This window comes from Microplitis demolitor, chromosome 10 (genome assembly GCF_026212275.2).
Source record: "Microplitis demolitor isolate Queensland-Clemson2020A chromosome 10, iyMicDemo2.1a, whole genome shotgun sequence".
NCBI classification, from domain to species: Eukaryota; Metazoa; Arthropoda; class Insecta; order Hymenoptera; family Braconidae; genus Microplitis; species Microplitis demolitor.
In genome coordinates this window covers 565641-813252 of record NC_068554.1, presented here as the reverse complement: position 1 = coordinate 813252, position 247612 = coordinate 565641, and the positions used below count along the sequence as shown (strand labels likewise).

At 32.3% G+C, this 247612-nt stretch overlaps 34 protein-coding genes across 66 annotated transcripts; 22 read left to right on the top strand and 12 right to left on the bottom strand.

Annotated features, from left to right (window-relative positions):
• Window positions 1–5827: 5827 nt before the first annotated feature.
• LOC103571711 (protein scalloped) lies at window positions 5828–69184 on the bottom strand. 9 transcript variants are annotated; one of them, XM_053742232.1, is made up of 11 exons: window positions 69063–69184; window positions 68838–68919; window positions 51638–51735; window positions 20518–20642; window positions 19727–19865; window positions 12362–12492; window positions 9949–10101; window positions 9169–9384; window positions 8847–9076; window positions 8543–8777; window positions 5828–8107 (listed from the first exon to the last, which is right to left on the bottom strand). In XM_053742232.1, exons 3-11 carry the CDS (start codon window positions 51660–51662, stop codon window positions 7994–7996), a joined length of 1368 nt encoding a protein of 455 aa, XP_053598207.1. In that variant the 5' UTR covers window positions 51663–51735; window positions 68838–68919; window positions 69063–69184; the 3' UTR covers window positions 5828–7993. The 9 variants fall into 9 exon arrangements, with proteins under 9 accessions (XP_053598207.1, XP_008548189.1, XP_008548193.1 ...); XM_008549967.3 differs by lacking the exons at window positions 51638–51735; window positions 68838–68919; window positions 69063–69184 and adding exons at window positions 41798–41878; window positions 67406–67548; window positions 67636–68182; XM_008549971.3 differs by lacking the exon at window positions 68838–68919.
• Window positions 69185–75148: 5964 nt separating this feature from the next.
• On the bottom strand, window positions 75149–79537 carry LOC103571709 (post-GPI attachment to proteins factor 2-like). Of its 3 annotated transcripts, none has more exons than XM_008549963.3 (5): window positions 79398–79537; window positions 77667–77891; window positions 77007–77274; window positions 76552–76749; window positions 75149–76250 (listed from the first exon to the last, which is right to left on the bottom strand). In XM_008549963.3, the coding sequence occupies exons 2-5, from the start codon at window positions 77880–77882 to the stop codon at window positions 76117–76119; spliced, it is 816 nt and encodes a 271-aa protein (XP_008548185.1). In that variant the 5' UTR covers window positions 77883–77891; window positions 79398–79537; the 3' UTR covers window positions 75149–76116. The 3 variants fall into 3 exon arrangements, with proteins under 3 accessions (XP_008548185.1, XP_008548184.1, XP_053598399.1); XM_008549962.3 differs by lacking the exon at window positions 79398–79537 and adding an exon at window positions 78286–78849 and having other exon boundaries at window positions 77667–78140; XM_053742424.1 differs by lacking the exon at window positions 79398–79537 and adding an exon at window positions 78741–78849.
• A 115-nt stretch (window positions 79538–79652) lies between these two features.
• Window positions 79653–83982, top strand: LOC103571708 (ras-related protein Rab-11A). Of its 2 annotated transcripts, none has more exons than XM_008549959.2 (5): window positions 79653–79743; window positions 79870–80197; window positions 81154–81349; window positions 81693–82124; window positions 82205–83982. In XM_008549959.2, the coding sequence occupies exons 2-4, from the start codon at window positions 80158–80160 to the stop codon at window positions 82102–82104; spliced, it is 648 nt and encodes a 215-aa protein (XP_008548181.1). In that variant the 5' UTR covers window positions 79653–79743; window positions 79870–80157; the 3' UTR covers window positions 82105–82124; window positions 82205–83982. The 2 variants fall into 2 exon arrangements, with proteins under 2 accessions (XP_008548181.1, XP_053598400.1); XM_053742425.1 differs by having other exon boundaries at window positions 79655–79743; window positions 79873–80197.
• Window positions 83983–84375: 393 nt separating this feature from the next.
• On the bottom strand, window positions 84376–87484 carry LOC103571707 (vacuolar protein sorting-associated protein 72 homolog). The gene is made up of 7 exons (XM_008549958.3): window positions 87345–87484; window positions 86998–87185; window positions 86103–86323; window positions 85671–85853; window positions 85380–85599; window positions 85112–85312; window positions 84376–84903 (listed from the first exon to the last, which is right to left on the bottom strand). The coding sequence occupies exons 2-7, from the start codon at window positions 87129–87131 to the stop codon at window positions 84672–84674; spliced, it is 1191 nt and encodes a 396-aa protein (XP_008548180.1). The 5' UTR covers window positions 87132–87185; window positions 87345–87484; the 3' UTR covers window positions 84376–84671.
• Window positions 87485–87645: 161 nt separating this feature from the next.
• LOC103571706 (AN1-type zinc finger protein 6) lies at window positions 87646–96544 on the top strand. 4 transcript variants are annotated; one of them, XM_014444798.2, is made up of 5 exons: window positions 87646–87983; window positions 88061–88456; window positions 93687–94168; window positions 94614–94782; window positions 94997–96544. In XM_014444798.2, exons 3-5 carry the CDS (start codon window positions 93887–93889, stop codon window positions 95143–95145), a joined length of 600 nt encoding a protein of 199 aa, XP_014300284.1. In that variant the 5' UTR covers window positions 87646–87983; window positions 88061–88456; window positions 93687–93886; the 3' UTR covers window positions 95146–96544. The 4 variants fall into 4 exon arrangements, with proteins under 4 accessions (XP_014300284.1, XP_014300287.1, XP_014300288.1 ...); XM_014444802.2 differs by lacking the exons at window positions 87646–87983; window positions 88061–88456 and adding exons at window positions 92848–93032; window positions 93117–93209; XM_014444801.2 differs by lacking the exons at window positions 87646–87983; window positions 88061–88456 and adding an exon at window positions 92300–92841.
• Window positions 96545–98941: 2397 nt separating this feature from the next.
• On the bottom strand, window positions 98942–101402 carry LOC103571704 (juxtaposed with another zinc finger protein 1). The gene is made up of 6 exons (XM_008549953.3): window positions 101291–101402; window positions 101065–101212; window positions 100689–100850; window positions 100471–100582; window positions 100249–100392; window positions 98942–100111 (listed from the first exon to the last, which is right to left on the bottom strand). The coding sequence occupies exons 2-6, from the start codon at window positions 101162–101164 to the stop codon at window positions 99577–99579; spliced, it is 1053 nt and encodes a 350-aa protein (XP_008548175.2). The 5' UTR covers window positions 101165–101212; window positions 101291–101402; the 3' UTR covers window positions 98942–99576.
• Window positions 101403–101516: 114 nt separating this feature from the next.
• LOC103571705 (ATP synthase lipid-binding protein, mitochondrial) lies at window positions 101517–104162 on the top strand. 3 transcript variants are annotated; one of them, XM_008549955.2, is made up of 5 exons: window positions 101517–101600; window positions 102125–102214; window positions 102362–102463; window positions 102660–102765; window positions 103213–104162. In XM_008549955.2, exons 2-5 carry the CDS (start codon window positions 102170–102172, stop codon window positions 103374–103376), a joined length of 417 nt encoding a protein of 138 aa, XP_008548177.1. In that variant the 5' UTR covers window positions 101517–101600; window positions 102125–102169; the 3' UTR covers window positions 103377–104162. The 3 variants fall into 3 exon arrangements, with proteins under 3 accessions (XP_008548177.1, XP_008548176.1, XP_053598398.1); XM_008549954.2 differs by having other exon boundaries at window positions 101541–101627; XM_053742423.1 differs by lacking the exon at window positions 101517–101600 and adding an exon at window positions 101850–101980.
• An 825-nt stretch (window positions 104163–104987) lies between these two features.
• Window positions 104988–106778, bottom strand: LOC103571703 (transcriptional adapter 3-B). The gene is made up of 2 exons (XM_008549952.2): window positions 106549–106778; window positions 104988–106447 (listed from the first exon to the last, which is right to left on the bottom strand). Exon 2 carries the CDS (start codon window positions 106417–106419, stop codon window positions 105043–105045), a length of 1377 nt encoding a protein of 458 aa, XP_008548174.1. The 5' UTR covers window positions 106420–106447; window positions 106549–106778; the 3' UTR covers window positions 104988–105042.
• A 71-nt stretch (window positions 106779–106849) lies between these two features.
• On the bottom strand, window positions 106850–109291 carry LOC103571701 (probable mitochondrial glutathione transporter SLC25A40). 2 transcript variants are annotated; one of them, XM_008549951.2, is made up of 8 exons: window positions 109215–109291; window positions 108750–108837; window positions 108431–108626; window positions 108197–108360; window positions 107836–108133; window positions 107565–107761; window positions 107411–107492; window positions 106850–107167 (listed from the first exon to the last, which is right to left on the bottom strand). In XM_008549951.2, the coding sequence occupies exons 3-8, from the start codon at window positions 108543–108545 to the stop codon at window positions 106938–106940; spliced, it is 1086 nt and encodes a 361-aa protein (XP_008548173.1). In that variant the 5' UTR covers window positions 108546–108626; window positions 108750–108837; window positions 109215–109291; the 3' UTR covers window positions 106850–106937. The 2 variants fall into 2 exon arrangements, with proteins under 2 accessions (XP_008548173.1, XP_053598150.1); XM_053742175.1 differs by lacking the exons at window positions 108750–108837; window positions 109215–109291 and having other exon boundaries at window positions 108431–108736.
• Window positions 109292–109434: 143 nt separating this feature from the next.
• Window positions 109435–110953, top strand: LOC103571700 (nuclear speckle splicing regulatory protein 1). The gene is made up of 2 exons (XM_008549950.2): window positions 109435–109573; window positions 109657–110953. Exons 1-2 carry the CDS (start codon window positions 109554–109556, stop codon window positions 110801–110803), a joined length of 1167 nt encoding a protein of 388 aa, XP_008548172.1. The 5' UTR covers window positions 109435–109553; the 3' UTR covers window positions 110804–110953.
• Window positions 110954–111475: 522 nt separating this feature from the next.
• Window positions 111476–119151, top strand: LOC103571699 (carboxypeptidase D). The gene is made up of 11 exons (XM_008549949.3): window positions 111476–112206; window positions 112278–112501; window positions 112571–112726; window positions 112834–113009; window positions 113443–113590; window positions 113662–113756; window positions 114779–115284; window positions 115361–115831; window positions 115916–118355; window positions 118427–118600; window positions 118678–119151. Exons 1-11 carry the CDS (start codon window positions 111742–111744, stop codon window positions 118818–118820), a joined length of 4998 nt encoding a protein of 1665 aa, XP_008548171.1. The 5' UTR covers window positions 111476–111741; the 3' UTR covers window positions 118821–119151.
• A 583-nt stretch (window positions 119152–119734) lies between these two features.
• Window positions 119735–120809, top strand: LOC103571697 (uncharacterized). Its single transcript, XM_008549947.3, has 2 exons — window positions 119735–120012; window positions 120088–120809. The coding sequence occupies exons 1-2, from the start codon at window positions 119866–119868 to the stop codon at window positions 120703–120705; spliced, it is 765 nt and encodes a 254-aa protein (XP_008548169.1). The 5' UTR covers window positions 119735–119865; the 3' UTR covers window positions 120706–120809.
• Window positions 120810–120868: 59 nt separating this feature from the next.
• Window positions 120869–127329, top strand: LOC103571698 (chaoptin). Its single transcript, XM_008549948.2, has 12 exons — window positions 120869–121313; window positions 121377–121665; window positions 121745–121915; window positions 121992–122467; window positions 122530–122749; window positions 122926–123461; window positions 123845–124235; window positions 124308–124852; window positions 124919–125398; window positions 125455–125694; window positions 125756–125991; window positions 126134–127329. The coding sequence occupies exons 1-12, from the start codon at window positions 121311–121313 to the stop codon at window positions 126423–126425; spliced, it is 3879 nt and encodes a 1292-aa protein (XP_008548170.1). The 5' UTR covers window positions 120869–121310; the 3' UTR covers window positions 126426–127329.
• LOC128668764 (uncharacterized) lies at window positions 126506–127324 on the bottom strand. The gene is made up of 2 exons (XM_053742399.1): window positions 126848–127324; window positions 126506–126724 (listed from the first exon to the last, which is right to left on the bottom strand). The coding sequence occupies exons 1-2, from the start codon at window positions 127322–127324 to the stop codon at window positions 126506–126508; spliced, it is 696 nt and encodes a 231-aa protein (XP_053598374.1).
• Window positions 127330–128628: 1299 nt separating the features above from the next.
• LOC103571696 (adenylate cyclase type 9) lies at window positions 128629–139565 on the bottom strand. Its single transcript, XM_053742530.1, has 7 exons — window positions 139129–139565; window positions 134783–135446; window positions 133442–134712; window positions 132930–133360; window positions 132719–132871; window positions 132445–132644; window positions 128629–132382 (listed from the first exon to the last, which is right to left on the bottom strand). Exons 2-7 carry the CDS (start codon window positions 135049–135051, stop codon window positions 130606–130608), a joined length of 4101 nt encoding a protein of 1366 aa, XP_053598505.1. The 5' UTR covers window positions 135052–135446; window positions 139129–139565; the 3' UTR covers window positions 128629–130605.
• On the top strand, window positions 136014–138575 carry LOC103571694 (arginine--tRNA ligase, cytoplasmic). Its single transcript, XM_008549945.2, has 4 exons — window positions 136014–136158; window positions 136266–136409; window positions 136474–136705; window positions 136777–138575. The coding sequence occupies exons 1-4, from the start codon at window positions 136087–136089 to the stop codon at window positions 138372–138374; spliced, it is 2046 nt and encodes a 681-aa protein (XP_008548167.1). The 5' UTR covers window positions 136014–136086; the 3' UTR covers window positions 138375–138575.
• A 4190-nt stretch (window positions 139566–143755) lies between the features above and the next one.
• On the top strand, window positions 143756–147507 carry LOC103571859 (phosphorylase b kinase gamma catalytic chain, skeletal muscle/heart isoform). Of its 2 annotated transcripts, XM_014444809.2 has the most exons (8): window positions 143756–144507; window positions 144931–145106; window positions 145188–145472; window positions 145537–145627; window positions 145709–145943; window positions 146138–146221; window positions 146765–146923; window positions 146993–147505. In XM_014444809.2, the coding sequence occupies exons 1-8, from the start codon at window positions 144416–144418 to the stop codon at window positions 147125–147127; spliced, it is 1257 nt and encodes a 418-aa protein (XP_014300295.1). In that variant the 5' UTR covers window positions 143756–144415; the 3' UTR covers window positions 147128–147505. The 2 variants fall into 2 exon arrangements, with proteins under 2 accessions (XP_014300295.1, XP_014300296.1); XM_014444810.2 differs by lacking the exon at window positions 146138–146221 and having other exon boundaries at window positions 146993–147507.
• LOC106694218 (uncharacterized) lies at window positions 147056–161011 on the top strand. Of its 6 annotated transcripts, none has more exons than XM_014444806.2 (11): window positions 147729–147971; window positions 148054–148794; window positions 150813–151019; window positions 153491–153562; window positions 156495–156855; window positions 156924–157092; window positions 158341–158524; window positions 158614–158897; window positions 158972–159461; window positions 159534–159716; window positions 159805–161002. In XM_014444806.2, the coding sequence occupies exons 3-11, from the start codon at window positions 150872–150874 to the stop codon at window positions 160197–160199; spliced, it is 2286 nt and encodes a 761-aa protein (XP_014300292.1). In that variant the 5' UTR covers window positions 147729–147971; window positions 148054–148794; window positions 150813–150871; the 3' UTR covers window positions 160200–161002. The 6 variants fall into 6 exon arrangements, with proteins under 6 accessions (XP_014300294.1, XP_014300292.1, XP_014300291.1 ...); XM_014444805.2 differs by having other exon boundaries at window positions 148044–148794; XM_014444808.2 differs by lacking the exons at window positions 147729–147971; window positions 148054–148794 and adding an exon at window positions 147056–147106.
• A 1075-nt stretch (window positions 161012–162086) lies between these two features.
• On the bottom strand, window positions 162087–213088 carry LOC103571691 (flotillin-2). 2 transcript variants are annotated; one of them, XM_008549942.3, is made up of 8 exons: window positions 212672–213088; window positions 167523–167819; window positions 167211–167443; window positions 166997–167116; window positions 166562–166776; window positions 166310–166493; window positions 166055–166235; window positions 162087–162173 (listed from the first exon to the last, which is right to left on the bottom strand). In XM_008549942.3, exons 1-7 carry the CDS (start codon window positions 212718–212720, stop codon window positions 166059–166061), a joined length of 1275 nt encoding a protein of 424 aa, XP_008548164.1. In that variant the 5' UTR covers window positions 212721–213088; the 3' UTR covers window positions 162087–162173; window positions 166055–166058. The 2 variants fall into 2 exon arrangements, with proteins under 2 accessions (XP_008548164.1, XP_008548163.1); XM_008549941.3 differs by lacking the exon at window positions 162087–162173 and adding an exon at window positions 163445–164114 and having other exon boundaries at window positions 212672–213087.
• LOC103571684 (glucose dehydrogenase [FAD, quinone]) lies at window positions 167851–171604 on the top strand. 2 transcript variants are annotated; one of them, XM_053742531.1, is made up of 5 exons: window positions 167851–168048; window positions 168240–168524; window positions 169130–169364; window positions 169500–169670; window positions 169794–171604. In XM_053742531.1, the coding sequence occupies exons 3-5, from the start codon at window positions 169169–169171 to the stop codon at window positions 171293–171295; spliced, it is 1869 nt and encodes a 622-aa protein (XP_053598506.1). In that variant the 5' UTR covers window positions 167851–168048; window positions 168240–168524; window positions 169130–169168; the 3' UTR covers window positions 171296–171604. The 2 variants fall into 2 exon arrangements, with proteins under 2 accessions (XP_053598506.1, XP_008548150.1); XM_008549928.3 differs by lacking the exons at window positions 167851–168048; window positions 168240–168524 and adding an exon at window positions 168991–169071.
• Window positions 171602–174804, top strand: LOC106694216 (glucose dehydrogenase [FAD, quinone]). Its single transcript, XM_014444792.1, has 4 exons — window positions 171602–171920; window positions 172318–172417; window positions 172849–173063; window positions 173130–174804. The coding sequence occupies exons 2-4, from the start codon at window positions 172349–172351 to the stop codon at window positions 174802–174804; spliced, it is 1959 nt and encodes a 652-aa protein (XP_014300278.1). The 5' UTR covers window positions 171602–171920; window positions 172318–172348.
• Window positions 180167–182193, top strand: LOC103571685 (glucose dehydrogenase [FAD, quinone]). Its single transcript, XM_008549931.2, has 2 exons — window positions 180167–180242; window positions 180322–182193. The coding sequence occupies exon 2, from the start codon at window positions 180326–180328 to the stop codon at window positions 182168–182170; it is 1845 nt and encodes a 614-aa protein (XP_008548153.1). The 5' UTR covers window positions 180167–180242; window positions 180322–180325; the 3' UTR covers window positions 182171–182193.
• LOC103571686 (glucose dehydrogenase [FAD, quinone]) lies at window positions 185017–187110 on the top strand. The gene has a single exon (XM_008549933.2). The coding sequence runs from the start codon at window positions 185126–185128 to the stop codon at window positions 187001–187003; it is 1878 nt and encodes a 625-aa protein (XP_008548155.1). The 5' UTR covers window positions 185017–185125; the 3' UTR covers window positions 187004–187110.
• Window positions 193603–198374, top strand: LOC103571687 (glucose dehydrogenase [FAD, quinone]). The gene is made up of 4 exons (XM_008549934.2): window positions 193603–193687; window positions 194454–194996; window positions 195710–195893; window positions 196404–198374. Exons 2-4 carry the CDS (start codon window positions 194586–194588, stop codon window positions 197705–197707), a joined length of 1899 nt encoding a protein of 632 aa, XP_008548156.1. The 5' UTR covers window positions 193603–193687; window positions 194454–194585; the 3' UTR covers window positions 197708–198374.
• LOC103571688 (glucose dehydrogenase [FAD, quinone]) lies at window positions 199803–202887 on the top strand. Its single transcript, XM_008549935.3, has 4 exons — window positions 199803–200107; window positions 200530–200703; window positions 200783–201096; window positions 201162–202887. Exons 2-4 carry the CDS (start codon window positions 200584–200586, stop codon window positions 202567–202569), a joined length of 1842 nt encoding a protein of 613 aa, XP_008548157.1. The 5' UTR covers window positions 199803–200107; window positions 200530–200583; the 3' UTR covers window positions 202570–202887.
• LOC103571689 (glucose dehydrogenase [FAD, quinone]) lies at window positions 204026–208260 on the top strand. The gene is made up of 3 exons (XM_008549936.1): window positions 204026–204388; window positions 204698–204768; window positions 205664–208260. The coding sequence occupies exon 3, from the start codon at window positions 205778–205780 to the stop codon at window positions 207647–207649; it is 1872 nt and encodes a 623-aa protein (XP_008548158.1). The 5' UTR covers window positions 204026–204388; window positions 204698–204768; window positions 205664–205777; the 3' UTR covers window positions 207650–208260.
• LOC103571690 (glucose dehydrogenase [FAD, quinone]) lies at window positions 208986–211811 on the top strand. 3 transcript variants are annotated; one of them, XM_008549939.2, is made up of 3 exons: window positions 208986–209263; window positions 209729–210389; window positions 210454–211811. In XM_008549939.2, the coding sequence occupies exons 2-3, from the start codon at window positions 209858–209860 to the stop codon at window positions 211731–211733; spliced, it is 1812 nt and encodes a 603-aa protein (XP_008548161.1). In that variant the 5' UTR covers window positions 208986–209263; window positions 209729–209857; the 3' UTR covers window positions 211734–211811. The 3 variants fall into 3 exon arrangements, with proteins under 3 accessions (XP_008548161.1, XP_008548159.1, XP_008548160.1); XM_008549937.2 differs by having other exon boundaries at window positions 208986–209393; XM_008549938.2 differs by having other exon boundaries at window positions 208986–209393; window positions 209602–210389.
• Window positions 212323–215524, top strand: LOC103571693 (E3 ubiquitin-protein ligase RNF126). Its single transcript, XM_008549943.3, has 4 exons — window positions 212323–212703; window positions 213918–214088; window positions 214176–214335; window positions 214541–215524. The coding sequence occupies exons 1-4, from the start codon at window positions 212648–212650 to the stop codon at window positions 214592–214594; spliced, it is 441 nt and encodes a 146-aa protein (XP_008548165.1). The 5' UTR covers window positions 212323–212647; the 3' UTR covers window positions 214595–215524.
• Window positions 215525–215886: 362 nt separating this feature from the next.
• On the top strand, window positions 215887–218285 carry LOC103571680 (conserved uncharacterized protein). Its single transcript, XM_053742698.1, has 3 exons — window positions 215887–217066; window positions 217150–217607; window positions 217796–218285. The coding sequence occupies exons 1-3, from the start codon at window positions 216877–216879 to the stop codon at window positions 218279–218281; spliced, it is 1134 nt and encodes a 377-aa protein (XP_053598673.1). The 5' UTR covers window positions 215887–216876; the 3' UTR covers window positions 218282–218285.
• On the bottom strand, window positions 218150–219454 carry LOC103571681 (uncharacterized). 3 transcript variants are annotated; one of them, XR_008404459.1, is made up of 5 exons: window positions 219200–219454; window positions 219023–219137; window positions 218735–218872; window positions 218394–218676; window positions 218150–218237 (listed from the first exon to the last, which is right to left on the bottom strand). XR_008404459.1 is itself a non-coding variant. In XM_008549926.3 (4 exons), the coding sequence occupies exons 1-4, from the start codon at window positions 219210–219212 to the stop codon at window positions 218475–218477; spliced, it is 468 nt and encodes a 155-aa protein (XP_008548148.1). In that variant the 5' UTR covers window positions 219213–219454; the 3' UTR covers window positions 218342–218474. The 3 variants fall into 3 exon arrangements, 1 of the variants encoding a protein (XP_008548148.1); XR_001345408.2 differs by having other exon boundaries at window positions 218154–218237; window positions 218399–218676; XM_008549926.3 differs by lacking the exon at window positions 218150–218237 and having other exon boundaries at window positions 218342–218676.
• A 54-nt stretch (window positions 219455–219508) lies between these two features.
• Window positions 219509–220713, top strand: LOC103571682 (translation initiation factor-3 (IF3), putative). The gene is made up of 2 exons (XM_008549927.3): window positions 219509–220149; window positions 220503–220713. The coding sequence occupies exons 1-2, from the start codon at window positions 219556–219558 to the stop codon at window positions 220671–220673; spliced, it is 765 nt and encodes a 254-aa protein (XP_008548149.2). The 5' UTR covers window positions 219509–219555; the 3' UTR covers window positions 220674–220713.
• A 919-nt stretch (window positions 220714–221632) lies between these two features.
• On the bottom strand, window positions 221633–230671 carry LOC103571679 (spondin-1). Of its 3 annotated transcripts, none has more exons than XM_008549922.3 (16): window positions 230292–230671; window positions 228386–228575; window positions 225582–225846; window positions 225289–225475; window positions 225043–225207; window positions 224861–224984; window positions 224662–224792; window positions 224290–224602; window positions 223961–224129; window positions 223409–223901; window positions 222941–223139; window positions 222700–222870; window positions 222218–222384; window positions 222073–222154; window positions 221880–221999; window positions 221633–221818 (listed from the first exon to the last, which is right to left on the bottom strand). In XM_008549922.3, exons 2-16 carry the CDS (start codon window positions 228573–228575, stop codon window positions 221637–221639), a joined length of 2958 nt encoding a protein of 985 aa, XP_008548144.1. In that variant the 5' UTR covers window positions 230292–230671; the 3' UTR covers window positions 221633–221636. The 3 variants fall into 3 exon arrangements, with proteins under 3 accessions (XP_008548144.1, XP_008548145.1, XP_008548146.1); XM_008549923.3 differs by having other exon boundaries at window positions 221633–221812; XM_008549924.3 differs by having other exon boundaries at window positions 223670–223901; window positions 230292–230668.
• Window positions 230672–230840: 169 nt separating this feature from the next.
• Window positions 230841–234324, top strand: LOC103571677 (repetitive organellar protein). Its single transcript, XM_008549918.3, has 7 exons — window positions 230841–231196; window positions 231260–231387; window positions 231462–231677; window positions 231965–232803; window positions 232881–233186; window positions 233268–233565; window positions 233625–234324. Exons 1-7 carry the CDS (start codon window positions 231163–231165, stop codon window positions 234318–234320), a joined length of 2517 nt encoding a protein of 838 aa, XP_008548140.1. The 5' UTR covers window positions 230841–231162; the 3' UTR covers window positions 234321–234324.
• Window positions 234247–236233, bottom strand: LOC103571678 (splicing factor YJU2). Of its 2 annotated transcripts, XM_008549921.2 has the most exons (5): window positions 236151–236232; window positions 235638–235798; window positions 234870–235565; window positions 234569–234794; window positions 234247–234329 (listed from the first exon to the last, which is right to left on the bottom strand). In XM_008549921.2, the coding sequence occupies exons 2-4, from the start codon at window positions 235659–235661 to the stop codon at window positions 234570–234572; spliced, it is 945 nt and encodes a 314-aa protein (XP_008548143.1). In that variant the 5' UTR covers window positions 235662–235798; window positions 236151–236232; the 3' UTR covers window positions 234247–234329; window position 234569. The 2 variants fall into 2 exon arrangements, with proteins under 2 accessions (XP_008548143.1, XP_008548142.1); XM_008549920.2 differs by lacking the exon at window positions 234247–234329 and having other exon boundaries at window positions 234503–234794; window positions 236151–236233.
• Between the last annotated feature and the right edge of the window lie 11379 nt (window positions 236234–247612).

Sequence of the window (247612 nt, the reverse complement as noted above, 5' to 3'; positions counted from 1 at the left end):
CTAGATTACTTGTAAATTAACTTACAACCGTAAACTTATTATAATTATTATCAATTTTAAAAAATATTTTTGTATTACATTAATAATTTGTTGTATGTAATTATTGGAAATTTTGTACGACCGCGAGTTGTTTAATTTATCATTTATTAATATTTAATAAATAATTAATAACTAGTAATTACTTAGCTAATTGATTGATAGGAACAGACGTTGGAAGTTATTATTAATATTAGAACATCATGTTAATTTTTTTTTTTTGCGCGCGAGTTCATGTAAGACCGCGTAATTTGAAAAAATTATGTATGAGTTGTAAATTTAAAAAAGCGCATTTAAATGTATAAATAGTTTTAATAAAAATAAAATAAATTTAAGTTGTAAATAATATTTTATTTTTTTCTTTTCTTCATGTAATGAAGTTTGAATTTTATTTTAAAGTTTATTGTTCGCGCATTACAAAGTTGCCGAGTTTTTAACGAAAAAAGAACTTGGTACCACAAACAAAAAATCTAAAAGTCGTGAAAAGAAAAAAGTTGAAAAAATTAAATAAAGTAGTGGAGTGTTGTTATATATATATATGTATATACATATATATAGATAGAGATAGAATTACCAAATGGTAGAACCGCAAGTTGGTAAAGTTTAAGAGGGGTACGTGTTAGATGGGGTAGTAAGGGTCAGACATCGATCTGGTAGTTAACTCAAGGGTACCCTGGAGACTCGTTATCTCCGTCTCTAACGTGTCCTAGTATTTCTGTACCCATTCACGACCAAACATTTATTCTGACATTCACATTAACACCAGCTAATATTTTTTTTTTATATTAATGTTATTATATGTCGCATAATAATTGGTGCAAATTCTTCATCACGATTATTTGAATCATATATTCATATATTTTTTAGATAAATAATAATACAGAAACATACGATAGTATGAAAAAATAGGGATTAATAATTTAAAAATTTTAAATGGGCAAAATTTTTGATACCTCAAGCGTGAAAGCTCTAACAGTAAATTAACAGCTGTCTAATGACTGACATCACAATTTTGTAAATTTCGGAGATGTATAAATATTTTTATTTGTGAAAAATATTTATCTTTTGGAATATAAAAAGTATGTCATGTAGGTACGTATTTTAAAGGGCATTTAATTTTCGAGCAATCTATGAGCTCAAAAACGATTAATTGCCAAATTTTGGTAAAAATGTGAAAAATATTAATTAATAACTTACTTAAAATTTACCGATAATTTTTTAATACTCAGTAATTAAATAATAATTGATGCTTGTACCTAAATATTATCAATAGCGTGTCAAATTTGTCTACAATTCCCCCTTTTTGAATAGAGCGCCTTTTTTAAAATTGCGCGGGAAAGTTTGAAATTTAATTTTGCCAATGAATGAATGAAATATTTATATCGAATAAAATTATAAAATTAAAAAAACAGTATTACAATTGTAAGAATTTCGATCCATATTTATAATCAGTAAATAAAAAACTTTAATCAATAATTTTTTTTTTAAATTTACTCACGCTTCCCGCCATTTTAATTTTCCGCTGCCAGTGCTGGTACATCGCCATCAAGAAATAAATAAATTAAACACACAAGCACTCATTAAAAAAATTCAATTATCACAACTCATTTATCACCAAATTACCACAATTACTTGATTATGTTATTTATAATAAAAGAAACGACATTTAGTTATTTTTTTTCCCGTTTGAAAATTCCGACAACAAACATGGCGACAATAACCTGAGAACTTCGAGAGCGAAGCCGGCACTGAATTTAATTTATTTAATAACTTACACTCACGGACACACTCAAATTAATATCACAAAATGTTCATTATTGAATAAAAAATTATTTAAAACTAACGTTACACTTGTAATCGAGTGTCGCAATAATTAAAATAATTATTTTAACTGAATAAACGACAACGACAATGAGAGAGTATCGCGGGAGACGAACTGAGTCAGAATGCTTCTGCGCAAGCGCGTCTCAATTTTATATCTACTGCGCAGACAGTTCCAACCGTCGCCACAACTGCGCAAGCGCTTCTGTGTCCAACTTCACATTGACGCCATCGTAATAACGTCGGTCTCGTCTAGCTCGTGCTTTAATAAATAAATAATTAATCATTTTCGGAATTATATTTATTAAAACAAGTGTCTTTAAATATTATTTGACGGCCATTGAACATTTTGTCATAATAATTCAAACGGTATATAAAATATAAGTAGTAGAACAATTAATTTAAATAAACCGTATCTGCTTCCATTGTTAAGCTATCGGTGTTCGTTGTCGTTCGTTTTACTTATTTAAAATCAGTGAAATTAAATATTATAAGTTATTATTTATATCGACAAAGTATTGGAGACTTAACAGTGAATATTTTTGTGTGAGTAGAAAGTGTTTTTTGTTAAATGATGTGAAAAGTTCAGTGATTGTTCAAAGTATTTTTTGCCGCCATTTTGAAAAATTATCCTGAAGTTAGCAGACAATTAATAATTTTTGGACTTTTCTAAAAACGATAAATTATAAACAATTTCAAAACTAAAAATATGCGCATGTAGGAAACTAGAAAGTCTTTAGATGCAATTTTTTCAAATATTTTTTTTTTAATTTATCATTTTTAAAAGGACTTAAAAATTATGACATTGGCTAACTACTGTATCATTTTTAAAATTATGTGTCATTTTTTTTCTTAAATAGTGTTTTATTTCGTAAGTGATGTCGGTGTTAATAATTTATATCAGTGTAAATTTAGTAAAAGTGGTTATTTGATTGTGACAACTCCGTTTTCAAGTCTGAGTCCAATGAAGTCATCGAAAAGCAGCAAAAAGTGAGTTTTTAAGTTTTTAATTTGAAAATTATTTATCATATTTAAAAAATTAAGCGATTATTTATGACTTTAAATCATATATTTGAATTATATACTTATAAATGAGCAATTGAGGTGTGTACTTTCAAATTTCTTTTTCTTTTGAATAAATAGGAACATAAAAATTTTGAATTTATGAAATTATATTCGAGATTACTAGTAGAATAGCAGTTGATAGGATAGGTGACTTTTTGAAAAGAAAGTTGCTATCAATTAGCTGTGATCAAGTTGATGACAATTTGAGGATTTGTAACTATTGACAACCAATTGTTGTCAACTTTACGAAAAAGTTGGCAACAATTTACTACCACAACTCATTACCAACTTTCTGAGAAAATTGGCATCCAGTTGCCGTCAACTTAGAGATGCCAACTTTTGCCTTAAAAATCTCAGAAAATTAGCGTGTAGTTGACGTTAACTTGACGTTAAAAATGAAATTATCAAATGTTAGACTTAGCAAAAACTTTATTTTTGTAAATTCGAAATCTTTCCTACTGGATATTAAAAAATATGACAGTAATATTTAATAATAAATAAATAGAAGTCAATTATCATTTTATATCAATTCTTTATTTTTCATACAAATTATAAACATGTTTTTTTTTTTATTTTTTATTATTATTTTTTTTCAAATACTGTACATATACTGAATTTAATTATACTTTTAAATCTCTAATTTAATGATATATCTTTTATTTTATTTCTCATTTACTCGTAAAATCGTCTACTTTGATCCTCATTTCGTTCTATTAATTATAATTAATAATATACAAGTGTTTATTTTTTTTTTTCACACAATGCTTTTTGTTGTTTATTTATGAACAAGCTCAGTTATTTGATATGGCAGTTCCAGGATATTAAAAAAAAATTATATATTTTTTTTTAAAACAATCAAAGATAATTACTAATTGCAACATTACTTTTTTCAATTCAATTAAACATCAATGCACTTAAAATTGTACGATTATTAAATAAACATTTGATATCATATATATATATATATATATATATATATATATATATATATATAGCTCATTGACAGTTTATCAGATTGGTATAGAACTGCAACTTAATTTTACAAAAAAAGAAAAAACAAATTAATGAATTGTACAAATTTATTGTTTTTTGTATTTATACCTCTCTCAAAAATTTTAAATATATGTGCAATTTTTATTTTATTTTTCATAAAATAAAATTATAGCGCTTACGATGTTAATTTTTAAATTCAAGGTGGCGTACAATTTTTTTTCAAAATTTTTTTTTGTTCCAAGAAAATTTTCATCTCCAATTTCTTGGGATAAATAAAAATATTTTTGAAACAAGAAATCATTTTTTCCTGTGCACAAAATAAAATTTCCTCATAATTATTAAAAATAAAAATTTTAAATTTAAAAAAATTATCTGAATGGCCACTGGAACTTGATTAATAAGAATGATAGTCATTATTTAAAACTATTTACAAAGTTTGTTATTTTATTTTTAAAAATTTAACTGTACGATCAATCGCCAATGTATTTGCAATACAATTACGAGCTGCTATTTGAATTTCATTCATTTTTATTTTTCTCATAAACTACATCTGCCGATATCATTTATAATTTTATTTAAAATTTTGATATCATCAATATAGAATGAGAGAGTACTATTTGCTATCTTCGCAGAAGACATAGATAAATATATATTTACTTTTATTTTCTCCATAATTTTTTCTTATGTAATTTACTTAATTAATTACTGTTAATAATAATCTTGTCGGTGCTCATCATTTTTATATTTTTTTATTTTAATTTATGTACTTCTTCTTATTTTATTTATTAATTAATTAATCAATTAATTATTAGTATGATTACTATATTATATTTTAATCATAATTATAATTATTATTTATTTATTAATTATTAATTATCGATAACAAAATTTTGAATTGTCATAAAATGTAACATCGCACGATTGCATTCAATTCAACCCATTGAGAATCAATTAATTTTTTTTTACACTATAATTAATTATTTAACATTTTTCTCAATAGCAATTGACGTAATTAATTTATTTAAAAAATTAATTTTGTTAGTTGATGACAATATATATATATATATATAGGATTTGTTAATTAACAAATAAGCTGCTTAATTAGCGATATAAAAAAATAATAACAACTAAGAAGTACAAAAGCTGCCAATGAATATTTTTTTCCTTTTTGTTGTTTGAGTGCTAATTTTATTAATCAAAGTAATAGTTCCTTTTTTTTAATTAAAAAAAAAAAGGAAATATTTCTGACTAAAGAGATCAAAATAAATTGCCACTTGTTTATCCGTAAAACTTAATTACAATACGGTAATTAATATTAATCATACATCTAAAATATATTTATTTTAATTATTATTTTGCTCGGTAAGCAAAAAAATTAATTATCCAATTAATCCAATTGTTTTAATTAATTTGAGGTTTCATTTATGTTTCATAAGAGATTCATGAAAAATAGATAAAGGGTAAAATGGGTCATAAAAAAATTTAATTTTTTTTTCCCTGTCATAAAAAATAAAAATTATGGCCAAAATTTATTTTGAAAATTTTAACCGGCCCAAATTACCCCAAATCAATAAAAAAAATCAAAGACCATTTCGCCGCAATTTTTAATTAATTACCCAATTTAATTTCTCTGCAATCTAATTATTTTTCAAAGAGTACTGAGTTGTTTTTTTTATTTTTATTTTTTTTTTTTTTAAGTACGGAACTCAAATAATTATAGTATATTTTGTAAAAATCTATTATAAGACATGATCTTTCGTAAAAATAATTTATAAAATTGTTTGCGTAACCAGAGCAATTGTTACAATCATAACTTTTAATAACTATAGTAATATTTCTTTAATTACTGTAAGTAAAAAGATAAAAACAAACAATTACACTAAGTAAGAAATTCAGCCACTTCATTAAACTACAGAAAAAAAAAAAAAAAAAAAATATGAATGGAACCTTACGGTAAAAAATAGTGTAATTACAATCATCAGAATTACAAAGACAATAGCCTAGTTGCTACCTGAAGTTCGGGTGGGATCGCAAGAAATATAAAAAATGATAAAGTACTCAATCGGATTAATCGAATTAAATCTGCCCAGTAAATATTAATAATAATAATAATATTATTTAAAATTCATCTGATCACTAATTAAAAAAATAATTATCATTTGATGAATTCTAGTTTCGCGAATGGCATTTTTTATTTTACTTAAAATTTCATATATTTTTCATTCTCATTCGTATCTTATCAACTTTCATTTAATTTTTAAAATTAAAATCACTTAGATAGCTTTATACATGATATCGAAAAGACATCAGTTGCCTGCATTATTTTTCTCAATGTATCAAATGTCTACAATATCTTTTGTACCTCAGCAATGCTCACTACCCAGTTACCTACTCGAAATTTTTTTCTACGGTTCTATCCTACATTAATATAAAATAATTTAATTATGTACCCAATCAAAGAAATATCTAACTAATGTAGATAAGCTCCTGATGCTGAGAAAATCAAGTACTTGAGCAAAAATGATCCATGTTAAAGATCGATCACTTGAGAAAAAACCACAGCTGTTCTAAAAAATATCAGTCTTCACAATAATAAAACTCGTCCAGTTCATAATAAGACCTGGGTTGAATCTTATGATAGTCGATGGAGAGACGTGATCAGATCACTAAATAATAATAGAAAACTTTGTCAAGTTTTCCCAAGACTGTGGCTCTGATATTTTCTAGATCAGCCCTTTTTTTCTCAAATGATCGATCTTGATCATTGATCACAAAAAAATCTTTTTTTTTTCTTCTTGGCTATCGTCCCTTAGGTCACGATTAAATAAAAATAAATTGAACATCATTAAATATTTGTAAGTAGGTAATAGAATTGTAGAAAAAGTATTTAGTAGGCAACTGAGCAATGAGAATTTATGATATATATATATATATATATATATGAAAAAATATTGTAGGTATTTGATACATTTGGCAAAAATAACGCAGACAATTGACGTCTTCCCGATAGATAATTTATAACAATGTAAATTGTAATTGCATTAATATTTATTAACATATATACTCTTAGCCGCAAATATATGTATATTTTATTTATTTATTAATGTGTGTATTATTATTATTATTATTCATAATTTATAATTTTCCGTATGTCCAAAATAGTTGAATTAACTCTGATTAAATTATAATACTAAATCGTATTAATTATTTATTAATTTTAATTATAGTACTGAGCCAACCCAAGATCACGTTCTAATTATTTACTTTTTTTTTTTTTTTTTTTTTTTTTACTAATTAATAAACTCTATTAAATATTTATCATAAATACTTTACGGTATTTATTTTTTTTTATTTTTTCATCTAATTATTGTCAATTTCAACATTTGCACTAAATTTTGATTGCCAAATGTCACTTTATATAAAATTACACGAAAAAAAAAAATAATTACAATAATAATAATAAAATTTTTCATTTTAATTTATCAATAAAAATACTCACTGGTAAATAGACTCGGGTTGACTCAGTAGTCAGTGCGTTTAATTTTGAATATATAATTTTTTTTTTCTTTTTTTTTTTTTTTTTTAATATATATATATATATTTTAAAAAAAATAGTTTGAGTTAATATATAAATATATCCTTGCGGATAATTAACGATTAACGTAAATCATTTGAGATCACAGCTTACAAACGAATTCATAAGTATCGATTTACGTTATCGCGATAAAGCAAAATATAAAACAAAATAATAATTTTGATCCAAGTACACTGTACCTCGTGATACATTAAATTACATGTATATGTAATAATTACACGCTGTAGTACCGGTTGTTAAAGTTGATGTTGGAGATATCTAGTGTGATATTATTGTTCTTATTATTATATTATATATATATCTATATATATTTATAATAGATGTATGTATGTATATATGTGTGTATGTGTCGTCACATATGTATGCGAATATTAAAATTCACAAGCGTAATAATAAATGGATGATTAAATGTAGTGGTGGTGGTGGTGGTAGGCACTGATGGGGGTGGATGGCTGCATGGCGAGCAGATATTTTTTTATCAGACTAATCTTTGACCAGTTTGTATATGTGATGCTGAGCACCATGTTCAGACGTCGATACTTCAAAGACGTACGCTGTACAGAGTAACGTCTCCTGCGTATCTCTATTTGTCACGATCTGAAAATTAATTAGAAATTTATTTATTTTGTTATTTAATAATGACTAATTTTTAGGCTCCACATGATTTTTTAATTTTTAAGGGCATTATTAAATAGTATTTCCCATTTTTTTAAAATACTCTTTCGGTATTAAAACTCTGAAGATTTTACTGAAATTTATTCAACAAATTTCTCCCACTTTTTTTTACGCATGCGCAGTTCAGAAGCTTGCGGTAGTGGGAGATAACCGAAGTTCATTCTCTCTCTGAGAGAAGTCCAACTTCCAACTGATATCGACTGTCAGCAACCAAAAGTTTACATTCCTGCTCTGTTTAGAGGGAAGAAAGTTCTTTTTTTATGAGAAATATTATTTAGTGGTCGCCATGTAAAATGGGAATCGTTGCTGAATAAAAATCTAGTGGAGTCCCATTGATAAATAAAATATATAAATTACCTGTAGAATTGTAAAATTCTCAAGAACACTGTTCATCATATATTTTTCTGGTAGATGCTTTAGTTTGTGAATAAAGTTTATCATATATTCACACATGGGGGAGCGACTGATACGATAAACAAACCTACCATTCTCAAACCTTGCATACTCAGTCTCCACCTTCTCTACCACTTGTTTTCCAAAGGAACAGACTTTTGTCGAACAGGTTATCGTCATGTTCTCTGTACTTTCGTACCTATTTTCAAATAATCAAATAATTAAATGATAATCAATAAATTTACTGATAAATAAATGAAAAACTTACTGGCTTGTCACACCATAAAAGGCGCCAGCCTCGTCCTGAATATTTGTATTGAGATCCGCCCAGAATTTAACGAGGAAGAAAGCCGCCTGTGGTCCCTTATCATAGAGCTCTTTTAGGCCTCCTTTTTTTTCTGGAAATTTGTCGTAAATTTGCCTGACGTCAACGGCTTCTAGAAGTGGATCCGTGTAAGTCGCCGAGCCTCCTATGTGGACGAACAAATGTTTGTGGTACTGCAAGGAAAATAAATATGTTTTGATTAAATTTATTTATTTATTCATTACATATATATATATATATATATATGTTTTTCTAAATTACTTACAATATCTTGGTCTCGGTGCTGATCCATGTACGCGGAAAATTCAACGAGTCTTAATTTATGGGTGGCAATAGAACGTCCTTCCCATGGTGGCGGAGGTTGTGCCTGTACCATATCACCACTGGAGACCGCAGTCGCCGGTTTTCCCGTGTAAGCTGGCTGTGAAAAAGGCTTGACATCTTGGGATGTTCCCGGTTGGAGACCAGGTTGCCAGAAATTCTAGATAAATTCATTTTTTTGTTATTTATTTTTTGTATATATTTTTTATCCGAGTTAACAACACATTTATTATATAAATATAAACAAGTAGAAATTATTACAAACAAAAGAATTTTTATTTTTTTTTAGAAGTAATTAAAAAAAAGTGAATACACAACAAGTGCCTCCATAGGGCGAGCAATAGCACGGAGCAAGTTTTTAAATAACAAATTGTTAGTAATGTCAGTAGTGTACACTGAAAAAAATCGGGAGTGAATACGGATTTTATTTAAATTTGAATTTTCTCCGTCACTCGGTTCCGGAGTTTTAAAAAAAAATTACTCAGCTTAAGAAGCATCAATTTTGATTTTGAATTTTGATGTTAAAATAAACTCCCCTCTGGAGGATCTGCTCCGAAGTCAATCCGCAAATTTTTTTCAGTGTAATGAATAAGCAACAAAAATATGTAAATAGATTGATATTATTTTTGTAAGCATAATAATATTTAAATAACAATCGACAGATGTAAGCTCTTGAAAAAAGTTATCAGTGTTTGGGACACGATCATCTGGATCTGGAACTTACCGCTCCAGGATAGGAGGGGGTGGAAGCGTGGAGGGCAAGGGTCCCCATGAGGGCAGGGGTCATCTTGTTGTGTATTACACTTCCAGCTGACACTATCTGTGCACTTGACATACTCGACATTGTCTGAAGAGTCTTCTCCTTCGTCACGTGGTCCTGACAAATTCAAATTTATTACAACCCTTGCATTGTTAATGCAACTATAGCTTCAGTATTTTTAAAATTATCACACTGTATACTCAAATTATTGTAACGGCGTAATGAAAATATTGCAAAAAGGAGTAAAAGGAATAACGTGGGCCGAAAGTGGGTGGTAATGTAATGTCTTGGGTTATCGTGTTCCTTTTTGATTTCCAAGCAACTGAACATTAAACTCGTGTATCGATGTGTGGTGTCATCTTTCTTTATTTCTGTGGATAATTTTTTTTTCCCTCTCTGTTCGTACGTTTCACAAAACTTTACTTGGGTTATATCAGAGCCTCTCTCTGCTACGAAAGAGTCCTGGAGTGTTAATCGCAGTGTGTCTCCCTGTCTCGCGTGGGACTTGATCATTCGTCACTGTGAGTAATCGAGTACTTTACTCTCGCACTTCAATCTTTCCTCCCACGTTTAACCCTCATAATAACAATAATAATAATAATACACAAAAAGGCATAAGAATTTTTTTTTAAATATGATTTTTTTTGCGCAGGAAATTTTTTTTCGCCCTAAGAAATTATTCGTATCTAATTTATAAGTTTTTTTTCTGTATAATCTATATTATTAAGAGAATAAGGAAAATTTTGTTCCAGCCGTATCTATATGATAGAATATATTCAGAAAAATAGATAAATCTATAATTAATCGATAGTAATACTCAGGCAGCTAGTTACTGTACATTTCTTGTAATAACAATAATAATAATGATTCTCTATATTTTATTTTTTTTTTTTTTTAATTAGAAACTAAAAAATTTTTTTTTACATGATCAGTTAATTCAAATCTTTATATAAAATAAACAATCCAATCAAACGAAAAAATTTACGGCATCAAACATTCATGCCCGATGATAAAAAAAAATAAAATAAAAAATTGGACTGGGATGCGAACGAAAGTATATATATGACTGGAACGTGTCTATATTTATTGAACGCATACATTGTTCAGCCAATGGGAAAAAAAAGTTAAATAAATAAAAAAGTGTATAAAAGGTAAAAAAGTAAAGTGGATAAAAAAAAAAAAAAAAAAAAAAATAGAGAACGGTATAACCGTACATTGCACGCGTGCCCATCCACCTCTACCACGGGTACTACCAGCGAATCGATTCGTTTAATTGAGAAAGGCCGTGTATTTATTTTTTTTACTCCCTTTTTAACCAAAACCGTACGCGAGCGGTATGTCGAATTTAGCGGGCAGAGTGACCGTGCACTCTGTTTATCGACATTCTCAAACATTTTGTTCATCCCTCGCTATGTCAATTTTATCTCTCTCCCCCTTCTGTCTAAATATTTTTTTATGTCAATTGTTTCGACGTTTTCATTTACCATTACATACACCAGTAGTTAAATTTTGAATATTCCAACAATGAATGTATTTTTTTATTGAATTTTAAATTTGACCCGCTTTGATCAAAAGAATTGCTCTTACAAATAATTGACATTTGCGCTCGTGTGGTAGTTGATAAAAAATAAAATAAAATTAAATTGAGTGTACTGGGATAAAAATGATATTTATTAAATTACATGATATGTCTAAAGAGAATAATAATAATAAAATGAAAGCAGGTAAAACTGAGTTTAGGTGAATAACGCTCATGGCATGCGCCACTGCGGTAACAGAGGCGCTCAAACGGGCAAAAGCACACGACAGCAACAAAAGCTTTAATCCAACATATATATATATACATATATACTAGGAACAGAGGGTAGATGTACATATAAAGGTCTAGCGCTGATATGTGAATTCAACGTAACCCTATACAGAGAGCGGTTCTAGACTTCGACACGGTTCTGTGTATGCGTTTTGTGCTGCATACTATTCTCCAGCCTCCAGCCTCGGGCCTCCAGCCCCTTACCCTCCCGACACGCCATATATCTATGATACTGTTGGGGAAAACGTTTTCCCCGGGCAAAACAATCGGGCAACTGTTTACCTACATAAACTCATCGGTCATTCTCTGTTCTGCTCTCTATCTCTCTTCTCGTACTCTATTGTGCATCACTGATTTATCAACCGAATACAATTGTTGCAGCGTATCGGTAATAATTTTACCCACTGGTTAAATCAACAAGAGCTTACTTTTAAACCTCTTATTCATTTTTTACACAAGCTGGATCAGCTATAGATAAATGTGGGTAAAGTTTATACTGTTGTCTATTTTCTCTGTGTTATGTATCATAGGTTTTAAAAAAAATGATAATAATAAAAATCCACTTACCACTTTGAGCTTAGCCTGTATTTCACGAAGTTTTCTCCTCGCTAGTACTTGAATGTGTGAAGAAACCTGCTTTCGCGTTCTCGTTTTACCGGTCCTAAGCTTTATATATCGAGCAATCAGTTCATTTCGACCTGCAATTTTAAAATAACTATTAATTAAAAATCTTAATTATAAATTAATTAGTTTAATTTTATTGTGTGTAAAGAACATCTTTTAACATCTATGAGTGTTGTGAAATGAGAAAGAATATATATATATATATATATATATATGTATATATAAACTTGTAGTATTGCTCCAGAGTTAAACATTTAGCAGCTACTTTGTCTGTTTGCGTAATTCGCTCAGAAGTATGATAAAATAAAAATTTAAACGGCTCAATTATTTCATACGCGTTAATTAAAAATAAATAAAATCAATTTAATTTATAAATCGCAATATTAATAAGTGTGAATATAAATTTCGATTAAAAGCAGAGGAGATTAAATATAATAATCAGTATAATTGAAGAGTTTTATTTAATAATCTGAAGTAGGGAGCGTAGTATTTATGTATTTAAATAAAATACTTGACTGGATACTTTATGCCTGTCTATATAAATTATTTTATTTGCCGGTACCGGGTAATGGACTTTACTCCTGTCTAGTGTAACAAACAGTTTAGTGGTCAAAGTAATTATTTATCGATCCGGAAATGAAAGGATAGAAATCGAAGAGGCGAAACAACTGTCTCATTAGATATATTGCGTTCTGAGTTAATCAATTTACACGTACAACATTTTTTTATTTCTTTATACGTACGGCAGGGGCTAAATTATACGCGAGTTTGGTAATTTTTGAAAAACAAAAAAAAAACGCGGGAAAGAAAGAATTTTTTTAAATTCTTTCTATGATAAATTTTTAAAAATTAATTTCTTGACAACAAGATGGCGTCACTGGTAACAATAAATAAAATGGAGTCGACATGATTATTTAAATTGATAAACAAAAAAAAAATTAATTTGTGAGTTTCGTAATTGTTATTGTAGTAAAAATAAAAATGCAAGTTTTAAAAAAAAATATATATATATATATAAAATAACGTTAGAGTGTATACTAAAGGGCCTTTGCAATTAAATGAAACGTTTCTCTCGTGAAATTTAATATTTCCGCGAAAAGCATCCGCCTACTTTTCCTTTGAAGACTCTCGAGAGACTTTGCCCCGACACTCGTCAACCCCGGGCTGCTTGGGTTAACTTCCCCTACTTTTTTCTCCTCTCAACCTCATTCCCACAGCCATCCGCGAGCACGATGAGCACGAGGACCAAGTATAAGTCTCGTTCTCTCTTGTCAGAGCTTCTTAATGAATTTTGAGGCCACCCCGGCACGGGAAATTCATTAAAGTCTAATCGCACCCACACTCTCGCCCCTTCTCCGAATTCATCCCAGCCACCCACCCGTCCCATCTTCTTCTTTTGCTTTATCACTACTTCCTTTTCATGATCACTCTGCAATATTGATTGCACTGCGATTTAATTTTATCCTCCATGTCCACTATCATCCGTTCCCGCGGATATTAAATGCTCCATTAAAATAATTAAGACACCAAAATAAAAGTAACAATAAAAACAAATAATTTAAAAGCCATGTACTGTCATCGTGTGTTACTTAATAAAAATAAAAAGGGTATTATTGAGGTTAATTAACAGATACTTGAAGCATTTCGGGCAGCAAGAGTACTTGACCCTATGCCCGACCTCTTGCATTACCAAACTTTAATCAATTACCATTATGATGGTCTCTTCTGTCACGACTAAATTTACCTTAGCCCCGGTACTCGCCGTAGAAAACGTAAATAATAAAATAAGAATGATAAGTTATGTGGGGAATTTTTCCAGGTTGAACAATGGCACGTAGACGAGGATTCCACATTCTCGATCGACAGAGTTCTAACTAGAGAAGCTGCCTACCGGGTGGTGCAATGGGATGTAGTTATACGATTCGAGGTTATCCTCGTGCTGCTCGAGACAAAGGGTGCACGGGGGCATAGTTACTTCCACGAACATTGTGGAAGCATCGGGAGTAAAATATCCGAGATTCCGGGAGAACCGCGTGATGACTCAATTTCGCAGGACCGTTAAATGGCCCCAGCATCAACTTGTACTCCTTCTTCTTCTATATACATACACAAACTCTCTCTCCCTTCTACTCCCCAATATCATTTACTACATCCTCGTATATCGTGAATCAGCCACTTCACCGCAACTTCTCTACTGTTTTAAAACCGGCATTCTTCAAGGGTTGATTACGCCCTCAAAACCCTAACCCACTATCCCTCACTTTATTTTACTATTACCCTCTTTTATTTACTACAATATTTTAAATAATTCCAAAATTACCGACTGTGAAAGTTCTTTACCACGTGGTGTAACTTTCACAGTGAAAATTCTAACACCAAATCGCAGACTCTAAAATTTTACAGTGCAGATAATGATGCTCGGAAAAATGATGACTTTAAATGATTCATCATTTATAATGCGCAGATTAAATCGCGTAGGAGTTTGAATAAAGTCCGTGGTTGTACAAAAAGATAGAGACACTATTCTTACCATCATCATCATCATCATCATTATCATTATTATTATATTAGTACATACACGTGTGTATTGATGTACATAATAGTGTTGCTTAGAGTGAATATACGCTAGAGAAAAGGAAAGACTACAGATATAGACTAGTATATATATTTATATACTTGTAGCAAGCTTGTGCGCAATGGGACACGACAAGCAATCAACGTAAATCACTTGGTTGATGCTCAATTTAACAAGAAGGGTCATTATGATCTTAGAATCAAGTAACGAGCACGGGAAATGCTCGATGCTTGTCGATATATGTCTGCAGAAAAGTTATATACTGCTCAAAGTTATAAAACTTTTGTAAATATTTATTTCCAGGTATATTTTTACAAAGTTTCATAAAATATCGAGCTTGAAAAATAGTCCCAAGTAAATTATTTAATTTTTTTTTATGGAACACAGGGCAAGCAAATGATCTATTAACTGACAGTGCGATGGTTAAGTTACTTTGGCGTGGGTTCGTCGTGGGAATATACTTTTTCTTTTAATTTAACTGTAGATCAACGCATGGAACGTGATATATATATATATGTATATACATTCTCTCGTGTTTCGAGTAATATATTAGAAGATGCATCATATATATATATATAAATGAGAAAATGTATGCGAGTTTGTACGAAATGAAATGACGTAGAGTAGGAAATAAAATAAACAAATGAAAAAGAGAAGAAATAAAAGTGAGATGTGAATATATATATATATATAAGAGGAAGCAATAACTTGAGTGTTATAACAGCGGATCTTTATCACCAACAAAATAACGGTTTCGCAATCCGTAAAACCGCTGATGTACTTTTCTTTATTCTTGTTTTTATTTATAACACTAACATACATTTTATATTTATTCGTTATTTATGATATTCAATACAAATATAAACCTAGTGAAGAAGACAAAGGGGGGGGGGGGGGCAGTATTTCCTTAAGTGCCCGTTTTGCCCTCCCTAAATAAACAGTGTAAATATTTTTTTAAAAATTACTAAGTGAAATAACTTTGGGATAAAGGGCTGGTACGATGCATGACCACAATTATCTGAAGAGAGGTCCAGTGGAGCGGGTATTGAACTTGACGGGCCCAAGTATATTAATGATAATTGATGATGATGATGATAGACAAACAGAAAGCAAGTCAAGCGCTTGTGCAAGTCCTCTAGCTGAGTTCTGAGTGTGTGTTTCAAGCTTGTTTATCTGATTAGCCAGACTCGAGAGCTAGTACTGACGATATAGCGCTCGCTGGGTTTAGTTTGAACTTTGATTAAGGTTCGAGTTTATAGCCCTTAAGATTGTGTGCTACTAATACTGAGATCTCTCAAAGATCGCCGGCAACAGCAACAGAAAACCCAATCCTCGACCTATTTATTTTCCAGGAGTGAATTCTTTGGTAAATAAAAATGAAAGTGAATGTGACACGGTGACTTTTGTCGGATAGATGACACCCTTTCCGGTTATCGAGTAGTCTGTAGATGCAGAAAAGTCGAGGACGGCTACCCTCGATATTATCCATGTGATGCCATAACATCCATCTTGTGTTCTTTTATTTTAATTTTCTTGTTTCCTTCCTTTCTTTCTTTCCTTCTTTGAGCTTTGTCTGCATCAGTTAGCTGTGTCCCGCACTCACATCTACTCGTACTCGTATCACCTACATCAGCTCTACACCTTACCTACACCCTCGTGCTTTCAGAACCCTCCGATGACTCCAACATGCTCGTCCGGCTTCACCAGAGTCTACCCTTCTTCCTCTCAATTCCCCTCTTCTATATTCACTCCACCGCTCTGCTCACTAATTGCACATTCTTCGCATAGTTTCGCCACCCTCTAACGTTCAAGGGCGAGAAGAGACGCAAGAGGGGACACCGGGCTCTTGGTCGTATCGTGGATGCAGCCAACCCAACTTTGCTTTCCTCACTCGTTTAGTATCACCCTCCAGTACGAACTAGTAGTAGTAGCAGCAGTAATAGCAGCAGTAGTAGTAGTAGTAGTAGTAGTAGTAGTAGAAGGAAAGGTTCAAGTAGTAGTGGTACAGTCTTCAACAGACATTTTAGTCAGCTTTATCCTTTATATTATACTTCTTCCTACTATCACATCCTTCTTCCTTCCTTTGCTTCCTTTAAAGACAACTTTACACTGTCAACTCTCACATATACATATCATGTCTGAATAAATTCCTTTATTTTACATAATATTTATCATCCATATTGATTAGAGCTTCGTCTGTTTTTCAAAAAAATTTATTTTACGTTTTTTTAAAAAATATCTTTCAATACGAGAGCAAACTGAAAATGTTAAGGAAAATTTTTGGGAAAATTTAATTATCTTAGGTTACGTCGCTCAACCCCATAACGGGGGATTGTAATCAAGAGTTCGAACTTTGGTGAATTTTTTTGAGTTGAAAATATTTTTCAATAGAACGAAAATCTAAAACAGACATCCTGCTTTTATTTTTTTTTTTATTGAAAATAAAAGTAAAAACTATATATATTTTTTTTTGTTCAGAAGTTAAATGCAGGTAAATCACAGATTCCACCATAAAACCCATCGTAAAATGAAAGAAGATTAAATCGACACGCTGTACACGTAGATTTACGATAACGATAAACGAGAGTGGGAGCTATAAACAGTCAAACTATCATTCTGCTCTACACAGAGTATATAGTGTCCTAAACTCGATTTTACGTACTACCGGCTTGTATTTTATTTTTTATCTCCCTCAAAAAAAAAAAAAAAAGTCGGGAAACTGTTAAAAAAAATATCCAGCGAATTCTTTACAAACTTTTTATTCCATAACATATATATATGCTCAGTATATTTAAAAAATGAAAATATCCAAGTAAATTAAATTTTTAAAACTGAAGATAATATTTAATTTTTTTTTGTCGGTATATAATTGAATTTAATTAAACTCCGTGACATGTCAAAGTACTAGTGGCTATGTAGTAAACTGACAGGACGAACAATGCGGCCGCAGATTATTACATAGCCGTCTCTCGGCTTGGCGTTATACGAGAGCAGCCAACTCGACCTCATGGTGCTTATGTCCTTGTCATCCTAGCTTCTGGTCTTTTACCGGACTTGGATACAACTTTAGATCCGACTTTTGCGCATGTGTATTTATGTAAACCTTTTACTGTCCCTTTTCTCGGGCTCAACTTTACCGGAATGCAAAAATCGCGTTAACGTTTTCCTTAAATCTTAATTAATTTTTAAAATTGATCAGGTCAATTTCGGGTACATTGAACTCGACGACGCGATTCATCAACTGCGGACTGAAGACGATATTTAAATTTAAAAAAGTCCAGTCGGAGAGTGACGAGATATAAAATGTCCTTTCCATAAAGGCTGGCTGTTGAGACAGAGAATTCAAGTCCGACGGTCAATAACTGGACACTGGCGTCCTCTCCTTCTCCACCTTCCCTCTGATCTTGTCCTCGCGCTCATCCTGCCTCGTCTCCGGGGCTGGCCAACGAGAGCCCGTGGAATACGACTTAACCCCGTAACGTTCCTGGGAAGATTGCTGCACCGACTCAGAAACCGCGTGTAGTACGTCACCTCTACTACTCTACATATTGCTGTACTGCTTTCCCAGCTATCTCTCGCCGGACATGCAAATATTGAATTTCTTTCCACCCCTCAAAACCCATATTCCTTCTTCACTCCCCAAATGTCCTCATATACATTTTTACATTTTTTTTTTACAAACTTCATTCTACTGACACATAATTCTTTTTTTATCCAACAAATTGCCGGGCGAAATGGCTTGTACAAAATTTTTAATAAAAAAAAAAAAAAAAAAATTATTTAGAGGGCCCATTTTTCCCCTTTACTTCATATTTAATGCGATAGATAATTAAAAAAATTTTATTTTAATTTAAATTTCGCGTTGAAAGTAAATGGGAAATTTCTTAACACGAGTAACATTAACATGCAATAAAAATATTATATGTGTAGAAATTTTCTAATAACACAAGTTATATATAATTAGTAGTTGCGTAATTCATGTATAATAATAATTACAAATAATATTATATAACGTAATTGGATAAATTAATAAATTTACTTGAGATTAAAATATAATTGCAGTGAAAATTAAATTTGGAAATAATACACTGAAATAAATATATGAATTTTGAATTATCAATTCTTATTAATTTGTGATTTAACCTTGTGTTAAATTGAATTTAATAAAAAAAAGAATAAAAACGTCGCGTAAGATGGGAGGGTTATTGCTTAGATGGTGAGTAGACGTGGTTATAAGGTGGTGATGGTGGAAGGATATGCTGGTGTAGGAAGCGAAGGAATAGAAGCAATATCGAGGCGGTCACGTAGACTGACCTCAGCACCGAGCAATAACGACGCTCGTTCTCAAACCGTCTACCCCTCTGCTGACGCCTTTACATTTATAACCTCCAAGTACGATTCCTGAGGAAAACTATTGTACGCTGATACCCTCAGTATACCCTTAATATATATTTATTTCATTTTACCAGGTCAATAAAATGTCATTCATTTTTTTTTAATTATTACGAGCGGGCAATCAGCAGAGTCAAAAATTCAAATTTCAAATTTACTGACCCGCTTTAAAAATCAATCAGTTAATTTTTCACTGACATGATCAGTGATTTTTTTTGCGAAATAAACTAGTGATAAAATTTCCTTGATTCCAATACTCGACTTTTTCGGTATCGAATTACTACGACAGGATAAAGTTACAGTTGACTGTAATATTAAATATTATGTTTTTATTTACTTACCATACATCTTTCCTTCGTCGGAGAGGATAATTTTACGTCGACCGCAAGGCGGATATATTGTAAGAGCTTCCTGGAAGCTCTGTTCGATATCCGGCGACCATACGCCTTCTGCGTCTGCCGCCGATAAGTCCTTTTCGTCCTGAAAAAAGTAATAAAACATGAAGAACTGTTACATATATATTTATATATTTATATATTGTTTTAATAAAGTGATATTAAGAATGTAAAAAATTTTTTATGAATCCTGGAGCTCTTACTCATTGGTGGGTTAAAGAGTCTCAAAGTAGTACGAGTATCTCTTGGGTCCTTTATATAAAATACCATGAGGATTTAAACGTTATAGCAGGAATAAGGTGAAAAAGCTGGTATCCTTTTGTCTTGAATTTAAAAACACTGGTACGCAAGGTGTGTTCGATGGAAACAGCATCAGCAACGGCAGCGTACCCAAGAGACTCGGCTGCTGCTGGTGATGTTGCTGATGCTGATGCTGAGACGAACAAAGGAACAGAGAACATTCTTGGCACGCCACCCGCTAAGATGCTAAGAACCCAGCAGACCTAGTACAGCTACAGTTTAAAAGCACGCCGATGAAAAAGAGTCAAGAGCAACTTTTTATCCAACATATGCCAATCTCTCAGATCTACAATTCAGGATCTTCTTTCACCCCATCACCTTATTTTATTTATTTTTCCTGATACTATTTCATATATTTGCTTTCATCTCTTTTCTTATTTATTATTTTTTGTTTTATTGCGTAAAATAATTTAAAAAATAAAAAAAAGAATACTTACATCGCTGATATCGCCAACATCGAGGTTCTTCGTATCCGAGCCGGAGCCGTTGGCATCGGGCGGCGGCCCGGAACTCGCGGGTGTCCACGGCGAAGAAATGGTGTCGGCTGCAGCCACCGCACTGCCTGTAATTTATTAAAATAAATAAAAAAATTAATTTAATTAAATTAAATTTAACTAGATAGCAATAAATAAATAAATAAATAAATTATTTTCTGACATTTAATATAAGAGAAGCAACATGACCGTTGTGGGTTTTAAAAAGAAAGGGATTGATGTATAAAATAAAAAAAGTAATGATGTGATGTGAAATGAAATAAATGAAATGAGTTTGAGTAAGAGCGTTGTGTTTTAAGCTCAACAAGTGGTTGCTGATATTACGTATCAGTAGAGTAACACGAGGTGGGGGCAGACTGTTAGCTGTTGCCCCGCCTTGGGGTGGAGTGAACGTCGAGCCCCCATCCGAAGAATCTTCCCACCATCGACAGCCACCACTGAGGATCCAACTCCTGCAACCCTCGAGATGCATCTCCTTGAATTAACACCATCCACTAGGTGCAGCGCCCTTCCTCCTCCAAGGCATGCCCTTAGACACACATGCTCTGAGTCATCCAGACGATATCCGCCCTTTACTTCCTTATCCGGAATTATCCTCGCGGTTTGGGCGCCACTGCCACGCAAGTAAGTCAGTAATTTCCTATTCTGCTACCCGTTAACTGAATTTACCACAGGATAATTGATACTTCCGGAAGTTGGTTGAGATAAGAAGTCGAGGAGGAGGAAGGAAGAAAAGTTTAATTTGAATTTCAATTGCGATGGATCCTTCAATGAAAGAATGCAGAAGGACGTTGGACATGAACAGCGATATCATGAAATATGAATGCGGACACGAATGTGTCATTGATGTAAAGGATACCTTTGATAAAATGAATAAAATCGGATGAAACATTTTTTTTTATCCACTGAATTTCACAAGCTGTGTATATATGAATATAAATATATATGAGCTGTTGAATATCATATTTGACTGCTTGAAAAAAGTATCATCGAACGATGTATTGACAAAATTTGAACTAAAATAAACCAAATCAAATGAATGCTACTGACATATGTCACGCTACGAGAAATGTATAATAACATTCATCTCTTTCTCATTGGCCTTTCATCGGAAATTCTACAGCTATCTCTCTGTTATTGACATGTGTGACAATACTAAATTCAATGCAATATATTTTATGTACAATAATAATAAATCAATGTAATTTAACACAATATACAAATTTATTACAAACGAAATTTCTTTTTTTAATTGTCAGACTAATTAATTTCTATTATGGAAATTAAATTTCCGTTTTTTTTTTATACAAAAAAAAAATTTTTACTTTTTTGAAGTGGTCCGTTTTTCCCGCCTGTGAAAATTTTTTTTCTACGGCTCAGTGAAATTTTTTTATTTAATTTATGAAACAAAAATTTTCTAGAGGTTGAAATTTTTCGCGCCAGAAATTAATTATTTCTAGTAATCCCTTTTTTTATCCCTTCCCAGCATACTGATGAATGTATAGAAGAAAAAAATGAATGGAGGGTAAATTTTGAAAAGTGATTGAGATGACGATTGCCGAAGATCAATTATTATTTTTCGAGGACAGGGATAGCCTGGGGTAGAATATAACGCAAAAGCATTAATGGTGAAGGCCAGAGGGTGGCTTTGCTGGAATGTGTCCCGTTTAATATCGGGACACATTATATATCGCCTATCTTGCCCCTACGTTACACATTCTCCTCACACTCCCTTATCCCTTAATACCACATATATTTATATATTCTTCCTATCATCGACTTTCTCATACTTTTCCAGTGCTTACTAACCCTCTTCTGGCCTCACTTCCCACGTTCAATACCAACCTCAGTTGATGGTAAAAATAAGTCATTATTTACAGCAACAATAATGATAATGATAAATAAACTAAGCATGCTAATTAATAAAAGGTCAAAATTAATGAGTGAAAAGATTTGCGAACGCATATATATGAATAAGAAGCATAAAAAGTAAAAAAAGTAAAATGAGCTCGGAAGCGCGACAACTCGACGCAATTAATTTCACGGTTCAAGTGAAAGCTCTCTGGAAAAGTTTCGCACGAATGCTATTCGCTTGTACACAACTCAATCTTTCCTCTACTGTTATATTCTCTGTCTGTACTCGGTACTCTCTATAGTGTATGTACTCTGGCATAGTGACAAGTCAACGAGACGTCAAAGGGAACTAGAGGAAATAAAAAGAAAAAAAAAAAAAATAAAAGTAAGCATGATAACATTGTCAATTGATGAATACATCATTGAAAAGATGCTAATTGTGTGAATTTAATATAATAACAAATGGAGGAAAAAGATATAAGAGAAAAATAAATAGTCTTTTTGAATATACTTTTTAAGAAATGTTTATAAAGGGTTTTGTAAGTCGACTCAATGCCCATATATATTTTTTTCATTCATTTGTAACACATTTTTATTTTTAAATAGAAAAAAAAAAAAAAAATAAAATTTAAAGAGTTAAATTATAATTATAGTTGTATAGTACTAATGATCACGTTCTGATTCACGAAAGAGATTTATCATTTAGCGAGACTAGTTTTTTTAAAAATAAATAAATAAAAGTTGTTAGCTAGAGGCTAAAGCTCTTGTCTGTATGTAGTTATTATTTTTTAAATATATCTTTTCACGCTACTTACATATTCACTTAACAGCAATTACGCGCTTCAGTGTCTATTTAAATTACTGATAAAAGTATCTTTTAATATAAACAAAATCAAACTTTTATTTTGCTCTGAAAAGATAAAATTTTTAAATTGAATAATTTATTATTTTATTTGAATATACTTTTGTAGGAATATATATAAATAGGATGGTATATATTCGAATATAATAAAAGGTGTATAAATATGTTGGATATGAAATGAAAAATAATAAAATGAGAATGACGTCAAGAGGTTATAATACGATTGCCGAGAGACGATCTTATTCTCTTACAGCATTATCAAGTTTTGTCATTCGCAATTAGAGAGATTAATTTACATACCGTCGGATTAACCGTTGGTGCCCATGCATTATTCATAAAGGAATGCTAATGCGTCGCGGTTGAATTAAAGTCAATAATTTAATGCTTCTTGTTCATATATATCTACATCTATATATATATATATATATATATATATATATATATATATATATATATATATATATATATATATATATATATATATATATATATACCTGCTCATATTAGAAAGACAACGCATACATCTATCATATTTCATTATCATTATACTTATATATAAAACAATCAATACTAATTATTGTTATTGTTAAGGAAGCCGGGGTAACCCGTATGAAAATAACATATATGTTCAAATATATGATGAATATCAGAAAATTTATGTGGCGAATTTCCTAGATTTTCTGATATATTTTTTTTTTTATATTAAAAAATATAATATTCGTCATATATGAGTCGGTATATGTTTAGTATATATATAATATATGTCAATCATATACAAAAATATATTTTCATGATATATAAAAATATATATTCTTGTCATAACCAAAAACTATATTTTTATCATACATAAAAATATATACTTCTATTATATATGGAAAATATATTCTGATCATATACAAAAACATATATTTATATTGTTTCTGGAAAAAAAAAGTTTCTTGTTCGTATGACCCACTCCAATTAAATTAGATCTGAATTTTGATATACTCTTTAAATTGCAGATAAAATTTTCAAAATTAGTTAATTTGATGTGAGTATATGATATACTCATATACATACACATACACCGAATAAAATATATGCTTAATTATAACAAAGAAAATATATGGTGCCATATATTTTATTTCATATAAAAATTTCATATTTTTTGAATATAAAAGGAAATATATAAATACAATATATTATAAGGCAAATGTAAATGCATATATGGCTTAAAAAATATATCAGTTACATATATGGAATACATATATTTACTTAAATAATTTAAATATAATATATCATATATTTTTTTCTTGCAAACATACATGATTTTATATATTTTAACCATATATTGTTTTTTCATACGAATATAACGCGGCTGCCCAATTTCAAAACACAGTAACTGAAAAAAAAATTTTTTTTGAAATATGCATTGAATCAAGTTCACGAGACTCCATTCGAACTAAAAATACCAAAAAATCGATTTTGAAAAATTTGTCAGTTAGTGTTTTGAAATTGGGCAGCCGAACGGTCTTGTTCTAATTTCAGTTCATCGTAAAAAAAAAATTTGCTGAAACGAGGATTAAATCTGGAGTAATTTACTCCGAATTCACTCCCAATTTTTGACAGTGCACCTGCGATTATTTTAGCACGATCTCTCTCTCTCTTCTTTATTATTTATTACGAGTATAATTTCTTAACCGGACCCTAAATTCAACAGTTGAACCATCGGATAATTATTTAACCGAGATAATTACCAAACATTGTTTGGCTTGTTAGTCGGAAGCTGACTGGTAAACTTGGATGAGAGTTAATAAGTAGCCCTGGGTATATAGTCTCGAGTGCAAAGCCGTGTGTAAATTAGCGACTTCAATTTGTAAGCTTTCGCGTGACTGGTTACAGAATACGATATACACTCATACAATCAGCGACCGAGCTATTTATATATCTATATATCTGTATAATATACATCCACACACTGATAGAGTAAACTGAGGGAAAAGACCGCCACCGCCAACGCCATCGTATACTATAACATACGGCGCAACCATACTATAACTTGTATAGAAACCGGGTTTATCGTAAATACAATAATACAGGCATCAGTGAACCATTGCAAAGACATACGATCGATAACAAAATGGTTCTCGCCTGTGCATTCATTACAATCTCTTTCTATTAACACTAACCCTTATGTACATTAGCTTTTCAGTTTATCCTTTCCTGTCTACTTTACGAAAACTCTATTCAAACAAATTACCCCGTTTCCGAAACAAATTATAGTCGATACTACTTTTACTATCATTAGTAGACCACCAGACTACACTTCTGTAAATTCAAATTTTATAGTAACATATAGAGAAAAACTTGTGAACAACTGTTGACCCTGGGTTAACCCAAAAGTTGGAAAAAAAATGCATTTCAGTGACAAAAAGTCATTTTTGTCAGTTTGTTGAAAAACTACTCAGCCAATCGGTTTCAAAATCTAATCAACTAAGTCTTGATGAACTTTTCTTATTGCCGCCAAAAAAATTCAAATTTTATAGTAACATATCGAGAAAAACTTGTGAACAACTGTTGACCCTGGGTTAACCCAAAAGTTGGAAAAAAATGCATTTCACTGACAAAAAGTCATTTTTGTCAGTTTGTTGACAAACTACTCAGCCAATTGGTTTCAAAATCTAATCAACTAAGTCTTGATGAACTTTTTTTATTGCCGCCAAAAAAATTCAAATTCGTTGTGATTCGTTTCAAAACTCAAACTCTAGTTTAGTCATCAAAAGCCTCAATTCCTTTGATGTTTTATTTACCGTCTAGAAAGTAACTCTACTAAGTACTCAAAATCCTCGATGAGAACTATAAGGTCTAAGTGCGAATAATTTATCGATTTTGAATTATATAAGACCTCAAAATCTTCAACGAATAAAAAGTTATACTTCGGACTTTGAAAAATTTTCGATAGAAAAAGGAGGAGAGAGAATACGTCAAATGAGACTTTTGAGGTTTAAATGTGGATAAAATTATTTTGAGTATTTTGAGGCTCTAATCCCGATTATGTTATTCCAGTTAGGTCTCAAAGTGGTAAAATTGGTCGTAACTATTTTTAGGACTAAACTAGGATAACTTTACTGTTGTCAATCCTAAAATTCAAAATTGATTTTCAAAAATCTCATTGAGAACTTTGAGACTCAAATCCGAGTTTGGTTTTTGACTCGGAAAAAGTGATTTGTCAAAGATTTTATGGGAGTTTAAAATTTGTTAAAGTGTTTTTGAAAAATGAACTTCCACTCTGGCGGCCGTAATTTTTCCTATTACCTGAAATTATTAAAAACTTTTCAGGCCTGGAACTTGTGTATGAAACTCGTTATTTTCATTTTATAAACTAAATCCTGCTAATAAATAAACGCGATAAAGATTTTAAAAATGTCAAGTTGGACATTGCGCTAAGTGAATAATAACAATAATATGTAAGGGAGCAATGAAATCTCTTGAAGATTTAAACTTTGAGATAAATGTACACATAAGTTGGTTATGGATTGAGGATAGGGCTGCGTTATACCTTGGCAATAAATTCCTCAACTGCATTCTCTATCATGAAATACTTTAAAGTAAAGAGTATTTATATGTATATATGTATATACGGAATGCTACTAGAGCTCGGAGAAAACGATCCATCCTTTTTATCCTTTTTTCGCAACAACAAAAGTTGTACCAACCACTCATGGGAAAGTCAACAAAACTACCAGGATAATTTTATTTTTACCTCGATGGACATTTTATCATTTCTAATCTTGCTTTCTAAATTTACTCATATATTCATTTATTTTATTTAATTAAATGAAGATCCATATGCATGCTTCGAATTTTATTGTACTGATACATGAAAACGAAAAAAAAATCGACATTCGACTTGATTCCGTTGTTTTTATTTGAATTAACTCTTCTGTCACCTTTTTTATTTCGCGTTCGCGACAGTGAGACCGCGGAGTTTTCTAATTGGCTTACATGATACGCGCAGACATTAATCGAACCACATGTGATTCCTCATTTAGAGTCTACGATCCAATAAACTATTTTTAGATTAAATCAATGAGTAGTAAAACCAAATGATTTAAATAATTAAGGGGTAGACTACTCTGCAAAAAAAATGGCGGCTACCTTGCGAAATGTATGCAGACTCAATACGGATTTCATGCGATTAATTTTCGGTAGCTGCCACCGATTATTTTAGTAGTTGTTACCCATTATGTCGGTAGCTGTTCCCCAATATTTCGGTAGCTGCCATAGGTTATTTCAGTAGCTGCCACTGATTATTTCGGTAGCTGTTCCCCATTATTTCAGTAGTTGCTACCCATTATGTCGGTAGCTGTTCCCCTATATTTCGGTAGCTACCATACGTTATTTCAGTAGCTGGCACTGATTATTTCAGTAGCTGCCACTGATTATTTTGGTAGCTGTTCCCCATTATTTTGGTAGCTGCTACCCATTATGTCGGTAGCTGCTCCCCATTATTTCGGTAGTTGCTACCCATTTTTTTCCGTGCAGTTTACACATCAAGACTTTTTCATAAATTAAATTAAATTCAATAACTTTTAATTATTTGTATCCACATAATTATTATAATTAAATTTTTATTAAGTGTATTTAATTAAATATTTATCTTTATTTATCTCTGAATTTAATTGTTAACGCGCAATTACTTTAGCACACAAACGTTTATTGCCGATTTAAATTAAAAATAAATAAATTTCACTGAGATATAATATACCTTTATGAATAAATATATATATACATATACACTATCTATATCAGTGCGATGAGATGAAGAATGAGTATAAAGGAAAGATTGAAAGTGAGAGAAGAGATTCCAATTTAAAGCACTTTAGTCCCCGACTAATTAAGGTACGAACGGATGCTACGAACTACAGAGTAAAGTAAAAGAGCTAAATCTCTTGTTCCTCTTTCTCCCTCGGTTCTCTTATCGCCGTCTCTTATTCTCGCGTTAGTTGAGAGAAAGGCGTGAATTACACGACGAGGTAGCTCGAGTCAGTGGTAGATAGGCTCATTGTCCTCTGCTAGTTTAATTAATGCAACTCGACTCATACTTTACCTACATTCATTTTACCTTGCTTCCGTTAAACTATCCCACACTTCAATAGCACTATTCTATAAATATATATGTATACACATATATACATATACCTTTTTTTTTACATAATTTTCTTGACTCTTAATAATACTTAATTACGCAATAATTTTTTGTACTTAAATATTTGAATCATTAAAATTATTTATGAGCCATTTTAGCAAATGAGATTTATTTTAAAAAAATTTAAAATAATTACGGTGGGTATTGAGAGCCACTGACTACTCGCGGTTGCTATAATTGAGGCGGAGCCAGACAACCGAGAAGAATAAGAAGAAGAAGAAGAAGTAAAGAGGAATAAAAAAATTAACATTATCTTTCTTTCTCTTCTGGCTTTCTCGTTTGTATATTGCATCCAACATCTTTGCTCTACTGGGTTTACTTGTATCAGGCTGCTAAGTAAAGACGCGTGTGGGTGAATGTGTGAGTGGATTTTAGAGTAAAGGATACTAAGAGTACAAGAATAACGAATAGAAATAAGAACGACAGAGTTACTACTATACACTAGACATACTAACGTAGTCTGTGTGGAGATGGAGAGGATAGAGAGTAAAAGAGTAAAAGAGTATAGTGAAGCGGTAGAAAATGAAAGACGAGAGAGGACTAGGGGTCAAGGTGCTGGTGCTGGTGATGGTACTGGTGGCTCTGTTGCCGCTTCGCTTCTCTTTTCACCGATCGAGATAAATTTAAGTAGACTTTAATTTCAAGATTTTATTATACTTAAATCTCATCACTTTTTTTTTTTTAATTTTATTATAAAAATGGGCATTTAAAAAATTTTGAAATCAATAAGTGCATTTTTTTAAAATATCATTTTTTAAATTATTTGTAATTTTAAATTTGTCTAATGTCTGGTACATTAGTACTCGTAATTTTTCGCTTTATTATTTTATGGGAAAAAATTTATAAATTCTGATTGAAACTCTCTAAGGAGGTAAAACAATCAAAGGAAAAGGGTATCTAATTTTAAAAATTTTATTTTATTCTCTGTATTATTTAATACCTTTGATATGTACACGCTCCCTTTTTCCTACCTATGTATTTTATCACGCGAGTTGTCGTGCCTCGGTGCCGTGAATAAACTTACAAGACCGTAACTAACACAGTTTACTCGATGCAAGATGAAAATATATCAAAATTCAATAAATAAAATGTTCGCTCGCTCGCTCGCTGATCAACTAATTATTTTATAAATAAAATCTCAAGTCTCCGTAAAAAATAATCGATCGCCGAAAGACGAACCTCGTGGCTCGGTAATAAGAGTAAGAGAGGACATAAAGGAGCTGGGGCAGAAGGGGTGGGAGTGGGGGTGGGGCGGCAAGGTGCGTTATCGATTTTGGCATACCAGACACGGTGTTTCTGCTTTCTCGGCGATAATTCGCCGACTCGGTCGCTCGCGGGGCAACTTAACTTGGAAACTTCCTAACTGTTTTACTCTCTTGACTCCTGCAAACCCCTTACACATCCGGTCTATCCATGCTCTTAACTTATAAACACGTCATCGTAAACTCTTATAAATTGTGAAATAGAGAAGTGGTGTAACACTATAGATATACTTAAATCTATTCATATATATTTATTATTAATACGCTAGAGTAAATCTTGAGCTTCTTCCAGAAGCTATTTTTATATTATTTTAATTCAGCGTTACACTCGCCAGGGTTAAAAAATATCTTGACGTTTTTAAATACGGAAGTGTCACGTTCTCCTTTAGATATATTACTCATTTTTTTTAAACATGTGTTTCTATAGATCACATTTCTTGTCAATTCGAGATATGTTTGATAACGATCTAACTAAATGTCATTTATTTTTTTTATATATAGATATACTAGTAGTTCCCGCCTTCAGACGCGGTCGATTTAATTTTTAAAAAATTATTTATCATTTTAAATTCAAATAAAAAATTAACTCTTGCGAGTTTTTGTAAAAAAATCTAAATTACGGCCCAACTTGTACAGATATCACAAAAATGTATATATACAATTTGGTAGCTAATTAAATTCTCTACAAAAAAGGTCTCTTGACATTTTAACGTATATTTAATTATTTCGGAGTAATTTAAAGTTGGAGTAGATAATAAATTTAAATACATTATTCTCAAATTACTGAGTCTCTCATTTATTTTATCTGTAACTCAAAAACTATAAGAGATACGTCAATAGTCATTATGACCTTTTTTGTAGTAAATTTAATTTCCTACAACTTTTATTTGAAAAATTTTTTTCTAAACTTAATAATTACGCTATAAATCGAATTTCAAAATAAATTCATCTGCGATGTCTTTAAATTAAAAATAAATTTTAATTATTTTTGTCATTATAATTCCGCGGAATTGATGAAATAAATATAAAAAATAATTAAAAAAGGTTTATAGACAATTTATTTAGTCAGAATTACTATACAAGTTGTCTTCCATTCATTGTAAATTCAATGAATCGCGAGAATCACCGTCGAGTCGTTAAATGGCTATTGAACGAGACTTTTTCCAGTCCCTTACTCGTTTCCATCCGTACAAAAAAATTTAAATTAACAAAAAAAAAAGCATCTTACCCTCGTAATTATATAAATAAATAAAAAATGAGTGAGTGACTGGTGGCAAGACAATAAAGCGGACTCCCGACCGACAACTCGGTGGTAGTTTGCTAAGATCCGTATATCCGTTAGTATAAAAGACTTATATCATTAACTTATACTACAGTACACAGTGTATTTGTATTGTAACATAAAGAGTCAGTCAGGTCAGCGGTGCTTAATTTCACGTACTTGTCGGCGCTTACATTCGTTCTCTTTACGCCCACTTTATGGGCAAGATTGCCGGAGTAAATAAACCGGCAACACCGCCTCAGGTTTGTAAGCCAACAGAGAAGATCCTTTACCTGGAACCCGCTTTATACCAGACTCGATAAAAATATTTTATACTCAATCCCTCAGTATTAAATTGATTAAAAAAAAAAAATAATAATCGCTATCGTTATTAAGTAACAGAACAGACGGAAGCTCCTCGACGTAATTATTGCCGACAGGATTCGAGTCAGATAAAAAATCTTAAAATACTTTTTCATCGGACAAAATCCATTCACTTGTGTTATGCATCTGAATATAAAATACCGATCGACCGCGAGCGAGGTACATTGCATGTACTAGAGAAATAGAAACAAGAGTTTGATTTTCTTTCGCGGTTTAATCGCGGTGAGTCACCGTGTGACATTTGAACCCCACCAGTGCATCGCGCCTCGCGGTGGCGCCCAGTGGCTTTCAACCAGTTCCATTTAATGCATTTTAAATCCTCACATTTTAATACTTTTTTTTTTTTGCTACAATTTATCTCAGAATAAAAAAAAATTTTATGTATTTTTTAACGTCTGTTAAATTTTTTCTGAAAGACGGTATAATAAATAGATTAAATCGGAGTGTCGAAAATGTTTACGTGGTCTGGTGTCTTGAGGATCTTGAGAGAGAATCGACGCAAGTGGTATCCAGAAATAAATTCGCGGAGCAAAGACAAGCTGGCGATGAGAGGACTAGTCACAACGTCGGTTAATCGTCGGCTGGGTATTGCTTCTAAGCCGTCATGTTCCTTCTGTCTTCTGTATTCTGTCCTTTATCTTCTGTATATCTAGTTCATTCCATTCGTGTACACTCCACATATATTTATATATATACAACCTATAACCCTTTTTATTCTCGACCAAAGGAAAACATACGTGTCTTAAGCTCTAAACGACTTAATGATTGGCCTAGAGCCAAAATCTCACTTGTCTTTATACTTATATTCTACATTTTATTTTATCCTTATTTTTACGTACTGGTGAAGTCTCAAATCTAGCCGCTCTCTACACTTTTTTTTATTCCGTCGCGATAGCTCAATTAAATCACAAATGTATTTTTATTTTTCAATACAGCATGTAAATAAGATATTTGATGCTGAGAAAATTTAATAACAGCTGCAAAAATCTGTCTCATATTTTTTTTTTATTCAATTTCCCGAGCTGTGAAAAATTCTCTTCTCATTTTTTGACTTCATATTATAATAAAAATCTTCGCTTGCTCTTCACTTCAATACAATTTTTTAAATTGCTTCTTGACAGTAGACCTTCATATAAATATATAAATATATACATAGATATATTAAATATTTTATTTATTTTGACATAAAATATCTTCTGTATCTAAACATCTCTGAAAAAATTGCATTTACAGCGAAACTATTGAGTTTAGAAAAAAATTTTTAAAACAAAAGTTGTAGGAAATTAAATTTACTACAAAAAAGGTCATAATGACTATTGCCGTAACTCTGATAGTTTTTGAGTTACAGATAAAATAAATAAGAGACCCAGTAATTTGAGAATAACATTTAAATTTATTATCTACTCCAACTTTAAATTACTCCGAAATAATTAAATATACGTTAAAATGTCAAGAGACCTTTTTTGTAGAGAATTTAATTAGCTACCAAATTGTATATATACATTTTTGTGATATCTGTACAAGTTGGGCCGTAATTTAGATTTTTTTACAAAAACTCGCGAGAGTTAATTTTTTATTTGAATTTAAAATGAAAAATAATTTTTTAAAAAATTAAATCTACCGCGAATAAAAGCGGGAATCACTAGTATATCTATATATAAATATACTCTATAGTATGAATTAATTTGTCGAGTTCAATAAACTTGTTATCGATGAATAAATGATCAAGTTTAATGCGTGTTAAGAATATATAAAAAAGTAAGTAGGTTAAGAGAATGGAATTACACTGATAATAAAACCTTGACGCAATTATCATTATTCGCCACTTTGTTCTCGATACATTACTGCGATATGACAATTTATCGGTCGACTTGCTACATAGATATACTATTTATTTAAATCCTCGTTGTGAATAAAACATTGTTTGCATATACACACACTCTACTGTGTACAGAGCACACTATTTACTTAGTAAATTACCCTGACATTACTACTAACTACAAAAGTTTATCCATCTATAGTCACATTAGTTGATCTCTTATCTCAACAGACTAGAGACGGAAGTGCTTCAGAATAAATAAATTTTATTAATTTATTCCATCATAAAAAAAATGCCTATGAAAATAAAAAGTAAATTTAAAAATGAATCTTCAAGTAGAAACAGTCTTCCGAGGAAGCCATCGATCTTATTCCGGCTTAAGAGACTACAGTTTTATTCGCAGAAAATTACCACGGAAATATATTTTGCTATTCATTGAGAAATCAGTGAATACATCTGTGCTGCCAGGAAACACCAATAAGTGGATGGCATATAGGAGCATACATTAGTGAGTGATAAATAAAATTTAAAGAACCCTATACTCGTAATGAGAACATCAGCTTATTCATCTCTGTACTTGTAAAGAAGCTGATACTTAAGATTTATTAAACGTGCCTTGTGAATATAAACTACAGTATAGTTATTCTCGGCTAACTAGTCAATCAATTTTACTTTTATTTCTTTCCCCATTAATTTTATTGTTAAACGAAATTTCATTTTTAATTTTCAAACTGAAATCTACACAAAAAAAACAATTTTTTTTGGCGGGAGAAATAAAAATTCAAAAAAAAATTACCTAGACCATTTTACCCCGCGACCGTTTCCTGTCAGTAAATTATGCAGTCATTAGACATGTTTTGCATTTTACTATTGAAAAAAAAAAATTATCAATACAGTAATAAATTATAGTTATCTAATAGCAATACACGTTTATATTAGTTGTTTATAAAAAAAAAAGAAAAAAAATGATAATGGATACTGTCTAGTAATCATTCAAATGAAACATTAATATCAAGTGCAATAAATCATTAAATTTATTATGTCAATATTGAGATCCTGTTTTTGTGTACTATTTTTATTTATTTATTTATTTATTTATATATAATAAAAATAATTTATGACGCAATAGTAGAAAGAGAAAACAATGGCCGGTATGCGCTAGATAAATGAAAATTACACGTGGGCACGACACGAACATTCCGTTATCCATCGTCGCCTTGGACTCGCACAACACCAGGAGGTATCAAACCGTGTACACATTACACTACAGAGAAAGTTTACTAGTGTAATGACCAACGCGATGTTTCATATATATACATATATATTTTTTTTTACCATCTGCTAAAATAATATAAAAATAGTTTTACAAATCTAGAATCAGTGATAAACATTTTGCAAGTTTTCGCGCATGCGCAGAACAACCGTACAATGTAAACAGTGATTTAATAAATTTTTATATTCAGAATGATCACTTACATTTGTAATTTTATTTTTTTTAAAAATAGTTCATTATACACCTCGGGTGAAAAATAGAACATTTCAACCCTAGTGCGAAATTTTCTATTTGCGCCGAAGGCGAAGGTGGCAAACATGCGTATTGACACGCTCTGGCTTCTTTTGACCAGAAAATACTATTTTTCACCAAATCTGCACCTAAAGTTTAAATTCTTTCTCCTATTTGTTGAAAAAATGGCGCATGCGCTAATTCCTATCATCAGTTTTTTCTGGGGAAAAACTATGACTTTCACCCCAGGAAATAGGCGGGAAAATTCAAATTTTCATTGTCGGTATGGTGAAAAATAGATTAGATCCAAAATTAGTGTCAATTTTTAGAATTCTAGTATCGCTTTATCCGTTTAGAATAAAAATGTCGGAAAAAAAAAAATAAGCACGCAATTCCCCTCTGTAAATTACAATATATACATAAGTAACGTGTAGAGTTTGTAAAATTATACAAGTAAAGGTTTTGTCTAAATAAATGCACCGCTAATTCATCTTAATGCTCGACATCCGGCCAGTGTTATATACATCAGCTGGACGACTAATTTCATAAATGCATTATGAATAAATGCATTTAATGAGTTGATGCTTAAAAAGTATTTAAAAAAAAAAAAAAAAAAAAAAAAACTTTTTCAAAAAATAAAACATTTGAGCGAAACAATTATCCGAAGGAAGTATTGTGTTACCTACGACAAACCAGTAAATCTTTTGATAATAAACAATAATAATAACAATATACAAACAATGTAACCTCGATCCAAAGTTTATGATGAAATAAAGATACAATAAAAAGTATAATAGATAATCATTCGTCGTTCTTCGAGGAAAGTAACTACGATTCCTACGTTAGACGTTATATCAAAACGATACTTGATAAGATATCTTAATCTTTTTTTTTATTTATTTATTATTTTGTTACTTAAGACATTTATTCGCATTTCCTCTTCATTTTATTTATTTTCTTAAAAAAAAAAAAAAAAGAAAAAAAAATTTATATGGATATAGATATATAGCGTTTGCAGGGATCTAGTTCCAACTTGCAAGACACGTTTCGTTACAGTGGTCGCATTTACAACGGCATAATAACCAAGAGGATGGCGGTTTCGCGGTTTAGTTGCATGTAGCGGGAAATGAGAAAAATATAAAAATAAAAAAGTTATTATTTTATTTATCCATGAGGTTGTAATTTAAAACAACAATTATCGAGTGTAGTAACGTATATGAAACATATGAATAAATAAATAAGTTAAGATGTAATTAAAAAGATAAAATTAAAAGAGTGTTGTAGGTACTGTGATATTTGCGCTAGATCCATACTCCAGAGTTATCGTCAAAGTGTTGCTAGTGTATATAACTACTATATTTGCGGCAGTGTATGGTGAATAGGAGAGATTTGCAATCTCTATTATGTATCAACCGATGCGTATATCACCCGCGGGACCACAAACAATGATAGATCAATGCGACACGCCCAGATTAATAGCTCCACCCTTGTTTCCCTTTCGCTCTTTTATTCATTCTCTATTACTGTGCTCTGTACACTCTTTCGGCTCTCTACTATACCTGACATTTATATACATATGTCACAAATAACAATCTCTAGTTTATCTCCCTCGTAATTTTAAACCTACTGCGTTTCCTGACAATATCGCATACCACCATTCGTTCAAAGCCGCAGCAGGGATTACGGCTTTTTTAAATGTCTTGTCTATACGCAGCTTTATTCGACTAATTTTGACAAACAAACGTTGATATACACGCTAGTAGAAAGTAGAGATCTAGTGATTCCGTTTTTGAACTGAAAACTCGCACCTGGAGAACTGGGTTCGAGTCCGCCAGCGAGCGGGAAGTATTCAAAAATACCGATTGGAATTTTTTTTATCGGTCCTAGGATTTGAATGTGATGCAAACCACACTTTCACTCAAATTGACATCAAAAATGATTCGGTCAATTGTTGTATAAAATCATTTCCTGCGAATCGCATCATTCAACATATTGACCAATTTGTTCTTCTAAAAAATTCATAAAAAATTTCTGTTGACTTCGATTAGATGCGAAATTACCCCGGGTCACAATATCTAGCCTCGATCCAGCCTCACTGAGTGAAAAAAGCATTTTGAGCCTCAAATCTTGAAAAAGCCTCAAAGATCCTCAATAAGCCTTGATAAGCTTTAAATAAACCAAGTCTTGACTATGTAATTTAAATTCGATTGGTATTATTTGAGGCTCATTGAGAATTTTTGAATATCATTTGAGGCTCAAAATGCTTTTTTTACTTGGGTTCGATGAGGCTAGATTGAGGCTAGATATTATGACCCGGGACTATACATCATGTTTATGATAAACTTTTGTTGGGGTATGAATATTGATATTCTGGTAGAAGATGTACAATAATTGGCTATCATCAGCTGAAAACCGTTAATCGAGTTGTGAGATAGTTGTTGAGTTATCGACATGAGCGCATAATATTAAGAAAGTTCAAACTCCGAAGCACTCATGATGATCAGCAGCAGCAGCAGCACAAGAGCGATGGTTTACCATCAGGCCGGCACACATTTACATCGAACATCACCAGCATATCCACACATCGCACATCCGTTGCCTGAATTAACCGGTCTACGTCATCTGGCTAAGTCTCGTCGGGTACTCGTCACCCCCCACGATATATTACTCCACGATGTCTCGTGCAATTTACGTACGATTATGCAGATGCCACCAGACTCAAACTCGCCTACAATAAACGTGTGCCGTCTGCGTGTGTGTGTGTTATGTGCGCAAATTTGTCCGTATGAGTTCGGGGTTTATCCACTCCCATATCCACATTTCGTCGGCTGTAACGCCTGCCTGGCTGGCTGGTTGATGTATATTGCATTATATATTATTGTATGTACGTTACATCCATGGCTACATGTATAGGACAGCGAGATGAATTCACTGCAGCTCGATTGACATAATGCACTAAGTTATCTTGTTGTCTTATTCATTCACTCACCATACAGCGATATGTAAATAAGTTTCAGCCAGTGGGCTGTGTGCTGTATGAAAGAGTAACGTCTCTCTGAATAAATATATACAAGCATACATATCTCCGTCTATATTTATTTCATTCTTTTTCCTTTATTCCAATGCCTGTCTGTCCTCCTCGCGGGTGTGTGCTCAAATAATGCCTACAATTACCCGAACCAACGACCATTACTCGCGATTCTTTACACTCAGAACATACTCAGCTGTGGGTGGATTTGTTTCATCAAGATTAACATCAAACACGTACCTTTCAATCTAATATTGTTGAACGTTTTCAAGACCTACTATGGTCCTAATTTCCCAAAGATCCCAAAGATCGTTTTACTATCGAATAAAACGAGACTTAAAAAAATATTTGGATTATTTTCTGCAGTCGTAAAGTTGTCCAGCTATGAAGAAGCCAGACAAGCTAAACCAGCTAGTAGAGGGCCATTATGGTAATATACAAGTGGTTACATAACAAGTGCCGATCACGTGGTAACGGTTCATTAAGCCCGCGTGTGCATTACGTACAATATAATATAATAAATACGCTGAGATGATTTAACGCGTATGATAAATTCATTTGTAAATTTAATAGAATCTAATCCAATCGTTATCCATCAGAAACATGAACCAATCAATTAGCCACTTTAGCATTAGAATCAACGTTTAAAAAAAACAAAAGTAATGTCAAGACGGACTGGAGTTTAGACAGGGAAAGTTGCTCATGGAAACCCACTTTAACATCATCATCATCAAGCCGATGATTAACGTCGCTAATGTGCCAATATTTTTTTCCTCTTTTCCACCATCGGCCATCACTCTAGGCAATACTTTTCCACATACACTGTCTAAAGATTTAATTAAGGTCATCCTATGTACCTGGTGCTCACTCGACCTACTAGCCCACATTTACCTCGGGTTTCACAAATAACAAATGTCAATTATCTGTTTGCGATGAAAAACTTTAAATATGTCATGTGTGATATTAATTTTTAAAGAGTTATCCGGTTGCTCTGATAAGTTACTATGTATACTAGTATATCTGTACATGTTTTCCAAACAATATATGTAGAAAGGTTGAAAATTGTTTGTAGTCGGATTCTCGTGCAGAGGGAAAACCAACCACCGTATGATACTCTATTTCCAACCCCTTAACAGCGTGCTCTGTGACTCCCTACAGTCGCTTGATTCCACCTATTCTCTCCCAATTTAATTCCCAGCACCCGCAATGTTCGCACACACGATCATCGCTGTTATATACAATATACAACTCTAGGTTTTAGTATTACATATATATGGAGTACAGTAAACTGGAGAGCGGATGGATTCAACCGTGGACAAGAGAATGGGGAAGCAAATGATAGCTCAAGGATATATATGTTGAGAGAGAAGGTTGCAGTTATATATTACTGATGATGCTGGTTGTGTAATTAATGGTTGACAAGTGGAAAACATTACATTGTTTTAACACGAGCATTTTTATATTAATAGCCAATGCTGTGACTTTATCAAGGGAAGGAAAATCAGCGATGGCACTATTGGGAAAAGTGGAAGTTGGGAATCGCGGGAATGGCAGCAACGGCAATTAATGACGAATGTGTTGATTTAAATCGAACGGTATGCTGAGATAAAAGTTGTAATATAAGCGTGGCATGGACGAAGAATAGTGTAAAGTTGGTTGGGATATATCGAGGTCGACCGGTTCCCGGCTGCTAAAGGGACATTGCGACAGCCTGGACAGTAACCAGCTAAAGCTAAAGACCGTTTGGTTCGGCTGATTGTATGTCCCGCGGTGCATTGAGAACTCCGGGAATTTAAAATAAATTATTATTAGTCGCATGTGCACAGCCGGCTTTCGAAGAAAGAAAATGTTCGCGACTGGAATTATTATCGTACTCGTCACCGCTAATGCTTCGGAACTGGACGATTGACGAGAGTTGACGCCGAGAGTTTTATGTCTACGACTATTACTTTTTTTTTTTTGTTTCTTTTTTTTCATTTTTAGATTTCTCTCACTCTTGTTTGTATCAGAAAATAAAAATGGGGCTAAATAGTTGATAATAATTTATCGAGTACGCGTTTAAAAACAAGTTTTTAATGTTAATTAAAAATAGCTATCGGTATATATATTTTTAAATTTTGATATCCATAGACTGGAGTTTTAATAATAAATGTTAAAAAAATATTAATTAGCATTTAGCGAAATAAAGTTATCATGTAATTATTTTTAAAACAATTTCATCTATCGCGAATGCAATTATAATACCACATAATAACAATAATAACAACAACAACAACAACAAGCAATATCAAAGCTAGCTCGTCTTCCATCCGCTAGTTACCATTATACACACCATTATATTTATCTTTCTCTCCCGGTTATTCAGAGTACACCGATGAGCGGTTTATGATTTTGCTTAATTAATGGTTTCCTCGAGCCCTCGATCCCTCGTCGACACGAAATGCGCACGACCCAACCATTAAATGCGCGTTACGCAATTTGGGAAAATTGTGAAACTGTTGATTCATGGTTATACGAGCTCAGCATTTCGTCGAGGGATTTCAGGGATTACACACAAAAATAAATGAGATAAAAAAACAATATTTTTAAAATTATTAGATACCACTAAAGTTACCCCCAATAATAAAAGTAGCATTCATTTTATTAGAGAATAGTCTATTCAAAGCTTTTAGTCCACCACCATAGAAAATTGTTAAATTGATACTTAATAAATAATAATAATGACAGATTACCCTGGCGGATCCAAATTACGGTAATATACCGAAATCTATCGTAAAAGACAATATTTTATGATATAATACGATATTTTAACCGAAAATATGGTCTTTTGCAGTAATATATCAAAATCTACCATAAAAGACAATATTTTGTAGTATTTTGCGGTTAATAGGATATTTTACCGTAAAGTATGGTCTTTTGCAATAATATACTGTAAACACAATATTTTATGGTATAATAGGATATTTTACCGTAAAGTATAGTCTTTTGCAATAATATACCATAATATACTGTAAACACAATATTTTATGGTATAATAGGATATTTTACGGTAAAGTATGGTCTTTTGCAGTAATATACCAAAATATACCGTAAACACAATATTTTATGGTATAATAGGATATTTTACGGTAAAGTATGGTCTTTTGCAGTAATATACCAGAATATACCGTAAACACAATATTTTATGGTATAATAGGATATTTTACCGTAAAGTATGGTCTTTTGCAGTAATATACCAAAATATACCGTAAACACAATATTTTATGGTATAATAGGATATTTTACGGTAAAGTATGGTCTTTTGCAGTAATATACCAGAATATACCGTAAACACAATATTTTATGGTATAATAGGATATTTTACGGTAAAGTATGGTCTTTTGCAGTAATATACCAGAATATACCGTAAACACAATATTTTATGGTATAATAGGATATTTTACCGTAAAGTATGGTCTTTTGCAGTAATATACCAAAATATACCGTAAACACAATATTTTATGGTATAATAAGATATTTTACCGTAAAGTATGGTCTTTTGCAGTAATATACCAAAATATACCGTAAACACAATATTTTATGGTATAATAGGATATTTTACCGTAAAGTATGGTCTTTTGCAGTAATATACTGTAAACACAATATTTTATGGTATAATAGGATATTTTACTCTAGAATATGGTCTTTTGTGGTAATATAGGATTTTTACTGTAAATTACGGTACTGCATCGTAAAATACGGAAAATTACCGTAGCATACAATACTTACCGTATATTACGGTACAATATGGTATTTTACAGTGACTTACAACCTTTACGGTACACGGAGAGAAATGTCAAGTAAAAATTCCTATGCAGCATAATAATGGTTACATTATAATACAATATAAGGTCTCGAAAATTATGGAAAAATAGGTACTGTACCGTAAATTACGGCTCATTACGGTAAAATTTGATATACTACCGTAAATCACAGTAGTTAAGATCGACCAGGGTAATAGTAAATGAAATATAAAGTATATTTATAAATAAAAAAAATAAAAAAACAAATGTCTACAATACCGATGCTATTTTGAGTACTGAGTTCCCAGTCTTTCATGAGGATTTCTCGGGCAGGTCAGGATGACGGCGACGTGGTTGTACCTATAATACATACAGATCGTTTCGTAGATTTTATTTATATTTAAATTATATACTCAACAACATTATTAAATCCACCATACAGAATTTCTGTATTTTCTACCTGCTGTACATGTAAATAAATCGTTTAAAAAATAAATAAAATTGATTTTAAAATAAAATGTTAAGAAGTTAAGATTATTGATCAACTTCCTACGCTTTCACGTAATGCGATGAGCAAACTTGTAAGTGAAATCGTCTGAGATAAAAAAAAAATGAATAGATTGCATGGTAGTTTGCTGTCGTTGCGATGATTTTCGTTCGCTGCAAGTTGCAACTCAGACGTCACGCTCGCGAGAATCTTCGGAAAGCGTGAAGACAGGCGTTAATGTTATGTGTACATCTACAATATACAGTACAAAATTGCAACCCTCCATTGTTATTATTTATTAATATTATTTTTATTGCTGAAAATGAATTTAAATTAACTCATACACGGCAAGCAACATTTTTTTGCCCTCAATACCTCAACCTCAACTCTGCGTTCTTTGGTCGTTAAGCACTTCTACTCGGTTTTAATTTAGTTTTTTTTTATCTATCTACTGTAAATTGTACTCTACGGAATTACGTAAGAATGCGGTGGAGACTCTTTCGCTTGTCCGATTACGGCTGGTTGTTGGATTACGCGTTACGAATTGTTGCCACTTTTAAGACGGTTCGTTGCCGATGCGCATCTACTAAATAAAAAAACTCGTTCTTTTACACCATCACTCATCAAACGATATAATACCTTACACATATACACATGTATATATATATATATCTTTCTACATGCAATAAATAATCCTTAAATACTTGTTTGAGGTAACTTGTTCACACTCCAAGTTTTATTTATTTTGAAATAAAGTTAATCCATAAATATTTTACGTCCAATTATATTCAATATTTTTAATTATTTATTGTATAATCATTTAACTTGCAGGGACTAGGACGACTTGAGTGAATTAAATTTTTATTTTTAACAAATGCCCATTTTACCCCGGGTACTTTGCATCGCTCAAAAATTTTTTTATAATTTTTTCCTATTCGTCTACTAATTTTTGAATTTTTTTTTAAACAATAAATTATAAAAAAAAAAATATTTGAAAAAATTGCACCTGTAGTTTTTAAAATTTTCTACATGTGCATATTTTTAGTTTGTATTTTTTGTAATTTATTACAATTACATATAAGACATAAAGACATCGCTTATTCATTTTTAAAAAAGGCGGTAATTTTAAAAATGATTAAAATTATACTTGAAACTATGAAATTTATAGAGTTGGTGTAGTTGTTTGATGATGGTGGTGTTTGTTGGTGAATATCGGTGACGATCGCGTGGCCACAGTCGACTCGAAAGCACCGCAGATGAGAGTTGTAGCTGGTGTGGAGCAGAGTAGAGTAGAGTAGAGCAGAGTATGGATGCCAGAGAGTGAGGGTGGGTGGATTGAGCAACTGTAGGGTGTATTTGGGATGTACACCCCGTTAGCCACAAGTACGGAAACGCTCGGCCCGCGAACGATGTTCAAGTCCTCGTTGCCTGATTCTCGGTCTTGCTCTTCCAGCTCTTGTTTCTCTTGTTCCTCATACTCCTGATTCGCATTGGTACCGTAGATTCTCTTGCTTATACGGTAAAATGTCGTAAGGGGGTGGGATTTACCGGTGATGCCGGTGAAGCTGGATGGGTGGACAAGGAGGAAGAGAGTGGAACCAGTCGAATTCCTAGCATACCGCGGGCCAACTGGTTAGCGAGCGATTTACGATATTGTAAACCGATGCGACGGCGGGTGCCGACCGCCGAACCTCAATCTAATAGTGGCGACTCTAGCTTCTGGCCAACGGTATGCAGGATACTACATTGTTGCTTGCCGAATGTGATACTGCTGCTCCTCTATTCCACGGCTATCCTTATCTCCTTCCTCCTGACGAAAAATTTACTCTAATTGTTCAAATATAACCATCATCAATTACCATTATTATTATTCGGACAATCAATAAATTTACTTATTTTTCTGATGGGTAAAAATAAATGAAAAAAATATGTAAGCTATGGAGGCAAACAGAGAGAATTTATAATAAAAATCCGAAATATCGTACACAACAATCAACATTGGAATTCATTGGGTTCACAAATGAACCCGTATAAACAAAGCTAACATGAGCATATATATATATATATATGAGTAAGAGAGAAAGAAAACCAGAGGAGAGACATACTGGGGAGTAATTTCATTAGTGAATTCGGTGTACCAACGAATAACGTGGGCAATGAATACTCTCTCCTACTCTACCAAATACATATATATATATATACATATATGTGTATATTATACATCAGCACGGTATGGATGAGTGGCGATAAATTGGAACAAAGGTCGACATTGCAGTAGCAAATCGAGAGAGTGAGATCGTGATACTGACATGTAGACAAAGAGAAGTGTGCAGCAAGCTTGTTGAGAAAACTATAATATAGTCAGAGTAATACGAGGGTTGTGGTTTGACCAGCCACGCGGAATAATGATATGTAATTGTCTTTCTCTCTTTTGCGATACCATCTCTCTTCATTTGGTTATTCACTTGATCTGGCTGTTAGCTTGTGGGTGTGGCCAATTGACAATTAATCGATCAAAACTCATATTGTTATCACCATTCACATATATCTCCCGTTAAATATATCTCTTTACACCTTTCAATCAGTCAATTTTTATTTTTCAATTTCCCGCCAAATTTTAAATTTTTAAAAACAGGGAAATTATTGCCTACGGTATGATTTTCAAAAATTGACTTTTCATCAGATATCGATATTTTGAGCTCCAAAAAAATTTCAGACTATTTTCAGGTGGATGTCCGACTTTAAGATTTTGAAATCGATCGGCTGAGTAGTTTCCGTTAAAAAAAATATTTTAAGAATATTTTTATAAATCTGACTTTTATTCCAAGTTACAGAAATTCTTTTATTTTTGCACTAGACACTACATATATAAAATCGGACAAGTAAATATGGACATGATTACTTTTAAATCTCATCTCCCCTGTTCGTCTGCCAGTGGTTAACCACGTGGGCTCGACATATCCCGAATTACATCCAGACAGGGGATAAAAAGTTTTTTTTTTTTCATAATAAAAATTCGAGGATTTTTAAAAATCGAGTTGAATTTTCGTAAAAACAAAAATAAATTTCTATATAGTTTTTGAAATATATATGGCTTCCATTAGTTCCAAAGTGTCAGAAAAGATCTACAGACGGGAAATGAATAATTAAAGCGGCGACGAGAAAGATGAGTTGGAATTAATATACACAAGAATACGTTTAAACACAAGCTAGAGTGTGATCTCAACTCGGCTTCTTAGCTTCTCTTTACTTTTCTCTTAAGGTGTTTGGACACTAGCCAACATCACCGATAGACATACAACTCGACAGAATCTGTGCCAAAAACCTTCACACTCACTTTTTTCGTTTATATTTATTTAAATACACGTATACTTATTTTTTTTACGGCAAATAATTACACTGGAAAAATCGGGAGTGAGCGCGGATTTTATTTAAATTCAAATTTGATCATCCGGTACTCGGAGTTCCGGAGTTTCAGTCCGCAAATTTTTTTACTGTACATTAAATAAAAAATTAAGACTTTTTTTTTCAATGAATAATTTAAATATTTTTTCGCGGGATTTTAAATTTCAGTAAACCACCAGAGGACTTATAAAAAAATTAACAATACGTAAATTAAATTAAGATAAACTCGGTACTCTGGTACTTGTGTATTTTTACTGAGGACTTTCCACTATTTCTTCGACTAATTTTGTGTATTTAACTTTCATGACCCGCAAATTAAACTGAATTTAAAAACTACCGTCCCTATTACCTCTTTACTTCCTTTTTAGTTATAAAATCGTTTTATAAAAACAAGATCAAGCTTTATTATATTATCGCGAAACTTTATTTACATTTAAATTTAAATTTCATAAAAACTTATTTTTAATTCTTATCTACGCGCATATTTAAAATGTTTTTTTTTTATTTTATGACCGGTGAGTACTAGCAGGTGCCAACGTCAAGGCTATTGGAAATACTTGAGAGAATTTATTGGGCGTTTAAATACTTGGGAAATATTTATAAAAATTCAGAGCTCGCTTTAAACCCTCATGTTGTAATAAAAATATTAATTGAGATTTACAGTAGAGTTTAATTACTTTTTTTGGATTAATTTTAATTTGAAATTCTGATTATGTCTTTCGTAATTCCTTTATGATTTGAATATATCTTGATCATATTACTGGAGTACACGTGGCGTAGGAGTAGAGCTAAAATAGATTAATATTAACATTTTTTGTTCATTATGACACCCTTTAACCGGAGAAACCCAAAAAATTTTCAAGAAAAATTTCATTTCCAGCCAAGAGTCGATATGAGGATAAATGAGGATGACACTGTCTATGTATTTTTATGAAGAGTGGCCCGTAACTTTGCTCTTGTTGGGAATAACCCATCACAATAGAAATGTTTTTTGTTCATTATGATGCCCTCTAGTAGGAAAAGCCATAAAAAGTTCTAGGAATAATTTATTTTTTGATCTGAAACCCATATTAGGTTTGGGTGGAGATGATTTTCTATAAAGAGTAGCCCGTAACTTTGCTCCTGTTGGGAATAACCCATCATACCAAAAACGTTTTTTGTTTATTATGATGCCCTCTAGTAGGAAAAGCCATAAAAAGTCTTGAGAAAAAATTATTTTTTGACTTAAGACCTATATTAGGATAAATGAAGATGAATGAGGATGACACTGTCTATGTTTTTCTATGAAAAGTAGCCCGTAACTTTGCTCCTATTGGGAATAACTCCACACAATACTAACATTTTTTGTTCCTCAAGACATCTTTTAGCCGGAGAAACCCGAAAAAGTCCCGAAAACATGAATCAATTAACTGAAATCTACTCTACTATTCGAAATTTTGAATTTACGTGAATTTCAGAGTAAAAAAAATTTTAAATAAAAAGACAAGAAATTAAATAAATTAACGAGCTGTGGATCTTGAACACAAAATAATTAAACAAAAATGTGTTATATATTTCTGCATAAATACTAATGTTATTATAAAACAAAGTGTAAGAAAAAGCATCAAGAACAAGCTCTTGAAAATCACACTTGTTGCTGCAGCACCCTCGATCCTTCCTACACTACTAGGAAGTCGCCTCATTAGAGCAGCACTTTAACGGGCCAAGTGGGTATTAAAAGAATTTACGAAGCAATTTCGAGTTCCGATCGTGCAAAAGTGCCCCTGCTTACTTTTAGCGGAAAAATCTCAAAATATTCAGCCGAACAAAATAATTAATTGAAGACAAAAAAAAATAAAGTCCCCGTCAGTTGGTCACTTTTTCACTTGACATAAATTAGCTTTTACTGCCACAACATTTTTGTATCAGCAGATAAATTAATCAGCTGTTTTTAAAGGAAAACATTTGAATATTTATGTTTATAAATGAAATGTTTGTAAATGAGGGCCGTATCTCTACCAGGAAAAAATGAAGTGCGATTAAATTTTTCCGTGAGATTCGTGACATTGACGTCATAAAATAAAATATCGACAGGCGTTCTCATCTCTCACGTAAATAATAAATAATAATAAACGTCTTAATAAAATAATAAAATTTATTGTAATTCCATTTGAGTAAATGAAATGTTGATATAGTCGGGCACAATATCGTGAATTGGGAAATAAATGGATAAAAAAGGGAAAGAAAGCAACACTCAATCACAAAGGAGCACGAATGAAAGACGAAGAAGATAAAAGAGTAGCGATAGGTGTACAGCCGGAAGTACGAAGCGATTCCGTTTATCGATTCGCAACCGACGCCTCGAAAGACGTTGAGTCTTTCCTTTTTCTGCCCACGTCTTCCGCTTGCCTTTTACCTCTCACCGCTCTCACCATCTACCATCTACCTTCTGCCTTTACTTATTTTCCTATACTACTATCCACTCTTCTATTCGACTTACACTATTGGCGAAACGATAACTCGGTACGTCTACCATAAATCAAACTGCCAGGAGTGCTCTTCTCTGCCTCACCTACACTCGCCATTTCACCACCCGAGACCCTCCATCCATATCCTTCTTTCAGTCTTTTCATCTCCTTTACTCTTTTTTACTACTCCATACATACAATGTGTACATCTATACATCTATACACTTCTTGTACTCCGTTCCGTTCATCCTTTCACGTCCTCGCTCACTCACTTTTTCTTTTACTGTTTTGTTCTCTACTTCAACATCATGAATTACGAATGATCTTTGGATTTTTTTTCTTTTTGTTTTCACATTAGTCTGATTCAAAATTAAAGTCGCGTGGAAAATTAAACGCCAAACAAATAGCCGTTGATTAAATTTTTAATTCTCGCCTATTTTTGTCCGCCGCGAAATTCAAAAAAGTGATCAAGTGGGAAAAGTTGTTTTAGACTCAGTAATCAATTGGGGGAAGTGGCTAATTATTAATGTGAGATAAAATATTGTAATGATGAAGTATTGGCGTAAAAGGGGCTGAAGATAATATAAGAGAAGAGAGGACGCCATAGCCAGGAAATGCACTTGACGCACACAAGACGCTACGTCGCGAGGATGAGTCATCGGAGATACGTAAAACCGGTTTGTCGTAACACGAATGAGCATTCTGTCTTGTTCTTTTTATACAACATCTCTTGTGCCTTGTCTTGTTCCTATCCGTTCCATTCCCTCGATACCAAGACCCTCGTCATCACAAGCATCGAATCACAGATGAGACTTTAAAGGCGGCACCGCAACGATTGTCACTTTGTTGTAGATACGATTCCTACCGCTTCTATACCGGGTGTTCCGATATATTACATATGATATTTATATACCTATATTTGTCCACGAAATTGTCAATAAAATATATATAAAACGCCCATGTCTCAATTTATTGTTTTTTTTTTTTTTTAAATTACGCGGCAAAATTTTTTTCCTTTTTCAAGGGACAGAATATTGAAAGGGGAGAAAAGTACCTTTGGAGTGAAAATGGATAGAAGTAGACAAAAAAAAAATAACTAGTCGCGTCGCAATGGCGCCCATTTGCGTCGCATTGTTTCACGCACTTGACTTTTCCATGTGATTTAAATCTCCCGCTCAGCGGATTTATAAAAATATATCCATAAGTCAATGACACAAAAAATGTAATTTAATAACAAATATAATTATTTAGTTAAGTGATTTGTTGCTGAAAGTCGTAATTTGTTATTGCGAGTGGGATAGAGAGAAAAAGAGCCGAGTATTCTTGAAACCCGAGTTCTCGTCAGTCTTTCATATGAGATAATTAAACCGCTTGGAATGGGTTAGGTAAAGGGCAGGTTGTTTTTCTCCTCAGTTAGTAAACGTAAAATAAAAAAAAAAAATAATAAATAAAATAAAAGTAGAGTCTCATGGAGAAAAATTCCGGGGATGCTACCGACAGAGCCAAAGACCACGAATACAAGGGATAGGAGCAAGGGGAGTCCCATTGAGGGAGAAAATAAAACGAGACGTGGTTTCTCACACTCTGAAGAACAAAGGAACAACGTTGAAAACAATCAGTGAGATTGTTTTATTTTTTTAAATTTTATTGTTACTCAAGTAAATACGTAAAGAAGACAAGGGTTCACTTCGCCAGGAGTGAATGAGTGAAACGAGTTTAAATCCAAAGATGTCGTGTTATCTGAGCTACACATATTGTGATTGTTATGGCAAGATAGTTGGGCGCACAAGACAAGATGTTAAATATAAGAAAATGATAAATCATTTAGACAGTGACATTTGATCGAGACTATGGGAGAAAGGTCGATGTGGCCTGTCTTAGCCCCGACTTGTTAGCCGGTTCGTGATGCAGCCATCATCAATTCAATATCCAATCCCGTCCCATTCCAAGTAATCCCTGTTAGTTTATAAATACATCAGAATTATTAAAAACAATAGAATGTCACTCGAACGAGCGGAACAATCCTTTGTATTTACAGTTTTAACAAATAGATACTTTGTTTTTTATTTCCATTTGATTTTCTAGCCTGTCTACTCTTTAAATCGGCTGTCCGAATCACTTTGTTCCATCGCCACCCTGGAAAGGCTCAACTGGAAAAAAAACTATACCAACTGTAAATGTTGAAATAGAGATAAAAAAAGAAGAAATGGATTCTGTGATATTTTTTTATGTCTTGTTTCAACGGCGCAATACTTTTGTGGTCAGCCAAAGTGGCGCTTCCTCCTTTTCTGAGGTTCTCGAAAAAAGAAAGAAGCAACCAACTATTCTTGGGACACAACAGCTATAACTATATAGAATAGTTGGTTTTTCCTGGAGACAAAACTACATCTCTGTTGGTTATTTTATATTACTTGTACAACCCACTGTCACCGCCACCATCGCCACCGCTGCTATCACCATCACAAAACAACGACCACCAATTAAGTATGAGTCAGGTAATTTTTCTAATGACACTGTCGAGAAATTGGTTAAGAGTTCTCTCTTTTCCATTAAAATTGACCGTTTAGATTTTTTTACTTTTAAACTCAATAAATTTAAAAAAAGAAAAAACAAATATTAGCTCTGTATTTATAAAAAAAAAAAGCAATAAATAAAATTTTACTTCTTTTAAATAAAAATTAAATGTGGCCATAAAACGCGGTATTATGTTCCAGGGTAAAATCTACCTGGAAAGAAACTTGTCAGTAAGATTTATTGCAGCAGTAATCTATAGAAGTCTAGTGGCCAGGGCGTTGGGCAACATAAGAAGAATCGACAAGTCCTAAAAATCCCATTTCGAAAAAATTTATCAATTGGTTTCCGTCAGCATTATATTTGATTCTGATTGGCCGTTTGAATTATGGCGCTGACGCGCGGGCTTTTTGAATTTATCAAAAAAGCCGACCGACTGGTTTGGCGAAAAAATTTTATACTTTGTAGTGAAATACGATGGACATTAAATATAATACTCTAGATCTTTGAAATATATATACGAACAAAACCGGATGTGTTATATTAGATTTTTTTACACGCAAAAGTTTAACTCGTTCTCATTTTTACGCTTTGAAATTTGTTCTAAAGAGACAGATCCGGACGTGTCTGGATTAGGTGATCAAATGTACCAATCAACTACTCAAATTACCAAGTTTTGCTGAACAAGAGATCCTTCATATAAATTAGACACATACTTGACCGGTTATCGAATGCAGAATACAAAAATAAAAATAAATCCTAGACGATTTGAACGCAATTAGCATAAACACGAGTTCATAATTTAATTCAATATAAATATACACATGTATGAAACACATACGAGTTTTATATATCTTGTCTCAAAGCGGAAGTAACAGTTATGTTTCTAAACCTCGATAAAGCTGCCGATAATAAGGATAATTATATTTATCATAATTGCAATAAATTGTTTATGAACTCATTCTCCGCGAATAAAATAAAACTCATCATATCAAGGATATATATATTTATATAGTACGCAGGTATGCATTGAATGTCTACTCGAGGTGAAATTGACATAAAGAAACGTACGACATAAATATATATATATCTGATAAATAATATTTATAGTGAGTTGTATGTTTGATATTATTATAAAAATTTTTTGTGTCTGGTGATCAAAGGAAATAGTACGACAAGAAACCAGCGCAATGAGTACTCTTAAACACGGCCATGTAAAGAAGAGAGAGTGATCAGATCACTAATTACTTTCATGTATATATATCTAACCTGGTGTAATTATCATGGAATGCATAGCATGGAAGTAGAGCTTCGTAAAAAATTAAGATGAATGATCAATTAGTAGTCAGGTCAGCGTTGGAACTTACCTGAAACAATCGAATGAAAATAAAAATTATCAAGTAGCCAATTAAGTTGCTTTTTAATAAATTATAATGCTACAGATTTAATTTTGTTAGGGCGTTAAAAAAATTTATAATTAACGATCTTTTGTTGGGTTTTATTGCCGACTGACAAAACGATTCTATATACTGTCCAATGATCCCAATGATCCTGAACCTCATGACTATATAGTAATTGGCTATACCGGATATATCAATATATATATTGTATGGACACATTTATGCATCGTATAGCATTTATAGACAAAACACGGATTGGCTGGAACGTGATTATCGCAAATTACGTTTGGGTACTTGCAATTCCATGTATGATTTGAATGCGCGTGGGCTATCTTGCGCGTGGGTGACTTGTACAGTTATCCAAACATTCACCATCATAATATCTACTGTACAACTTTATATATACATATATATATATATATATAATGTTCAATGATAACGTTCTATAATCCTTTCTATTTGACTATAAGTCTCTGTTAAATTAACTAGCTGAACATAATATATATATTATAGGGTAAAAGTACTATTTGTAGCCACTGATCCATTTTTTGGACATTTAATGCCTTATTTTAATTAATCAAGTATCAAAGATACTTTCATTGTAATATTGCAATAAAAGTCTTTGAACACATTAAAAACATTAATTATGACATTTTCCAGTCCAAAACTGGCTCTCGTGGCCAAAAACGTTAACTCTACCCCATATATATTCTAATCAAAATTTGAACCACCTCAGCTAAAATCAAGTAAGATTACTTTTTTTTGACTAAAATGGGTTTTAAGTAGGTCAAGTTGGTAACCGACTTAATGAATTTTGAAAATTGAACTTGACAATTTGAACTTTGGTATATTTGAACTTACCTTTTTTCTAAGGTTTTGTAAATTTAAACTTTTGAAAATTTGTATATTATATATGCCCACGCACACAAAACCTGAGAAAAAGGTAAATTCAAATCATTAAAGTTCAAATTGCCAAAATTCAAATTTTTGAAGTTCTTTAGGTATGAACCCGGTCAAGTTAACCAAAAACTAGTCAAAAATGGATAAAAAAAACACATTTGATTTTGACTTAGGCTAACTTGACCCACTTAGTATCCATGCAAATAAAAAAATTGAAATTAAAATTATTCTTTCGACTTGGGTAATAATTATCTTTTTTTCAAATATTATAGTAATAACTCTTCTACTTATTTATCTTAAATGTATTTTTAGAACGACACTTACTGTGTAAACATTTAACTGCGAGGTAAGTAAATATATTAATCAAATATTAAAACTATTAGCATAAAAAATGTATTGCAAAAATTTTTTTCAATTAAATTGAGTTTGTTGGGTATTTGGCAATAGATTTATGAGAGAAAATACAAGATAATTAAATTAGTACGCTAGCCAAATTTAATAGAAACGATTCATAAGATGAGTTGATTAAATTTAAGAATAAACAGAAAGAGAAAAGGTGAAGAAGAAGAAGAAAATGTTTGCCAAAATTACACTTTTGAAATTCATTCATGATACGTAAACAAACACGCACTCGAGGTTATTTGTTCAGTTTCTATCGTATGAAATTTATTGTCGTTAATACGGACACTATTATTTTATATATATATATATATATATATTTTTTTTTTTTTTTTTTTTCTTGAGAGAGTAAAGCGACGATTTTCAATACACGTGTTGTACGCGGTTATAGTTGGCTATTAAAATTTATCTACATTGTGAGAATACATAATGTGAAAAAATACTGAATAGGCATACAAAATTTTATTTTAGTGACATAAGTACACAACTACTTTGATGAATACAAATATAATATTTAAACTTTATCTAGTTTTTAGTTTGTTGAAATAGATATAGAACCTTATCATGTATAAATATATGTACTTCATATTATATATATTTTTATTTACAGATAATTATTAACCGGTAATGATTAAGTAGCCAAAGATAAATATCTGACAGGAAAAAATGATAATGGCAAATTTATTATTTTTTATTCGAGAAACCAGAATTTATATCCAATTGATTTGATATTAAATAATTTCAGCAAATAGACATTTACTAATTTCAATAATTTCCAATAAATCTATAGGTTACGAGAATAAACAATCAACACCTAAATTTAAAATTGGAAAATTGGTTCTTTAACAAGCTATCAAACTCCACGATACCTTGAATAATTTAAAAAAATATCTAGATATTTTTACTTCAGCAAACTTTAAATAGAATATAAAGGGCAAAATGGGCCACCAAAAATTTGGAAAAAATTATTTCAACTGTCAGTTATGATCCTCATAATTTCCGTACAATTTTGAGTCCAAAAACTTCTTTTCAGAATTTTTTTCAGTAGAATTCTTGTTTTCCCGCCCTTCTCATATGTAAATTTATATAATAGATCATTTGACAATAATATAAGTGATTATATAAGATTGGTTATTGCAAAATATCAATACGTCGATCCGTGTCCGAGAAAAAAGATAAATAAATGACAAATATACACGTAGACTTATTTATATTGGTGTAAAATGGAAAGGTAATACTTAATACTTGTATTAAGGACACGCGAAAAATTGTTGAGTTATTAAATGACCAATCAGCTTAAAGTTGTTAATTATACTGTAGTAAATGTCTAGGATAATAAAACTAAAGCATAAATAAAACAAAAGTAAAATGTCGACAGCTATTTTTTCTATGTGAATTTTTTATTTTATCGCGGAAGGTATTTTTAAAATTTTTTTATTTTTCGACAGAAACAAGTACATGGTGTGGTGCCATTGGCTACGAAAGAAAGAAAGAAAGAGTAAAGAGATAATACTCGACTATTTTAACCGTGAAATAACTCAGTTTGTATGCCGGCTCCAAAAGAACTGTACGTACATATACAGTAGCACTGGGCCGGGGGGTTCCAAGGGGGAGAAGAGAAAAGCGCCATGATATGTAGCTTCTAAAGATAGAGTACCCAAAAACAACTATTAACACACTATGTACTGTTCATTTTTTTTTATCTCTATTTTTATTCATTAATTATTTTCTTTTTCTCTTCGTGTATATTTACGCCTAAGCTGATCCAAAATTTTAATAAACTAAAAAGTATGACTTCACGCTGACTCAAATGAGCTTTTAATGTTTACTTTACTTCAACTTAATGATTAATGATAAAGAAAAATAAATAAATAACTAAAAAAAATTAGTCAACTAATTGTTTTAAATTATTATGTAAAGCCATTTGTTATCTTAATGTCTTTTTAAATAGAAAAAAAAAAAATAAAACTGTAATTTATGTATCTACATATGAACTTTTTTTTTTTTTAATTCAAATGAGAAGTGACGTAAAATTTATAAATAAAATTTACTTCAATCTGATTAAATGATAGCGTATGATTATAAATTAATCTAATCAATCGCATAGATAAGATTTTTTTTTTTATTAAAAAAATTATTTAAGTTTTTAGAAATTTTTATAAATAATAATAATAATAATAATAATAATAATAATAATAATAATTTTATGTCTAAGAATTTTAATTTAAACTTTTATATTTTTTTTTAATTATGAAGAAAAAAAAATTAGTCAAAATAAATAAATATATGGATTAAATTAGTCATTACTGATTTTATTTGTATTTTTTTTTTAAGTTTATAATAAATATTAAACAAACAGAACATAAAGTACGATGCAATTGTCACGAAACTTGGAAAAACAACAAAACAATAGATTTGTTTATATTGTATATGTACATGTATATGTGTATATAGTCAAAGAGACGTTATTACAATCGACTGTTTCATTATCAGCATGTTATCCGAGTCTACTCGTTGACTAAGCAAACGAGCAAACTAAAATCGCTCTAAAGCCATCCTTGAACAAACGCAAGTACCAAGTACTCTACTATCTAAAAGACATGCCAAAGAGTATTGTCAGCACGTACAAGTGACAATGCTTTCACATATGCTTTGTGTTTATTATTTTTATTATTATTATTATTATTGTTGTTATAAATTATATTATAATAAGTACACATGTATATATTTGTACTGAGCAAATTGATTATTACTATCAGTACGATGATGATAATAAAATAAAACATAAATATATATATATATATATATAAATAGGGATTCATTTTAACAAAAGTTGTGAATCAAGAGTAGTCACGTTTTATCACAATCAAAGTCCAAGTTCATTCTGAAACTTTGTTTTTTGTAAATTTATTAAAAAATAATAAATTTTCTTGCACTGAAGAAAACAAAGACTATAAAATAATACAAAATTTGATTCCTATTTTTGGCGCGAAAAATTTCAGGTTCAAATTATTATTTAAAATTTTCACCAAAAGTTTAAGTAGAGTACATTTTGAAGGATAACATTCTGCTGGATTTTTATGTTTTCTGTTTGAACCGGACAAATATACATGGAACAAGTCACTGAAATTTTTCCTGCTCAAACGAAAATCGAGGGACCATGGAAATTTTCCATTGAAAATTGAATACTTTATTGCCAACCATAATTTGAATTAAAAGTAATAAATAAAATCGACACTAAACAAATATAAATTTATGAATATGCTGAGCTAGGGTTTTTAAAAATAAAGCAATATACTTGGTTGTCATTACTACATAATCGCGAATAAATTAAAATCGCAGCGGGATCTACTCGTTGTGTCACACACAAACTGCAACACCTTTTCTAACCACGCATTGGCATAAAACCGGAGTTGAATAACGGGCCTGTATATATAAACATATATATATATATATATATATATACATAAACTGCGGGAAGAACAAAACGAAGGACATACTATATTGAATCCTATATAAATATAAATATTATGCTACCGCACAATATCTCCAGGTTCCGTATAAAAAAAAAAAAAAAAAAATAAAAAAAAAAGAGACTATATATCAACATTAAGTGTGTCGTCATACATAAAAGTATACGTGATTTCTCAATAGCTTATTCAATTGGAGTAATAACGCCATAAATTTATAAGTAAAATATGTGAATTAATATTTTAAAAAAATAAAAAAAAATTAATAAAGACATCGACTAATTACACGGCAAAGTATTTAATTATCGCGTAGATTGAATCTTCTTTAGTATTATATTTATATTTCAGCAGTATCCTAATGCATTTCACATGAATCAGCCGATTTACACTCGGGATTTCATGGAAATGTACCTGGGAAGCTTCTCCCGACGTCACGAGTAGAGTCAAGTCCAACACGCAGTTGATAAACGATCTCGCGTGCTCGGTTTGCTTGACCGATCGTAATTTAGCTCACAAGACTCACCGAGACTTCCATCGCCCGAGTTTCCGTTATTTTCATTACTTCCAAGAACATAAGCCCGGGTACAAAATTATTTTTAAATATTTATCAACTAAAACTTATTATGATAATTATTTTAATTACTTCCCGATTTAATTACTTATATGTGATATTTATATCATCTACAGACATATTGGGCGGGAAAAATTTTCCGAGTAAACAAGGATTCCATGCAAAAATTAGGTTAGAAAATTTACGTCAAAACTACAGTCTGTTATGTCATTGGATCTTTAGCGGATTACAGGGAATTCAGCATCCCGCATTACCCTATTGTTAATGCCCTTGGGCACTTTTCGACGAGGAAAGATAATACTCTGACAACTACAGACAAACCAGGTAGCTAAAAGTCTGGGGATTATTAAAACCTACGCAAACAATCGGCGGGAAAAATTTAAAATAGTCTGTAAATAAATTTTCTGAAATTAACTTCAATCAAAATTCAATTAACTATCGAGTGACATTGATTTTTACGGTAGAATTTCTAGCAACAAATAAATATTGATAGACGTCAATTAAGTGAAAGAGTTTTTACATTTTGGTTATTGGATTTGAATAAATACCAGGAATTAAATCAATCAGCGGTAATTTTATTGAGAGTTAACTCAATCAAGTAAATGAATTGTAAAAAAAATACTCTCTGATATTCATCTATTTTAGGTTACTTTTTTTTTCCATTCGAGATCTTTGTAGAGACTAAAGAAAAGTCTTGTACTTTACAGACAAAATCCAGCTCAGGAGAAGATAAAGAGAATAAAGTTGATTTAAAAAAGTAAAACGAAATAAAAAAATGAGTTGAGACTAAAAGGAGTTTTGAAAAAAAAAGTAAAAGTAAAAGAGCTGGAGTGGGGGTGGGAAGCTAGAGTTCTCGGTAAATTGACCGGTACAAAGGGTTCCATGTGCTTGGGCAAACGATAATTCGGAGCCGGTTCAAAGGACCCGCGGGACGATATATCAATGCCCAGCTCGCAAAACAATTCCAACTATTTGCGATACACAAAGAAAAATACCAAATCGAATGCCTGGAATGGCACATTGCCCCACGGAAGGTACTTCTTTCTGTCTTTTCTTATTATATTCTTATTCCTCCTTGTTCTTCATCCTTAACTTCCCATCTACCTCCCCCATTCTCCATATCTTCACCTCTTTCAGTCCTTCTATGCCCTTGTTGTTACCACACTCCCAATCTCTCCTTTCTTACTGTCCCTTATTTTATTCACCTGATATATAATACTGCCTCCACTAAATAACAACAACAATATGCATTCTGAACTTTTGTACTTCCTTCACAACAAAAACTCCAACTGCGCAAAATGTTAATTTTAAAAAAATTTAAAAAAATTATTATTCAACTTGGGTTCATTTCCAGTTATCGTGGTTTAATTATTCACATATATGTAATAAATTAAATTAGTAATGTACACGATGCTGAACTTTTTGAAACATTATTTCAATAAATTTTCAGTGAAATTAAAAAAGTTTTTAAACTCGAGTACAGAGAACGCGAAATATATGAAAATAAAATGACAGGTGATTTTATATTTCGTCCATTCGTAAACGATTTTACGGCATATATGTATCGTTAAATATACAAATGTATATTCTATGAGTACATATGATGCATCAAACGTCACCTGGACAAGACAATATTTCATTGGACGTTACCGGATGTTCAACAGTCCAATCCGATCGAGGTTTCGACTGCACCCGGCAGGATCAAATGCTCAATATCAGAGTAATGCAGACGACAACTGCAGGAAACAAAGATACTAATAAATATTGATTTGCTATTGGCATTATTGCAAACGGCAACACACAAAACACCTTTTACTTATTTTATTATCTAATTCTCCAGTTACTTCGATAGTAAACTAGTTTATATTTGCACACAAAAAAAATTTTTTGAGGTAAAAAATTTTTTCTTACCCCAGTAAATTTTCTGCTGCACAGAATGAAAACCAAAATTTTCTCAGACGAAAAAAAAATTCTAGCGTCCGAAAATTGTGATAGAGGTTGCTTATAACGAGCTTGCTCTGCATTATTTTAAAATAATTTTTATTAAAATTTCTCGCACTCTAAAATGGATTTATAGATTATACAGGAAAATAGATATGCCGTGACGTTGCTTGAGCTGAACATTAAAACTACTCCGCAATAGCAACAAATATATATGTATATATATATGAATAGAGGTGAACGAACTGTCCAGTTTAAGCGTCTGCTACCGCACCTACCGTTCGAATGCATGATGCATCCAAACGAGTACGACAAGTGCGAGTACGACAAAATGACGTCCTTTTGTCTACACCGGCCTTATCATGACATCACAATTATATCATATCACTTAAATTATTAACTATTTACTCTCACTCATTCACCCATCCGACAAATACACACTAATAATAAAAATATATCATGAAAAAAAAATTTTACAAAAATCTGTCAAAAAAAATGATCAGAGAGCTCATTAAATACTTAAATTCTGAGCTCAATTTTTTTTGAACGAACTCTTACTTTTTCTGGATGATTTATTTTTAAAATTTACAAAAAAAGTCAACAATCGGCAGCTAAAAAACCTGAATACACAAGCCTTCAGCTGGATGGTAACAAAAAAATAAAAAAAAGTGTTTGATGAGGTCACGAGGGCAATGAAAGGGAAGAAGAGTCAACTGGTGATGCGTGTCCCTGTAACCACGCACGTGGACGTATTACAGCAAAGATTGTGTGTATGTAAGCCGTAAGAATAACAAACAAGTAAATAAAGATAGGAGCAAGTTGTGAGTTACATCAATAAATGCGTATATAAATAAAAAAATTAATGTGTATAGTATACACACATCCACATATGTGAAGGTAATATTCGTTCACATACAACACGGAGTGTCGAACTTGTGGATCACGCGAGGCGTGGTAGAGACTTTACTCGGGACCAACCGACTCCTATCCACATAACACACAAGTTGGTTCTTCAGGATGAATTATTCATAACTTAAGAGCAAGCTTTCTCCCACTCTGTCCCACCCTACCCGATTTGCTGGCGTGTTCTTTCCCGGTGATGCTTCTTCCAGTTATTCTACACTCCTCACTTACATTTATACATATCCACTCTACTCTTCTCTTTTTTATTTCATTTTTTTACTATTTATATTATTACCATACATACGTTTTTTATGGCTATTGCGCTCTCTATTATGTTCCCTCAATTTAAACAGCTTATACTTTTTTTATACAGCTCAAAAAAAAGTACTTGTGGTAATTTAAATTTATTTATTGAATGAGATAATAAAATATTTAATAACGAATGGAAAAAAATTGAAAAAAAATTATGAGACATTAATTATCTTAATGATACTGATTACTCATCAGTGAAATAATGTTTCGAGTAATTAATAATAAATATTTAACGACGTTAGATTAAAGTATAAAGAAAGTTCAAGTTATTATCATTGTAATTGTCAAGATTTAATAATCTAGTTGACTAATTATTTTTTTTATCACAAATAATTAATTATCGAGTTCAGTAATTACTTATTGTGTTAAGTAACAGGTGAATTTTGTCTATCGTTATTTTTTTTTTTAAGTAAAAAAAAAAGTAAAAGAACGAGAACTACTGTTCAGTCACTTGTGTTTGTCCTTGGCAAACGTCGAGCTTAGAGACCAAGAAGAAGAGAACGGAGAAACTAAATCAACATGAGTCAACACAATTGTACGGAAGGTAACGATAAATTTAAAAAAGAAAAAAAACGTTTTTTAATAAATTATTGCAGCAGCATGTTGTGGAAATAAGAAAATTTATCACTGCGTCATAAAAAATAGAATTTTTTATATTTTATCATTTTTTTTCAGGAAATCCGAAGTTTTTTTTAGCCGCGGACTTTATTTAAATCCCATTCGGAGTTGATATCAAAATACCGGAGTAAATTTAAAAAAAAATTCCTGTGACTCCGAAATTTTTTTGACTTTACCTCCTGGGCTGATTCTATTTTGTTGAGTTGGAGTATTAATTTAACGTAGCAAAAAAAAAAATAAAAAAATATGAAGTGAAGAAAGAGAAGAAGGAGGAGGAAGAGGCTGAAGAGTAAAGGGAAAGAAAACGGTGCGTCAGCTCCCGCCAGAAATAACATGGGTATACTTAGACGGCCCTCTAACCGAACCCAACATACAAGTGAAGCCTTAGCAGACTCTGGCTCTTTCTCAGTCTACTGTCTTATCCACTGTACACTACACTGTACTACTCTTTACTCCTGTCCCTCTGGTCCCTCTTATCTTCTATACTAAAGTCAATTCTCTCGGTAGATTTGCTCATCGAGTCGCGACTGCCCGCACAATCTATCGTACGGCAGCTTGATTCAGCTCAACTCAGTCATATCAACCAAGGTCCTGATTCCTGATGAAAAACTATTCAATGCAACCAGGACAGGGATTACCCTCCAGGCGAATAAACTCAAGAGCCATGCCGTGCCGTCCGGAGATTAAATTCATTCGAAGCATTTTATTAACCCGACTATACTATAGACTACACTCTTTATTATTTTATTATAATAACACTAAATCATTTTATAAAATTATCTACTGCGCAATTTCTATTGGAAGAAATTTTTAAAAAATTGATTTGTATATTAAAAAAATGATTATCATTATCATTATTATTATAAGATAACAAGTATGTAGTTTATGATGAGTCGTGAGGTGAATTAAAATACACATACATTTGTTGAAGGACGATGACTCATAGATCGGTGGGTATAAATCCGAATAGAATAGAGCACACGTGTAAGCATGAATGAGAAGATGTATACGATGAGTGGCAATGGCGCGGAAATAGATGTTATACGGCACTGAGTTGTAACAAACCGCAGATACAGTCGCGAGAGACGATATATATGTGAACGAGTAGCATGAGATTGGGATGAGAGCCAATGGGGATGGAACAGGGGCGCAAAGACACGAGAACGATAGATAGATAGATAAATAGATGGATAGATGGGTGGATAGATGGATGGGTGGACATTGGAGAGAGTTTAAAGTGAATAGAACAAGAGCATAAGAGGTTGTCTGTAGTTGTAGTGAATGAGTAGAGGGGAATTAAACAAATCGTTGAACAAGTAGTGTAGCAAACCAGAGAACGCGCGAGCCACGCTTTATAGAGACATGAGGCAGACGATAATGACTACTTCGTTAATCTAATCTAGTCTACTAGAGCAATAACACTTGATGAAAATTATCAGCATTATTTTATCACAAATGTTTATTCTATAAATCAAATCACGGTTATTATTTATTTTATTTTTTTATTGCTACAGAATAAATTCGCGTGATTAATTACTTATCAATTTATTTATTAATTGCCGGTTGATGTATCAGTGAGATTAAAAAAACACATATAAATATATGTTATGGTATTTATTTTAAATTACCGGTATACGACAGTCACGTGGTCGGTTATGTAGTCGCTTAGAAAGTTTGTAAAGAGGGATAAAAAAAACTTCGCGGTTTAGTGCGTGACCGGTCATCTCTGATACACCGCATGGCTAAAAAAATTTAATTCTACTTGTTACTGTAGTATATATATGTATATTTATATATATATGTATTATATTACATATGCTGAATGATCGTAAAATCAAGTAGATCGTTTTATTTTATCGGTAAATATTTTAAGTACTAAATATAAATTTATAATTATTCAGTATCTTGATAAGACTTATTAAATGCTAGATATAATCTTGCGATACTTAAATTAATACTAATTGTATTAAATGTTGTTTAAATATATTAACGATACACGATTATATGAAAAAAAATAAACTGTATTACGTCTGAGCAATATCTGAAAATATCTAAAATTATTTTTTTTATTGAATTTAAATTTGGTGGCAATATTAAAATTCCGTAATTAAAACTGATAAGTAATTTAAATAAAATTTCCATTTACTCAAAATTAATTTTTTTTAAACATTCCCAGTAATGGAATTAATTTTTTAAAAAAAAGACCTGCAATTTTTTGCGAGTGTAATTTTATTCAAATAAATACTTTAGCCGTAATCATAAAATCGTTATAATGTCCAAGTAGTAAATCGGTATTGTGAAATTTCCATTTACACGACATGAACGCGTGTTTAATAGTTAACAACCAGCATGTAACAGTAATGTATATATGTATATATATATATAAACATAGTGTATGTATAAGTACAGTAGTTGGACGTAACAGTTTATATTACCAGACTCTTATAGATGGAAGATGTCTGGAATAAGCTTTTGATGCTTAAAGATACACAAACTGTACAATGTTACTATACCATAATATAAGAAATAGCATTTAGCTGTTGGATCTTGCTCGTAACGCCACCTCGTAACTGTAAAACCCGTTCTACGACTACCTTGATTATATTAGGAAACTTTGTGTATATGGACACAAACCAACGCTTCAGTAAACTTACTTTTTATTTATTTATCTCACTATATATGTGTATATCTAAATAATAAATTCTGCACACGGATTATTTTTTTATAAAATTTACCCTGCAATTTAGAGGTAATCTGGATCAAAAACAAGACAAAAAACCAAAAAATACAATGAGGAAAAAATTTTTAGAATTGCATTTTTCTCTTACGAAAAATTATCAAGAAAAATTTAAATCTGATGCATGTTTGGTACAAAATTTGAAGATTTCAAGGAAAACCGTTTTTTGAATGAAAGAATTATATTCAGTGCAAAAAATTCTGGTACGTTTTGATTTAATTTTACTCCTTTATTTGAAAATTACTTGAAATTGAGAATTTTCTACCTCACAACTGAATAATATCTCGAAACAGAAAATTAATTATCAACTCTGAGTAAATTTATCAGATAAATCCCAGTGTGGAAGTTTGAAAAACGAGATAGATAAAAAAGTATGTTTAACAATAGATTAGTTAAATTCGGCCAATGTTTATAAGATTGCAAATGATAGGCAAGACCTTGGTCATAACATCCTAGCAAACTCTAATAATAATAATGGTCTACCAAGTGGCCGTATTGAAGGCCAGTTGACGAGCATACGTCCATCTTATTCCCCTCTTGTCTCATCACCCTCGTCAGCTGTATACTTGTAATTTCAAGAACTTTTACTTGCGCAATTAGTTGACAAATAGTTTTTAATAGGATTTAAACATATGTACCCAGGAAATATTACCAACAGTAATTATTTAGCAATAACATTACAAAAACATCGTTAAATTAATTGTTCCACTCCAGTTAATTATAAATACACCCAATCATTAAGTAGAAAAAAAATTTCCGATTACTCGCAAGCGTATTCTTCAATAATTTCCACATCTCAGTGTAGAAATAAATAAATAAAAGTTTTCTTATCACGACCATCAAGTCTTTGGTTCTCTCAATGTTCTGTCTCTAGTATTCCAAAAAACGGTCTCTGGTCGGCAGGTAGCAAAGTACGCAAAGAACTAAACAGAAAATATGTCAAGACAAGCTGACAGATAAAAGGAAACTTTACCAAGAGATTTAAGTTTTTTTATCTGGCTTTTAAAAAATTCTAGATTATTTAACGATTAATTTCATTGTCAATTACACCCTTTGACATTGATTTCATAGGGTGAAATTGCCCTGGTAATTTATATAGACGTGATATGAGATGCTAGTGGACAAGAGAGGGAGAAAATAAAAAAAGAGTACGAATGAAGGTTACGTCAGCGTTGATGTTTAGTTTAGTTGTATAGAATCAGCGAACCGTGGCATGGAACACGCGTATTTCTAGATACATTTAACATTAGGTTTAGTTCGTATCGTGCTTGGTCTCTACTTCACTAATACCAACCGAGAAATATAAAGAGGGTTCTCGATAGCCACCTGGCTGGCTCCTCTCTTTCCCCTTTGGTTTCTGCTCTACCCCACTCAACTTATTGCCAACTCTTGTCTCATATACATATAAATATATATATATATATTTATATATATATATATATATATATATATATATATATATGTATTTCTCCCTTTTACTTTATGCTGAATTGATATCAAGGGGTGGCGGTCGGACACTCAAATAAACTTGACGATAAATCCTCCGATAGCTCATGATTACGCATAAATATTATGGATATTAATAATAATAATAAATAAATATATAAATTATTTGGAGTGTGTGTGTTTGAAGTATTAATTAAAATAGCATGTAATGTGAGAAAATAAAAATGAAAATAGGCAAAATAAAAAATGTAAGAGAGTAAATCTAACGGAGTTTATTTCAGCCAACGTTTTTGGCACCGTCTACGGCAAATAGTAAACTACGAGCTAAATAAAACGAATTATAAGTAAAAGAGAAAGCAGGAAAACTTAAGAGAGTCTAAGTGGTGTGGAGAATCGCAAAGGAGAGATGTAATAAAAAATAAAAAGAAAAAAAGTAAAATAATTTCATCTGCTAGAGCTTTTGCTAATGTGTCTTCTTCGTCTTACCGTCGAGTCCGTCAGTCTATTTATATCGTTAAGAAGGGCGGCTTAATGACTCTCAAGAACTGTCACAACGAGTGAGATACGATTCTGGGGTGTCATCAGTACATTCAATAAATACACTCAAGACATTTTTATATTTTTTTATCGAAAAATTTACGTCAAATTAATTTATCAGTTTTTAATTTTTTTGAGTTGTTTTTAACGATTGTAATTATGCGTAATCGGTTCTTAAAAAAAAATATATTCATATTACCGTGACACGACTAAGATAAGATAACGATATCAATAGAGCAATTAGTTTCAAAAATTTGTTGAAAATGCATGCGTAAATACAAAGAAAAAAGTACGCAGAGAATTTTTGAGTAAAAATTACCCATAAAGTTTGGTACTGTAAGGACATCTGCCAATAACTAAATTTTTACTGTTGTTAGTACATGGAAAAAAATAAAATTTAAAAATTAGGGTTTGAAGTTATAACCCGAAATCCGGGTGTCAATATGGGAAATTTTAACATTCAAAATAGTAAATTTTATAATACACGACGTAAATTTTCTGTCTGTTACGGTTTTTAAAGTTCAAATAGTAATTTTTCCTGCATAGACAATAAATATTAATACTTATCCTGTAATTATTGACGTTTTAAACGAAAGAATTACTATTTAGAATGATAGTTTTTACCATCAAAACGTTACACGTGCGTTAATGGCAATGTTAAAATTCAAGTCTCTCGAACATTCTGTTATAATTATTCAAATTTCAAGCTTTTTTACGCAATGTCAGTACTACAGTGTTTTTTACTCATAATTTTAATCATAAAAAAATGTAGTTACGAGGTTTACCCAGAAAAGGGTCTCCTTGTCTTTTTTAATTTATAGTTCATTTTTTTCCGTGTAAAATTGCATCGAGTAGTATATTTTACAATGTACATAGAAAATATTAATATATATTTTCCATATCTCCTCACAGTATCAAACTTTTTGGGTAATTTTTACTGAAAATTTATCTGCGTCAAGGATTTGGCACAAAAAATTTCTTCTAGTCTTAAGATAATTTTTTTTTTGATTTCGAAATGCAAAATTTCTCTTGCGCCAAGAAATTACAATTTTTTCCTCTGTATTAAAAAAACAAAATAAAAAAGTTGAACTTGTTTTGTTAGCTAGCATTTATCAGATTAAATATAATCAGGATTATATATTTGATAAAAATAATAAATCCCTAAGTGCAAGAGACAGTTGTCAAAGATTTAATGCTAACCCACAGATCATTTGCAGTTATTTATCTGCCGCACGTGAGTGTCTTGGACATTATGTACAAATATAAATTAAATTAGTTATATATACATACATAAATATAGACATATATATATATATAATAGTAACACGTTTTATATTTTAGATTCAATGTTATATCTGAGTATGTCAATTGTTGGAGCCAGAACCGACGATAACGGCTGATCGAATTTATGTAACGCTTATATATACATAAATACATATATGTATACATGCCAGTCAACGGGGAATTATTTTTTGATCAATTGTCAAGATAACGGACGAGAAATTGTCCAATCAATTTTTAAAATCTTATTTGTATGCAAATAAAATTTTTATTTTTAAATTTGACGGCACAATCGGTCTTTAAAATTCGTAATTTATATCAAGCAAAGTATTTACTATATCTACATATTTAGAAAATTTATAATATTTTTGAATGACACAATAGCCGGCGATGTTGTTATGGGTATTACAAAATTCGTTACGTTTAAATCCTACGCGAAGCAAAACCGTCAGACTTACGTGCGTCGATATTTATATATTTATATTTATATTAATGTGAATGGGAATGCAAAATAAAACTCACTCCAAAAATAATGCACAGTATCCATCCAAGTCGCTGGCAATTTGGGGTTTCCTGCGCGTGACGCGATAGGAGGCCACGGTTAAAAAGTTCGTAGGGGAGCGGCGAAAAACGCGCGCGTCCCAGCTGCTTTTTGTGCGCGCGAACTAAAGTATACAAATAAGTTTCCTTTAAATCATAAAACCCTAATTCAGCAATTAAATATCTGTCTAAAAAAATAATAAAACACTCACTCTTCACTTATCACTCAATAATTAGAGAGATAATTACTAAAAGTATTTCACTTTTAATTAACCAGTAAATTGTCGCGTTTAATTATCAGTTGGTTTTTTAAAAATTCTATACCATTCTATCACAAACTCCACATCTTAAAAATCATTATCAGTCACGTTTTTATCGGCACATGAGTACGCAAAATTTAAACACCAAATTGACAAAAACAAACAAATTTTTTTTTAACCGCTAAAAAACACTGTCCGTCTTGTAGCAAGACGTCGACGTTTATCCGTCGGATCACTTTAAAAAAAAACTTATATTTTATAGAACAGATTAGTGTGTTTTTGTATCTGACAGTTGTATCGTACTGTTTTGTCTTTTGCACAAAAATAAATATAATTGTGTTATTTCCCTTGAGAAATAATCGGCCCTGGTTACCCGTGTTTAAAGTTTCTCTAAGTGTGTATTTGTCGAGTGTATTTGGTCGTACCCTTTCCCTGTTGGCCAAGAGCGCGCGCTAACCCGCTCACTCCCTCTCGCACAACTGCCCACGTTCTGTGTGGGCTCGAACACAACTCCCTCTACTCTCTCTTCTCTCCGTCCGAACAAACGTCTGTCTGTCTCTCTCCCTCACAGCCGCCGTTTTCCACCACGCCACCGGATCAATAATTCACCATATATTATCCAACTAACGGACTAGAGACTAGACGCGAGCAAGAAAACCGCGAGTATCATCATCACGAGTGTCTTACTGTGCTCTTTGTGCACCAGTCGTTCATCGAGATGTTGATAACCCCAGAAAACATTCATTCGTTCATTTCATTTTTGAATAATCCACCGGCAGCAAATACAGGACACTAATTTTAAAAAATAATTAAAAATATAAGTGATGTTGTAAATGGCAACGCAACGGTGAATTTGAGTTTCGGATCAGAGCTAGACTCTGGATTTTAGAGCCGGCTGGTACTCGAACTCGGTTTACTCACTTGCCGTTGGGTTTATTCGCGCAGGCCAACCACGGGGTTTACGGGTAACAAACACACGGATCACCAACCAAACAACCTTTCAAAATTACACTTCACTTGCTAAAAAAAAAAAATAAATAATAATAATAATGATAGTAATGAAAATAAATAAATTATTAATGGAGCTACTGATGATTAAAATAAATAAGCAGCATATTTATTTTAAAAATAATGAATCACTTGTATGTACTCACCGGAAGTAAAGAGTGGAATAATAAATAAATAAATAAAAAAATATTTAAAGTATCGGCGGAATCGGTGATCGCGTTACTCTTACTGCCACGGTACAACGTTCACGTTACATACACACAATAAATTTATTATTAAAACTTTTATTGCTATTGTTATTTATTGGTAAAAAAAAAGTAAATAATTAAAAATTAAAACAAAAATAAATCGCGTGAGTGATTGGTACTTACCACAAGACGAGATGATGTGATAAGCAGGCCGGTTTTCACAAAATTCAGACAGTATTCGGTCCGTAAATATGAGGAGTTACTCTGTTTTTGGTATGCCAGGAATGGCACAAAGAATCTAGACAACGCACACGCCTAGTGCGCACCCGGTTTGCGCACACGCTGACACCGAGCGGCCGCGGGAGAAACCAGAACCCGAGACCAGCCGAAGTTTATCGTAACTCCACGAACGGCACCTCGTTTATTCTCCGTTACCCCAATACCCCCTACTGCCCGCGGAGATGTACCACGTGACAGTCCCCTCCAAGGGACGTTAAATAGGCGGTCAGTCACAGGCTCGCAGCATGCACGTATGGCAAGAAACCGGCTGATGTGACTCCTGCGGCCAACTCTATACTTTGCACCCTCTACACTTTACAATACTCTATATTATATATATTTCATATATATACATATATATATACCAGCTCTGACTACTTGTACTCTTACCACTCTTACCAACGCGTACAGTCCCAGTGGCTTTCATCGTTTTGTTTCGATGAGGCACTTGTTGATTTTCATTCAGATTTTTTCTTCATCATTTATGTTAATAGCCGAGTATTGTTACAGAAACCCGACAGATAATTTTTCAAAATTTAAGGCGGGCTGCAGCTAACGAAATCTCGAATTTATTAATTATTACAAGAGCGATTTTCTTAGCTTTTGACAAAAAGTAGAACTTCCTCAGAAGATTTTCATCATTCGAGTCCATAAATATTCAAAACGTAATTAGAATTCTTAGCCTCTCATTTTTTAAAAATTTTCAATGACTTTAAATTGTCATGAGCGCATCTAAATTAGCCTACAAAATTTAAAAATTCAAATTTCGTTTGACTCCTCATTGATATCTAAGTAATTTTAAAAAAATTTTTCTCACGAAATTACGACTAATTTTTAAAAAATGAAGGGGGGCATTGTTTAGAAATGTCAAATACAACTAAACATTTTTTAAAATTGTATATTTTCCTAGTAAAGTTAAGAATCCCGCAGCCTGGAGGTCCTGCAGGTTTCGCAATATTGTTTGCATTAAATCTGCAATAAAACAGGTAAAGGTGCACATGCACTGGAGTTACAAAGAGAGGGAAAAAGTAAGAATGAGCTGAGTATATACTTAACGGATCCAAGGAGCTGAGGCTGAGGATAAAGACGAGTAGAGCAGGCACAAGGATAACTGACCCACTGAAGAGGCGGTTATCTTTGTTAAATCCAACAACACGATTCTTTACTGTTTGTGTTGGATGCATTCACTAGAAAAATACGAAATAGAAATAAATTACTGGAATATACTTTGGCCTCGGTGAGACTGCAGGTTGTCCCTTTAAACGCTTCGAAAGTACTTTAAATTTCAGTTCACAGAACTACGATGGTACCATGATGTCTTCATCTAACGATCTCCAGGATTTACCTCAAGTTTTTTTTCCTTTTTTCAAAAGAAGTAACGTAATTTATTGAACGTGCTTGCGTGACGGATTATGTTTATTACAGAAATAAACAATTGGCTCGCAGTTGTTCTCATATTTTTATATGTATTGTATGTATTATTTAGACATAAATCTGTGAAGTTAAATTACTCCACGACAGGCAATTATTATAATTTGTAGCAAATCATCTACACAAGACCGCTTATATTTATAATAACTAATAATCCTAATAAAGAGGATAATTATTTAAATGATAACATCTTCGGAAGTTGATATAGACGGTATTGTTTACCCGATTCGCTGGCAAATTGAGGTCCAAGAATGGTCGTCCTGATTATCCAGCGTGGCATTACTTAATTAAAGTACCAACTATAGTATCGTACAGGGACCAGAGTTTCCTTTACATCTATTTAAACTGAGAATGAGCAAGCATCCCGAAGTAGTGTGTGTGTTGTTCACTACCCTTTGGCGAAACTAAATCGTTAGTTTAATTGCAATTTCACGTATACGCATCAGTGATATTTAACCTGGTATATATATATATATATATATATATATATATATATATATATATATATATATATATATATATATATATATATATATATGCCTCTTTATGTGCAGGTAAACACAATTAATATCTTGAACACAGAAAAAGAATCAAAAATTACTTTTCGCGCCAAAAAATTTTTCTCCAGTAATTTTTAAAAACCTCAGACCCATTCGGAGTAAAATTTTAAAATACGATAAATTTTTCACAAAAGATATTATTTTTTCAGCTCCATTTTTTCTGTGGATAGGAATCATATATTCAAACAGTTTCTTTCAAAATAATTTATGCTTTAAATCAGTATTCAAATAAAAAAAAAAATGGAATTAGTTCTCTAAATATTTTTCATTGACTCGATATGTTGTTACGACAATAACAACATTAGCCGTTAGTTACTTACATTGAAACCTGTGAATAAGTCAGTATATTTTCTGTTGCCATTTCCCATTGTGCAATGTCGCGCTTTGCATTCAATAGAGTTTTCTCAGTGTAAACATATACACACACATATACATGTACATATATATAATAATGAGGCAGTAGTGTAAGTTTATATATACCAAGAAGCCTCGAGCGAGAAAGAGCCGATACGTGCAAGTTCATCGACACGAACACGAACACGAACACGAGTACGATGAAGCAAACCGTCTCTACCACTACGTCTCTGCCTCTACTTAAACTACTCGAGTAGAGCCATGCCACCTGACTCTGACTCCTGACTCCAGCAAGAAATTTCGCCGAGTCGCGATAAACCTCCGCCGATCCCGACCTCCACGCTCATATTCTCTCACCTGACTATGCCCGATAAATATATACATATATGTACATAAAAACTTTAGCCCGTACTTATACATCAATAAATTGTTTGAACAAAGTTATGTATTCTCTTTCCGAGATTTTTTTTTATTTTTTCTTAAACAATAGGGGAAAATAATATGAATAAATGTACGAAATTATTTTCGTGGAATCTACTCAAAAGTATGTGTAGACACTAAATTAAGTTTTAATTGAACTGATGAAGCAGAGTTCGGTGGGTTTACTATTGAATCGTTAATATTACGAGTAGTTTCTGGAATCCCGCACTCAATAATGCCATTGGCTATTGCTTTTCCAACTTTGCGTCTGATATATCCCACAGAGTTTAACTAAATGATGATGATGCTGATGCTGATGATGATGATGATGGTGTCGATAAAACTCAATAGATCTTGATCGTACTGATAACTGACATTTAGACAAACGCGCTTAATAAAAAGTTAAATAGCAGAGATGAATAATGGAGATGGAATAATAATGTAAAGTTTAATGGGTAAAAAAAACTAAAAGTGATGAGCGAATATAAACATAGCGAATTGATCGGGTACGACGAGGCATGTCGTGTTCATTGTCCGGTTTCACATATGAGCCACGTGAGTAATATTGCTGCAAGTCAACTATATGTGCTTATGTCTATGTATATGTACCATTCTCTAGTATAACTTGGTGATGCCTCAACAATGGGACGCTCCACTCGTGGGTTCAGTGGATTTGATTATTGCATCGTTCGCTGTCCGCAAAAGATTGACGGAAATGCGGTCGAAGGATTGAATTTCATAGATTCTTTATATACAATCCTGTCGGCTGTCTGTCGTCCATTAAGTCATTAAAAGACTTTGATTTAATAATAATAATAATTGACGGTGACGGTGGATTTATTTAATCTCCTTAGAGTAAAATTCACTTCAAAGGAGAGTTTAGAATCTAGATCACTCCAAAATCACTTCGCTGGACAAACAAACTCCCTATTTACTCCATATGCGGAATGATTTTGTCTGAAAACTCCGGAACTCATGCATCTGATGTTTTAGAAAAAAATTTAGAGATTTTGCCTGATGCTGATGTGACAACGTTGAAAGGTTGCCAATTAATCAAATTACAACATCTGTCAAATAAAATGAATAGATTGGAAATGCCCTAGAATTAAAATTTTGAGTAATCATAGACTCGGCAAAAGTTAAAAATAAAAAAGTGAAATAACATAAATAAGAGTTTTACGATGAGCTATATATAAAAGTGTAGGAGGAGGATCAGAGGGTATGAAAGAGTGAAGGTTTGAAATAAGGGTGAGACGGTTGGTATAAAATTCCGTGCGTCGTTAAAGGCGGAGATTTACCTTGCGTGCCAGGTATTAAAATATCGCGTCGTCGCCTCGCGGATAGCACATTCGAAAATTCCTCGTGTACCTATAAACGACGAACGAGAAACGAGAAACGACGAGCGACGAACGAGACGAGGTCTAGGACGAGTTACGGATGAGGAGAATGAGGATGAGGGTTGTGCAGAAGGGGTGAATTCGCACACGCCAGGAAGCTGGGCGGAATTGTGGGAGGATTTCACCTGCGAATATACCGTCAGGATTGTACGGGACACATTCCCGACGAATTCTTCTTATCGAACGGAATGTCCGGAACTCCACGGAAGATATTATTATTTAGATATTGCTATCAGGATGACATGATAATGTAGTTGAAGAAACTTTCGAATCCTCCGGATGCCTTTTTACTCGAATTGTACTAAATTTATTATAATTATCGATTGAATACCTCTTACTGATTTTTTATCCATGGATGCATCATTTGAACTGATGCTTCATAGAATAGGGGATGGACCCCCCCCCTCCCCCTTCAGCCCTAAATAAATTAATTTACTAAAATTTTGAAACCTTTTGACTTATACTTTATTTCATGATGATACCATTATACAATTGTATTCAAACATACTGAGTATTTTTATTTATTGTACACTAAAGACGTATTTTTTTATTTTAACAAGTCTTGAAAGTTTACTGGGTGCATTAGATTGGCCGTGAGTTTAATACTTAATTATTAATAATTATAATAATAATAATAACAATAATTTAAAATTAATTTGTATCATTGAGATTAAAATTACTGATTATCAGTATAATTAATTTTTATAAATCACTCTCTTTTCTTCTGTAATTATTTTTTTTTTTTCACACAACATTAGACATCAACCCTTGGTGCGAATGATCATCGGCCTTTATTAAGATCAACAGAGATCAATTGTCTTAGTTATGGGTTACTTTTAAATTATCATTCGACCAAAGTCTTTTTCCAAGCACCATAAATCGATTCCAATTAGTTATAAAAATATACATACGTACATACATACATATATATGTATATGTATATATTAGGGTGTCTAGAAAAACAAAAGGACTTTTGGCGCGATAATTATTTTGCATTATGAACTGAAGACAAAAATTTCCTTAGGATTAACTACAAAATTTTAATGAGTGAAAAAAAACATGAACTTTTTTTTAACACCCTAATATATGTACACACATATATATTATAATTATATATAAAAGATAAATAATAATAGTATTGATAAATATAAAAATAATGTAAATTTTAAAAAAATTTCAATTTTAAAATTGGACACACGTTTTTTTCGATATTTTAAATATCAAAGTTTTATTTAAAATCATTACACGTGCGATTTAATTTAACATTTAACATATTTTAATTATGTCTTTAGACAGATATGTGTGTGTTGAGTAATTTCCATCTCTTTTATTTAGTTCTTCCTCCCATAAATTCAAAATTTATTACTATACATACATATATCCTTTCATTTGTAATTTAATTAATTTCTTTTTTTTTATCACTTTATTTATTCACTTCAATCACATGATTAATCTCTACCTCGCCGAATTACACTTAAAATACAGTGATAACTTAAGAACAAATTATTTTAATATTTAAACATAAATAAAAATAATTGATAAATAAATTTTAAAAAATATATATCAATTAAAACGAGCTTTGACATTTAATTTTCTCTATAAAATAAATCACTGGAACTCGAGATACTTTTACAGTATCGTTAATTTTTTCTATCATGTATTTACTGTATATATTTTACATATATCTATAAAATAAAATATCAAAGTATTGTTATAATTAAAATAAATACAAAAAAATTACAACCATAAAAAAATGATCAAAAAACATAAACTTAAAATATTTACCAACAATAATAATAATAATCTTATAATTTATCCGTACATTTTAAAGTACGTTGACAGTCTACGTGCATTTTAATTACGTTTTACTTTTATTAATGAAATATTGTTATTATTTGTTTTTTTATCATTTCTAATAAATTACAGTTTCGTAATTATACTTTACACTAGATTTATTTTATCATAATAAACATAATTCAATTATTTAGTATTGACAAAAAAATTTATTATAATTACACACTTTTTTTTTAAATTAATATCCGCTCATGTTTTGCGTATAAAAAAAATTCAAAGTCTCTACGGTTTTTTTTTTACCGCAATTGTTAAATATAATAAATTTTAAATGCATTTATTTATTTATTTTTTTTTTTTTTTAATAATAATATCCTAAGGACATATTTAATATCTCGTTAATTAAAATTTTATTATGCCGACTAGACTGCATGAGTAAAACGACTAGATGTCTTATTGCACTCGTAGTTTACGCACACTCATAAATTATCTAATTAATTAATTAATTAATTAGCAATAATTATTTTATCAATTTACTATAAATTGTCAATCGATTATCCATCAACTTTAAAAAAAAATTTAATATATTCATACATATATATAATGCACGGTATTAATAAATAATGAATATATCGATTGTTCATCACGTTTAAATTCATTTTTGTAGCTTACAGACATTAATATTTTCACTCCATAATAATCAGTATAAATCTCTGTTTAGAGGTACAACAAGAAAAGGCCTTATCACGTTCAATATCATCTGACAAGTGCCCAGTGCCATTTTTTTTACTTTATTTAATTATCAATAAATAACTTTATTATTGTTTTTAGTTTTGGAAGCATCAGATTCGAGATTGGCAAATGAATTTCCTAGAAGTTAGCGTCTAATAACGAACATCAGGGCATCAGGCACTTAAAGATGAAATTAATTAAAATTTTAGTTTAGTTATAATGACAATTGTTGTTATTATTCATATTAATTTATCGATTAATTATTTACAATCATTAATCGAGTTTCGTCGCGGGTAATCCATATCCGACAATTAATTGTTCTTTTGGAAAATCCATTATTACAGTCACGTGAAAACCCATATTTGCACATGCTATTATATATTCACACAGTGAAAACCAACTAAATGCTGTAAAAAAAAACATTTTAATACTTCATTTAATGTAATTCGTTATTTTATTTAATTAATTGAGGAATCACTTGAGTTTGCGCGTTGATAAGAAGGACTCGGAAGAATTTTTTTCATTAATAGAGAGTTCTTATAACAAAAAATATTTTTGTAATCTACAGTATTTGAAAAGTCTCCAATGAAGAAAAAAATTTTAGCATCCCAGTGGCTGTTTTTATAAATTTATTTCCGAACCCTCGTCTCCGAAACGCGCATACTCGAGCGACCCCTCAATATCTGTAATAAAAAAAAACGTAATTACCTAAATCATGACACAGCAATCGGTGTTTCAAAAAAAATATTATAAGGCCAACTGTACTGACAATACTGGTAGTAAATAGAATTTCTTTATAGTGGAGGCTTTGTGCGTTGGGCGTCAGTAAACGACCCAGTTTAACTGCTGCCAACATGTACGTCAATGAACTGACCATGAACATTATAAAGATTTTTTCATGAGCATCTGAAATAATATATAAATATTATCCTCTTATAAATTAGATTTAAGCACCCGCGTAAAAAAATGATGCTTGAGATTAATCAGATGACAAGTAAAAGTATAAACTCAAGATATATTATTGGATTTAGTTAAAATAAACATCAATGACAATCCAGTTATCACACTTATGAACTTTAATCATCTGACAAGGTCTCATTGTTAAGCCCGAGATAATCGTTTATGATTGCCTCGGGTTGATGCTGGTTTATAATTTCACTCACAGTAATTTTCTCGATTAGATATATATGTTACGCCACACAATGCGGCTATTTCAATAATATTTAACCAAAAGCACACATTCAATAGTCTGCATCCAATCATTTTCTTTGGCAAATCTTCAAGAGCTGTTATTATTTTACGGTAATAAGAATGGTAGACTGTCGCTATCACGAGTCTTGGTCCAATGTGCAATGCAATTGTTACCCGCCAGAAATATCTCTGTGGTGATACGCCTGTGATTGCTGATATTGATGGCAGGACATTGTACACCTGTGACAAAAAAAAAGTTTTTTTTTTCCATATCATAATCAACTCCTCGTATAAATTTTTTTCTGCGAAAAATTCAAGTAATTTTTACAGTTTAAAAATTTTATCTTATTTTGAAAACAGAGAGCCTTTCAAGTTAAAAAAATTTATATACTGAAAAGTCAAATTTGGAAACTTTTCTAGAATAATTATTAACATTTGAATTTCGAGCAGAAAATTTTCATGACAGTAAATAAGTTTTTTAGTTAAACGAGAGTTTAATGAAAAAAAATTTTCATTTTTTCATGGGACAAATTTTTAAAAATTTAGCGGGATTTTCAAAACTAAAACTGGTCAGTGTGCTGTAGTGTTTAAAAATTAAAAAGATTTATTTATTTATTAAAAAATGAACTTACGCGACAATGTGTTTCATGGATATCATCCTGCTGGAATATATAAGCTGTCACAAAACAAATCAATAATGTGACCAATGGTAAACATGCTGTAGCAACACACAGTTTTCTGAATGATATTGCCAGGTGAATCAAACTCTTGTTGTTATTCCCCACATTATTTATCTCCATCGCTTCCTTGTCCTTATCCTTATCCATTGGCCTCTCAGTTTCCGACATTTATTACAACTAAATATTTATATATATACACATATTTATCCGATCGGTTCCAGTGAATGTTCAAAAAAAATCTGACATTTTTAAAAAAACTCCGTAGTGCATCTCAGCGTTCGTGTTTCAAAAAAATATGATACTTAAAATAAAATATAATTTAAAAAAAAAAAAAAAGAGTAATTTTTTGAATAAGATAGTTGTTTTTTTTAGTTAGATAACTTGTACATTTTTAGAATTGATTATTTACTGCCTACACTTTCAGAACTAAAAATAGAAAAAAGTAATTTTCAAATAAATAAAAATAAAACAAAGTGTAGAGTTGACATATTTATTAAACGTCAGCACTAAAAAATGTAATAGTAAAAAAATATTTCTAGATCTTTCGAATAGATAATTAAAAATTAAATACACTCATCTCGATGCACCACTAAGATGATAAGGAGCACGTAAAAATAATATTCAAACCGCAAATTGTTGAGTTAAAAATGAATAAGAATTACTGATAAAAATTACTGTAGCAATTAATCATTGCGTCGAACATTTTTTAATTAATTAATTTTACTTGTAATACAAAGTGGTGACATACAGTAACAGTAAAAAATTTAAAATAAATAATAAATAACTTTATAAAATATATGGAATCGATTTTATGAGACGACAGGATTGAAACCGACCAACTCGGCAATCCCCATCTGACTTTCATGATCGACGCGGCGTTTGCTGTTTCGCGTTCATCTCGCGTCTCGCGCACACTGCTGTTGCACACTTGCACACATCCATATGCACACTTACAATAATTAGAACACTTTTGTTATCACAGTATTTTATTTTAAAGTGTTTGCTTACTTATACTTTCTTAATTACCTTTAAATATGCGCATTAATATTTGAAATTTTGAATTTATGCGCACACATGCTAATCTAATTTTTTTAGTAAACATATTGCAACATTACAACCACATAACTCATCTAAATTCAGCTGTCCACATGACAGCTGCAAGTAGATAAGATACAAACTCTGCATTACCGGCAGTTGGGTAAAAATTTTAAATTTCAATGGTTTTGGCGGCAACTTTGAAAAGGCTCTGCAAAGATTCTTCTTAGAGATTTTTTCTTAAACCGACACGAAATTTAAAACGAAGCTCAAAATATTTCTGTATAATTTAACAATCTACGTTTTAATTTTTTAAAATATTCATATTTTAAAAGAAAAACATGGACAAAGTTTCCGCTTACTGCACAGATGCAACAAGGACAGAACCGTTCGTCGACTTAAGTGTGACAAAGAAAAAAGTTCAGACCCATTGCTAATTATTATTTGACGTTAGATATTTTTATTGGTCAAAATCACGAATTTCAGCCATTGTCACCTCTTAGGGAGCCCCCGGATGACTCTCTTGTGGAAAGTTAAGTTCATGCTTTTAAATTTAAATTTCCTACATTTTCGTTCGGATCTCTATCACTCCCCCATTTAAATGAATACTTTGTTCTTTAACTACTGACGGTAATTAGGAAATCTTACCTTCGTCTTCGGGTTTGTAATCATCATATATTTTTTCCTTCATCATCGAAGTTGGGATGATAAATTTTCCGTATTATCCATTCCATGCAATAGTATTTGAATATTTGAAATCTGGATCATCAATATACTTATGGCATCAGGATCTAGATAATGACAACCACCCATGTAAAAATGAAAACATAAAAAAATGATAATAATAATAATAATGCTTATGCGCAAGCGCAAATAAAAATAACAATACGCATGCGCAAAGCTCTAAATTTGGAGGGGCGTAGAAAGGAGGCCATATTGTACAGTTAAATTGAAAGAAAGAAAAATAATTCTGTTGTACTATCGTCTCGTGACCGTGAGTTTTTTTTATTATACAATTAAATCGTACAGTGTCAACTGTCCGATGAAAAATTTTTTTTTTCTGTTAAATTACCACTAAAATATTTTCGATAATAAACAATAATTGTTAATTAACTTAAAGCAGGGGCCAGAGCGACTTGGGTAGACAAGAATATAAATTTTACCGTAGACAGAAGAGCAAGATAAAGAGAGACAAAGATACAGGAACTAGTGCTCAAGTTTATTAGAAACACACACATACACACACTGTAAACCCGAACAAGAATCCTCATAGATTTGTCCATTGTGTATAAATATATATATTTATATATCTATCTATATACAATATACCTACTCAGTGATATCTATAATCAATTAGACGTCGATTTGTAGCCGTGCATACGTTCCTCGTATTCTCGCTGACAACGAGATGGGCACCAGAGACGACGAGTACGATTATTTATTTAAAGGTATTCATTTTATTTTGTATATCATCATCATCATTATTTATAAATTGTCTTCAACGCCATTATTTTATGTATCGTCATAATTATTAACCGCCTTCTTGTTATTTTTATCATAAATCATTACTCCATTCAATATATAAAAATAATAATGAGCGAAAAAAGAAAAAAATCGGAATCATTGACATTGAAGAGCGAAGACGCACGTCATGAAAACTGACGTTGGCTACGAGTTAGCATGAGTGTCGTGAGTTAACGGACTCTATACTCAACGACTCATCCTATCAGTTGTATTTAACTGCTAGTGTGTTATTTAGCTGCTCATACATTTGCTCAATCGCAATTTATTATTTTTTTTTCACTGCATTGTGTTTTTATGAAACCAAATGACAGGATAAATAACAAAAAATTAAAATATTATTTATATTTATATTTATGTACATTTAGTTTACTTGAAATATTGTGCAATTGCACTAAATGTCACAAGTTTATGTACCACACGGTATCCAGAGAAATGATATCATCATTTAGCCAAGTTAATATCAACAATTACGATTACTTATTTCTTAAATTTATTTTTTATTTGTGCTCGATGACTGGGTATCATTATGGGAACGATCATATGTACTTGTAACGAGAGCTTATTAATTACCCTCATTACCTTGAAACGTTTTTGAGTCACCTCGTTAAATTTATGTATAAATTTATAATAAAATGATAAATTAAGTCCGATTGAATTATTCGGTCACGACAAATATTTAGATAAGGCAGTAAATTAATATTAAATAAAATTTAAAAGTAATAAAAGTTGATTGACATTTACGTGGGAAGATTACGAGCCGTTAATATATGACCACTTTGGGGTATTTTAAAATATATTAGACGTCTATTGGACGTTTTAAAAATTAATTTAATGTAATTTAATTATATTGTTAATAATTTTTAAAATAAATTTATTACAGTGGTTCTTATCGGAGACTCTGGAGTAGGAAAGAGTAATCTTCTGTCGAGATTCACCCGCAATGAATTTAATTTAGAAAGCAAGTCGACAATTGGAGTTGAGTTTGCGACACGAAGTATACAAGTAGATGGCAAAACTATCAAGGCCCAAATTTGGGACACTGCTGGCCAAGAACGTTATCGAGCCATAACTTCTGCGTGAGTATAAGAATTTATTATTTTAAATTTTAACTCACACTTATGGCGCGAAATTTAAATTTTAAAGTTATCAATAAAAAAGTGTGATTGGTTTTTTCAAAATATCTCGTCAACTATCAACTTTTTGAAAAATTTATAAGATAAATTTTTTGTAGCTCGTTAAATTCTCTACAAAAATGAACTCTTATACTTTTTTTCAAAACTTGATAGTTAGTGAGTTATTTAAATTTTAAAACACACATCCAGTGACAATTATCAACTTTATTGTTGGTTTATAAATAATTAGTCATAAAAACATTAACTACTGTCGGTTTTAAATTAAATTATGTATATTATATTGTAGGTACTATCGTGGAGCTGTGGGTGCATTGTTGGTGTACGACATTGCGAAACATTTAACGTACGAGAATGTCGAGAGATGGTTACGAGAATTACGAGATCACGCAGATCAAAACATAGTAATAATGCTTGTGGGTAACAAATCTGATTTGAGGCATCTTCGTGCTGTACCAACTGACGAAGCTAAAGCATTTGCTGAGAGAAATGGTCTTTCATTTATTGAAACATCTGCTCTCGATTCTACAAACGTTGAAACGGCCTTCCAAAATATATTGACTGAGATTTATAGAATTGTCTCGCAGAAACAGATAAGAGATCCGCCCGAGGGTGATACCATTAGAGCACAAAATGTCGAACCGATTGACGTTAAGCCGACAATGAGTTCGGATGGAATGCGTAAACAATGCTGCCAGTGACTCGCCGCACTGTTTTACACGTAATTAATACTCACTAAAATTATTTTACCTTAATTTACTATAACAGTAATAATTATAATAACAGAAAATATATTTTTAGAATCAGTAATAATAAGGGAGGAAAAATAAAAGTGGTAGCTGGTGATAAATATTGCAGGTGTGTAACAGTACGAGAACTAAGACTATGTGTGCGGGCCTGTACTCTCGTACGCTAAGTAACGAGGATCTCTTTGCCTCAGTTTAAAAAATATTTAAAAAATAAACTAAACTTCGGGGGATGCTACAGACAATTGACCTCAAGGACACTGAAATTCAAATGATATCTCGCTCGTGATCGTGGCCGCATTTTGCGAGCGGTCTGCAATTTTATTTAATTGTCGCTCGTACGCGTACAACGAACACTTGTTACTGTTGTCTTGCACAACGCCGTGTCCCCTGGACAGCTGTCTTCAAAATCTCCAAAGCTCTCTCCTGAAATTTTTTCAACATCCATAAATCTATAAATATTATTAAAAATCTACAAATATATATTTATATTTATATGTATACACTTATCTACATGTATGATGTGACGTGATTTATTAAATCACAACTACTCATGTGTCATAGATATAGATATGGATATAAATATATACATAAATAAAATGCAGACTCACATACATAGGAAACAGACGTAATACACACCACACCATACAACAACATTATTATACATAATTAACTCACCACATGATACATAAAAAAAAAATTAAAAAAATATATGTTATAATAATAATAATAATTAAATGTTGTATTACCGCTTCTTTGTAATACATTATACAGTTATTATTCTCTACGCATAGTGTGACGCGACTTATATTAACGAATTTTTAATAATAATAATTATATATATATTTATCATGAAAATATGTGTAAGTACTCGTGTATCACTGCGGGCACTTGGATGACTGAAAAATTCATTTAAAAAAAAAATCCTCACAATTAGTTTGACAGAAAATATAAAATGATACTGAAGTTAACTGACGTCTAATAATTTTTGAATTTTTTCCAAATGAACAAAAGAAAAAAAAAATATTTTAAAAAATTGCACCTCTAGTTTTTTTAATTTTCTACTTGTGCATAATTTTTTTTTTTTTTTTTTTCATTGTAATCAATTTGTTTAAAAAATCCGGAAGTTTTGTCTGTTAACTTCAGGATCGTGATATCAAACAATTTTACTAATTTTAATTTGTAGAAAAAAAAAATGCAATGATATATTGCTCACTCCGTCGCGCTCTCGTAGTTTATAAATTTTCGACACCATGCTACCTGTGGCTTTTGAATCTTAGTTTGTTTTTTTTTTTATTACAAGAGGCTTTTCTTGTCAAGAGCTGTGCGAAAACATGAGTATGGAATAATAATTATAATATTAATAATAATAATTAATATAATATTAATTAACTAATGTCCGTAAAGCAATGAAGACCCAGGAGATATTATTTTGATTATCGTATATATTAATAGTTGTTTTCATTGCGTAGTTATAATGCAATCATCTAAACACGGTGTACGAGTTTATTTGTTACATTACATCGTAATTAAAATAAAAAAGAAAAAATTAATCAAGTAAAGTTAATAATAATTTCGTAGTAAATAAAGTCACTGAAATAATGAACAGTAAGTTGTAAATTTATATGTCTGCTTTTTATCACTACGCGAGATTAAAGGAAGTTAATTTTATTTAATGCTTTAGGGTAATTACTGATGCGTAATAATGTTAAAAAAAAACAAACACCACATTATGTATAATTCTCTAACCATATTTTTAATCAATGTTATTATTTTAATAGTTGGAAAAGGTACAATACAGCTCACGAGCTAAGAAAAAAATTTTAAAAACCATTTCACCATTTTTTTTTTTAATCCTCAAAACATGTGAAAGTACATTAAGAATTTTTTTTTTTATTTTAATATCGATACATTTTAAAATAAAATAGAAAAATCACAACTTCGTCTTGATATTTTTGAACTGCGGCAAAATAACCGTAAAAAATTTGAGATGTAAAAGAAATTCCTCCGAATTCACTCCACGTCCCAAAAATTTCAGCAATAATTTAATAATTTCTACTTCAAATAATAAAATTAATAATAAAATTTATACAAAGACAAAACATATTTTTTAGCAGAATTCAAATTTTAAATTTTCCGGTTATTTTGTCCTACGGTAAAATATTACAGGACCGCCTATTTCTCAATTCGTACACGGGCTGGATAAATAATCAAAGAGACTGGATATTAAGAAACTTCTTTCATTTATTTATTTATAAATTAATAATTAATAATAATAATAATTACCAAATAAAATAGAGACAAAACTAAAAAAAAAAAATTAAGTAATCAAATAAATATTAAAGACTTTTTTTGTTGACCTCAAGTAAAAAAATATTCATTGTTCTATTTTATTGTTGTTATTATTATTATTAGCAATGAGATATTGGTCACTTAGTAAGGAGCAATATGTAGCATGACGTCGGATTGTTATTGATTTTATTTTCAGAATTAAACAAAGCTAAATCTGACGTAGTTTCACGCTAAGGCGTTGAATAAATCGACGCTGACTCAAGTCTTACTGTATTTTTTTGGACTGCATGCTGGTTTTTCTGTCTCCACTCCAACCATCTGATTAAATCAGCATTATTTGCGGTATCACTTGTGTCAACCTTTGTTTCCAATTGCTGATAATAAGCTTCTCGTAGCAGCCGAAATGTTTGGATATTACGGTAAGGTAAATTCGTTACTGGATCCCGGTACTTTGCTGGCAATCTGAACAAAAAAATTTAATAATAAATTAATTAGCGTGCAGTCCGTCCCAATTCCCAGCCCACTAACGATCGAGTCCTCAGAAGTACTCAGAATAAGAATTATTTCATAAATAAAATATATACGAGCTGGATTAGTACCCAGGTACGGAAAAATCAACTGGAAACTTAACGTTGTACCTCCATAGAAATAAAAATAAATAATTTAGTACCTAGTGATAGCACAGAGTGACCTCAAAGTCCGTCTAGGTGCGGGAGTTTTCTTAAATGCTTTAAGAAATAATCTGTCTGACTCAAAAGTTATAAATGTCCTCTCGTAATATCCTTTGTGAGCTGCTTCATTCTCATTAGACTTTTTCTTTGTCTGTTGATTAGACTCTGATTTACTATCACTGTCTTTGCCATCTGTTTCTCTAAAAATATAACAACTTAGTATATAGTTATCATTTAGTAAAATATATAAACAAACTGATTTCTTACTTAATTGACTCAGGTGTGTCTGACTGTGTGTTTGCATTTGAATCGTCAGCTGGTTTGTCGTCTTCATCATTGATTGTTGTTTTTTCATTTTCTTTATCAGGTGTCTCTGATAGCACCATTATTGGCATTGATAATGACTGATACCTTATCATCGGCTGGGACTGAGTTTTTCTTACAGCTCGAGTGTTTTTCTTTTCGCTCTCAAGCTTTTGGTACTTTTCTGAACAAGTAAATTAATAAATTATAAGCAATCAACAAAAAACGTTGATAATAATAATAAAGATAATTAACCAAGTGATTTAAGATTTATTTCTTCAGTCTCCAATGCTTCTTCCAAAAGTTCTTCTTGCGTAGGCTTCCAGACATCATTTCTTACTTTCTTGACTTTCCGTCTCTGATCTTCATTCCTTTCTTTTAATCTTCTTTGTGTTGCCGCCGACTTAGCAGCCGTTGATCTTCTTATAGACTTTCTTCCTAAAATATAATTATTTACAGAGTAATATAACAAAAAATATGCGAGGCTCTAGATTGTTCTGGTGAAGTAATTGATCAAGTGACTCATCTGGAATTTCCCAAGGATATTGGCCGTGAGATTTTTTTTTAAATTTTATTTTTGGACTATTGAGTAAAAGACTGCAATAGATAAAAAGCTGGGGAAATTTTTACTGTGGACTAATCGCTGGTGACAAGTATTATATTTTAAAAAATAAAATAAATATTGACCTGTACTGTCATTTAAAAATTTTCTTCTTTTAATAATACGGGGTTTTTTTTCTTTAGTAATTGTCTTCGGCTGTGCAGCAACTGGCTTAGGTTCTTTGTAAGCCTTTGTTACTAATCTACGTTTCTTCTTCGGCCCTTCCTGTTCAGGATCTGATACCGGCTCATCATTTTCATCGATACTAAAATCTGAATCAACTTCATCTTCACCTTCATCTTCTTCCCTGAATAAAAAAAAATCATAATTCTATACCACATTTATATCTATTGTAAATTTATCAGCTTTTGACAAAAACATAATTTGTATTTTCCAAAATTAATTTCAGACAATGACCTAATAAATTCATTGTCATTTAAAAAAAAATTTACCATAATAATTTTAAAATAAACGAATCAGTTTCGTGGATGAATAATTACTTGTTATTTAATGTTTTTTATAATTTTTCTAACTTTTCGTTGGTTTTCCAAATTTATCAAGTACTAGAAAGACAAAACTAAAATTAATGCATCTTTTACCCATACCGACATACTGACTGTAATTAGTTTATCTGAGGACTGTCCGTAATTAAGAAAAGTAACTTGAAAAGATTAAAATAAAATTATCATACTTTGTAATTATTCCATGAACTTTAAATCCCCAATCTCTAAGCTTTTGTCCTTTTGAAGTTTTAAATTACCCTTTTTCCGGTAATTTAGAAAATTCTACTATTTAATTTTCTGTACACTTGATACTTTGTAATTAGTAAATAATAACGATGCGGAAAGTAGCCGAGCATTTAAAATTAAAATTTTAATGATAATGATTTTAATAAATGAATTTAAATTTACAAATCTGTGATTCGTTTATTTAAAATAAATATCAAGGATATGAGACAAAATAAAAATAATAAAAATTTACATATAATCATTGTCTTGTTCAACTTCTTCAAATCCACCGTAAGTTGTTTTATAAAAATCATCTTCTTCTTCTTCATTTAACAACTTTGCCATTTTATTACCGGCATTCGCACGTTTTTCTCTTGTCGATGCCATTTTTTGCAAATTTATAAATAAATAAATACAATCAAAAATTATTTACTAGCCAATCTAGAAAAAAAATAAGGTTATATATCAGTGATATATGAAAGTATGATAATTAATCAACAAAAAATTTCTTTTGCCAAAAACAAAACAAACAAAAAATCCACTTGTTTATTTATTTAGTCAGTGCAAAATTCTCATAAAAATTAACTGACAAAAACCCACCACAAAAAACAGTATTAATATTTATATATATTTATATACATATATGTAAAAAAAATAAATAATGGCGGCAGCGGCAGTAAATTTAAAAATTACAAAAAACAACACAAGATGGCGCCGTAATAAGAAAATTAAACGAACGTTGGTTGGTAAAATACCCAGAGGCCAGAGGACAGCTGGCCAATGAGAATGAGGGTAAAAAATAGACGAGGTCGTGGATCTGGACTTCAGCTAGTGCATGCTCGGAGCCTCGAGAAGGAGAGTTGGCTTAAGTAGTTTTCTACAGAAGTAAAGTGGGGATGTTTCATTACTCGGTTATCATCGGGCCAGTTCGGATCACTCGTGTGCTAGTGTAGATGTGGATGTACGAGTGTGTACTTGAGTTTAAATTTTATTCTCGTAGTTGACTAGTATCAAGTAAAGCAGAGTGGGGTCTAGTGGGGTGTTGGTGTTGGGTAGGAAAGCAACAGAGAGCAAAGAGCTGAACCTTAGCAGCAGTAATCAGCAGCAGTATTGGTCTCTCTGTTGGTTGATTTGGTAGAGTTTCATTTCGTAACGGGAGAGTTGGGTGTGAACGTTTCTACACATTCTAAGTTCCCTATTTTTATTATTATTATTATTATTATTATTAACATAATAATTGTTAGTTTATTGTTGTTGTTATTATAATTATTTGAAAATTTAAATAGTTAAAACGTGAGTGATTAATATTTTTTTAGTTTAGTTGTTATCAAAGTAAACGACAAGACAAGAAGTAGTAAAAGGCGAGTGAGTATCAGCGGCAATAAAAACGAAAAAGAGAAATATTTAAAAAAAAAAGAAAAAATAGTGGCTGTGGCTGTGCTGTGAAATCAGTGTGAGCGGTTTGCTAGCACACGCATCGGTCATGGTATTGGAATAGGAGAAACGAGAAAACTTAATCAAGATTTTAAAATATTACACCAGTACCGTCAGCAATAACAATAATAATTATTAAAATAGTAATAAAAAATCCTAAATACGCTGGAGAGATAATTTCTCGTTGTAAATTATGTGGGATTCTGTCGCAGGATTACAATCAGCCACACGTCTAGTCAGCTGACATATTGCGCCCTGCTACACCACAGTAGCCTTCGGTAAGTGTCGCAATAAAACTAATAAGCTTTACTTTTATTAAACCATTTGAAAGTTTAACTATTTTTAAAAATGTATAAAACCTCTGATAAAATATTCAAAAATTACCACGCAAACGTTGATACGTTGGAGATCGATCCAGGTGATTTATCAATCTCGTGTAATTTTATTTATTTAAACTTTTAAAATAACAGTAATCGGATTAATGCAGTTATTGTTCTTACGTTTAGTTCGTCATTGTACGTGCGTAATCATGATCCATTGCTGTGGGTGTGATCCAATCACAAAGCTTGTACACGAAATATATATTTTATTTCGCACAAAGAAACTACGCAATTGGAAGTTTGTATCGTGTGCGTATGTGCGTATGCATTTAAATCTGTGTTCAAATTATTATTATTATTTTTTTTTTAGTTTCTGATGTGGACTGGACCCTGTATTATTTTTTAAAAATTAAATTCCCACTATTACTCTTTTAACGTTACAAATTTCATCATTATCATCCTAAACTCGGCTACGACGTCGTCTTGGTTGTAGTAATTCTCCTCCACTTGCAATCGTCATTCTCGTCTTGGTTCGTCGATCAACGACGCCAGCGCCGAACATGAGAGTCTACTCACACGTTCTTTACAAATATATACATATATATATATTTATGTGTGTTTGTACTGAACCCCTATACGTTTATCTGTGTGCCTGTTATTCCCCTCTTCATTTCTCATATATATACATATATATATTAAATAAATGTGTTCCTTTCATTTGCTTACGCTCTGCTTCGGAGTAGTCTTCTCACCCTCACCTTCACCCTTACCATCGTAAAATATATAACAGAAAACTACGTTATATTACTGCATGTAGATATACTATAGTATAACACAATCTATCAACTAATATAACTCACAATACATATATGTTTTAAATATAAATTCATACAAGACATTATCAAACTATACAAACTCTAGATAATGATTATTTTGATCTAAAGGGTTAAAGTTATACTGGTTACTCATTGCTACTTGCCTTCATATCATCAATGTATCATTACACATAAAAATATATGTATATATATATATATATATATATATATATATATATATATATATATATATATATATATATATATATATATGTATGTATATGTATCATTGGAAACTTATGTTTTACTTTCGTCACACTTTTACTCGCGCGTGGGTTCCCATTCGCCTCGATTCTCTTTCCCTTTCCTCCCTACCATGCCACGTTTCCACCTTCCACTGTTGTTTTTTTCTTTCTACTCATACTCATACAGTAGTACTTAACAGTAACTACATAAATATATGATACAACATACACAGTTTTAATTATCAACCTATTTTCGAGGCTATTTTACTCATTAGCAGATGAGTACTCAAAAGTTACTACTTAAACTTATACTCTTGCATCATAAATTTTATTAAATTTCATATACATATACATATATAATATATTAGTCAATTTTAAATTTAAGAAACTATTGCACACATCAATTATCTCAATGGCTTACACACGGTACTTTATTTTGTTGTGTGATAATTTAAAAAACGTACGATATTTTATTTTAAAAATAATTGTTATTTTTCACGTGAGTCAATAACACCAGTACGGTGTTTTAAAATACAATGAATTGTCAGTAAACTTTAACAAAGCTCACATTAAATACTAAACAATTATTTACTTATTTGTTATTATTACTCTTACTGATAATGATAACAATAAAATTATACGGTAAACGTATGTGCAACGTGACATTGATAACAAATATTCAAAATATACTTCTTAATCATTGAGTATTTAACAAAAGATATCAATATAAACTTATTATTCATATTTTTATCCAAGACTCGGTTTAAATATTTTTTAATTACTCATATTGACATAATTTTTTTAAATTTTAATTACTTGCTATTAATTACTAATGACATTTAAAATTTTTTATAAATAAAAAAAAATTACGTAAATTAATAACAATTCCAATAATTGCAATTATATAAAATATGACAAATAATTATTTTCCACTGGTTTGCTGACAAGAGTTTAGAGAATTGAGACATTTAAATAAATGTGCAATAATTAAAAACATTTAAACCTGTCCTTGATACTCAGGTTATTATTCGGATAAATTTATATGCATGTGTATATATATATATATATATATATATATATTATATTATATGTCCTTCATATAAACAAGACACATTATTATAGAGTGACAAGTAAAGCGAATAGAGCCTATCTCATCGTCCTTCGCACAACCTTTGTTTCATCGGTTGGTTCGGTTTAAACGCAAGCGAATATACGTCACTGTTTTCTCAATCTCAGTTCTGTTGTGTCCCAATCTAAAAACACGCTGATCAACACCCAGCTACAACACACATATCTATATAAATATAAAGTGTTGAGAGTTTAAAAAAAAAATATGTATGACCCATGTACACGTGCGATGTTGTTTAAAAAAATACTACTCTTTATTAAACGCTAAATCCTTGGAGCAGTACCAAGTCTTGCTACTGTATTTCCGGTTTTTCTACAAAAAGAGCTAAATATATATTTTGAGAATAAAGTTGATGACAAAGATTAATTTTTTTTATTAATTGTCATGCTGAAAGAGACATGACAATTTTAGTTTATGAGTTTTAATGTTGCAGACATGAGACAAATTTTAAATTATCAATAGAGTAAATAATTAATAAAATAAAATTTTGTAAAAATGCGCATTTGAAAAATTTTGAAATTAATAAGCGCATTTTTTCAAAATATTATTTTTTAAATTATTTATAATTTTAAATTTGATGTCTGCTTCATTCAAACTCATTTTAGTTTTAATTGTCATCAGATAATTTTTTAAAATTCATCACCCGAATTTTTAAAAATTGCGTCAGTATTTACGTTCATTAAAAATATATAAATTTTGTTTAATTACTGCTACTCTAAGTATCATTAATAATTATCAAAAATAACAACAATCGTACTCTGTTAAATTAAGGTCATTGTTCTCACGTTGCTCCAGATGTCAGATTAATGAACTTCATTGACAGATAAAATAAATAAATTTTCAAAATATCTGTTTTGAATTTCCTGTAAAAAATATAAATAAAAACTCAAAAATTTTCAAAATACAAAAAATTTCTGTCGTATTCAAAGAAAGTTTAATTTTGTCAGGGAAATTCAAAAAAATTTAAGAAACAAAAAGTTGAATTGTCTTAGTTGCTCAATAATTGCGTTTCATATTTAATTTAAATAAATATATATTAATATTAATAATAAAACAAAGTTTGTGATTTATCACAGGCTTGTCCTATTCTTAATTTACATTAAAAAGACGAAGCCCTGAAAATAATGACTCTGGAGGCCATGTGACAGCGCACAATACGCACTGCGCATGCATTACATACAATTTAAATATATACTAGCGCCATCTCTAATCTTCCCCTTCCTCAAAAAAAAATATATATATGTATATATATTTTAAGACAAAACTCTATAAATTTCTTCTCGGTTTAAAAATTTCTGAAAAATACGATATTTATAATTAATAAAACAATGAAATTAATGATAAGAAAAATAAAAATGATTACAAGGTTAATGATCCGAGTGATTAAAATAAATAATAATAATAATTAAAGTATATAACGGTACTCAGAGGTGTACAAAGTCGTCTTCAATATGAATGGGTCTTAAGGTCGCCGTTGCGCGGTCGCCCATCGGTGATTTGACACAGAGTAGGAACTAGTAGGACGTAGTGCGGTCTTTTCATGGCAAGGAGCAAAGAGGGGAGGGTACAGAGTACTGAGCATGGAGCATGGAGAGTAAAACGGTCGCCGTCATGAAAACATTCGGCAGTCGTTGTCGTTGTTGTTCTTCCTCCGTCCTTGCTGGCTCAACAGAATTCAACAAATATCGAACGCCTCCTTTCTGTGTATTCGGACACGACGACGACGGCGAGTTTTAATACGTGATCGTCGTCGTAATTATTATTTTTTATTATTATTGTTATTTATTTATTTTATTTTATTATTTTTTATTTTTTTTTTTTTTTATTATTATTTACTTCGCAACGAACAAAATCCAGTGACGGTGATAAAGCCACATTCAATTTAATGGACAGAGGTGAAGTGAGCCAACGAGTAAAGTGTCGAGACATAAAGATACGCCGCGGGGAAATCCTCGTTCTGTCCAACCCGTGGTTTTTTTAAAATACTTACCTTTAATTCTGGTGCAAGTGAGACAGTGATAGCTGGGAGTAATGAAGAAGACTAATAACTGATTGGGTTTAAGAGAGTGAGCCAGCAGATAGTAAAATTACACTAGAGAGAGAGAGAGAACAAACGAGATCTAGGGGAGAGAGAGAGAGAGAGAGAGAGAGAGAGTGAGTGTAAATTTTAATTCTGTGTATGATAACTAGGAGATTGGATAGACGGGTTTAATCGTCGACGAGCGTGCGTTAATATTCTTCCGTGATACAGACATGGGACTGAAAGCCAGAGCTCGGGTTAATGCTTGAAAGCACTCGAACTCCATGTTGTGCATCGGTTGCAACACTATATTGCGTACTCAAAAGTGAGTGATATCATTATATATCCACTGAGTATTTCATATTACTATTGTTATTATTATTATTGTTATTGTTATTATGCTTTGTAGCGAACCCTACTGTCATGGTCATTGTGTCCGCGGGGTGAATTAACTTAAAATTATGTAAATAAGCTGCCAAGCCCCGTTGGTAAAACGCGAGAAGTAGGAGTAAAAAATAGAAAAAGAAGAAAATACTTATCCATTTATTCACATGAACACTACATATTTATATATTTTTACTGTCAACATGTCAACTTTCTTTATCTTTCTCTCTTTCTTTTTACTTTTTTTTTTTTTTTAATTAATTAATGATGCAGAATTGCGATACTGAAAATAGCAGACGTCAAAAAAATTTTTTTTTCACCAATAATAATATGAAATTTGTATTTTAAAATGAAAAATTTTCCGGTGTCTGCTTTCACTATCGTCAATATATTTTTATCTGTCATAAAATATGACTTTTGGCCGAGTCTTGAGACTATGGATCTTTGGGTATATATTTAAAGCCCAATATAAATTACTGATAAAAGCATTGAGATAGAAACAATATATATATATAAATATGAATATAAAAATTTATTGATAAGTATTGAATATAAAAATATTAAATAATAATAATTATTATTTTTATTGTTTCAGGTAAACGTAAAGTGACAGCCAGTTGTGGACAAACGATTGACGCACGAAATACCATAAAAATTAAAACAAACCGAGGATACTGCAATTGAAGAAAATAAAACAATAAGCGAGATAAAATAATAAATAAATAGAGACTTTTATCTAAATCAACAAGTTGAAAGTTGAGTTAATAAACATAATAAATAAATAAATAAAATAAAATGGAGCGTGAGTCAAACCCGATGCAAGCATTGTGTCGCAGCGGCTGTGGATTCTACGGCTCACCAGCCACCGATGGCCTTTGCTCTCTCTGCTTCAAAGAGAACCTCAAGAAGAAACAACAACCCCCTGTCTCTGCGGCAACTGTCTCAGCCTCACAAACTGTGTCCGGCAACTCCGGGTCGCTGCAGAGTTTCAGTAGTCCAGCATCTGCGGGTACCACTGCCCAGCCAACCATTCCCACAATTCCACAGTCCACGACAGATTTGTCAAGTCCCAAAGAGGTAACACACTCTTACTTTTATTTTAAATTAATATCGCTCATGTTGAATAATAATCGAGATACAAAAAAAGAAAAAAAAAAGAAAACGCAGCTTGGAATATTTATTCATTTATATAAATTAAATTAAATGATTATCATTTGTCATGGTTTCGCAAATAATTATTTTCTATAAAGATTTAAATTCCAGTTGTATTATGCGCTCTGGCGATGGTTCATCTGATGAGAAACCAGTAAATTTTTTTTTCTTTTCATTTTTAATTAATTAATTAATTATTGAGTGACATATTTTTAAAATTAATTAGTAACTTTTAGTAAAAGGTTATTAAGTGACACGTGACATTTAAATGAAATATGTTTATTTATTTATTACTTTAAATTACTGTCATTTGGAGTCTATATTTTATCAATTATTAATTATTAATTAATGATTATTATTAAATTAACAGGTAAATAGGGACGAACAGGAAGCTGAAGGTGGAGTAAGTGGCGGGGCAGCTGAAGGTTCGGTCAGCAGTGGCGACACGGATGACTGCTTTGATGGAAAAGAGACTGACAAAGAATTCAAAAAGAAGAAAAATCGTTGTGTTGTATGCCGCAAGAAAGTTGGCTTAACTGGTAAGTTAAATAAAATAACAATATATGAGACATCACACGCCCCATCAGACACCTTTTTTATCTAAGGATATTTTTTTAATAAAGGACGAGTCAGTAATAAATTTAATGAAATTTTTTTTCTGGGATTCTGCGTGCAATTTCTCATATTAATAAATAATAAATATATGAATTGATAAATAAAATTTAAAATAATTTATTATTTTTGTTGCTGAAGGATTTGAATGCCGCTGTGGTGGATTATTCTGCTCTGTGCATCGATACAGTGACAAACACGATTGCAAGTTCGATTATAGAGAAATGGGTGCCCAAGAAATTCGGCGTAACAATCCAGTTGTTGTTGGTGAAAAAGTGCAAAAAATTTGAACTATTTTAGTGTGTAGTCGTTGGGAAAATGGTTATAACTATATAAACAAAACAAAATATTATAATAATTAAATAAAAAAAACAAAAAAACAAAAAAAAAAAAAAAATGAAAAAAAAAATTATAAAATAAAAAAAAAAACAAAAAAAAAATTAAAATTAAGCATGAAAATAACGAGATAAATTATCTGGCAGCTGATTGCACACTGGGAATGGGATATGATTAATAATAATAATTAAAAAAAAAAAACAAGTAAAAATTAATACATGAAATGTATGGATGTACAAGTGATTGATTGTAAAGGTTTGCTGTGAGAATGTCATTTAAAAAAATGGTTATGATTATTATAAATAAATAATAACAATCAACAAAATAAATGAACATTCAGTGTATTTCGGATGTGGGTAGACAAAGTTATTAAACAAAAATTTTAAACAAAATTCTATATGTATGTATGTAAGAATGAGTAAATTAAAATATGAGTGTCAGTGCCATGTCGGATTGTCATCTGAGTTTTAAAATGCGAAAAAAAACATCTGGTTAATTGCTGCCAGTTTATTATAATTATTATTATTATTATTTTATCTATCATTATTATTATTATTATCTATTATTATAATATTATTATTATTATTATTATTATTATTATTATTATTATTATAACAGCTATGGTTTATTATTATATATAATAATTATTAATTTACTTAACAGAAAATCATCTGAAAATAGTTAAATTTAAAAAGCAGTTAAATTTAAGTAGACTAAATTCCTGGTGCAGTCAGTCAGTCAGAAGTTAATCTTGTTGAAGAGGCAGTCGATTGGATCCAGTCGAGGAAGCCGAGCTATGCGCGAAAAAATGTTTTCACTTGTATCAATTATTATTATTATTATTATTTTTGTTTCTATATATTTAGTAAAGGGAGTGTTGTTTAGGCAATGACTGACGTTGATGGGTGATCACAATTATAGATTAATTGGTAGTCTAATAACTATTAAGTATATTAGCCGATTGATTCATAAATAATGCAATGAAGTATAAGTAGTAACTGTGTGTTTATGTCCAATCTCACGAAGAATATAACGAGCATTATTACTCATTAAAAACAAAAAAAAAATGTTTTAAATTACATGCGAATGCTTATTTACGCGAATTAAATACCGAGTTTTTTTTTTTAATTTTTTTTTTTTTTGTAATTAAATAATTAAAAATTTATTAAATTAAATAAATGAAAAATGATAAAAGATATTTAAAATTTAAAAATAAAACCCTTGGCTTGCCAAATGCAGTACGTTCAGCGTATTGTCATTGCTTGGAACTGCAATAAATAATTTTATTCATGGATTTTTGTTTACACAATTGTTAGAGTGTTAATTATTATTAATTATTAATATTATTCAATACTTTTTGATTTTTTCTTCCTTGGCTTTAGACTTTTTTTTTTTTTTTTTTTTTTTTTTTAAATTGTAACATTAAATATTTTCATTTAATTACTGAGATTCGTGTTCCGCCCACGATCATTTTTAAATTAAAAATCCTGACATTAAGAAAGAAAAAAAAAAAAAAAAGAAAAAAATGCTGGGAATAAAAGAAGAAATTAAAGTAATGAGTAGTTGAAGCAGTTTTATTTCATCATATTGATGAACATAATCGATGTAACGTAAAAAAAAATTATAATTAATAATAATAAATTAAGATAATTTTTTAAACTTAATTACACAAGCTGGTTGGTTATTTATTAATAATTATAGTATTATGTGTAAACCAACTAGATGGCCGGGATTGAGATCGTGGACGGAGTACTTACGCCTTGGCTCAGTTGCTTTAAATATTTTTTGCTTACTATTATTATTATTACTAGTGATAAAGAACCGTTTCGTGAAGCTAAATACTAATAACTTGTAATTCAAATTGTCATTATCGTTTTATTTAAATGAAAAATATTTAATTATTAAACGTTCAATTATTACTAATAATAATTTTTAAACTCATCTATAAATAAATGCTTTTTATTTCGCTCTTGTTAATTGTTTTTAAATTACAATTAATATTTTACATTAATTAGTTCAATTGTTTACTTATAAAAAAAAAAAAAGAGGGGTAGTAACTTTAGTTTTTCGTGATTCTAGATAATGGTCGAAGTCTTCCTATAATTATTAATTTTCACATCCTGAAAATGATGTTAATTTACGCTGTCCTTGAATTCACTAGAAAAAAAAAAATGAAAAAAAAAAAATTCGTTATAATTTACTATAAGATATAATTAATAAATAAATAAATTAATTAAACATTAATGTAAATAGGCTGAATACTTACGGTATCGAAATATAATTACACAAAATATTTGTTCTATTATAATTTTTTCGTTGATAGCACCATCGATAATAATAATTACATTATAATTAAATTAGTGTAAAATCAAATAAAGTCCAGGCCTTATATATTATCATTGTGTAGACAATATATATATATATATGAATATATATTATAATTATAAATTGCAATAAATAACGATCGCTGTTTACAGATTATTAAATATTTCGCGAATTATTAAACGCTTTTAACACAGTGGTAACTTAATATATTAATTAAAAGAATTATTAAAAATAAATATATATATAAATATACTTATAGGTATGAAGAAAGATAAATATATAACACGTGTGGAAGAGTGCGCACATAATAAATTTATCAGGTCTTTATCTTATTTTAGGCATAGCATATTTTTCTAATATCACAATATCGATAAAAGCCTTGTTTGATATTTACCGTACGATTTAAATAAATATTATAATTAATACGTGAATAATAATAATAATACTAATAATTATATGTAGTAAGAGATTATATAAATATTAACTATACGATATGTATGTACACTAGGCAACAAAAAGATCAAGATAAAAAAAATTAACAACAAAAAATAGCGTTTGTACTTCGCTGACCACAAGGACGTAATGATGCTTGTAATTAATAACTTTAATTAATATCGTTGCGGGTGCCATGCATGAAGAAATTATTCTTGTTTAAAATTTAATGGCGTAAAGCCAGACTATGTTGACCCGACAGAAATTTTAATCAACACAAGGAGAAATTACTATGACCACCCTGATTACAGTAATTTGTAATCGTTGTCAATTTGGCTGCCCAATTTCAAAATACAAGACTCCTGGAACTAAAAAATCTAAAAAATTTGTCTCTTATTGTGTTTTGAAAATGTACAGCTGCATTTTACTATGGACAGTAATTTTTTCTTGTGTACAGAAAAATTGTTCTTGTATGAAATTCTATGGCACCTGCTACGATAAACAATTAATGTATTTGTATTTAAAAATCATAAATTTATCGTCAGTAGAAAATCTCTTGCTACTTTTTAAATTCACATCTAAAATTTAAATCCAGTCTGAGCAGAAACGATCTCCGATTACATGACCCTCTAGTTGTCAATTGGTACAAAATTTCAAACATCAGGTCCGCGTGTCAAAACTGAGGTTTTTTACTGACGTCGCGATGATTAAAAAAAATCTAGTATTAACATTAAGATCCGCGTGGTTTAAAAAAAATTACGAATTTTTATCAGTACCGCACGTTCCCTCTTAAAAGATTTCCTACACTAGCAATTTTAAAAAATATAATAATAATCTATATTTATATATATATTAAAAGACTATTAATATATTAATAATAAAATCTACAAATCCGAATTCCCAGTACCCTACAAATGAATGTAATTAATATTATTACATTTAATAATCAACTTAAAATACAAAAAAAAAAAAAATATAAAATGACAAACAATGAAAATTTTTTGAATGATAGCTACAGGAGCCAATTAATATATTTATTTTTAAAATTTAAATAGCATTATGAATGTAATAACAAATATTATTTAAACTCTATATAAATTATCCAATAATATTTAAATTCATAATTAGTATCAGGCGTTTTAAATTTTAAATTTCATCACAATATGAGTATCCATGAGTTACGACAGCAAACGAAATTTAAAAGCCAAGGAAATATAAATATATACATATATATATTTATATATTTTTACCTTTATCAAGATTGAGCACTCGTACGACATACGATTGCGCAAAAGATTTTAATCAATTAAGTAATTAATTAATCAATATTAATTTTTCCACATGGCATTCGTTGCTAGTTATCCCAGAAAGACTTAAGACACACTAATAATCATGTAATAATACAATAATTGCTCAAATGTACAATATTTACTAATTGTTTCATTTGTTTGTTAATTAATGTCTCTTTTTATTTATTAATTATTATTATTTAAATGACATACGCGAGCTTTAAAGACTTAACGTCAAAGACATGCATGTAGCAGCATGAACTCTTACAAATAAGTTCATTCAAACGACGTCCAATGTATTGACATGTGTAATTTATTATTATTATATATGACTAGTACTTAGTACTCGTTTTTGACATTACGACGTTGAGTATTACCTTTAGATGTACCAGTAAAATACTTTTGTATGTTACGTCCGTTAACGACTAATTGTTGGTGATCACTTCTGACAACACCCTGGGCTGTCAGCGGTGGAGTTGAAGCCGGAGTAAGTATTCCCAGATCATTGTCATCGCATTCAACAACTTCTGCTTCAGTGAGCACTGACTTTATGTAACCGTGATCTTCAATTGCTGATACTTTGACTTTTGCTGTTGATGAAGAAGAAGAAGAAGAAGTAGAAGATGATGATGATGAAGGTGAAGGTGAAACCTTAAAAGAAATTTTAGTATCTCCAGAGCAATTACCAGCGACATTACTTTCAATAACAGAGATTAAATTGTCGTATTCACTTCCAGTCTTGATAAATGATTTATTGGGTAATTTTATTTGTAATCCTGTGGCGTTGCAATTGTGCTGAATTGCGGCATGATTTTTTAGGCCGTACGTTGTTTTGTAACTCTTACCACATGAGCACTTGAACGGCTTGCGGACCCTAAAATAGTTATCGTATAGTTCTTTGTGTCTGGTTTATAAAGTAAAAAAAAAAATAAAAGAAATAGTGAAGATTAAGAAGTAAAAATAAAAATGTCAGACGGTTGGTGGTGAATAAGAAGAATATAATGAACGTACTTGCCGTTGTCTCTATGACCATTTTTAGAATGATACTTTATCCCATTGACATTTTTATAACGCTTTTTACATCCAGGTACTGGACAAACGAACGGCTTATCCGTGTTATTATTGTTCTGATTGATTATTGTTTGACCGACAACCCTGGGAATAAGAAGCGTATAATCGAGTGGCAGGTGATTCTTTCTTCTTAAGTAAGCGCTCCGCTATGCGCCCCAGTACCTGCTCCCATATCGTAGAATGTAGTCCGATGAAAATTCTTCGGATGTCGCCCACGAGTCATTGCTGTCCTCTGGTCCACTCGTCAGGTCTTCTCCTTCCTCGGCTTCGCTTCCTTTAATTTTATATTTCATTTTACCACCACCCGGATCATGTCCCGGACTTTGCTCATTTACCGGCAAACAATTTGCCCAGATATTAAAAAATAAATTAAAAGCTACCTGTTGGCGTGACATTTTTACACTTGGACGTCGAAATACTTGATTTGTTTCTCGTCAGTGTTTTTTCTCTGGCTGCATCGGTGAGGAAACGTAGAGCATAACTAAGTGGTATACATTGTGGCTGCTGTTGTTCGAACTGTTCGACGACAAGTGGATCATAGTCTATTTTTTAAAAAATAAAAATATTTTATTTCATTTAATTATCAACTGTCAAACATCAATTGCTAATTACTGATTATTTAAATATATAAAATACGCTCGTGCCCAGATAACCTCCAAACTCTACCACAATAATAACAAAAAAATTCAATTAATAATTAATAACAGCGAAAATAAATACAATAATTACAATAAAAATAATTATTGAGTTAATTACCGATATGTGTTTCTTCAATATGTTGAATTAAATGTCCTAAACTTTTGAATGTTAAACCGCAAGCATTAAATTTACAAACGTTCAACATAAATACGGCCATATCAATGATAAGTTTAAGGTGACAGTCAAGTTGACAATTAAATAATTACTGTAAAAGAAAAATTATAAATTAAATACACTGACAACTGTCAATAATTTCAAATAATTAATTGAGTTATTAAATTACAGAGCAACTAAACTGTCATCAATTAATTTAAATGTCAAAAATGATCTTCAGATGTCAAGTAATTAGGATTTATTTTGACTTCTAATTGTTAACCTGAGGAACTTCGGGAGAGTTCGTCTCTGCTCGGGTGGTCGATAAAGTGACCCAGGGTGTGGTAAGTGGTGAATAAAAGTCTCAGCGGAAATCCTCGTATTCCGTTGGCTAGAGCACTCTGATAGGTCCTAGGGAACCTCACTATCAATTCTCGTCTTCACCAATTCAACATTCCAAAAGCCGGGTCCTCTTTCCTGTTCCTCGACACTGCTCTTTGGTAAGTCACCGCCTGTTGTACTGGCAAGTGAGTAATAAAAATTATGTTTTAATTTATAAAATATATATTGTCAGTGAATTTATAAGTATTTAATTAATATCAGTACGTGTCGTGATAATTTAATTAATTAAGTTCCCATAAATGATGATAATTATTATTTCAAATAAATTTATCAATCTATTTAGTGGAAAAATTAAATCTAGATTTAAACGGAAATGAATCTTTGGTTCGGCCATTTTATGGTGTGCCGACAACTCGCATGGACTTACGTATTCACTTGAAAAATTTTATCACTAATTTTTTTTTTATATAAATCATTGATAAATATATTTAGTAATTAACATATAACTTATTATTAATATTTACTTGTAATTATTCACGTGAGTTATTAATTTACGTTACGTAACCGCTGACTGATCATTTATCCGAAATATTAAAAAAGAAATTGATAACTTGTAACGCGGCAACTGAGATAAATTTATAAATCCCGGTTGTAAAAAATATAAATTGTTTTATTGTTTTAGGCATTTGAATCAACAAGACATAAAACTAAAACAAACAACGTCAAAATGTTCGCCTGCACTCGATTCATTGCCCCAGTTGCCAGATCGGCTGTAAGTAGTTTTTAAATCTTCTTTTTTTTTTTTAGTCAAAGTGCCCGATAGTGGCCTAGTGTAACGCGGTTACATAATCCCTTGTGTCGACGCACGAAAAAAAATATATATCATGTATAAAATTTTTTGAAATTTGAATTATTTCAGTTAGTCGCCAGTAGCAAAAGTTACGTACGTCCACTCAGCAGTGGAGTAATCAGCCAAAGTCAATCCTTGCAGGAAACCCAGAGGCAAACTCCAGCTTGTTTGGTGAGTATCTGCGAGTACTTGAAAATTAACCAATTGCATAATGAGGCTCATGTTATATAACCAGTCTTTGGTTAGTTTTATTGATTTTAATATTAATCAATTAAACTTAACTTATTTTTGCATTTGCGCATCATCAGTGCACCGGCAATCATTCAACAATTGATGATTAATTAGCAAATAAATAATTTTGTTTCAGTCGCCAGTGATCCGCAGCTTCCAGACCTCCGCGGTAAGCCGTGACATCGATTCAGCTGCCAAATTCGTTGGCGCTGGTGCTGCTACCATTGGAGTAGCTGGATCTGGTAAATAAAATATAATATAATAGCTTGGAAAACCACCTAAAAATTTCCCTATTAAAACAATACACCGTCTCTTATGCAACAATTACATAATCCTGATTTTATTTTCGTTCACATGACAATTACTGGTGATATCTTGCAGGGATTGGAATTGGGCTAGTATTTGGATCATTGATAATTGGTTACACACGAAATCCTACCCTTAAACAACAAGTTTTTGCATATGCAATCCTTGGTTTCGCTTTATCCGAAGCAATGGGTCTATTTTGTCTGATGATTGCTTTCCTTTTACTGTTTGCATTCTAACCATTCACTCTCTACTACACTCCAGTCCATCAGTTAATCCTTCATCAGTTTATCCTTCAATCAGTTAAATCCTCAATCAATTAATTCATATCTTCATTAATTTATTATTATTACAGACATTTAATGAATAAAATAAAATTTCAGGTGCCGGAATTGGATCAGTATTCGGTTCATTGATTATCGGGTACGCAAGAAATCCATCACTTAAACAGCAGCTCTTCTCATATGCCATCTTGGGATTCGCCTTGTCCGAAGCCATGGGTCTTTTCTGTCTTATGATGGCTTTCTTGCTCTTGTTCGCCTTCTAAGCCGTTAATCCTCCATACGAATTACCGATAGTTTTAGTGCGTCACTGCCAAGGCAGCGTCATCTTGCTTGCAAATAGTTTGACGACGACTGTCTATGGTTCCAAGGGAGTCCATGAAATTATTAAAGCCGATGACTCTTGGTAGTACTGGTTGGAGCGCGACGGTGCAACAATTCATTAATGATAATAATAATAATTATGATAATAATAATAACATCATCAATTTATAATAAATAAACATAATAAATAAATAAAATAAACACGGGGCTACTGATTTATTTTATTGATAACAGCTCAATAAAATAGTTGCGAGCCGTTGCGAATCCATCCAGTGGCTCGTAATCATTTCATGGCCTACCGACTCATGTAGCATAACTCACATTGTTATAAAGTTATTAAATTTCAGTGTACTAATATTTAAAGAAAATATGATAATTAATTAAACGATTAGAAGTTTATTGTTTAAAAAAAAATATCGTAATTGTCGACGTTTGTATAATTTTGCATACACTACATGCAGCACGTGCGCGCCCCATATAATCAATTACTTTAATAATTAATAAAAAATTATAAATATTATTATTATTATTATTATTTCATTGCGTCGTACGGTTTTAATGTTAATTACTATTAATTATTATTTTTAAATAAAGCTCATTTGTTAACTTTAAACGATTCATCATTGTTAAACCGTCGCGTACGCACCTTTTTGCGGTAACTCTGAGAGGAATATGTACAGTAAAATCGAAAAAAATTAAATAAACATCCAGTCGTACGAAAAAAATAATATATATTTATATTAATTACTATTATTAATAATTATAAGTAATTTTAACGACAGTCCTCACCTGATATCCGCTCATCTTTTTAAATAAAATTTAAATAGCAGCCTGCAGTCCTTACAAGACTGAAGATCATTAATTATTTTATTGATGAGTTTTGAAGTCTTGTTGCTGATTGATAATTAAAAATGTTGTAATTACAGTTAAAAAAGAAATTTGGTGGAAATAGTGAGCGATAAAATAACAATTTCGCCTTACAGGTCCCAAGATGTAGAAAAAAAAATTTTTTTGTCAAACGATTCATTTCTTATCAAAAAGTACAAATTTGAATTTTGAATTTTTTATATGCGCTTAGGTTCACAGCAGACACCGGGAGTCTTAAAAGCATAAAAAAATTTTCTCGAATTTGGAATTTCTTCTACGCCCTGCGACTCCCGGTTCCAACTCCAGCAGCCGTAAAAGCGCGTAAAAAAAATTCAAAATTCAAATTTGTATTCTTGTTTCCAAATAAAAAAATCTATCGTGGCAAAAAAATATGTCTTCATGGTACTTACACGTGATATATTAAATTAGAAATCTTATAAAAAAAAATTGAAGCCATAAAACTCCAATAACTTGAGATTTTTCCAATACTAGTAAATTTAATTTATTTTAATAAAAGTTACGGTTTCAAAAATTTTTTTTTTACTCGAGTTTCCATAAATTTTTATTAAATAAAAATCTAGACCATAAACAGCAGAGACAAATTAATTTCTCTAAAAAAAAAAAAAACTCGTTAATATAAATAAATCAGGGTTTTATTCAAATAATTAATCAAATAAATACTTAAATACAATTGTCTGATTTTATTAAATCAATTAATTATTTAATACACAATTAAATTCGCTAGGTGGTGACATTACTACTGACAGGTTCTCCGATATTATTAGACGGCAAGACATTGAGCTGCTGGAGAAGACCTTCGCGTTCCCTGAGACTTGCCCATGCCTTGTCCTGTTCTTTTTTAGTCAAAGGCACTTTCCGTTGTTTGGACGTTATCAGCTTATTGTAATGCTCAACAACTTCACTATCGATAGCGCTTATTTTTCGTTTGAGTGCTTGTCGTTTGCTCTCCTCCTGGGCGAGACTCAGCAGCCGCTTCAACTGGACCACGTTGTGACTAGATAATGTCAAAAGATCTTGCTGGCAGCGTTTTATCTCAGCAAGTATTTCATCGTCCTCTTGGTTCTTTCTGTGCGAGTCTGGCTCGAGGATGCCCTGTTCCACCAGCTCCTTGTGCATGCGCATCTCGAGGTTCATTGAATTTTGAATGGTGAGGTCGCGTAGCACTGGCGGATCACCATCTCTGAATACTTTACTATCACTATTATTTGGAACGTAGACGTTTTCTTCCATCAATGCTGATACCAGTCGTTGGGTCAGAGGTCCAGCGATACCAGTTGTCTTTTTATCAACCTTGGACATCAATGCAGACACATCCGTACGATTTTTTTTCTTATCACGATTAAGATTTCCCGCTTCTTCTTCTTGGAGCAAATCATTGTGTGCCCACGTGTAGCTGTAGTGTCTCCCCAGAGCAGGAATTTTTTTAAACTCACCAAGATCCGAGTGGGTCGCTATCAGTTCCTCCAATAATTTGATATCATCTGGCATTATATCAGCACAGTAAGGATCAACAGACGCCCAAAATTTATTAGTAGTGTCATTTTTCGGCAGTAATAATTTTGGTACGTCAGTTTTTGAACCTTCAACTCGGACAATTTCATGAGGATTTGGTACGATTTGATTCGCGGAATTACCAGCAGCCAGCGCTTTGGCTTTCAACAATTTTGTTGACAAAGGCGACTGTCCCTTGAAATATGTGTCCTTTATTCGTGACTTTTCATCCCGTAATTTTTTTTCAAACGACAAACCTTTGCCGCTCTTTGATCGTTTATCGCGCCGTTCTTCAGCGGATGTCAAACACGTTATCTCTTCCTGAAGAAGACGACTTCTTACCACCACTGATGACAGCAGAGTCTCCAACTCGAGTTGCAGGGTGTCCAAGTCCTCCATTCCAACGCTGTCTTCATTTGTTCGTTGAAGAATACTCGTGTAACGCGGTAGTAATTTACTATTCTCCGATACTTTTATCACTGACAGCGCAAATGACATTTCCACGCTATCAGAACTAGTGTCTGCTGTTTGTACTGGTGCCTGTGATTTGTTATCACGAATTTTTACAGGTGTCTTTTTAACATTTAGTTTACCTTTCCCCGACATGATTCACTTGACAGTTTTTATTTTTTTTCTAAAAATATAATCAAGTCATCAATCAGCCAATAAATCAATTAATTAATTAATTAACTAAATTCTAATTAATAATCATTGTCTATTTATTTATAAAATTACAATTAAAACAGATGTATCACTTGATTTAAGGTTATGACGTCTGCATTTCTTGTTTCAATCAGCGAAATTTCAAAATTTATTCCCCCAATAAAATTCAAATATATTTTATTAATTTAATTAAATTATCTAATTATTAAATTAACTATTTTACACAAATTATTATTTGTTTATAATGATTTTATTGGAGGGTGATTTTAACGAGCAAAAACCAATTTATCTGACAGCTCACGACCCGCCATTTTGAATTAAAAAATTTAGCGGGAAAATTTAAATTATTGAAAATTAATCTCAGTGATTTAATTAATAGAATATGAAATATTTATTATATTATTTATACATAAAGTCATTAGCCTAAAATATACTCTACATATTTTTATTTATTATTATTTTCATAAATTTATATTATTTCGTTTGAGCTCCTCTTCGTAAGCTAAAGCGCGGTTGTATTGTGAAAAGAAACGTTTTCCATGTTCAAAGCTAGCAATCATTATGGCACAAGCTGGTGCTACTTTGATAATTCGTGGTGTCAGTCCAGTAAAAAGACCCTGGATTCCATTTTGCCGATAAATTCTTTTAACAATATTCGTAAAGCTGCTGTTATTATTACTTCCTGGTTTTTCTAAACAATAAATAAATAAATAATCAATGATACTGACATTAGCAGACATACCTGACATTTTTTTTATTTACAAGCAAATAAAATAATTTCCGAAGAAGGTAAAAGACCTAGTACCCAATCATTCCTTGTATTTTTATATCCATATTCAGTAAACATAAATATAAAAATACATACTGGGTCTCTTACCTTCTGCAAAAAATTATTTTAAACAATGATTTGTCTACAAATTACTCAGATAATTACCAGTATAAATTCTTTTTTCTCCCATTTCAATTTGTTGGTGAGTCTTAACGACATCAAAAGGAATCGTCAAAAATGCTGCGATCTGTTTACATAAAAATACTTATTTAAAATAATTAATTTTGTAATTATTTATCGTAGTAAACTTTTCACTTACGGAACCAGCCAACGCGCCAGCCATAAAATTAAAGGAAAATGTATGTTGTGCAGGTGGGATAATTTTTTTAATAGCTTCATAATTACACCAGTAAATGGCACTAAATGGTACGTCACGACATAAAGTCGAACTCAAACCCATCCATAGTCCTGATACTCCGCCGTATTTGACAACTGTTTTTAATCCTTCTCCGATTTCTGACAATAAATTACCATATATTTACTGCGTACTTTTCAAGTGATTATAAAAAATGAAAGAAAAAATAAATTACCTCTATAACTTAATTTCTGAGATTGCATCTTAGTCCTGATGAGTTCCAACGGACTAACCAACGTCGCAGCCCAAATTCTAGCTGTGCCTCCCGCCAGGATCGGTATCCAAAAAGGCTGTTCTTTATTCACAGCATCTTTATTATACTTTCTATTATAATAATCCTTTAGGTTCAGTCGTAACTGCTCGTAAGATACAAAATATACAACAGTCGCAGGTACAGCGAGGACTAGAGTCGGACTCAGTCCACTCCACAGTGAAAAAAAACCTTCTCGTTTTGAAATCTTAACCAGCGCGTCCTTTAAAGTTAATAATAAATTAAATAATAAATAATAAGAATTATAAATAATAAATTAGCTTACAATCGTGCCAGTAAATTTTCCATTTTCTCTCATCCATGCTGGTAACTTTCCATTACAAGGACACAGATGATCCATCAACCCATTGCAGTACACAAAACATTTATTTGACAACATGGCTTTTTGTTGAGCTTGCAACCGTGTTTTGACGACATCCAGTGGTGTAACTAAATTATTTAAATAATTAAATTAATTATTCATTAAATAAATAAATAAATAAATAAATAAATAAATTACCAAATACTGAAGTAACAAGTGCACCAGTACATGATGCAACCATTTGTTGATAAGGTTTTATACGATATTTAGGATCATCACAATCCACTTCCGTTGTTTTTATACCAGCACTCATAATTTAGTTTATTTAAATATTTAACTACTAAACAAATTTAATTTTTAATATTTCACCGGATTGAGTAATAAATATCACGAGCTAAAAAAACAAATGTCATTTAAAAAATTCATGTTATTATTATTATTTAATGTATTATTTTTTAGTATCAAGGAGGTTAACCACAGTATGAATGGTAATATACAATAACAGTTTAATACATACCGTAAAATAAAAAAAAAACGATGGCGATGGAAGAGGATAATTCCGTGCATGTGATTCAAGATGACTGACAGTTGAGATGATTTATTATCTAGATGTGCACAAGTAATGAGTGTAAATGCAGCAGAAAATTGTGAATTTTTTTAAATTTAAAATGAATGAATAAATTGTAAGAAGTAAAAATTAAAAATGCATATTTTGATAGTTAAATCCGCGCGCGCTTTTTAAATTTCATTATTATAAATTATCAATTGATTTAATTTAAATTTGTAAATTGTCTGCTACATTACTCATGCATAAGTAAATATTAATAAAGTGATAAATTTATTTTTTTAATTATTACGGGACTAAAAATAACCATATGATTTATTAAATCTTTAAAATTTTTAAATTCTTATAATTATTTTGTTGAATTTAAAGAAAGATAATTTTTTAAAATTTATCTGAAAGTTTTGATGATGAAATTACCTGGCTATTGATAGAAGCAGAAGAGAGATGTTTTGATTTCGATAGAGTAAATTTTTTGAAGGTTAATGAGCCGTTTTTAATTAGTATTGAATTTTATTGACAGACTGCAGCACATATTGGAATTAATATCGAATTTTTTATTCAAACTTTCCCGCGGATTTTTTCAAACGCGCGCACGGCACCTCGCGGTTTATTTTTAAAATCTCGTGTTTATAACCTCGTAGAATTTATTATTGTTATCAAAGTTGTTTTTTTAAAGAGCAGGATAATTAAATGAATTAAAATAATAATAATAAACTTAATTACAGTACGATAATATAAATATTTGTTTTTATTGAAATGGATAAAAGTAATAAGCAGTAAGTAAAAATATTTATGTTTTATAATTTTATTCTATTTATAATTAAATGATAATGTTTTTTTTTTTTAATTAATTAACTAGATATGGCCTTATCGTGCCGAAGAAAGCGCAATTGTCAGCACCTAAAGTTGGAAATGTTTTTGGAGATGACGATGACTCTGACAAAGAAGATGGTGGAGTTGATTGGGTGAAAAAAACATTAAAAGCTGAAGGTGAAAAAAATCGTGTGAAAAAACAGACTAAATTGAACATGCAGAAGGCACTTGATGATGATCCGACTATTTATCAGTACGATGAAATTTATGATGACATGGAACGAGCTAAGGAAGAGAAAGTCGTTAATGTTAAGAAGGAAGCCAAGAAGCCAAAGTATATTCACAATATATTGAAGGCTGCTGAACGTAGAAAGCGGGAACAGGAACACAGGATCGAGAGGATGGTCCAGAAGGAACGCGAAGCTGAAGGTGAAATGTTTGCTGATAAAGAGAGTTTCGTTACTTCGGGATATCGCGCAAAGTTGGAGGAGTTTAGGAAGATGGAAGAGGAAGAAGAAAAGATGGACAGACTGGAGTCGATTGGTGACGTTACTAAGCAGCAGGACATGTCAGGATTTTATCGTCATCTTTATTCTCAGACTGTTGATAAAAAAGATAAGCATGAAGATGAACCTAAAGATGAATCGGAGTGTCAGGAAGAGGCTGGCAAAGCTGAGTCAAATATTGATCAGGATGAAGATCTTGCAGTTGACTCGGACTCTTCTAGAGAATACCAACCAATGGAGTCGGACTCTGATCATGAAAAAGCTATTGATGCTAAAATAAATACTAAAATAGCTTCGGCTTCACGCAAACGTCAGTACAGAGCCAGAAATATCAAAGACTCGGACGAAGAGTCTGATGAAGATGATGATGATGATGATAAGGAAAGTGTGCAGAAGGCTGAAGAGAAAGTTGAATCCCAAGCTGAGCCTCCAGCTGGAAAAACTCAGAATGTTAAGATTGAAAAAACTGATAATGGGACAGTCGAAGATAAAAAACCAGATGATAAATCGGAAGATGTTAAAACTGGATTGTCTAAAGACAAAGTCGCTGAGGAAGAGAAAATAATTAAAGTTCCTGAGGAAGAAAAACCCAAAGTGTCTATTTGGGAAAAGAGGACCGTGGGAGAGGTCTACGAGGCAGCTGTACAGCGATATTACGCACGGAAAGCGCTTCGGATGTCTAGTTAATTAAATAAATTATAAGTACTGTAAATAATAATTAGTAATTAGTAATTAGTATCTATATTCTTTTAATACTTCAAGTGTTTTATTTTTTTGACAGCTACTTAAACTAATAGATGTCACAGTAACGAATAAAAATAAAAATTTCAACATTTATTTTATTTTTTATGATTTTAAATTCAAAATTAATTTTCTTTATTTGTCAAGAAATGACTTAATACTTAATTACTATAATTTTAGATTAATTATTATAAATGGTATATATTTAAATTATTATTTTATATAAAAATTAATTTTGATGATACTAAAAGTAATAAACAACTTTTATATTTTAAAAATACAAACTATATCAATAATAAAAAAAATTAGAGACCTCTGATTTCCAGGGTCACGATTAAAAGAAATTTTTAAAAATCTGTTCCTCTAAATGCAGCAAATATTTAAATTACTAAATGGCGGGTTTAATTTTTTTAAAATAAAAAATTCAATTTTTTAAATTAACGTCAATTTAAATAAATAAAATTTATTGATTAATTAAAAAATGGTTGTCGCTACATGATTAAATACTTTCTAATCATAAGAAAAAATCATTAGTTATATTTTCTCCAGAAGAGGCGCTGGTTCCGTGATCGTCCATTCCAATAGATGATACATATATATATAAATATGTACTTAGACAAGTGTAGACGTCATATCCAGCTCTGATACATGTATATACAATTCCACACACACAATCTCCAGCTACATGTGTAGAGCAGTTGACGTTGATCGTTGACGTTAGTTTACGTCCATTGTGTCTGCACTTACAATATCACCGACTATCAAAATCCATATACTAAATTTAAGTGATGTTTTATTAAATCGATTTTCACTTCATTTATTACTCAGCAGTAAACTCGACTGCTGATCAGTTTCAAAGGAAGTGCCAACGGAATTAATTTAAAATGCTGTCATACAATATTTTTTTAATATCAAACGTCTTGGTGGCATTTGCCAGCGGGTTTGTACTAGGACCAGGACCAGGTACTTTGTTTACGAATAAACCAATCGAGGACTTCATCAAGCCGCACTACAGCCACTACGAGGAGGTAAAAGAATTGTTCAGTCAACTGGAGAACCAGTATCCAAATCTAGCCAAGGTCCATTCGATAGGAAAGTCAACAGAGAATCGCGATCTGTTGGTGCTGGAGATTTCGGAGAACGTCAGACAACGGGACATTGGTGAGCCGATGGTTAAATATGTCGCGAACATGCATGGTGATGAATCTGTCGGACGACAGCTCATGATTTACCTGGCCCAGTACCTGCTGGCGAATTACAATCGCGACGAGAGAGTCACCAGACTGGTCAACACCACGGACATCTTCCTGATGCCCTCCTTGAATCCAGATGGTTTTGAAAAGTCTAAGGTACGTGGGTTTTAAATGATTTTTCAATTTTTATTGCTACTAGTCGATTAAAAAAAATTATTTGCCAACAGGAAGGACTTTGCGATTCGCTGAATGATTACACTGGACGAGAAAACGCTAAACATATTGATCTCAATCGTGATTTTCCTGATCAGTTTCAACGTATTCCTGATTTCGCTGTACCAAGACAGAGTGAAACTGTCGCTATGATGATGTGGATCGCTAACCAGCCTTTTGTTCTCTCGGGTAACTTCCATGGAGGTGCTGTCGTTGCTAGTTATCCATATGACTCTGGGTAGCATTTATTTTTATGTCAAGTTGTTCATTATTATGAATTTTAATTAATCAAAATATATGTTTTTAGTACATCTCGTGCATGCTGCATCGAAAGCAAATCACCAGATGACAACCTATTCAAATATCTTGCGCACATTTACGCCGACAATCACCCGGTGATGCGTAATGGAAATGCCTGCCTACCGGAGCAATTCCCCGGTGGAGTCACCAATGGAGCTAAATGGTAATAAAATTTGTTTGTTTATTTTTTTTAATTAATTTCAAATGAAATTATTTAATGGAGTTGGATTTGTAAGCAATTAGATAAATAAAATTGATATTTTTTAATAGGTATGAAGTCGTGGGTGGCATGCAAGATTTTAATTACGCTCGATCAAATGCATTTGAGATAACATTTGAATTGAGCTGCTGTAAATATCCATCGGCTTCTTATATGCCTGAGCACTGGCAGTTGAATAAAGAATCTCTTATTAAATATTTAGAGCAAGCACATATTGGGATTAAAGGTATTCTATAAATATTTGTCACTTTTTATATTTAAATTCAATATATATATATTTTCTTAAAACTACTGTTATAAATATAAAATAATCTAGCAAACATTTTTTTAAAAATCTCATTTATTTATTTTTCAAATAAAATATGAAAATAAAAATTATCCAGACGTTAGCAGGCAATTAGAAATTTTCTGATTTTGTTTGATAACATTTTTGATACAAATAAATTAAAGAAATACAAAAATTAAAAGTATGCACATGCAGAAAATTTAAAAAACTACAGGAGCAATTTTTTCAAATATTTTTTTTTTTTATAATTTATTGTTTAAAAATAAAAACAAAAATTATTAGACATCTTTTCAAGATTCTATTTTTGTACATAAGAATTCAAAAACTCGCTGGTTATTTTTGAGAAAAATAATAATAATAATTATAAATTTAGGTTTGGTGGTTGATCCAAATGGTTATCCAATAGGAGACGCACAAATTCATATTGATGGGAATAGTCACAATATAACAACAACAAACCGCGGTGAATATTGGAGATTACTGCTTCCGGGTAATTATGTCGTGCGTGCCAGCGCTTGGGGGTAAGTAAAATAAAAATTTAAAAAAATAAAAATCAAGACTTAGTTATTTATTAATTTTTTTTCAAACTCAGATACTTGCCTAGTGATCCAGTTCAGGTGATAGTAAAAAAAGATGAACCGACAATGTTAAACTTTACATTAAATCCAGTATCTCCTAACGAACAAGGTAAAAATGTGGATTATCCGCAACTGATACCTATAGCGCGACAATATTCACCGCTTGAAAGACTAATCGATGGTTACATGGGCACCCTGGAATACGATTACTAACCAATTGTCTACCTTTTTAACCCACCATTATATTATTATTTATTTTTATTATTTTTTACAGCTCTCAAAAATTAGCGATCGCTCGGAATCAACGGAATATTTTTTCCACTCTTATATATTTACTTATATCGAACAATTTTAAAAGACTTATATTCCAGTTACTTAATTTTAAATTACAAATAATCATTTACATAAACAAGGTATGGAGAAAAATCCCTAGTCTGGATATTTTATCACATTTATTTACAAGATAAAAATATATTTAGGAGACCTAAAAATTAGAATTAAAATTTTTTTAAAATAACATTAGAGACATATCTACACCATGACATAAAGATCTGATTATTAAATATCTGACGTTTCAAAGACTTTTTTTAAAACTATTATTTTACTCAATTGACATTTCCATTAATAAGATCCTTAAAAAAAATTGTAAGTGTATGATAAATTTATGTAATCCCATTGAAAATAATAATTATTTTTCATTTACAAAGTTTATCAATTGCAGTGCAATTTATATATAAAAAACCAACAATTTAAAATGTAAAAAAAAGAAATGAATGTTAAATGTAATAAATTATCATGAATATTTTTCATGTCTCTTATAATATAAATAAGATATAATTAAATGTATAAACAATCGGTGTCAAGTGAACGAACAAAAAAATGAACAAAAAAATAAAGTATTCTATTTGCTCTTATTGGTAAATGATTTTATTCATTTTAGAATTTAATCACTTAGCCTTCATCCCTCAATTCCTATTTATTTAATTATTATTATTATCATTATTATATTTTATTTATTATTTTCTCCATGCCTTGTTTGTTTTATCTTTTCCACCCGTAATTAATTATTTTAATTTTAATTTATTTTTTATTTGTTATTTGTTATTTTTACTTTTACTTTCATTAAAATAGCGCAAGCCTCAGAAAAAGTAGAACAAGTTGTTCGAGCTCGTGATAAATATGGATTTTATCGTGATATCCCATTAGTCCATCACAATTACACAGCAATGGAATATTTTCTAAAAGAATTAAACGGGTCTTATCCAAGCATTGCGCGTCTCTACAGCGTTGGTAAATCTGTCCAAGGACGGGAGTTGTACGTAATGGAGATAACGAGTAATCCGGGGAAACACGATCCCAATAAGCCAGAGGTCAAGTACATTGCAAATATGCACGGAAATGAAGTCGTTGGTCGGGAAATGTTGTTGTTATTACTCGAGTATCTTTGCGAGAACTACGGCACTGATGAACGTGTGACTAAAATTGTTGATAACGTCAGATTACACGTGATGCCGAGCATGAATCCCGATGGATATGCTATTTCAAAGCTCGGAGACGTTGACGGAATCACTGGCCGACAAAATGCGCATAATGTTGATTTGAATAGAAATTTTCCTGATCAGTATGGAACCACTGAGGTGGATATTTGATTACTTTACCCAACTTTAGTATCAAACTTCGTCTTTTAATTTTTTTTCTTTTTATTATTTTTAGTTTAACAAAAATCCTGAGCCAGAGACAAAGGCGGTCATGGACTGGATAGCAAGTATTCCATTTGTTTTATCAGCAAACATTCACGGCGGTGCGCTTGTAGCAAATTATCCGTACGATGACGGGCCAGATCAAAGCAAAACTGAACCGAGTCTGAGTCCCGATGACGCGGTATTCAAAGCTCTGGCGTTGGCGTATTCGAATGCCCACCCGCGGATGCATCTCGGGCAGCCGTGCCCGCCTCCACCTGGTAAAAGGTGGATGGCTTCTCTCTTGAACGAGAGATTTCCTGACGGCATCACCAATGGAGCTGCTTGGTACTCCGTTTCCGGTGGCATGCAAGACTACAATTACCTTCACAGCAATGCCTTTGAAATAACTTTGGAAATTGGCTGCACCAAGTATCCTAAAGCCGAAGAGTTGCCAACTTTCTGGCTGGAAAATCGTGAACCTCTTTTAGCTTTTGTGGAGATGGTGGGTAGCAAATAATATAATTATCTTAATTAATTAATTTAATAATTATTATATTATATTTATTATTTTCTTTTATTGCTTCAGTCCCGCAAAGGTATTCATGGAATAGTAAGTTCTTCTATTGGAACTCCAATAGCTCACGCAAAAATATCAATCGAAGGAATAAAACATGATATTTATACAGCCAAAGATGGCGATTACTGGCGGCTATTGGTCCCTGGTACTTATACAGTGACAGCAAGTGCACCAGGATATGAGTCATTAACCGAAACAGTAAAAGTACCATCGAGTCGTAAGTCACGTCAGCAAGAAATCCGACAAGATTTTACTTTGATGCGTGATGACAATGACCACTGGTCTTCTGCTTACGACTTCCGCCAGCTGATAAATTTAAAGCCCATATACTTGACTAATTTTAAACTGAACGAGATTTTGAGCGAGTTTGAGAATCAGCATTCAGATGTTGCTGAATTCAAAGCCGGAGAATCCCTTGACAGTATGGCGATACATTCGCTGAAGATAACGCGAAATCTGGGCGCGCCTGAGGAAAAGAAAATTCATATAGCATTAGTCGGCGGTTTATTCGCATCTCAGCCTGTGGGTCGTGAAATTTTCCGTCGGCTTGCTCATCATCTGATTACTGGCGACCGGATCGGAGACCCTCCGATTGTCAAACTCCTTGACAATGCCGTCATTCACATTATTCCTGGCGTTGATCCAGGATTTGAAAGCCTCCCAGACAATTGCAATCCCATAGTCAACAATGAGGTTGGCCAGAAGTTGTTGGAGAACAACAGCAACGAATCAGATCTTGTGACATCTGCGTTCAAAAGAATGCTGAGCACTGAGGATTACGACATTATTGTAAACATATTTGGGGGAAATTTAGGTGTCAGTTACACAGAAGATTTGAATGTCTACAAACGTTTGGCTGAGAAATATGAAAATTCCATGCACAAAGAAAAGTGTGATCTAGATAATGTTGACTCAAATGCTGTAGGTGATTTTATACAAAAGCAATATCATATTCCAGTGGTATCATTATCATTATCATGCTGCAAGTATCCATCGGCTGATAAAATTCCAACAATTTGGCGCGACAATTTATTGCCGCTAAAAGAATTACTTTTTGATTTAACTACTGGTGTACGAGTTGAAGTTACCGATTCCGCTGGTCAGCCATTAAGACAAGCCAAGGTCACTATTGGCAATGAAGTTTATGGTGTCACTAAAAATATGGCGTACTTTATAAAAACAATGCTACCTAATATATATTCGCTGACTATTTCCTGTGACAAGTATGAGAGTAAATCAGTAAGCGTTGAAGTTAAAGAACACGAAATGTCTGATGTTAAAGTACAATTGGAATTGTCAAAAGTAATTTCCGGTTTAGTGGAGTCTATTGATCTCAATGAGAGTAAAAAAATTATAAATAATACAGTAAACTGGATACTGGATGATTTGAATGGACGTTTTCCTTCAGTTTCTCGACTACACACTGTCGGACATACTGCTCAGGGTACTGTGGTAATGTCACTGGAGATCGGAGCCCAAAGTACCATGACCAAGTTGTCCGGTAAGCCTGCGATAGTATTTTCAGCGGGTGTTGGAAACGGCGCTTCAGTAACTCCTGAAATTCTTACCAATCTCGCGACATACTTGGTCACTAATTACAAAAAAAACGAGTTCGTTACTGACGTACTTGAACGTTTTACAATTCACATTGCCCCCAATTTGTATCCAGACCACCAAAATAATCTCACATGTTCAACAAAGCCGTCGCGGATTGAGTTCCCGCTTGAAGAGACACTTACTCCAGATGCGCAGATGATTGTCGATTGGTTTAAAAAAATCCAGGCACTTGTGGCAATTAATTTGAACACCGGGTCTTGGCATATAGAGATTCCGTTCGGTGATAAGCGCGGAGAGAAACGCGAGTACAAGACCAATGACGAAGAAATATTCCAGTACCTCGCAAGCTCGTACATTCAACATCTGCCAACTCTGTCCTTGCTTGATCAGAAGTGCGGTGATGAAATTCACACAGAAACAAAAGGTATCGCACACGGCGCCACTGCCGTGGTCGGCGGGCGCCCGAATTCGCTGATGGATTATATTTATTTAAAGACCAGTACCCTGATGATGGACATCTACGTCACCTGTTGCAGCAGTGACCAGCCGACCAATACCTGGGTCGATCATAAAAACAGTCTATTCAAGATAATATACGCGATTGAGAAAGGAGTCGCTGGTTACGTCGTCTCGGAGACTAACGAGCCCATTGAAAACGCTGTCATCTCTTATGATGACTCTGTTCATAAAGTTGTTTCCGGTGAAACTGGATCTTGGTGGTTGCTATTACCCGCAGGAAGTCATAATATTACTGTCGAAGCTCCAGGATATATTTCAGACACCAAAACATTATCAACACCCGAATTAAATAAATTTACGCGGGTCTTATTCAAGTTGTCGAGAAATAATCAAGTTTGGGGACTCCCGAGAATTGTTTTTATCAGCATCGTTGGTAAGTGTAATTTAATTAATCAATTATTTAATTATGTATTACTTTTAAATAATTAAATACTTTTTTTTCAGCGCTCATTTGCATGGGATTGGTTGTCATTGGAATTGTTTGCTACATGTACTGTCAATCAGTAAAAGAATCAGAGAAAAATGACCGACGTGCTTATGCATTTAGTTTACTCAGAGATGGCACGAGTTTCTTCGACGATGATGAAAAAGAAGTTGAATTATTTAATAGATCTAAAGGTTTGTTAGTTTATTTATACCGCAGATTATTTTTTTAATTAATCAGATCTATTTTATTTAATATTTAATTATTTCAGATGAAATAGAGCAGAAGCAGAGTTTGAACCGCCCGTATTACGACGATGATCAAGAATCGGAGTCAGATGAAGCCAGTGATTTAGAATTTATCAAACCTGAAGGGGATTGGGACGACAAAGTACCGATAATGTCCAAAAAATAATTGTTATATTAATACAAATATATAAATCATGATCCGCCCTCTAATCACTACCAATCATATCATCGACTTTATATTTTTATTTAAAAATATTTATACGTAATTTTTATTTTATATATAAAAAATATATTTATATAAAATATTTATAAAACTTTTAAAGTAATCACTGAATTAATTAAATAAACCGGTGATTTTTTTCATTTAATAAATGCTGCTTCCATAAAACGTGATAAATTAAATACTTTAAGTACATCACAACATGTAAATACGTAAACTTGTCAATTTAAAATATATGTATAAATTATTTTACAATTAATAATATTAATTTCGAGATTAATTACAATTTATTGAATATAAAAACTGTACTTAATAATACTGTACTTTTTATAGAGAAAAGTATTTAAAAAATGTCATTTTTTATACGTAATTATTTTGGTGACTGTTAATTATTTAAAAATAAATGTAAAATAATTTTTTAATTCAATAAAATATATTAATAAATGAATTGTGTGTTTCTTTAATTAATTAATAGCATTAATTAAATAATTTAAAATTCTGATTGAAGCGTGAAACAAAAAAAAAATTTGTCACCTTTTTCCGGGTCAGTATTCTTTGTTCTCATATTTATAAATTATACATATATGTGAATATATATGTGAATACATATATGAGTGATAATGTTTATACAGATGATTGAAATATTGATGACGAAACTAGTGGGACTCCCTGGCTGTGTTATCAATTGTCTCGCGTGGGAATAACTATGAGGATAAAATTGTCAATAAAAAGTATGTGATTGATAATAAATTTTGAACTTTCTATTAATGGAGTCAGGATTCCCCGATTAATAAAAACTGAAAATTTATTAGTTGCAATAAGACTTTGTTTTTTATTGCCGAGTATAAAAGAGGCTTGAATTGTCTTGTAGAGCATCAGTATCGTCAAGCTAAGAAGCAAAGACACTTCAATACTAATAACAATAATAATAATAATTATTATTTTTGAGTTTAAATAATCAATACATTAAAGTTTGAGTATAAAAATAAAAATGAAGTTCGTACTAATTGGATTGTTAGTGGCATTACTTTACGTTGAGGCTCAATCATTTGTTTCAAGACCAGGAACTGGAGTTCCTAGACCGCCTATAAATTATCCGATACCGCCATTCAACCCTGGACCTCCCAGATGGCCATCTGTAAGTCTTTTAATGTAAAATTTATATTTTATTTGAATGCATTTATTTAATTAAAATAAATTACTTTGTTTAAAGGGCTACAGATTTCGTCGCTCACCTCAAGGAGAAGTGAGCGCATCAGTGATCAAACCTGAACATGGACGGCCGCAAATGAACATGGACTATAACCAGAATATTTTTTCTGATGATAATTCGAAACTCAGTGCCCATGGAGGAGTTTCTTCCCCTGATTTCAAACATTTTACTCCCAATGCAGGAGTTAATTACGAGTGGAATCCTAACAAGGACACATATTTGAGAGCGCAAACTGAATTCCAAAAATCACCTACCGGCCGGATGGAGCCCAGCTTTGGAGCCCAATTCGGAATGAGATTCCGTCGCTCTCCCCAAGGATCAGTGGACGCGTCACTGAGCAAATCTGAACATGGACAGCCGCAAATGAACTTGGACTACAACCAGAATATTTTTTCTGATGATAATTCGAAACTCAGTACCCATGGAGGAGTTTCTTCCTCCGATTTCAGTCATTTCACTCCCAATGCAGGAGTTAATTATGAGTGGAATCCTAACAAGGACACATATCTGAGAGCGCAAACTGAATTCCAAAAATCACCTACCGGTCGGATGGAGCCTAGCTTTGGAGCCCAATTCGGCATGAGATGGCGACGCGAAATTGAAGGCCAAGAAGAATAATTTATTTTATATTAAACCAATAATGAATATTATTTATATTTTGTATCAATGAATTACTCAAATAAAATACTAAAATTTCATAATAAATAATCTAATTGTCTGCATTCGCGTGTTTAAATTATCGAACCTCTTCCACAAAATGCTAATCCAGTTTCTTTTACAACCCTCTGAATTGTTTTTATTACTCTTCATCGTAAGAGCAAATAAAAATAATAATAAAAATAAATAAAACATTGATTCAATAGACTTTAGCCTTGAGCAATTTAAAAATTGTGTCGCAGAGATAATTTTAAAAAAATACGTCAGTCAAAACGATAAAAGCTCGGCTACATTGTGCTCTCTCGCAATCCAATGCTAATGAAATATTCGTGAGTGCTGGGTTTTAATGGAGTATATGTATTTGCAAGGCTTATAATCGCGTAAAGAGAAGCACCAAAACTGCCAGATAGCTCAAGAAGCCCCTTCATTATTATCAACGTTGGTCAGTAGTCACGCGTTGCACCTGGAAGAAAGTGCCCACTTTTGTCCTCATCGTCAAACTCAAATTTAACATCATTTCGAATTTAATTGTCGGCTAAATCTGTTCAGTTTTTTTAAAATTTGTTATGGTAATTAACTGACTCATCAGTTGGTTTTATGTTGATTAAAATAAATAATAAAATAAATTTCAGAACTTGTTTGTGTTCTTTAAAATGGGATACATTATGATGATCATAACACTGGTGCTGATGTTTTGGGCATCGATGGTAAGAATGCATGAGCTGCCTGTCCAATATCCCCCGTGTTTTTTCAACCCTCTGTGCACCTGCTCGAAAGCAGTCCCTGATCTGGGGATCGTTAATTGCGAAAACGTCCCCATGTCGCGGATTCCCGAACCTATTAACTCGTCAAAAGTATTTATACTTCAGCTTGGCAATAATGGGTTGCGACAGCTCCAGCCTCAATTCCTCATGAATACGGGTAAGTGTGTCATCGTTTTATTTATTAATAATGTAAGCATATATTGATCGGGTGTTTATTTATCTGTTTTATATTCTAGGCCTTTATAATTTACAAATCCGATATAATCCGCTGGCTGATATACCAGACGAAGCCTTTCTAGGGCTTGAAAGATCATTATGGGAACTTGAATTACCATACAATCAATTAGTTCAAGTACCCAGTAAATCGTTTCGCCATTTACAGAAACTTAAAATTCTCGACCTGACTGGTTAATAAATAAATTCATTAATTTTTATGCTTTATTGCTGTTATTATTTTTTCGTTATCATTGTTGCTACTTTTAGGTAACCAGATATCGACGATAGCGGCTGATAATTGGCGAGGTCTTGAAAATTCTTTGCACACATTGCGTCTTGGTAAAAATCACATTGACAAATTGCCCGCTGATGCTTTTTCGGGACTTAGTTATCTCGAAATTCTTGACTTGCGGGAGAACAGTCTCAAGGAAATAGACTCCTCGGTCTTCCGGGATGGAATGGCCCATTTGGCCCAGCTGTACTTGAACGGGAACCAGTTGACTATAATACCTTACAGTCAATTGTCGACGTTAAAGCACATGAAAGTACTGGATCTCAGCTACAATCGTATTGCACGTGTGATACAACCGCAAATGGAAGCCGAAATTCGCGGGGTACAAATTTCTCTTGATACACTTCGTCTTGATTACAATCAAATAGAAGTTCTGCCTCCGGGATCATTTCAACATTTTTTCCGAGTTAATAAAACTTATATGAGTGGAAACCCTTTGATGGAAATTGAGGTGAGGAATTTTATTTGGCTAAAAATTTACATCATCATTGATCTTAATGGTAATTTTTTTAGGATGGCGCATTCAGAGATTCTAAAATAAAGGAGCTTTATTTTACGGATTGTGAATTGAAAGAAGTTGACTCATCTTCATTACGCGGACTTGAATCATCGTTAGAACTTTTAGATTTATCAGGAAATAATATTACAGAATTGCAGCAGAATATATTTCAAGAATTTGATTTTTTAAGGACATTAATATTTAAGGACAACAAAATAACAACTTTTTCACCAGGTTTACTATCAAAAATTTATTTATTTTTATTATTAATAATTATTGTAAATAAATAGACGGAATGAGCCTAGCGGTAAAATAAAAATTCAAATATTTAAATACCGCTTTTTATTTACAAGGCAAATTAATTATATGCCAAGGGCATAGGATTTAAAATTAATGAATTTTATTTTCAGTCGAAGTATTCACTGGCTTCCAGTACTCGCTGTACAATTTAGATCTGAGTGGTCGACTGAATGCAGCCATATCTCTTCAAGATTTACGACAAATGCGTAATCTCCGTTTTCTCGCTCTGTCAAAATTGTCACAAGACTCATTATCGGCGAATGACTTTCTCGAATTTGGTATTGATGTTAAAGAATTGCGTATTACACGCAGTAATCTCAACAGCATTAAAAGTCACGCGTTCACCCACGTTAGAGGAATAAAATATTTAGATTTTTCGGAAAATTCTATTTCTTCAATTGACGATGAAGCATTTTCCGAAGTGGGACATTCTCTGCTGACACTTAAATTTGCTCATGGGTTGTCCAGTTCTATAAGCGAATTGCCTAGTAAACCATTCAAATCCTTGACAAACTTGCAGTATCTCGATCTAAGCAATAACAAAATTCGTTCAATGCCCGATACTTCATTTCATTTTTTGAAACGGATAAGGAGAATTGAACTGCAAGATAATGAAATAACTGAAATTCGTAAAGGAACTTTTCAAGTAAGTTTCTAATAATTTTTTTTTATTATAAATATTTATTTAATAGACAACTAAATTATTTTATAGTGCCAACAAACCCAAATATTAAAGCAAAATATTATATTAACTCTAATAAATATTACTTAGACACAAAAAAATATAATCATTTAGAATAAATATATATATATATATATATATATATTTTTTTTTTTTTTTCGAGGTTAATAAATATATATTTAAACCTAATGATTATTAATTTAAAAAATTATGGTGCTAGGCAGCATCATAAGTTTCTTATGATTCGTTTGGTTGGTGGATTACAAAATATTTCGTTAAAACATTTCCCTAAAATTTAGTTGTCAGAAGAAAATTTAATTCTTAGTGTATTTTAATTTAAATTGTAGGGGGACATACACTCGACACTAGAAGAAGTTGATTTTGCATTCAATCATATTACAAATTTACAAACTCATACATTTGTCGATTTATCATTGATGACATTTTTGAATTTGCAAGACAATAATATTGATAAAATAGAACGACGTGCATTTATGAATATGAATCGTCTCAAGTATGTAAATTTGCGCGGTAACAAAATTAAAAGTATTGTAGACGAGGCGTTTCAAAACTTGCCAGATCTTGAATTTTTGGATTTAGCTTACAATAAAATGAATGAATTTGATTTTGCGTGGTTTGATCAAGTAGGAACTCTCGCTTCTTTCAAAGTTAACGCAAGTCATAATTCAATAAGTAAATTGGAAATAAATACCTCGAGTTTCACACCAGCTACCAGTAGTAAGTTTTAATTATAATTATGATTCTATCTGGGAAAAAAAAAAAAACAGCAATGATTATTTATATTCATAGTGTATTTCAATATGGGAGGGACATTGCAATCAAATATCCGCGTGTTGGATCTAAGTCACAACAACATCACAGAAATAATGAAGTATTATTTCCGTCCAGTGGAATACGCATTGACACATTTGTATTTATCTCACAATGAAATAGTAAATATGTCGCAAGCGGTGTTTGGAAACTTGCCGCATCTCCAGTGGCTCGATTTGCGTCACAATGATCTTATTGATATAGATTTTGATTGCTTCCGCAACACTAAAAATATCCAAGTCCTATTGCTGTCTCACAATAACATCGTGGAAATTCCTTCGGAAACTCTACGAAACTTAAAAAAATTACGAATATTAGATCTGTCATTCAACAGACTCCGTATTTTGCCAGATAATTTTTTCAATGATGCGAATATTGAGAGTCTTGATCTTTCTAACAATCAATTTATGCGACTGCCAACTAAACCAATTGCTGGTGTAGCAGCAGCTTCTATTTCGATTCTTGATCTTTCATGGAATTATTTATCAAGCATCAATATCGCTGATTCAATGAACAAATTCCGTGTAAGTTATCTATATTACATCTATTTAATTAATATATTTAATTAATTACCATTAATACCATTTCAGAGCCTTACGTATTTAGATTTGTCTTACAACAGACTAGTCCGTCTAGATGATGCTGTTTTCACGGAACTTCATCACCTAACGTACCTGGATCTTAGCAATAATAAACAACTGATTCTCGAGAACCACGGGCGAACTTTTTTCGGTCTAGATGACTCACTACTGACTCTCGGTCTCAGTAACATCTCGCTTCTGACTATCCCCGAACTTCCCTTCCGTCATCTACGGACTCTCTACATGTCAAATAATGAACTCGCATCAATTCCAGCTGAACTGGCATCAAACCTGTCCTCCCTTCATCATCTTGATCTGAGTCACAATGACCTAACAGTTGTCCCTCTTATCACCCACACACTTTTCGAACTAAAATCATTCAATCTCGCATACAATCCCATCACAACGGTATCTAACACCAGTTTCTTAGGTCCTGCTGACAGTCTCATCGAACTGGATATTCGTCATCTTCCGTTATCAACTTTTGAGGTAAAGAAAAATAATTAATATCATTAAGTAAAATAAATTAAATTGAATTTATTCAGGCAGGAGCATTTTGCAAAGCCTCTAAACTTCAAACTCTTCATATCACTGCTTACACAACAATTAAAAATTTCAATATTCCCAATCTTCTTGAGCACAACCACGGGCTAAAAAATTTACACGTCGATGTACACAACGAGACAACTTTGGAGAAAGAAATGAAAGGAAGATTTCCCGTTAAATTGTCAAATTTTACTTTTACTGGGCGAAATTTGAAAACCATTGACACTGATATTTTACAAGTATATTAATTAGTGATTAATATTTTTAAATTTCATAATTAATATATTATTTTAAAATTAGGGAATGCGAAGTCCGCATCTTCATTTTGGTCTCTACAATACCTCTGTCAGTAAAGTACCAAGGAAATTATTTGAAAATGCACGCACAGTACGCAATATAACTGTTGATCTACATGACAATGATCTTAAGACACTTGAAAATCCATCAAACGGTTACAGACCCGGAGCGACGGATAAAAAATTTTTAATGCGATTACGAATGCAAGGAAGCGCCGTTACTTGTGACTGTGAAATAGGGTATATTAATATAATATTAATATTTGATAATTTTTTAATTTTGCCACAGTAAAAAATTAAAAAAAATCAAAGTATTTCAAACTGATGATAAATTTTTTAAAACTAAATCGTGTTAATTAATAATTAAATAATAATATTACAGGTGGATTGAAGGCTGGCAAAGAAAACACAGACAGTATCAGGAAGACAGATGTAATACTTACCCGCTTCATCAGTACGACTTTGAACGTGACGAAGAAAATGAATACAGCTGCTGGGACAACGGTTGGGATGACGATTTACGCGAGAGTTTCTGTGCTAATAAAAATAACATGTCAGTAATACAAGCTCTCAAGGCAGATATCGAGTGCGGCTGGTCAGCGGCTCCTTCTTATCAAGCACCAAAATTACTTGTACTAATTATCTTAATTATTGCGGCTAGAAATCTAAACTGAAGATGAAAAATTTCGAGTATATTTGATAATTACGATAAAAGTAATTGTGTATAGAAAAAAAGAGCGATTGTCAAATAATTTTAATTGCTGTACGGGTCAATTGTACAGCAGGAAACAATACGTAAGATCATTTGCAATATTGGCAGCCAAATAAGTCCCACTATAAATGTGAGACTCAGATAAACAAATGCGAGCTGCAGTCCCAAGAGCATTATTTTAATAGCCATCTCTTGGCGGTCTTTTGTTTTTTTTATGTCCAGTGTTTTGTCCAAAATAAAACGCAAGATGAATAAAAGTATCTAAAATAAATTTTTTAAATTAATAGTCTATTATTATTTTATGCGGGAGATTTATCAATTTTTTTTTATAACTGATAAATCGTTGGAAGTTAAGTAGTTTAGGAAATAAATAAGTGGACGAACCAGCGTCATTGGGATAACATTCACGATAAAATAAAATAGCGCCAGTAGTGATTTAGCCATAGCTTGACCCATTATTTTCATGAGCGCTGAAAAAGTATATTCCTCTGAAGAAGATATTCCTAAAACATTTTCTTGATAGTCGATTAAATAATTTCGTAGTTTTTCGAATAGATTGTCTTGGTTTTCTTTGAATAATTTATCATCTTCATCAGCACTTTGATTATTAATTTTACACAAAGACGTGGTTTCAGTATAAGAATATAAATTATTGCATGGATCAAGATTTGAAATACTGTACAGATTTTTACATTTCCATTCGGTATTACTAATTTTGTTATTATTATTTATATTTAATAACAAATTGGTATCAAATGGTTTCGAATTTTCGTTCCAATCCCCAGATTTACGGTTGTCAAATTCATTTAATTTTAAATCACAATTTGTTTTTATTAATTTATCTGTATATTTACCCATCATTTCAATGTCTTCAAGTTTTTTCAAATGATTCTACAAATATTAATCAACGTAATTAATTATTACAATTCATTACTTATAATAAATACGTACTGAAATAGCTTCATCAAGTTCTTTATCAGACATATTTACTGTTTCCATAATTACGACCGATGATTTTGACAAACTTTAATAATAAATATAAATTACGATATTTATTAACTTCTTGATTAATTTACTTGATATCAAAAAAATAAATGAATGTTATCTTTATCAAACTTCACGTTTATAAATAAAATATTAAGAAATGAATTCAAATAAAAAGAATAATTTTAAATATTTGAATAATTAAATTATTCGTTTATTTTTAAAATTAAATTATATGTTTATGTATAAATTTTTTATGGCTGAAATAAAGGCTGGCTAATAAAAAAATAAAATATGTGATTATAATTAACAATTTTCTCAGAAAAGAATAAAATTTGATGTTATTTGTACTCGTTCACTAAAAATATAACACATTGAGAAGATTTTATAAAAAAATTGAATTACTTGGTGATTTTTTTTTACAATAATGCTATCATAAGTATTATTATTTAATAATAATGATAATAATGTGATGAGTCAAAAAAATTAATTTCGATTGTTCGAATCTCGCGCATGCGCGCAATAAATGAATTTTAAATAATTCTAAGAGTCAACGCTTGGAGCAGAAGAGCGCTCGCAACTTTTCGATCACAGACTGTTTACTCCGAAGTTTTAAAACCATAAAATTTCCGTTTTACCGATTACTAGCTCCACTCATCCCGCGCCTGACGGTCAGAAATCTCTGTTCGAACCCGACGCGTGGATAAACGGTCACCCAGCCAAGTAGCAATCCTGCTCGATGCTACTTAGCTTTGGTGATCGTCACTTTAAAATAATATTATATAACTTCTATGGTTATCATTTATAGATGTTATTATATGACAATCATTTATATTAGGGTTGTGAATAATTTAAGGACAAACCATCTATCATTAATGTTTTTAAGGTCATTCTTAGATAATGCTTCCCATAACCGTATCAAAATTTAACCAGTTAATCAAAAAAAAAATTAAATTATTAAATGAAAAAAGGAGATCGTAGTTATAATATCGCTTAGTCATAAAATTACTTATAATTGTTATTAATTAGAAGCAAAACAGAATTTGTTGCATAAATTATAGCTTACATAATTTGCCCAGAATCTTTCAAACTCTTAATCTTATTATTGTAAAAACAGGTGAGATCTCATCAAGTGGATTCAAATCACGAAAATTAATAAATTCAATAAATACTCGTTAAAATAAGTTTTATAATTTGCCTTTTTTTATTATAAAGATTAATATACAAGCCTTAGAGTGACAATAATTAATTACAAATAAAACACATTTTTATAATTATAACAATTCCAATAGAGTTTTACACACCAACAATAAAATTCAAAATAATCTATTTCAAGTTTACAAAATATGAGTAACAATAATATCGGTTCATTACATTTCATAATTTTAAATGTCATACATCTTCTGAATTTTAGTATTAAAGCTTGTATCATACATTTCGATTATTATATTTCATAAAGAGAATGGAATATAGCGTGATGGCTGTAATAGCTGATTGTTGCCCCAGAAATCCGACTTAATTAATACACAACAATAATTACATACAACATACAATAATATATATCTATATATATATTTATTAAAACTTTATTTGAGATATGGGCATATCACCCCTGAGTTAAATAGGAAAGTACAATTAAATAATAGTATTAATTAATATCAATAAAAATATAAAGATTTACCGTAGATGAATGATTTTTATAAAATATAAGGCAATAATTGTTCAACTGGCATGTAAAAAAATGCAATATAATAATAATGTATTATAATTATTATTATTTCTTTGGAGTGTTGATAGAAATATTATAATATTCATATTTTTCGGCAACACAGGCACTTATTTATTAACATACTTATTATTTATTGATTGTGATATGAACACGTATACAATTTTTTTTACCTAAAAAAATTTATTTATGGCACGAATTTATTTTTAGACATTTTTTTTAATTATTTTTTTAGTGGTCACGACTTTGCTGGAATGCTTCGCTGTACAGCGAAATTTATTACATATATATTTCAAAAGTATTGTATTATATAAGTGTACATAATGATATATATAAGACTCATAATAAAATACGGCAATAATTTCATAGGAAAATTAACTTTTTTTCTGTACTTCGATGAATATTTTTTTTATTTTGTTTCGTAATCTTGTGCACGTTGCGATACGAGAGATTTTAAATTAACATACATGTACTAATTGATAAAATAAATAAAACAAAAAAAAAATATATAACTATAACTATAAATATTAATAACTCTCTCGTATTTTGTACTTGAAATAAGCGGATTAAATTTTTATAAAATAATAAAAATTTATCCACTTAAAAATAAATTTTTTCCTTCAAAAATATAATATCTCAAAATAAATATCATTTAATTAATATAATTACTCTATATTGTATTTATCGTTTATTTAGCAGTCATAGACTATCATTTTTTAAATCTGCGAGGTTCAAAATTATCCCAGCAAGAAAATGCACCTCGAAATTTTTCAATTTTTACCTCCACCTTTTTTATCCATGCGTAGTTTAGAAATGTTCGGTAGTGGGAGACTTCCGAAGTTCATTTTCTCTCCAGGAAAAATTTAATATAATTTTTTAATACAAAACCAAGTTTTCCACTTTAAAGATAGTCCCTAATTTATTTAAAGTCTTGAGCAGTAAAAATTATTATTCGTAACTTATGCGCAAAAAATATTTCATAATATGCCTCCAGATGGTACCGAAAAAATGATTTTACATGCGAATGTCTGCAGGCATATTTTACATCATCTTCCAAATATTTTTTACAACAACGTACAGATCTACTTCAAGTGTTTTAAAGTATGATTTTATAAATAATCTTTATCGATGGTACCATCATCTTGAATTTCAATCTTGTTAATATTTCGTCAGTTATAAAATTTAAACTTGATTTAAAATTACAAGACTTATTCACAACCTTTGATTCCCAATAGAATAAAAAATAATTAATAAAGAAAAACTAAACGACACCCGTTGCAGGAAAACTGCTCATAAAATATTAAACAAATTCTTCTTTAACAAAATGTCTGCTACCTACACATAAATACATAAGTATCCCAGCTTGATCAAGTTTAACCTTGACGTACTTGAAAACTGAGTTCCTCCGGTAATCCGAAGGTCTTTCCGAACCTCAAATAACCCCAGTCCCATTAATATCTTCTTTTTTTCCAATCAGCAGGAAAACGTCCATATTATCTTTCCCTTTAACATAAACCTGCCCGCGGGGTTCAAATTTGTACTTCTCACCCAGAACATCCACGCAGTTGCTCGCGAACTGAATCCTTCCCGGGACTCCGGTAGAGTCCATTCTGGACGCGATATTAACCGCGTCGCCCCAAATGTCATAATAGAGTTTGGTAGCACCAATTACCCCAGCAGTAACGTCTCCGTAGTTAAAACCCACCCTTAATATCAATTTGAAACCCAACAGATCTCTGTTAAAATCATAAATAACCTTTTGCATCGCCACCGCAAAGTCAATGAGCTGAAACAAGTGACAATTCTCATGGTCATTTTGCTGCCTAACCTGGGGATTTAGTCCACTCGCTGCCATAAAAGTGCTACCAATAGTCTTGATTTTTTCAACGTTACTGAACTCGGGTTTCTCAAGCAACTCATCAAAGTCCCCGATCAGTTCGTTGAGTACTCTCAGGTACTCTTTGCCCCCCAAATAAGATTCGTCATACAATTCATTGAAATTAACAATACTCGCAAATATAATACCCACGGCTTTGTGATTCTGCGAGTACTTGGCAGTCGTTTTCAATTGATCGGCGACATATTTCGGTATTATGTTATGCAGTAACCAGTCGGCCTGATTTTTCATAGCCTGGACTCGCGTTTTGTCACCCGCAGCAACTGCATTACCGTGAAAACTCAACCGGTAGCTTATTTCGAACTCGCGGTTCAAGAACCAGACCAAAAATAATAGCAATATAATATCAAGAAATATTTCTTGTTTGTACAAACGTTCATTGTATGAATCAGATCTATATGATATTATTATTTTTTCAGGTGACTTTACAGTTGTCGTTGGTACTGTTGTCGACTCATCGACAATTAATATACTTTGAGTTGTTGTTGTCAGTAATATTTTATCAGTAAATTGATCAATATCATTTGGTACAGGCACTATTGGTACTGGATTGTCAGATATAATATTACGCGGTAATCTTTTTATTTCATTTATACTGAGATTCATTTTTGAGTTATAAAATCCATTGATTGATTTATTGTGTAAATAAATATCATTTTTAATGAGATATGTACTGACACTAATATTACTGATAACAAGCGTAATAAATAGTACTGCTGATAGAGTTACGAGAAAATTTTTCATCCAGCAATTTAACTGGGTAAAGTTACAAAAATGTATCAACCCGACGAACATGAGGTAGCTGTAGTAATATTCAAAATCAATTAGCGTCGCGCGGTAGCTGTTGTTGCAAGTTAAGTTGAGTAGGATCGATATTATCGGCAAGCCGACTAGTAGCGCACCGCAGCCATGCCAGGGGTACCATCTCGTAAAGAATTTGAATATCATTTGGGTGTAAGTTGCGTAAATTGAGTTGGGATCTACTAGTTGCCGGATGCAGAGCACGACCACGAGGATTTGCATCAGAGTTGCGATCACGCTGAAGACTATGAAGTAGTTCGTTGGCTTGCAGAGGAGAAACAACGAGGCGGTGATCGCTGTGTAGACTAGTGCGGATATCAGGATGTCGAAGTAGGTGTTGAACCTCGCGGTTGCTAGGGTCGGCGGACTATCTCCCAGGGCTTCAGATGCCTTGTGCGCGTTCTCTCGGTACTCTTTTTCCATTTCTTTGTTTTTGAAGAAGAGGGTCACTGTTGACAGAGGCGGAGTCACGAAATACGAACTCTGGGAGCTTACGTTGTCCTGCACGCATCTGTAAATTATTTTAGAGTTAGAATTTATTTTCTTTTTTAAAGAGCTGCTGTTATTTGATACCTTATCAGTTGGAGATCAGACTGTTTGCGTAGTTTATGAAAGCAGACGCCGAATGTGTCAGTAAGAATTGGAGGAAATGGAAAATTAGGTGCTGATGATGGAGGATCTTGAAGTGAATTTAATGTTGAACTTGATGTGTAGTAACCGCTGACCCGATGACCTAGTAAATCTCCCTGTGCTATTCCATTCATGAGAAACAGCTGAAATAAATAATAATCATATTAATCAAATTATTTGCCGTAAAAAATGAAATATTTAATCAAAAATAAATTACCTGCTGCTGTATACTACTTCTGCGACTATTACTTCGTATCCCCGAGTCCTTTCTGCTGCAAATAGACGACGTGTGGCTCATAACATCATCGCGAGGTAACAGGGGACTGGCTGGCGCTGGATTTGGATCCATTTCTATGCCGTCAACAACAACCTGAAATTTTAAATAAATGTAAAAAATCTTACACACAAATTAATAATATAATACTTACTCCATTAAGTCCATTGTGTTCAGCTTCGGGCTCCGGTTTAGCTTCCACAGGTCTAGTGTCCATGTCACCAGTAGTCCGTTGCCTGTGCAAATATCTCCAGGGTCTACGGGCCTTTTTCTTACCGTAACTGGCTGTCGACAGCGGACTCTTGTTGACATCCTCCTTTTTATCATTATCATTATCATTGTCATTGACTTGTTCATCATAATCGTTCTCGGAGTCGAGAATACTTGGCAAGGAATTTGCTTTTATTTTATAATTATTCGGATTTGTCACCATGTGGAGATAATGTTTTGATTTTGATTGATTGTAGGAAGCTAGTCGATGCCGAGCGTTTATCAGCGGCGATATACTTGCAGGTGACGTTACATTCGTTATAAATTCATTGAGAAAATCAACTTTTCGTGCCTTTATGAAGTAGGTCTTAATTCCTGTAAAAATTATAATAATTAATTATTTTTTTTTAAAATAATTATTCTAATTAAACAAATATCAGTTGACTATTTACCTACCCTTGACGTTATCACCTTCTTCGGTCAGATATTCATTACCCAAGAAACTCAAAGTCTTCTCGCTAATATGAACCCTTCCAGGCTTCCCCGTACTCTCTAATTTATTAGCCAAAGTAACGTCATTAGACCAGACGTCAAATTTAAATCTCTTAGTCCCGACGATCCCACAGAGCACAGTCCCAGTGTGGACACCAACTCTCATGTTGACACCTTCTCTCCTCTCGACATCGAACTGATTAATGGCTTCGATCATCGCTAGTCCCATTTCTACGCAGCATCTCGCGTGGTCTGACCTCGGCTCCGGACACCCGCTGACGCAATAATAACAATCACCGAGCGTAGATATTTTTTCGCAGCCATGCTGGACACAGAGGTCGTCAAATCTCTCGAACAAATCATTCAAAATGTCAACGAGTTCCTCTGCCGTTTTGTTCGAACTCATTCTCGTAAACCCGACTATATCGGCGAACAAAATACTAACGTCTTCCATCGAGTGCATGTTAAATGGACGGAAGAGCGACCTGATGTCTGCAGTATTATTCGAAGGAATCGAACCCTTTTTCAGCGAGTCCTCTCGCTCTCTTTCACGCTCGCTCTCTTCCATCAACCAGTCAGCGACTTTCGGCGGCATCACCGAGTGAATCATTTTTTCTTTCAACTGTTTCTCCATCTCCAACTGCTTTCTCACCAGCAATGACTGTCCCACCTTCATAAAAGTCCCTCTCATTCTCACGAACGTCATTATCAAAATATGAACACCAATAATATGAATTGATATCTGCATCAGTATTCTTATAATCAACGTCGTGTTGAAATCAATCGTCCAAGTTCTCCCGTTTCTTTCTGTACTCGAGTATGTAGTCTTGTAATACAAATTAGCCGTCAGTACTTCAAATAAAATCGAATACAAGGTACAGAGACCAATACTTGCGTACAATGGCAGCGGTATCACTGTGTAAATAAGTAACAATATTTCTCCGCACAGCGCAAAGTGTCCGACAAGAGTGAGTCCACTTGCTGGAGGTACCAGGACCAGGAATGTCAATGACAGGACACAGAGCAAACTGGATACTACCAGTGATGTTGCCATCATATTCGACCGGTAGTATTTCGTGTATGTCAGGTACAGTGCTGATAACATTGTTATCATCATTGTTGTAAATATTATCAAAGACGTCGGCCATGTTGACGGATTATTATTTTCCAGTCCCGTTACCGTGAAGTAGGTCAGCCAGGACAGGGATATCAAAAGGATATAGAGCAATGCGTATCTAAAAAATATATAATCAATTAAAATTACAATGAAAAAAATTTTTCAGTGACAAACAAAGTGCCAAGTACCTGAAACGTAAACGTAGTTGTGGAAAAGCGCTTCTCCTGTATTGGTCCTCAAGGATTTCGGAATCAAATTTTGGATTCCACCATGATTGCCTTGCTGCTCTTTCAAAGGGTATCGGAAGACCTATACCACAACATCCTGCAGCTTGTCTACTGTGTGCTAAATAATTTTGTATGTACGGCGCCAATGATATCTGGATTTCATCCTTATCGTTATCATCACGTCCAGGTGTGAAACTAACTGATGAACTTCTTTTTCTGTCTGAAGTCATTGTGACTTAATTTATTTATTTATTTTTTTTTTTTACTTATTACACAGTCATTATTTAAATTAAAATCCTTGACACACTAATTCGAAGTCGTACATTTTATTTAATACTTATTATTAATTACTAATTATCGGCAGACATTGATTAAGATGAGTTTGAATATTTAAAAAATTATTATTATTGTAAACTCAATTATTCACAAACTTATTTTCTTTGCACTAGTGTTTATATTTAGACTTTATTTACGTTATTTTTATTATTTTACTCGAGTTTTTAATTTTATTTTTAGGAATCGAGTCTTGACTGAATGATAAACAGAATTTTAAATGTTGGGATTCAATATTTTTTCGAGTTATAATTGACAACCATCTTGGCTGTATCTTTTCTCAGATAAAACACTAAAGAAACAAGAGGAAAATTAGAAATATTATTGTTATAATAATAATGATAGTGTTTTATAATTTATAATAACAATGATTTGTCAATAATGACAGTAAAAAATATATCCGACAATTTATCCCGAGAAATTACCAAGAAATAGCAGGTGCTACCAAAAGATGGCGGATCACGTATTTTTTTTTTAAATTGATTTTTTAATAAACTAATTATTAAAATTATGAAAATTAAACTCTAATTAAAAATAAAAACCAGGTATTTAAATTTGATAATTTAAAAAAACAGAGAGCTTGAGCGCGGGCTTTTTTATGTCACGATTTTTAAAAAAAACAAAAGTGATTCAAAATGAGTGTGAATGTAGCAGACAAATTTGAAAATATTAATGAAGTAAGTAATTAATAAAATAAAATTTGAAAAAAATGGGCATTTAAAAAATTTTGAAATTAATAAGTGCATTTTTGAGAAATATCATTTTTCAAATTATTTATAATTTTAAATTTGTCTGATGACAGCTACATCACACTCGCGATTCAAATTAAGCGCGCGAATTACAAAAGAAAAATCCGAAGTTTGCCGAGCCGGTTACTTTTTCTCAGTACGAATACAAATATATACAATTGAATCCACGTGTATAAAAAATTTATGTACTGTAATATCTCGAACAATATGTCATCAGCCAGCTTAGATAAATTCAACGAACGCGCAAATATTGCGGTAATATATTTTTTAAATAAAATATTCATTTTTTAAATTTTTAATTTACTCTGGTGTAGAGTGTGCCCAAAGTAAAAATTGAGGTTATAATCTTGTCTTACTTTCAGGAAAAAGAGATAGAGTATTTAAAAAATGAAATCGAGCAATTGAAACTAGCTCTCCAGGCTCAAGTTCCCGAGCAAACTCTCAGTGCCAGCGAATTGCTACAAGAGAATGCTAAACTGAAGCACCGGGTTGCGGTTATGAAACGAGTAAGCACCAGAAATTCGCATTAAATATTGATCAAATTATTTTATTTTATTTTTTTTTTTTCAGTACGTTGACTCGTTACGTGAAAAAGAGTCGGGTAAAAATAACACCATGGGAGAGAATCACAAAATGCCCAGTATCAGTGTCCAGCTGGAGGAATTGTTTCTAGAAGCGATTAAAAAGTCGTATCCGGATATTCCTGATCCACCGGTTGTTATCTCGGCATCTGGTAACCCCAAGTTTGGAGATTATCAATGTAACAGTGCTATGTCACTGTCTAAGCAGCTTGGAGCATCAGGTAATTATTTATTTACCAGGAACAGGAGTCGTTGATAAAATTACTGATTTATTTAATTAAATTTACTGCAGGAGTCAAAGTAAATCCGTTTGACGTGGCCAATAATATCGTCTCCAATACGAGCCCATCACCTTTGATTGAAAAACTAGAAGTTGCACGACCTGGTTTCATAAATATTTATCTTAGTCGGGACTACAGTCGCTCGATCTTGAGCAAGGTCGTTAAGTCTCGTCGTGTCTTTCCGCCGGAGGTTAAAAAACTACGAGTTATTGTTGACTTTTCGAGTCCCAACATCGCTAAGGAGATGCACGTGGGCCATCTGCGGTCGACAATCATCGGCGAGAGCATATGTCGTCTTCTGGAGTACCTGGGACACGATGTGCTGAGACTGAATCACGTGGGAGACTGGGGCACGCAGTTTGGAATGCTGATAGCGCATTTGCAGGACAAGTTCCCTGACTATGTGACTATCTCGCCTCCGATATCGGACCTTCAGAGTTTCTACAAAGAGTCAAAGAAACGTTTTGATGAAGATCAGGAGTTTAAGAAACGTGCTTACGCATGTGTAGTTAAATTACAAGCTGGTGATCCAGATATTACTAAAGCCTGGCAATTGATTTGCGATGTATCACGTAAAGAGTTTGATAAATTATACCGTCGTCTTGACATTACGATAATTGAACGTGGGGAATCTTTTTACCAGAAGATGATGGAGGAAGTGGTGAAGGATTTGGAGGAGAGAAATTTGCTAGAAGAAGACGAGGGACGTAAAATAATGTGGGGTGAAAAACCAAATACTGGAATTCCACTGACGATCGTTAAGTCTGACGGAGGTTTTACTTATGACACTTCGGACATGGCGTGTTTGAAACACCGTCTTCATGTAGAGAATGGCGACTGGTTAATTTATGTTACCGATGCTGGTCAAGCTGTCCACTTCCAGATGCTGGAGAGTTGTGGGAAACGCGCCGGCATACTCACACCAGACAGAAAAATTACTCACGTGACTTTCGGCGTGGTCTTGGGCGAAGATAAAAAGAAATTCAAAACTCGTTCTGGTGACACTGTCAAGTTGCTAGACTTGCTGGACGAAGGGCTCAAGAGAGCGCTAGACAAACTTCAGGAAAAGGGCCGAGACAAAGAGCTGAGCGCAGAAGAGCTGAAGGCTGCCCAGGAATCAGTTGCCTACGGCTGCATAAAGTACGCGGATCTGTCACATAATCGTAACCACGAGTACATTTTCTCCTTCGATAAAATGCTGGAGGACAAAGGTAACACTGCTGTCTATCTTCTCTACCAGCTGACGAGGATACGGTCCATCGCCCGGGCTGCAAACGTCACAGAAGAGCAAATAAAACAAGCGGTAGACTCGACTGCAATCTCACTAGAGCACGAAAAAGAATGGAAGTTAGCAAAGGTCTTAATTAAATTCCCAGATGTCCTACTTAAAATCACCAAGGATTTGTTCCTCCACCCACTTTGCGAGTTTTGCTATGAAATCTCCACCGCCTTCAGTGAATTTTATGATAATTGTTACTGCGTTGAAAAAAATAAAAACGGGGAAATTGTTAAAGTTAATATGAACCGAATCTTGTTATGCGAAGCCACGGCTATTGTTTTGGAACAGTGTTTCTTTATTTTAGGATTGAAACCTGTTGCCAAAATGTAACTTTTTTTTTTTCAACCAGTACTCAGATTAAACTATCGAATGACAACTTTAATAATTATACATTAAAAATTTTTTTTTTAACATCAATTGGACAAGAAAGATGGCAGAGGTTCGATAATTTTTCTATTTTATCAGCAAATTACACGTAATAAAATTTAATAATAAAAATCTAAAGTCCTTTGTGTGAATTTGAAAATTTAATCGGTCGTCTGCTTTTTTTTTATCAAAGATTCTGATAAACTGATAAGTTTAATTTCCGCATCTTTGATAAAAATTAAATTTTTTTGTTAAAAAAGAAAAGAAATGAATTCAGTAGTTTAATTATTTGAAAATAAGTAAATAATTAAATATTTATACAGTGTGATGTAAAAATAAAATTTTTTAAGGCCATTCTCCAAGGGTGCCCCCCACCTTTTTCCAAAAAATGTGGCGTCACCTGGTGACCGGCAGCCGCACTAAAAAAAGTACTAGAGCTGAAAAACTTTATAATTAAATTAAAATTATTTAGAATAAGCAGATGCAAAAAATATAAATTTTATAATGAATAAAAAAATTAAGATTATTTTTTAAAATCATTAGTTAGTTTAAGAAAAATTTAAAAACTGAGATTGGAAAATAATATTTTCATTGATATTGAACTGTCAATATCATTTATTTTATATGAGTAATTAAAAAATAATTTTAATATTTATCTAAAAAAGGCCAACGTACAAGAAATTTTAAAGACACGTAGAATATTGAAAAAATTACTTACAGTAATTATAAATACGCATTTGAGCGTAGTTTCTTTAATAAAATTCAACATTATATTTGCCATTTAGTAACTTTTTATTTTGACAGATGTAAACATCAGGTCTGTACCATTTTGTGGGCGCGTGCAAGGCGCTCAAATATAGTAGCGGGAAAAATTAAATTTTTTAAAAATTCATTTCTTTCAGAAATAGTAATAATAAAATTTTATTTTGCACGCCTCGAACGCGAAACAGAGAGGTTGTGCTTTAGAACGGACTTGTCAAGGTCACGCGATTTTTTATTTATTAGTATCAATTAATTGAATTTCGTATCATTAAAAAAGTAATAAAGAAGATATGTACCGTAGTTGTTTAATAATTGATTATTAATTTAATGAATCATAATTGATTTTAATATTAAATTTCGTTCGAACCCTTATGTGAAAATTTGAAAATAAAATAAATAAATAAATATTTTAATTTGTAAAAGTTCTGATCGTAAGAAATTCTTGAAGATAAAAACCTTTCACATAAATTTTTCACTTATCATGACGCAACTTAAATAAATTTTGGCATACTTAGTTTTGAGACATTAAAAATATTATATACCTGTACCCTCGCGGTTTTGATTCACCCTGGAAACACCCCGGAAACACGATGGAATCACGGTGGATCCACGGCGGTTACACAATGTATTTTTTGTCATTTTATCACCGTGACTCCAGGGTGATTACACGGTGTATTCACCGTGATTCCACGTACACCGCGTAATCACCGTGGATAGACTGTGGAATCTCGATGAATACACCGTGGAATCAGGGTGGGTACACCGTGTTACCATTGTGGAAACACCATGTAACCATCGTGTATACACGGTGATAAAATGGCACAAACCACCCTGTAACCACCCTGGATCCAGCGTGATTCCACCGTGTTTCCACTCCCAGGGTGTATCTAGGCTGATTCCAGGCTGATTTAAAACCGTCAGGGTAGCTAAAAATCAGCTAGATTCGTCTATTATTTGTGAATAGATACACTAAAGCCCTCGAAATTTAAATAATGGTCTAAATCTGGCTAAAAGTAGCTAAAAATCAGCTAGATTTGTCTATTTTTTGTGAATAGGTACACTAAAGCCCTCGAAATTCAAATAATGGTCTAAATCTGGCTAAAAGTGGCTAAAAATCAGCTAGATTTGTCGCCCTGATTGGTTGTATTTCTCGGATAATATTTTATAAGTTCCGAACGATGAAGAATCAACGATTCTGTGGCATTCCATGGCCATAATCAGGATTTTCCGAGCAATTTTCACTATTTTTCATGCTACTTATGTCCACCCGTTCCCTAAATAACAACTAATTATGCTGACGATCACCTCACCCTGCCCCGATAACTTTTACGCTATCGTTTTGAAACTAGTTTTAATTTGCAGAGAATTTGTTGAATTTGAAAGTCTATAAAACAAATTGCTCTAACTCGATCTATGTCGATTCTATTTGCTCCGAAAGTCTATTTTTCACTTGTTTCATATAATTTTGTTAATAGTGAAAAAAAACGGTTCATCGTACGAAAATGATGCATAGCATCCATCTTTTAGAAAATGTCTTCCTCTACGGAATTGTTTATAATACTTTCCTGCTAAAAAAATCCATGAAATTCTTACAGCTGTATGTATAGGGCCCTATACTAAACCATATAGCACTTCTCATAGAACTCATTCATTCTTATAAAACCTCTATGGGAATGTATGAGAATCTATGAGATTTTCTAAACAGGGTGATATTGCTAAAGTGCACTGTTTATAAGATACAATCAGTAGAACATTCTGCAGTAAAAAGGATTTATACTATATTAAGCTTACAATGTTTATACTGTCTCATGTTAAACTACTTGTATCTCATAGATAATACGCACACCCCTATTACAAATCAACGAGGACCGCGTCGTTTGTCATCTACCGTTAGCATTGATTCTAACGACGCTAGCGCGACGCTAGTCAGTGCCTCGTTTCATTTTTACTAAGGACTTTAGCTATATATCTAGCTTATCAGGAAGATAGTTTAAAATCAATTAGAACATTCTACACGGAGAAATATAAAACTGATCAATCGGGATAAAATCGAGAAATAAAGTATCATTTTCCGAATGAATTTGATTGAACCTGATTGAGATCTTTCAATCGGATTTAATCAGATTTAATTGGAAAATAATCGAAAATAAAAAATATTTTTTTCCGATTGAATCTGATTGAAATTCAATCGGAGGCCTCAAATGCTCCCGAACATTTCTGATTGAAAATTTTTTGCGATTGAAACTGATAGGATTCTTACCTACTTCGTAAACTCATTACCCAAAAGTACATCCGAATAATTAGTAAGTGAACAGCTCTCAGTATAAACTGTTCGTTGCAAAGTGATATTCGAAAATAAGCATAACTAAATTATTGTTTTTTTTTCTTTATAAAAAAAGAAAATATGGCCGAACCAATACTTAAGACTCTAGAAGAACATATAGAAAAATTAGTGGAAAATGTGCGACAAATAAATATTATGGGGTGTGATGGAAGGTAAAACTAATCATGATTATCACTGAAAAACTTTGCTACCAAATCTGATAGTCATATTTTTTATTAAAAGTAATTTTTTTTTTCAACTTTTATCAATACCGACAAAATTGATTTATTAAATTATTATAGAAGTAAATCCAGTCTTTACAAAAAGTTTCTAGACAGACACTTGTCACTCAATCATATAACATAGAAATATCAGTTCCAGAATTGACTTTAAGTATAGAATATAACAACTCTAAAGTAGATATCTAACCAGGAACAGCAAAAGAGGTTGGGCCATCTAGTGGCAAGCACTGAACTATTTTCACTGCTGCTTAGCACCAGATAATAAATGTAATTATAAATTACATTTATTACTAAGTGTAGTAATAAATGTAATTTTTATAAAAACTTTTTAATAAATACAAAAAAATTGTTGGTTCGTAATTGTATTATTTAACAATAAAAAATTTTTGTAAGAAACGATTTTTAAGAAAAAAATTTTTAAATTTAATTTTAAAATTAAAATTCTTAAAATTTTTTTTAATTTTTGAGAAAAAAATCGTTTCTTAAAATAATTTTTTTATTGTTAAATAACGCAATTGCTAACTAACAATTTTTTGTATTTATTAAAAAGTATTTATAAAAATTACATTTAATCATAATTCATTAAGCAATTGAGTTAGAGCTTCGATTAAAAACTCAAGTTCTTTAATGATTAATGAAGAATAAAAAAGACTTGAAGTGTTGTAGTCTTACCTTCAACAGTTTTTAAGTTATTTTAATAACAATAAAGAAGAACAGAAAAGTAGCGACAAATCGAAGTGTATATAACTTAATACATATATATATATATACATATATATATATATTTTTTTTTTTTTTTTTTTTTTTTTTTTCAAATCTATTCAAACTTCATATAAGCATCCGTGGTCATAAGCCATTTCAGTACTTAAATAAATAAGGTGCAATTTACATTAATAAATAACAATTAGAAAAAAACAAAAAAAAAAGAAAGAATGAAAATTAGATTTTGTTAAATGGAATAAGGCTCACCAGGAAATTTAGCTCCATAATTAAGTTGATTGTGTCGTTTAAGCACATCAATATTTTCACTGATAATTAATTTGTCAGGTTTGCAAACTTTGAATAATCAAGCCAGAAATGCCGGACTGCCATCGAAGATTCACATTTCTGATAATTTTTGGTAAGTGTTTGTAGTAAAAGATGATTACGGGTAAAGCTAGTATGCGTAGTAAATTAACTCCGATCAGAGTATGAAGGTACAGTAAAAAAAATAAAACATAAAAGATTATTTATAGTTGATAATTTTTATTCCAATTTAAGAATTTAAATAACAATATCAAAGTATAATCATTGTAAATCCCTTATTTACAATTATTAACTGTTATTATTAGAACAGTTATTTATTTAGTGTTTTCTTTACAATACAGAAAGAATAATATTAATCGAAATACATTTTTGAGGAAAAAAAAATACTGACGACATTGTCGAGTAATACTATATAATTAAAAAGCAATTTAATTACTATTACTACTTCAAATAATTTAATTAAGAAAAATTATCAATCATTTAAGAATATTATTGATTTAAGAAATCCGTTGAAAACTTAATTATTTACTAACTTTCTGAAAAAAAAATAATTTGTTTAAACTTGTGCATTAATACTGTGATTGATTCAAATTCCATGATAAATTTGTTATATTTTATTAGTAAAAGTCTTAATACTTTTTATATCGTTTGTTAAACTTCTTAGATAAAATACATATATGTTTATATGAATACCAAATAAATGTGTACAGTAAAAAATCTAAAACATGAAAGATTATTTATAGTTAATAATTTCTATGTCAATTTAATAAATTAACTAACATCATCAAAGTATAATCATTGCGAAATCCCTTATTTATCTTTACTGCCATTCTATTAGCGTAATTACTTATCATACAAGAAAAATTTTAATAGTTTAAAGTTACACGGAAAAAATAAAATTTTACTAAGTGACTATTAAAAAAATTTGAATGAAAATTTTTTCATAGCAAAAGTAGTTTTTATTGTAGTTCAATAAATTTAATTATGAAAAACGTGGATAAGATTCTCGTAAATTCTTATTAAGAAAACATTTTGTAAATATGAAGCTCATCATGAAGGACAGTTCAACAGTAAAACTATAACATTATGTTTATTATAAGTTGTGAATAAATTTTGGATAGTGAGTTTTATTAAAGATATTTTAAAAATTTCCAGTAGTAAAAAAACTTACAATTACATAAATTAAATTTTGTCTTTAAATTTATTCGAAATTCGCATAAACGTAGTGGTCGATATGATAAGCGAGAATACAAATATACAAAAAATGCAATTTTAATAAATAAATAACAATTAGAACAGAACATAGAAAAGAAACAAATGAGAATTAGATTTTAATGGACGGTTTGAAACTTTCCAAAAAATAAAGCTATGAGATTAAGTTGATTTCTTTGAACATAAAAAATAGTTTTTTTCCACTAAATGATTTAAAAAAAACTACCAACTACTGATTAACTAAATAAATTCCCTAGTTCATAGGAAATTTACCGACTTGCCAGACGAATATCAACACAAAGAGCAACAGACAACAGTCGTCAGTGATATTTGTATCGATATAAAATAGTATTGTAATTTAAATTTAAAAAATATGTGCAAAAATTATTTTTTAAAATCTGTCTCGCTTTACTGGTAAGTAATAAATAAACAAAATAAAAATGGCCAAAGATGAAGGCGATGATTTATTGCCCGATAAAGATGCAGCTAAAGGATTTTATGCCAAGTACGAGCCCAAGGAAATTCTTGGAAGGTTTGTTTATTTTATTATTATCAATAATAACTAATATTAACTGTAAATATGTTTTTATTTAAATCGAACATTGAAACTCACAGTTCGTTAATTAATTAAATTGTTTTACAATCAAGTAGTTACAATTAATTGGTACTTTGTTATTAGTAACGTTTTTTTATAACCTAAAATTAAATTACATAATTAACTACGTCTCAGCCCTTTGTTTAAATAATTGACAACTGTCACGTGTTTATTTATATAAATATATATACACATATATTTCTTTTTAAAGTTAATTGTTGTTGATTATTAATAATTGACTCTAATTGTTCAATAAAAAATTTTAAATCCTGACACTGGAATTTTTACTGAAATTCAAATTTTTAAATTTGAAAAGTTTATTTTTTTATTTATTTAATTAAGTGATAAATTTTTTTTCAGAGGAATATCATCAACAGTAAGAAGATGCATTGAAAAAGAAACGGGAATAGAGTATGCGGCTAAAATAATTGATATTAGCAATGAAACTCATGATGGTGTTGAAGGTCATACGATGAAAGATGCGACAATGCAAGAAGTTGTTATTTTAAGACAAGTTGCAGGACATCCTTATATAAGTAAATTCAATTATTTATACTTAATATTAATTAATTTTACAAGTGGTATTTTTAAAATTATAAAAATGAATACCGTTACAGTTGAACTACATGATGTATTTGAATCAAGTACATTTATATTTCTAATATTTGAATTATGCAAAAATGGAGAATTGTTTGATTACTTGACATCTGTCGTGACGTTGTCTGAAAAAAAAACCCGTTACATTATGCGGCAGGTATTTGAAGCTGTGTTACATATTCATACTCAGGGTATCGTTCACCGGGACTTGAAACCTGAAAATATTTTGCTTGATGACAATTTGAATGTTAAAGTCACGGACTTTGGGTTCGCGAGAATTTTGAAGCCTGGTGATAAACTATTTGGTAAGTTTACTATTTCAATAAATTAATAAATTTAATACATAGTATAATTTATTTATGTTGTCAGATTTGTGTGGAACTCCAGGATACTTGGCGCCGGAAGTATTAAAATGCAACATGTTCGAAAACACTGATGGCTACGGATACGAAGTCGATGTGTAATTTTTAAAAATGAAATATTATTTTATCAGTAGTAATGTCAGATAAATAAATAAATTAATTAATATTTTAATCAATAGATGGGCATGTGGTGTAATAATGTTTACATTATTAGTAGGATGCCCGCCGTTTTGGAACCGCAAGCAAATGGTTATGCTGAGAAATATAATGGAAGGTAAATATTCATTCACTTCACCAGAGTGGGCGGATATTACCGACACTCCCAAAGATTTGATAAGAAAATTATTGGTCGTCGATCCGACTAAACGGGCGACAATAAGAGAAGCTCTTGATCATCCATTTTTTCACACTGTGGTAAGTTTACAAAACTCATAATTATAATTTTATTTCAAGTGTAAGCTTTTTAATAGCATTGACGCTATGATTGAACATCCACTTCTCCAATATTTTTATTTCATTCTATTTACCCAATAGTGTTACGGGAATTTTTTTTATAAACTACACACGTTTATTTTATTTTATATTTTTGTTACATATAATTATCACAGTTATGGGACCAAGACATTGCACCTCTCAAGCGTTCTCTATCTTCTAACTCGCGACGTCTTAGTAGGATTTCTCAGTTAGCTTTGGTAATTTATTATTTCCTCCTAAACTTTTTATATTTTTCTAATTTACTACTAATCACTAACCACTACATCCTTTATTGACGTCTTTTTATTTTAAATAAAAACTATTATTATTTTTTTTTCTAACTACTCACGGGTAGGTGTCATTGAGACGGTCTTTGAACAGAATCGTCATTACGTATATTCTGTTTGATTACTAACAAAGTGATTAGAAGTAATTGTTTTTAAATCGATTACTCTCATAAATCATGATTTTATTTGGTCAGTATTTATATATTTACAGTAAATTCAAATATATTTGCTAGGATAATTTAATTCTGGATTCAAAAATTGACACTAATAACTTATAAAAAAAAAGTAATTGGTTAAGGGGATCTATTTTAAAACACTTTTCTAATCAGGATTGTAGGTAAGCGGAATGTAATAATAATTCTGTCCAATAAACTGTCTCAATGACACTTACCAACTCACACTAATCTGTTGGCTCAGGGTGTTGATTGTTAATTATAACGTTGAGATTTAAAATGAAAATTAAAATATCCTCAGGAGTTGAAAGCTAAATCGTTCGACGCACGGAAACGATTTCAATTAGCTATTCTCTGTGTACGTGCCGTTGTACGTATCAAGAGATTACACACAACTCCAGAGCCATTGTCTACTTTAGTCGCTCGTGATGATCCATACAGAATTAAAGTTCTGCGTAAGGTAATAAAAATTAATTTTATTTAATACAATAATGACAACATTGATAATAAATATTATTATTTATTGAAGGTAATAGACGGATGCGCCTTCAGAGTCTACGGTCACTGGGTAAAAAAAGGAGAAGGACAAAATCGTGCTGCACTTTTTGAAAACACAGCAAAGACCGAGCTCAAGCATCTATACGTCAGTAATTTAAGTAGATAGCCGATCTTCTAAATAGTTAATTATTTAAATTAGATAATTTCTTTTATTTTACTTTTTTTTTTTTTTTATGAAATTATAATTAAATGAGAATGTTAGAAGTTTGTATAAATATCATATATTTTTATTCTAGCACTTAATTATTTTATTATAATTATTATTTTTTTTTTCTAGTGTTTGCTCTTTTAAATATTATTTTAAGAGATACATTTTACAAGTAGGTTTGTTTAATTTATTCTAGTCAATATGTTAATAGCTGGAGTGTATTAATTTACTTTATTAATTAATTGAAGAAAGAGTTTTTAATAAATTTTATTACATGTCAAAAATATCGCACGAGATTTAAAAAAAGAAAATGTTTTAGCAATAAATTGTATATAATAAATAAAATAAAAAATATTTTAAGTACTCGGAGTTTTTGAATAGTCGAGTTTTTAAAATTTGTATGTGTTGGCGGGAAAATATTTAAGTAAACAATAATGAAGGAGGTAGTGGTGGTAATGTTGGATGGTAGGGAGGGTAATTTTAAAAACCGGCAACGTCGCAGTGTTAGCGATCCATGTGACAGAGAAGGAGGATGACAAAAGGTGGTAGAAGCGGGTGACGCCGCAGAGCGCAGAGAACGAGTGAGTATTTGCCCGGGCGAGCCGGGCATCGGGTGTGTGTTGTATATGTGTCTCTGGTATCGTTGTAATCACGTGAATTGGACAATTGTCCGGGTTGTATGTTACAGTTACATCACTAAAAGAGCAAGCACTGGCTGATAGCTGGTGATAGGCGACGGGCTATCGGCGGCCGCTAGCCGTTAATTTAAAAACTCGAGCAGTTGCGATTTCGATATTTTACGGTAACGTAATTTAGTGTACGAAACGTGAAGTAAAAAATAATAAAAACAATAATAATAATAATAAAATAACAGAATATTGCAGGCAGAGTGTGGGGGACAGAGTGAGAGTGAAGGACCAAGAGGAAGAGGGAGCGAGACCGCGGCTGTGTCCGACACTTATGTTACACGCCCAGGCCGTATTGCTGCGTCACATGGGCCGCGTTCATTGGTCGATAGAGCACCGTGACGTCACATACGTGAGGATGATTGGCTAAAAGTCCGGGTCCCGGACACGTGAATCGTGGCCAAGCAAGCATGGCTGTTGATGCGCAGTGGTTAACACTTGTAAAATGTTTCTGCCACGCGCCAGATCGATCAGGTTAACGTGATTCTGATGATTTTTTAAATAAACCAAAAACAATACTCTGATAAATTGTTTGTTAACTCGCTGGTTCATAAATAATTTAAATATATAAAAACAAGTTGACGGAAGGAAGGCAGACTTGGAGCAACTCGTCAGCAGTCAGTGCCGAACAAAATAGCCTACATGCTAGCGAGCACACATGCAGACAGGGCTTATCTCAAACAAAAATACCGCGTGTGTAAGTGTCCAAGTGTCATTATTCCCAGTACGTGGAGCTGTGTCTTAGCCACAGTCAGAGTAAACGATTTGGAGGGGCAAATATAAATCTAAAAGCTAACGTGTTAAATCACCAGCACGTTGAGACGTTAAGCAAAAAAATTTAGCCTTCAGCTGGGATTGATTTCTCCTCTCGTGAAAGTGCCCAAGCGCGCGTAGCGGTTCCATTGTGTTGTATGACTCAGACGCAGAGACTTGTCATTTGTAAGTTTTTAAATTACGTATAAGTACACACACGCTCGCTACTTGTATACGTACTCTTACACACACACGCACACTCATATATGGTTAAAAAATCAACATGCGTACATAGATAGACGTAGTTTAATCTAGTGTGTAAAATAAAGTTGGTTAAAAGTGTACCACGCCCGTTAGCACCGTCATACGCATCACCCGTGAGCTATTATCTCGGTACATACACCAAAGCTATCGTCTATTTAATTAACATGTGTATAGGTGGTTGCGTGGCGTGTTTTCTGTGCCATAATACGGCTAACCAATCCTGGGTTATTTCTTCTCGTGACGTCATCAAGCACAAAGCATTGCCATTGGTGGAAAGTGCATGCGTCGGTTCGTATCTCTAACGTGCTCGGTACGCGCTGACTAGAGGACCCACGACCCAGGCTTTGTCAATTCAAGTAGCCCGCTTGTCTCTATTTATTTTTATTTCACCCTCTCTCTCTTTCTATCTGTCTCTCCCTCCCTCTACGTCTCTCTGTCTCTCTATATTTATCTCCCAGTATCTTTATCTATCAGATTCGACTTTACTCGGATCAAACGTTTATCTTGATGGCTATCAACATTTAAATATTATTCAATTTTCAGAGTGTACGGTGAGTGGCAATATGACATGCTTGCGGTGACTTTTATTTTGCTGCGTGGGGCTGCGTCCGTTTCACGATACGACGCCTTTTTAGCTCGGCTTACCTATTTTTGCACCCAGCATGTCCCACACCGAATAATCCAACGTTCACTGATGTATATACCAACCGATACAACGCATCCCTACTACTCGATCTTACACTCCATCATCGAACCGTAACCAGCTCTCGTACTATCTCTGCAAAATACCTTTTTAATTTATCATTACATACTGCGATTTTTTTACCAGCTACTCCAAAATACCCCCAGCGATTGAAGTTTGAATTCAAAAATTAAACGCAATAGCAGTTTTTAATTTTCGTCGAAAAAAAAAAAACTAGCCCACGATACTGTACGCGATAATATCTCTCGAGAATCGCGAGTTGACCGTTGCCAAGTGTGAAGAAGGCCTTGCAATCGGTCGAGCAACTCCGTGCCAGCTTTAAGTGGGAGTAAACTTAACGTTTATTATTATTATTGTCATTTTAATAATTATTATTCTTATTTGAAACGTCATGTCACCGCTAAATGTATTATTATTAAATTGACTGACGAGCACGTGCAATAACCACGTGTTGTTTTTTTTTTTTAAATATATATATTTTTTGTTTAGGTTAAATTACATGGAGTACGACGCGGAAAATATATATATGTAAAATAATTAAGATGGTGAATTTAAAAAAGCAGATGTAGTGAGACACATTTAGTTTGGCGGTATGAAAATGCAGGCAAGCGAAACGTTTCGCGTGTCGCGCCTGCGCGACCGGTACTCTTCAATGAGGGCGTTAAAAAACAGCACTGACATATATATATATGTATGTATATATACAATGTATATGTGTGTGTTGTCGATGTGTGTATGAAAAACAAGGAGAGATAGATACAGACTGAGAATAATGAAAGGAGAAATAATATTTTACTCACGTCGTGTCACACATCGTTTCACGTCTTGGAAATGGTCACGTGACAACGTCGTCGTCGTCGTCGTCGGTTGTTTAAATTTTGTTTGTTGTCTTTGTCATCCGTCACGCGGTACACCGGCAAATTTGTTAAGCTATTTTCCCAGATGGCAATCCTCTTAAATTGCTGCTCCACTTGCAGACAATTAATTCCATAATTAATCCCAAGCTTTTGTGTAAATAAATAATAAATTTAAATTTCATTTTTTATCCACATATATTTTTAAATTTAATTATTTAATTTATAAATTTAATCAATGCAATTTTATTGACATGTAAATTATGTCAGTGCTTAAGGTTATCTATTTAATTTATTTATTATTATTTTTTTTTTTTTTTAAATAAATATTCATAAATTAATTTGTAGAATCATTGAATAAAAAGTAATCTTTTTATTTGCAGATTTTTCGTTGCTGACAGCCGGATTATTGTAATTTTATTTGGACAAGTCTCAGGTAAAAATGAGTCTCGAGACACTTTTGGAAGCGGCACGTTACGTTGAACAGCAAGAGAAGAAGAGGGAACGTGCTGCAAGTACATCCTCTTCTTCAGATCACTCTTTTGCGGTAGCGCCTTACTCTAATCATCATAATTCTAATGAACCACGTGGTAAGCTTCAATTTTTACAGTCAGTTAAAAAATTTTTAAATTACCGCCAACTTTCATTTCAATATAAATCACTAATTTTAAATCGGAGTTTTAATTCTTAAAAGCAGCTGCTGCTTGACATTCGTCCTTGAAAAAAATTTTAAAAAATTAATTTGACATTGAGCAATTATAAATATAAACTATTAATTTTCTACCTCGAGTGTACATGAATCTCAACAACGTGCGTCGGAGTTTCATCAATTTGTCTCCCCAATATTATCATTCCTATCATCATCATTATTATTATTATTATTATTATCATAATTATAAATCCAAATATAAATATTATTTACACTAAAGTCTTAAACAAACTCATAGTTAGTGAGTGAAAAAAATAAAATAGTAACCGGTAGAATGACTGATAAAAAAATATTTACAATTAAAAAAATAATAATGAAACAGAGGCCGGTTATTGACCTCCGGCGACCACGTGATCGCGAGCACGGCGTCGATTGAAAGACGTTAATGTAATGTAAGTTACACACTACACACTATACACTACACATTTATTAGTGGTGTAGTTTTATATGAATCGCAACACACGCGCTGACCCACGCGTATGTCGTCTCCAAATTAGGTATCATTTCCTCGCTAGCAGTGATTCTCATCAATTATTTTTTAAAATATTACACATAGATATTTTATATTATTTATTACATTTAATAAGTAATTTAATCTTTAATTAAAAATAATAATAATAATAAAGTTTCATGCTATTGTATTACAATGTTGTTTCTACACGCAATCCGTTATAATCTAGCTTAGCATTTTGTTATTTTGTTTTTAAAATATATTCCGACGCAAATAATTATTTTAATTTAAAGTTTACAAGCTGAACCTCGGTTACATTGTTTGCAACAAATTATTGTTATTATATATTTTGTTTTTTATTATTTTTAGAGGAAAAAATACCGGAGCGCTGGAAATTACGAGGGTGGCGGAAGCTACAAACTGGCGGGAGACTTTTTAGTTTATTCTATTGTAGAGGCTCGTGAAATAGTAGGGAGTCAACCGGTCACGCTGGGAGTTTTAAAATAAAAATAATAATAAAAGACCAGAATGATAATAATAAAAAAAAAATAAAGAGAAAGGAAGGATCTGCTGTCTTGTACTCTACTCGTGGTATGGGTAAAGATGCGGCGATGCATTTCGGCGTGCGTTTTAAAATCTAAGGCGGGGGAGAGCCCTCTACTCGCATCGGTCAGTGACTCGGTACCATAGATGATATACAAGCTGGTGCTTTCTCTCCCGGTCCCGGATACATGTTGCTTTACGTCCACGTGTTTAATTTTTACACAGCTAGTGTACATTTCAACACTTGACACTTAATATCGTCATACTGTCTGAGAACTTGCTCACTCGTATACCTGCAATACTATCAATTATCATCATCATCATCATCATCATCATCATTATTATTATTATTATTATTTTTTTAAAAATATTTTAGGAGGTGGGCATAAATTATCAGTGTCGATTATCAGTTATCAATGATCGGCGATCAATGATGAATTACAATTTATCTAGTACTTGTGGCGTAGATAAGAGAGCTGGCAGATTAAAAAATAAAAAAATAGTTTAGCGTAACGTCAGTCCTGTGGCTGGCATTAAGTAAGAGGTAGAGAGCCAGAGGAAGAAAAACACGTTAGCACGCGGCTGAAAGTATATTAACTGCGCATGTACAATGTCCCTGGCGACGATCCCCACCATGTGTTACCCGGCCGCGTGGCGTCCTGATCAATCTCCAATGTTGTCAGATATATTTTCTCCTATCCGCTTTGTACTGTTTGTTGTGTATGTATATATATATATATATATATATATATATATGTATATATGTATACACAACATGTCTACAGTCTACGCGACCTGGAAGACCCGGCTGGTGACCCCCTTCTACTCTCATCTCCCTCTTCCCGGTCCTCCGTAATCCCCCACCGCTTGCCGTTTTATATCTCTTGGCATTTAATAGTTATTTATATCTATTGTAATTATAAATAATAATTTTTTTTATCTCATTTGGGAACACACGTGGACTTTAAATATCTCGTAGGCAGTCGGTCTTATTTTAGTTGCCGGAATTTTGGAGTCCAGGTCCAGAGCCTTGAGTTGGCTCTAATGTCAAACTCTCCAAGGACTTAATTATTTTATTTTGATACTTGTTTTTGTAATGATAATAATAATTATTGTTATTGAATATAACCACGTGTGTAACGTCATCGCGGTCACCTTGAACAAAATGCATTTGTTTTGTTGCCGCGAGATGGAACCGCTGACTGCAACAAGGAAGTGCAAGGTCGACCGATAAATTTTGAATTTATTTTATTATCATTTTTTAAATTTTATTTATTTATTCAATTTTTAATTAACTGATTTATTTATTACCAATAAAATTATTTACATTAATAAATAATTATATTTATTTTTAACAGGTGCCAAATTAAAGAGAGAAAGATCCGAGCCAGATGACCTGTTTTGTGAGGAGAAAATGCTGATAATTGATGGTGAGTAATATTTAGATTACTGTAAAATAAACTTTTATTTGAGAAATAGATAAGTAAGACTTATATGGCTAATGTTTTTTAATCTAATCGATAAAAGGTAAATAGCAAGTCTGTCAGACGACGGAGACAGAGCTGAGTCTGGCTGGTATTTTCTTAATTATTATTATCATTATTATGTTTGTTTGTTTTTTTTTTAAAATACAGGAATTAATGAAATAAAAACAAAATTAAAAGGCGTCAGTGTGAACGCGGTGGGTTTGTCTGAGGTGGGGCGTGTGGCATCCAGAGTGCGAGAAATCCGTTGGCCGTCGACGGGGTGATAACGGGCGGGGGGCGTAGACGATACACGACGAACAACGACAACGACTACGACTACGACGTCATCCTCAGGTTGTACTGCCGAGACCGCCGGCTACTCGAGTTTAGATTTCAGTCGACAATTCGCGACTCACGCGCGATCACCTTTCCATTCATTACGCTCTTATTTATATATAAATACATATACATACATAAATTTTATACAAATTCAACTCAAGGTAGACAATAAGGACTTTTTATTTTGAATTTTATTTAAATATTTATTGTTGTGGTTGCAATTATGATTGGAGTATCAAAGAGATAAGAGACTCAAAGGTCGATGATAAATAAATTTTTAGTTGCGAGTGAATTTTTTTTTTTGAATTATTAAAGGATCCGAGTTCGGGCGGTGAGATTTTTAAAAAAAGTTATATGCGAGTTGGTAATTTTAGCTGATAATAGTAATAAAAAAAATGGGAATGCTGTTGATGACGCAAGATGGTGCACCTCTGATTGTCGAGCACATGAACTTTGGCGTGACAAAGCCAACCCATATTGGGTTAAATAGCTGTAGTGAGGGTGGAGCGGGAACAAGGGGCGCCATAGGAGACCAAGGCGTTAATCACTTAGATATTAATAATGATAAGGATGCAACTAGTATGTGTAACAATAAAAACCAACTGACGAGGTTTCCGGTCTTTGGGATTATCACTCGTGATAATTATAATAATACTTGTGAGGATGAAAAACAGCTAGTTCGCCGGATGCCACCGCCACCGAAAAAAAAATGGATGCGACACTACCTGCTCGGTGAGATGTAGTGGTTTTATTTTTATTAATTTTTTTTTTATCAATTATGAGATGTATAAATTTTTCTGCTGCGCAAAATAATTATTTGAATTTATATTAAATTGTCTATAAAATTTATTCTCAAATTTTGAATACAATAAAAAATTTATAAATTCAAATTCCCTGAGAATTTAGATGCTAAACAATTTATTCAAATGGCGATAAAAAAAATAAATTACATACTGAATAGAGTATCAAATTTTCTAGCTCAACACTTTACTATACTTATAGTAATTTAAGATTTTTAGCTGTCTATTTAAATTGGTTATCGCCAAGGCCCTGTCAGAATATTAAATCATGCGAAAAATAATTTTTTATTAAAAAAAAAAAATCAACATCTTAACAATAAGCCGTAAAAAAAAAAAAAAAAAAAGTCGGCTATTAAATCATTTTTCAAGCCTGGAATATTCCGTACATGTCCTCAGACATAAAAATAAATAAAAATAAAGAGCAGAAATTCTTATATAGCCTGGAGGTAAAATCACTGTCGGACGCACACGAAGGCTGAATTTAACCAGAGTCTAAAAGTTTTAATTAACTCGTTTTTTTAGGTCACGAATAATTTTTATTTCAATATATAAAAATAAATTATCATTTTTTCAACATATAAATTTATTAGCCAGCAATTTTATTTAACAATATTACTTTTTTATCTTTTTCTATTTTCTAGTCAATGGTTTTTGCGATTTAATCCTTCCCTACTTAAGGTAATTCCAGTGTGCAACGGCATGACCAGTCACGTGGCTGCCTCATATACCGTTTCTCTAACTCTTTACCACCCGCGAATTATTTTACCCCCTCCAACGCGACACCCCTCTCTAAATATTATCACTGGTACGCTAAAAAATTTTATAATATACACATGATTACGCGCACACATGCCGACGTATCCACATATCATGCGGACACACACGTTTAATTTATTTCCCCTCCCGTCATTCCGTCTGTCTCAACCACGTGTTACCTCCCACTCCTTATTAAAACGACTAGACAGGGGAACTCCAGACACAAGACTACAGTTATAAATATTATTATAAATTATCATTAATAAATTATTCAATCTAAACATTTTTGACAAATCATTGATTATTTTATTTGTCAGTTGTCATTACTCATTACCATTTAAATTTTTAATTTTTTATTTCATTTCAATATTAATTACTCACGCGTGTATTTGTTCATTAATTAATAACATTATTATTATTATTATTTTTTTTTTTTTAATTATTTACCAAAATACGAGTTTTATTTTTTTCAAGATTTATTTTGTTTTACTTTTTTATTTATGGATTTGATAAAAATGATTTATAATTATTGCGAGTAAAAAAAAAAAATACGGCATTGCAGTTGTGATAAATGTGTAAGGTCATATGATTACTAGAAAAAATTTATGTCGAGATCCATTTTATTATTTATTTATTTACAAATAATAAAAATAAAATATCTATGACCGGAAATAAATTTAAAATTATTTTTAAAAAAGTTCATTCTTGGTTTTAGTTTGAAAGAGCCCTTGATCCAGGAATAGATCAGTAATGCTTTAGGATTGCCAAGTTTGTTAGTACATGAATGAGAGCCGAGGGTTTTGAGATGAGTGAGAGTACGTGCTGGTTAATTTAAACCCCATCACCAAATAAAATAAAATAAAACATAAAAATTCATTGAATGTCTTTTGCTGATCGCATTCTTCCGGTAGCAAGAAAAAAAAAAAAACAAATAAAAACCCGTGATCATTGATGATCAGTTAAGAGACCATTCACCTGATGTTGATTTATTTTATTTACAGAAGAAGATCCTTTGGACATCAGCAGATCTAATGGCAACCACGCGACGGGACTGCGCGCCAGCCCGGTGATAGCAAGCACCAGGTCCCTCGGCAATCAAAATTCCATAACTCACATTACGAGCCTTCATCAGCATCCACATCACCATCACAATTACCAGCAACAGCCTCAGCCTCAGTCACAGTCTCAACCTCAGCCCCAGCCTCAGCCTCAACCGATTCAGCATCACAATAATCACAACAGTGCAGCGCACAATCATTATGTCGATAATTATAATTCTAATCACACTTCAAGCAGTGGAAATGGTGGGACGTCATTGTCCACTGATGAGTCTGCTCATGATAGTAAAAAACATCGAAATGGGTCAGTAGTTATTTATTTATACTTTGAATTAATTGATAATAAAAATTAATAAATTAATTTTTTTTTAGACCCTGTGTTATCAGATCTGGTACCAGAGAAGTCCACAATAAATTAGAAAAAAATAGAAGAGCTCATTTAAAAGAATGCTTTGAATTATTAAAAAAACAATTACCAGCTCAAGATGAAAAAAAGTCATCTAATTTATCAATTCTTCATGCAGCCATCAGACACATACAAGTAATTCATTACTTATAAATATTTATAAAGCGTTATCATATACATTAGGATATTGATTAATAAAATGATAATTATCAGTAATACATTTTGGAATGTCTACGTGATAAGAATACTTATTATTATTTTTAAAATAAAAAAACAAATTTTGACATTTTGAGATCGATGAACTGTTTTAATGACTTGACTATTTAGTGAATATAATTACCGTTATTATATATTATTGATAATTAATATATTTACTATTGTATACATATATCAATATATTTAATGGTATTTGAGTCGGCTCAGCGGTAAAATTTAAATGTAAACAAATTATCATTAATAATAAATTATACATCAGAGATTGGTTTAAAAAAAATATTTTAAAAAATTGATCTAAATACCAGCAACTAGATTTTACTTAGTATATTTTTACGTATTCAAATTGGTGGTAGTAATATAAGTAAGCCCGTCTACACTGTCTAAGAAAAGTAAAGTGCTCACTCATAGCACAAACATCTCAAGTTAGATCGAGTAATTTAAAAATAACTAGTATCAAGTCGCACTCTATTTTTTCGACAATACAATATTTGTAATAAATGTATATTAATAATTTCATAAATATAATTATGTTAATTTATCACCTCATGATAATAATAGTAATGTAGTTAAAATTATCTATTTAATGGATATTCAAATAACGCAGACATTAAATAGACAGTAAACGAGATAAATAAAGTATTATCAGATTGTTTAAGGACCGTTGGATAACAGCCAGATGAGACACTAAATACCCTCATAATTATTGCGATAAACATATTCTTAAATAATAATATTCTTGAATTATGACGTACGCAGATGCTGCGGGCACTAAACATTTTAAGTCCAAGGTATCAAGTAGCGTTATGTATTTTTTAAAACGTCATACGAAAATTCGTGTACGCAAACTCAAATAAGATCGTTGTCATTTATCATATATATATAAATATATAAGATGGTGTAGGATAATAAAAGCGCGTGCGTGATGACCTTTGTTTCCCTTCTTTTTTAGTCAGTATCGCGAGTACCACGTGTTTAGTAAGTGAATTATGTGTGTCAGCGCGCGATGCCACGTGTATTCACTACTCTAAATGCTCAAATATATATATGTATATGTATGTATGTAGTTTACAGTAGCTAATCTTGGACAATAGCCAGCGGGCTTGCGTACTCTACTTTGATTGAATAAAATTAAATATTCAATTAAAATATATGTTTATTTTTTTTTAGTTATTAGTAAGAAAAGAGAGAGATAATGAACACGAGATGGAAAAACTGGCTCGTGAAAAAATAGCATCACAACAGAGGATAGTGGCATTAAAAAAAGAGTTGGCTGGTAGATGGCCGCATCTTGATTTCAACCAGATATTAAAGGAGTCAAATCTTACTGTCGATACATCTGGATCTAAAAATCGTAGGTTTGAACTGAATAAAGTCTTAGATCGATTACTACTGATGAAGAATGAATAACTAAATTTATTATTATTTTTATTTTTACTTAAGTAGCAGAGGCAATGGACGTTGATGTGTCGGCAAGTTTAGCACGTGGTGGCACACGATACAGCAGCACAAGTAGTCTAAGTAGTGCAGCAACAGCAAATTCACCCCAAAATCATCATCAGTCAACTGGTACAGTGACACAGTCAACGTCGATCCAAAATCAAACGGCTACTGCTGCTGTTGTATGCCAAACACAAGGTTTAAATCTCGCTCAAAGTTCTAGAGAAAGTCCGCCAACAATTTCTAGTCCTGGAGCATCAACACCTAGCATTCCTACTCCTGCGCAGGTAAATTTTATTTAAATAATTAAATTGTTTAATTATTTATTTATATAATGGTTTATTTTTTTTTTATTTTTTAGGAAAAAGTGACATCTCCAACAGTGGTACAGCAATCTCACCAATTACATTTACCGATAAGTGCCCAAATGTTAAACACAAGTCAGGGTTTGGCGACAATAGTACCGACACTGCAGCATCTTGGTCCAGGTTTGCGGGTGATACCCGGGGACACGCGACAACTGCTGGTGACACACACAACTGGCAACAATGAAACACGTCCTCTGACATTGGCTGTGCAGAATTCATCGGATCAGTCAGCGCGGCCGCTTATTGCGGTCCAATCTCAGGCTGGCACGGATCCAAGACCGGTTGCTCTGGTGGTACACTCGACAGCAGCAAATGACAATCGCGTTACTTTTGTACATTCAAATCTTTCTAATCAAGAACGGCCACTAGCTCTAGCTGTCCAGTCGACTGCCAGTGATGTGCGTCCGGTTACTTTTGTTCACTCGGGTAATGAAGGAAGACCTTTAGTTCTTGCAGCGCATCCGCCACCTCTCAATGTTACTAGTAAATTTTATTTTAATTTAATTTTATTAGTATCATTAAATGATATTAGTTATTGATGATTTATTCTTGTAGCGGCACAGACAAGAATTAGATCCGGAGAAACTCAAACAACACACAAAATGGTCGGTGGTGTGACACTAGTCGGTGGTAATGGATCTGAGTTAACTAGACTTCCTGGTGGAGCTGAATTAAATATTTTACCAGCAAATGGTGTCTTTCGTTCAGTCAAAACACAATCACTTGCTGTACAAGGAGGTAAATTTATTTTTAATTTTAATCACCAGCAACTTTCCCGCGGTTTTTGTTTTTTTTAATTTAAAATAAAAAAAATAATAATTTAAAGGACTGACATTGAGCCATGCTGGAGTTTCACTTCAACAATCAGGTAAACAGACAACGACGATGATGCAAAACGTACCTACCAGCGAGAGTATCGCCCACATAGTAGGTCAGCACACATCACTATCTGGACTTACACCGATAATGACACCAATGACCGTCGTGTCGCAGGGGAACAACCAAGTGACGGCTCACATTCTTGCTCCGTCAAACCTGACGGGTAAAATGATAACAACGCCGATTCTCAAGTCCGTTGGGCAAGTGCCCCTCGTTAATGCTCAGTATCTTAACACGACAATCGTTAAGCCAGTCGTCGTCGTCAGCACGTCAGCCAACTCAACGTCACCTACAATAACTTCCACAACACAGCCTTCCGTAACGACGCATTCAAATGTCTGACAGAATCGTAAAAAAATTACAATTGTTTGAAATATTTTTAGGTTTCTTGAGCATTTTTTTTTTTCTCAGTACTCAGTTTTTAAAATTATTCATCATCACAATTAATTAATTAATCAGTCAATCAATAAGTTTGCCGTTTGTTTAAATTGTAAATTTTTTTAAAAAACGTCCAGATGAAGCCGTCGAGTTAAATTTTTTTTTCTTGGAATAAATAAATAAATAAATAATTGAATTAATTAATTGTGATAATTAAAAGCAATTGATTAGTAGGACTGCCGATGATTTATTTTTTTAGCAATAAATTATTTAAAAATACGCCAGCAAGTATTTTTCGTATTAATTTATAATTTAAATAATTACTTTGCTTTGTCACGGTTTAGTTTTTAATATCAAAGGGACTCTAATGGTTTATGTTTATAATTAATTAATTAATTATTTATTAATTATTAATTATTTGTACTGGATAATAAAATAATTCCAAAAAGTAGTTTTTAATAAATCGAAAAAAGTTCAGAGTTTGTACTCGTAACTAAGTACTGTACCAGTGGTTATAAATGTTAAGTGTAAATTTTTTTTTTTTTAATTAATCAATTAATCAATTAGTTAATTGAGTAATTTATAACTGGTTAATGCAGCTGAAGAACAAAGAAAATTGAAAAATCAGGAAAAAAAATAATCTATGTTAATATTATCATAACTAATTATATGTTCGATATTTATAATTTTTTAAAAATTTTAAGTTTAATCTTATTATTATTATTATCATAAGCTCATCTTTCAAGGGATGCAAAAGTGGCTGATTTAAATTTTATGTTATTTAAAATTATTTTTTTAAAAATCATTTTCGAGACTGAAATGTTTTCTCAATTGAACGTTTTTTTTTTTTTTAAAGATAATTATATTTGTAAATAAATGACTGTGATTTGGAAATTATTTTTTAAAAAAGTCACGTTACATTATTCCCTTGAAAATAATAATTATTGTAGCATAATTGGCTTAATTGACAATAATGAATGCAGGATTATTTTTTTTTTCCGTAGCAAGTTATAAATTTTTAAGTAGTTAGACTGAATTATTTAAATACTTTTGGTTTATTTGAATTTTTTATTTATTACAATCGTCATTAATTGGCTGCCTGATTATTGTAATTAATTATTTTATTAAAATGTAAATAAATGTTATTTTATAAGATTGTAAAATACGTTTTTTTTTTTTTTTTTAAACGCATTATTTTTAATTTACCTCAATTTAAATGTCATATTTTATGTTTTTACAATCTTATAAATTAATTTCGAAATTGAAAGGAACACAATTTATTGAGTATTAATTTTAAATATATAATATATTTTAAAGACTTAATTATATCTTTGTCCAAAACAATCAGAGTCAGACTCGAAGTGTTGATGGCAGCCTTGGCCTTCGGCTCCAGGCAACTTAACCTCATTTAAAATTTTTATTTCTTGTCATAAAATTAAAATTGTACCAAACAAAATTACTGTCTTATCAAACTACTAATAAAAATGTATTACAGATTCAAGAAAAAAAGTTTGACATTCTAATCTATGGTGAAATTTTTTTCACGAGCCAAAGGCGAAGGCGGCAAACATCTAGATTTGAATGTCACTTTTCTAGCTGTTCATAGGGTGGAAATTTTGTAACCGCGGGTGATTCAAAGTTCGATAATCTCATTTGTGACGATATAATTGTGTCTTTAAAATATATTAATTAATTTTTTAAATAAATTAATATATATAAATATACATACATATATTTATATATACTAGATAATATATAAAAATATATAAAACAAAATAAAAAAACATAAATATGGAGTTGATATCATTCTCGTAAGACTAAAAATAAATTTTAAGATCTCATTAAAAAAAAGTTAATTATATATATAAATATATTAAATATACGAAAGCTGTTTAGTAGAAAAATGCTTACTTCTATCTGCGATGATTGAATTTGACTCTAGAAAAATAAAAAAAAATAATGAAAAACTATTGAATATTTAACAAAACAAATAACACATAATATATACGTATAGATATTGAGAAAAAAAAACAAAAAAAATATATATATATATATTATTATTATAATAATAATAATAATAATAATAATAATAATAAATGGGAATAAAGTAAAAGTTGCATTACATTATGGTTTATTTTTTATCGTGATAAATTAAAGTTTAAGTTGAATATTTAATTGTATGAATGTTTTATTATAAAGGAATATTAATACATACACAAAATATGTGATAAAAAAACAAAATGTAATTAACATAATTATAAAGAATATAATAAATAATTTTAAGTCAAGTGGGCAGTTTATTAATTGCTGGCTAAATATATAAAAGGAGTAACAAATACCTAATTGTAAATAATGAATATTAAATTTATTACAACAGAAAAAGAATAATAATAAATATAAATATTTAAAAGTATATTGTAATGAATGATAATTAATATCAAATATTAAGTGGGCAATAGTGTAAAGTACGCTCAATTATTAATTATATTAATTACTTACGTAAATTAAAAATTTAAGGATCAATTTTTAAAATAATTAAGAATTTTGAAAAAAATTTATTATTATTTTATAGAAGTTCTAATAATTATTTAACTTCAATTGTCATTTTATTATCTTGTTAATTAATGATTTGCTTTTATTTAATTAATTATAATTATAAGCAATAAACTTTTTAACTCTGATAATTTTCTCAGTAATAAATTATTTTTAAAGCTCAATTTTAATTCTGTAAAATTTAATTGAGAGCGTAATCAAATTTAGAAAAAAAAAGAAAAAAATATTCTGTTGGTTCAAAGGGCAATTGCAGAACTGAAAATAATATTTTTATTTACGTTATCATTTTATGGTTCATTAATAACAATCATCGATAACAATGATAGTGGTTATTATTATTACATAAAACAATTGATCTAAATTTGCTAAGTAACGTTAATGACTCTGTACATTAACTCTGTATAATGCTGTAAATAATTAGTCTCAATATTATTAAAAACAAAAAAAAACACGTTACTTATAAGTTTAATTGTATCTACTAATTACTGATTACTAATTTTAATAATTAGTTATAATAGAAAAAATGGTTAATTTACTTGTAAATATTTAAAAAAAACTCCATGCTGTAATAAAGAAAATGATTACAAGTTTATTTGGTATTATTATTAAATATATTTAAATTTAAGGTCAGGTAAATAATTATAAATTGTTTTTGATGTTCCATTTATTAAAAATATCCAGTTATTTTCACATCTATATAATTACTTTCAGATCAATTAAAAGTACAGTTACAATTATAAATAATAACTACATATAAATAATGATAATCTATCTATCGAAAAAATTTTTCCGTATGGATTCCAAAATATATATACGTTTTTCTTAAATATTGCCGCTTACAAAAGATTTGAATCGCTCGAAGAGAGCTAATTTATTTTTATTAATTACAATTCTCAGCATCCAATATTCAATTGTTTAAAGTTGGCATATCAATATAAGCTTGGTCAATTTTTTTCAAATCTTAAATTTTACAATATAGTGTTTTATACATCTAGTGCGAAATAGTACGAATAAAATATCTGAAGGTTGGTACGTATTATTGTAACATTTGAATGTAGACCGCACTAGATATATTTGTGTATATAATAATTTTTGTAAGTAATGCTCAGAGATTTTGTAGGATGGCGCTGTTGTCTGTGCGGTAAATATTTTTCGTAAATGTATTTCAAAATAACATTTTTCTTACGCGATGTCTGTTGAATAAGTCGGTATTTTTATTACCGACCGCACCGTGATGCATAACATATGTTTTATGCATGTGTTACAAAAAATATTTTCCATGCGTGACATCCGCTGGATGAATCGGTATCTTTATTATCGACTGCTCTGTGAATACGTAACAGGATATTTTTTGAGCATGTGTTACAAAAAATATCACATCTATAATCTTTGGTAGGACATAAAATATTTTATCGGAACATCATATAAAAATGAAATCGGTGCTTATTGTATTGTAAGTGCAATTTTTAATAAATATATTTAAATGAGATTAATTAAAATCACTCTTAAAAGACAATCATTGGTATTGCAATAAATAAAACAAATAATAAATATATATTTATGTTAATAAATAATATAATTGCTGGCACATTAATTATTTATCAATAATATTTATATATATTTATGTAAATAATATAATATTTACATTCATACATTAAAAATTCATTTTATTTATATTTAATACTAACACTTGCACGCAAATTATTATAATTATACTTTATTTTTAATAAATCGAACATATTTTTATTAAATAAACAAAAGCTAGAGTATTTTAAATTCAAGATACCTCATATCTATTTCAAATTTTACGATTGTTCAAGTTTTGAGTATAAAAACTTAAATTTAATGGTAAGATCCTTTTTATCAATTAAGCTTATTTTAAATAATAATAATAGTAATAATCAATTAACTAATTAATAATACATTTATTATATAATTACTTTGATTGAATTTATTACTCAATTATTTATAAGTTTGAAATATCAATTAAATTTTAATTTCCATTTTTCGACACGCATTTAATCATTAGCTAAGCAATTAGTCAGTACCAAAAAAAAATTATTATCGTTTAAAATTAACAGAAGAAAAAAATTTCATGAAATTTTTATACGATCAATTATTTTACTTAATCAAGCAACTAATATTATTTTTTTTTTATTCAATTCAATTTCTAATATTTCTTAGGAAGACAACCAATGATTATATTTGTACTTTTTAAATTATTTCAATGAAATTTTTAAGATTATAGCGTTCTGATCATTTTTTTATACATCCGTGGCTCAATTCACTTCTGTCGCCAGTTTCAAGTTGGTACCAACTTGGTAATTTAAAAAAATATGCGCAGAAGTCAATAACTCGTTTGCTGCGCAGACTTAAAAGTTTTTAAAGAACAAGAGTGGGGATATACTTCGCCCATTTCGTTCTGATACTGATTTAAAATAAATAAAATCATAGTGACGACCAATCAGAACCTACGTTCATATTTTTCGAGCGTGGGTTACATAAATTTCTTTAGCGACTTTGTAATTTAAAATAAAAAATTTTGTTAGCAAGCAGATGAATAATTTTAAAAATTTGTATGATCATATAAAAATTCAAGCATATTCAACATCAGTCTCATTAAAAACATAATTAATTAAAAAAATGAACGATAATAATTTTTTTCGCTGGTATCAAATGACTCAATAAATGAACGTTTTTTAAAAACGTGTTAATATTTACTTCAACTTTATCATTTACACACGCTGAACACAATGGTCAAAACGTAATTAATTAAATTAATTAATTATTCAATATGTTTTAAAATTGTAGATTGAGTGTAATAAAATGATAAAAATACATACGGAATGTCAATTGTAAGTTTTATCGATAAAAATAAAGTTTTATAAAAAAAATAGAAAATACTTTAGGTCACTATTGTTGTTATTGCTCATTGAGTTTAATTAGAGGCCTAAATTGCGTGAGGTGATTGAAAATAACTAGTAGAAAAAAAAGACCATCGTATAAATGAAAAATGTGCGCGTGATAAAGATGTGAAACAATCTGATATCCACGTCAAAATTTTTGAGGTAGAAGTCAATGAAATAAATTTATTATTTTTGCTCCTGCTTTAAGCAGTTTTAAATTTACACAAGAAATTCTTGCTTCCAATTTTTTTTATCAAGAGTATTATATAATAATAATGGTAATTTTTTTTTTTTTTCAAATTTGACGTAGACTTTTTAGAGGACAGTTGGTTTGTAAATAATTTATAATTAAATAATTACCGAATTATTTAGCCCCGGGAATTTTCCCTAAAACTTTTGAAAGGTCGACTCCAGTAAGTGCTTGTACTGCTGGGGGTACTTGTCCAACTAGACGGGTCAGCTCATTAGTTACACCGTCATTGCCGCCGAGCAATACAATTTCCTCTGTTCTTGCTAGTGGAGCTGCTACTTCAGCGGCAATCTATTAAATAAAATAACGAATAAATATTTAAGCAACCGAGTGACTCCTGGTATTATTAATGACAAAAAAATTACCTTAGGCATAGCGTTGAGAGCAATATTTAATATTGCAGCTTCGTTATATTTTTTGTAAACTTGCGCTTTCAAACGCATCCTTTCAGCTTCCGCGGTACCAATGATGTCTAGTGTTTTAGCTTCGGACTCACCAATTAATCTTATTTTTTCAGCTTCCGCCTTGGCATTTTCGACAGTTTGCGTTCTACACAAAAGTAAGTAACAAAATAATTAACAAAATAAATAATTTAAATGATTAATTATCAACGTTACCTCTTTCCTTCAGCAACAGTTGTCATTTTATAATGCTCAGCTTCAGCGGGTAATCGAACCGTACTCTTCAGCTCGTGTTCCTTACGACGAATTTCTTGTTCTTCAACTTCAATCATCTTATGTCTTTCAACAACCTCGATTTGAATTTCCTCATTCCTTATTTTCTGCTTTATTTTAGCTGCTTGTAGCTCATACGCAAGTTGAGCCTCGGCTTTCTGTAACATCCGACATAATATTTCATTTTTATTATTTTTTCTACTGCACAATTTAATATTTATCGACTAGTTTATTGTTTCAAGGATGTAAGTGTCTAGTTTTTTAAATTTTGAGGAACAATATGATAAAAAATAAAACTTTCACTTGATTATTGATTCCCCAGTAGTTCAATTGCGTTACGAAAAGAAAAAAAATGTATATTTATTTATATATACTCACAGCTGTATTGACTTCTTGATCAAAATTGGCTTTTTGTAACTGGTAAAGACGAGCATTGTCTTCTATTTTTGAATCCGTATTATATTTTGTGTCCATTGCGGTTTTTTCACACTCCGCTTCCTGTTTTCCAATAAAAAATTTAATTATTAATTAATAAATTCAAATAAAATATTGATAATCTCACTGAATTGAGATGTAAAGACAGAAAAATTACCCGAATCCCGGCGTCACGGTTCGCTTCAGCGACACCGACGTCAGCATCACGTTTCACAGCTGCCGTTTGAGCCTTGCCAAGTGACGCTAAATATTGAACGTCGTCATAAACATCTTTTATAGTAAAGGACAATATTTCAATTCCCATACGTCCGACGTCTGGTGCTGCGACTTCACGTACCAGGGCAGCGAACTGGTCGCGATCTTTATAGACTTCTTCGACGGACAGTGTACCTAAAATAAATAAAGAAACAATGTCAGTAAAATTTAATATTCTGAATTGAAATACAGTTTTATGAAGTGAATAAATTACCGAGGATGGCTCGGAGATGACCCTCAAGAGTTGATAGAATAGTTGACTTTATTTCGTGAGTACTTTTTCCCAGAAACTGTTCACTGGCGGTGTGTAACAGCTCGTCGGCTTTCATTATTTTGCACTGAGCGACCCCAGTGACGGTCAGCGGCACACCCTGGGCTGTTTCAACGCTCTCACATATTGGGTTAAGAGTCATCACCTCCAAGGACAAACGCTGAACATCCGTTACGAACCACCAGCAAAAAGCGTAGCCTCCCACGATCGTTCGTTTTTTCATCGAGCCACAACATCCTCCTGTAAATCAATAAATTTAAATTAATGTTCTGATAATTTTTTTTATTTTTTAAATTTAGCATTCGATGATTGAAATAAAATTGCTGTTTTTTTTTACAAATTCTATAGTTGTAAATAATATTTATTTATGAATGAATTATGTCAATAGACTATTTGTAAATAAAAGTTTTGAAGAACGTGACAGTTTGCACGTCAACTGAGCATCAGTGAACGTGATGAGTAACAGGTGGTACGTTGAGAAATTTTATAAAGAAATAAATAAATATAAAATGTAGGACAAATGTCTAAAGATTGATCTTGTCCCACAAAACTATTCACTTTAAAAAATTTATGTTTCCATAAAAATAAATACTATCCTCTATTGTAGTTGATCATCCGTGCAATCAGTAATTTAGCTTGACAGTAATCAATTTTTTACAGGCTTTAAAAGGTTTTTCGAGTACCTGAGAAAGGCTTTTAAAAAATGTGTACTCTGATAAAGTAAAAAATAGAGAGGATAAGGACAAGAGAGTACAAGAATGAAATTTGAGGGAGTGGGGTAGAGATTACCCGTTATACAGCAGGTTTGTGCTCTTGGTTAGAGGCCGTACCTTGATCTCATGCTCTCAGTTATTTAAAATGATCCAGCCGGCTGGACCACAACTTTATTTCAAATGTATAATCATCAAATTTTATTACAACTTTAATATTTATTTATCTTTTCTGGTAAGTACTAAATTTCAAAGTTTAAAAATTTATTTATTTATTTTTATACCTCATATTTTATTATAATAAAAACATATACTAGATTAATAATAGACAATAATATAAATAGTGCGTAAAATAATTTTTATTGACCGTATTTATTTGAAATCGTGTCATTATTTGAATAAAAAAAAAAAAAAAAAAAAAATATTATTTTAATAATTTAAATATTTGCGGTAAAAAATTTAATGACATCTGATGATAACAAAAAGATTGTTTTTAAAAAACAGTAGAATAAAGGTTGTGATTATCAAGTTATAATAATAGGGAGTTTTCTAAACTGCACAAACTATTTTCCTTGTGAAATTATATACATATAAATGACGACATTTCAAATTACTTAACCGTTGAAAGTTTGTAAAATCAATTGTTATTCTCAAAGCATCGCTTACATTACGGTTAACCGAGCTTAGGAGATATACACGGACAACAATCGATGACCGGCGTCATTTATCGATACATCCGCTTGCAGTAACTTATTACTTGTGACAGAATTTAAATATTTTATGTAAGTTAAGTTTTATTTAAAAGTGTTAATTAGTCTATTAATTTTTTTACTGTCGTAGGTTTGATGTCATTATAGAGTTTATAATTAAAATCAAACGATGGGCGTTGAGTCAACGATAGCTAGTTATCTGGGTGGTGCTACTGGAAGTCTCAGTTGGTTTTTTCCAGCTCTGGCAATGGCTATTTCGTATTTTCAATTGGAAGTTATGGATAAAGAGTCACAGCCAATTGACATGCCAACCGAGTTGCTGCATCCTGCGTATGATTTTATTGTCGTTGGTGCTGGATCCGCAGGTAATTATTCATTTCAATATGATCGTTTAAAATTGGCGCCAAAAGACGCAAATTTGAGACTAATTTGCCAAATTTTGGACCCGCGAATTGCAATTCGAGTTGGTTGAAAAAACTTAAGGATTTTTAACAAAACAGGTGCCGTGGTTGCAAGTCGTCTGTCAGAAATTGAAAACTGGAACGTGTTACTCTTGGAAGCTGGAGGAGATGAAACGGAAATTTCAGATGTACCTCTGCTGGCTGGTTATCTTCAGCTGAGTAAACTTGATTGGAAATACAAAACAGAACCTCAGGGAGATGCATGTCTAGGTAATTGCACTTATATAGATTATTTTCACGAACTTTCTACACCATTTCACCTTAGAAAGCTGCAGTATCTAGAGCTATTAAAGCGAAATCATGTTTGTGATGTGTCATTTATTTTTATTTAAGCGATGGAACAAGGCCGCTGCAATTGGCCACGTGGAAAAGTTCTAGGTGGCAGCAGTGTCTTGAACTACATGCTGTACCTTCGTGGTAATCGAAAGGACTACGACATTTGGGAACAACAAGGAAATCCTGGTTGGAGTTCCAAAGACGTTTTGTATTACTTTAAAAAATCTGAAGACAATCGCAATCCGTATTTGGCGAACACGATTTACCATTCGACTGGAGGTTATTTGACGGTTCAAGAAGCGCCCTGGCGGACGCCATTGGCAACTGCTTTTGTCAAGGCTGGCCAGGAAATGGGTTACGATATTCGTGACATCAATGGCGCGCGCCAATCGGGTTTCATGATTGCGCAGGGGACTATCAGAGATGGGAGTCGCTGTTCGACGTCAAAAGCCTTCTTAAGACCCGCGAGATTGAGACAAAATTTACATGTGGCTCTGAATTCTCATGTCACTAAAGTTCTGATTGATCCGACGACCAAACGCGCCTACGGAATTGAAATGATGCGCGAGGGTAAAATGTACAGAATTCGTGCCAAAAACGAAGTCATTTTATCTGGAGGTTCTGTCAATTCGCCTCAATTATTGATGCTTTCGGGAGTTGGACCTCGGGATCATTTGGAACAGTTAGGAATTCCAGTGATTCATGATGCGGCCGTTGGGCAGAACCTTCAGGACCATGTTGGACTGGGTGGTCTTACATTTCTAGTTAATCAAGAAGTTTCTATGGTAGAAAACCGGCTGCACAGCGTCTCTTCAGTTATGAGATATGCTATTTTTGGTGACGGGCCTTTGACCGTTTTGGGAGGCGTCGAAGGACTTGCTTTCGTCAATACCAAGTACGTTAACGCTACGGACGATTTTCCAGACATCGAATTGCATTTTATATCTGGGTCTACTAACTCTGATGGCGGTAGACAAATCAGAAAAGTCCACGGCATTACACAGCGATTTTATGATGCAGTTTTTGGGGAAATCAGTAATCGGGATGTCTGGAGTGTCATTCCAATGTTGCTGAGGCCCAAAAGCAAAGGGCTTATCAGACTTCGAAGCAAAAATCCGTTTGACCATCCGCTGATCTATCCGAATTACTTCAAAGAGCCAGAAGACATTGCGACTTTAGTTGAGGGCGTGAAAATTGGCGTCGCATTAAGTAGAACAGCTGCATTTAGAAAGTATGGAAGCGAATTAAATCCAAAACCTTTTCCTGGCTGTCAGCATATTCCGCTCTACACAGATCCTTATTGGGAGTGCATGATACGACACTACTCTGCTACTATTTACCATCCCGTAGGAACTTGCAAAATGGGGCCCAGTTGGGACAGTGAAGCAGTCGTAGATCCTCAATTGAGAGTCTACGGTGTCACTGGATTACGTGTTATCGACGCTTCTATTATGCCAAATCTCGTCAGCGGCAATACCAACGCACCTGCGATAATGATCGGGGAAAAGGGCGCGGACATGATTAAAGAATTTTGGCGTAAGAGGAAACCCGGTTTATGATTTTATCCTTCTTAAGGTGATATTTAAGAGATATTATGGAGACCTAGTGACCTCGAGGAGTCAAGACTGACTAAAATTTTTTTTTAAGTTTTAATAATTTCTGTTACTGTTAAAAATTTTATTACATGACATTTATTTTATTTTATCAGATTTTTAAGATTTTACATATTAATTATAATAAGAATTATTATAAATAAATCTATTAATTAGATTTTGATCTAGATTTATAAAACGACAAAATAAAGATTGACAAGATAAATATTTTATTCTCAATAAAATTATCCTGAAAATTTCGATGGAATTTTAATAAAAAATCTAATATTTAAATGCAACTATATTGTGATTAATGTAGTGATTTATAGATAATGGTTTAAAATTTATCAATGTATTAGATTATGTTTTAATAAACGTAAATTATCGATTATGTAAAGTTATTAATTATACTTAAATAAAAGTTATGTGTAACGCAGGGCTATAGTTTTCTCTAAAATCTCACAAGTGTCTAGATATCATATTATTATTTTTTTCGGCGTTTGTATCAAAGCCAGCCAAGTATAAGATAGCGGACACATCCTGTGACAACGCACTCAGTTGCCCATGAATCGTGTAGCTTAGATGATTATTTGTAAGTATTTTCTCAATATTTATCGAGTTAATAATTACAATACTAATTGCTCTATTAATTACAAAATTTTTCAATAATTGTGTACTATTATAACATTCAAATAAAAATTTTTCTTTGAAAATAATAATTTGTGTCAAATAAATGGAAAAAAAAACTTTCTCTTAATAAATTATTCGAAGTTAAATTTTCAGTGAAACTGTGATTTCAGTATTTATTTGAATTTTCATAAGTTTTATATTTTAAGATAACTTTTCTATTAGTGTGTTAATGTAAACTATCTATTTTTAAAAAAATTAGCGCGGCAAATTTGACCAGTGATAACTGATAAAAATAAATATTTTAAAAAAATACTGCACGACTTGTCAGCGCACCAGTTAACAATGAACTACTTTTACAGATTTAAAAACTCTTTGAATAATAAAATAAAAATGCCAAAAGGGATCATACTTTTGACGGTCCTTAATGCTGCGGGTGTGATATCAGCGCCAGTGCAATGGGTAAATAAAACCGTTCAAATATTAGCTTGTTTATATTTAAATGTTAAAATGTGCAGCAAAGCTTATTGTGGAATGATTAATCTCATTGTTCTGTGTGCATGCTTTTGCATTTGTTATTTACCATAACTTATTTTTTTTCATCTTAATTTAATGATCTAAATGCGGGCGTTATCATGTATGTCAAGGTAAGTAATGTGTGTTTGACAGTTAGTTAAAGGTCCCAAGTTTGGGTATATTTAAAGCATGTTCGCAGTCCCGCTAAATGTGTGCAGAGTGTTGATGATTGATGTTGGTGATTTAACATGGAGTTGTCGCCGATGAATTATAGTGTAATTTAGATCTAGATATTGTCTATTTTATATTTATTAGTTTTAACAATATTCATTACCACCATACATTTCCTGTAATAATGATAATATTTATATTTTCAGTTGCAAGTGATTCCGGAATGGAATGTTACGTATGCGTGTGAGACAGTTTATACGAGCAATAAATGTCAATTTGAAGATATAACTTATTTGCCGCAAGCGTGTGGGCATGGTTTGACTACTTTTATGCTGATGCTACAGACAATAATGACAAGTACATGTGATATTGCTGATCCTTGTCGACGAACTGGGACTAATCATATTAAAGATGATGAAGTGTAAGTTTGATTTTTTAAATGAATTATGTGGTTTAAAGTTTGAGATTAAGTTTTTAATTTCTTTAGATATGACTTTATAATTGTGGGCGCGGGAGTCGCTGGACCAGTAATAGCACGAAGATTGGCTGAACAAGAACCCTGGTGGCGTGTTCTGTTGATAGAAGCTGGACCGGAAGAGCCTACAATGACTGCGTTTCCGGCGTTTGCTTTTAGTGCAATAAATTCGGAATTAGACTGGAGATTTGAGACTGAACCGACGCGGCCTCATCCAACTGCTTGCTTAAAATCTGGTGGCAGATGTACTTGGCCGAGAGGCAAAATGGTGTCAGGCACCGGTGGAATGTATGGAATGATGTATGTTCGAGGTCATCCAGAAGTTTACAACAGATGGGCACAAGCTGGTAATAAAGGCTGGTCTTATCTCGATGTGGAGCATTACTTTGAACGAGCGGAGAATCCAGAAATGCCTGGTATGACATCTGGACCACCCTTTCGACGTACTAAAGCCGGTGGTCCAGTGAGAATTGAATACTTTCCGTACAAACCGCCTTTTGGTGATGAGATTTTAAGAGCGGCTTCCGAACTGGGTTACCGGACTTCTGAACTCTACGGTGAGAGGCAAACAGGATTCATGGTGGCTCCAATGATGACTCAGGGAGGACTACGTGGAACGACATCGCGATTTTATTTACGACCAATTGTGCACAAGTCTAACTTGAAAGTACTGACGAATGCTCGGGTGACGCGGATTATCAAAAATCCGTGGACAAAAAACGCCTGGGGCGTTGAACTGATTGATAAGTATGGAGTTAAACGGAGAATAAAGGCTGACAAAGAAGTTATTTTGACTGCAGGAGCTGTAGGGTCGCCACAGATCCTACTGTCCTCAGGAATAGGACCGAGAGAAGACTTAAGGAAAGTAGGAATTACTTTGTATCATGAACTTCCGGTTGGGCGCAATCTTCATAATCATGTGTCAGTTGGTCTGAAAATGAGCATCAATGATACCTTTTATGAAGACATTACTCTTGAGGCTGTAAAAGAGTATTTGAGTAATCGAACTGGACCTCTAACGAGCACTGGACTCACTCAAGTAACGGCTTTCCTTGAAAGTTCATTCGCGATACCTGGTGTTCCGGATATACAGATTTTCTTTGATGGGTACAGTTCATCTTGCCCAAAAACTGGTCAACAGAATGAGTGCTTTGATGGCAGCTTACAGCCTTGTTCTATGAGACGAGAAATATCTGCACGTCCCACTGCTGTGATCATCAAGTCTCGAGGACTTTTGACACTCAGATCAGCAAATTCACTAGACCCACCGATAATTTATCCAAATTATTTCACGGATCAGGAGGATTTAAAAGTATTGGTTGAGGGAGTTAAAAAAGTACTAGAGCTTACGAAAACGCATACTATGAAAAAATGGGATCTAAGACTGGACGAAACGATACTGCCGGCTTGTTCAAAATATCCCTTTGGAACTGACGCCTATTGGGAATGTTATATTAGAATGGAAACTGGCCCTGAAAACCACCAATCGGGAACCTGTAAAATGGGACCCAAAACTGACCCCGACGCTGTTGTTGATAACGAACTTAGATTGCACGGCATTCCTAATATTAGAGTTGCAGATGCTTCTATATTTCCCGATGTTCCTAATGCGAATCCCTGCGCTGCCATTATTATGGTCGCTGAAAAGGCCGCTGATATGATTATCAATACTTGGGAAGGGTTATGATATGTATCAGCATTAAATAAAGTAAACTTTTTGTAAACATGTGTTGTTATTTTTAAAAAAAACTCTAGTTTCTCTATTTACGAGGTTGTCTTCCAAGTACCATAAACAATATTTTTTAAATCCGTCAGGAATAATGTTTGATAATATTAGATTTAAGATATATAACAAATACGTTACGGTAGGTAAAATATTATGTAAATATATCTGTCGAACAACTTGTTTATAAAAATAGATGAATCTTGAATCTATAATTCAAGCTCTCTGGACAAGGTTACGTTGGTTGATAATAAGAAAGGTGACGACTTATGCAAATGAATACTTAAAAAATTTGTAAAACCTGCTTGTAATTCGAGATAATTTACGTTTCTTGGTTTGAAATACAACCGAGAATGAATCACTTTCAAGTATCGCATAATCAGTTTGACAGTGAACGAGGAAGAGTGACAGCCCACCGCTTTACTTTGGTAAGTTGATTTAGATTTTATATTATTTATATAGCAAATAAAAATAAATAATTTTTTAGAAATATGGATTCGTGTTTAATTCAAACTTGTGAATCAGCAATCAATGGAACGTCACCATTAATATTTACTCAGTTGATTCAAATGCTATTGGTGGCACAATGTGGTCTTGGAAAAATAAATGAGTATCCTCCGGATCGAACGTCTGAGATTGTATCTAATGTTGAAGAATCATTTGATTTTATAATTGTGGGCGGTGGATCAGCAGGATCGGTTTTGGCTGCACGATTATCTGAGCAGCCTAATTGGAAGGTGTTACTAATAGAAGCTGGAACATATCCTTCAGCAATGAGTGATGTGCCAGGCTTACTTTTAGGTTTACAAGGTTCTAAGGAAGACTATGCTTATCAACTAGAACCTCAGAGTGATTTTTGTTTGGGAATGGTTGACAAACGCTGCGTTTGGGCAAAAGGTAAATCTCTGGGTGGAAGCTCTGCTATGAATGCGATGCTGCACATTTATGGAAATAGTAGGGATTATGATTCTTGGGCTGCGAATGGTAATAAAGGTTGGAGTTATGACGACGTACTTCCGTACTTCAAAAAATCTGTCAACTATCCAGGTGAAGTTGTCCAAAAATATGGTGACAGATATCTTGGAACTGACGGACCTATAAATATTCGTTCTTACAACTATTCGGATTCTTCTGTTCAAGAAGTCTACTTACAAGCGGTAGCAGAAAGGGGAATCCCGGTATTAGATGCTTTTAATACAAATCGATATATTGGGTACGGTAAGGCACATGGGACTATTGACAATGGGCGCCGAATGAATGTAGCAAAAGCTTTTCTATCTCCGATAAAAAATAGAGAAAATCTTTTTGTCATGACTTCTACCAGAGCTGATGAAATTTTGATAAATGACAACCGAGCTCACGGAGTACGAGTTACACTAGAAGATGGCAGGACAGTTGATTTAAAAGCATCGAAAGAAGTTATTGTTTCTGCTGGTTCTATAGCATCTCCACAATTATTAATGTTATCTGGGATCGGGCCTAAAAAAGATCTAGAGGAGTTGGGTATCGAGTGCAAAGCTGACTTGCCGGTTGGTAAAAATCTTCAAGATCATCTCATTTGGCTGGGAATTCATTTGGAGTTTGTAAATGGATCACGTGAAATTAAAACTCCTCTGAGTGTGCTCGATGATGCTTATGATTATTTAATTCACGGAAAAGGTGAGTTTGCAAATGTGGGAGGTGTAGATTTACTTGGATTTGTTAATCTTGAAGATCCTGCCTCTCTTTATCCTGAGATTGAATTTCATCATATTTACGTCCCGCAAGGACACGTTCTTAAAATGGACGCAATGCTGAAAGCCTGTGGTCTTGCCAAGGATCTCAGCGACGAGCTTATGAAATTAACTGTGGCTACTGACACAATTTACGTAAGTCCCGCATTGTTGAAGCCAAAAAGTATTGGTGAACTAAAGCTTCGCAGTAAATCGCCAAGTGAGCCTGTTAAAATTTTTGCCAATTACCTAACGGACGAACACGATAAAGACAAGTTGATTAAAACAGTAGACTTTGTCAAAAGTCTTCTAGACACTGAAGCTTTTAAGAAACTTGGGGTCAAGTTACGTAATTTTTCCATACCTGGATGTAAAGATTTTGTATTTGATACCTCAGATTACTGGGAATGTAACATCAGACACACTGCCGGAACTCTTTACCACCCAGTTGGAACCGTACGAATGGGAACTCCAATCGATCCTAAATCTGTAGTCGACTATAATTTGAAAGTTTTAAGTATCGACAGCCTTAGAGTTATCGATGCTTCGATCATGCCAGTTATCACAAGTGGCAACACTCACGCACCAACATTAATGATCGCAGAGAAAGGAGCTGATTTGATTAAACAGCATTGGCTTATCAAAGATGAATTGTAATTTATACGACTGTTCAATTATCGATAATGACAAAGTAGCTGACAATGAACTTAAATTTTAATTGTTTAGATAAATACATTTTAACTGTTTCTGTAAGTAGAATTAGAATTATTGGGATAAATTAAAAAATATATATGAATATTTATAAGTAATGTATTTTACATGAAATTATTGTAACTTTAATAAAATATCACGTAGAATAAGGAAAAAAAAAAATTAGAACAGATCGACGGCCTCGCTGACATATAGATTGTGCTTGGAATTGTCAAAGGTTATATTACGTTTATGTTTTTATCTGTTGCGATTATTGTATATATAAATATACGTGTATATAGGAAGGTTAACTATAAACTTGCACTTGAGTTATTATTTATAGTGACTTTTAAAATCAGAAAGCATGACATTTGAACAAGTAATTACGGTATCGGTTGTTTTATTTGAATCAGTAATTGACCTGCTTTGTTATCAAGTCAGTTTAATACTACCGGACAAACAAAAAATATTTGAGTACGTTGTATACTTTTTAAATCATCAGTTGCTTAGTACTTAAGTATAAATAATTGCGGCTGCTTCATAATTTTGGTAAGTAAGATATTATATAAAAAAATAAAGATAAATATTAAGCTTTGGTGAACCTAAAAAATACTTCTTTTAGAAAAATGGATTCGTATTGGGCTTATAATTGTACATCTTCAGTCAGTGGACCGTCACCACTGGTATTTAGTCAATTGATTCAGACACTCATTGCGGCACAATGTAGTCTTGGTAGAATAGACGATTATCCTCCGAATCGAACGTCTGAGATTGTAGCAAATGTTGAAGAATCATTTGATTTTATAATAGTCGGTGGTGGATCAGCTGGATCAGTTCTAGCAGCTCGATTATCTGAGCAGCCTGATTGGAAGGTGTTGCTAATAGAAGTTGGTACTTATCCTTCAGGAAAAAGTGACGTACCAGCTTTATTTTTAGAACTGCAAGGAACTTCGGAAGACTTTGCTTATAAAGTTGAACCACAGAGTGACTTCTGCTTGGGAATGGTTGATAAACGTTGCAAATGGTCAAAAGGGAAAGTTCTTGGGGGGAGCTCTGTTATTAATGCTATGCTATATATTTATGGTAATAAAGGAGACTTTGATTCATGGGCGGCAGAAGGCAATGAAGGTTGGGGTTATGAGGACGTTCTTCCTTATTTCAAGAAATCGGTTAATTATCCGCATGAAGTAATCCAGAAATATGGGGACAAATATTACGGAAGTAAAGGTCCTTTGAGTGTACGCTCTTATAATTATACGGAGTCTGATATCCAAGAAATTTTTTTACAAGCCGCTGCAGAAAAAAATATACCGACTTTGGACGCTTTTAATGCGGATCGTTTTATAGGTTTTGGAAAAGCACATGGAACACTTGATAAGGGTCACCGTAATAGTGCAGCAAGAGCTTTTTTATCTCCGATAAAAAATAGAGAAAATCTTTTTGTCATGACTTCTACCAGAGCTGATGAAATTTTGATAAATGACAACCGAGCTAACGGAGTACGAGTTACACTTAAAGATGGAAGGATAGTTGATTTAAAAGCATCGAAAGAAGTTATTGTTTCTGCTGGATCTATAGCATCTCCACAATTGTTAATGTTATCTGGCATTGGACCTAAAAAAGATCTAGAGGAGTTGGGTATCGAATGCAAAGCTGATTTGCCGGTTGGTAAAAATCTTCAAGATCATCTTAATTGGCTGGGAATTCAATTAGAATTTAGAAATAATTCACATCAAGATAATGTTACTGCTAGTTATCTCAATGATGCGTACAATTATCTGGCTTACAATAAGGGTGGATTAGCAGGGATAGGCGGAATAGATTTACTTGGTTTTGTTAATCTTGATGATCCATTATCACCATACCCAGATATTCAATTTCATAATTTGTTTGTACCCCAAGGCCATGTCACTGTAATGGATACTTTATTAAAAGCGATGGGGATAGCGCAAGATTTGAGTAATGATCTTATCAACTTATCTAAAAATATCAACACCATTTTCATGTGCCCTACTTTATTGAAGCCTAAAAGTATTGGCGAAATAAAACTACGGAGCAAGTCACCAAGCGATCCCGTGAAAATTTATACTAATTATCTGATAGATGAAAGAGACAAACAAAAAATGCTTAAAGCCGTTGATTTTGTCAAAGACTTTGTAAATACTGAAGCTTTTAAAAGACTTGGCGCTAGTTTACGAAATTTTATGATACCTGATTGCAAAAATAATCAATACGACAGCATACAATACTGGGAATGCAATTTGAAACACATGGCAGGTACCATCTATCACCCAGTTGGAACAGTACGCATGGGAATTCCCGAGAATCCAAAATCTGTCGTTAATTCTGAATTGAAAGTTCTTGGGATTGATAAGCTTCGGGTAATAGATGCTTCAATTATGCCGGATATCACCAGCGGTAACACTAATGCTCCAACAATGATGATCGCAGAAAAAGGTGCCGACATCATTAAAGCGTTTTGGCTCAAATAAAATAAATTTTGATTTTTTTCAAAATTTGTGCTATGGTTTATTATAAATAAAAAAATTATTGGAACTTATTAATGTTATTGTTTAATGTTTAATTTGAATAATCATTCATCAACAATACACAGTCGATTTCCATTAACTGGAAACTTTAAGCCGGAATTTCCAGTTAATTCGACTGTATGTCTATAAAAATTTATACAATTTGTTCTTTTGTGAAATAGTTAAGAAAATATACTAATTATAACGCTATGGAAAATTTAGTATAATTTATTACCGTCAATAACTTTGCAGAAAATTGGAGATGCGAAGCTATACTTTGGAATATATATTATTTTATCGAAGATAACGGTAACTGTATTAACATTATTATATCAACTGTTCAAATCTGCCACCTGATGAATACTCATTTTTAATGTAGGTAGTTATCGATGGATTGTGAAAGTTTAACTTTAGTTGAATTGTAGTTCAAAAATATCTGGATTGTTTCAAGAGTTGCGAGATTTTAAGTATAGTAAGTATTCACTTTAATTAGTAGTTTTGACAATAAAAAACTGCAAGTTTTTATAAAATGTTATAAATAATTTATGTAGTGTGATGGATTCGTGTTTGGTTCAAGACTGTACCTCTCTAACCTGTGGACCGTCACTATTAGTATTTACCCAATTGATCCAGACATTTATAGCACCTCAATTCAGTTTTAGTAAAATAGAGGATTATCCTCCGGATCGAACGTCTGAGATTGTATCTAATGTTGAAGAATCATTTGATTTTATAATCGTTGGGGGTGGATCAGCTGGATCGGTATTAGCGTCACGATTATCTGAACAGCCAAATTGGAAAGTATTACTAATCGAAGCTGGAACATATCCTTCAGCAAAGAGTAACGTACCGGCTAGATTTTTTGAACTATGGGGAACTGCAGAAGACTATTTCTATCCGCAAGAACCACAAGAAAATTTTTGCTTAGGAATGGTGAACAAACGTTGTCCATGGTCGGGAGGAAAAGCATTGGGTGGAAGTTCTGTGATCAATGGTTTGGTATATATTTATGGAAATAAAGGCGATTTTGATTCTTGGGCTGCAGAAGGGAATGAAGGCTGGAGCTACGAAGATGTTCTTCCTTATTTTAAAAAATCCAATAATTACCCACGAGAAACAATCGAAAAGTACGGTGACAAGTATCTAGGAAGTGACGGGCCCTTGAGTGTCCGATTGTGCAATGACACAAGTTCGACATTTCAAGAAATTGTGACAAAAGCTGCCATGGAAATAGGCGTACCGAAATTAGATGTTATTAATACAGATCGTTTTATTGGGTTTGGAAGAGCACATATTACTGCAGAAAACGGATACCGTGTTAATGCAGCGAAAGCTTATTTATCTCCTGTCAGAAGTAGAGAAAATCTCTATGTTATGCCCTCTACGAGAGCTGATCAAATTATGATTAATGACAACCGAGCTACGGGAGTACGGGTTACACTAAAAAATGGTAGAGCTTTAGAATTAAAAGCTTCAAAAGAAGTTATTTTATCTGCTGGAGTCATGGGATCTCCGAAGTTGTTAATGTTATCCGGAATCGGGCCTAAGGAAGATTTAGAAAAATTTTCGATTGAATGTTTGATTGATTTACCGGTCGGAAAATATCTTAAGGATCACGTACTTTGGCATGGTATTTTTCTGGAATTTTCAAAACAACCAGACTTGCATAAACCTTCAGATCATAACGAAGGTGCGTTAGCTGGAATTGGTGGGTTAGACCATACCGGTTTTATAAATGTTAATGACCCTACTTCAATTTATCCGGATATCCAATTTTTAAGTTTTTACATACCACAAGGTGATAAATCTACAATGGCTCAGATGTTAGATACCTTTGGTCTTTCACCAGAAATGCGTGACAGCATTGTAAACTCAACAGTTACTAACAATAATTTAGTTATATCTCCTTTTTTGTTGAAACCAAAAAGTACTGGAGAAATAAAATTACGCAGTAAGTCACCCGCTGATGGAGTTAAAATTTTTCAAAATTATTTAATCGATGAACGAGACACTGAAACGTTACTGAAGTCAGTGGATTTTGTCAAAAGCCTTTTGAATACTGAAGCTTTTAAGAGTTTTGGAATGAAAATACGAAATATTACGATACCCGGATGCGATAATTTTGAATTTGATAGTTCTGGGTATTGGGAATGCTTTATCAGACATACTGGGCATTCTGGTTATCACTCAGTTGGGACAGTACGTATGGGAACCCCCGAAAATCCCAAGACCGTTGTCGACTTTAAATTAAAAGTTTTAGGAATCGATCATCTTCGAGTTATAGATGCTTCGATTATGCCAGACGTCACTAGCGGTAATACCAATGCCCCCTCAATAATGATCGGAGAAAAAGGTGCAGATATCATTAAAGAATATTGGCTTCACAAAAATGAGTTGTGATTCTCCGAAAACTTGTCGGTAAAAGTTTTTGATACAAACTCATTATATTTGAATATCTTTTATTGTTTATAATACATTATTTTTATATTACTGAGAAATAATAAATTAAATAGAAAAACACTAAAGCGTAGAAAAATGAATTTTTTTTTTATTATATCCAATATTTAAATATGTGCAACACGTCATTGAAGACTTTAAGAAAAATTTCGCTTATTATAATTTTTAATATAACAAAAATATGATAAATGTGAATATACATTGATATATCAATTTTCTCACTCTTGGTAAATAATTTAATTTATAATTTTGTGCATTGACATTATTATAACAACTGTTTAAACTTTAAACAAGACATGTGGTTAATTTAAATGTAGATAGCTTTCTGGGAGAAGTTTAAAATAAATATATGAGATCATATTAATGTGTTAAAATTTAGATAACAGCTTCACAAGCATTTGGATTATTTCGAGGATTACTACAGCCAAAATACAGTCAGTACTTTTTTCAATTATTTGGAAGTTAAAAAAGATCATTGGTTTAAAACAAACTATATGCAGGTAATTCAGCAACATGGAATCGTGCCTGGCTCAAAATTGTACATCACCAATCAGTGGACTATCACCAATAGTATTTACTCAACTAATACAGACGCTTATAACAGCGCAATGCAGCCTTGGCAGAATAGAAGACTATCCCCCGGATCGAACATTTGAGATTTTGAAAAATATAGACGAATCATTTGATTTCATAATTGTCGGTGGGGGTTCAGCTGGATCGGTTTTAGCTGGAAGATTATCTGAGCAGCCTGATTGGAAGGTGTTACTAATAGAAGCTGGAACTTACCCTTCAGCAAAAAGTGATGTGCCAGGTCTGTTTTATGAACTATGGGGATCTCCAGAAGACTATGCTTATCAAGAAGAACCGCAGAGAGATTTTTGCTTGGGAATGAAGAATAAACGTTGTAGATGGTCGGGAGGAAAAGCATTAGGTGGCGGTTCTACTATTAATGGTATGATGTATATTTATGGAAATAAAAGAGATTTTGACAACTGGGAAGCAGAAGGTAATGAAGGCTGGGGCTACGAAGATGTTCTTCCTTATTTTAAGAAATCCAATAATTATCCACGTGAAACAATCGAAAAATATGGTGACAAGTATTTAGGACGTGATGGGCCCTTAAGTTTACGATTATGCAATGATACTATTTCGGCATTCACGGAAATTATTATAAAAGCTACGGCAGAAATAGGTATTCCAAAATTAGATATTATTAATACGGATCGTCATATTGGATTTGGAAGATCACACATCAATGCAGAGAATGGGCGCCGTGTCAGTGCAGCGAAAGCATTTTTATCCCCGGCAAGAAATAGAAAGAACCTTTTCATTATGACTTCTACGAGAGCTGATAAAATTTTGATAAAAGATAATCGAGCAATAGGAGTACAAGTTACACTCAAAGATGGCAGGACAATCGAAATAAAAGCATCGAAAGAAGTTATTCTATCTGCTGGAACCATGGGATCTCCAAAATTATTAATGTTATCTGGCATCGGGCCTCAAGAACATTTGAAAGAATTTGAGATTGAATGCATAGCTAATTTACCAGTAGGAAAATATCTCAAAGATCATATTGTTTTTCCTGGTATTTTTTTAAGATTTATGAATGAATCTCATGTAAATAAAACGCCGCTTGACTCACAGGATGATGCGTACACGTATCTAGCTCATGAAGAAGGTGAATTGGCTGGAATTAATGGCGTGGACTTCACCGGTTTCATTAATGTCAAGGATCCTACTTCAATTAATCCAGACATACAATTTTTAAATTTTTACATACAGCAAGGAGATAATTCTACAATGGCTCGTTTGCTAGATAATTTTGGCATTTCACCAGAAATACGTGATCATATTGTTAACTCAACAAAGACTGAAGATAATTTTCTCATGTCACCTATTTTGATAAAACCAAAAAGCGTTGGAGAAGTTAAGTTACGGAGCAAGTCATCCGCTCACCAAGTTAGAATTTTTCAAAATCATCTAACTGATGAACGAGATAAAGAAACGTTGCTAAAATCGGTAGATTTTGTCAAACGCCTTCTGGATACCGAGGCTTTCCGAAATTTGGGAGTGAAAATACGAAACATGACAATACCCGGATGTGATAATTTTGAATTTGATAGTTCTGAATATTGGGAATGCTTCATCAGACATACTGGCTTTTCTGCTTATCATTCAATTGGTACAGTCCGCATGGGAACTCCTGACAACCCTAAGACTATTGTCGACTTTAAATTAAAAGTTTTGGGAATCGATCAACTTCGAGTTATAGATGCGTCGATTATGCCAGATGTCACCAGCGGTAATACCAATGCTCCCACAATGATGATTGCTGAACACGGTGCTCATATTATTAAAAAATATTGGCTCTATGAAAATCCGTTGCGATTCTGATAATTTTTTTTAGCTTACCGAAATAATAAGTATATTTGATTGTTTATGTTATACTATTAATATATAATTGACAAAAAATAAAGGAACAACACGTGAATGGGTAAGAAATGAGCACTTTCAAATATATCCCATATGTAAAATATGTACAATCTACTAATAAAAACCTAAATAACAATATCGTTGATTATAATTTCGAATGTAACCTAAAACATTATAAGTTTAAACACACTTGAGAAATCAATTTCTTCAGTTTTAGTGAATATTTTGATTTGTAATTATGAGCAAATGATATTTCATACCAGCTGTTCAAACTTGACACAAAGTATGTAGTTAATTTGTATGTAGATTAGCAATTTGCAAGAAGATTGAAATCGTTGAAATTCATATCGCGGATTTGATGTTATCGAATAACGACTCACGTCACCGTCAATTTTTATAATTATTTGTATTAAAACCAGACAAAAACTATCAGTTTATAAAAACAATAATCGAAATATTAACATGGATTCGTGCGTGGCTCATAATTGTTCATCTCCAATCAGTGGAACGACACCAGTAGTATTTACTCAACTGATTCAGACGCTAATAGCAGCGCAATGCAGCCTTGGCAAAATAGAAGACTATCCCCCGGATCGAACATGGGAGATTATGAAAAATGTTGAAGAATCATTCGATTTTATCATTGTCGGTGGTGGATCAGCTGGATCGGTTTTGGCTGCTCGATTATCAGAACAGTCTGATTGGAAGGTGTTACTAATAGAAGCCGGAACTTATCCTTCAGCAATAAGTAGTGTACCGAGTCAATACAATGAATTATGGGGAAGTAAAGAAGATTATCGTTATCAGCATGAACCACAGAGAGATTTTTGCTTGGGAATGGTAAATAAGCGTTGTCTATGGTCGGGAGGAAAAGTATTAGGTGGCGGTTCTACTATCAATGGTATGATATATATTTATGGAAATAAAAGAGATTTTGACAACTGGGAAGCGGAAGGTAATGAAGGCTGGGGCTACGAGGATGTTCTTCCTTATTTTAAGAAATCCAATAATTATCCAAGAGAAACCATCGACAAATATGGTGACAAGTATTTAGGACGTGATGGGCCCTTAAGTGTACGATTATTCAATTACTCGAGTTCGATTTTTCATGAAGTTGTTATAAAAGCTGCTGAAGAAAAAGGCATTCCAAGAGTAGATATTTTTAACACTGATCAATATATTGGCTTTGGAAAACTTCATATGACTGCTGACAAAGGACGACGTGTAAGTGCAGCAACAGCTTATTTATCTCCTATCAAAAACAGAAAAAATCTCTATGTCATGACTTCTACAAGGGCTGATGAAATTTTAATAAAGGACAACCGAGCAACAGGAGTACGGGTTTTAGTGAATAATGGTTCGACCATAGAACTAAAGGCTTCAAAAGAAGTTATTTTATCTGCGGGAGCTATAGGATCCCCAAAGTTATTAATGTTGTCCGGCATTGGGCCTAAAGAAGATCTAGAAAAATTTAAAATTCAATGCAAAGCTGATTTACCAGTTGGAAAATATCTCAAGGATCATGTTGTTTGGCATGGTATTTTTTTGGAATTTGTAAATCAATCGCATGCAAGAAACAATCTCTTCGATTCACAGGATGATGCGTACCAGTATTTAACTCGCAACGAAGGTGCATTGACTGGTTTGGATGAATTAGATTTTTCTGGATTTATCAATGTTCAGGATCCTAGTTCAATTTATCCAGACATTCAATTTTTACACGCATACGTATCACAAGATGACAATTCTACGTTGGCTCGGACGTTAGATAGGTTTGGGCTCTCACCAGAAACACGAGATAGCATCGTCAACTCAACCAAGAAAAATGATATTTTTTTTATGTCTCCTTTTTTATTAAGACCAAAGAGCATAGGAGAAGTTAAATTACGCAGCAAATCACCCGCGGACTCAGTTAGATTGTTCCAACGACATCTCACCGACAAAAGCGACATAGAAACGTTGTTAAAATCAGTAGATTTTGTCAAACGCCTTTTAGATACCGAAGCTTTCAAAAATTTTGGAGTAAAAATACGAAATATCACGATACCCGGATGTGATAAATTTGAATTTGATAGTTCTGGATATTGGGAATGCTTTATCAGACATACTGCTTTTTCCGGTTTTCATTCAGTCGGAACCGTTCGGATGGGAACTCCTGAAAATCCCAAAACTGTTGTCGACTTCAAATTAAAAGTTTTGGGAATCGATCAACTCCGAGTTATAGATGCTTCAATTATGCCAGAGGTCACCAGCGGCAATATCAATGCTCCGACAATGATGATTGCGGAAAAAGGAGCCGATCTTATCAAAGAGTTTTGGATAAAGACAAAAAAATTTTGATTCTTTCGATATTACTTATACTTTTTTTTTCTTTTTATTTTGTAATGTGAAAAATAAAGTCATATTTTTTAATTAATAGAAATAAAATACATTGTTGTAATTGTAGAAAACATGTTGTCCGAATGTAAATAAATGATCAATAATAAAACAGAGAAAAATTCAGTATTTATGACTACTATTTGAATTAGGTCATTGTTAGAGACAATTTGGAACTGACTGATTAGGTCGTGACATCCGGTAGTAGAAAATAAAACTTTTTTTACTCCGCGATACTATTGTGTTTCCAATGTAACTACCAATGCTATGAAGCTCAAGGTAAATTAATCCTGATTGTCACATTTCCATATATATATACATTAACAATGCAGTTTCAAGATTTTTTGACCAGTTTTTCCAGTTTTCAAGCTACGTCTATAGGATGACACATGATAATACTACTATTTACTGCAGGCAATTAATTTATGTAAAATGTATGAAATGTGGATGTATATGGAAGCTTATAGTATACATTATAATGATATTAAAATTGTTAGTCCATCTGTTCATACTCGACACATAACAAATATTTAATCTGACAGCAGACAGTAAATAGAAGGTGTGAATAAATAAAATGTAATTAAATTAAATTGTAAATAATATTAACGTATTGGGAAACCTCAACTTCAGTTCGAAAAGCACCTGAATTATCGAACGACTCACAAAAATTAAAATATAGTAAGTCCAGATTTTAATTACTCGTTTCAAAAATAAATAAAACCCTTTAATTCTTATAAAATTTTTTAGAAAATTTATATAGTGCGATGGATGTATGCTGGAGTCAAAATTGTACCTCTCCAATCAGCGGACCATCACCGTTAGTGTTTAGCCAATTGATTCAGACACTCATTGCGGCGCAATGTAGTCTTGGTAGAATAAACGATTATCCTCCGGATCGAACATCTGAGATTGTAGAAAACTCCGAAGAATCATTCGACTTTATAATTGTCGGTGGTGGATCAGCTGGATCGGTTCTAGCAGCACGATTATCTGAGCAGCCTGATTGGAAAGTTCTAGTAATCGAAGCCGGAACTTATCCTTCAGCAAGAAGTGACATTCCAAATTTATCTTCAGGAGCACAAAGAAACTCGGAAGAATATGATTATCCAGCAGAACCACAAGAAAATTTTTGTTTAGGACAGGTGAATAAACGTTGTAGAATGGCCACAGGAAAAGGATTGGGCGGAGGCACTACTCTTGGTTGTAATGCATATATTTACGGACATAGAAAAGATTATGATGAGTGGGAAGCGGAAGGTAATAAAGGTTGGAACTTCGAAAGTGTCCTCCCTTATTTTAAAAAATCATCAAATTACCCACAAGGAATAATAGAACAATATGGTGAGAATTATTTAGGAACTGATGGGCCTGTGAGCGCACGATTGTTGAATTATAGTGGTACATCATATCCAAAAGCAGTCGTAGAAGCTGTGGGCGAAATAGGTATTCCAAAGATAGATATTTTTAATATCGGCCATTCTATTGGATTCACAAAAATTCACGTGATGGTAGAAAATGGGCAACGTGTCAATACAGCAAAAGCTTTTCTATCTCCGATAAAAAATAAAAAAAATTTGTATGTCATGACTTCTACCAGAGCTGATGAAATTTTGATAAATGACAACCGAGCTAACGGAGTACGAGTTACACTCAAAGATGGAAGGACAGTTGATTTAAAAGCATCGAAAGAAGTTATTCTATCTGCTGGAGTCATAGGATCTCCAAAATTATTGATGTTATCTGGGATTGGGCCTAAAAAAGATTTAAAAGAACTTGAAATCGATTGTATAGCTGATTTGCCAGTTGGTAAAAATCTTATCGACCAACTTATATGGCAGGGTGTTTTTTTGGAATTCCCAAATAAAACACATGCCCATAAAACTGTTCTCAGTCAACAAGATGACGCATACATGTATCTTGTTCATAAAGAAGGTCCTCTGTCTGGTATGGACGGGTTTGATTTCACCGGATTTGTTAATGTCAACAATCTTAATTTAACTTATCCTGACATTGAATTTCAAAATTATTACGTTGCGCAAGGAGATGATTCAACGATGTCACGTGTGCTAGATACTTTTAATTTTTCACCAGAAGTACGTGATTTTATCGTTAGCTCAACAATGACTAATGATAATTTGCTAATGTCCGCCATTTTGTTGAAACCAAAAAGCACTGGAGAAGTTAAGCTACGCAGTAAGTCACCTACTGATTCAGTTAAAATTTTTCAAAATTATTTAACCGATAGCCGAGATGAGGAAACGTTGCTAAAAAGCGTAGATTTCATCAAAAGACTTCTGGAGACCAAGGCTTTCAAAAATCTTGGCATGAAAATACGAAAAATTATCATACCTGGGTGCGATAATTTAAAATTCGATAGTTCTGAGTATTGGGAATGCAATATTAGACATACGGCTGGTAGTTATAATCACCCGGTTGGAACTGTACGTATGGGAACACCTGATAATCCTAAATCCGTTGTTGATTCCACATTGAAAGTGCTGGGAATTGATCAACTGCGAGTAATCGATGGGTCTATCATGCCTGATGTTGTCAGCGTGGGTCCTCTTGCTACTACACTAATGATTGCAGAAAAAGGAGCTGATTTTATTAAAAACTACTGGATTAATGAAAATAAATCATAAACTATAAAGGTTACATAAAATATGAAAGCTTATTCTATACGATGAATAAATTATTTTCAAAGTAACCGGAAATAAAAATATTTCAAAAAATTTACTCACGTTGGTAGTTTTTTTCTTATTCCTTCTATTTAATAAAAACATGAATTTATAAAGTATATATAGATATTATTATTATTGAAAAAACTTTATGATCGAGTATTGATATATATCAATTATTCACGGAACGCATAATTCAATACTAATATTATCATGCGATTTGTTTCCGCAGCAGGACCTAATTGTTTGCATAAAAATACGGATAAAAGGAAAAGTACTAAATCTTTTTATTCATAATGCTTATGGAAATCGAAAGGTATACGCTCGGGAAAGCATACCGTAACGAATAATTGTGACTATTGGTACAAAAAAAAAGCAATAGTAATAGTCTGGTAAATAATTTTTTACTTATCGTATTTTAGCTGGTTCATTTGTGTTTTAGATAACAAACAGTGCTAATGTCAGACAACTAACTTTTCTGATATTAATTATATTCTTTGTGAACAGTCAATAAAAGCCTACTTGTGAGCGTCGAATTGTGCTGGAAAGTGTATCAATTAATTTATTTAAAAATATAATTAAAGTTAAAAAAATGTCGTGGATGGGTAGAAATTTAACTGATCTTTGCTCAGTAGAATCGACGATTTCTACATGTCAACCTCCGGCCTTTATGTTTCTCGCACTTGTAACAAATCTTTTCGGTTCTTCTTCAGATAATTTTCCTTCTACTTCTACATATTCTAAATCCGTATTTAATTCAGAACTAAGTACAACGAGTCTGCCATATAATTTGAATCTAGATTACAAAATTTCAAGTTATCCGTTTCCTAATTTTAATACAAATAAACGCATTTGTAAAGGATGTGGTGTGAAAAAGACTACTGAAGACCCGACCGCGTTTTCAAGTGAAAAATTTTATTTAAATAACGAATGGAGTGTTTTTAATACTAATAGTGATCATAAACAAGGTAAAAAATTGAAGTATCCTGAATTGAGTGGTTTTTCTCCAGTAGAGTATGATTTTATCATTGTCGGAGCTGGATCTGCGGGATGTGTTCTTGCCAATAGATTGTCCGAGATAAATCATTGGAAAGTAAGTACTTATTAAATTAATAATACTGTTTTCATAAATTTTTGAGTTTTTAGAATTATAAAGAACATTAATTACTGGTTATCTTTATAACTACAATGTTAATGACCGGTTATTTGAAGTATAAGGAAAATGTGTTATTGTTGATTATATTTATCACCGCAATTATATTAATTACATAGAATGTTTAGGTGATAAAAGTAAAATGAATAATGTTATTGCTATATATCAAAGAATTTTTATAAAATTATTTTTGATCTATAAGTCATCATTTCAGAAAATCTTATAAAGTGCGAAATTAATATAAAGTTAATAATCAAAATAGGTTCTTTTATTGGAAGCCGGCATTGAAGAGCCTGATGTCGCTGATGTACCGTCATTTGCACCTATATTACAAGCGAGTAATATTGACTGGATGTACACAACGCAACCGGATAGACATTCTTGTCGGTCAAGAAGAAATCAAGGTTGCAGTTGGGCACGTGGGAAGGTAGTATGACATTTTATTATTTTAATAAAACCAAAATTAATTAATTAATTTATTATTTATGGTAAAAAATTCATAAGGTGATGGGCGGATCAAGCACTATCAATTATATGATGTATATAAGGGGAAACCGTGATGACTATAATGAATGGGCGCGTCGCGGAAATTATGGATGGGATTACGAAAGCGTATTACCATATTTTTTAAAATCAGAAAATAATGGAGATCCAGAGGTAATTATTATAAAATCTTATAAATATGAAATAAATATCTAATATTTATGTGTTTTTGTAGATTGTCAAGGAAAATCCACGGTATCATCAAACGGGTGGTTATCAAAATGTTGAAAAATTTGAATACGATGACATAAACTCCCATATTTTATTGAATGCCTGGAAAGAACTTGGCTATCCCGAAACTGATTCTAACGCCGAAAATCAATTAGGAGTGACGGAAGTTCAAACGACAAGTATTAACGGAATGCGTCATAGTACAAACGGTGCTTTTATTCGTCCGATTAGACACAAAAGACGGAATTTAGTTATTGAAACTCAAGCGCACGTAATACGAGTTGTGATTGATCCAAAAACTAAAGTTGCAACTGGTGTAGAATATTTTTCGACGAAAACGGGTTTTACAAAATTAGCATTAGCTACCAAAGAAGTTATTTTATCAGCTGGTTCATTGAATTCGCCTAAAATTTTGATGCTCTCAGGAATCGGCCCACGCGAAGACTTAGATTATTTAGGTATACCAGTTATTTATGATTCTTATGTTGGTTACAATCTCCAGGATCACACAACTACAGATGGTTTGGTTATTGAATTGAGTAATAAAACAAGCAAGCAAGCCGACTACGATCAAATAGTGAAAGACATTGACGTATACCGTCACACAAAGATGGGCCCTCTGTCAACAACAGGGCCACTCACTATAAGCACTTTCGTACAAACACGTTACGAACAATCTTTCACCAAACCGGACATTCAGTATAGTTTTGATCCAATCAACGTCGACGATTTTTATGCAGATCCAATTGGCTCTGCAGAAACGGGGATTTTCCCGAAAGCTTATTACAATGGTTTAGTTATCAGGCCAATTTTATTGCCGCCGAAAAGTCGAGGACTCGTAAGATTAAACGAAACGGATCCCATTTGGGGACCACCACTTATTTATCCCAATACTTTTTCAGCTTATCCTGATTTGGACACAATGATTGATGGTATTGAAATAGCGATGGAACTATTTCAGACAGATTCATTCCGGGAATTCGGTTATCGATTGCGAGAGGATCCGTTGCCAGCCTGCGACCATTTGTCCTTCGGAACTCGAGAATACTGGGCTTGCGTCCTAATGGAGTACACTGCCACTATTTATCATCCCGTTGGCACTTGTAAGATGGGGCCAAAAAAAGACAGAAAAGCTGTAGTTGACCCACAGCTCAGAGTCTACGGTGTCGCGTCATTGCGTGTCGTTGATGCTTCCATTATGCCATTAATTGTACGGGGGAATACTAATGCACCCGTTATTATGATAGGTGAAAAAGCCAGTGACATGATTAAATCTCATTGGTTAAACAAATGATTTGTCATCGCCGCTGTGACTTTCAGCTATTGAAATCTGACCTTTCAAACTTATCAAGACTTTTTATTTCAGATAAACAATTATCTGTAATCATGTTGTTATTTTGCATCCATAAAAAAATTTTTTTATTGGCTGTAATAAAGAGTTAAATAAATTTTATCGTAATTTTTTTATGTCTTTTGAAAGTCAAATTTTTTTCCTTATCGGCTTTTCCACCACCCATATCATTTAAGGATAAAAAAAAATTCTTGTTTTTAATTGAATTGTTACTTTTTAGCCATAAAATGATTATGATCGAAGGTTATAGGTTTAATAACTTTCACTGTTATCGGTTCCATTGGCGATGTTGCACCGATTGTGAATGTTATTATTTACTACTTGCTACCTTCAATTTTTTGTATGTAATAATCAATTTTTTCTAAACTGTTCTAATTAAAGATACGAATTTCAAGTACCTCAAGAAAAAAAGTTTCACAAAAAAGATTTACCTAATTTTGACGAATTTTCACAAGAAAAAAATATTTTATATTAAAAAACGTGGTGTTATACACGTAGGCATTAGAGGGATTGGTGCAATCAGATCTATCCCAATAATAAAATATTACACACTATGAACTAACTACTGGTCGCTTTAGATATCTGTTAATAAAACCTATCGGGTGGTAGGAGGTGACCGCACGTAAGGTTTATACGTCCAACGTAATGTTCAAACATCCAGTCTTTCGCTTTCTCTACTGTGTCGTGAGTCGCTCGATCTCAGGACCACGTGCTTCTTCTACCTGCTGCATTGCTAAACATTTTCACTGCAGGTAATCGTTTTTATTTTATATTTTATTAACTGTAATTGATAATCATTAGACCTTTTCATTTTTATTTTTCGCCTAACTTGTCAACTACTCGACCGATCGCCTCAAAAATCTAACGAAATCTAAGTTTTAATTAACCTTTTCTATCCACGCGCGCGCGGATGTTCATTATGAAGTAGTCAGAATATCTTCCTAAGACCTGAAAACGTCGAGATCTGATGAAAACTCGATTTTCAAAACTCACACCGAAATCAATAACTTGCTTTTTTTTTTTAAATTTCAATTTTCATAGCGAGGTTAAAATACTGTTGCTTGTAAATAATTTCGTTTTCTAAACCCAAATTAATTTTATCGCTTAAAAAAATAAAACATTTAATTAAAAATATCTCAAAGAGAAATTCGTTATAATTAAAAATAATTAATATATTTTTGTCTTATGAAATTTTTTTTATGATTCAATAATGACGGCCTAGTTATAGAATTACCATAATTTCAAATACAGACTGAAAAAAGTAATCTATAGCTGATTCTGGAATGTGAGAGACTGACTAATGTATTATTCATACGATTTAAGTTATCGGAAATTACATTTTTTTGAATGAGTTACATCAGAAGTACATAACCGGAAGTTAAAATATATTTACAAGACCGACATAAGAGACTATGAGTAGAAAAAAAAATTCATGACAAAAAGGAAAATGTAGCTAATGATGACAATAAGCAAACGTCACTGGTTTCAACATAAATAATTTATTTGTCGTGTTCACAGGTTGACAATTTAGTGGATATACTATTATTAAGGACATCTATGATGAAATTTAAGTGGACAGCACGTGGGCTTGGATATTTAGTGAAGAAAAATTAATTAAGTTTTAATGAAAAGAGTTGAATACAACATACAATGGTTATAATTGCGGCAAGTGTTGCCGGAGCGATAAAAGCCGCTGGGCTACTTTTAGCCGGCAAATTAGCTATTTTGCCAGTCTTGATAGCCGCCTTGGCATACTTCAATTATGATTTAATGGATCCTGAAAACCATCCCCAGGTGACGAAAAATTTGCGTCCAAAATATGACTTCGTGGTAATTGGCGGTGGGAGTGCTGGTAGCGTTATTGCGAACCGACTCACTGAGAATCCCAAATGGAATGTCCTGCTTTTGGAGGCTGGTGGACATGAGACTGAAATAACGGATGTCCCAATACTCTCGCTTTACTTACACAAGAGTAAAGTTGACTGGAAATACAGAACTCAGCCCCAGTGGTCCGCGTGCCAAGCTATGGTAGATCAACGATGTTGCTGGACGAGAGGAAAGGTACGACCCTTTTTCTTTAATCTCAATTTTTATCTACAGGAAACAGGTTCTTTTCATCAGATTTCGAACTCCATGTGACTACGAATTTTATTTTATTTCTACATTGGCATTCGCGGAAATAAGTTTTTAATGTTCTAATCCTACCATGAGTAATAGCTAAATTAAAATTAATAATGAGTAAATTATTAAAATAAATAATTTCAATTTATACAATGAAATTGCAATATGCAATTTAAAATTATTTAATTTTGGTAAACCACGTGGATAACAAGGTAGAGAGTGAAAGCTTATAATTTGGGAATTCGTGAAAAAGATTGCGTCTTAAACCGGTTCATCAACTTGAAACCTTACACTTTTATAGTAAATTGCAAAAAAAAAAAAACTAACAATAATAATAAATTATTTTTGAACTTTGATTTAACAGTAAAAATTCAATTGTATACTAAATCTAGACAATAAATATTTGTCAAGATAAAGCCAATTAAATAAATATTAATAAACATCTTTCGTCGATTTAATGGCGTAGAAATAAAAAATTAATATCAAAGTTCATTGACGGATACAAATGGCTTTAATTAAGGTGAAATGACGAAATAATTGCAGCTTTTGCTATCTCAGTTTCTACATGAGTCAATTAAATGTTGCAGCTGTTTTATATAGCGTAAAAAAAAATTTACTAATTTTTCAAGTACATAATTAAATTATGAATGTAGGTTTTGGGAGGCTCGAGTGTGCTGAACACGATGCTGTACATACGAGGCAACAAACGCGACTTTGATCAGTGGGAAAGCTTTGGCAATACCGGCTGGGGTTACGAGGATGTTTTGCCATACTTTAAAAAGTCAGAAGATCAGCGAAATCCCTACCTAGCTCGCGACAAGAGACACCACAACACAGGTATGTGTTTATGTTATGATTATATTATTTATTCATAGTAATATAATAGTACTGTGGATTGTAATTCGTGTTTATATATGTACAGTGTATACATACGGTAAAAGTCGGTAATTTCGCAAGGGAAAAGTTTAGTGTGCATGATTCAACGTAGAGCATACGTGTTTCGCTTATAGAATCGATTAACTTATTGTTGTATATTTTTTTTTTTTATACTTTATAGTAAATTTGTTGTTTTTGACAATTGATAGCTTTATTGTAGAAAGTAATGGGTTCAATTTCATGAATTTTAATTTAATATTTTTAAATTTCGTAATTCTGAATAAATATCACAATTAAAATTTTTCCATTGACTACAAAAATTTAAAAAATTAAAATTCTTGCGCTAAGAAATTCTTTTTTTCTGTGTAGAAATAAAAATAATGATTATATATATCTAAAGTAGCTTTGAACAAACAATTAAATGAGATAACTAATGTAATGACGATAATGACGAGACATTTACTTTTACAGGAGGTTACTTAACCGTACAAGAAGCTCCTTACAATACACCACTGGGCGTAGCATTCCTTCAAGCCGGCGAAGAAATGGGTTACGATATAGTAGATGTTAATGGTGCGCAGCAGACTGGTTTCGCATTATGGCAATACACTATGCGACGCGGTACACGTTGCAGTACTGCAAAAGCCTTCATAAGACCCATAAGATTGCGCCCGAATTTCCATTTATCACTGTGGACTCACGTCACCAAAATACTGATTGATCCAGGGACGAAACGCGCATACGGCGTGGAATTCATACGGAACAATAAGCGCGAGGTAGTTTACGCGACCAAGGAAGTTATATTATCAGCGGGGGCTATTAATTCACCACAATTGTTAATGCTGTCCGGAATCGGAGATGCACAGCACTTGAAACAAGTTGGCATTAAACCTTTAGTTCATTCACCCGGAGTTGGTCAAAACCTCCAAGATCATATTGCAGTTGGTGGAATTGCCTTTTTAATAGACTATCCAATTAGCATCGTTATGAACCGTTTGGTTAATCTTAATTCAGCGTTGCGTTACGCAATAACTGAAGATGGACCATTGACATCGAGCGTCGGTTTGGAAGCAGTTGCATTCATTTCGACAAAGTACGCTAACCAGACTGATGACTGGCCTGACATTGAGTTCATGTTAACGGCATCCTCAGTAAATTCTGACGGAGGCACACAAGTCAAAAACGCTCATGGGTTAACGGATGCGTTTTACAATGAAGTTTTCGGCGAAGTCACCAACAAAGATGTCTTTGGGGTATTTCCTATGATGTTACGTCCGAAATCGAGGGGCGAAATCAGGCTCAAATCCAATAACCCTCTAGAGTATCCCTTACTGTATCACAATTATCTAACCCGTCAGGAAGACGTTGACGTGTTGCGTGAGGGCGTCAAAGCGGCTATCGCCTTAGGGCAAACGGTTTCTATGAAACGTTTTGGCGCACGATTACACGATAAACCTCTGCCTAATTGTAAACATATTCCATTGTATACTGACGAGTATTGGAATTGCTATGTAAGACAATACACAATGACTATTTATCACATGAGCTGTACTGCTAAAATGGGCCCCCCTGACGATCCCATGGCTGTTGTAGATCCGCAACTCAAGGTCTACGGTATCGAAGGGTTACGAGTTATCGACGCTTCTATTATGCCGACAATTACGAACGGCAATATAAATGCGCCGGTTATTATGATTGCTGAGAAAGGAGCTGATATGATAAAACAGCAGTGGTACAAAAGATGGAAAAGGGATAACACGAGTTTCGCAGCGTAATTTATTACTTATTTATATTTTAGTGTGAAAGTCTATGATTTATTCCAAGTGCCATGGACATAAAACATTGAAAAAGGACGTTATCAAAGCCATGTACGAATAAGGAAAGTGCGTTAATAGATTTTATGCTAATTTTTTTTCTAAATGTTAAGACTCTGTGCAAAGTGTAATTGACTTATAAAGTGAGCTCAAAGGTTGTATTATTTAATTCAAAAATTCAAGACTATTGAGACCAATTTATTAATAATTAAATTAATTTGTTAACGTTATTTGTATTTCTAAAAAAATTATTTAAAGCTTTTAATTTATCTGTAATATGTTGGATGTGTAAATAATTTAATTTTATAGACAATTAACGGGATTATGTATTTAAAAAATAAATAATAAATTATGTGAGTTAATCTAGGGAGATTAAAGGAAACATTCAACTAAGCGAGGCGCAATTACTCAATAAATACAAGTGCATAAGTATAAAAAAAAAAAAAATAGATAGATAATTTCATCTACTGGAACTAATTCGCTGACGTGTTGCATACATTAATATGAACACGAAATGCTGAAAAAGTTTCTTAACATGAGTTATTTAATTCAAGGGTGAATATTTTCGTGCAGCTAATGATATTAAATGTATATATATTTTTTTTATAATAATGTAAATAAATTAATATTTAAAAATGAAGTATTTTTTTATATAATATTTTATTGTATCAATAAAATTTCAATTTAAAAAAACCGTTATTTTTTAAATAAATTTATGATTTATTCCGAAGGCTTATGCCATTTAATTATAAAAAATTAATTAATTCATTAAATTAAATGTTTTTTAAATTAAGCAATAAAGTTAGTTCTGTACAGTCGGTAACTTTTTTTTTTTACAATGCCGAGTTGAAACGCAATCTAGAGGTGAATTTATGAAACAGAATAAAAAATTCTGCGGGTAAAAATCTTGATTGATAAAAAAAATATTTTTTTTTTTTCTGATTAATGTAAATTTGATGTAAATTTATTGATGTTTTTTTCCTGTACAATAAATTTAAAATATTGAATATCAAGCGTTGAGTTGAAAATATGCTCGAGAAGATAAATTTGAATTTGTAAATTAGACAAATATGTGATGGAATTTGAATTTGTTTTAGTTTCACATTTTGAATTTCGTAACCAGCTATCATAAAAATAGTTTGAACAAAAGTGTATTGATTTATGCAAATAAACAATAATAATAATTCGCTTTCTACGAGGATGTTTCGGAAGTAGATATCATCCGGTTTGCGATGACTCACGTGCGTGCTTTCTTTTTAAATTTCAATTTGAATGTGTGTCACGTATAAATCAAGAGAAATGTCCGAGAATATCAAAAAATAGTATATATCACTAATAAAACATTTCATACATATATTTATCTAATTGCGTAAAAATCAATCAAACCAAAATTCTATTCCCTGACGCAATCGATCAATTTTTCAAAGCTTTCAAATTTTTTTTTAACGCCGTTTGAAAATTGTTTTTTCACGCCATTAATATTTTAAGTTTAATTATAATAATAATAAACTTTTATATATTAATAATATAAATATGTAATTATTGAATTAGAAAGTTAGATAAACGTTACAAAATACCAAAAAAAATATATCTATAATTAAATGAAAAAGTGGACGAGTTATGGATGTCAAGGTCACCGAGAAATTACACTATTATGTTATATATCATTACCAATTTCCGCCGCTTAATATAGTATATATATAGAAAATATTTGTAATATGCATAAGAATGTAAACATCACAGGTGGAACCTGCTAAGCGTCACGTACACCTCAAAATATATAATAATAATAACCGTGAAGGGAAAGTATAAAAAAAACCTCCAAAAATCTAGAATAAATTTTTTCAAAATTTTCTAAACTGATTTCATTAAATTTTAATATTTTTTTAATGATTTAATTACAACTTTTTCTTAATTAATTTTATTAATACAAGTTCACACACGATTTAGTCTCGTGGAGTGAGAAAAAGTAAATAAGGAAGGAAGTTAATTTAAATTGTAAAAAAATATTTTTTATTTTTTTTAATCTAAATTGTTTATGTTTTTAATTAAACAGATAAGCAATGGCGTTGTCACGTTGGCAATGAAAGGTCTAAAGTTTTGATGGAGGGGAATAAGACTTGGTTTCTCTCAGTACATTCACTCGACTCAAGTCGGCTTTTACCAAAGTCAATCTCTGCTTAGTCTTGTATTTTTTATACTATTTTTCATAAGCTAACCCTGATATCGATCGATCAAAATAAAACTTTAATCTACTTGACGGAAAAATCGTGAAAAAGTTATAAGCCCGCGGATAATTGAAGTAAAAGCAAAAGTGATATGAAGTGTTAACAGAAAACGAACGTGGACACTGTTGTCCAGGTAAGTTGACAATAAAAATAAATAAACTTTTATAGTGACAAAGTTAAAAGTCAATTAATTAGTTTTAATTATTTTAAATGCTACGAAATTAAATATCAACAAACGTGAGCGCTATAAAAATAAAAACTAAATTGACCTACTTTCCCTGTTTACCGTTCAATGTTTTGAATGAATTTCACAATTGGCACTAGCGCATCACAATCGTATAATTATTTAATTACTGTATTTTACTGCTGGTGTATTTACTCAGTACTCATTTTAACTATAATTTAATAAATTATAAAAAAAGATTTTTTTTAAATTACGTCTTTTTTTTTTAAATTTATGCATGAGCTGTCACGCGTGCGATTTAAATTCGTAAACAAATTTATTAAAAGTGCTAACATTTAATTTTTTAATACATTTCCGCTATTATATTTCAGGCATTATTTAATTTGTTCGATGAATAACCAAAGGAATATTGAAAAAATATATCAATGGGACTAGTTACTCTAGTGAGTACGGGTACAGTACTGATTCCATTACTAGCACTTGGGTTGACGTATTATCAATACAACAGCGCAGATCCTGAGTCACATCCTACGGATGCTAAGGAGGTAATTTATCACTTTGTTTATTTTTAAAATTTCAAAATTTCACCAATTGAATAAACAAAAAAAAAACACCGAATTGTAGCTATTTCTAGTCTATGATTTCATCGTCGTAGGAGGCGGAAGCGCAGGAGCGGTGATCGCTTCGAGGTTGTCAGAGACATCAAATTGGACGATACTTTTGCTAGAAGCGGGCGGTGATGAAAATGAAGTTTCAGATGTACCGGCTTTGGCAGTTTACACCCAACTCTCTGAGTTGGATTGGAAGTACCAGACATCAGTGTCGAATACATCTGGGTATTGTTTGGCGATGATTGGAGATAAATGTAATTGGCCACGAGGAAAAGTTCTTGGTGGCAGTAGCGTTTTAAATGCGATGGTTTATGTCAGAGGAAATCGGTAAGTTGATAATTAAATAATTTCGTTGAGTTCGAATCCATGAATTAATTTTTTATTTCTTTTAGGTATGATTATGATAGCTGGGAACAACAAGGCAACAAAGGTTGGAGTTACGATGATGTTCTTCCTTATTTCATTAAATCAGAAGACAACCGCAATCCTTATTTAGCAAAGACACCATACCATGGCACAGGCGGATTGCTTACTGTCCAGGAGCCACCATGGAGAACTCCATTGTCAATAGCATTTATCCAAGCAGGTCAAGAATTAGGATACACTTTCCGTGATATAAATGGCATGAACCAAACGGGATTCATGCTGACACAGGCGACAATCAGACGCGGAAGTAGATGTTCAACTGCTAAAGCGTTTTTGCGACCGGTTAAAAATCGCAAGAATCTTCATATAGCCATGAATGCTCAGGTTTTGAAAATTTTATTTAATAAAGAGAAACGAGCAACTGGCGTTGAATTTTTACGCGACGGCCGCAAACAAATTGCCCATGTACGTCGCGAAGTTATTCTGTCAGCCGGTGCTATAGGATCTCCTCAGCTGCTGATGTTGTCGGGCATCGGGCCACAGGAACATCTTGATGAGCTAGGAATTCCTATATTGTCCAATTTAAGAGTTGGGGACAATCTGCAAGACCACGTGGGTTTAGGCGGTTTGACATTTTTGGTCGACGAACCAATTACTTTCAAAAAATCACGCTTCCAATCATTCTCTGTAGCAATGGAGTACATTTTCAATGAACGTGGCCCCATGAGCAATCCAGGAATCGAAGCAGTAGCTTTTGTAAATTCTAAATACGCTGACCGTTCAATCGATTGGCCAGACGTCCAATTTCATTTCGGTCCCAGTTCTACAAACTCTGATGGAGGTGATTACATAAAAAAAGCTTGTAATTTAAGAGATCGTGTGTACAATGTCATGTACAAGCCGCTAGAAAAAGCTGAAACCTGGACTATTTTGCCGCTACTATTGAGACCAAAAAGTACCGGATGGATTCGTCTAAAAAGCCGGAATCCTTTCGTGCATCCTGATATAAATCCAAATTACTTTGCATACAAAGAAGACATGGATGTGTTGGTTGATGCCATCAGAATAGCCATGGAAGTCTCCAATACAACGGCATTCCAGAGATTTGGGTCACGTCCGCTCACAATACCAATGCCCGGCTGTCAAAATTACGTTTTCGACAGCTATGACTACTGGGAATGCGCGATAAGACACTTCACATTTACCATTTATCATCCATCCGGAACATGCAAAATGGGTCCCAAACGTGACCCAACGGCTGTCGTTGATTCCCGGTTGCGAGTTTACGGGGTCCGGGGACTAAGAGTCGCGGATGCTTCGATAATGCCCACAATCGTCAGCGGTAACCCAAATGCGCCAGTTATCATGATTGGAGAAAAAGTCAGCGACATGATCAAAGAAGATTGGAGAGTTAAGAAACCTCGGAGAAGATGATGTTTAAATCAAATCTATCATTAGTTCATTATAGCAATAATATAATTTTTTTCCTCTGTAAATTATTTAATTGTTAAAACATACTCTCATATTTATTTAGTTGTATAACTGATGTATGTTTTATTTGCTGTTGATTGTCATTACTTAAATAATTGGTATGTTGGTGTACAGTTATGTAATAAGTATATATGTAATAAATATTGATTTATGTCATGGAAAAATATAAATGTTTAAAGTTAAGAGACTGTTAAATCAAGATGTATGTATGTATATTGTACTTTGAAGAAAGTCAGTAGAGGTATTTATAAATATATATTTTAAATATTTGAATAATTATATGTTTTTTATTTTTCGCTTTTGTGTGTGCTGCACACTAAAAAAAAATAACTTTTGTAAAAGCGATATTTTTTTATACAGAAATAGAAATTTTTTGACAGAAAATCGAAATTTACATTATTCTTAAAAAAAAAAAGCAGATCAGCATATTTCGAGCTAGTCAGATTTTTTCTATAAGAATAAATTACACTGAATTTTTTCTATCAGTGCACATACTTTTGAACATTAAAAGAAAATTAAGAGCTAATAAAATAAATTGAAATAAATAAAAGCAATAGTTTTTTTAGAAATCGGGTCCTCGAGAGCTGAATGATTTTTAATTAAATGCGATTTTTTTAGAAAGTCATAAAATTGACAAAAGTTATAAACTTGGGTGACTATTAATTATAATATTTGAAATAGGCTGTGACAGAATCTTAAAATATTAGAAAGTATGATTTGATTTTTAAGTAAAAAATGTAAATTCTGTTTATGATATACCAATTTTCATTATTTTAGAGAAAGTTAATTCAGCAATAAATATGTGTTTTTTCAAAACAATATATTTCCGAGGATCTAAATTGTTTTTAAAGAATAATGAGGAAGTAAGTATGGGCGTCATACAACTTTATAACCCGAGATATGAACAAACTGCACTAAACTCAACCAAGATATCGTGGGAAATAAAATAACGGATAAAATCAGCGGGTAGAGTAGCTCGTAGCTTTCTTCAATTAATTTATCTAATATGAGATTTCCATATCAGAGTAGATGGAGTGTACAGGAGTAATAAAGCCGAGATGATTATTTATGTTTAGTTTATAAATTTTAAGTACATAACATGTAGATGTTTTCATTAAGCTTGAAATTGTTCTGTTGACGTGACTAGCTGACAATCTTGTATCTACTAGATAGAAGAACGGATACAGGTAAAATTAACACGTTTAACTATGGGCACAAGGTTGTGGTCGCGATGGATAGAAGGCAAGTGTTACCACATAATTTCAGGGCAAGGATAGAAAGAGAGTGGTAGCAAACGCCATCATCATCGAATCGGGTATTGGCTAGTTTGCTGTGTGTGCTGCAGAAAGAGACCACTTTCACTGAAAAACTTGAATGTTAAGTCTTTGGAGAAGGATGCAATCGATTCCACCATACTACACTTAGTAGTTGGGTAGGTAGGGGTTATTATTGTTTCTTTGGATCGTCGTCATATACCCTTCCGACTGGTGCGAGGATTACTAGACAACTTTTTCGTCTTCTTCCGGTCATATGTGCCAAGACGACCAACTACTTTACACTCTCAGTTCGCCTAGGATTATGTGCTAGTGAATATTTATTCTTATTTCACTCTGCTTACTTATTATTGTGATTAAATTTACTTTATTATTGTTATTCAATCGTTACTAGTCATCGATGGCATTTAAAGTTACTTTTCAGTGAAATGTGATAACTTTTTTTACAAGTTTTGATTCAAATTTTGTTTTATTAAATTATTTTTTATGTAAGTATTGATTTCAATCTTTTTTTTTTTATTTTTTTAAATATAAAAAATAAATTCATTAAAATTTGATTTTTTTTTTCTAATAATTACGTACTGTAATAAATTTGTAAAAAATATTAAAAATTGTTAAGATGAAAATTTATCTAATCTTGGCAGTAAATTTAAAAATTTTTTAAATTTCTAAAAATAATCACTTACAAAACAAAAAAGAAATTATTCAATTAGCAATTCTTGCATAATTTTAGAAATCAAATTTTATCTCAATAAGTGTGTATAATAAGAATTAATTAAAAAGTACTTTTCATACAGGCGCAAAGTAGTTGTCGAGCTGACGTGACAATAAGCGAATATTTATAAATGGACTAGTGGAAATGTGTGAGGTAAATGGTTTTTTTTTTTAAAGTTAATTAACAATATAAAAACATTTACTTGTTATTTAAATAATACTCGGACATGAATATGAAATAATAATAATTAATATGAATTATGATAATGTATTAGGAGATAGTAATATTAAAGAAAGCTAACGATCTAATGAGCCAACATAGGAAATGTTAAGGATGACTTCCGCATTATTTGTGCTTGCGTGCTATAAGGATTCGAGTATACGTTTTTTATTTTTCACACACTCTTTCTTCCATTAAAGCTAAGACCACTGCACAATATCACCAGACATTACGGGAAACTTATACGGTTGAATGTTTGCGGAAATATATTTTTATCTTTGAATTATTTCTTGGAAAGTTCCGGTACTTATCGATATTAATAGTTTTTCCCCTCGACTCACGTCAACGTCACTTTTGTTCATTACTATCATTTAGTTATAACACAAGTTATTCAATATGCAGTCGAACCGATATAATTATCTGGCATTCAAAGTCATATTTTAAAAATGTTCAGAGTTAATAATAAATTATTGTAATAATATTACTTGTTAGTAATAGTGATAGAGTGTGATCGATTGAGAAATCATAACGTAACCGTGACTTTCGTATTAAAAAACGAGTAGGGGATTTTGTTGATAGAGGATAGGATGTGTGCGACACACCGAAACACTTTCTCCTTTTCCCCGGTTATGAGATCACCATCAGCCACTTTTTCTGACTGAGGGAACACATCCTGTTTAAATAATATCCATTTTACTCTGGTTTAGTCACGAATGGTCAATTTAATACCTTTTTTATTACTTGCGGTTACATGCCCTTTTTAGTTTTTCCAATTTATATTATCATTTAAACTGCAATGAAATTTTAAAATTTATTTTATTATTCACAGATTTGCGCAGATATAAAATGTATCCGGCGTTGATAAATAGAAAAGACAACCATCAAACTCAGGATGTCATGAAAAAACTAAACGCCAAATCATCACGTATGAAATTCAGCTAAAATGGTTCTAAGCGCATTAATAATAGCGTCGACGTTGAAAAGTGCACTTGGACTGATGGGTACTGGTTTCTGGTTGGTACCATTGGTGATAATAGGACTGTCTTTCTACCGCTATGACCAACTTGATCCAGAGAACCGAGTCATAAACAAACATATCCTGGAATCTGAGTATGATTTTATCGTAATCGGTGGTGGGTCCGCGGGGGCTGTTGTCGCGAGTCGGTTGACAGAAATTCCTGACTGGAAAGTTTTGCTTCTGGAAGCTGGGCCTGATGAAAATGAAATCACTGATGTACCATCACTTGCCGCTTACCTTCAGTTGTCGAAATTGGACTGGAAATACAAAACGGAACCTACTGGAACATCATGTATGGGAATGAAAAATGGACGTTGTAATTGGCCACGTGGTAAAGTACTCGGCGGTTCATCAACTTTAAATTATATGTTGTATGTACGCGGTAACAGAAATGATTACGATCACTGGGAAGCTCTGGGCAATCCTGGATGGGGTTACGACCAAGCGCTCTATTATTTCAAGAAATCAGAAGACAATCGTAATCCCTATTTGAAGAAAAGTCCTTACCATGGTACTGGTGGGTATCTAACTGTCCAAGAATCTCCTTGGCGAACACCACTGGTAGTTGCTTTCGTCCAAGCTGGGACTGAATTGGGTTACGAGAATCGGGATATAAATGGTGAATATCAAACGGGTTTCATGATTGCCCAGGGGACTATAAGACGTGGCAGTCGCTGTTCAACAGCAAAAGCATTTCTTCGACCCGTACGTTTGCGTAAAAATTTACACGTCGCTATGAATACACACGTCACACGTATTATAATCGATCCGCTGAGTTTGCGAGCCGTTGCCGTGGAATTTTATCGCGACGGTAAAAAACAAATAGTCCGCGCACGGAAAGAGATTATATTATCTGCCGGCGCAATCAATTCACCTCAATTATTAATGTTGTCTGGAATAGGTCCACGACAGCACTTAAAAGAAATGGGAATTAGAGTTATCAAAGATCTACCAGTTGGTGATAATCTTCAAGATCATGTTGGTATGGCTGGATTGACTTTTCTGATAGACAAACCAGTATCCATTGTTCAAGATCGTTTTCAACCAGCAGCGATCACTACAAATTATGTCATAAATGGACGGGGCCCAATGACAACACTTGGAGGTGTCGAAGGCTACGCATTCATCAACACCAAGTATGCTAACGAAACTGGACTCTATCCAGATATTCAATTACACATGGCGCCGGCGTCATTGAGTTCAGATGCCGGCGTTCAAGTAAGAAAAGTTCTAAGTCTCACGGACGAAATCTACGACACAGTTTTTCGGCCAATTACCAACAAAGACGCTTGGACGCTAATGCCATTGCTTTTGAGACCTAAATCACGGGGTTCTGTAAGATTGAGAAGTAATAATCCATTTGCTAACCCACTTATCAATTCGAATTACTTCGCGGATCCCGAGGACATGGCTAGGCTGGTCGAAGGTGCTAAAATAGCTGTAAAAATAAGTGAAGCTAAAGTGTTTAAACAGTTTGGCTCGCGAATACATAGAATTAAAATACCAGGTTGTAATCAATTTAAATTCGGTACTGATCAATATTGGGAGTGTCATATCAGACATATTACTATGACTATTTACCACCCAGTGGGTACAGCCAAAATGGGACCAATTACTGATCCCGAAGCGGTTGTAGATTCGAGGCTAAGGGTCTACGGTATCGACAATTTGAGAGTTATTGATGCATCAATAATGCCGACAATTAGTAGCGGTAATACTAATGCTCCGGTTATTATGATCGCGGAAAAGGGATCTGATCTCATTAAAAATGACTGGCTTGCTGTTACCCAAAGATAATTATTTCTGTTCACCCAATTTTAACAATAGTTTATTAAATAATACCTAAGCTAGCTCGTAATCGGATTTGTCTGTGATTAAATCCTTCATTGTTTTCTATCATGTTATTGTTACTGAATTGTAAATGTTTTATACTTTTATAGTTAATAAATTTTTTAATGATTCATTTAAATAAAAATAACTGATAAAATATATATATATTTCTTGGTTCCATTAGCCAGAAACAGAATTTATCGATTTTTTATCAGTTATTGCGTATAATTTTCTTACAAAAATTTTATGATAAATCGTAAATATAAATTTCTAGCGCCAAGTTTTAAATTTTAAAATATATTGTAAGAAAGTGTGCCATAAAAATGGTGTCGGATTTAAATTTTATCACTCGGAAGTTGTAAATATATTGTAAAATAAAAAAAGTATCGTAAATTTTACGGATACTTATTTTATTTTATTTTTTTAAGGTGCATGGGTAGAATGTAAGTAGGATTAGAAGCCTGTCGAGTTACAAAGCTGTAGTCATATCATGTAGATGAAGTGTTTGGTAAAATTGTGTTTATAAATATATAAAAACAATGTAAAAATATTCTTTTATACATTTCTCGAAAATAAACTTTTCTAAAAAAAAAACATTAACTTTTTTTGTCCAAAGTTTTAAAATATCAACAAGTCAACGCCTATGGTAAAATATCCAGTGGAAAAATTTAACTGGATTAGTGATACGAAATGAACATCATTTTGATGTTCAGTCAGATCACGAGAAATTGGATGACAATTTCTCGTCAATTGACGTCAAAAATTCGTTCAATGCTTTACAAACTAATTTTCTGAACAAAATCCCTCTGGCGCGGGAATTGCCATCAAATTTAAAAAATGATCGGTCAATTTTTTGCTGGTCGAATAACGTCAATTGTCAGATAATTTCTCTGCCTTACATCACTCATCCAGATAAATATTTCAATAAAATTAAAATAAGGAAAATTTGAGATTTTTTTCAAATCGTACATGTGACTAGCGTAATATTACCAAATTTTTTTACTAACCGTAATTATTTATCTATTCCCAGCCCAACAAAAAATTGAAGATATAGATGTAGATCTTACCTGTAAAAAAAAGAAAATTATTATTATTAAAGATAATTAATTATTTATTCATGACTTTCGGCAAAATTACCAACAAATATTAAATTTTTTCAACTTGAGCAAATTAAAAATTTACTTACAAAACATAATTATTTAAATTGTACACGTAATAATATACAACAAATAAAATAAATAAACAGTTTAATTGTGGTAATGTAATAATAGTAATTCCCATAAAATTTATAGTTGTTTTACATAAAAGTAGGGATGAATAACATGTTTGGATAACAGTAACTGAATATTCAGATGGTTACGCGAGCGGTATGAGAAAGTCAACGCATTTCTTTCTCCCAACGCGATGGATCTCATGAAAGAGGTCCAACACAAATAACTCCGTAATACTTTTAATAGTTCTTTCATGGTTTCTTTCTGCGATAGTCCTCCAGCAGCCGGACTTATCAAAACCAAATTTTTAAATTTCATTTAAAACCAAAATAATAAAAAAATATAAATTACTCGACACTTTACGTAATAGGTGAGTGAAAAATTTTGAAAAAGATAAAACTAAAAGTTGTTTGCCGCTCTAAGTGAAAGCTATAGTCGTAAAAATTTATTAGATAATTTATCGTACGAACTTGGATTAAGTTTCGCTAAAAAAAATAAAGGTAAATAAATATTTTTCGTATGACAAATTCAAAACCGAAATTTTCTTGGAGCGATAAAAGATTACATCGAGAAATTTCTTCTAATCCTGAGAAAATTTTTGTATTTAATTCATAATGCGAAATATTTTTTGCGTCATGTAACTTTTTCTGTCTACTTATTGATTGTTCATACAATAAAAATAAGTATACTATTAAATTTTTTTTCTAGTGAGCATAATCAGCATCGACACGCAAGTTGAGGGAAAGAGTAAATTATCACTGTCTCATTTCTTGCTGGGTCATGTGCTCATAAAGAAATTTTATCATATTACTATTCATTTTACTGTTATTTTTAGAACCATCCTGACGTCAAAGAGAAAAAAAACCCGACATTTATTAAAATCTAATGAAGCTCTTCCATTAAATTTAGTCTCGACGCTCAATCCATTAAATCACTAAAATCAATCGATATAAAAAAAAACGAAATGAATATTAAAGTAGTAATAGTAATTTTTTTAATATTAAAAATCACAAACGGTAAAAACCTGTTGGAATTACTGAAGAGCTACGGTTTGAAAAATAGCTACGATATTTTAACGACGCCTTTACCTACACGTGAGGAGTACGATTTTGTAATAATTGGCGCGGGATCTGGCGGATCTACTTTGGCGAATCGGCTATCAGAGAATCGAAAATGGAAGATTCTGCTGCTGGAGGCTGGAAAGCCAGAGGGTATTTTGAATCAAATACCAATACTGGTGAGTAATTTTCAGCAGACGGATTATAATTGGGGATATCGAGTTGAACCGCAGAAGAATGCTTGCTTGGGTATGAAGGATCGTCGGTGTACATGGCCGAGGGGTAAATCCCTCGGCGGCACAAGTACATTGAATTACATGATTCATACAAGAGGTAATAGAGATGATTATGACACTTGGGCGGCGCTAGGTAATAATGGATGGTCCTACAATGATGTACTGCCTTATTTTATCAAGAGCGAACGTTTTCGGGTGCCAGGTATTTGTTGTTCAACTTTCATTTTTTATCATCAATCAATAATTTATACAGTTTTATTTTTTAGGGCCATTTAACGCTTCTTATCATGGAACTGACGGCTATCTGTGTGTGGAACACATTCCCTATCACATGCCGCTGTCAACGGAATTTCTGAAAGCCGGTAAAAAATTAGGCTGGGAGACACTAGACTACAATGGGCCTGAACAAATTGGATTTTCATATCTCCAAGTAAACATGGATCGCGGCGCACGTTGTAGTGCTTCTCGAGCTTATTTAAAAATACGCCGGCCAAATTTAGAGATTGTAACTGAAGCACGTGTTACGAAAATTATTATAGACTCGGACAAACGTGCCTACGGAGTCGAGTACATAAAAAATGGCAAGACAAATAAAGTACATGCCTCAAAGGAAATTATTTCATCCGCGGGAACAATAGACTCGGCGAAGCTGTTGATGCTCTCGGGAATAGGTCCTCGGGAACATTTAGAAGACTTAGGAATCCCGGTTATCAAAGATGCTAAAGTCGGTTACAATTTGTATGAACACGTTGGCTACTTGGGATTGACTTTTCTCGTGAATGCGAGTGTTACATTGCTAGAGCGTACGATTATAAAGCCGCAGAATGCTCTGCAGTACATGATTGACCGGAGTGGTCCACTTTCGATACCCGGAGGTGCAGAAGCGATAGCATTCATTCGTACAAAGTACGCACAAGACTCGCGTCCTGATCTGGAGCTTCTTTTCGTCTCGGGTTCGATACATTCAGACAATGGAGTCGCTGTAAAAAAAGGTCACGGTATCACCGACGATTTATACAACGCGGTATTCAAACCTATTGAAAACCGCGACGCTTGGTCGATTTGGCCGATCGTCCAGCAGCCTCGCAGCCACGGCAGGATCACGCTAAGATCTAAGGACCCCTTTGATGACCCGATAATTGAGCCTAATTTTTTCACGCATCCCGCGGACATTGAAATTATTCTGGAAGGCATCAAACACGCAATTAAAATTGCCGCCACTGACGAATTTCAAAAGTACAATAGCCGGTTGCACACAATAAAAATTCCCGGTTGCAAAGAACTCGAATTCGCAAGCGATGACTACTTTCGGTGTGCAATCAGACACTTGCCTTCTATGATGAATCACGAGGTGGGTACGGTTAAAATGGGACCCCCGGAAGATCCCACAGCCGTCGTGGACCCTCAGCTGAGAGTCTACGGAGTAAAAGGCTTGAGAGTCGTCGATGCTTCGATCATGCCCACGATGCCGATCGGACACGTGAATGCCGGAATTTACATGATTGGGGAAAAAGCCGCCGATATGATAAAACAAATGTGGAATTAATTTTTTTAAATTTATGTACTTGCTCAATTTAATCTGATAAGATAAAGCTATCAATTTCGAAATAAACATTATATTTATTTTCTAATATAAATACTTTAAATATATATTTTTGTAAATTAACTTGATAATTTTTCTATCCAATGGAATCCTCTGACCTTACGAGTTTATTTATTCGAATTCATCAGGTAAAAATAAAAATAGTCTCAAACCCATATGACAAAACAAAAAATATTAAGCTGATAAATTTTACGATCACAACAAATATAAATAAACTTGTTATCATAATCAACAATAATGATAACGAAAATAAAAAAAAACATTGCCTATTTAAATAAAGATTAAATAAATTTTTCCATATAAATTCAACGTAAACAGGATGGTCTACGTAATTCTATTTCCATCCTCAACGAAACTAAAAAAAAAAAGTAATTAAGTGATTATATATACCGACGTCAATAGATGGAGCGTGATAAAAAACAGTCCACCAATTGATAAGTATGAGTCATACGTCAAGAATTTACGATCATGGTATTTCAATATCTATATATATATATATATAGATTTAGTAGTATAGTAGTAACATTTATATCACCTGCTGCGGCCCCTTCGTCAAATATTAAACAATAATTAATCCATTAACAAATTAATAGATAATAAATTAAATTAAATTGAATTAAAATAAAAGAAACAGCGGGGCGTAATCGCAATTATGGTGATTAAAAAAAAACTCTATTAAATAAATTACCAAGAGTAATATTATTTAGTGACATTGCGTAATGGTAAATAAAAAAGTAAAATAGTAAACCGGTAATGTTTGTTGGTAACCTCGGAAAGCGTTTAGTCGTGATGAGTTATGATAAATAATGACCTAGAATAAAATAAAGTGTTAAAAAAACGTAACAATAAATTTAAAAATGGTAAATGAGTTAAATAGTTACCTGATACTACGAGAGCTTCGTTTGGACCGCAAGTATGAAAGTTACCCATTATTATCTATTAAGTAAATCCTATTTAACTGGTTCTAAACTCTGAAGGTTCAATATTTGAATAATCGAGGCACGGTTAATTTATTGAAAACATACACTTTGTACACTACTTTAATTATAAACTATATTTGATTTCAATTGATACTAACTAGCTCCAATGACGGCGAGCTAACAACCGCGATGAGATAATATGTCTTTTTATTTTACTTTTTTTTTATGCGTTGACACAACACTTATGTGAGTACCAACACACTCGCACTGTGTGGACGTGTGTAGTTTAGATTTTACGCGAGCAAACGCACTAGTCAATGGACATCATGACAAATTCTGTGTTTGTGTATTTTAAATTCAATATGGCGCTGGCGGGAGATACTCCTGCCATCTACTAGTTTCAAAATTAACTTTACGTGGGCGCGCAAAACGTAAGTTATGTAATGGCGCGAAAATTTCAAATGTCATTTTTGAATTACATATTTATATCAATTATTATCATGCGATTTTTAATTCATTTTGAATTGAATAAGTGCTCTTATCACTTGTAAAGTCTTTATCATTCATTTAAAACATAGATTAGATTTTCAAATTCAAATATTTCTCATAGTAACACTGAAAATTTTTTCGCCTGGTAATTTGGCGGGACGCCGCGTGAAATTCAAAATTCGCGGTAACTCCATCTGTCAATTCGTTTGACAAAGTAATTTGACAATCAAAATTAGCATACATACACATATATATATATGTATATATATATGATATAAGATGTTAAATTTTTTTATCAACAGTTGCGAACCCTCGGAGAACTCAGAGCAAGTGCAGTTGGTCAGTTACAAGACAAATCTGTTTATTGGTTATTGTCTAGTATTCCTTACTCCCCTTTCGCGTTATTATTTACTTAATAATTATTATTATTATTATTACTATGCTCTGTACTGAGCACAATAACAGTCAATGTCAATAGACATCTCCAATGAGACAATTTGTTTTGTGAGCACTGTGTTGGAAAAAAAAAAAAAGCAAATTGTGATTCCCAAGTACATGCTGGGGATTTCTTATTTAATCAACTCCATTACCGTGACATTAAAACGTTCAATGGATAATAGCAAGTGACTGGCTGTGAAAGTGCTCGCTGTCAAGCACAATTTTATTTTGAAAATTGTTTTTCTGTCATAATTATTAATAAATTTATAAAAATATTCAGCAAGATGACGTATCCTGGGATGGCGTTTGTTTTTGTCGTCGGTGTCGGTCTCGCAACTATTTTGTATTACATGTTTGCTGATAATTCACACAATCAACACAATCATAGCAATAATGGGACTGGTCCACCTCCTGACATACCGCAAAATTCTTGGAGCGCGCCGACTGCCAGGTATTTAAAAATTGAAATTTTTTATAAATATTTTTGCGTCGCATTTATTTATTTATATTTATGCTTTATTGATATATATCTTTTCAGACAGAGGAGTCGGAGAAAGGGATCTAGTGCCAGTACTGATAAAATAAATTGCACAATTTGCTTAGCAGAAATATCACTACCGCAAATAGTTAATGTCCAACCCTGCGGGCACGCGTTTCACAGGAAATGTATTCAAGATTGGCAGAAACAAGGACAGACGGTACAAATTTATTTTAAATTTACAGATTTATTATGATCTTAAAGTTAGCAGACAATTAAAAATTTTCAGATATTTTTTTCAACAAATTAATTTTAAAAACTAAAAAATGCACATGTAGAAAATTTTAAAAACTACAAGTGCACTTTTTCAAATATTTTTTTTAAATAATAAATTGTTTAAAAAAAATATTCATTCATTTTTACAGGAGAGTCATAAATCTTGTCCTAATTGCCGGAGAAAAATTGAAGAAATTTGTTAACTAATTAATAGTTAATTATTAATTATCATCATAATCACACAAAGGTAGTGTAAGTATACACGCAGATAATTTTTTATTAAAAATTACCCATAGTTTGGTACCGGAAGAACATTTAGCCAGTAACTAAATTTTTACTATGTTGTTAGTAGAGATTGCACTTCATGTCCATGCTACTGAATAGTATATTTTACAATGTACATGGGAAAAGTTTAGATATTTACCACATGTCCACAGTGTCAAACTTCTTGAGTAATTTTTACTAAAGATTTATTTGTGTGCAAGTTTAATCAAAGTTTTGTAAGTAATTTATAAAAAAGAAAAAGAAACAAAAAAATTTTTCGTTTTTTTTATTTTAACTAATCTGAGTTATTTTAAGTAACTATTTTATTTATTTACTAATTATTAGTAACGGAGAAAAAAAATATTTTATAAAAATACTTACTCTTCTTTGTGATTTTAAAATTAATTGCCGACTGTTTTAATTCTAACTATTTAGTTTATTAATGACATTTTTAAAGCAATGTTACACTAAATGGAATAATAAATAAATATAGTAATAAGTTGAAAAATAAATCGGATGGTTGGGAATAAAAATTGTTTTAATTGGAGATTTAATGATTTATATTTAATAAATTAATTAATTAAGAGACTGAGTTTTAAATTTATATAATATCATTTCATTACGAATATGAAAGCGATGCTTTTGCATTAATTACTATCAATGATAATTATTGATCATTTGTTATTTTAATTCGTAGCTACTGTATGAATCAAAAAAAAAGTGATAAAATATGATGTGCGTTGCCTAAATAATTGCTAATCAATTAATCTCGTCTTATTTATTAATATGTAAATTATGTAACTATAACTAAGCAAAAAAAAATGTAATAATAATTATAATGTTTAAGCTGTTATACATCGTATTATATATGTTTGGTCATAATAAATTATCATTATCTTGAAAAATAATAATTACTAGTTATCAATATTATCTAGCTGCGTTATTGTTTTAATTACACAGACAAAAACTTTTTTTATGATCCTGAAGTTAGGCAATTAAAAATTTTCAGATTTTTTTTCAACAATTAGATTTGGAAAAAAAAAAAAAAAAATATGGACATTTAGAAAATTTAAAAGGCTATAGGTGCAATTTTTTTTCAATATTTTTTTTTTTATAATTAATCAATTGTTTTAAATTCAAAAATTAATAGACGTCAGTTAACTTCAGTATCATTTTTTTTTATATTATTATTAAGTACCGAGTGTACGTTCTGTAAAATTCCGACATGAGCTTCCAAACTTGTTTTCCTGAGGTAAAAAGGTAAGCACCTACATGTGCCAGTGCAAGATGTATGTAAGCTGCTGACTGTTAACTGGCTGATACCTGACGACCCTAATGCGCTTGCCGGTGAACGGCTTGAGGAACTGTTTCAAACATTCAGTCAGTCACTTGCGGAGGTTTCACTAGAGTACTCAGTACCCAGTGCTCGTGTCCCATCACCAATCTACTATTTTATTATTAACAATAATAAGTTTATAAAATGCCGGTGATTTTATTAAACTGAACAAGATGCGCAAAATAAAATATGATACGGCTCTTACTAATGATTATTATCAACACAAGTCTATGTACCTCTAAAATAAATCAAGACAAACGCAGTAAGTTTATTTATTTTTTTATTTTTTTTAAAACTATATTTTAACGTGCCCTCGTTAAAGTAACCAGCGAGCAAAGCTAAGCATTACATATTAAATTGACAGTATCGGTCTAATAGGACTATGCCTCGTGCCGTCAAGTGGTCGTGCCACTTGCTACTGCAATAACTAGCCTTGTTGATCACCTTCAGGAAACTTGTATCATCGAGTATTTTATTTATTGGTGAACTCGTTTGCTAACCGGAAAAACTCCTCATCATTTACTGATTTCTTACATCTATATATATATACATATATGTAATGTAACGGTATTATTATAAACATGAGATTTAAATCACATGACAATATTAATTACACCCACTAAATAAAATTATCTCTTGTAAAAATAATATTTAAATATTTATTATTCACAAAAAAAAAAAGAAATGTATTTATTTATTTATTTATACAGTTATAAAAATAAATCGGAAGTGTTTATAACGGCAGTATATGAATAAAATAAAATCTGCGAGTTTATAAAACGGCAGTTACTCTTATTATTTACGTAATAGCTGAGTAATTGAAGATATCTAGAAAGTGTACAGAATCGCGTGCTGTCGGTGTTTATCTCTTATGTATTTCGGGGAATGAAGAAAGTTATTATTGAGATAAATAATAAAAATAATTTGTTTGATACAATAGTAAGAGGACTAATAAGTGGATGGGCACCGCTCGTGTGGCTGGCACCTGGTGAAAGATTTCTGCCACTCAGTGTCCCGGAGTTCTTGGAGCACGTGCAGGTCGGGGACAATTACCTACGGACACGTGTTGACGTTAGTGAGTTATTGACTGAGGAATTTTATTAAAAGTCACGATTTAAATTAAATTATCAATAAGCTTTCTAACGTTATTACTTTCAGAGACGCTGCTGTCTAATGAGACGTCATTTCTGTATGGAAAGGAGCCTGGTACAGTACCAATTTATGCCCTGGTCCAGAATTGTCTCGACTCGTCAGCACAATCTAATTTGGTGGCCAGTGACCGCAGGAGAATAAAACGTAAGCGCGCGCTCGCTTATTCGCGGGTCGGCCGGGAGGACTCAGTGATCCAGAGCAACGAGATCTTGACGAAAGCTGAAGGAAATAATCACGGGGAAGCGAGCAAATTGGTCTCCAAGGGAAAGAGGTCGCGGAAGCTGAACTTTCACGTGACCTATTGGATGTTCTATCCGTTCAGTGAGGGAAAGGCTGTATGTGTTCTGGATCTTGGTTTTTTTGGCACATGGCCGATACCAAGTGTGGAGGGAGTTTGTCTCGGTCAACTTAAAGAGTATGGAAATCATGTGGGCGATTGGGAACACATGAGTCTTTACTTCGCGGTCAGTTAATAAATTTTTATTTATTTAATTTATTTTTAAATTAAAATAATTTATAAATAAATTAATTTATTAACTTTAAAGGCAGTTTAACAGGATATAAATTGCCTGATCTTGAACTCATAAATAAACTTATTATGTGTTGATGATTAGATAGATTACGATAATGATGATTACGATAATTATTGCAGGGAGATGATCATCCTGTAGCGATGTACGTGTCTGCTCACGACGCCGGAGCGTATTACCGGTACGACATCAGAAGCGGTACTTTCATTTACGAGAGTCAAGAAACGCGGAAGGGTATTTTTCAGAAGCCCATATTTCCTGAGCGCGTTTTCACCTCCAGTGGCTCGCATCCGATTCTCTTCAGCGCCAAGGGCTCCCATGGGCTGTGGACGGCGCCGGGTAAACACAAGTTTGTAAGAATACCTAGACTGTACGACGAGAGTGGGTTCGGCACTCCCTGGCAGACGTGGAAGAACCTCGAGGTGATTCCCACCGAAAATCCCTCGACGGCGCCATCCTGGATGTCCTTTACAGGCAACTGGGGAAATCCTAGAAGCAATTGTCATCCTCTTGTTAATCTAGGATTTAATATTTGCGAGTTTGTCGACGGACCAACCGGGATACCTACAAAGAAAGGAAGCTTTCAATGTCCTAGTTCTTGTGATTAAATATTATATTCCTATTTATAGTTTGTAATTTTATTTATTAAAAATAAATATATATTTAAATCCTTAATTTTTTTCTTTTTTATTAAAAAGTATTTGTCTTTTAAATCCAAACCTTACAATGAAAATAATATTTCATGTCTAGTAGCCCATTGATTTAAATAAATTAAATTTTTGTTACTCTGTAGAGCAAAAACTAATCAGACTCTTCGTCGTCTTGGTCCTCACTGGGCTCGATGCCGATGCTGTGGATCCCGTTCCTCAGCACCGGGGTCCCTTTGTCCCTGCTGAGGACTCGTGCTTTCACCGCGACGTTCAGCGGCGTGCCGGACTCGCAGCACTTCAACTTGATAACTTCCTTAAGAAATTCGTCGTAGGCTAACAGTTCAAGCTTTATCCTAAAAAATTTAAAAAACCCTAGGTGATTGCTACTACGGATTTATTTCATTTACTGACCTTAGGTCGTCTTTCTCCTGGAATACTTCGTTCACTGTACATTTTGAGCTGCTATGATCCACTATCGCCGCTGGTAATTGGGATTTGTCATCCGCATGAATACACTTGTTCCAGGGTATCGAGAATTCTATGTGATACCTAGATAAATAAAAATAAATTCATCACAGTCAGGACTGTCTTGATTAAAAACATGTCTCCAAAGTTGACAGCCAATTAAAAATTTAAACTCCGATTAAATCAGAACTTAGTCTACCCAAATTAATTTTGACATCTTCTAGGATTACAAACCTGTGGTGACGTTGTAAGAATCCTAAATGTGCATCCAAATGTCCATGACGTTGCGGCTGTATCATAATATTATTAAATCCAAGACCGCTACCTCCACTAAAGTGAACATGATGATCTAAAATATACAAATTAATTAATTTTTATTTAAAAAATAAAGAAAATAAAAAAAAAAATTACCTTTGTCTCCCATTATTTAATGCCTATTTTATCACAAAAAATATTTTATCACAAAGCTGGAGGTTTTTTTTTTAAATTCCAGGCTGCTGCATTAAGGCACTTGACACATTTAAATATCAGTTATCAAACTAATTTATTAAATTATTAAAATTCATTTAAAGATAAAATTAAAATAATTTACAGCCTTTGGAAAATTATAACACAAAGTGTCTTAATGTATGTACACATTTTTTATTTATTGTACTCTACAAGTCTACAGTCTGGTTAATTCCGACATTTTTCAAATGTCACATGCGCTCCGGTATCTGTCACGTGATAACCTCAGTCTTGTCTCGGTCTTTGATTATGAACTAACCATGGCGATAAACACGTTGTGCAAAAGCGTGAGAAATTATAATTTTACTCGAATTATTTCATGTAATTTAAATTTGACAACTTACAAAAATAAATTAAATCAGCAGTCATGTTTGCTGCCACGTGTAATGTTAAGTGACAGTGATAATTTAAATACTAATTTTAATTATAATAAATGTTACTGTAACATTAGCATCGATGACCCGGTCAAGACCAAGAAGAAAAAAGTTTTCGTACCCAGGATCACTTTGCTCTCGGAAAAAGACGAGATTTCGATAGTGACGATGGAGGCTGCTCAGAAACTGGCCAGCAGACACAACATGAAGCTGGTTAAAATTGTTGACTTGGATACCAAAACTCAGAGACCTGTTTACAAGCTCATGAATATTCAAGAGTACCTCAAGTCTGAGCTGAAGAGCAAAGCTGATGCCAAAGAAGCCAAAGAAAAAGCTATCAAGGAAGACAAAACCATTGCGATGTCAAGTAAAATCGCAGAACATGATTTATATATTAAAATTAAAAGTATGATCAAGATGCTGGGAAAAAGACATGGGGTCCGGGTTGTCATTGGTATTGATGGTAACAAAGAAAAAGCTGTAAGTTTATTTAATTAATTATTAAGCAACTAATCAGTAATTAATTATGACCCTAGTTAGCAGGTGAGTGTGAATGGATCAGACAGACAAATTTAAAATTATAAATAAATAAAGTAAATATTTTTAAAAATAATATTTATAAAAAATGCACTTATCAGTTTTTTAAATTTTGTAAATGTGCATTTTTTTTTTAATTTTATTTTATTAATTATTTACTCTATTAATTTATAATTTTAAATTTGATGTCTGCTACATTACACTTATACTTAGCATTTCTCGATAAAAAAAAAATCTAAAAATTACTAGACGTCAGCTAACTTTAGTATCAATATTAATTTTTTTAATTTTTACAGGAAAGTGTAAGAAATACAATAATAGACCATTGCAAAGAACATGCGAAAGCGCAGGCGAAATCAGAAACTTCATTAAATCTTAAAGTAACCCTACGTCCAATAATAAACAAATTGGACCAGGAACCAGAAGAAGAGTGTGTCGATAAACTGGCTGGCAATAATATGGGGTGATTAATTTTAATAGTTTATTAAAAGTTAGTATTTAAAATAATCAACTTTTTTTTTTTTTTTTTTTTTTTTTAAACAATATATTTTAAATGAAACAATAAAAAATAAATTTGACAATTATATAAGCACTTGTTGCATATACATTACATACAAATATTAAACTAGACAATTATTTTTATTGTACGCTTCTACGTTTTACGTTTATTGTAATAACAGTAATTAAGACTTAATAATAAATATTATATTTTAAGTGTTAATTATATATTAAGTGGTTACTTATAAAGCTCGTTTTTATTGTTATTATTTTTTTTTTCATTGTAAAAACAAATCTAAATGCACATATATCAATCACATTTTATACTTATGTGCTTTTTATTTAATCACACGGATTTAATGCAATCTTCAATCTACAAATTATTATACTTTATTGTAAAAACGCAGAGTATTTTATTACAATATTTAATACTGGATCAAAAATAATTCAAATTACGCGGTAAATTTATAATAAATTTAACTAGGATATGTGCGTTATGATTTTGTTATTGTTTATGACCTTACGAACAACTGATAATTAAATATAATTTGTGACCATCGTCAACGATAAATATTATTTTTAATTAATAATTAATTAATAAGCAATCGACAACTAGCGATACTTAGTACTTTGACTAAATTTTATATATTTTCACTCACATGTTCAGTGAAATATCAACTCTGTTCTACTCATGGTTCAAAAAAATTTCCTCTTTAATTATCTTGATAGAAAATCGCAGCGCAGGTGCCATAAGGGCGTATAGGGTAGAGGTACACAGAAAAAAATAATTATTTGCTCCAAGCAATGCTTTTTTCTGTGTATCGTTTTTGGCCACTTGAGGGCCGCCGTAACGCGAAATATCGTTGCGAATTAATTAATTATTGTACAACAATTCTTCTGGGTTTCTTAACATACAAAAAATGAAACAAGGGTTATTCAGCTATACAAGGAAACATTGAGCACTTTCGAAACTCGACGAGTCTAGTGCAAGGTTTGCCATGTAATCCGGAGGGATGAATTTGAATTCTTCGTGTCCGATGTTGAACTGCGTTGCCACAAGTCGCGTGACACGAAGACCAAGGAGACCAGTGGGTTAATTTACAGTCAACTGAAACTAATTTAATTAAGATTATTGTTTTCTCTAACTTTAAGTCATGATCATAACATTTAATTACCTCCATTATTATAACTATAATTATTATTATTATTATTATTATTATTGTTGTTATGATTTTCGGGCAAAACGGACTTGCGATCACGATAACGTTTCCGGCGATCACCCCGACTGTCTTTTGCTAAAAAATGAATTTAAAATTTAAAACCAACTTTCAAATTTAATTTTGATAAAAATTATTTAAAATTACTTACAGCACCCGGGTAATATTTTGTGGCATTTTATTTTTCTCATCAGTTTCTTCGGACACCTCCGTCCGCCGTTTTGTGCCGGAGTCTGAATCAACCAAAATAATTATTAGTATAAAATTTTAAAAATAAATTAACTAAAAATACTGACCATAATAGACCGAGTGCTGTTGGTATATCCGTGACAGTCTTCGCAAATCGTCCAGTCGCTCCACTCAGTCACTTCACAATCCACTTTTTGTCCTTCCTCGTATTCTTGAGTTGTCGACAAAACTTGACTGCCGGCTTGGATTCCATTAAAATCCTCAGACTCTGGATCTGCAGAATTTTAAAATTTAAATCAACAATTAAAAAATATAAATTTACTATTTTACAAAAAAATTTAATAATTTTTTAGGTGACAGTAATCACCGAGTCGCTCGCGCTTAGACTTTCTACGTTCCTGGTGAACGGGAATGTGATAACTAAGAACACTACTTATCGATACTTTATAATTTTTCGATACATCTTCAGACTTAGCTCCTTCCCAAATTCCTTCTTATTATTCGTAAGCATAAAAATTCATCACAAAGTTATTTAATTATTACAAATAAAATTTTTTTTTTTTTAAAATATAAATCTAAATAAACTTACTCCGGATTTCGTTACAAACTTTCATACACTCTTCGACAGTTTGAAAATTATTTCTATTGGCCTCGCATCCTTTGTAGTTGAAAAACTTGCACTCTTTTGTTGTCGAATTATAGTAGACTCGCTTGAAAGATCCTTCACACGATCCAGTAATCAATGGCTCGTTGCAAATCACTGTAATTATATCATTTATCAGCATCAATACCAATATTCATATAAATATAAATATATATATGAATATTACTTTCAGCATCTTCAGGAGTTATTTCGCAGCTTTTTATTTTTGAAGTACAATTAACACTTTGTATTCGACAAACCCAATTAACACTTCCCTCATCAGCGCCATCAATAGGTCTGCGGTGTCTCGTTTTAGTACCCAGTCCACATGATGATGTGCATGGAGACCATGCACCCCAGGGACCGTACACGTCATCAGGACATTTCTACAAAATTAAAACAGCGCGTAAAGTATTTTTCTTATTAACTAGATAAATAATAATAATAAAAATATTTTTTCCATTTCATTTGACGTCTCACGCTTGACCCCAATCATGACCGTTTAGTGACCAATAAAATGATGGCATTGCTGATTGATAGCAACGAGAAATGGTGTGCAGGAAAGACTCGCATGATAAAGTTAATAAATGTCTCGAATTTATTAGTCATGATAATGACCATGATATTTTTTTTTAAATATTCTTTTAATTCTCACCTGCAACCATTCCTCGGTTACCTCCACCACCTCTTCTTCATCATCATTTTCATCATTATTCTCATCATCATTATCTTTTTCTTCTTCTTCATTTCCTTCCTGATTTTCTGCCCCCTCCACATTCTCTTCCTCCTGATTTTCCTCATCATCATTCTCCTCATCCCCTTCCATTTTATCCTCCTCTGTCTCTGCCTCAACCTCCGTTTCCTCGGTAATATCATCAACGACAACATTGTCATCCTGATCCTCTAATTTTCTTACCTCTTCAGTTTCCGTATTTTCGCAAGGCCCATTATCACATGGAACCGTCTGCTGCAATTCTGGGCCATTCGGTACCATCATGCAGTGCTTGCGATGTTTCTTATGGACAAAAATACGGGAGCGTACAGTTTCTCCTTGGCCGCAAGTTGTTGTACAAGAACTCCATTCTGACCATTGATTTAATTTGCACGCCGGTGTGTCGAGAATCGTCCCTTCTCTTTCGTTTCCATTGCTAACAAATAATTATTAAATTCGTATATTTATTTCATTTAAAAAAAAAAAAAAAATTACCATTCTGGATTATTTCCATAACAGACTCCGCGGTTACTTAATGATTTATTGCAATTATGAGCCGCAGCAGCTATTGGATCCTCATATTTTCTTTGTCTCATTCTCTTTCCTTCGCCACAAGGTACCGAGCACTCGCCCCACCCACTCCATTGAGTTGTCCTACACGACTCTAAATTAAAGATAATTAAATATTTAAATAAAAAGAAAAAATATATATTTATAGATTAAAATTAACAATTACATGGATTAGTACCTCGGCCGGTTAAATTATGGGTTAAAGTGAATAAAATTGAATTAAAATAAAAATAAACTAAAAGAAAAATACTTGCTATCTTTTTTTCTGTGGGGTTTACGGTTCTTTCCTTTATGGTTTTCACCATCTTCGTCTGTTGTTGAATTTATACTATTATCATTATCATTATTATTATTAACTTCATTATTATCACCACCTGAATCAGTGGCAGTGGTGCCGGCAGAATCATCGCAGGCTTTTTCGTAAAGTCTTTGTCTGCTGAGGTGCAGCTTTGCCATAGGTTTCATGTCCATGCCAAGGGGATCATAAAAAGGCGACCTCGTGTCATTTGGCCAGCTGGTTGTTATTCGTCTTATTGGCTCCGGGTTTTCCAGCGGCGAATCCGGGGACTAAATCCATCATTATTTTTAATAAAATGAAAGATAATAAATTTAATTGGATACTTTACCATGTAAGTTATCCCGTCATCAGTTCCCACATCGATCGGGTATAAATTGAGCTCTTTGTGTTCGATCCACGAGCAATTCGAGAGACAAAGCTCCAGCCCAGAGACTCCGACAATCCAATCAGGTGACGGTACTGACAAATATTAAATCCATCCAATTTAAAACTCTGTAACGAAAATAAAAAAATAAAAAGAATCATACCAATCATGGAAACCAGTGACATGAGATGATGCTTCCGGTCTACTCTGAACACTGCGAAAGTCCTTCCGGTGACATTTGGATGGCTGATACCTCGTGCTTTGATAATTGTCCTGATATGTTCGCTCTAAAATAATTAACTAATTAATTTAATTGCCAGTTCATCAGTTAGTCGATATCTGTACCTGCTCTTTGAGCTCGGACTCGAGTTTTCTTGTTGACCCGAACTCGGCCACTTGCTGAAGCCCTTCGCTGGCCGTGTCGTCAAACTTCCAAAACCGGTAGTCGAAAGTATGAGAAGCCCCAATAACGTCCGAAAATTTAATCATCCAGCCTTTGCTGGGAAAATCCTAAAAGAAGGGCTCAGATAAATATAAATTAAATTATCGGGTGGATTAATTATTTTTTTTTTTTTTTTACGGCCATTGAACCTTGGGATGAGTATTCCGAGACCAGAGACCCTCGAACGTGACCTCGTACTTGGCTTCGTCGCAAGCACAGCACTCAGGCAAGACAGGTCCCGGATCGTCTTCTATTGCTTTGGGATCTTGACAAACTGTTCTCACTAAGCCGCCTTCATCCATAAACCATGTCTCGGGGGTTTCCATTATTGTCGCCCTGTTTAAAGAGGACGGATAATACATTAACAATAAGTGCCTCGAATCCAACTGCAGTCTCAATCAGAATCGCGGGAAGATTTAAAAAAAAAAAAAACTAAAATAACCTGAAGAGTACGCAGCCGCTTCCCTCGGGAGGGCTCGTCCATGCAACACTTATGTCTCCCTTTGGTATCTTGCTCGTCTCCATGATACTGTTTGGACACTTGTCCGAGAACTGGGTCAACGAGTCGTCAATAAGGTCAAATGACCCCTCCGATGAGGAGGACTCATTCTTATTATCAACTGTCAATAAAAATCTTATGAACTTTTCTGTGTACTTTTCAGAGCTATGTAGGCCAATTTCCGGCAAGCTCGCTCCCTCGACCGTCACTACAGAGATAAAAAATTAACTTGAGTTTATATTTTGTCGGTAAACTAGTTAAGTATTTTAAATTTATAAAAATAAGCTACTAGACTAGACTAATAAACTAGGTCATCGCGTAGGTTTTCATATAATATTTTTCATAAACTTAAATCCTGGAATTTAATTTCATTAGCCAGTTTTAAATTTATTACCAGCTGTGATGGGAATAATCGAGACCTTGGTATTTTTATAGTCATAAAAAAAAATAAAATTAGTTGAAAAGTCCTTGATAAATTGGCTGCTTTTCCACCATCAGAATTTCCTTCTTTTCCTTTTTCCTTCTCTCTCCCTTTTTCTATATATATAGAGATTGTCAGATAATTCAATTGATACTAGAAATCACGAAGCGATCGATTTGATGCGACGTATATTTTAAATAAATTAAATCTCATCTTAAATATTTTTTTAACTTAAATTGAAATCTCAAGTTAAATCAACTTTATTTTTAAAAAACAAATTTAAAACATCATAAAAAATATAATCAAAGGGACATCCAAGTTCAAAATTTGTTTTTCTACTCTCTGAACAGAGTATTCGTAAAACTACCGGTTAACAAGCTCCGATAACTTTGATAATTTGAAAGCCTGCTTTTTCTATTCACTTTATCTGTACTAATGCACATATATACATATATAAATCAATCCCAGGTGATGCTGCTGTGTTTCTGTAGAGCTCTCGGCTATCAAAGCATCCAAGTAACGGTTTGCAGTTAGCAGTTACTTGCAAGTATTTTTTTTTTGTTGGCCTTTCTCGTGATAAACGATATTTCCTCAAAGCATCAGTAGCACCAGCAGCATCTACAACTTTAAAACTGCCCAAGTACATGTATGTATACGTGTGTGTTCGTCTCTATGGCTTCCGGTGTGTGTTGGAGGTCTTCTACGTCGAGTTTGACTGCTCATGATATTTATTTTTTATTTTTTTAATATTCTTGCGCAGCTTCCCCCTTGACAGTGATGACTTTTTTTTGCGTGGACGACCGACGTTCGTTCCCAGGCAATAAAGCTCGTTAATGTGACGAAGGAATAAGAGACAGCCTGTTATGTTTATAAACACTATTTTTAACTTACACATTTTTTCTCAACGATCAGCTATTAATTACAAAAAACACTAAAAATAGAATTTTTTATCAGTACGTTTAAAATTTTAAATCTACTTATGCAAATTAAATCAGCATACGCAATTTAAATTTTAAATTTATTTTACATCAAAGTGTATAATTAATTAGTTTACCATATATTTGATATACTCGTTGCATTACAGTAATAAATTCGTCATATGTTACAGACACATTTGATATCAGCGAAACCCCGCGAGAAGCTGCGCTTCAATTCTCATAACCCTGAATTAAATGGATTAGTCATGAAAATACATTTAAACTAATAACCTTCCTCGCATATATTTAATTTCGCACTCGACAACTGAACATACCGGCTGGAAAAATTTATAAAAGCACACAGAGATAAAATAATTTTTAGAAATATTCCTTTTTTTTTTTTTACAAGAAATTATGCTATTCGAAATTTGGTTCCGTAACATTTGACCCGCAAGTAAAATAACCCAGTGAAAAAACGCGGGAATTTAAGTATGATAATAAATTTATGTGTAGTAAATAGTACAGGAATTCAACTAAATTTAGCAATTAAAAGATAATATTCAATCAGCATCCAAATAAACTTGGATTTTCTTCTGTCAAAAAAATAATTCTTCGACTTATATATGAAATTAATAATTTTCATTGACCTGCTACTTAAGAAAATATTGTTTTTACAAAAATTATTATTTTTTTCAGTGCATTTGTGAGAAAACACCAGCAACTTGTTTCATTACTTACTTTTTTTTCTGGCAGTACATCTTGATCTAAAATTTTTTATTTTTATTCCTAAAGAAAAGACCACCTCGAGTGTCGTAATATCCGGCTTTTATTTACTCTTTTACTTTTTATTTTTTAGTTTCACCCTAGACAATTGCGTTCTGGCATTTACTTGAATTAAAACTCGTTACTTTTTTTTCTTCCACTCATCAGGCCTGAGTCGCAAGTAGTCCTGGGTAAATTAGCTAACAGAGATGCACAGAAACAACCATCGATTGTAAAGTAACATACTTGAGTTATTAATCGGCTAAGAAAATCCAATTTACGCGTTAATTAAATTCTGTAGTGAGCCCTGGTTTTATTTCAAGTTACTCGTTACCCTCAATCTGACGGATTTAAAGCTCGACGATATTATTTTTTATCATCATCTATTCTCGTCGTCTATTACAACCTGATAGTCTACAGTGTTTACCCACAATTTGCATCAGCCAACAATGAAACCTTTCTCATCAAGGCTCAGGATACACATATCCAATTGAATAATCCCGCTATCAAGTAAAGGCTCTCATGTTATAAATTTAAATAGACTCGATAGCTATTCAAATTGCTTATGGATTATCCATTTTTTATTTTCCATTCTACGCTACTCCATTAATTAAATATTTTTTAAAAATATCTATAATAAAACATACCAATGTATCGCGTATTTGGCATATACTGATCGACCATGTCAGTTTTATTAAAAGTCCAGAGAAAAATTGAAAATTTTCCCTCCAACTCTCCTGGCTCGGTATTGCTGTCGATCTTCCTGTCGCATTTCGCCCCAAATGATTTTTCCAGACCAGTTAAAATTAAAACTATTAAATACCCCGTGTAAATCATCTGAAACATTTAATTTTTTATTTTAATTAATTAACTTTCCTCATTAATGTAATCAAAAAGGCGGGTAAAACGAACATTTCAAAAATTTGCTAAAAATTTTTTTTTTTCAGACCTGTCCTTTTTTCCTGCCCGTGAAAAAATTTTTCCACAAAAACTCATCCCCCCCCCCCCCATACATACCCCGGCTATTTAATTACTCATATCCATTCGGATTTTTACCTTTGCGATGAATTAATTTTTAAATTAATTGAAAAATAACCGCGTATTAATTACAGTTAAAATTAAAATTAAACAGTTAATGGTTTACACAGATAAATTATTATAATGATTATTAGTATGATTGCATGCTAATGGTATTTAACCAAAGTAAATTTGTGATTGATTGATGGAAAGCTATAGCCAGCGCAATTAAAGTGGATAACATGGGGCTTGCAGCAGAGAGTAAAGGCAAATATCCTGTGTGTTGTGTTGAATAAGTGAACCTAAATATATATAGAGCGGGAATGTTGGTACATACAACGTGACATTTGACTTTACACCAGCTCTTTGGTCTTTGGCAGACTGCCACTCGATCCACCATCAACTTCTTGACGTTCATACCCGTATAAAACTTAAAACAATGTGTTTCCACTAAAAACTTTCTCTCTCGCGTACTTTACACCCGCTTTTAAATATATCATATCATATTATTAAATATTTCGACTCGCATAAATACATTTATATTTATAGAATACTTTATAATAAAAAATGTCGTCTGAAGTTTTATATATATCATTTAAAGCTTTACATATATATTCATATCAACCCTGATATATTGAAGACGCAATATCAGGAAAAGATTATATCAATATTACAAGTGGGTATAAAGATAAAGAGAAAAAATATAAAATAGAAAATGAGTAAAAGGTAGCGGGATCTAGTGTCATTGACTTGATAGCTTGCATCGCATTCAACTGTAATGCTTTGAAATCCAGGGTAAGAGCTTCGTCGGAGTATTAGGTATCACATATATGTATATATACGTACATATCTACTGGGAAATAAATCCTTTGGGCAACATTCGCACGTGGCCGATCATCCTCTCGGGTGATTGCTACGGGCTTTTTACAGTTTAAAATCCTAAAAGTAAACTGTAAGCTAAAGCTAAGAGCCGTCAATGTCACGTCAGATATATATTTAATATCAGTGAAATAATTGCAACATATATTTTTATCTGAAAAAAATTTCACGGATTTCAAGTAAATTATTTTTATAATTCATTTTTTTTTTTTTTTTTTTTTTTTTTACAGTATATTCATAAAGTTTATAGACAAATCCAGTGATAATAAAGCGAATTTAAGTTTTAGATTTATGGAATAAAAAAGTTTTACCTGAGAATAAATCAGTCGAGATCACAGATTAATGAGAGCATAGTTAAACTTATTGATAAGTTTACTTTTATATAAAATATTTAAGTTTTAATTAAGTAAAGTATTACTTTATTTTAAAATTAAAAAAAAACCCCGAATAATAATAATGAATTTTATTCATTCAAATAAAATAAAAGTAAGTAATGAAAAGGCCGTCCGAATAATCCTATTAGAATATTTACTTGGAAACCTTAAGTCGCTTCTAAATTAAAGAATGCGACCGTGAACTTGTACAGTAAAATAAATAAATAAATAAATAATAAATATAAAAAAAATAAATTTATGGTACTTTACTTTATTTACTTACCTTGTAATGAATAACAAGAACTTCTGTAATTAAATCACAAAATAAATCAAGAAAATTTTTCTAGGATTGTAAGTATGTGTTGACAATCTTTAATATTTATCAGATAAGCACATGTAATTTAAAGAGCTTAAGTAAACGAGTACGTCTAGTGTTGCCGGTAGTTTGGATTGAACTGAAAGTACAAAGCTTTAGGCAGCTTTCCGCGAGCGATTTGTCTGACACGAGGCGGCCGTCACTACTTGCGTCACGCGGTTTGCGCACATTTCTCCAGATATATATGATCATATGGATCATATACATAATTATTGTACTTATATATATTTATGTAATTTAGTATGAGTTGACAAACAGTTTATTTAACTACTCTATTAACATATGAGTCTGCAAATACGCACAAGCAAGCAAACTAATTAGCGATATTTAAAAAATGTAATACTCTGTTACGGAGTTTTGAATTTTTTTATTAATCAATTAATAAATTGTTTTTTAAATAATTAATAAAAAAAAGTTTAATTTATTTGGCCTTGCGGGAGAGTTATTACGGCCATATCTATTATTTTTGGTAATTGCTTCTAGTTTCCTGCTTGTTAATAATTTAAATGTTGTTTAACTAATTAATAATCATAATAGTAATTCATTTTTGAGCTTTTGACGAATGGAAAAATTGATCTAGATATTTTTTTAAATTTTCGAACGTTGTCGGCAGTTAAATAAAAGTGAAGTGAGCGATGATCGGTTGCCATGAGATCCATCAGTTGTTTTGAGTTAAATAAAAATATCAATCAACTATCGACAAAAAAATAGTAATCTTTAGTTGGACAAAACGTTTTAGCTGATGTATAAATTATGTAAATTTTTTTGAGTGTCAATAATGTCGACGAAGCTCAATTTAAACGAATCGATAGGTAACTAGATTCTAATTAGTTGGATAATTGTTCAGAATATGTCTCTAGTGTTATTATTTTTAGACAAAGCTGATGATGAAAAAGTATCGTATCTCCCGAAAGCGTCCAGGTCAGTAAGTAATCACGGTAGAGCTCCCTCCGTAACTCGAGCCCGGAGTAAAATTCCTACGATCGTTGCCCAGAATAGTGCGGTAAGTGTCATTTTGATCCTAAAAAAAATTCTCTTGCCATATAAATCTTGGACTTTTTTTTTTTTTATTTTAAGGCTGATGCGACAAAAATGTCAGCTACGAAAGATCCAGCGACAAGTCCGACATCGACATGGGGAAATCGGCGTCGTATGACTTCAAGAAGTTTTAATTCATCTCCGAAAATTCGTGCATCGAGTTTGCAGTCGACAAATCAGACGTTACTTGAAAGACAGTATAGAAATAAACAAAATCGTTATCTGTCAATACGAAATGAAATTCAAGAAAAACAGGTAAAAATTTATTTTAACTTATTTCCCCTTTTAGAAAAATTTTTTTAATTTAAATCAGAGTTAAAAGTTATTTTTATAAATAAATAAAAAAAAATGTAATATAGGTGGGGTAGGGGATAATTAATATAAGACTCTGGGTATACCCCCCCCCTATTCTATATTTTGTCTCATTATTTTTATGGAACAATGGACAGATTATTGGAAATAAGATTTAACATAAAATTAATTTTAAGTATCATTAGAGCGAAAAAAAAAATTGATCAACGATAAAATTAAAATAATTACAGGTGAGTGCATTAAATATGTACGAAGAAGTATCTCAATTACGTGAAAAAATAATGGCTGGTGGTGGAAAGGACCCCGGTAAAATAGAGTCCATTAAGACTGTAGCGGGTGATTTTCCGATAAAATTTAATGACTGTGACAATACTCGCGGGAGTGGAGAGCACACTGCAATAAATTCATTAATTACTAAAGAATTTATGACTATTTTACAAAATGAATTAAAAGATTATCCGAAAGGGTGCTTGAGTCTTTGTCAAGATGTTATTAAAAAGCACTCGGAGCTCGTGGACTGGGTTGAAAAATCAATTTCAACTTTAAATTTAACTGAAAATAAAACTAAAGTTGACCCAGAATTTGTAAAACAAGTGGATGATTGCAAAAATGAGAGAGAAAGTTTTAAAACAAGATTAGAGATGACGGAAAAAATGTTGGAGAGCTCTAAGGGTGAGCTGATTAATAAAATAAAAGTTATGTGGGAAGAGATAGAGAACATGCGCTCGCGAATCAGAGATCTTGAAACAATGAGCAACGAAGTTGTTAATAAAATGCGTAGAAAATCGGAAGCTGATGGGGAAAAATTTAATCAGCTGAAAGAAACAAAGGATGTTGCAGATAATGATTTGCGCAAGACAAAGGCGACTGTTCGTGAGCTCGAGGCTCGTATTCAGAGCGACCAAAATAAAATAATTAAATTCCAAGAGTATGTTAAGAGTTTGGAGACTCAGTTGAAACAAAGCGACAAAATTTTCGAAAACAGAACACGCGACCTCAACAAAAGCCTTAAAAATTCAGAGGAAACAATTGTCAGTTTAGAAAATCAACTGACCGTTTTCAAAGCCAAGTAAGTTATCATTTCATTTATAAATTTATTGCAAGACTTAAAGTACAAATTTTTTTTTTTTTTTTTTTTTTTTTCAGTTTTACTGAACTGCAGGATAAACTGGAGAAAGTTGAGCTGGAGAGAGACAGAGCCATCAGCGAAGCAAAAAAGCGAACAGAGGAAGCGAATATCGATCGTAATAAAAGTTCTCAAGTGGAAGAGCTTAACAGAGAAATCGAGTCTCTGACTAAAGAACTGATAAGTTACAAAGATTTAATTTCTGATATTAATGAGAATGAATTATCAAGTGACAAAGATTTTAAGCGGCAGCTTGAAGAAGAGCGTACTCGGCTTTCAAAGTTAACTGAAGACTACGAGTTCCTTCAAAGGACTTTTGATACTACGTTAGAACTTTGTCTTATTTTACTTTACTTCACTTTATATATGTACTGTAACAATGGATTAAATAAATAAAAATATTGTAGTCAAACGAGAATGGTTGAACTGGAGAATCAAGTAGCGTCAATGTGCAACAAAAACACAGAAGAAGTGCCCAAGGATCACTGGGAGACTTCGGAGCTGGTTAAAGAGAATGAGGAACTCGGTCAAGAGATAGCCAGTCTTAAGCTCAAGAATGTCGAGTTAGAAAGCAGCCTAGCGGAAGCTATCAATCAATTTGAGCAGCAGGATCAAGCGGTGCGCGAGCAAGCTCAGCAAATTATAATGCAAAATGAGTTGATAGCTTATCTAAAACATAAAGACCCTGAAATTACCACCGACGAGGTATTTTTACATTTAAATTTAATTTATTTAAATATTTTATACGAATATATTGCCGGCAGGTGAGCAAAGAAATTTCCACAAACGCGGAGGCGATACAGAAATTATACGAAATGGTAGAAACGAAGGAGCTGCAGCTGACAAGACTAGAAAAATTAGTTAAGCAGATGGAGGACCAGGAAGAGCGGGCCCAGGAGCAGCGGACGCGGTTGGAAAGAAGGATTGCACAGCTGGAGTTGGCGTTGCAGACTAAAAATAGTACCAAAGACTCCCGGTACGTCGGGCTATCGGAGTTTAATATTTACGAGCAAGTATTTAAAGCGGGAGCTTCTCAATCGGCCGGTTATCATGACGATCATCAAAAATCACAGCCAGATGTTCGCCCGTACGCTTATAATTCGCTGATAGAGGAACAAGTCGCGCGGACTTTAGAGCTGGAGCGAAAATATCAGAAGTATAAACTAAAGTCTCAGCACATTGAGTGCGCCTACAACTGGCTGATAAATAAGTCGCCAAGACTAAATGATAATAATAATAATAATAATCATGATAATTATCACTCACGTGTCTATCGCTCGCGTGATCGATATCACAGTCGGCCGCGACTTCCTGATATTGATGTCGGCTGCTATGCGTACCAGGTCATTGATAATTGTGCCAGAGAATTTAAAAAACTCAGCTCTCGTCGGCATGAATCGCGGGCCCATTCTCCAGATAAATTTAAACATAAGTCTAGTTCAAGAGACTACTCTTCTTAATTTTAAAACCTGATAAATTAAAATAAAAAATTTAAAACTCACTGTCTTGTATTTTTGTTTTAGGAAAGGCTTCTGCGCCGCGTCCTGTAAGGAATTTTTCGAACGCTGACGAAATTAATGAAAAAAATAAATATTTAAAATTATATTTGATACTAAAAATATTATTTTATAAATTTATTAAATGACATTTTTATTCTTATTTATTTATCATTAAATTTATATTTACAAATTATAAAATAGATATATACTTTATTGATCTTCGCTATCGCTATCTGAATAATTTCCCAATAATGATAGACTCCCACTAACCGCCAATGGAATACTTTCTTTTTTCTCATCTATTTTTTCCGCCAGTTTATTACCCCCAGCTGTTTTAATGCCGATAATTGATTTTTTTTTTGCCAAACTCAGTGAATTAGTGGCCGGCGCAGACCAAGCGGAGGTCGATGATGAACTCACTGATTTAATCTCTCCCTGAAAATGAAAGTATTAGATTAATATTACTAATTATTAATTAATAATTATCTACAATTAAACTCATTGACTTACAGATTTACTATCAGCCGAAGTACTTGCCGTAGATTTAAATTTTTTATTCGGCGACTCCTCTGGAAGTACGACAATTTCTTCCTCGACAACAGTCCCCGTGACTTTGTTCTTCTTGTTAAAAACCGATTTGACGTATTCCTCATCGAGCTCCTCCTGTTCCTTCAAAGTCCTCTGGCGAACCGCCTGGGTGTCGTACTGCTGGAGCATCTGGTCGTAATCGATGGTCTGCTGACGTCTATTCAAATCCTTCAGCTCCTCCAGGGACTCCAGCAACTCGAGCTCCTGCTTTGACTGCTGTGTCCTCTTCTCCAAGAGTTTCATCGGATTGGAAGCCTCTTCCTCGTTTTTTTCATCCTCCTCTCTCTGTGCCTGTTCCTCCGCCAGCTTCAGAGCCATGAAATTCCTCGTCGCCCCGGCCTCGATCTCGTAGTCAGTATTCTGCGGATCAGTTTTAAAAGATATCTCCTGCAGACACCTCGTGCACTTAATGTAGAATCGGTAGATCCTTATCCCCAAGTAATCGCTTCCCTCTACGTCTTCCTTACGTGCGTTAAATTTTTTACCCTTGTAAATATACTCGCCGCAGGTCTTGCAGCGCATATTGAATGGAGCCATCAATCGCACAGTGTACTGACGGTTCCTGGCTAATTTCATACGAGGGATTTTCGATGGATCGAAATCCGGAGGATAATATTTCTGTTCAAATTAATTTATTTTATTAAAATTACGTATTTGAGAAAAGAAATTTATAAATATTTTAGTACTTACATTTAATACTTTACGCTCAGACATTTTTAAAACTTTTTAGTTTTCTTTTTAAATAAATAAATAAATAAATTATTTTATGATCACAGACTCCTGGACCTCGACGTTACAGTGACATAAATAAATGTATTTACTTCAGGTTATGTTGACAAAATTTTTTTATCCTGCGTTGATAAGAAGAATTTTTAAATTTTAGTTACAAAAGTCACCAGAAGCGGCAGCATTCGCTAAAATAATATTTTATTTTTTTTTTTAAATAATAAAAATTTTTTTACAAAAAAATATCAGTATTAATTTAAAAAATATAAGAAATGATAAATAATATAGATTTTAGATCTGATATCAATTTTTTAAAGAATAAATTCAAATCAGTAAATTAATATTTTTTTTTTAATTATTTTATTGAGAAAATAAACAAAAGTGGCAATGGAGTAATTTATATATTTTTTCTTATTGTAATTATTTATAATAAATTTATTAAAAATGGAAATATTGAAATGTTGAATGAATGCGTACTTGAATGGATGAAAGAAGAATATTTAAAAATAAGCATTTGTGTAATTCGTAGAATTCCATTGAATTCGGCGTCTAATAGAACAGCCAAAGGATCCGTTATTGAATACCTGGATAATTGAATTTATTGTAAGACTATCCGAGCATAAACAGACTAAAAAAAAATATTAAAATAATAATAATTTTTATTTAAATAGCTGGCACGACAATTTAAGAATAAACTTATCGCCATAAAGCTCAGGTAAGTATACAAGTTGACTGAGTCAGTAAATTAACGCTTATCCAGTGAATAAAGTGTCGTATTTTTAAATAGTTGAATTAAAGTTCTTAAAGTTGTCAGTCAATGAGAAATCAAGTATTTTCTTCATTATTGTGATAAAAATCTAAATGACGGAGGTAAAACGAAATAATTTTCATTTACTGGTCGTGCATCAATCCTGTTCATCATATAAATCATTTAAAATAATTGCTACAGGTTGTAAATTTCAGAAATGCATACTAAATAAATATGTATAAAATAGGTAGTAGTTAATAGCAGGAGAGATTATCGTAATTTAAAGCTGCTGTGAAGAATTTGCACCCTGAAAAAAGTACCAGATGTTTATTATTATTTTTTATTATTATAAATATGAGGTAAAAAAGAGTTTGTCGGTTGTAGTTGTAGCCATTGCCGAGCACGACTACTCAGGATTACGAATAAGGCAGTTTAGAGGTTTCGGGTGATTATTATTAGCGCCGTCGGCATTTATCCGGCAAGAAGAACAAGCCAACTCCTAGGAACCAGTTTCGAGACTGAAGAGACTGAAAATTGCAGGCTCTTGGGCAACCGCCGGCCGACACGATGAAAGGATTCGCCTGCTCTCTACTTACACACGTCAGATCATCACCAATTCTATCTTACACACAACTCAAAGTACAAAGTACAACCAACAGCGCTGATGATCGTTTAACAATCGATCGATATATATGTCGAATACACTCGCCTTCGATCATCATCATCATCTTCATCATAATCATCCTCTGAGGAAGGCGTTGCTCAAGATATCGATCACAGATCACAAGGTACTCAGCTAACGTTCTTGATGGAATTCTCCAGAGCTTTTAGATAATTATTGTTATTATTTTCAAGATTTATAGTTTATTACAATTATAAATGTTTCATTTAAATATATATTAATAAATATGTCAGTTGCCTGATTGTAGGAAAGTCGAGACGTCTTTTTTATCCCTGATAACAAAAAATGTCTACCGTAGACCTTTAATTCTGGGAAGACTGTTAAGTCGGTTAAATCTCTGCTCGTGTGTCTGCTATAAAAAATTAAGATTACCTTCTTATATATTTTTATTACCTACTTTTTTTTTCTTCAGCTTCCTAGAAGAATTTCTTCAGACAATAAATTCTTAAACTATAATTTCTTATCATCAATTAAATTAAATTTTTCACACGATCCTTTTAAATTTTATATTATCATAATTTAATTACTCATTAATTAAGATTGCTGATGATTAAAATTTAATTTCAATACATTGTAATTTTATTTTCTGTGTAGAAAAAATAATAATTTTTTAGGAGATCACTAAGTGTAAAATTAATCAGCCACAAAAATAAGTAAATAATATAAAAAAATTGATGGGTAGAATTACGAGTACATTAAAGTACCGAAGACGCTGTGTATTAATATACTGAGATTACAACTAATTTAAATGCAGACGCAATAAAGCTTGATGAAGTGTTTCCGTATTGTCGACCGGACAAATATTATATTTAATGTTTCCTGGTGCGCTACCTAAGAATATAAAAATCTTTTGTGTATCATTCATGTGTGACCTGGTTATGATCATGATAATAACAAATATTATATATATTATTTTTAAAAAATTTTTTACTACATTGAATAACAATCAGCAGCTCATTATCAACTTACAACTTACGACAGCACCATTATATTCTCTTATCATATATTTCACCAAGAGTAATCCTATACTACAATATACTACACTCAATATATGTATATCACATAATACATTTAAAAACTCGGATACGCACGCATTGGCTGATAAACTTGACAATTCTGTAACTGATACGGCATGCACGCGGTTTTAAACTTTAAACTAACGCTAAGTATGTAGAACCGTATTCTTACACTGAAGTTCCCGTTGCTGCTTTGCCAACAATTATGTTAACAAAAATTTACTGAGTCATTATTACGAGGTGCATTAATTATCATGGGTTATGCTAATGGACAGCACACTACTTATCGATCGCTCAGATTTATTATACTTTAATGATTACATTTATAAATATCACGGGCCAATATATCAGGGTTTAATTGTCACTTGCTCAAATATCGCAACACTTTAATATAGCAGAAGCACCATTTGTGGACACTGACACATGTTGGACATATTCTGATAGATGATAATTAGGCATAGTGATTATATTTTTCCCTGTTCTATTTAGTTATGACATCATTTAAGTCAATGTCCTTTTACTGCTGCTTACATTCGAATAATATATTTTGTTACAATTTAAAAATTTTATTACTTTAAAAGGCTGTTTAGATAGCAATTGGTCATAAAGTTTACCTGAACCGTTAAATTGAAAGCTTATAGATTAGACTAAGTGTAGATTTAGTAGTATCATAGAGCTATATAAATGTTTATGTTGCGGAAAAGCAAATAAAGATAAATGATAAAAATATTGATGGTAAATCGATCATGAGGATTTCGTTGCAAAGCTTTATGGAGAAACGGAATGCGGTTTAAATAACTCGGCGAAATAAATATGTCGGATTTTGAGCTGAAAGAAAAGAGAAGCTGGATAAAATAAAAAGACACTGAAGAAGCTGGGCTATATCGATGACTTGGTGGTATTTCATCCCTACAGATGCTTTGCTTGTCTCTGTTCCCAAATAACTTGGGTATCGGCATCAGTACTTTGTATCATCATAATCATCATCATCATCAACATCATCGGCGGTGTATTTGTGTTGTAATTGCAATGCCGGGGTACTTCACTCACCATCAGAATGCGGAATTATCTGCGCGAAAGATTTGTCGAGTGGATTTGATAGCGGGACGTGACAACGTGATACGAATCAAAAATTTATCTTAAATTACTAATTTTTTTTTTTTATGATAAATATATTTGAATTAATTTACGTGAAACTTAAGCTCTTTCCCACATCTTCTATAGTATTTTTTTAAGCAGACAGCGTCCTAACACAAGAACTGCCACTTCATTTTGTAAAGAAATAACAAGAATTTAAAAAAAAAGTAAATAAGTATTCATGGACCCTTGCTTCATTTGAGGCAGGATGCCTCCCTGAAGTGGCGAGATTGGATACCCATTAGGTTGGAAAAAACAGCTCTACTTAACATTCAACAGACCAAAGAAGACCAGTAAAGTACACTGGTTGTGTGCTTCACTTTCGGATGGTGAAAGACGTTAAAGTTTATTGTTCAGGCTTAGACAATGTTGGTCAGCGGCAATAGCTGTTCCTGGGCTTTTGATTTTGAATCCTACGGTTGACAACCAGTCATGCTATCCTGATGGTAAATAAACGAGGAACCCGACAACATCAGACAACCTAAACCCAACAAACATTTCTTGGAAATACGAAAACCGAAACACGAGCCCTGCTACCACTGGTATAGACCAGAGTCCTCGTCTACCGTTCATGCTCTTCTGCTGCTACTGCTACTGCTGCTGTTCCCAATCCTGTGTGATACTAGAGAGTGCCGCCATTACGGGCTACAAAACTTCATGCCGCACATCCCATCCTTATTTACATCTTACTGCTGCTAATTAGTTTATTTTTAATTACTCAATCCTATTACTGGGTTTCACTGACTCAGGTAGACTTTTTCATTCATAATCTACTTTCCGTGCTTTATTTTATTTATTTGTTTATTTTTTATTCGAGCTGCGTTATCTTTCACTAGAGGACCTGAATAAATATGAGTGATAGTAGTCTGAGACATGTATTATTTATTTTATAATAATTTATTACAATAAAAACATTGTTCTTATTAATTTAAATTACTAGCATACTTCCTGTAAAAAAATTTCAAGCCAAAAAAATGATAAAATTTTTTCTTGAGCTAAAAGTGGTTGTCAAAAGGCCCAGGTAGTGATCACAAGGCCGAAAACTATCTGAGCTGAAATTTAACCGATACCTAGGTCTCAAAATGTCCAAAAACTTGAAAATTTTACCAGATTCTATAATTTTATTTTAAAAAAAAACAACACTGTGGCCGAAAATAGGCTGATTCAATTTTTCGGCCTGTTTATTGAGAATAACAATATTTCGTCGTTTTTTCAGGCAAATATAGGCCTCTTTAATAAAAATTTCTATGATTTCAGCCATATTTTGCCTTTTCGGTTGATTTTCAGTGAAATATTTTGACCCGGGGTTTTTTTTTAAATATTTTGAACAAACGCCATAAAAAAATTACTATCGCAAAATAATATTGCATCAAGTACTTGGACGTATATTTATACAGCAAGACAAGAGTGCGAGTTTTTTTTTTTTTTCAGATACGTATATGTATTTCCGTAAAATGATAAGAGGCATAGCGATAGCAAGACCAACGGCGTTCAGGGACTAAAGTATGGTTTCCTTAGCGTAAAATAAAAAGTAAATCGATGTTCCCATCGGTGTTCTGAGGCTGAGAAATATAAATAATAAATAAAATAAAATAAAGAACTAATGTATAAGATATGGATAAGAAAAATGACGTGAAGATGACAGCTGGTGAAAAATAAATAGTTTTAGTTTTTTATTTAAACGTCGGCGCCATTCTTTGGATGATCTATGCCTCTGTTATTTTTTTTCTACCGCATATTTGCCCGTTGGGTTAAAAAAATCGGGTGACTTTTAAAAAAATTTATTTAATACTGCGCTCGACAAATACCATTTAATTTTATAATCTGCTAGTATTTATAAATTTTTAAAAGGACGAGGAGTTTTGTGAAATAAAAAATGTAAAAGCCGGTTCAGTCAGTCACCTAATAAGAATAACTGCTAACTAGATTAACCAGTAAGGGAGATATCTTTCTGCTGCAAGATACTCGTCGTGAATACCGAACCCAGTGGACGTCATCCAGGATAAATTCCTTTATTTTTTGCCTTTAATTTATTTATTTAAATAAAAATTCATAATTACTGTATTTTTTGTCAACAGCCAGAGATTGTGGGCAGCCAATAGATAATGAGCTGGTGTTAAGAGCCGAGGAAGTGTTCGGCAGAGTCGCGGAAGAGAATGGAGAGAAATTAAAGTTCCGAGTTGCAAGATTATTCCAAGGTCAAGGATATATCTTTGAATGTATTCTTCATTGATCATGTGTGTGTCTACATGTTGGTGAGTGAGTCGAGTGTTTTGTATGTATAAGGTGGAGTAGAAAGAGGACCTGTTACCTCCCGCGTCGTTAGATTCCAGATAAACCGGCGAATAAGCAGCAACATATATCCCATCAGTAACAGTGGCCGTTGAATCCCAGATCCCAGCCGGTTCCTCTTTCTCTCGCGGAAATTGAGGTGGTTAAAGGGGCAGACTCATCCTCTACTCAGCATCCCGCCAAGTAAAGGTCTGCATGCCAAGGAATAATCAGGTCTAGTCTTTTGGGAATCTGTAGTCAGACTAAAATTAAATGCCGCTAAAGGTATAACATAATCCTCAAAAAATAATAATAATAATAATAATTATTTATTTATTTAAATTCAAAGCATGTTAATTTACTGTTTGGTAATCAGCGAATGGCATTTTTTAAAATTAAAACCCGAATAGTTTGTATTCCTGTCGTATAATTCGAATAACTAGTGGATGGTCATCACGATGACGTTAATCGCGGTGGTAAGATCGGCAAGTAGTCTGTAGTCAGTCTGCAGCCAGACAGACAGACAGACAGACAGAGACAGGTAAGGCACACGCTAAAAGTATAAATATTATGCTGCACTTGCTGACGGAGTAGAGTTGTTTGCCTTTACGTGGAAACGATTGACACACAGGATGTTTCGGCTCGCGATGCCGGGCTCGTGATGGAATTGCCGAGAAATTGCCCAAGGATAAGGTGTCGTTAGCGATAAAGAGGGAAAAGAGAGGACCTGAGAGGAGCTGAGAGGAGACGAGACAAGACGGCTGTTAAATAAATAAAAATAAAATGTTAAGAATGAGATATATCTACTGTGTACTTACTGAATGCAGTGAGGAGGAGGATGACGGACGAGTAGTCATGTGCTTTACTCTCTGTCTGCCTCGTGATTTGAAATCGAGAGTGAGCGAGTCGAGTATGTGCTGATGCCAACTAAGATGGTGTCAAGTGCCATTGTGTTGTTAATATTCTCTTTTTACGCGCATTCCATCGCTCCAGTGACGAAACAAATTCTTAAACCATTTCGCGGTAGGAAATTTTGTCAATTCAAATCTTATTGGCTTGATACTTATCATTATTATCATTATCAATATTAATATGAATATTTGTAGGCTGATATATAGATTTGGTGAAGGTTTTAACCGGCTGCAGCTGAAGGCCACGTAGTCCGACAGTAGATTTATGCTCTACTCGTTGAGTAGGCAGTCCTGAACGACACGATAAAAGGATAAAAAAATTTAAAGAAGGCCCTGGACCTGCCAGCAGCAGCAGCAGCAGCAGCAACAGCAGCAACAGCAAGTGCTGTATAGATGGACCTCGCATACCAGACGTACTCAATGAACTGTGAGAGCTGTAGAGCCAGCTCAAGGAAAGGGAAGCACCCAACAAACCGAAAGAGTGTTGCCAACAGAGTATTAATGAACTCGTCTCCTCTCCCTCAGCAGATCTCCTTCTCTTCTCCAGCTCGTTCAGCTAAATTTCTCTCGAATTAAGTGATGACGATGTTTCTTACTCATATACATTTATATATTTTTTATCTTTATTATCATTTTAACAAAAAGTATCGCGACACACCTGCATCAGACCACCATCATCTTGATCCTCGTTAAAAATTTAGTCCCCGTTAATTGGAACCGTCCCAATGCCATTTAAATATCATATGAGTATAATTTTATTTTCATAAATACACGCACATATATAGGAATATATACAGAGTTTATCTGTATCTGGTATCTATACCTTTTTTTTATTAATTTTTTTGAAAGGGTAGTTTTTACCGTACCCTGATAAATGATAATTGATAATGAAACGACACTAAAATGCCCACATAATTTAGAGTTTACTGTTTAATTTAATCATCTGCTGCGACTAATAATGCCGACATATATTTATATATTTATATATACTTGCGTGAGAATGAAATGGTTTGACGACGAGACATGTATTTCGGTATTTATTCTCACGTGTAATTTTAGCTGATAGGTTTTAAATGGGAGTGAATAAAGAACCCTTGCACAAGAAGTGGATGAGCCATTAGCTTTGATGTTGTTACTGATGCGGTTGTTTGCAGCAAGAACCGAACTTGAAATTTTATTTTAAACTGCAATGGAGATTCTTTCATAATGTGAGTAGTTAGCTTTTGAGCAGTATGCTTTATAGGGTGTAAGGTATTTCAATGGAAGAAATTAAACGTCAGTGACATAAGCACGATATGATTTATTATATCAGCCAACATACATAAATATTTTATGCCCTCGATTAATTGCTGTTTAATTAAACTTTTTGAATCATCGGGATTAACTACAGTGTGTTGAGGTTGTCTGCTAAATTAATTGTAATATTCTTTGGTGCAACAATGACGCCGCCTGGGTTTATTTTGTAAGCAGTATTCTTTTCAAGGCTGAGCCAATGCCACAATTTTTTTACAACCTGTTTGTTGGGGTACGAGTTATTGTTGTTATTTTACTATGCAGAGGAAGTTTTTAAAAAAATTTTAAGAGATTGATTGAAGAAGACACTTGTGTGGATGCCCGGTGCGTGTGTGATTATTTACAAGAGTTGGAGACTATCCAACAGGTGGAGACTATTTAAATATCAATGTAATTAACCACAATTCCTGCATGCAGACAACGTCTTAACCCCATTTCCTTAGACTCAAGGATACACAAGAGGGTTGACATGAAATTAGCGGTGTCTTGGAACACGAACACACATCACATACTGACCGCAACTACTACCGTCTTATTGGATAGGGGGCTGAAGATGAAAAGACGGGAGCACTCTACTGTGACTACTGAATTACTCAAAACACCGGAAGTACAAAGATTTTATTTTTTTTTTTTTTTTATATTATAGAAAATTAATCAAGCAACATTATCAGTATCGGCTTTGCCTGGTTTTAAAAATTAACTCCTTGCAAAAATTTAAGTGAGACAGGTTAAGTTATTAAATTAATAACTGGATTATTTAAAAAAAAATTTTGTCGCATTGTTGAAAGAGTTTTTTGATTTTTTTTTTTGAAGGATGTAATTTAATGAAACTGTAGAGTTCCTTTGTCATATCCGTAATGGAACAAAAGGATACCATATGGCACTGCAGCGGTGTTCAATTATTGTTGGGTAGCAGAGGAATGAAAGCGACGATATTATCAAAAGGGGGGAGGCATGTTTGTCAACGGGTCAAAGAAATTGTATGGACGATATGAAGAGGAGAGAAAGTCCGGTCGGTTGTCGCTGAAAGAAAAAAGTTTTCCTTTATCTTGAGAAACAAACAACTTCCAAGAGAAACTTAAAATCGCATTGTAAATTTTGTTGTTCTTTAGTTGCTCGCCTCGGGTCTTAGAATACCTGCCGAGCGATATCTTGACGAGCGTAAAAATGGAAATTCAAAGGTCTTACAGCCAAGAGCTTAAACCTAAGCTGTTGTATTTAACCCCGACTAAAATGGTCTCTTTTGTCCTTAGAAACAATAATTAATTATTAGTAATTAAAAAGTTAATTCTGATAAACAAACAGTCTATTGATGTACACAATGAGAACCTGAAAAATAGTCGTACCAGGAATAAATTTGAATGGCGCTTATTTGGGTTCGTCTTCAAGGACTCTCCCACGCAGACCTAAGGCAAAAGATGCTTTTATTTCGTTTATTTATATCTTTCTCACAACGGAGCTCTGATTTTTCTATGCAATGGTCTTACATTCAGGCGAGTTAGACTGGGGGAATTAAAATCACGGCAAGCTCGCTGGTAACTCACTGGTAGTAGTAGTAGTAGTAGTAGTAGTAGTAGTAGTGTTATACTCCGGATGAATCCGTACAGCAATTTCCTTACCTTTTAGTTAAATGCTTCATTGAAGTCTCTCATGAAGCATCTACGACGAAGTCTCAGAAGTACGTGGGAATATCCCATCAAAATTCTCTTCTCCACTCATATACACATACAATTTATAGAAATTGGGCCTGAGAAATTTTGCGGGTCTCAAGGTAACTTAATTCCTATTTCCTTATATCTTAAAAAATTATCAATTTCTATAACTTTCATTTTAAATATATATATTTACAGGAAGGTAGCCGAGGAAGCAAAACAAACTGGGATACGCGTCAGCTTAAGTTTTAACAAAAAAATTCAAAAACATTTTTTTCGAACAGAAAAATTTTGAAAAAAATTAAGATTTTATTAAGTGGCCCATTTTACCCCACAGATAATTTTTTTTAATGATAAAGTCGTTTAAATATAGAATGATTATTTGGCGACTTGAAAAGAAGAAATAGTGCGGAATTCTTTGTCAGGGGGCCAGTTCCCCCCCCCCCCCCCCCCCCCCCTTATATAAATATGTTGTATACAAAAGTTTAAGTAACAATAATGATAATACTTTTGGTAAAACAAATGTGTTGTACATTTAATTCTTTTCTTCTTATTCAAGTTAACATAAATTTTTATGTACGACAATAATTTACATATAATGACGGCATTTCGGCGGATGTTGACACTCCTATAGAATAAAATATCCATGCATGATTTTATAAGCTACCATCAATTGCTCTTTAAGAATACACATACTAAATTTTTTAAGTATTTTTTTTATTTTTTTTCTAGGATCCACCGTGAACAGACTAAGCAAAATTTAAGAACCCACTTGAGCAGTCCATACATACACACTCTATTAAAAAGTATTCCAGAGTCACAAGTTTAACGAAAGAAAAAAAAAACGTTGTATGTAATGTAAGACACATTACACATATAAACACTAGAAATATGTTTTCTATAACTGAAGCTCAACTCTTAGGGGTGGTCTCAAAACTACGACTACCGTAGCATCAAAGCCCTGCTGATGCTCAATGCTGATGGAATCTCATGGGAACTCTATACGATACGGAATCTGACAACTCCGTCCTCAAGTTTCTTCGTGGGTATAAAAAAAAAAATAATAATAAAAAAATCTTTGCTTTTCTTCAGCAGATTACTAAAACACTTGTGACATTCGATAATATTTACATCATCTTAAATAAAAATAAATATTATTATTAGATCGTTAAGAAATTTATAAATAAAAGTACACGGCCATTATTTTTATAAGTGATCCTGATAATAATAATATTTATTTTATACATTACTTCTAGTGATAAGAGGCAGAGAAACTGCCTAATGATTTTCTAGACAATTGACAATTTATTGCTGGTTCCCGCGATGTTCAGTAAATGATAATACATATGACCAATTGGAAAACTTTTCTGAATTTTCCAATTGTTGTCTTATTAAATAAGTTTTTACCCTTTAAAGTGTGGTGGTCTTGATTTTTTCCATGCTGATGATTATAATAAAAAATGTTGTTTACGAGTTCCCACAAGATTATTCCAGTCGCAAACCCCCGAATCAGATAGTAACACTACACTATTATATGCAGGAGGCAGGTACAGACAGAACGATGTATCTCCATACGCGTTTCGCATCCACGATCATTATTCCCAGTGCACTGGGGTGGGTTGCCAGTGTCTATAATAACAACAATATAAAACACCATAAAACGAAAGCAGATGCTTGCACTCACTCGGTCCCCTAAATGACGGGAACTGATGCATAACTCTTGTTAAAACATTTTTTTATATATGTTTGTATTGACAATGACAATAACCGGCGATGGCTGTACCTCGATTACTATGGGAATTTAGGGCGTAATAAAATTATCATGATTGACTTGAGTCATTAGTTAATATTTTCACTGAGGCCTGACGCCTAACGCCTGACGCCTACTTATTTAGATAGATTGCCAGCACATATCTCTAACATATAAAATAAAACAGCTGAGCTAAGACCAGAGAAGAGAAGAGCACGTAGGCCATATATAATATAACCCAAGATGTGACAATGACCATTTAGACAATTGGCAATTTTCGACGCCGAATATCCGTCGGAAGTTGCGCCCACCACATCACCAGGCTCCGTTAGTAGGCCCCTGGCTCTTGAGGATATCAAATTGTTAATCCAGACGATAAATTGCAAACGTTGCCTGCTAAGTTGGTTGATGATGATGGCGATGATGATGATGATGATGGTGATGACGAGTGTTGACGAATCTAAGGACCGCACGCAGTA

Bases quoted from the DNA above. Each gene is read 5' to 3' on its own strand.
- LOC103571711 (XM_008549964.3), bottom strand. From the start codon at position 41,834: ATGAAAGACTGGGAACTCAGTACTCAAAATAGCATCG. The intron at 19,866-20,517 runs GTAAGTATTCTT...TACTTTTTTCAG, and splicing joins ATGTTGGCGATATCAGCGAT to GACGAAAAGGACTTATCGGC. The intron at 8,108-8,542 runs GTAATTTATATA...ATTAATTTTCAG, and splicing joins AGAATTTTACAATTCTACAG to ATCGTGACAAATAGAGATAC.
- LOC103571709 (XM_008549963.3), bottom strand. From the start codon at position 77,882: ATGTCGGAAACTGAGAGGCCAATGGATAAGGATAAGGACAAGGAAGCG. The intron at 77,275-77,666 runs GTAAGTTCATTT...TTTTTGTCACAG, and splicing joins TCCATGAAACACATTGTCGC to GTGTACAATGTCCTGCCATC. The intron at 76,251-76,551 runs GTAATTACGTTT...TTTTTTTTACAG, and splicing joins ATTGCTGTGTCATGATTTAG to CATTTAGTTGGTTTTCACTG.
- LOC103571708 (XM_008549959.2), top strand. From the start codon at position 80,158: ATGGGCACCAGAGACGACGAGTACGATTATTTATTTAAAG. The intron at 80,198-81,153 runs GTATTCATTTTA...AATTTATTACAG, and splicing joins GTACGATTATTTATTTAAAG to TGGTTCTTATCGGAGACTCT. The intron at 81,350-81,692 runs GTGAGTATAAGA...ATTATATTGTAG, and splicing joins TATCGAGCCATAACTTCTGC to GTACTATCGTGGAGCTGTGG.
- LOC103571707 (XM_008549958.3), bottom strand. From the start codon at position 87,131: ATGGCATCGACAAGAGAAAAACGTGCGAATGCCGGTAATAAAATGGCA. The intron at 85,600-85,670 runs GTTAATTATCTT...TTACTTGTTCAG, and splicing joins AATAAATCTTAAATCACTTG to AAAAGTACCAAAAGCTTGAG. The intron at 84,904-85,111 runs GTACTAAATTAT...TTTTTTGTTCAG, and splicing joins TCACTCTGTGCTATCACTAG to ATTGCCAGCAAAGTACCGGG.
- LOC103571706 (XM_014444798.2), top strand. From the start codon at position 93,887: ATGGAGCGTGAGTCAAACCCGATGCAAGCATTGTGTCGCAGCGGCTGT. The intron at 94,169-94,613 runs GTAACACACTCT...TTAAATTAACAG, and splicing joins ATTTGTCAAGTCCCAAAGAG to GTAAATAGGGACGAACAGGA. The intron at 94,783-94,996 runs GTAAGTTAAATA...TTGTTGCTGAAG, and splicing joins CAAGAAAGTTGGCTTAACTG to GATTTGAATGCCGCTGTGGT.
- LOC103571704 (XM_008549953.3), bottom strand. From the start codon at position 101,164: ATGGCCGTATTTATGTTGAACGTTTGTAAATTTAATGCTTGCGGTTTA. The intron at 100,851-101,064 runs GTAATTAACTCA...TTTAAAAAATAG, and splicing joins TATTGAAGAAACACATATCG to ACTATGATCCACTTGTCGTC. The intron at 100,393-100,470 runs GTACTGGGGCGC...TCTTATTCCCAG, and splicing joins ATTCTACGATATGGGAGCAG to GGTTGTCGGTCAAACAATAA.
- LOC103571705 (XM_008549955.2), top strand. From the start codon at position 102,170: ATGTTCGCCTGCACTCGATTCATTGCCCCAGTTGCCAGATCGGCT. The intron at 102,215-102,361 runs GTAAGTAGTTTT...GAATTATTTCAG, and splicing joins CCCCAGTTGCCAGATCGGCT to TTAGTCGCCAGTAGCAAAAG. The intron at 102,464-102,659 runs GTGAGTATCTGC...ATTTTGTTTCAG, and splicing joins GGCAAACTCCAGCTTGTTTG to TCGCCAGTGATCCGCAGCTT.
- LOC103571703 (XM_008549952.2), bottom strand. From the start codon at position 106,419: ATGTCGGGGAAAGGTAAACTAAATGTTAAAAAGACACCTGTAAAAATT.
- LOC103571701 (XM_008549951.2), bottom strand. From the start codon at position 108,545: ATGAGTGCTGGTATAAAAACAACGGAAGTGGATTGTGATGATCCTAAA. The intron at 108,361-108,430 runs GTAATTTATTTA...TAAATAATTTAG, and splicing joins ACTTGTTACTTCAGTATTTG to TTACACCACTGGATGTCGTC. The intron at 107,493-107,564 runs GTAAGTGAAAAG...TTATGTAAACAG, and splicing joins CTGGCGCGTTGGCTGGTTCC to ATCGCAGCATTTTTGACGAT.
- LOC103571700 (XM_008549950.2), top strand. From the start codon at position 109,554: ATGGATAAAAGTAATAAGCA. The intron at 109,574-109,656 runs GTAAGTAAAAAT...TTAATTAACTAG, and splicing joins ATGGATAAAAGTAATAAGCA to ATATGGCCTTATCGTGCCGA.
- LOC103571699 (XM_008549949.3), top strand. From the start codon at position 111,742: ATGCTGTCATACAATATTTTTTTAATATCAAACGTCTTGGTGGCATTT. The intron at 115,285-115,360 runs GTGGATATTTGA...TATTATTTTTAG, and splicing joins ATCAGTATGGAACCACTGAG to TTTAACAAAAATCCTGAGCC. The intron at 118,601-118,677 runs GTTTGTTAGTTT...TAATTATTTCAG, and splicing joins ATTATTTAATAGATCTAAAG to ATGAAATAGAGCAGAAGCAG.
- LOC103571697 (XM_008549947.3), top strand. From the start codon at position 119,866: ATGAAGTTCGTACTAATTGGATTGTTAGTGGCATTACTTTACGTTGAG. The intron at 120,013-120,087 runs GTAAGTCTTTTA...CTTTGTTTAAAG, and splicing joins GACCTCCCAGATGGCCATCT to GGCTACAGATTTCGTCGCTC.
- LOC103571698 (XM_008549948.2), top strand. The intron at 122,750-122,925 runs GTTTACTATCAA...TTTTATTTTCAG, and splicing joins AATAACAACTTTTTCACCAG to TCGAAGTATTCACTGGCTTC. The intron at 125,399-125,454 runs GTAAAGAAAAAT...GAATTTATTCAG, and splicing joins TTCCGTTATCAACTTTTGAG to GCAGGAGCATTTTGCAAAGC.
- LOC128668764 (XM_053742399.1), bottom strand. From the start codon at position 127,324: ATGATGGGTAAATATACAGATAAATTAATAAAAACAAATTGTGATTTA. The intron at 126,725-126,847 runs GTTCGTCCACTT...AATTTATTTTAG, and splicing joins ATGTTATCCCAATGACGCTG to ATACTTTTATTCATCTTGCG.
- LOC103571696 (XM_053742530.1), bottom strand. From the start codon at position 135,051: ATGACTTCAGACAGAAAAAGAAGTTCATCAGTTAGTTTCACACCTGGA. The intron at 134,713-134,782 runs GTACTTGGCACT...TATATTTTTTAG, and splicing joins CAACTACGTTTACGTTTCAG to ATACGCATTGCTCTATATCC. The intron at 132,872-132,929 runs GTAAGTATTATA...TTAAAATTTCAG, and splicing joins AACACAATGGACTTAATGGA to GTTGTTGTTGACGGCATAGA.
- LOC103571694 (XM_008549945.2), top strand. From the start codon at position 136,087: ATGTACTGTAATATCTCGAACAATATGTCATCAGCCAGCTTAGATAAA. The intron at 136,159-136,265 runs GTAATATATTTT...TCTTACTTTCAG, and splicing joins ACGAACGCGCAAATATTGCG to GAAAAAGAGATAGAGTATTT. The intron at 136,706-136,776 runs GTAATTATTTAT...AATTTACTGCAG, and splicing joins TAAGCAGCTTGGAGCATCAG to GAGTCAAAGTAAATCCGTTT.
- LOC103571859 (XM_014444809.2), top strand. From the start codon at position 144,416: ATGGCCAAAGATGAAGGCGATGATTTATTGCCCGATAAAGATGCAGCT. The intron at 145,473-145,536 runs GTAAGTTTACTA...TTATGTTGTCAG, and splicing joins GCCTGGTGATAAACTATTTG to ATTTGTGTGGAACTCCAGGA. The intron at 146,222-146,764 runs GTAATTTATTAT...AAATATCCTCAG, and splicing joins GGATTTCTCAGTTAGCTTTG to GAGTTGAAAGCTAAATCGTT.
- LOC106694218 (XM_014444803.2), top strand. From the start codon at position 154,333: ATGGGAATGCTGTTGATGACGCAAGATGGTGCACCTCTGATTGTCGAG. The intron at 154,670-156,494 runs GTGAGATGTAGT...TTTTATTTACAG, and splicing joins GATGCGACACTACCTGCTCG to AAGAAGATCCTTTGGACATC. The intron at 158,898-158,971 runs GTAAATTTTATT...TTTATTTTTTAG, and splicing joins GCATTCCTACTCCTGCGCAG to GAAAAAGTGACATCTCCAAC.
- LOC103571684 (XM_053742531.1), top strand. From the start codon at position 169,169: ATGGGCGTTGAGTCAACGATAGCTAGTTATCTGGGTGGTGCTACTGGA. The intron at 169,365-169,499 runs GTAATTATTCAT...TTAACAAAACAG, and splicing joins CGTTGGTGCTGGATCCGCAG to GTGCCGTGGTTGCAAGTCGT. The intron at 169,671-169,793 runs GTAATTGCACTT...TTTTTATTTAAG, and splicing joins TCAGGGAGATGCATGTCTAG to CGATGGAACAAGGCCGCTGC.
- LOC106694216 (XM_014444792.1), top strand. From the start codon at position 172,349: ATGCCAAAAGGGATCATACTTTTGACGGTCCTTAATGCTGCGGGTGTG. The intron at 172,418-172,848 runs GTAAATAAAACC...TTATATTTTCAG, and splicing joins TATCAGCGCCAGTGCAATGG to TTGCAAGTGATTCCGGAATG. The intron at 173,064-173,129 runs GTAAGTTTGATT...TAATTTCTTTAG, and splicing joins CATATTAAAGATGATGAAGT to ATATGACTTTATAATTGTGG.
- LOC103571685 (XM_008549931.2), top strand. From the start codon at position 180,326: ATGGATTCGTGTTTGGTTCAAGACTGTACCTCTCTAACCTGTGGACCG.
- LOC103571686 (XM_008549933.2), top strand. From the start codon at position 185,126: ATGGATTCGTGCGTGGCTCATAATTGTTCATCTCCAATCAGTGGAACG.
- LOC103571687 (XM_008549934.2), top strand. From the start codon at position 194,586: ATGGTTATAATTGCGGCAAGTGTTGCCGGAGCGATAAAAGCCGCTGGG. The intron at 194,997-195,709 runs GTACGACCCTTT...TTATGAATGTAG, and splicing joins GTTGCTGGACGAGAGGAAAG to GTTTTGGGAGGCTCGAGTGT. The intron at 195,894-196,403 runs GTATGTGTTTAT...TTACTTTTACAG, and splicing joins CAAGAGACACCACAACACAG to GAGGTTACTTAACCGTACAA.
- LOC103571688 (XM_008549935.3), top strand. From the start codon at position 200,584: ATGGGACTAGTTACTCTAGTGAGTACGGGTACAGTACTGATTCCATTA. The intron at 200,704-200,782 runs GTAATTTATCAC...ACCGAATTGTAG, and splicing joins ATCCTACGGATGCTAAGGAG to CTATTTCTAGTCTATGATTT. The intron at 201,097-201,161 runs GTAAGTTGATAA...TATTTCTTTTAG, and splicing joins GTTTATGTCAGAGGAAATCG to GTATGATTATGATAGCTGGG.
- LOC103571689 (XM_008549936.1), top strand. From the start codon at position 205,778: ATGGTTCTAAGCGCATTAATAATAGCGTCGACGTTGAAAAGTGCACTT.
- LOC103571690 (XM_008549939.2), top strand. From the start codon at position 209,858: ATGAATATTAAAGTAGTAATAGTAATTTTTTTAATATTAAAAATCACA. The intron at 210,390-210,453 runs GTATTTGTTGTT...TTTATTTTTTAG, and splicing joins CGAACGTTTTCGGGTGCCAG to GGCCATTTAACGCTTCTTAT.
- LOC103571693 (XM_008549943.3), top strand. From the start codon at position 212,648: ATGGTAAATGAGTTAAATAGTTACCTGATACTACGAGAGCTTCGTTTG. The intron at 214,089-214,175 runs GTATTTAAAAAT...ATATCTTTTCAG, and splicing joins TGGAGCGCGCCGACTGCCAG to ACAGAGGAGTCGGAGAAAGG. The intron at 214,336-214,540 runs GTACAAATTTAT...TCATTTTTACAG, and splicing joins GGCAGAAACAAGGACAGACG to GAGAGTCATAAATCTTGTCC.
- LOC103571691 (XM_008549942.3), bottom strand. From the start codon at position 212,720: ATGGGTAACTTTCATACTTGCGGTCCAAACGAAGCTCTCGTAGTATCA. The intron at 167,444-167,522 runs GTAATTTATTCA...TATTTATTTTAG, and splicing joins TCATCTCCGAGCCATCCTCG to GTACACTGTCCGTCGAAGAA. The intron at 166,236-166,309 runs GTAATTTTTTTG...TTTATTTAATAG, and splicing joins CTCTCAACGCTATGCCTAAG to ATTGCCGCTGAAGTAGCAGC.
- LOC103571680 (XM_053742698.1), top strand. From the start codon at position 216,877: ATGAAGAAAGTTATTATTGAGATAAATAATAAAAATAATTTGTTTGAT. The intron at 217,067-217,149 runs GTGAGTTATTGA...TATTACTTTCAG, and splicing joins ACGGACACGTGTTGACGTTA to AGACGCTGCTGTCTAATGAG. The intron at 217,608-217,795 runs GTCAGTTAATAA...TAATTATTGCAG, and splicing joins ACATGAGTCTTTACTTCGCG to GGAGATGATCATCCTGTAGC.
- LOC103571681 (XM_008549926.3), bottom strand. The intron at 218,873-219,022 runs GTTTGTAATCCT...TTATTTATCTAG, and splicing joins TTCTTACAACGTCACCACAG to GTATCACATAGAATTCTCGA. The intron at 218,677-218,734 runs GTCAGTAAATGA...TAAATTTTTTAG, and splicing joins CAGGAGAAAGACGACCTAAG to GATAAAGCTTGAACTGTTAG.
- LOC103571682 (XM_008549927.3), top strand. From the start codon at position 219,556: ATGGCGATAAACACGTTGTGCAAAAGCGTGAGAAATTATAATTTTACT. The intron at 220,150-220,502 runs GTAAGTTTATTT...TAATTTTTACAG, and splicing joins ATGGTAACAAAGAAAAAGCT to GAAAGTGTAAGAAATACAAT.
- LOC103571679 (XM_008549922.3), bottom strand. From the start codon at position 228,575: ATGATTTACACGGGGTATTTAATAGTTTTAATTTTAACTGGTCTGGAA. The intron at 225,208-225,288 runs GTTCAATGGCCG...CCCTTCTTTTAG, and splicing joins CTCGGAATACTCATCCCAAG to GATTTTCCCAGCAAAGGCTG. The intron at 224,985-225,042 runs GTACAGATATCG...TAATTATTTTAG, and splicing joins AGTCCGAGCTCAAAGAGCAG to AGCGAACATATCAGGACAAT.
- LOC103571677 (XM_008549918.3), top strand. From the start codon at position 231,163: ATGTCGACGAAGCTCAATTTAAACGAATCGATAG. The intron at 232,804-232,880 runs GTAAGTTATCAT...TTTTTTTTTCAG, and splicing joins CTGACCGTTTTCAAAGCCAA to TTTTACTGAACTGCAGGATA. The intron at 233,566-233,624 runs GTATTTTTACAT...TATTGCCGGCAG, and splicing joins CTGAAATTACCACCGACGAG to GTGAGCAAAGAAATTTCCAC.
- LOC103571678 (XM_008549920.2), bottom strand. From the start codon at position 235,661: ATGTCTGAGCGTAAAGTATTAAAT. The intron at 235,566-235,637 runs GTAAGTACTAAA...TAATTTGAACAG, and splicing joins CTGAGCGTAAAGTATTAAAT to AAATATTATCCTCCGGATTT. The intron at 234,795-234,869 runs GTAAGTCAATGA...TTTCATTTTCAG, and splicing joins CTTCGGCTGATAGTAAATCT to GGAGAGATTAAATCAGTGAG.